General features: G+C 52.6%; 6 protein-coding genes across 29 annotated transcripts; 4 read left to right on the top strand and 2 right to left on the bottom strand.

The window, feature by feature from the left end:
* The first annotated feature begins 29877 nt into the window (after nucleotides 1-29877).
* GNA12 (G protein subunit alpha 12) lies at nucleotides 29878-112201 on the top strand. Its single transcript, XM_037813758.1, is given in 5 exon segments — nucleotides 29878-29970; nucleotides 29972-30271; nucleotides 68197-68412; nucleotides 107177-107227; nucleotides 109038-112201. Coding segments are annotated over 5 exon segments (1230 nt in total). The 3' UTR covers nucleotides 109608-112201.
* Nucleotides 112202-120565: 8364 nt separating this feature from the next.
* Nucleotides 120566-141391, bottom strand: AMZ1 (archaelysin family metallopeptidase 1). Of its 9 annotated transcripts, none has more exons than XM_037813713.1 (7): nucleotides 141333-141391; nucleotides 130898-131499; nucleotides 130590-130757; nucleotides 129039-129167; nucleotides 128689-128858; nucleotides 128220-128396; nucleotides 120566-123134 (listed from the first exon to the last, which is right to left on the bottom strand). In XM_037813713.1, exons 2-7 carry the CDS (start codon nucleotides 131199-131201, stop codon nucleotides 122619-122621), a joined length of 1464 nt encoding a protein of 487 aa, XP_037669641.1. In that variant the 5' UTR covers nucleotides 131202-131499; nucleotides 141333-141391; the 3' UTR covers nucleotides 120566-122618. The 9 variants fall into 9 exon arrangements, with proteins under 9 accessions (XP_037669641.1, XP_037669640.1, XP_037669638.1 ...); XM_037813712.1 differs by lacking the exon at nucleotides 141333-141391 and adding an exon at nucleotides 141033-141195 and having other exon boundaries at nucleotides 130898-131495; XM_037813710.1 differs by lacking the exon at nucleotides 141333-141391 and adding an exon at nucleotides 141033-141195.
* LOC119517191 lies at nucleotides 136073-140246 on the top strand. The gene is made up of 3 exons (XM_037813759.1): nucleotides 136073-136309; nucleotides 138667-138802; nucleotides 139814-140246. The coding sequence occupies exons 1-3, from the start codon at nucleotides 136276-136278 to the stop codon at nucleotides 140244-140246; spliced, it is 603 nt and encodes a 200-aa protein (XP_037669687.1). The 5' UTR covers nucleotides 136073-136275.
* A 5153-nt stretch (nucleotides 141392-146544) lies between the features above and the next one.
* BRAT1 (BRCA1 associated ATM activator 1) lies at nucleotides 146545-164912 on the bottom strand. Of its 11 annotated transcripts, XM_037813697.1 has the most exons (14): nucleotides 164761-164911; nucleotides 161732-162428; nucleotides 161486-161629; nucleotides 158454-158608; nucleotides 156900-157047; nucleotides 156163-156523; nucleotides 155907-156017; nucleotides 155139-155230; nucleotides 148937-149299; nucleotides 148685-148758; nucleotides 148354-148456; nucleotides 148135-148233; nucleotides 147831-147997; nucleotides 146545-147491 (listed from the first exon to the last, which is right to left on the bottom strand). In XM_037813697.1, exons 3-14 carry the CDS (start codon nucleotides 161610-161612, stop codon nucleotides 146796-146798), a joined length of 2496 nt encoding a protein of 831 aa, XP_037669625.1. In that variant the 5' UTR covers nucleotides 161613-161629; nucleotides 161732-162428; nucleotides 164761-164911; the 3' UTR covers nucleotides 146545-146795. The 11 variants fall into 11 exon arrangements, with proteins under 11 accessions (XP_037669625.1, XP_037669627.1, XP_037669621.1 ...); XM_037813699.1 differs by lacking the exon at nucleotides 158454-158608 and having other exon boundaries at nucleotides 164761-164912; XM_037813693.1 differs by having other exon boundaries at nucleotides 156900-157044; nucleotides 161486-162428.
* An 80-nt stretch (nucleotides 164913-164992) lies between these two features.
* On the top strand, nucleotides 164993-240922 carry IQCE (IQ motif containing E). Of its 5 annotated transcripts, none has more exons than XM_037813702.1 (23): nucleotides 165034-165226; nucleotides 185726-185773; nucleotides 187089-187134; nucleotides 189823-189951; nucleotides 190519-190653; nucleotides 191525-191595; nucleotides 197947-198060; nucleotides 198190-198240; nucleotides 201006-201076; nucleotides 202207-202279; nucleotides 202535-202584; nucleotides 203604-203767; nucleotides 205349-205404; nucleotides 206500-206696; nucleotides 208180-208284; nucleotides 209679-209769; nucleotides 216408-216590; nucleotides 220374-220397; nucleotides 225977-226087; nucleotides 226587-226702; nucleotides 228486-228586; nucleotides 239120-239233; nucleotides 240645-240922. In XM_037813702.1, exons 1-23 carry the CDS (start codon nucleotides 165191-165193, stop codon nucleotides 240764-240766), a joined length of 2208 nt encoding a protein of 735 aa, XP_037669630.1. In that variant the 5' UTR covers nucleotides 165034-165190; the 3' UTR covers nucleotides 240767-240922. The 5 variants fall into 5 exon arrangements, with proteins under 5 accessions (XP_037669631.1, XP_037669630.1, XP_037669635.1 ...); XM_037813704.1 differs by lacking the exon at nucleotides 165034-165226 and adding an exon at nucleotides 186335-186452 and having other exon boundaries at nucleotides 203565-203767; XM_037813703.1 differs by lacking the exon at nucleotides 190519-190653 and having other exon boundaries at nucleotides 164993-165226.
* A 20161-nt stretch (nucleotides 240923-261083) lies between these two features.
* TTYH3 (tweety family member 3) lies at nucleotides 261084-280339 on the top strand. Of its 2 annotated transcripts, XM_037814592.1 has the most exons (15): nucleotides 261084-261414; nucleotides 270083-270249; nucleotides 270321-270432; nucleotides 270531-270751; nucleotides 271012-271107; nucleotides 271800-271872; nucleotides 272060-272135; nucleotides 273750-273805; nucleotides 274399-274491; nucleotides 275529-275621; nucleotides 275712-275848; nucleotides 277775-277948; nucleotides 278474-278549; nucleotides 279291-279389; nucleotides 280202-280335. In XM_037814592.1, the coding sequence occupies exons 1-15, from the start codon at nucleotides 261292-261294 to the stop codon at nucleotides 280274-280276; spliced, it is 1671 nt and encodes a 556-aa protein (XP_037670520.1). In that variant the 5' UTR covers nucleotides 261084-261291; the 3' UTR covers nucleotides 280277-280335. The 2 variants fall into 2 exon arrangements, with proteins under 2 accessions (XP_037670520.1, XP_037670521.1); XM_037814593.1 differs by lacking the exon at nucleotides 279291-279389 and having other exon boundaries at nucleotides 280202-280339.
* The last annotated feature ends 401 nt before the right edge of the window (nucleotides 280340-280740 follow it).

Here is a 280740-nt window from a genome sequence, read left to right on the forward strand (position 1 = left end):
GTAAATCTCCCTGGTAACGCAGGATATGACTCCCAGGGATGAATCTGGACCCAGCATCGTGGGATTGAGAATATCTTCTTGACCAAAAGGGGGATGCAAAATGAGACGAAATACTTTCAGTGGCTGAGAGATTTCAAATGGAGTCGAGAGGTCACTGGTGGACATTCTTACGCACTATATAGAGAAGACTTTTTAGGTTTTAATGCATTGGAATAGTTAGAAGTAAATACCTGAAACTACCAAACTGCAACCCAGTATCCTTGAATCTTGAAGACGATTGTGTAACAATATAGCTTACAAGGGGTGACTGTGTGATTGTGAGAACCCTATGGCTTGCACTCCCTTTAATCCAGTGTATGGATGATGAGTAGAAAAATGGGGACAAAAACTAAATAAAAAATGGAGTGGGATGGGAGGTGGGGATGGAAAGTTTTGGGTGTTCTTTTTTTCTTTTATTTTTACTTATTTTTATTTTTTTTGGAGTAATGAAAATATTCAAAAATCGATCCTGGTGATTAATGCACAACTATATGAAGATACTGTGAACAATTGATTGTACACTGTGGATGATTGTATGGTTTGTGACTATATCTCATTAAACTGTATTTAAAAAAAAAAATCATGCGAAGTAAAATAAGCCAGACAGAAAAGGATAAATATTGTATGATTCCACTTACGTGAAGTACCTAGAGCAAGCAAATTCATACGGACAGAAAGTCGGTTAGCGGCTGCTAGGGGCTGGCGAGGGGAGGTGGGGAGTGATTGTTTGGAGGTTGCGGAGTTTCTGTTTGGGGGGATGAAAGGTTTTGGTAGCGGATGGTGTTGATGGCAGCACAACACGGTGAATGAAATTAATGCTGCTGAATCATACACATGAAAGTGGTTAAGATGGAAAATTTTGCGTTGCATTTATCTTGCCACAATAAAAATTTAAATAAATATAAAGAGAGAGCGTCCGGACCACATTTGCGCTTAGCCGTGGGTGACTGTGAGCAGCGGGTCCTCGGGTGTCGGGAGCCCGGGGACAGGAGGAGACGCCTGGATCCCAGACGACTTCCCGCAGCCCCCAGCCTGGGTGGAGGCCCAGGGTGACCACGCGGCCGGCGAGCTCGCGCTTCTGCAGCCCAGTGGGTCCCCGGCCAGTGATGCTGCTGGTGACGCCGGGGCCCCCGGGGCTCGTGGCCGCTCACATCTCCACTTGGATTTCCCCCTTCCGTGTTCAAACCCACAGACTCCCCAGTCTCCCCCGGAACCTCCACTTTCCCCCGCTCCGCCCTGTACGTGGCCCCACCGCCCGCCAGTCACTCCAGCCAGGAGGCCAAGACGCATCCTCCCACCCCAGCTACCCCCCCAACGCGCTTCCAACCCCGATGTCTCCCAGTAGCCGCCACCTGCCCCGGGGTCCGGCTGAGGCACTTCTCCCCGCCCGAGCCCCACTCAGCAGCCTTTCTGACCCTTTTTTGTGCCTTGACCTCCCCTTCGGCCACTGACAGCTCAGGGACCCCGTGTCAGAACAGCGTTTTTAAATGCATAAAGTAACACACTAGGAGGGCGAAGAAAACAGATTCAGTTGAAATACAGTTATCAAAATATTTCAAAAGCAAATTTGTAATTTAGTAATTTATGTGCTTTGGTTAGCACATTAAATAACAAGATGAAATAACAAAATCCAGGGATAGGTTTAGCAACTGTCATCGTTTCAGAGCCGTGCTGAACGCAGTCTCCTGAGTTCCCTGCCACCACTGCGGCCAGAAATGGAAACGCCGCATCTCTGCTGGCAGGTCCCGGGGCCTGCAGATCCCGCTGCGGTTTGTTGTCTCCACTCGTGAGGGAAAGAGACGCTGACTTACGAGGAGGGCGTCGGGAAAATAAAGATACGACGTCTTCTGATCAGGGTGCACGGACCCCTGGCGTCTATGCACAGATGCAAGGTGAGGACCCCGATGAGCCATCCTCTGGGAACACTAATAGGGTGGCAGGGCCGCCCCAGAAGCTGCTGGGGTGAAGCCCGAGTGTCTTCTCCTGGCCTCATGGCCCACCCACGGCACCCACTCCCCAGCCTCCTTCCCCCGGCTGGCCACCTCCTGCCACACTGTGGCTCCCCGTCTCAGGTTCCTGCCTAAGATCTTGCACCTGCTCTCCGTTCTGCCAGGAAGGCTCTTCCTCTCCTCTCAGGTCCCCTCAGACCCTTCCCCAGCCCCCGCCCCATTCCCCAGCCCAGCCCCTACCTCTCTTCACATTTTCTTTCTTATTTGCTGCATTGCTTTCGTGGTTGTCCTGTAGTGGGGTGAACCGTGCCCCCCCAAAAGACCTGCAGCAGCTTAACCCAGGACCTGTGGGGGTGACCTTATGTGGAAATAGGGTCTTTGCAGATGGAATCAAGTCAAGACCTGGTTGTGCTGAGGCTCCAGTGCAGAGGCCTGAGGGGGTCCGATGGCAGAGGCCCGAGGGGGTCCAATGGTGGAGGCCTGAGGGGGTCTGATGGCAGAGGCCTGAGTGGGGATCCGATGGCGGAGGCCTGAGGGGGTCCGATGGCAGAGGCCTCTCCGGCCTTCTCACAAGCGACCTTGAGGACACATGTCTGATTTTAAGCACGGCTGGAGCGGGGCTCTCGGGCACCCTAAGCCGTAAGGAATTCAGACCCTCAAACAAAACTCAGCGTGACAGGCCTGACCCAGAGCTCGCCTCCAAAACGTCCTTATTTCCCCGTCCGTGGAGACCTTGAGAGCTTAAAATAAACTCGGCTGGCGCACCCGGGAGGACGGAGAGGACGTTTCGGCGCAGAAGCGAGTCAACTCGCCAGCGCGGCCCTGCTCCTCCAAGAGCGAGGTGGGGTGGGGGGGCCTTCGCTGGGGCCGCCCTCCTTGGACGGGGTGGGACCCCCCGGTGGGACTCCTGGGGCGAGGCCCCCCCCCCGCCATCGGGAGGAATCCCATCCAGCAGGCTGCAGGCCCTGCAGGGGTGAGCGAGTGGGTCCCCCACCGGCGGGGGGTCCCCGAGAACCAGGACCACTGCAGGACCCATTTCCTGCGGCATCTCTGTTCACGTCCGGCGAGCAGCACGGCCAGCAGAGACCCGAGGACACTGCCGAGGGGCCTGCAACTTCTTTCCCTTCATGGTGCAGAGAAGGTGGAGGGGGAGAGCGTGGGTGTGCGGCCCCCTGAAAAGGGGTAAAAGTCGGGGAGACCTGGGTGCAGCCTCTCCATCAGGGAGGGGCCGTGCCACTCACCATGTCACCCGTCTGCCCGTCCGTGCCCATCTCCTTTGTACTTGATTATTGTTATCAGTCTCTATGGTTTATCGCAGTCGATGGCTTAAAGGACCACCAACCACTATATTTTCTTAGGGATGTTGTTTTATTTATTTTTTCTTTCTTTTGGGCTCTGTGTGTGTGTGCATCAGTTCCAACAAATAAAGCCTCTTGGCTGGGAAGACTTCTGGTACCCTCTAGTGGTCACGGGCATTCCATGAGCCGTGTGTGTGAGCTGTGCGTGTGTGCACATGTGTGTCTGTGCACACAAGTGTGGGCCCTCAGGTCCGTGGGGGCACACACACCCCTGGAGACCCCACCCCCGGCCTCGTTCCTCCCGGGCTGTGGTGTCCGCCTGAGCCCACTGCACCCGGCCCCATGCATCACCCCAAACAGGCCGACGCCCCGTGGCCACTGGGCCACCAGCAGGCAGAGTGACCGGAGGGGGGACGGGCACCCCACTCCCCCAACCCAGAGCCCCGCGTCCTCGGGGACGTAACTCCCCCAGGTTTGACTTTCCCCACTTTGGGGGTTCATCACCCACCCACCCCCACCCGCGCATCACAGGCTGCAGATTCACGCGCCGGCATCGGGGCACAGGGCACCGCCTTCCCTTCTGCACAGCGACGCGGAGTCAGGGCGGCCGGCTGTCCTCGGCCTCTTCCATCCCCGCCACCCGGGAGCCCCACGTCCTAAATGTCACCCCAGTACGTCCAGCCGTCCATCATCCCAGCACCCCTTCCCCCCGTGAGCCCAGGATGCTCTCGCGGCCAGCACCCTGCCGTCACCTCCCAGCGGGCGAGCTCGGTGCTCATCGCCGTGGGAACTTGAGCAAGCGTCTCTGTCCCTCCGGGCCTCGGGGTTTCCAGCTGTAAAATGGGCATGGCTCTACATAAAGGCAGAAGACAAATGTACGTGTGTTGTTTAATGCTCACATACACACACAAAAACAGTATAAATCCATGCACCAGGGCAACATGTCATCGGATTCTGAATGTGGCTCCTTCTCAGGAGGGAGAGAAGGGCAAGGGATTGGGGAGGGGGCGTGGGGAGGGGGCTGCAGCTGCAAGGCTGTGTTTCTCCCTCAAATCTGAAGACTGAGCTTGCCTAAGAAATACTAGAATTCATAGAGCTGGAAGGGCAGGTACACGGCAGGATGCCAGTCTCTCGAGTTTTCCACAGGTTTGGTTTACCCCATAAGAAGCTGGGAATGTAATGTGGGGACATCAAAACCTCCTCAAGGGCTACAGCGTGGACTGACCAGAAGCTCCTTCTGCCTCATCCCTCCCCACTGCCGCCTGATGCCCCACCCCATGGCACCCCATGTCCAGAACCCCTCACCCCACCCCATCAAAACTCAGCTGTCCTCTGTCCCCCCAAAGCCCCATGTATTAGTTAGGGTTCTCTAGGGAAACAGAACCAACAGGAGATATCTGTAAGTACGAGATTTTATAAAAGTGTCTCATGCACCTGTGGGGGTACACAAGTCCAAATTCTGTCGGGCAGGATGCATGAGTCCAGATTTTGTAGGGAAGACAGCGAGCTGGCAACTCAGATGCAGGTCTTAGATGAGCTCCCCGGAAGAGACAGGCTAAAGTAGAGATAAAAGTTCTCTCTTCTCCCTTAAAAGTCCTCAACTGATTGGATTAAATCCTGCTGATTGAATTCTCTCATTGTGGAAGGTGAGCCCTTCATTGATGTCATCAGCCACAGATGCAGCCGATTGACTGATGATTTAACTAACCAGCCTTCTGGTTTATTAACCAGCCACAAACATCCTTGCAGTAACAGTTAGGCCAGTGCTTGCTTGACCAGACACCTGGGCACCGTCACCTGGCCGAGTTGACACTTGAACCTGCCATCACACCCCAGGAGGTGATTGACAAGGAATCCTCTGGACAGGTCTGTGCTCTCCTGAGGCATGCACGGTGCAGCTCCAGGACCTCACCCTGAAAGAACCCAGTCCCAGGCCCCAACTCAGGGAGGGCACACCAGGAGACACACATGGTGATGTTAGGGGACGTGCAAACTTCTAAAATGAGAATAATACCAAATTCAGTGGAAATAATATCAACATCATGGAGATGTATCTACTTGTTGTTGACAGTTTGGGTTTCCCATAAATCATGACGAAACCAAGTTTCTGTTTATAATCAGTGAGTTTAGCAATGTGGGGCCGGCCCGACTCTCCCACACACTGGCTGTGTGGCCTCAGGTGAGCCCATGTCCCTCTCTGGGCCTGAGATTCTTCCTCTGTAAGATCAAAAGGTGGGAGGGAGCTGATTTCTAATGGTTTGTAAAGGCCCCTCCGGCTCAGACAGTCTGAGGCTCTCTCTCCCCCACGTACCCCATGTCTAAACCCACACCTTCTCTTGATGGATGCGGCCAGCAGAAAACAGTTTCCATCCAGAGCCGATGGATTTCCATCTCGCTCGTCAGCCTGGCCTCACTCCCCGCTGAGGCGATGCCTGCCTGCCCGTCCACCGGCCCAGCTCGTGCCAAAGTCCAGCATCCGGTGGCGGCCGGGCTGCCCTTCCCCAGCGTCCGTGCATCCCGGACGCCCCTGTCACAGGCCACTCACTCTCGGGCGGCTCCTCTGGCCTCCCTTGCTGTGAGGCCCCCGGGCACATGACCACGGCCCACCCGAACCAACAGCGTCTTCAGTCCCCATTTAAAACCAGGTTCACGCCCGCAGGACCAGGGTCAGGACCTGTCCGAGTCCTCGCGAGGGGCGTGACTCTGTCCCTGACGCGTGGCCTCTGCGAGGGCTGGGAGCTTATAAACCTGGCTGTGTGTAACCCCTCAAATGCCATCATCATCTCCACCGTCCAGGAGGGGAAACTGAGGCTCAGGAGGGGCAGCGGCTGGACCCTGTGACCCTCTGTGACCCCCTGTGACCCAGCCGCCCAGAACACACCTGTACGTGCCTACCTGCCACCGAAGGTAGAGACCCTCCAAAAGTGCTATTTGAATATAGCAACCAGCAGTAGGCTCAGCATGTCATTTTGGACACCTTGGTGAGGTGAGGGAGGGGGGAATCCAATGCACCCCAAAAATCACAAAACTTCACCTTCCCCCATCCCTCCCCACCCACAGGACCCAGCACCGGGTGGAGCGTCCACTTCTGGGAAGGGGGGGATGGGCCTCCTGGAGCTTCTCACCTGAGCAAGGTAGGAGTGGCCGGTGGGGGGCGAGGGCCCGAAAGGTGAGGCGCCTCGGCTGTGGCCCCTCGGCTGGCAGGAGCCTGAGGCCCGGGGGTGCAGGCCCCACCCTGGGCTGCCCGCTGAGCTCCCTGCAGAAGTTGCATCCGGGGCCGAGCCCACCTGTGCCCGGGCACGCCCTGGCCCCCCAGCACGGCTGGGATATAAATTAAAATTCAATTTCATTAGAGCCAGTGAGCAATCAATCCCCGGCGCGGGCCAACAACGCGGGCAGGGGGCCTCTGCCTCCTCCCGCGGCTGTAGCTCACCCGGCTCCCCCGCTCGGCTTCGCAAACTGCTAGAGCTGCACTTTCCACCCAAATTTATGGCGCTGGCAGCGCCTGGGGCCTGAGTTACAGCTGCAGGTTTGATCAGGACTGCATTATTCTGCATCTCAGCCTCACGCTCTGACAGCCAGGGGTGGAGCACGTTGTTCTCCGGCTCGGGGCATTGTTCTCGGGTTGCCAGGCCCAGGAGGAGGCTTCAGGCCCCCACGCCCAGGCAGGGGTCCAGGGCCAGAGAGCACAGGCCCACACTGGCCTGGGCCTCCTGCTGTCGGGAGGTGCAGCCCTGGGCGAGACTGGCCCCACTTGCCCTGTGCCAGGCCCCCTGCCCTTTGACCCTGGAAGACAGGGAAACCGAGGCACAGATGGGCTGTATGGCCTGCCCAGGAGCCGTCAGCCTCCACCCCAGGCAGGCCAACCCCAACTTGACACTATGCCCACAGCCCGCTTGGCCTCCGAGCTGTGGAAATCTGCACCCGCTGCCGACTCCGCCGTGACCACGGGCCCCCACCGAGCTCTGCTCATAGGAGCCCAGACTCAGGAGGGAAAAAGTTCACAAACAGGGCAGAGGGCAAAGAACCACCGGGACCCACGGAATTCGGGGCTCATGCAAAACCGAGGCAGCCGTGTGCTGACATGCGAAGATGTCCGAGAGATACTGGTCAGTGGATGGAGCCGGCCGGGAGACGGTGCCTGTGAGCCTGGCGTGAAACACGCACGTAGAAATAGGTGGGGTGGCCTGGCTGCGGGAACCTGGAAGGGGGCACTCCACCTGCTGGTCCCTGGGCTGGGGAGTGTCACCGCATACCCCATCCACGTCTGAGTGTTGCAATGAGCATGTCTTCTGCAGCGACGAAACATAAAATTATCCCCCTGCTGAGCACCCAGCTGCACCTGGAAGTTTCCGTCCCCCCATCTGGTCCTTGGCTGCTCGCAGCTGGTCAAGTAGGAGGAGGGCTCGGCCGTCCAGGGCCCCCATCCAGACCCTGGGTGGCTCTCACGAGGACGGGGGCAGCCAGCCCAGGGTCCCTGACCTCCAACCTCCTCGGCCAGCCCTGGGGAGGATGCTGGGATGAGGTGAGAGAGTAAGGCAAGGGCGGGAGAAGCTTTTCCTGTGGGCAGCCCACAGGCCGCGATCCCCGACTCTCTCAGAGACACCGCGGCCCTCTGGGGGTGCAGGCATGTGACCCAAGGTTCATACGACACTGAGGGTGTCAGGAGGACGCACACGGGCTGCGGGGGGCAGAGGAAGCCTATCCGACTTGGCTTTGTGGGAGGTGGGAAGGGATGGTAGAGCAGGAAACAATGCTCGGATCGATGTATGCAATGGTCAGTTTATGCTAAAGTTATGCCGCTGCAACAAATATCACCAATCTCAGCGGCTTAAAATGACAAAACTGTATCTCGGTTGCACAGAGTTGGCTGTGAGCCATGCAATTGTCCAGGGCAGTTGTCCTCCAGGTGGTGACTTGGTGGTCCCGGCGGCTTTGCTCTTTGGCGTATGCTGAGCTGTGGAGGGGAAGGGTACCGAGGGGTCTCCCACGGCCAGGTAGCTGCTCAGTCCTGGGAGCCGCAGGCCATTGGCCACAGCTGGCCACACGGTGCCATCCAGCTGCGCAGGGCTGGGAAGTGAGACCACCGGGCACCTGGAAGGGATGGAGAAGCTGGTGGAGGTGTGGGTGGGCAGCCCCTATCACAGCCGGGTGTGAAGGACACGGGCAGGCCACACAGACCAGACAGGGAAGAGGGGACTAGCGAATTGTTCAACATGGCTAGAGCATGCGTGTGCACACATGTGTGTGTTTGTGCATGTGTGCATGTGTGCGTGTGCATGTGTCTGTGTGTGTGGGGCCAGTGAGATAATGTTGGAGCAGGAAGCTGAGGCTCGACTATGCAGGGCCTTGGCGATTAGGCCAAAGAGGGTGGATTTTATTCCGAGGGAAGTAGGGAGCTCTGGAGGGTTTTAGGCAGGGAGAGTGACCAGGTGGCTTTTGCATATAGAAAGATCGCCATGGCGGGGAGGAGAGTGGGCTGCAGGGAGCCAGTGTGGAAGGGAGGGGATCAGTGGGGAGAACTTTGCTGTTCCAGTGGGGGCTGGTGATGGAGGGAAGGGGACTGCAAGAGGCGTCCAGGCCAGAGGGTGTGCAGGACCTCACGGCACCCCTGCCTCCAGGGCCCTGAGCTGGCTCCCACGGCTGGACGGCTGCTCCAGGCTGTCCCAGGGTGGCCTCAGTCTGCCCAGGCTGCCCCACGCTGGCCCCGGCTTCATGGCTGACTCGCCCGTGCGCCTTGGTTCTGCTTCTCTCCTGAGGCCAAGTGCCCTGGAAGGCAGGGATCGTGTCTACAAATTACCTGTGGCCTCAGGGATACAAAATAGGTTTTAATAAACACTTGTACTCATAAAAAAGAAAAACGCTAAACGGATTCCTACGGTGGGGCAAGTGCTTGCTCGATCCCGGAAGCTCCGGGGCGGTGGGAATTCTCCCAGTTTCAGAGTCTCTGGAAGTGGACGGAGGCACCTGTGCAGCCAGCGGAGCAGGGGACGCAGGGCCCACCCGGCTGCACGCAGCTGTCCACGGCCCTGCTGGGTTTTGCCCAGACTCCGTGACTGTTGAATGACTGAAGGGCTGGAGCCATGGTCAGGCGTGAGAGAGGGGAGGGGACGGTGCTCCAGCAAACGCCTGGAGGCGGAAACAAGCTCAAGGACAGGGAGAGGGCAGTGGGGGGTGGGGGTAAGCCGGGGCGATGCCTGGGCCCACGCCCCTCCCCCACGGGCATGACCCAGCTCTAGCTGAGTGTGACCCCCTGTGCCTGCGGCCCCCACAAACTGGCCAGGCTCACCCTCTCCCAGCCAGGGCCTGGCACTTCCTGGGTGACCCCAGTGGGAGGGGAGGGATGGCAGCTCCCCACCCATCCTCGCACCCCGATGCCCACTGGGGCAGAGCTGGTCTCTTCTCACCCGCTACGCTCCTTGGTGAGTTGAACGTGGGTTTTTTGGCCTTTCCTAATTAACTCCCGGCCACCCTGCTTGCTGTAAAGCCTGACTCATTTCCGTATTTCTGCATTGAGGGGACGGGCTATTTAACCTCGTTCGCGTGGACCCCACCCACTGCTCCCATGAACTGAGTGTCCCTCCTGACGGGCGGCCCTGCCAGTGCGTCCCTCTTCCTGCGGCTGCCAGCTCAGGCCACCCTGCGCAGTGCACGGTCCCCACGGCCCTGCTCTTACAATAACCCTCTGCCCTCCACCAGCCCTGCCCACAGCCGGCCGCCCTCGTCCGGGGGCAAACCGGACCCCAGGCAGGACTGGGCAGGACTGGGAAGCCAGAGGCCGACCCCGCGGGCACCGACTCGCAGCTCCCAGGCACAGCTTTCTGGGCATTTTCACTTCCCCGGCTGCTCGGGGACATTCCCTGCAATGGGTTGGGTTCAAAAATGGGAATTTTAATGGCTTGCAGTTTTGAGGCCAGGAAAATGCCCATATCAGGGTGTCATCAAGGCGATGCTTTCTCCTCAAATACGGTGGCGTCCGGGGCCGGCTGCCGGCGACCCTTGGCCCCAGGCTCCTCTGCCGCGTGGCCGTGCAGGTGGTGTCCTCTCCCGGCCTCGCCCGTCCCTTCCGGGCTCTGTTGACCTTCCGCCCTCGCTTCCTGTGGCGCTCTCTCTCTCTCTCTCTCTCGCTCTCTCTCTCTCTCGCTCTCTCTCGCTCTCTCGCTCTCTCGCTCTCTCTCTCACTCTGAGTTTCATTCCACTTATAAAGGCGTCCAGTAGCAGGACTAAGCCCCATCCTGACTGGGCCACACCTTGGCTGAAGGAGCCACATCAAAACGTCCCACTTACCAGGGTCCACACCGCAGGAATGGATTAGGTCTAAGAACATGTTTACTGGGGCACATACGGCTCCAAACCACCCCCCCAGGGCACCTCCCGGCATGGAGCACCCTCAGCCCCTCACTCAGAGGGGCCCCGCACCCAGGAGCAGCCCTCGACCGAGGGGGATGGAGGCTCTGGGTTGTGGGGGCAGGTGAAACAAATGAGCAAACACAGAAAGCCCTGGTTTGTAACCTCACCAATTCCCGTGGTGTGAACACTCCCGCCACGGGCGTTTTGAGCTACAAATGTGTCACCTCCAGATCCTGCTCACCACGGTGGACACACGTCCCAGCGCCCTCAGTCCTAGGGGACAATTCTGAGGTGTATTTCCACGCAGTCTCCCCAAGGGCCCTGGCAAGATCAAGCCCCAACCGCTCACAGCCGGAGCCCCTCAATAACACACCACTTTCGGGGTTTCCTCCTCCCTGTCTGGTTCCCATGGCTTCATGATGCTTCCAGGGGCCACTTCCCAAGGGAACGGCCAGTTTGCAAACCCTTGGCTGGAGTCAGTGTTTGGGTACAAACAAAGAGCCAAACAAAGCAACTCCCTCCCAATCTGAAAACCCTGGGCTGATTCCCTGCCTACCACAGCTCGGGGTCCCCCGGGCAAATCACCCACCTCGCCCAGCCTCAGTGTCTTCGTCCAGCTGGAGAAGGTCACCGTGAAGGGGAACGTGCCGGGCCAGCTCGTGTGTGTGGCCTCAGCGGAGATGGGGGGTGGTAGCCTGTCCCCAAGACCTCAGCATCACGAGATCCTGCCACCAAATGGGAAGACCTCACCCGTCCCCTCCGCTGTGACTCTCGGGGTCCCTGGGTGGGAGGGGCAGCAGGGGGTGCAGGACAGCCTTCCCCCAGGGTGGCACTGCCCTCTGCTGTCCCTGGGCTGGGCTCGTCCTTGCAAATGCCATCTGCTCTGTCCTGCTGCATCACCATGTGCCACCCGGGCCCCCGCCCCCCAGAGGCCATTGACCTGCCCTTGACCACTTGGGGTTCCTTTTCTCGCTGCCATTGCAGCGGAAAGCTGCTCCCACCTGCTCAGCCCCCAACCCCTAGCCCTCTCCTCTCCCACATGCCCAGAGGGAAACGTCCCCTTTCTGACGGCCCTTTCTAACGGAGCTCCTGCGTGAGTGCCGCTCCAGACTGGGCCTCTTGCAAGGAGAGAGCAAGACATCGGATGTAACCCAGTCAGCATCTCTCGGCATCAGCCTCTCGTTGACCTTCCTCTCTGGTCCTGTGACGTTCCCCGAGAATCTTGCCGAGCCAGGCGTCACGGGGGCAATGAGAAATCAGACCCCCAGGGAGCCCCAGCCTGATGGAGGAGGCCATTCACTGAGGAACACAGAGGCACATGCCACGTGTCCGGGACACTGGAGGAGAGGGTGAGGAAGTCAAGGGGTACAAGTGGAAAGGAGGGGTCATCTGGGCGAGGTTTTGAAGGGTGAATAGGAGCCTGACAGAGGGGAAGAGGAGCAGTAGGTTACACTCTGGGGAGAGAAGAAAAAACCCTGAAGCTTGGACCTCTTATACAACTATTTACTGTTTCAGAAGTAGTGTGCAGGGAAAAACAGTCCTGACCCAAGCTGGCCATTACCGCGGCACTCAGAGCGGCATCTACCATCACGTGGACCGTGGGTTTCTTTCCTTGGAGAAGGAGAGCATGAGCTCTAGTTCACAATGACAATCGCCCAGGTGTTTTGTGACAAGTCCCAGGTAGGTGCCCCTGGGTGCCTCTTTTACCAAAGGCTTTTGGCCACCTTCTTTGCAACCTAAAGGCCCAACATGTTTCTGCCCCCATTCAGCCGCTCTCTAGGTGCCCCGAGCAAGCCCCCGGGTCTGGGTTTCCACTCTGTAAGACGAGGAGACTGCACCCGCACGGTGGTGTTTCCCCAGTGAGCAGGCCTGAGCATTACTGGGGGAGCTTTCAAAATGCAGGTGCCTGGGCCCCACCTCGGGATCCCGTGACCCCCACGGCCTGATGTGGGGCCTGAGACTCTGCATTTCCAATAAGCTCCAGGCACCACCAGGGCCGCCGGTCCCTGGGTCACATTTTGGATGGCTCTGGACTCCATCCCTCGACCCCTTCCCCCTTGATGTTCTTCAAACTCTGCACCCATGGAAGGTTCTTAAACCTGGTCCTGGGTGGCCAGTGGAAAGCCAGAGCGAGCTGTGCAGAATCCCCACGGCTGGCGGGTGGGCCTGGGCCCGGGGCCGGGTTAAGCCTCAGGGGGAGCTCGGCGTGAGCCTTACCCATTGGGTGGATGGGACCAAAATCCTAAACATGGCCCTCGGCCCTGCGAGACCAGCCCTTGGTGCCCTCTATCCGGTTCCTGAGAGACGCTGGGCTTCCTTCCCATCTGCCATTCAGCTCCTACACCTTCTCCAGCTGTCACCTCCTCCAGGAAGCCCTCCTGACCCCAGGCCCTTGCCAGAGCCACATCAGCAGCACTGCCCCTCATGGCAGGCTCTCTGGGGCATGGGGACGGCCCAGGGGGTGCTCCATTTGGCTCTCCTCTTGAGGAGCCACTGCTCCGTGCGGGCTCCCACACAGCACCGTGTTCTCCCAGGCTGCTGCTGGCGACAGCTGGGCATGTCCATCTCTGCCTGACCAGACATCTCCACAGACAGTCTCAGCCCGAGACCTCTCCGAGCTGCACCGCAGCCTGAGGCTCCTCCTACCTGTCTAGTCAGGATGATTCCCTGAGAAACTGAGCCTGCAGGTTACGCACATGCCGTCGGTCCTCGTTACCTGCAGATCCCGTATTCATGAGTCACCCATTACTAAAAGTGTTTCCGTCATTTGCAGACATACACGTGCCCAGAGTGGAGGAAAATTCCCAGCTGAGGTTGAACATGGCTGGTTTGTTATTGCTAATCTGATGTTCTCTGGGAGTTTCTAGAACACAACTACGACGAATAACAATGATCAGCTTCTGTGTGTGTGTGTGTGTGTGTGTGTGTGTGTGTGTGTGTGTGTGTATTAAGAGATTTATTTCACGTCACGTGTCATGTGGCTGTGGGGCTGGCAAGTCTGAGATCCGTGGGACAGGCTGGAAATCCAGGCAGGAGCTCTCGCTGCCGTCTTCAGGCAGAACTTCTTCCTCCAGGAAATCTCTGTTCTTTGCTTCCAAGGCCTTTTGGCCAATTGGATGAGGCCCGGCCACACTGGTAACCACCTTCTTTACCTGAAGTGAGCTGCTGGCAGCTGTGACCAGTGTCCCACTGTACCTGCCCAGCCACACCTTGTCCAGCACCTGGATTCCATGTGGTGGGTTAGCAGGTTGTCCGGCCCGGCCAGGCCGACACGAGACTCTGACCCACACACCCCCTCATCCCCCCCCTGCCCTGTCCCCACACAGGTGTCCACCTGCCGCAGTTGCTGCCGACCTGCCCGTGCTCTCCTCTGTGTCTTGCACAGGTGTTGCCCCGAATAAAACTCTCTCACGTCTACCTCCGTCTTGGTGTCTGCTTCCCAGACAACCCAAACCGACCAGTGAACCCTGTAATAAGTTGCCTGAAGTCTGCTCCCTTCCAGAGCCTAGTAGCTCCCTGGGGGCTGCGGCCGTGTCTTCTTCGTCGCTGCGTCCCCAGCATCTAATGCAGAGCTTAACAGTTTATTTAACTGGCATATAAATAAACAAATCAACGAAGACACCTGTCGGGGGACCACAGCCCGCAAAGGCTTTGCAGACCTGGGTTCCAAGCCCATCTCCTCCACTAACCAGGGGGATGACGTTGGGCAAGCGATTTACACTCTGAACCTCGATCTCTTCATCTTTATAAGGAGGATGAAAATAATAAGTTAATACCAGCCTTGCCAAGTTGCTTCAGAAATTAAATATATGCATACAAAGTACCAAACACGGTGAATGTTCGCGACTGGTTAGATATTGTAAATGCTAACCTGCACGGGCACACAGCTTCATTTTTTGTGTTATGTGTGTGTGTGTTGGTTTAGGACTTCATTCCTTTAGCCTCATTTTTTTTTTATTTTTCAGATAATTTTTAACTTTATTTTTAATTGTGATAAAATATACACAACATAAAAATCATTGCAACCATTTTAAGCAGATGATTCTTTGACATTAAGTACATTGACAAGACTGTGTAACTTTCACCACTGTTATTTCCAGACTAATTTCATCGTCCTAAACCGAAATTCATACTCATGTAGCAGTAACCCCCCTGGCCCCCTCCCCTGGTAAGCACCATCGTGCTTTCTCTCTATGAATTTGCTTATTCTGAGTATTTCATATAAGAGAAATCATACAGTATCTGTCCTTTTGTGTCTGGCTTATTTCAGTCAATATGATGTGTTGTTTTTAATTTTTAATTGCAGTGGAATTTATAGAGCATAAAACACTCCTCTGGGTGTACAGTTTTATGCGCAAACAGGTACAGTCCTGTAACCACACCACAACCAGGATGCAGAAGTTCCGTCACCCCCAAAAAGTTTCTCCATGCTGCTCCTTTGTGGTCACACCTGCCCCACCCCCAGCCCTGTTTTCCAGCCCTGTGGTTTTGCCTCTTCCAGATGCCACATAAATGGGCTCACAGCGTCCAGCTGTCATAGTGGGACTCGAGACATGTGGCTGCACATTCTCAGCTGTCGGTTCCTTTTTATTGCTGAGCAGTGTTCCCTTGTGTGAGCATCATCCATCCAACTGGTAAGTGACCTTTGGGGTCTCCACTGTTTGGCTGTTAGGAATTGAGCCGCCATACACAGTCCCATACAGGTTCCTGTGTGAACGCGAGTCTGCGTTTCTCTCGGGTAAACATCCGGGGATGGAATTGCTGGATCGTAAGGTAGGTCTATGTTTAACTTCACAAGAAACTGCCAGACTGTTTTTCAGCGTAGCTGTGCCATCTTGAATTCCCGCCAGGAACGCCTGAGGGTCGCAGGCCCTGCACCCTTCCCAGAGCTTGCTATTACCTGTGCCTTCTTCAAATGTATCTAACCGTTCTAATAGGCGTGCTTCTCATTGTGGTTTTAATTTGCCCCTCACGAACAGCTAATGATGTTGAATGTTTCTTCATGGGTTTGTTTGCCACCCAAATATCTTTTTGGGTGAAGCATCTAGTCAAAGTTTTGGCACGTTTTGCCAATTTTTCACAAGGTTGGTTTTTTTTTCCTTATTATTGAGTTTTGAGAGCTCTTTACATATTCTGGACATAAGTCCTTTGTCAGATATGTGATTTGCTGTGGCATTATTTTAAGACAGAGGCTCCATCCCCAGGGGTGAATGTCCACTCACTTCATGGGGCTGGGGGCCAGGGGGAGCCAGGCTGGGGGGCGTCCTGCCGCCTCCTGGGAGGTGTTAGCCAGGTGAGGAAGGAGCAGGAAGGGGGGCTGCTCTGCACCTGCCCCGTCCAAACCATGGCCTCTAGCTACAAGAGGCCACTGAGCACCTGAAACGTGGCCAGTTGACGCCAAGGAAACAAATCTCCAATTTTATGCCATTTTAATTCATCTTAACACGTAAAAACTGATTCTCCATCCAATCATTGGGAAACTTCTAAGTATGTTTGGAACAACTTGGAAGTGCTGTCCACTTCTTCAATGCAAAATTTTGTGAAATCCAAATTCCGATCAAGTCTTCCTCATACAAATTTAGCATCAGAGTTGAGATGTGTTATCAGCAGAAAGACACACCAGATTGCAGAGACTTAGGTCAAAAAAGAAAAGGACTCAAAATATCTCATGAATAACTTTTATCACATGTCTAAATGACAATCATTTGGGTATATTGGTGTTAAATAAAATAAATTATTATCATTCATCCCACCTGTTTCTTTTTTTTTTTTCTTTATGCAGCTACCAGAAAATTTTAAATTCTAGATGTAGCCTGCATTTGAGGGTTGCATTCGCTTTCTAACAGTCAGTTCTGCCCTCACCGAGGGGCACCCCTGCCAGCCAGCCGGGCCCACCCCTGCCCAGCCCCCGGCGGGCAGCCCTCTGCTAGGCTGGGGTGGGGTCTCAGCTTTCAGCCTTTAGGTGCCCCCCATAGGTGGGGCCTGGGGCTGAGAGCACAGCCTGGAGTCCCAATCCGCCCAGTTAGGGGACTGAGGCAGACATCTGGGGTCCACAGCCGCAAAGGCCTTCTCCAGCTGGTGAGGTGGGGTCCGAGGCTTCCGCCAGGGGCTGGGTCCCAGACGGGGGGCCACAGGGCTTGGCTGCCACCAGCTGGGAGGAGGTGATGCTCAGGGGCCCGAGGTCAGCGGCAGGCCAGGGGGAGCCGAACCCCAGAATCTCGGTCCTGGCTCTGGGGCCAGGAGGGGGAACCCCAAAGCCTCGACGTCATCCTCCAGGGCCCAGGCTCGTCTCCCCACCTGTCGACTCATGGGCAGCAGTGGAGTGGGCCCCCACAAGATGGGCAGCCACACATTAGGGTGTTATCAGCCAGATCCAGGCCACCACCCAGGAGGGGCTGCGTTCGTTAGGCTAAGCCACAGGCTCTGTCATTCCACTCACAGGAAATGCCAGGAACAGGCCAATTCATGGAGACAGAAAGTGGGCTAGAGGTGACCAGGGGCCGGAGAGGGGGCCTGAGGGGTCACAGCCTAACAGAGGCAGATTTTGTGTCGGGAACGAGGAAAACTTTTGGAAAAAGTGGTGATGGCAGCACAGCATTGTGAACATACTGAATGCCCCTGAATTGTGCACTTTTAATGGTTAAAATGGCAAACTTTAACTGATATATATTTTTTAACCTGGATTTTTAAAATCAGAATTAGAAAAACCAAAAAGACACGGATGCTTGAGCAATGGGTCCAGCGTCCTGCTAACCTCCCATAGAATTCATACTCAATGCTAAGCCTGGCCCCCCCAGGCCCCAAGCGAGACCCCCCAGAGCCTGCCATCCCACAGGGACATTTGCTTGGCCAAGGTAGAGGGGCCGGGGAACATGCCGGGCAGTGGCAGAGCAGGGATGGAACCCAGGAGGTCTGTCTGCAAACCCCTGTGGGCTGGGAACCCGCAGGCTGAGCGGAATCCAGGGGCTTCTGCTGCTAGCCGGGGCAAGAGGGCAGCAGGCCAGGAGGTCAGCTGTGGCCGAGTGTTGAGCTGGCACGTCCCTGGGGAACGGGTGGGGGACATGAGCAGCACCAGAGCCCAGCAGAGCCCTCCCAGGCCCCCAGGATAAGGACAAAGGCAGGTGGGGGCTCAAGGATCCCGCCACAGATGGCTCACGAGCCAGAAGGGGCCCTCTCGACCCACCCTGCCCTGCTGGCCCCCTCCTCAGACACCGCAGCCCCAGCCCCCTCCTCCCAGGATGCACCCCTTGGGGATGTGCCTCCCCGCGGGGTCCCCATTGCCAGAGCTGCATGTGGGTGTGACGTGCGGTGCATGGGCAGGCGTGGGGGGGTGTGGGATGCACGTGCATGTGTGCATGCCCCCCCAGAACTGGAATGGGGAGTTCCCCAAAGGAAATGGGGTGCCACTATGTGAATAGGAAAGAAAAGATACCGGGTTGATAAAAACAGCTGCCTGCTGCATGTCGCCATTTCTTTTTTCTGAGCCTCAGTTTTCCTCATCCATAAAATGGGAGTGAGAATGCCGTGGGCCTTCCTTTTAGCAAGTTGTTCAAGGAATCAGTACAGCTGATAGCAACACGCAAGCGCTGTCTTCTGCTACTCGAAACAACCCTGGGCCCCAGGACAGCTCTGGACACTGAGCCCGAGGGGGATGTCATGGAGACCGGAGGGGGCTGCCCTGTCACGGGCCTTGGCACCTGCCCGGCGGGAAGACAGGTTCTCTTCACAAGTTGCTTCTGTCTGGGATCAAGATGTCCGAGAAAGTAGAGTTGCCGTCACCTGCAGGCCACAGGACCCAGAGGGCATCTGTCAATGTCCAGAGGGAAAACTGAGGCTCAGAAAGGGGAAGGGGCCTGCTTGGCGTTGTCCAGCATGCAGTGAGCTCCTGCAGCCCCCAGGCCCACAGTTTAGGATTGAGGCCAGCACCCCTCACCCCGAATGGCAGAGAATACAGAATGCAAAATCTTGACCATGAAGTTTAAAATAAAATGTGGTTCCAGAAAGATCTGGAAAGAAAACCCAAATCTCCCCCATCCCAAACTAGATGAGGCTCCTTCCACCTGGGGGAGCTAGGAGGAGAGGATGAGGGACACTTAGTGGAGTCATAGAAAAACAGCGTTATGGTTTGGTTTCCTCTGAATATGTGGAGTGAGACCTCTGCCCGAGTCAGGTGACCCCTTCCTTCCCACGGCGGGTGGCCCGGAAGTTTCTAGAACTCGGTTTAGTAGGCTAAAGGCAGAAACGGATTTCCAAGACCCACAGCTGACTCAGCGATCAGAGGGGAGCCCTGGGCCCTGGAGCACCCAGCGAACTAAGACCCCTGCCAGGAAAGCCGGGCTCCGGGCCCACCGAGCCGTCCTGCCATGTGGGCAGCGCGGAAGGGGGCATCTGGGCAGTCGGCTCAGGTGAGCGGCCGGGCCAAGGTGGCCTCCACTGACATCCAAGGCCGACGCTGTGGGCAGGAGTGGGGGGCAGCTCGGGGCTCAGGGGCCGGGTGGAAGCCGGGGTCCCAGGCCTGTCCCCCACAACCTCATCCCTCCATCCGGCCAACCTTCTCCTCGCATGCAGCTGCTGTACCTGGGGAGGGGGCACCAGCCCCTGGCCCACGAGGCTGGTCACACTTGACCCTCATTTCTGGAGGAGGAAGTCCAGGTGTAAGGAGAAGAACCCGCCCACAGGTGAGAGCCCGCCTCCCCTCCACCTGAGCGCCACCCTGCGCCCGCTCCGTTTCCCTGTGTGGCGTGAGCGACATCTAGTGGCCGCAGGTGGGAACTGCAGGGCATGGTCCTCGGAGCCCGGGGCACCCCCTCCCCACTTTCCACCCCTCGGGGCAGGACCACCCCCAAAGGAGCTCCGCCATGGCTCTGTGTGGGTCTGCAGCCTTGGTGGCAGCAGCGGCGAGGTTTAGCTACGGGACCCACACCTCCCAGTCAGGTGGCATTGCGTTCATTCATTCATTCATTCACTCCCCACACATGTACTGAATGCCCACCACTGCATTCGGAATAGAGATGTGAGCAAAACGGTCCTGTCCCTGGCTCCCCGGGGGCGGGGGGTGTTCATACCAATAGAAATAATAAGACCACCGCCCACCATGCTTAGGTGCTGTGAGAATTCACAGAAGTCGAGGGTGAGAGTCCGAAATCTTCACCTGGCCTCGTCCCCCAGCACCACAGGCTCCAGCCAGGGGCTCCTGGTGAGTCCTCAACTGCATGTGCCGTCCAGGCCTCTGGGCCTCCGCACGGGCTGTTCCCTCCAGCCAGCATGCCCTTCCTACCTCTCCCAGGGAAAGCCCACATGCCCCTCACAGCTACGCTCCAGGGTCGCCTCCTCCAGGGAGCCCTCCCTGATGTTCCCAGGGTGGAGTCACTGCCCCCTCCCGCTGTAATTCACGAGCCCTCTAGGAACTCCCTCATGGAGAGCTGTGACTGTGAGCACAGGATTTAAAGTCCAAAAGGCCCTGGGTTCCAACCCCAACTCTGCTGCTTCCTAATTTTGTGGCCTTAGCACCTCTCTCTCCACCTTCTCGGCCTCGGTTTCCTCACCACAGAAAAATGGGGCTAGGGATGGCACCAGCCTCCCGGTCGAGAAACTTCAAAGCTATGGGGTTGGTAAAGCTGTCGGTACATCAGTAGAAAACACGCCGAGTAAATAATAGCTGTTATTCTAATTTATGTTGTGATTACTGTCAGGCACATCACCAGGCCACACACTGTCTGCCGGCTGCTGTGGGCGTCTCACTGCACCTCATCCCATCCGGGGGCCTTTTCCTGCCACCCCGGATCTGGCGTCGAGGACTCGAGCCTGGGTGCAGAGGGGCAGCCGGTGTCGCAGCCGGCAGAAAAGGGGCCCTGAGGGTGGCCGAGGTGCTCGCCCCGCCTGCCCACCCCCAGCCCTGCAAGCAGGAGACGGTGCAGCGGGGCGAGGAGAAGGCAGAGTTATCCGCCAGGGGCTCCCAGGGGGCCGCAGTGGTCCCTGGAGACTCCCCCACACCCCCCCTTGGATGACCCCCTAAGGGACAGCCTTCGATGAGCCTGGGGGCACAGGTGGCTTCTCCCCTCACCCCTCCTCTGGCCAAAAGGGGGGCGGAAGTGGAGGGAAAGGCCGGTGTCACCCCCACCCTCTCCAGGGCGCGCAGGGCAGGGCAGGGCAGGAGGGCTGGGGGTGGGCGTGACATTGGACTTGAGGCTGGGGTTCTCTACGCACCCAAACTGGGCTTTTCAATGCCTGAAAGGGCCTAGGAAATTATGGGATGTGCCCCGGGGGTTGCTAAGGGACGGGCAATGGGGACTGGGATGAGCACGTTGGAAGGGCGAGGGTCAGAGGTGGGGAAAGCAGGGGGCGGTTTCCTGGGTGCTCCCCACTGGGGCCAGCCCCGGGGTGAACAGCCGCGGCCTGTACCCCAACCTAGTGGACGGCGGGTGGATCCATCGCCCCGAGGGGTTCAGGAGCTCCCGGGCAGGGGTCTGGCTCCAGGCTGCCTCGGCCCCCCTCCCCAGACCCGCCCCAGCCCCGCTCTCGGGAGACCCCGGGCGACTTCACAGGCCCCACACTCAATGTCGGCTGCTGCATCTGGACATTCCTAATGATTTTTGAGCAGGGGTCCCCACAGTTTCAGTTTCCACCGGCCCCCACAAATCCTGTAGCCTTGTTTTCCAAGTTCACAGCCAGCAAACGGCCCCCATGCTTGAGGCTCCAGGGCTCCCCTGCACAGCCCACCCGCCTCCTTCCCCAGGCGTGGGCTCGGGGACCCTGCCCATGACGCCCCCACACTGTGGGATCCTCGGCCTGTGCAGACCACCAGAACGAGGCTCACGCGAGCCAGGGTTGGGGAGATGAGGGGGGAGCGGCTGCAGGTCCTTCAGGGCAGGGGCACCCACAGGAAGTGAGGTGAGACTTCCAGACAGCCAGAACAGAGGCGAAGGCCAAGGGCAAGGCGAGAGGCCCATGGTATTAACAGCAAATAATTATAATAATTAATAATTAGCAATTCATTACAATTTTAATAGACAGAATTAATTACTATTATTAATAAATGATAATTCATCAACTGCATGGTAATGATAAATGAAAACATTTACACAGAGCCTCCCGCATGCTAGATTCTGTTCTAAGTTCCTCACGTATGGGAACCCATTTAACCTTCACAAGGTTCTCTGAGGTAGGCTGGATTATTGATCTCCACATTACAGAAAAGGAAACTGAGGCACAGAGAGGGCTAGTAATTTGTTCAAGAGTCAGCATAGCTGGCAAGGGGCAGCGCCAGGGTGTACCCAGGGCATGCTCTGCACCGTGGTGTTTTCTGTGCATCCTCTCCAATCTTGCCATGATTCCCTAGCAGTTAGTGATATCATGCACCAACCATTTTAGCTCTCTGTGTTCAGGGCATGTGGTGGGATTTGGACTTCCTGGCCCCCTTCTGAGCAGGTGGGACCCCAATTAGTTCAGACCAATAAGTTGAGTGTAGAACCAACGTGTCACTTCCCAGCCGTACATGTAATTGTCATTGCAAGACCCTCCTGAGCTCTCTCTTGCCAGTGACTAGCAACGTTCGAGGTGGTAGCTGCTCGGGCAACCTGGATCCCAGACGACGTGACGTGAGAGACAGCCCCAGTGGACTTGAGGTGGGAGCCAGGAAAACTGTGTTGTTCTAGGCCACAGACTCTGGGGTTGTTTGTTACTGCGTCATAACCAGTCTGCCCGGATGTGAGTCCCGGCTCTACCTCCCACTGGTCATGTGACCCTGAGCAAACCACCTGACCCCCCTGCCTCACGTTTCCTCATCTGGAAAGTGGGGACAATAATGGTGCAGACAATAGCAGAATAGGGTGGAAATCAAGACTCGGTGAGATAAGACACCTAAAGCCCTAAGAAGTCCTCGATAAATGTTAACTAGTATTACTACACTTGTCTTCATAGCACACATGACAAGTCTGACACTCAGCAAATGTAAAGGCTCTCACCCAAAATCATACACCGAGGAAGAGACAAAACCGCAATCGGAATCCGGCTCTCTCACCAGCACCCGGGCGTCTCGCTTGGCATCGCATGTCTCCCGCCCACCTTCGCCATGTGGCTAAGAGCAGGGTCACCCTCCCTCTCTCCTCCCTGCCAGCCCGGCCGCTCCGAGGGGTCTGCCGACCCCGGCCCTGGGCAAACATTGGTCCCTCCCGGCTGTGGCTCCCGCGGGCCGTCCCCTCAGCCCAGAGAGTGGCCCCTCCCCCGTTTCCCTCCCACCATCACCCTTTAGATTTGAAGACTTTCCTGATCCCAAGCTCCACCCCACTCCAGCAAACCAGACCCAGTTCCCATCATTGTCTCTCATGGTGCCCAAACTTTTCTTTCCTAGCATTTATCACACTTGAAATTATTTGAGTAATTAAATATTTAATTCTGTCTTCTCAGCTAAGTCCACATGGGCTGGGTCCATGTCTAGCTTATGTATGACTGGAGCCCCTCTGCCTGCACATAGCAGGAGCTCAATTACTGTTGGATGGATGGATGGATAGATGGAAGGAAGGAAGGAAGGAAGGAAGGGAAGGTGGATGGAAGGAAAGAAGGATGGATGGATGGATTCATGGATAGATGGAAAGCTGATGGAAGGGAGGAAGGAAGGATGGATGGATGGATGGATGGATGAAGGGAGGGAGGGAGGATAGATGGGTGGATTAGTGAAGGAGTAGATGTGTGGATGGGTGGGTGGGTGGATGGATGGAAAGCAGGAAGACAGGCAGGCATAGTTCCCAGGGTCTTCAAGAGCACTGACAGAGGACCCTCTCTTCATGCTAGTTTTTTGTCCCTTGTGTTGGAAGTAGACAAGGGAACTCTCTAGCAGCCACAGTTCAAGTTGTCTTGCTGGCTGGTTATCTCACACAAAATCAGCATGTTTTTAGGGAAGAGTCAGTCATGGGACCCAGGCCTCACGCTCTGAGGCCCTTCTGTATTTGGACTCACTTGCCTCTCAACCCCCAGAAGGAGAACATCCTTCAGCAACTTTGAGAGCCTGAGTCGGCAGGGCAGGGCAGCTGGGTGACTTTCCAGCTCAGACGCTGACCAAGGCCCAAGCACCACAGGTTGGTGTGTGTTACTTCATCCTCAGATGTGCTACCTGGAGCCTCCCATTGCCTGCCAGGAGCAGGCTGGGCAGCGGCCAGTTCACAAGGGCCACATAGACGCAAGGTCAAGGCGAGGAATGCAATTTCTTCGGACTTCACGTAGCTTTGCAAAATTCTCCCTAAACCCAGTCCCCTGTCTCAACCCCAGGTGGCCTAGAATCTAAGGCACCTTTCTCAGATGTTTTCAGGCAAGTAGCCCTAACAATGAGGGGGAGGGAATGCGTGCCTGGAAGGCAGGGGTGTGTAGCCAAAGCTGTTCTCATGTAGAAAATACCTTGACTATCTTAAAAACACTTGTGACTATCTCATGGCATCAGTTAAGGGACACTTTCATTTATTAAGCAACAGAAAAAGAATCTGCCCCAAGTTGAAAAAAAAAAAGGTGGCCCCTGAACCCCACCTCCTGGTGTTCTCGCCCTTGTGTGAACCCCTCCCCTTCCAACCAAGAGAACATGGCAAAGGTGACGGGATGGACGTGACTACAGCTGCATGATCACCTTACAGAAGAGCGTCATGTCTGCGCTGCAGAGAGAGTCTCCCCTGATGGCTTTGAGGACACAAGTGGCCATGTCCCGAGATGCCACATGGCAAGAAACTGACAGCAGCCTCCAGCCTACAAATGAACGGAGGCCCTCGGTCCAGCAGCCCACAAGGAACGAGATGCTGCCAACAACCAAGTGAACTTGGAAGTGGATCTCTCCCCAGGCCTCACATACAACCCAGGCCTGACCCCTCGCTTTGGTTGCAACCTTGCAGAAAACCCAGCCAAGCTGGGCCCAGACCCCTGGCTCACAGAAACTGTGAGATCATCAATGTGTATTGTTTCAAGTTGCTAAAATTGTGGTAATATTGTTACACAACAATAGATAACCAATACGAGTGGATGGCTGCAGGCATGGCTGGATCCAGGAGCTTAGCTAATGTTCCCAAGTCCCAGTCTAGCTTCCTCTCTCTGCTACCTGTTGGTTTCATGCTCATTCTCCATGTGTAGCAGGAGGGCTGCCACATGCTTCCCGCATCCTTCCAAGTTGAAGTTGAGCCCTGGTGCTCTAGGACAAGCTTACATTCCCCAGTGAGATGGTTGGAAGGTTTTATGGGCTCTGGCAAAGATCGTGTTCTTAAAGCTAATCCATTCTTGCGGTTGTAAACCTATTGTGGATGGGAACTTCTGATTACGTTATTTCAGTTGAGGCATGTCCAGGTGGGTCTTAAGATTTTACTAGAGCCCTTTATAAGAGCACGACATGGAAAGGAGACAGAGAAGCTAAGAGAGAAACACTCAGAAGCTCAGAAAGAAATCCACAAGCTGAAAGCAATGAAACCTAGGAGAAAAACACCAGCAGACGCCACCACGTGCCTTGCCATGTGACAGAGGAGTCCCAGATCATCATCAGCCTTTCTTCAGGAAGAAGATGTCACCCTACTGATGCCTTAATGTGGACATTTTCACGGCCTCAGAACTGTAAACTTGTAGGCTAATAAATCCCCTTTGTTAAAATCCAGTCCATTTCTGGTATATTGCATTTCAGCAACTTCAGCAAATGAAAACACCTGGGATTGACTCTCATTCATTCATTTATTCATTCAAAATCTCTACCCTCATGGAGCTTACATTCTAGTTGCTGAGCCCAACAAGAAACAGAGTTCTGATTGCACCCACCTGCCTCCTGTGCGTGCCCCTGAACCAATCACCGTGCCAAGGGCCACTCAAAGATCTGATTCACTGGCTCTGCGTCCCTTGGTCTCCTCTTGGTGTTAGGCTGGAGCCCTGATCCTTCCATCACTGACTGAGAGTGGAGGAGGGGGTTCTCCAAGGGAAATGTGGGATCCTGTCATAGGGGAAGGTGGTAAGGACACCAGACGGGCAAAACCAACAGCTGTCCGCCACCCCCTGATGTTTTCATCATTTCCATGGCTTTCTATTGAGAGAATATCACATCGAAGAAGAGACACTGGGCTGGTGGGTGGGTCACAGTGATGCAGGCCAGGCTGGGAGGCCGAGAATTAGGGAGTTCTCTGGACTGAGTCCAAGCCTCAGCGGGGCCACAGATTTGCTGTGTGACTTTGGTTCTAGCTTCAGTCTCCTCAGCTGTAGAATGAAGGGCTGCTCCAGCCACTGGGCAAGACAGTTTGGCGATTCCTCGGAAAGTTAAACAGAATTACCGCATGACCTGGAAATTCTGCTCCTGGTTATAGACCAAAAAGAATTGAAAGCAGGGGCTCGAACAGATACTTGTGCCCCAGTGTTCATCGCAGCCTGATTCACAAAAGGTGGAAGCCACGCAGGTGTCCATCAACAGATGATGGATCAACAGAATGTCGTCCAGCGATGCGATGGAATATCATTCAGCCATAAAGAGTGAAGCGCTGGTCCACGCAACAACACGGATGAACCTTGAAAGCATCACGTTGAGTGACATAAGCCAGACACAGAAGGACAAATATGAAATGATTTCTCTAAATCTTCCATCCTTCCTCATACAATTTCCATCTCTTGACACTTTTCCTTTGTGTTTTGATGTTTTTCTTTCACTTTACTTTCCAGGCCTCTCATTTTGTTTTCAGCTCTTCTCAATGGTGGCCATCCTCTCTTTGAGTTCGTCCGTTGAATCTCAAAAATTAAAATCACGATTTGCCATAGAGGTACAATGTTTCTGTCGGCTGTCAACAGTTCTCCCAAGGTGGTGTTATTATTCCTGTTATTATTAAGTGAAGTTTTCGCCGATTCACCGCCGTTTGAGGGTGCTGCTCTGTTCTCGTCCCTCTGGCTCCCGGATCCCTTAGGTGCATCTGCATTTTCCTGTGCCCACTCGTAGCTCTTTGGCAGGCAGGGAAAGCCGAGAGGGTCTCTATGGCGGGGTGAAAGATGGGGTAACAGGCAGGACGCTGGCCCTTCGGAGGACCAGGAGGAAGCTCCCAGGTCTCATGAGCCACCGGGGTTGGCCAGCTCCCATCCCCAGGGGTGGGGGGATCTCCCCAAAGCCCTCCCCATGCAGCTCTCCCACATTCCCTCCAGGCAGAGACGCCCCCCTAGGTCCTCACACAGAGATGACACACGTGGGACCCATACATGAGCCAAACCCTATTATTTCAGGAGCCCCAGCATCCTGGGCCTCTGTGTTGCTGATCCCTTCACCCACCTTGCGAGCGAAGAAGCCCCCCGCCTGCCCCCTTTGCCGGGGACTCGGGCAGAGCTCACTGATTCTCCACGGTCAGGCCCTGCCGTCCAGACCCGCCCTCCCAGCTCTCTTAGCTCAGGAGGGAGACGTGGATGCGAGCTGGGAGGGGGCTTGGGAGCATCAGGGAGGAGCCTCCAGGCCACCCTGCCACCCTTCCACCAATTTTTAAGACACACAGGCCCGAGAGAGCCTGTTCCTGGGCCATGTTGGGCCCCTGAGCCCCCTGCTTTCAAATTCCCCTCTCACTCTGCTCAGGGACTGCTCTGATGCGTGTGCCTTCACACGTTTAACCGGACTGTTCTCCAGTGGCTTTTTGTTAACATCATACACTGTGCTGTCACTGTAGATTCTTCACCATCACGCTTTTGCTATTATTCTAAATCTGCATTCCAACCCCCAAAGTGCCTCCACGATGTGATGTGTCCACTGCGTAGAGGGCCCCTAAGCATTCACTTATCTCATACTCACCACAGCCCTGCTTCTTCCTGCTTTTACAGATAAGGGAACCCCATCTCAGAGAGGTCAAGTGACTTGCTCAAGGCCACACAGCTTCTAGGTGGTGGAGCTCGCACCCTTTCTCCCATCCCGCACCAGGTATGGAGAAGACATGGGTCAGGCCCACCCGGTTCCCCGTCCAGTTTCCACAATTTATTCACCGGGCTTCCCCTGACAGGTGACTTTAGCTTCCTGAGACTCCGAGTCTCCAACTGTAATCATGTCTGCTTGCCTCCCCGCCAGCAGTGTTGAGAAGACAAATGAGATAACATATGTGGATATACTCTGAAAATTATACCATGCAATACAAATGTAAGGGATAATTAAGAGATTAATTAGATGCAGTTGTTTATTTCAAGGACCTTAGCTCCTCAACAAACGTAAAGGATATGTCCAGAGACCTTGTCAAATCCCCACACTGACTACTACTAAGAGTACATAATTTCCCCCATCAAATGCAGTAACGTGTCAGTAAAACTTGTCATCTTTAATGATTGTATAAATCTTTAATGATTATATAAACATAGGCATTGAGCTATTTGCTAAAGATATAAAGTTATTTGTAAATGGTGTCAGGAGCTGTTGGTGAAACTGTTTTGTGAATCGCCTTTCTTGGTTTCTTTTAACTGAGTGTGGCACTAACTCTGGTCCACCGCTGATTGCCACATCCCCCCTTTTAATTTGTTCAAGATTCTTATTTTGTATCTCAGAAACATTGCTTTCTTGGGCCTCTCCACTGTCTCTCTGCTGCTGTCACAATACATGCCTTTGGCTTTCTCTTGGAGGCCATTTTCACAAAGAAACAAGACTTTTTTTCATAATATGTTGCCTCACGAGTGATACAAAGCCATGTCTCAGCAAATGGTGGGCATTCAAGTTCCTTGGGAAGTTTCGATCTCTGGGTTAAATCCTCAAATGCCAGGGTTCAGCGGCAGAAAGGAGGGATCCCTTCAGGCTCCACTTTGCCACGTGACTTGATCAGTCTGGCTCGTTAGTGTGTAAGCTTCTTGGTGCAAACGCTGCGTTTTCCCCTCCTCTCCAGAAGTCCCTTCCAGCCCCCAGTCCCTGGCATTTCTATTATTATGCAAAAATCACGTGTAGAACTGAATGGAATCACACATCCCTCTAGAAGCTAGTGATACAGTGAAAGAGAGCAGGGTTCTGGTCGACCCTTGTATGACTTTTGCTTCTGGGTCTCATTTTATCTTCCTGAACGTGGTGGGGAGGAGGGATTGGTGGCGATGGTCTCTAAGACCCTGGCTCCTAAATCTGGCGAAGCCCTGGAGAGCCCCTTCCTCCTAGGCCCTCCTGATTCAGTAGATTTGGGGCAGTCGAGAACACCGAACAGCACGAGCTAACAAGTATTGGTGAGCGAGGCCCTGTGCTAAGGGCCTTCCAAGTTCCTGTTCTCAGTTGACATCTCCACAACCGCGTGAAATGCTGGCAGTTACTACTTCCGTTTCTCAGACGAGGGATTGAAGCTGGGAGCAGCAAACAAGCTGCTTGAGGTCGTGCAACTCGGAGGTGGTTGAGGGGAGATGAGAAACGGGCACAGCAACTCCAGACCCCACTCTCTGGATCACTCGGCCGTGTAGGACGTCTGCGGGGAGCGTCTGGTGGTTGTGGCCCCCAGGCAGCTTATAGAAAAACCGCCTAAGACCCCCGCAGCCCTCAGAGTGTGCATTTGCCTGAGATGTATGCCCCACCCCCCTCCACAGTTTCCAGAAGGAAAATGGCTTCGGAACAGCTTTCTCGCTGAACCTCAGATGAGCAGCTGGAGCTCTTGGCGGCATTTCCCGACTTCGGGGCAATGCCCGAGTCCACTCCGCGAGCCTCCCGGGCTCCCCGGCCGCCCGGACCTGGGAACCGAGGGGGAAGCGTTCTGTACACCTGGCACTTGTAGTCACGCCCCCTTCGCCGAGCTCCCCAATCCCAAGTCCGTTCGCCATGATCGACGCGGGCCCCGCGCAATCACCGTTGGACGCGGTGGACGTCCGCTCCGCCTCCCCGACGACCCCGCCTCCCTTTCATTCTGAAAGAAAGAGCCTCGGCCGCGCTGTCCAATGAGAGGCGCCGGCCAGGGCCCGAGGCCGGGCCGCCCGCCCCCGCCCCCACACCGAGGGGACCGCCCCCTCGGCTCCGGCCCCGCCCCGGGGGCGGGAGAGATGCCGCCGGGGGTGAGATGGGCCAATCGGCGAGCTCAGCCGGCCGGATTGACGGCCGCCGGCCCAATCCTCGGGGCCGGGGCGCGGGCCCGCCCCGCCCCCGCCGCGCCTCGCGCGCCTCCGCTTGGGGGCCGGGCTGCGGCCCGTGGCGATAGCTGGACGCGGAGCGGGCGGCCGGCGCGGACTGGTGGCGCGGGCCTGGGACGCCGCGCGGGCTGGGGGGCGGCTGGCCGCGGGCCGCGCGCTGTCGGGGTGCGTGGCCGCCGGGGCCCGCGGCGCGGGCTCCCATGGCCGCGGGTGCCTGGGCGGGGGCGCGGCGGCGGCCTGAGGGCGCGGCGGCGCGGGGCCCATGTTCCGGGGTGGTGCGGACGCTCAGCCGCTTGCCTGCTGCCGGCCGAGGCGAGCGGGGCCCGCGAGCGCCGGGCCGGGGCCGGGGCCGGGGCGGGGGCGGCGGCGGCCCGGGACGCGGAGCGCGAGGCGCGGCGGCGCAGCCGGGACATCGACGCGCTGCTGGCCCGGGAGCGGCGCGCCGTGCGGCGCCTCGTCAAGATCCTGCTGCTGGGCGCGGGCGAGAGCGGCAAGTCCACCTTCCTGAAGCAGATGCGCATCATCCACGGCCGCGAGTTCGACCAGAAGGCGCTGCTCGAGTTCCGGGACACCATCTTCGACAACATCCTCAAGGTGACGGCCCCCACACCTGCCGCGCGCGGTTCGGGGCGGCCGGGGAGGGCAGGGACCCCGCTTCGGCCTGCGCCCCGGCCACCCCGGCTGCCCGGCGCCTTCCTCTGGCCCCGGGCCTGGGGGCGAGGGGATGTAGGGGGTCCCGGAGATGGGCCCAGGGCGCGCCGGGGCCCCCGCTGCCGGCCCTGCGGGGAGGGGGAGCTGGTACGTGGCCCGCTCGTCGGGTACGTTGAGAAAAGCGTGTCGGCCCGAGCGGAGGCCGTCCACGAGCGTGTCGGTGCAAACTGACGATACTCCAAAGTCGGGCGAACGGAGCCTTGAACGCCGAGCCGGCAGCCGTCGGTGCCCCCACCCCTGCTCTTTTTTTTTTTTTTTAATCATATCTTTCGTTGTGGAATACAACATGTTTACACAGACGTGACAACTTTCCAAGTGCAATTTAACAAGTAGTTGGAGAGCAAATGTCAAAGAATGGTATGGGTCACAGTTCCACAGTTTCAGTTATTTCCTTATTGTGAAATGTAAGGTAAGCAAAAAGGTGATAACTTTCAAAGTACTATGTAACAATTAGTTATATAGGAAAATTTCCAAAAACGTATGAGTTACAGCACCATAGTTTCAGTTATGTCCTTATTTTGAGGTATGACATATATACAAAAGTGATAACTTTCAAATTACAATTTAGCAAGCAGCTGTAGAGCAAATTTCAAAGGATACTAGGGGTTAGAGTTCCACCATTTCAGTTCTTTCCTTCTAGCTATTCTAATACCCTAGCAACTAAGGAAAAGAAAATTATATAGAGATTCAGTATTCATAATCCTTTGTAAAATTCCATTATGAAACATAGGACACACTCGTTGATGTTCTTGAAGAGGCCATTGCCTCTGGGTTTTGGGATGTAGCTGGCATGGGAGCTCTCTGGAAGAATTAAGTTTCTGAGGAACAAACTTAGTGAGTGAAACTTTTATAGTCTCAGATATGGATGCAGATATTCTTTAGGGTTTTCAGAACTCCTGTTGACTTAGACTTATCGTACTGTGGTTATTTGGCTTATCTAGCTGAAGCTTGCATAGGAGTAACCTCCAGGACAGCCTCTTGGCTCTATTTGAAATCAGGCACAAAAGTGGGGTGAACAGAACCGTGAACTCAACAGAGTCAGAAGCAACTGATGCTCCTACCCACCCCCATTCTTTCTTTTTTTTTTGTGGGGGGGGTGCTTTTAACCAGGGGAATTTATCAGCTTACAAGTTTACAATTCTAAGGCCATGAAAATGTGCAAATTTAGGTATCAACAGGATGATACCTTCTTTGAAGAAAGGCTGCTGACTTCCAGGACATCTCTGTCATATGGGAAGGCACATTGTGACAACTGCTGATCGTTCTCTCCTGAGTTTGTTTGCTTCCGGCTTCTGGTTTCTGTGGCTTCCTCCCTAAACTTCTCTGGGGCTTTTTCCATGAGCTTCTCTTAGTTTCATCTCTTAGTTTCCGTATGTGTTTTATCCTCTTGTAAAGGACTCCAGTAAAAGGATAGGATCCACCTTGAATGAGGTGGGTCACATCTCAAGTGAAATAACCGAGCCAAAAGCCCCCACTTACGATAAGGTCTGCACCCACAGGAATGGTTAAAAGAATATGGTCTTTTCTGCGGGTACATACAGCTTCAAAGCAGCACACTCCACCCTCTGGAGCGCCAAAAAATATGTTCTTTCCATATGCAAAATGCATTCATTCCATCACAGTATCACAAAAGCCTAAGTCATTTTAGTAACAATATTAAGTACAAAGTCTTATCAAAATCAGTTACAGGTGTGGTCTGTCCCAGGGAAAATTTTCTGTCTGGCTGTGGACCTGTGAAACTTAGAACAAGTTATTTGCTTCCAGTAAACAAAGGAGGGACAGTCATAGAGTGAACATTCCCATTGCCATAGGGAGAAGCTGGAAGGGAGGGGGTCTCGGGTCCCAAATAGTTCCTGAAACCGTGCAGGGCATAGTCCATTAGATTTCCAAGTCTGAGAGTCATCTGTAGAATGACGTTTTGTCCTTTGGGCTTGATAGAGCGGCAGACCCACCCTTTCCAGGGCTCAGGCAGCAGCCCTGCTCTCTGCAAACACTGAGGTGAGGGCTCCAACATCTCCAAGCACTGGGGGGCCAGCCATGCTCTCAGCTCCACTCCTCAAGCTTCGGGGTGGCATTCGGACCCCACCCCTGTTCTTTTGAAGCAAATCCCAGGCATCCTGTAATTTCATTAGAATGCATTTTGGCATGTATCTCTAAAAAAATAAGGACTCATTTTAAAAACATCACCAGTATACAGATATTGGACCCCAAAATATGTAGTAACTCCTTAATAGCATCAAATCCATCCCTCATTGTTCAGATCCCCTTGATGGTGGCATAATTGTTTTAAATTGTTGGACTCAGGAGACCAATAAAGTCCTTATATTGCAAGTTTTAATATACCTCTGAAGTGTTTAAGCTCCTGGTTCTCCTATCTCTTACTACCTTTTTTATTTTTTCCAATTTGTTTGTGGAAGGAACTTCTCCACTAGTCCTGTAGAGTTCACAGATTTTGGATTCTGAACCCTGTCTGCCATGAGCTTGTGCAATGGCCCCAGAGAAAGGAAATCTGGAGAGAAATGATGATGCTGGGGAGTACAGTCAAACACGTATCTAGACAGGGCCAGTGCCTTTTTAATTTTTATTTATTTATTTATTTGAGTTCCCCATCTTTGCCCTTTTCCTCACTCCCTCACCACTTTTTCCCAAGTCCGTTTTAGGAAAACCACATTTCGTGTTGTCTCAAAGCAGAGCTGAAGAGGAAGTCGTCATTTGATTTTACAGGGCCCGAGGGATTTCCAGTCGGGCACAGGGCTGTGGACACCCAGCAGGGACAGCTCTTTCACATCCCTGAGGAAGCTCTGTGCCTTGGGGGTGTAGGACCCCAGACTTCCAGGCCCGCCTGCATCCACGATTGCATCAAGAATCTTGCAGCAGGAGTCCCACTTTACATGCTTTTTATTAAAATATTCCATTTTAATAGAAGTAGCTCTTTTCAGATCATGAGTGAAAGAAAAGAATTTGAATGACAAAACACCCCTTTTGGAAAGGCTCTGTGTGAGGGGGGGCCCTGGCCCGATTCTTAATAAACTTAATAAATTTCCAAGGCTGGGGACTGACGGTGTGTTGAGAAATTCCCTTGTCTGCTGGGGTAGTGTGCACCTGGGTGACTTGCAGGCCTGTTCTGTAACTTCTCTGCCGAAGAGCGTGATTCGATTTTTGCCACTTTCCTAAGTCTCAGAACCAGACAGATACAAAAGTTGAGAGATTTAGCTGACTGTCTCAGTTTCTTTCAACTCAGGAGGCAGAGGAAATATTTAGAAACAGAATCGTAAATCTAAATCTGTGTATTAAGTGAGTTTTAGAAGACCCAGTCTGATGCACATAAACATTGACTTTTACTGACTTCCTTGTCAACAGAAACAGGATTTGTTAGCCACAACTCTGTTCCTTCCCAACTTTTTTTACCAGTTGTAGTGCTGTGTTAAACTCACTTTATCTGTTGTAACCATTTCAATGACTACTTAGAAATTCATCTCGCAACTGAAACCCCAAAGTCCTTCCCCCGTTTTCCCTTGGGAAGAGACTTTTTGGAATAAACTGCTTTGTAGCACAGCAGCTTTAGTCGCGAACATTTGGTGACAGGAGGCAGTGAGGGCAGCTGGGCAGGCAGCCTGCTCTCTGTCACTCTGGAGAGACCCCAGGGCTTGTGTAAGCTGAGAGCCTTTTCTCGTTGCAGCAGGTAAGGTCTGGGAGGACTGGAGCTGCTCGATTTGGGCGGAACGGGCGCTCCCTGAAGCTTTTGCTTCCAGGTCCAGGGCGCCTCCTTTGTGATCGCGGTGGGCTGCATTTGAACAAACAGTTTCTTTGAACTGCATTGCCTCACACCACCCTCTGCCATCGATTACCCGAAGCTACTTGTTGCTTTGACTTCCTGCTAATATTCTCAGGAAGACTTCCTACTTAGGTCTTTTTATTTTGATGATCTTTACATGATACTCTCTCACTTCCTAAACAGGCTGTCATTAAAATTTGGTATTTTAGAAATTGTGCAATGCTTCCGGTAAGAGTGTTTCTTGGTCTTTGTGTGGGAAGGCTTAATGCCAGCTCGGATTTATCTCCTGGTGGTTCTGCTCCCAGATCTGGGTGTGATGTGTTAAATTTCCAGAGCCATTTCTGATTATTAAATTTCACATCCAGTTAGCAGTGAATAAAACATTAGCTGTGTGAAGGTTCTTGGTTACATGGACTGGAAATTGTAATACTGTATGCATAACGGTGTTGGTATATCGCTTAACAGCACAAAACAATTCAACAAACATTTTTGACCATATACCCAAGGCATGGTGCTGTGTGCTGGGGGGCAGGGGGAGGGATATTTAAAGGTGAATGAACCCCGCACACCCTTCCTTTGGGGCACTCGGTCTTGGGGGGAGACGGCTGCACAGGGAACTGTGGTGCTGAGTGTGCACACGTGGCGTGTTAAACGCCATTGTAGAGGTAGGCTGTCCCGTGGGAGAACAGGGAAGCCAATTCTGGCTGTGGTGGCTGCACTTGTGATCTGAGTCGGCCTTTGGAAGCGCAGTAGGATTTCAGCAGGTGAAGATGAAGACACAAGTGAAACCATCTCAGTGCTGTACATTGTCTATCGGTTGTAGGAAATTCGCATGGGTGTTAAAGAAGAATCAGGGTCGTAGCTAGTCCAGAGGAGTGGTCAGAACCCAGTGGCCTGCTGGAGACCCAAGGTCATGTTCCCTCTAGAAAGCTCCGGGCGTTCTCCCTAGAGAACTCACATGTATGCTTGCCATTGCACAGGGGTCCCTGGACATCCTAAACCCCAAGAGTAGACCCACGAGTGGTCCATGGTCTGCAGATTAAGAAAGTTTGTTGTCGACTATCTGAGATTGTGTTGTTTTCAGAAACTTGAGTTTTCTAGACTGGTTAGCTGTGTCGTGTATTTTTTGCCAAGGTGAGTAGGACTTTGAAGAAGAGCCTCCCGCTGCCCAGCCTTCCTGAGCAGTTCCAGAGTCCCGCCTGCAGGAGCCTTTGTTTCTTGAGCTCGGAAGTGCTGCTTTGTGCTCTGTGCCGTGGTGGGTTGGCGTGAGAGCAGAAGCACAGATCTGCTTGGTCCCGGGCCCCAGCTTTCGAGTTTAGGTGCGCATCCTTTTCAGCACATGTCTTTCAGGTGAGCAAGATTTGCCCCTCCGTCCTCTTTCATGTGAGATCTGGAATCCAGCTGTGCTTGATGCTAGCGAGTGTTCTATTGACAGCTCATAGTTATTTTCTGTTATTATGTGGTTGAGAGTGAGGCCGTGGATAATATCTGTTTTAAATGGAACTGAGCATTTAAACGTAAGTCTTAGCTAGAGATGTAATTATAGGGTGAGCTTTGAACCAAGGAAGCCAGTGTTGGGTAATAGGCCTGGGCTCAACTCGTAATACCTGAAAGTCTGTGTTACCTTAAAGACAGGCTGGTTGATTTCATGTTGTAACTGTTAGAGTTTGTTTGTGTTTGAACGAAGGAAATGGAGTACTCTTTGCATCTCACCAAGGTGGGCCAAGACGCTGCTTGGTCTCCCTTGACTGCCATTTTAGAGTGAGCCGAGTCTGGATAGTGGTTGTTTCCAGGTGACAGGTGAGTCTTTCTGATGTGACTTGTGTGGGTTAAGGTCTGTCTCTCTCCCTCAGGATAAATCAGGTATAGCCGGATGCGTTTGGTTTTGCTGACTAGAAAGCGAAGTGTGCTTTCTGCGTCAGGATAGCTGTCAGAGAAGCTGAGCCTCCTGCCTTGGTTCAAGAGACTGAATCACTTTGGAACTTGGTGCTCTGGGAAAAGCACAGCATCCAGAGGAAGGGAAGGGGCAGGTTTTAATCTCGGGAGTGCTTCAGAGTAGAAAGAGCAGCACATGCCATTGTCCAGGATGCGGAGGTGAGGAAACGGCCCTGACCCCTGCGTCCTGAGAAGGCAGAGGCCAAGCAGGTAGTGGACATCTCTGAGCCGAGTCAGACCCCGGAGTGGTGGCCCCGACTCCGTCCAGGGGCCCTGCTGTGTCAGGCTGCGGCGGCAGTGACCAAGCTTGGTGAGTGTCCCATGGGGTCAGCCAGGGCCCCCAGCCTCAGTGCTGGCAGAGCCTGGCCAGCCCGGGTGATACTGCGACCCAAGAACCTGGGTCCTGGAAGGTGGTAATACCATGGGGTCCACCAGCAATCGTGCCTGGTGTGGGTGCCACTCAGCCCTTGGGTGCCAGGTTGGGACAGAAACCTGGAGGCTCCCTCCTCATCGTGGGAAATGCCGAGCTGGACAGTCCCCCGGGGGGCAGGGAAGCCATCAGGACCCTCCCGATTCGGGCTGAGATTCATCCAGCCAGCGTAGCAGCATCCTGGGGCCAACACCAGCACATCACACTGCTGGGGGGCTGGAGCAGGGTGGGAGATGCTCGGGGCGGTGGAGGGGAGCCCCGTGCGGTGCAGACTGCATGACTTTTCAAGATAAAATTTGGTTCATCTTTGTGCAGAAAACAGTGTCCCAAGCCAAAGACTTGACGTTTACTGAAGAAAAGAAAGGGAGTAATTATTTAAAGTCTCATCCTACTTCTGGCTTCCATTACAGGTAAAAGGGAAGTTTGTTTTTAGAATTTTTATACTACCTACTAGCAGACTGTAAATTGAGGGTATGCTCTCTGAGGATTGTTAGTCTGTATTTACTCTGATACTCAGCTCTGTGACTGCAGTTTTTTGCACACGCATGAAGATGACCAATAAATGTTTATATTTTCACGGGCACTAAAGTGTTTTCTCAAGAAAACAGAGTTCCATAATTTTAGTTTTAGAATGGAGACAGGAAAGGTTTTTCCCTTGGGCTATGATGACTTGATTAAGCAGATAAGGACTGAGAACTGTTTACAGTGTGGAGTGGGTGTGGAGAAGGTTAGCTGGTCAGAAAACTGGTCATCCGCCTTCTCATCACAACCTGCTTGATCAGCTGTAAAGTAATGAGAACGTGTTTTGTTTTTTTTGTTTTTTTTTAATTCAGTTTTATTGAAATATATTCACATACCATACAATCATCCATGGTGTACAATCAACTGTTCACAGTATGATCATATAGTTATGCATTCATCACCACAATCTATTTCTGAACATTTTCCTTACATCAGAAAGAATCAGAATAAGAATAAAAAATAAAAGTGAAAAAAGAACACGCAGACCATCCCCCCATCCCACCCTATTTGTCATTTAGTTTTTATCCCCATTTTTCTACTCATCCATCCATACACTAGATAAAGGGAGTGTGATCCACAAGATTTTCACAATCACACTACTCCTTTTAACCTACATATTATATAATTGTCTTCAGGAGTCCAGACTGCTGGGTTGGAGTTTGGTAGTTTCAGGTATTTATTTCCAGCTATTCCAATACATTAAAACCTAAGAGGTGTTATCTATATAGTGCATAAGAATGTCCACCAGAGTGACCTCTCGACTCCATTTGAAATCTCTCAGCCACTGAAACTATTTCGATTGAGACCATGTTTTAAAACAAATGTCCTAGGTCTACGAGAACTTGCTAGATAGAGCAGGTGTTCCATTAAAAGTAATCATCTTGGGAAGCCAAGGCAACAAATAGTTTGTGTTTGTTTATGCACTGGGCATTGCAAAGGCTGCAGAGATGGAGGCGTCTCTGCCCAGAAGGAAGAAGGCCTCGTCCTTGTGTCGGGCGCTCCTGTTTTTGGTTTTAAAGCACCTTATCTGTTACATCCCAGCAGCCCTGTGAGGTTAGGTTGGGGGGTTTACTCTTAAGGGAGGGACTTTTATTTCTTGAGCCTCCCGTTTCCGGAGGATGTCAGCTGTGATAATCCTTTTGTCCTCCTTGTACCACCACCCCCTTCCTCAGTCGCCGGCGCGTGTCCCCCGGTTCTGTCCTGGAGCCGCCCTGCACACGGGGAGCAGGACTTCTGTGTCTTCCTGCCGCAGGCTGTGGGGGCAGAGCTGCCTGCATTTGTTCGCTGCACCAGTGAGCAAACCTAATTGGCTGCAAATCTAAAACCTTACTTTCTCATCTGGCTTTTATTATAAGAAAGCTAGTATTTTGATCCCCCATCACTCTGACTCCTGCTTTGATTTCCAAATTGATTCTTGACTTGAGAGGGGAAAACGAAAAATGGAGACTGGCCTAGTATGAGTTCGCCTTGGGTCACCGGATGGGCTAGAACTCCTTGTTGGCATCCAAAATCCATGTTGGTCTTTTTCTGTAATGAGTGGAAATAGCAAACTCATCAAGATTTTAGGAATAAAGGTAGTTGTCCCTCAAGGAAGCCATTGCTTTCTGGTTTCTGATGCAAAGCGGAACTGACCAAGAATGCTAACGGTGCCTACATGTTCACATGAACTATTAGAGTTTGACGGAACCTCGAAGTTGCTGGGTTTCTAGCTTCCCACAGAGGCTCTTGCGGGTGGCCTTTTGGCTTTGCTGGAGCAGCAGTTTTGCTGGGACCTCGCTGTGACTGCCCCTCACTTTGCTGCAAATGCTTCCTTGGCATTGAGTTGTTAGAGGCTCCTCTGAAACCGTCTGGCCCATTGGACTGTGTGTTCTCCTGTGAGGAACACAATGTTTGAACTCCTGCATGAGAGCTGTCGACCTTGGGACTGCAGACACACAGTGACGTGACAGAAGCATTCCTCATCCCATGGTAGGCCTGCCGCCAGCCCCATGCAGTGCCTCTGGGCAGGTAGGACAGGCCCCGTGGGAGCAGGTGCGCCCTGCGGACACCTGGTGTGGCAAGTGGCCCTTCCTCGGAGCCCCTGCTGGTCTTGGTGGTGGCCTGAGCCTTGCAGCCAAGTGGACGAGAAGGTCCCGGCGCTGTGGGGAGCTGCAGAAGAGAGTCCCAGCAGGGAACACCGGAGCAGCTGGAGCAGAGGGCCGGGGCTGGGAAGGCAGGAGGGGATCCGGCTCTTAAGGAAAGAGTGGACGCCCTGTACTGGAGGGCACAGGTGAGTGGAAATGGTGGAGAGGGGGAAGGGACAGCCGGCTCAGGCCTGGCAGGGCCTTCCGGGCCACGGTGATTCTGGCGGCAGTGGGAAGTGATTAAAGAGTTGCCAGCAAGGCAGGGCCCTGATTTACTTTCTAAAAAGATCAATCTGGGGCAATATGTTTGAATGAAGCAGGATCATAGACTCTTCTCCCATTACCTAATGGAATATTTTATTTCTATGAAATACAAATAAAAATTCACCAGAAGTAAACATTCAAGGAAAGGGAACGTTATTACACGTGGTGGTTGAATTGTATGAAATTCTGATATCTGACTGTTTTTGACCAACAAAAGCAGCAGTTTCACATTTTCCACCTTGGTTGTTCGGAAACAGTGTGGCCAAGGACAGAAGGAGACAATTCTGGACAGCTAGTGCCTCTGCTGACCTCAGCCCCACACGGGGAAGTGGTGGGGAAGAGAGAAGGTAAGCCACGGCCTTCTGGAGCTTTCCACCAGGACCCTCTAAAGTGGAGAGAAACAGACCAAGGGGTCCAGAATGTGGCCTGGGGAAGAGTCAGGGCGCAAGCACTCCAAAACAGACAGCCTCTGCACGGGCAGGGCATTTGCCAGCTCCCAGAGCCCTGTGCTGAACCAGACCACAGGAGATTGGGGTGTGGGCTTGAGGATAGGGTGTTCATTGGGTCTTCAGAAGAAAACTCACTCAGCCCCGGCCACATTTTCAGCTTTCTTCGCCTCCGTTGCCTCTGACAGGCTGAAAGCAGCATCCGTCTGTCAGACTCGAGCTGTGCGAGATGGACTGGTTCAAAATAAGGTGGAAACAGTATCCAGGAAAACTGGCTTCAGGTACTTCTGAGAAAGATAGGTTGGTAGAGAGCAAAGCATGAGAACGCTGAAAAGAAATGGTGTGGCAACTTAAGTACTGTATCAGGAAGGAAGATAAATAAATAAAAAATAGCCTGCAAGAGAGATGAAAAACCCAATCTGGGGAGAGGAGAAACTATGAAATACAAGCCTCAGAGTACTTTATATTATATAGGAATAATAAGCAGAGATGGTGTATAAAACAAGATTATATAAACAAGGGAAATTGCTGAGTTAATGGAATAAATCTAAAACCCAGACAACACCAGTGTGGATCTGAATGAGTCAGAAACAAGAAGGAACTGAGCAGAATCCACTCAATAGTCAACGAGTAATAACGTGGAGGGAAAGTGTCTAAATCAGAGTCACCTTTGATTCCCCTGTAGTTACAGAGTTGGGAACTCAGGGGAGAACTGGTGCTTTAGGCGTTTGCATATAAAACACATACCTAACATTCAGGACTCCCAAGGAGTCCTGTTTTCTTCTCTCTCCCTGCAGAAGGCTGTGCAGGTGACTTGCAGCGCTGAGGCCACTCTGTTCCCTCGTCTCTCTGCTGTAAACTCTGTGAGGGCCCGGGGCTGCAAACGGGCTGGTGTTTTTAGCCATCTTTGCTCATCTCTTAGCTGCCCACTGTACTTCATTGTGACGAAAGGGCCATTTGGATGTGGGTGTGTGTGCAGGTGTGGTGGCTTGGAGCTCTGTACCCCAGAAAAACATGTTCTGAATCTTACTCCGTCCCTGTGGTGTGGGTGTGAACCCTTGTAAGTGGGACCTTCTGGTGGAGTGACTTCCTGAGCTGTGGCCCAGTGGACTGGGGACGGATGTGACTCCTGTTACAGGAGGCCTCACAGGGAGGGCCGTGGAGAGAGAAGCCACGGAGCAGCCAGAAGGAGGAAGTCGGCAGAACCTGGAGGAGAAAGGAGAAGACGCCGCCGTGTGCATCGCTGTGTGACGGAGAAGCCCGGGACCGGGGCCGGCCGGCTGCCGGCCCAGAGTGCCAGTCTCAGGAAGAAGGCAAGCCTTGCTGATGCCACATGTTGGACTTTCCCCAGCCTCAAAACCATGAGCCAGCAGACCCCGTTGTTCAAGCCAGCCCATTGCATGGTATTTGTTTTAGCAGCCGGGAAATTAAACAAGAGGGAAATTTGTCGCCATATTTCCTTCCCTGGTGTTTAGCAGGGCCCCCTGCCCCAAGGGGAGAAGGTACCCACAGTTTGGTCAGCAGCTCTTTGGACTTTCACCCAGTTGCTCCTTGGTTCCACGTGACAATATCTGCTTCTGCCACGTGCACCCCCCCACCCACCCAGAATTGTCTTGTTCTGTTGTGGCTTCTCAGTAACTGTGTGGAGAGGCAGGGCAGGGGTTCTTTCTCAGATGGGCGACCGAAGGGGTCGATACTGCTCTGCCCGTTGAAAAAAATTGGTGCTGGGGCACCTGGTGAGAGTGGACTAGGCTCACCTTTTTACAGAGGTAGGGGATTTGCTGAAGTGGGGTAACATTTCCAGCTGCAGTTTATAGTGTCTTGTTCCATGAGGGCAGTAGCAGATCTGCAGGCTCTAGCACAGGGTAAAATTGTTACCAGTGAGCATGACCACAACTGGATCTCGTGTGGAAACAGTGCAAAACTTGGTGAAAAAACACACACATTCCGGAATAGTTCACGGACTGTAATCCCAATTTTTGGTAAAAACATATGCAACTATACCTAGAAAAATATTGGAAGAGCAATAAAATATTAGCGGGATTTGTTTCTTTGGGCTTGTTATTTTTTAAAATACATTTTCTACAGTAAACATTATTTTAGAGACTGCCTTGGTAATAGTGATTTTATAGTATGCATCTTTAGGAATATAAGTTAACTATTCAGTAGTGATTATTTGAAGCATTTTTTTCTGCGTTAATTCCTCCGCAGATACAGAGAGGTTTTTATTTTGAATTGTAGGTGTTTTAATTTGTGGCTTGAATCTTGCTTTAGAATTTTTGTGATCTTGAATATTTCCAGAATGCACAAATATTTGGCAAGGAGACCACAGCTTTTATTATGATTATTATGATTATGATTATGATTATTATTATTGGAAACATCTTATTTCTTAGTTCCTGGTCGCTTTATGGAAAGGACCCAGTTGCTCTCTTTCCTATTACGTGGTACAAATTAAAACTCTCAGACAAAGCACGATAACCTTTTCTAGTCTATCATAAATTTAAAAAAAAATTCTTAAAAATAATGTCTTGGGGGTAGGAAGAATGTTTTAAATGTGGGTGTTTCTGAGGTAGACTAAATCTTGACTTAAACCTCCTAAAAATCTTTTAGCAATATTTAGTTAATTAACTGTATATTATAATATATGTGTATTCCCCTTTGCCATGGTTTTATAATTAATACTTTTATATAAACGAAGTGATCCAAGAGAAAATCGATACCTGATAATAGAGATCGTAATAGCTACACATTAGGCTGTTGATAGGTATGTTGGGAACCAAGAAAAAGTTATTCCCTGCACAGATTTTCTTGCTTCAGTCTAGAGCAAATCTGGAGATACTAATCACTTGAAAGAAAAAAGAAGTAAGGTGTACCTACTGGAAAGGACAAAATTAACATTATGAATAGAAAATCTATCAGCCAAAAAGTTGTTGGAATTAAAAAGAGTTCTAGGAGGTGGCTGGGTACAAAATAAAAGTGTATTGGGCCTGTGTGTGTGCATGCACATGCGTGTGTGTTTTCCCGTAATAAAAAAAAAAATATCCCATTCACGACAGCAATGAAAAGGATAATATACCTAGGAATAAGCCAGAAGTCATGAGACCTAGCTGATGAAAGCCATAAAACTTTACTGAAGGACATTAAAAGACTAGGAAAAATGGGCTGTGTGTGTATGGGTGGGTGGGATTTCTTGATATTGTAGAGATGCCAGTCTTCCACAAAATAGTTTGAGTTGAACACGATGCCAGTCAAATCCCAATTACTTTTTTTTCTTTTTGAGCCTGACATGATTCTAAGGTTCATGTGAAGAATAAATGTGTGATAATAGTTAATAAAATTCTGAAAAAGAGCAGTGTTTGGAGCCCTTACCATGAGAAACAGGGACGTGCAATAAAGCTTCGGTCATCAACGCGGGGTGGACCACTCAGGGCTGGAGGGTGGGTCAGTGAGCCGGGACGGGGGCCGGGCAGCCCAGGCACATCTGCACGGTCGAATATCGTCGGGCCCTTCCCTAAGAGGGGGGAGGGACTGGTGACTGAGTGCGGAGCTGCAACAGTGGCTGTTGGTTTGGGAAAAAATAGACCCTTTCTAATGCAATAATAAATTCCGTGTGGATTTAAAGATAAAAAATACTAAAGCATGGATCATAAAAATAATAGAAGAGAGTGTAGACGAGTAGCCTTCCCCAGCTCAATGTGAGGAAGGCCTTTTAAAGTATGACACGAAAGATGAAAGTGATAAAGGGGAGGCGGGGGCTGGATCTTTTTGACTCCGTAACAATTTTGGAAATTCTGCTTGGCAGGAGAGCATGAAGTTGAACTGTTAAGAGGCAACCGAGAGATAGAATTTAGTGCCACAAGGTTGCTGTCCTTGATCTCCTCCCCTTCATCTGTCTCCTACTGACGTCTCAGCTGACAGACGCAGCCACCTCCGTGTCGCCACTGCCCTTCTGTCCCACTGGCATCCCAAACTTGACTCTCAGAACCGCACTCTCAAGTCCTGCTCCGCCGTTCCCGTGCGTGGCACCACCGGCACTGGGTGTTCCATCTGAACACTCGGCCTTCTTTGGTTGCTCTCTCACTGCCCCGTCTGACCCACTGAGTAAGTCTCTACGAGCCCGAGTCCTCCTCTTGCCTCTGGCTCTAGCCGTGATGTCCTCTGCCTGCGTGTGCGTGGCTCCGGAGGGGGCCCCAAAATCGTGACAGCAGGGTTTGCATTTCTGTGGAACAGCAAAAACTCTACATACCCCCGTAAAGTTGTTTTGATACCTTTTTATCTGCACTCTGCTTTTTTTTTTATTGAGGTAAAATTCACATAGCACGCGATCCACCCTTTCAAAGCGCACAGTTTAGTGGCATTTAGTGCGTTCACGATGTTGGACGACCACCGGAAAGAAAGCCTTGTTCCTCCCAGCCCCTGGAAGCCCTAATCTGCTTTCTGTCTCCACAAACTTGCCTACTTGGAAATTTCATGTATGTGGAATCCCAATATTTGTCCTTTTGTGCCTAGCTGCTTCATTTAGCACAGTATTTTTAAGGTTCATCCACATAGCATGTGTCAGAACTTCATTCCTTTTTATGGCTCAATAATATTCCATTATGTCTCGCTATACCTGTTTTGTTTATTCATCAGTGATGGACACTGCTTTTTTAAACAGCTTTGTTGAGATATAATTTACATAACAAAGTTTACTGCTTAAAGTGTATAAATCAGTGGTTTTTAATATATTTAAAGAATTGTGCAGTTACTGTCATAATCCAGTTTTAAAACTTTCATCATCCCCAAGGAAACCTTGTGCCCACCAAGCAGTCACTACGTGCCCCCAGGCCCCAGCGCTCTGTCGTGGTAGGTGTGCTTGTCCTGAGACACTGGGTGTGAATGGGGTCGTGTGATGTGTGGTCTTCCGTGCCTGGCTTCTTCCACTTAGCATGTTTTCAAGGGTCAGCCGTGTTGTAGCGTGTATTGGTTCTCCATTTCTTTATTGCCAAATAATATTCCACTGTATGGACGCACCACATTTTGTTTATCCATTTATCTGTTGATGGACATTTGGGTTGTTTCCCCTCCGTGGCTGTCACGAACAGGCTGCCGTGAGCACTCATGTGTGGACTCGTTTTGTGTGCACTTGTATTTTCCTTTTTCCTGAGTAGATACCTAGGAGTGGAATTGCTGAGCTGTGTGGTAACTCTGTTTAACCTTCTGAGGAACCACCAAACTCTTCCAAGATGGCTGCCCCATTTTCCCTTCCCCTCGGCAGTGCGTGAGGCCCCAGTTTCTCCACGCCTCATCAGCATTTGTTATCGTCTTTTTCATTACAGCATATTCCTGAAGACTACAGATACTAAGCATCTTTTCATGGGCTTGCTTTGCTCTGCTTTTGATCAAAGCTCTTTTTTGATTTCTTGACTTTTACTACTTATGTAATCACACCTACATGAGGATTCATCATATTTTTATAAGGATCATATATATATATATGCGCTAACGATGATTTTTGGCATCCAGATACCAAAGAATTGGAACTATCCAGTGACATTGAAGAGTTTTTTTTTTTCTTAAGAGAATGTTGGAAATGTAAACTTGGAGTGAACATACTTCGAAGATTTGTTCTTTACAGCTGTCTTAATTGCTTTGGCGTGCATTTTCACACTAGCCGTTTTCTGGTTTCTCCGCTTCCAAACTCTTCAGCCCGCCCATGTATACACACCTAAGTGCCAGCACAATCTTTTGCAGACATTTTTCCTAGGACTGTCTTCCTGCCCTTCCTCTCCCAGCAGGTCAAATCGTTTCTCAGCCGGAGAAGCCACAGTTGCCGCGTGGCCTCCCTGAAATCAGGCGCTTCTCTCGGAGCCTTATGTCCTGCTTTACACTTGCTTCAGGGCTTGGCTTCTTGACGTAACTAAGAAATGGAAACCCCCATTTTGAGGAAAGGAAAGGTCCCCTCGTCCGCTGCTGGCGAGGGTTCACGCCTGATACCTTCTGTTTGCCCCTCTAGCCTCTCCCACCATCCTTTCTCCTCTGCCCTGGGAGGCTGCCCCGATGCAGGGTCCGTGCCTTCTGGCAGGAGTCCTGGCAGGAGATCACAGGGAGGGAGGAGAGTGAGGTGAGGGTGCTGGTTCCCCCAGGTTTCCTCCCTGCACTACTGGTGCTTCCCCCTCATCTTTGTAATTAACCTTCATTTGATTGTGCAACGCGTTTCCTGTTGGGAGGCTCAGGGTGTGAACTGGTTGCCCCTTTGATGATTGAAGAGGGTCACCGAGACCTGTGTCCTACCCAGGGCTAGGGGCAACCTCTGAAAAGGTGTTCGTGCTCAGGTGCAGGCCTCGTGGCCCCCGTGGGCCCGAGAGGGAGGGCCTGCCTGCCTGCCCTGGCCTGTGCCTGGCCAGTTCCTTTAGCACATCAGCCCCTGGGAGCCTCGTTACAGTGCAGGCCTGGGCCAGGGCCTGAGACTCTGCATTTCCAACAGCTCTCAGGTGAGGTCAGGGCCCGAGACTGCGTTTCCAGCAGCTCTCAGGGGAGGCCAGGGCCGAAGACTCTGTGGTCCTTCATAGAGCTTACCTTCTAGCCTGGGAAACAGACCATAAATGTAACGAAGAGGTAAGTTACATAGAATGTTAGAAGGCCGGCAGTGTGGAACACACAGAGCAGGGTGAGGGGTGGGCCATTTGAGCAGACCTGAATGGGGAGGAGCAGAGGCCCCCGGGGCTGCGGCTCGGCTCGGAGCTGGGCCTGAGGGGCCCCAGGAGCCCACTGTGGCTGGCGGGGAAGTCGGAGGAGACCTCCAGGACAAGGTCAGGGGCGGGAGTGTGGCCGTTACAAGGCCCTGGGCTTTGTGAGTGACCTGGGGCTCCGTCTCAGGGCTCTCCACGCAGGGGTGACGTGATTTGACTTGGCTGCTCAAAGGGTTCAGGGGAGCCCCTGGCCACGGGCACCCCAGGAAGGCAGGGTGGAAGCAGGGCGACCAGTTAGAGGCTGTGGAGTAGAGACGGTGAGAAGTGGTCAGATTCTGAGAGGTTTTGAAGGAAGCGATGTTGAAAATAATGTTTTTTTGAGATATGGAAAGACGGTTGTGATATATTTAACTGAAAAGGGAGTGGACTATTTTTTAAGGGGCAGATTTTGAGTGTCAAAAAATGAATTGGAGGAGGGGGTACAGATGACAATGACATTCACTAAAATGTAATGACTATTTACTTCTAAATAGTTATATTCAAGGAGATTTAATTTTATTTTTGCTTATCTTTATTTTTTAGGATGTACATATATTACTTTTGTAGAAAGTAAAAACTTAAACTCAACTTGCTTCTTTCTTTCTCTAGTTTTACTGCACATTCCTTACTCCCTCATAATTCCCTTCACTTGCGTTGCAATTTATAAGTATTAACCTACAGCTTGAGTTTATTATGTCTACAACGTGCTTTTTAATTTTTTTTAGTTACTTCTGTTTTTCTAGCCAACTAGAACGCAAGATCCTTTGAAGCTCAGGATTGTTTTTTCATTTTCTCCCTACTCCAGTTTGTAACAGATTCTTCCCAAGTGTTTCTTGAATGAATTGTTCTAATTATTTTGAGTAATGACTGTCCTCTTCCAGAACAGTTCTGTTTCTCTGAATCCGCAGCAGTTTATGATTAGCATGATTGTCTAGTTCCTTTAGTTTCTCATTTCTTCTCTGTCCTAGTTCCTTCTCCAAGTACCCTTCCTTCTCGTCCCATCGGAAGGTTCTTCGTTTGAGTTAGTAGTCAGTTTGGAACAAGCATTTGCCTCACTGCTGTCAGTCTTCACTTAGGTGAGTAGCACGTCTACGTGAGCAGAGCCCTCCTCCGTGGTTACAAAAAACAGGCTCGTGCGGGGCTGCCAGTGTCCGTCCGAGGAAGGGAGGAGGCCCCCGGCGCGGGTCAGCGCTGGGCTCCATGGCCTGCTTTGCCCACCAGCAAGTGTAGGAAAGCCCCCGTGCAGAGCCTGCTGGATGCAAATAGCTACTAAGAATTCAACTTCCTTTTTCCAAGGCCATAGTAGTAGTTGGTAACTGGTGCTCCCGGAAGACTTACTGTCATCTCTGAAACTAGAATGAATTCCAGGAAATGGGGGTCCAAGAACGGGCCTGAGGAACTCTGCCGGGCTGTTCCAGGAGCAGGAGCGGCTCTTAACAGAGGGGGTCTTAGCAGCCCAGCTTGGGGGCTGGAGGGTTGAGAACGTTAATGTTGTGTGACTACTTTGTAAGTCACTGTCTGATCTTTACTAGGGTTTGAGCCAGGGGCCCTCTTAGGACACATCTTAGATTTGAGAGGTCAGAGTGCGCCAGTCTCAGGCCCACAGAACTCAAGAGTTACCACTGTTGGTGACTGGGCAGTGTATGGGCACCAGTTCAGACAGGCGGGTTGTCCGAGGTCCTTTACAGTCCCAGATGTCTTGGGAAGTGAAACAAACCAAAACACCTACGAAGGAAAGACTGGCTTGCAGTAGGAGCTTCAGAATTTGCAGATATAGGTAAAAAGTTATAAAAGCAGAGACTGGGAAAGCTGAGTAAATTACTCCAGTGCTTTACAGTTAGATTTGCCAGGAGATTTCAGCGTGACCGTGAACCCTGGGTTTGTGTGAGCTGCATTTTCACAGAGCTGGGGCAGTGGGCCCTGGGCTCTCCCGGCTTCTCGGGGCCCATCGCAGGAGACCCTCACATGTTTGCCGGGTACAAGAACTCTTCTGCAAGAGGAACAACGTCCGAAGGAGCTCCAACCGGAGTTCAGTGTTGATGATCTTGTAAACAAAAGACTTTTCTTGCGTTGGTGACAGGAAGGCCAGGGTTCTACTGAGCCAAGAATACAGCCTGACCTTAGGTCCCCTGGCAGCCAGCGCCTTGCTGATAAATGTTGCTGCCATGGGAAGAAAAATAGCTGACCTGGCATTGTGTATAGCGCTGTCGTTAAGGTAGAAGGGAAGGGGGGCAGAGGACCCAGAAAACAGAATAAGGGGAGGGATTTCCATTGTCCGTTGGGAAAAATGTTTTGCTTGGGGCCACCCAGTGAGTTGGTGGGGAGTGGTGAGCCTTGTTTCCTTATATAGAGTCATTCATATAATTTGGGGTTTCCTGAGAAGGCGACAAAAGCAATTCCCTGTTCATTATTCTACGTAACTGAAAACACTTGGGCATAATTCCTTTCTTCCGTCTGCTGGAGTGAACAGCCATTTTCCCACGCGGCCTCTGTCCTTCGGGAAGGACTGCTAGTTGGCCAGTCAGTTCACGTGATCTTCCTGGGGGGGTCGGCGCCAAGTCTGGGGCTCCAGGCCTGGCCACGCGGAGCAAGTGGCTCCCACTGTTCAGAGGAGACGGAGGCGCCTCTGAAGGGGGGCTGGAGCTGTTAGCCGTGGCATTTCTCGGCCCGTCTTTGTAGAGCATCTGTGATCTAAGAATCGTCACAAAAATTCTTAAGCCTTAAATAAGCAGGACATTAATCAGAAGATAACTGGTGGAGTTAACATCTTTCCCTCTGCTAAAACGTTGGTAGACCACGAGTGGTCCCATGGGTTTCATCTGTGTCGACTGACTTGTGCCTACAGTCTCTTCTTTACAAGGCCATAAGGAGGGCCGCAGGGGTCGGTTAGCCAGGGGGTCGAAACTGATCCGCGGGAGCAGGTCTGGGAGACAAGCCGCCAGCAGGTTTCGTTTCATTTTCATACTTGGCTTCACATCACTGGGGAACTTTTTTCCAACTTAAAAAACAAAAAGCAAAAAACCAGCTTTACTGAGATTCTCACACTGTATAATTTGCTTATTTAAAGTCCATAATTCATTGGTTTTTAATGTTCCCAGAGTTATACAACCACCACCACCACAATCAGTTTTTGAACACTTTCATCAGTTTCGTCACCCCCAAAAGGAACCCTGCACTCGTTGGCAGCCACCCCCATCAGCCGGTCCCTTGCTCGTGATCTCTTCTGGAGGATCTGGGCAAGAATTTGCGTCCACACTCATGCAGGTGGTTGGCAGCGTCCAGTCCCTTGGGGGCATAGGAGTGAGGTCCCCATTTCCTGCTGGGTGTCAGTCAGAGGCCACCCTTGGCCCCTCAAGGCCTCTTGGGTTATGCACGTGACCCCTTCTCAGAACCAGCATCGGCGCCTGGAACCTTCTCACCCGTGGACCCTGACACACACATGCGCACACACACACCGCCTGACTCTCCACCTTCCTCGTCTGCTTTCAGGGGCTTGTGAGATTACACCAGGCCCACCCGACAGCCCTGAATAGACCCCTGCTTTAAGGTCAGCTGATTAGTGACCATATTTACAGCCACAAAATCCCTTCACAGCATTACCTAGGTGAGAGTTTGACTGAGTTGGCGGGGACAGCTTTAGAACTCAGCCAACAGCAACAGCTAATGGCCCACCCGACAGCATTTATTGGTGAGGGGGCCAAAAAGGGTCAGGAGGCTGGTCGGAGAGAACAAGCAGAAACTGAGAAAATGAAGCCTGCTGGGAAGGCAAGTTGGAGCCCCCTTCCCTTATTTTCTCGTTTTATCATAAATGAGTGTCTGTCTTGCTATGCGCTCTGGTTAGTTCGTCTAGCCTCTGGGTGAGTGGTTCTCAGCTGAGAGTGCTTCCACGCCCCAGGAAGTATTTGGCCATGTCTGGAGACGTTTGGTTGTCACAGCTGGGGTGGTGGGGGGCCAGTGGTGTCCATCCAGTGGGGAGAGGCCAGGGCTGCTGCTCACCTGCCCCCCAGGCACGGGACGTGGGACACGGGACACTCCCCACCTCAAGGATCACCTGGCCAGGGCAGGAGGCCGAGGTCAAGAAGCCCTGCGTCATGTCAGACCACCGGGCTCTCGTGGCTGCATCGCAGTGTGTGTGAACAATTGATGTGCATGGTGATCCTTCTCTCCAGGGCCTACAGAATCCCCATGGCACCTTCGAGTCGTTGTGTTGGTGGTCACTGTGTGTTCACTGACTTAATTTTAAAATGTTTCATTGAAGTGCAGTGCCATTTGAAATGTTAATGTTATGGTATTCTAGTGTACTATAATCTAATAATTTGGGTGGAGTGTATTTATGGAGACTTCAAAATTTAAAAAACGAGAGAGAGAGAGAAATACAAAAGAGACTTGAACAAACACCCAAGGATTCGTTATCCACAATCTGTGGATGCTAACAGTTGTCATAGTCTAGCTATTTCGTCCCCTGTGTTTGCTTCTGATACTCCTGTGTTCCTTTCTCCTCCCTGCCCTAGTCCTGGGTTGGGATCTGGCCTTCACCACTCTCCAGCTCTGAGACCTTGGACAAGTTGCTTTCATTCACTCGACAAACTGGTGCCTGGTGCTGTTTTCAGAGCTGGGAATAAAGCAGAGGCCGAAGAAGGCCGAGTCCTTACTGTCAAGGCGTTGACATTCTGGGAGGTGGGGAGGTTGAGGACAGTGACTAAGCAAAGAAATATCTGCTGGCAGGTGATGAGTGATCTGAAGAGAAATAAAGCTGGGTACGAGCAAACTGCTTGGCGTGGGAGGGCTGGGTGCTGTTTCAAAGGCATGGCCTTTTTGGGCAGGCCAGGCCACCGTCTGGGGTGTGTTGAGAGGCAGAGTCAGCGCACCCCTGGGGTACAGCTGAAAGGCAGGGGTGGGGGGGTGGGCAGGAGACGGGAGTGGGGCTGGGAGACCACTGAGGCTTCTGGAACATGGTAGGGATTTTGCATTTAAACCACTGGGCATTTGTAAATAGAGAGGTGAAATGACCTGACGTGCTTTGTAAGGGCCACTCTGTGTACCAACCGAGTGGGGAGTGTAGACCAGGGTGGGAGAGCTGGAAGCGTGGGCAAGAGGGAAAGCAAGGAAGTCACTTGGGAGGTTCTCGCAGCGGTTCAGACCAGTGTCCTTGGGGCTGTGATTAGGGGTGGTGGCAGCAGAAGTGGCGGGTTGTTGGGTTCTGGATGTACTTCCAGGTTTCCGTCACCTCGTTAGCCTCAGTTTTCTCACCTGTAAAGTGGGGGTGATAACTGTCGCTAACTTATAGTTGCTCCAAGAACTGAACGAGTTAATGCCTGCCAGCCCCAGGCCCAGCACGCAGCCAGGGTCCAGCCGATGTAAGTTTTGTTGTTGTCATCCTGCTGCTGCTGCCACCCTTTCCCCTGCAGCAGCCACAGTCACAGAGTCGGTATGTGGTCAGCCCCTGTGTTCCTACATTTACCATGTACGTGCGTTCTGTAGCGTGTGTGTAGCTTTAAGGCTTTACATCCATGGTATCGTTTTGAATGTATCATTGTATAAATTCGTTTGCTCAGCAATGTGGTGTTCCGTGTTAGCACACGTAGATGTAGTTTATTCATTTTAACCGTCACGTTAATTACCATAATTTGTAACCCATTCCCCTGCTAATGAGCATGTAGGTTGTTTTCCTTTTTCTCTGTGACGAACAGTGCTGTGTGTCTGTCCGTGGCCCCCGGTGTACCTGGGCCAGAGTCTGGGCTCTGTGCTTAGGAGGGCTGGGGTCAGCCGCCCTCCGGTGCCTGCTGCTTTCTGACTAGGCCCCCCAGGAAGAAACTGAGGCTGTGTTCTCTGGTGGCGTGGTCCTGTAACTTGGGCCCACTCACAGTGCTTGGAGGGTCCGACTCGGACCAAGTCACGGGCTTAGCAGAGCTCGGCCTGAAGGATGTAGAGCCTCAGACGACCTCGGGATGCAGGTGAATGCCAGGGCTTGGAATTTGCTGGTAAATATCAAAAACAACTTCAAGAAGTCTCTGCTCTGCCCTGACTCTGGTGCTGTGGGGTGAAGGCCGTGGGAGTTGAACCCTCGGTTATGATGGCTTGTGGGCCAGGTGTGGGGGGCCCTGAGGACATCTTCTGCTTCCATTAAAAAGAATTAAGCAGGCAAAGGAAGTAGTGTTGTGGGGGGTTGTGGTCGTGAGGCCTCCCTGGCGGGGTGACCTCTGAACAAACACCTTGTGTTCGTGACTTTCATGTTATCCAGAGCTTGGACAGAGTGGAGGAGGGTCTTTCCGTCGGTGTCTTTGATGGTCTCTAGGTCATTTACTGGAATTCTCAGGGTCAGTGCTGACTTGCCTACTTCGGGGCCGCTTGAGCACGCGCTCATGGAAACCGTGGGCCCAGCGGTGGCGCCGTTCCCTCCAGCCCTGCCACCCCCACGTTACCTGGAGCAGGCAGAGGGTCCTTCTGCCCCAGCCCCTTCTTGTAGGCAGGAGTCTGCAGATGAGCAGCTACGGCCTCGGATTCCGAAACCTCGGAACTGGTCCCGTTGCCCCCTACTTCCCCTGGTCTAGTCTCCGCTTCACTACGCACAGTGGCCGCAGCTTCCATCTTTCGTTTTCTTCACGGCTGGTCTCCCTGCCTTTCGGGCTTGCCTGGTTGTCTCATCTTGGCGCTCTCTGCGAAAGCCCCCCATTTCTTCTCTTGAGGCGCAATAGACAGAGTGAGTCTCCCGTCGCTGCAGCGCAGGTGCCGCCGAACCACGGAGTGGGGGCTCCTCGGTGCCCACCCCCGGCCTGGGGACTCACGTTCCGTCTGGGGAGGGGAAAGTGGGAATCTGTTTTTTAAATTATTAAGAAAAACTAAAAACAGTATCTTACAGAGAATTCTTAAGAATTCTTTTTCATCAAAACTTATAAATATTTATAATTCTGAAACTTCATTTCATCTGAGGGCTAGAAAACCAACTAACCTCCTAAGTATCGGGGTTGAAGCAATTACATTTTAAAGGTAACTGAGCTCTTTTGATTTTGTATATATATTAACCTTTAAAACCTTCTAAAACTGTTGAATAACTGCACTTTTTTTACCAAATTTGTCATCAGTGATAGAGTTTTTGTTTGGTTTTTCGTATCCCCTGCTGCACCCCGCCCCGTCCGTCCCATTCTTCAGGGAGACTTGAAGTTGTGACAAGTGTGTGTGCGTTCCAGAGGCTCCGTGGGGCACGCGGGGAGAGGGGGCGTCGGGACGGGGCGTGGCATTGCCCCTTTTCATAGGGGGCCAAGGGTACAGTCAGTCTCCAGAGCAGCTGTAGGAGAAAAGGAAAGTGAGCCAGGAGCAGCACCGTCCGGACGGTTTAGCATAATCTTGAGGAAAAGCAAATTTGGGTCCTACAGGAGGTGTTCTTACTTGAAAACTGCAGACAGCTTTTTCATAGTTTATTAACAAAGGATTGACTTAGTTTTCAGGTTTTTAATGAAGAATCGTCTGGGGTGCTGAACTGTTGAGAACTCAGAAGGCTTTTCAGACCACCCCTCTAATGTCAACATGTCCCTACAGAAGTGATTGTACTTCTGCTATCTCTCGATTGGGAGAAGGCTCCAGATTCAGTAATGCTTTCTTTAAAAGCATTTAGATTTAAAAATGCTTTCTTTAAATTATCTGTATTTTATTAATCATAAAAGAACCTGTACACCTTGAAAAGTAATACATACGTTTGTCAAAATCACTTATTCTAGATAAAGTGGCACTTTGCATTTTTAATTGACTTGCTACAGTCAATTAAGCTGTCTTTTTGGTTGAACATGGTTGTACTTTTCCTGTCAATAGACCTTTATTTTATTTTTAGAATATGAAAAGGAAATAGTTTTAAAAGGAATTTCCAGACGCATTGTACAACTTAAATTGCTTTCAAATAAAGTAGGAGCTAATATTAATTTATTAATTTCAATAATTATTCCTCAGATGGTGAGATTTCCAATGAAAAATAAGTTGAAATGACTAATGATGCTTGCCTTTGTATGCTGTTTTGTCAGTTTTGGTGCAAAGCAAATGGAATCCTCTGTATAGTGTCCCCACTGCAGCCCAGGGGGCAGAAAGGACTGGTGCACTGTCAGCCAGGCAGGAAGCAGGGCCTCCATGTGCCGGGACAGAGACAGGGTGGGAGACTAAGCGGACAGAGGGTCGGCCACAGGGGCTTCCATTGCACTGGGGAAAGAGACAATAGACAAGATAAATAAGTCAAGTATAAAGCATGTTAGCTGGCAGTGAGCACTAAAGAGAAAAATAAAATGGGGAAGCAATGAGTCAAAAATGCAAGTCACATGTGGACTTTAAATTCTCTAGGATCCACATTAAGAAAAATAAAAAGCAGATGAAATTAAATTTAATAATATCTTATTTAACTCGATATATCCAAAATATTTTAATTTCAACATGTAATCAATATCACGGAATTTAAAAATATTTTGTGTTTGCTTTATGTACTAAGTCTTTAAAATCCAGTGTATATTACAGCACATCTCAATTCAAGGCTAGCTGCATTTCTGCTGCTCGCTGGCCACCTGTGGTTAGGAGCCACTGGGCTGGGCAGAGCCGCCACAGAAGGCTTTAATTCTCCGCTGCAAAGAGCGTGCATTTGAGTAAAGGTTTTCACTGTTTGGAGATTAGACTCAAGCAGGATCTGAATCCACTGAATTTCTTCTAATATAGTCAGGTTTAAAGCATATCCCATATTTCTATATTTTAATTTCTTTTTTTTTAAATATATCCTAGACAATATACCGGAAGTGTTGGGTCCTCCACGGTCGACTGAGAAAGCGGCTCTGCTCTCTGCCTGCTGTCAGCTCCGTGAGGGCTGCTTTCCCCTCTCCCACGAGGAGCTGGGTGACCTGGGGAGAGTCGCTCAGCCTCTCTTGGCTGTGGACGGCTGGGGTTGGACTAGGCACCTGTACGTGGTGATGGTAAACTGATGGCACTTGGGCTTCGGATTTGAAGTTCCCAAAGTTAAACATTCTTATTGTCAAGTAACGCTCACAGTTTCTGCCCTGTTCTGTTTTCATGTTTTTAGGAGATCTTCTATGTGGAAGGCAGAGGCCCCTGTGGGAAAGGTTGCCGAGGCACAGGTGTGGAGAGTACCTCGAGAGTTTACTGGGTCACAGACAGTGATTTGGTCTTTTCTGTCACTTTACTGACTGGAAAATTGTAGAAACTCTTTGTAAAAACTGGTATTCCCTAATGCTAATCTTTAATCTGGAAATGAGAGGATACTCTTGAAATAGCAAGGTAGTGTTAGCTTTGGGAAAAAGGCTTTACAAATTATCTAGTTCACTATGTCTTTCTTTTAGCTAGGCAGAAAACTTAAAGGGAAACATGAAATGTCTCCGTTTTTTCACTCCGAGAAATAGTATACAGTTTCAGAAGACTGTGAGAAATCACAGAAATTTTCAGAAGCAAATTTAAAAGTAGAAATCATTGAGAGACCAAGGAAGTATTTACCAGAAGTCACAGCCTTCCCGAGCCCTTTCCCCATCACCCACACCTCCCTCGGCCATCTTCCTTAGGCCCCCTGAAATTGTACCACTCAGTCCCTTGCACTCACAGGTGGAGTTTTATTGGGTAATATGACTCTTGCTTGATTAAAAAACTGGCTTGGATAGAATTGGTCCAAGCATGGCTAGTCCTGTAAAGAGGCAAGGAGATGAGCTCTCAAACTTCAGCAGTGTTACCTTTGGAAAGAATTAAATTACGATTATGTGTGTGTGTTTATGTACTTCTTCTTATTGAGTTAGTATGGATTAAGTGCATATTGAGGGCATTTTGTCTAATTTCTAGTCAAGGTTAAGGTCCAGTAAAAATCCCCAATTTCCAAAGCCTGTTTGTTCCCTAGTTCTTTGGCTTGTGTAGCCAGAGACGACACCACAGCAACTTTGGGGGATGCCAGCTTAGGGGCGGTCGTTGTTAAGGCCAATGCTTTAGTTTCCTTGGCTGTTCAAGCAAATACCATGCAATAGATCGGCTTAAACAGTGGGAATTTGTTAGCTCACAGTTTTGAGGCTGGAAAAAGTCCAAAGCAAGGCGTCACAAGGCGATGCTTTCTTCCTGAGGATTGGCCTTCTGGGGCTGGCTGCTGGTGATCCTTGGTGCAGGCTCCTCTGTCACATGGCAGTGCACATGGCGGCCTCTCTTGGTCTGTCCCTTCTCTTCCAGGCTCTGTTGACCTTCAGCCCTTGCTTCCTGTGGCTTTCTCTCTGTCGGAATTTCATTCTTATAAGGGACTCCAATATAGAATTAAGACCCGTGCTGATTGAGTTGGGCCACACCTTAACAGAAGTCACCTCATCAAAAGGTCCTACTTAGAATGGGTTCACACCCATAGGAATGGGGTAAGTTTAGGAACATGTTTTTCTGGGGTACATATAGCTTCAAACCATCTCACTCCACCCTCTGGACCCCAAAAAGACGTGTTCTTTCCATATGCAAAATACATTCCTTCAGTCACAACATCCAAGAGCCTTAAGTCATTTCATAAACAATGCTAAGTACAGGGTCTCATCAAAATCACTTACAGGTGTGTTCTGTCCTGAGGCCCAGTGCGCCTCTGTCTGAGGACCTGTGAAACCTGGAGAACAAGTTCCCTGCTTCCAGTACACGGTGGTGGAACAGGCATAGGACAGACGTCACATTCCAGAAGGGAGAAATTGGAAGGAAAAGGGGTCACAGGTCCCAAACAGTTCCTAAACCCAGCATGGCCAGCCCCATTAGATTTCAAGGTCTGAGGGTCATCTCTGGATCCGGGTTTTGTCCTCTGGGCCTGATGGAGCGGCACCCACACCCCTTCCAAGTGCTGCGCAGTGGCCGTGTCTCCCCCAACGCTGGGGTGAAGACTCCACTCCCTCCAAGCATCAAGATGGCGGCCAGGCCCTCCTCACACCCCGGGACACAGGCCGCCCCGCTTTGGAGCATTGGGGTGGCAGCACTTGACTGAACGACAAGGCGCAAGGCCCACCCCTCCAAGCGCAGGGCAGACCCTCTCTCTCCTCACACATGGGGGGCCCACTCTCCTGGCCCGAGGAGATACCGTCCAGACCTCACTTCCGAGGTGCTGCCCTGGAAGTCATTCTTCTTTCAGTTGTCCTCTCTCTGTACCTTTCTGTCCAGGCTGGCAGGTTTCACAAAAAACTCGTCAGCTTCGTCTGTAGTTCACAGGGGCCAAACCATCAGAAGGTAGAGCTTTCCACAGAGCCTCCTGGCATCAACTGCATTTCCAGTCCTGACTTCCCCCGAGATGGTGCCTGATTCCATGCTCAGTTAGACCCTCACGTGGAGCCCTGTTCTCCGGGACTGTCTGTCCAGAAGCTCAGGAGGTCCCTGATAGAGCTGCTTCTGGCCCTAGTCTCAGAGAACACTGTCTGGATAAGCTCAGAAGTTTCCAAACTGTCAGTTTCTGGTTTCTTTCTGCTTAAGAGTTCATCTGTCAACTTATCCCTTTCCTCTAGCATTTCTCTATAAGCTGCAAGGAGATATCAGGCTGTACATTCCACACTTAGCTTGGAAATCTCCTCAGCTGAACAGCCAAGTCCAGCGCTCTCAAGTTTTGCCCTCCGTGCGACATCAGAACACCATTTCGCCAAGTTCTCTGCCACTTTGAAGCAAGGGGTCGCCCTCCCTCCAGTTTCCAACAACACAGCCGTCATTTCTGTCTGAGGTCATTTCTGTCTGAAGCAAGTCCCTTCAGCATCCGTATTCCTACCAAGAATCTCTTCAGAGCATTCTGGGCCTTTTTATCAAACACCTCACAGTTCTACCCGTGACTCAACTCCAGAGGTGTTTCCACGTTCCTGGTGTTTGTGGTAGCAGCACCCTGCTCTCCCAGTACCACAATTGTCCTTGGCAAATGTTTCCTCAGACCGATGGTACCTGATGATCACAGTTACCTTTTGGAAGCACTGGAGTTAGGTGTAGGGGCAGAAAGAAAGAAAGAAAAAGAAAACAGTGGCAAGAAGCCGTACCTTGAAATATTCTGGAACTTTGAGTGCCTTAATTTTTTGACCTTGGATATCCTTGGATTGGTATACAATTTTGGCCCACGTGAGTCCATTCCTATATATTAAGCGAGTAAATGCCCCACTACCTGGATCCCAGGCCCAGCGGCCAGAGCACTTGGGTTCCTCTTCTGCCTCTGCCCCTTATAGGCTGGACCGCGATCTTGGACGTGACTCCTTGAACTCTGGTTTCCTCATAGGGTTACTATGAGTAATTCAAAGGGTTAGAATTTGTGACGCACCTAGAACAGTGACCAGCTCATGGTGAGAGCATGTACGTGTTGAGTAAGCACCTCAGTCATCCCGCGCCTGAGGCTCCGTGAGCGTTCAGGGAGTGCTGGCCATGGTGGCGCGTGTAGGGGCGCCAAGCCCACTAGGGCTCACAATGCTGCCTGCCCCTGCCCTTGCCCAGCCTCACTCAGGTCTTGTTCAGTTGTCACAGCCTGAACATCTCACTGGTCGCTCCTTCATGGAGTCACTGTTTTATTTATTCTCTTAGCAGAAACCAGACTTTGTTGCCATGTCTGTTGCCTAGCAGGTTGCAATGCCCCTTGCCTTTGGATGGACAGGTCTCCGATAGTCTGGAGGACCTGCCCCCAGGCACAGAGAAGAGCCAGTGCCAGCGGGCGGCTCCCACCAAGCACGCACGGAGGATGGACACCCTCCGCAGCCCGGGAGGCAGCAGGCTCACCTGTGCGAAGGCTGGCCTCAGACCCCCCTCGGCCCCCGGCTCACCCGCAACAGATATCCAAGTTGTGTCACTCTCGGCTGCCGTTGCCATTGACCCCTGCCCTCTGGATTTGGTGTTGATCCTTCGTGCTCCAGGATGAGAGTCTCTCATGCCATCTTGGCCATTTCTTTCCTCCTTCACCCTCTCACGGCCTCTCCCTTCTGGCCCTTCAGTGAGCCGTTGGCCCACCCTTCCTTCATCGATGCTGTGGCCTGGGTGCCTGGCTTCATCTCCCTGGGGAGATCCCTGCTACGCTGAAAGGTCCTTGAGGACACTCACTCCTTGTCACACCCCCAGTGTGCTGCACAGCACCCAGCATACAGGAGGCTCTCAGTTCAGGGGCTGGGAGTGGAAGGACAGATGGGGAAAAAAGGAAAGCAGGCAGGCAGACGGGAGACCGTCCATCTCCTGCCTCCACCTCCCAGACAGACCCACGGCGGTTTAGAAGATGGTTTAAAGCACTGGCTCTCGAGTTACTGAGTCGCACTTGAGAGCTGTGACTTTGCGCTTCAGTGTTTGCATGTGTAAAGTTGGCATAACAGTGTTCACCACACGGAGTTGTAAAGATTGAGCGAGCTAATCAGTGTTAAGCATTTTGCCTAGTTGTGCTGACATGGTGAGTTCTCAAATGATAAGTGATTCATGTTGTTATAGCATCTCTGAAACAGCCTCTTGCTTGTTAGGATAGCGTGAATTTTATACGTCTGCATCTGCTCATTCATTTGACACCTTGATCAGAATGTAAAGGCTTTGCGGGAAAATAGTATTTTTGTGAGCTCTCTGAACCTTTATTTCTGCGAGATGCCACAGCCCCCGATTGGAAGCAATGACAGTTATGCAGAAATAAGTTTCTAATGAACACTTCATGAGCATAAAACCACCACCACAAACCACACATTTGATCTTTGGTTAAGTCAAAAGGCAGACTTTTATTAAGTGAACGTGAATGCTTTTCCTCATAGATGTCTTTAGTAGTTGAAAACATCGTGTGATGGCTCTGTGGTTTCCAGACCTCACCCCCAGCCTAAGAGGACCTTGACGAATTGGGAGTCAGCAATTTTGTTCCGTCTAACCCAGTCCCGTGACGCTACCCCCAAAGCAGAGATGTCACCATTTTCTCACACCCCCTCACATGGCTTCATTCCCCTCTGTCAGTTCTTCACAAAACCCAGCTCCTTTGCTCTTCTGACACGCAACCTATTCTGTTAATTTGAAGTGATGGGAGCAGAAGGGCCATTCTTTAGCAGGCTCTTGAAAAGGGTCTGGCCCAGTGGCTTGCAGACTGTTTTTTGTTGTTGCTTTTTTTTTTTTTTTAACTACAGCCCGTAGTAAAAGATACATTTACCATTGGGACCGTTGTGTTTAGATGCACATACACATACATGTGTGTTTGTATATATACATGTATTTCCGTATATAGAGATACAGATTTTAACCACACAAAAATTCTTTGAAATACTACTTGTCTTTACTGTTTACTGTGTACTCAGATGTTTGCCATCATATTCTGTTTCATTAAAAAAAGAAAAATCTCACTAAACTAATTTCACCACATGGTTCCTGACGGCTATGTAGAGGCACAACCGAGGACGGTGAAACTTGTTACTTGTTTGTAGTATGTGCAGACTCTTCCCCCTTGGAACACTGCTTAGTGTCCGTTTTCAGACTTCTTTAATGTTCTCTGTACTTAACAGGAAAGCTTCATTTTCCCTAGTACCAGTGTTTTTCTTTATACTATTTAGTTAAATATTTAGTCAAAGACGTTTCCAAGGCTCATAGGCTAACACTTGGAAGAACAGAAGAGAAAAAAGTTGGCCTGTTTATGGCTTCTGGAGGTGGTTTCAGAGTCTCCATCCAGGCCTCGAGTTCTGAAATGTAGCTTGAGTTTTCACGTTCCAGTTTAGGAGATCTGAGGAAATCTGAACTGATGCTGAATTCCTTTTATATTTAGTTACATAGGTAGGTAGTTTCAGGAATACCTTTTCTAGGCAGCTGAGGAAAGCTAATGAGGATACTTTGTGCTTTTTTCCATGTACTTCCTAAATCTAGAGTTCTTACAATTCCATCCATTTCCTGAAAATTTGACCTTGGCTTTCCCATTTCCCATTAAGTTGTATTTGTTGAAAACGTGCCCAGCTGCCACGCCCTTGAAGCCGCCCCTGGCCCAGCTGAGACTGGGCAGGCTGGTACCCACCGGCACCCCCTGCCCACATGTGGCACTTCTGTGGACTCAGCTCAGCCTCCTCTCCCGTCGTCTCCCCGCCTCCGGAGGAGTCCCCTGACTGCTCTTCAGACTTGAGTCGCTCAGCCCCTGCCGGCCATCTCACCCACACTGCATCTAGACGTAGAGCGCGGACCTTGTCATGCTTCCTTCCCAAACCTCTGATGGGTGCCTCTTCTCACGTAGCTTCTCAGGGACGTCCTCCGCCTGTGACCAGAGCAGGGGCTTTGCCAACCACTCGCTGGGGTTCTGCCCGTTGCCTGGTGGTGGTCTCTGCGTGAGGCGAGCGTTCAGGGTAGTTGCTGGTTGCCCCGTGCAGGTGGCTTCCCAGAGAAAGGCAGGGTGTGGACTAGCCTGTCCGCTGGGTGTGGACTAGCCAGCCGGGCCTCTGTCCACCAGCCCCACGCGACAAGCTACAGGAGGGCAGGGCGGCCACGCTCGGAGGCCATCCAGTTTTAGAGGATGGAGGTAGTGGGGGCTTTGACTGTTGGGCTTGTCTGTTTGCTGCTTCCCTCTTCCACTTTTTCTCTGACCTTTAAATTAGGAGCTGTCCTGTACTTCAGTTTTAGAAACTAAGAGGAGCTGTTTGTCTTTGCTCACTGGATTCATTAATTTACAGAAATGTATCCTGTTTACATTGCCGGCTCCCTTTCTTTTACTTGGATGTTGGCCAGAGGGAACGGCTCAGCCTGGTGGGTTTACAAAAACAGCTTTCTGAGTACGCAGGCTCTGCATGCTTGGGCACAACTTTCAAGAACCTTACCATTTTTTAAAACGTAGCTTTTCATTCTATAGGAAAAGCTAATTTTATCTACTAGAATTTTATGTCTTTCTTAGCTTTAGTATTTATTGCAGGAAGATTTTAGCAAGGAATGACTAATCCAGAAAGATTTGGTTTGATTACGGGCTCAACTAACAACATATATTTTGAAATGAGATAAAAAGATTTGCATTTCTTGGCCTTTGTCCAGTAAAATTGGGGAGGAAAAAAAAAAAACAACCAAATCTACAGCCCCAGCAGACCGGGAATATATTCTTTGATGAGAAGTTTAAATTGCTGGATTTATAAATTGTCATAAAAATGTGCTCTTTAAACAGTTTGAAGTGTTACATTGTTTTGAGATGAAGTAATCAAACTCCTTGAGACATTAACTGTTTATGTTTGGGTGATTGAGTGAAATCTATGATTATTGAAAAAAAGTTAACATTTCAGTTACACTGTTGCTAAAGGAACTTTCATTACAGTCATTAAAGAGACTTATGTAAATTGTCTTCTGCTGCAATTTTTTTTCTTTCTCTTTTGAGTGTATTTGGGTTTTAGGATTTTCTTGTGTTGTTAGGAAATTAGCTTTTTTTGGAAAAGGATAGGGGTGCTACTGTTGTACTCTGCCCACTGTATCAATACAGGTATTTTGCTATTAAGACATTAGGTCTGTGTGGTGATGGTGAAATGTGTAGCTCGCAGTTCTGCACAGACAACAGTAAACACAATATTGCCGAAGATCTTGAGCTCCCCAGAGTTTACAGCTCTTAAAAAAAAAAAGGCCGACTCAGATTTTAAGCAGATGTCCCAAAGTAGAACATTTTCTAGGACTCAGTTTTGGATAGTTGGCAGAGAGGAGTTTTGGAATAGGATAATTTAAAGGGAGAAAGGGAGCCTTTTTTTCCTTATACCTTGTTCACTCTAAATGAAATGAAGAAGAAATAGAAACAATTATAATTCAGGGTTCATCAGTGGTCATGCCAGCTTCCTTGAATTGAAAAAGAGAAATAAGAAGTCTGTTCTTCGTGTTTGGGTGAAGTTAATTTGGACCAGTTCCAGCTTGCGTGGGGGCAGCATGCAGTGGGGACGCTGCTCGGGAAGGCCAGCTTTTCCTTTTTAAAGCCAAACCTGTGGTCACCCCCGTGGAAGGGGAAGCTCTGGTTTGCTGCGTCGAGGACGAGTCTTGGTTAATGATCATTCAGGCCTCTTAAGTCCACGTGGTCCCCGGCCTTGTCTCTGATGGGTGACGGTGAAACTCCCGAGGGATTGCAGCTCGGTTTAACATGTGGTTGAGGCCTGCTCCCCGTGAAGCTCAGCTGCTCCAGGTGTGACAGTCTCACCTGCAAGCTCTCCTGTGGGTGAGATCAGGTCTGTTGGGTTTGATTGTACAAGCAGGGCCATCCCAGATGATGCGAGGGCAGCTGGGAGCCGAGGCCCTGCCGGGCACCATCCCCGGGCTCGGGCCACGTCCGCCTGGCCAAAAGGGAGTCTTTCCTCACTCGCTCTGGTGCCACGGCCTTTGCCAGAAAAGCGGCGTCCGGGAATCTCACCGTAGAAATCCTCCTGTGAGTGCAGACTGTTCTGATGTACATAATTGGAGGATATGGCACCTGTTCATTTCCTTGCGTTCTTGGACTCTAGATTTTTATCCTTTGGGGAAGGTTGGAGTCTGGCCTGGTGCCGTCAGAGAAAGTGGGATGGGGACACTGAGGCAGGGACGTGGGGATGGAGAATAGGGGAAAACGGGGTTGAGGGTTTATTCAGAGAATATTTTCCCTCTGAATAGGTTCTAATCCATTGTCGCCTCTTGTTTAAATTAACCCGTACTTCAAAAATCTCAGCTCGAGACCCATCTCCTGTTAAGAGACCCTACCAAGGCTTGCCCTATCACGTCCTTTTCCTTTGGTAACCTTCCATTTGCATGCCACCGAGTCAGCACACATATTGCCATGATGGTTCACTATTTTTTTTAATTCAGTTTTATTGAGATATATTCACATACCATACAGTCACCCACTGTGCACAATCAGCTGTTCACAGTACCATCGTATAGTTGTGCATTCGTCACTCCAATCAATTTGATGGTTAACGTTTTAATTTTTTATTTTGAAATTATTATAGAGTCATAGAAAGTGACAAAGCTATTACAGAGAGATTATCAGCCAGTTATTCCTGATGGTTACATTTTACATAACTTTAGTACAATATAAAAACCAGGAAACAGACATTGCTACGATGCACGTGTGGAGTTCACCTGTGTGGACTCGGGCAGCCCCCCCTGCCATCCAGACGCAGCGCTGTCGGCCCCCACAGAGCTCTGCCTGTGCTTCCCTTGACTCATCACACTATCCCCTTCTTCCAGCTCCTAACCCCTGGCAGCCACTCATTTGTTTCCCATCTCTGTGATTTTACCATTTCCAGAATGTTATACACAGTACGGGACCCTTTGAGACTGGCTCTTTTCACCTGGTGCCATGTTCCTGGGATCCACTCCACTTGTGGCATGCACCCCCAGTTCATTCCCTTTTTCATGGTGTGGCTCTAGCAGTCCTTTTAACCACCACCCCCCACCCCCCTCAGTGAAGGCATCTGGTATGTTTCCAGATTCTGGCTATTACAAATAAAGCTGCTGTGAACAGTTGTGTACAAGTTTCTGTGTGAACGTAAGTTTTCATTTCTCTGAAATAAATGCCTAAGAGAATTACAAGTAAGTATATGTTTAGTTTTTTTTGTGTGTGTTTTTTTTTAAAGAAACTGTCAAACTACTTTCAGAGTGGCTGTATCATTTTTACATTCCTGCCAGCAGTGTATGAGAGATGGAGTTTCTCTACATCCTTGCTAGTGTTGTTTTTGTCACTATTTTTTTTTTTTTTTTTTTTTTTTTTTTTTAATTTTAGCTGTTCTACTAGGAGTTTCGTGATTTTTCATTGGGGTCTCAGTGGCTAGTGATGTCCAGCATCTTTCTATGTGCTCATCCACCGTCTCTCTGGCCTCTTTGGTGAAATATTGTACGTCATTTGTCCATTTTCTACTTGGCTCATTTTTTACTTTGAGTTCTTAATTTTTCTAGGTATGAGCCCTTTGTCAGATTCATGGCTTGGCTTGCAGATATTTTCTATCAGTCTGTAACTTGTCTTTTCATCCTCTTAAGAGGGTCTTCTGCAGAGCAAAAGTTTTGAATTTTGATAAAGTCCAGTGTATTGATATTTTTCTTTTAGGAATTTGGTTTCATGTCTAAGAATTCTTCACCAAGCCCTAGATCTCAAAGATTTTCTCCTATGTTACAGTTTTACATTTTGGGGTTAGTTTTTATATAAAGTTTAGGGCAAGGTTCCTTTTTTTTTATTTAATCTATGGCTGTCCATTTGTTGAAGAGATGTCCTTCTTCCATTTAATTGCTTTTGCATCTTTAAAAGAGCAGTTGGCAGTACTTGGTTTTAGAGGTGTAGGGCTATCTGGGTTCTCTGTGGTATTCCACTGGCCTGTGTGTCTGTCACTTTGTCAGTACCACGCAGTCTCAATTACTGCACTATCTAAGTATTAAAATTGGGTAGAGTGATTCCTCTCACTTAATTCTTTTTTATTTCAAACTGTTTTAGCTATTTTGGTGTCTTTCCATATAAGTTTTAGAATAATCATATCTATATCTACAAAAGATCTTGCTGGGATTTTGATAGGACTTGTGTTAAAAGATATATCAATTTGGGGAGAATTGTGTTGACATTTCCAATACATGAACACAGTAGTCTCTCCATTTGTTTAGATTTTCTTTTATTTCTTTCATCAGCATTTTGTAGTTTTCAGGATACAAGTCCTATACTGTTTTGTTAATTTTACATCTAAGAGTCTCTTTTGTTTTTTGTTTGTTTGTTTGTTTTTTAGTGATTGTTAATGGTATTGTAATTCATTGTTAGTGTATAGAAATACATTGATTTTTGCATATTGATTTTATATCCTGCAACCTTGCTGAATTCACTCATTTGTTCTAGGAGTTTGGGGAGTAGATTCCTAAAGACTTCTATGTAGATTATCATGTCCTCTGCAAGTAGGTTTTTTCTGTCTCTCTTTCCTATCTGTTTGCCCTTTATTTCTTTTTCTTGCCTTATCACATGAGCTAGAACTTCCAGTGCTATGTTGAATAGCAGTGGTAAGAGCAAACATCCTTGCCTCGTTCCTGATCTTAGAGAGAAAACATTGAGTCTTTCGCCATTAATTATGATGCTAGCTGTAGGGTTTTTGTAGGTATCCTTTATCCAGTTGAGGAAGTTCTCTTTTTCTTATTTTCTTAGAGTTTTTATCATGGATGGCTATTAATTTTTAATGCAAATGTCTGTCTCCATAGCCAGATTTTAAGTTTCCAGACATCAGATGCTGCTGCATCCTGGACATTTTGTTTTCCCCACAGTGCCTGGCTCCCTGCTTTGAGCAGAATAAGTGTTGAACACTTTTTTGTGGGTTGATAGAACCAGAGCTTGGTCACTAAGGGCAGGTGAGGGCAGCCCTTAGGAGAGAACCCATGATCTCTGCCCAGACATTCCTGCTCAGACGCGTCTGGGGGAGAGATCACAGCTGCCCTTTGTGGCCACCGTCACCCTGCAGCTCAGAGGTCCCAGGCGGAAACTGAGGCCATGGCAGAGACCGGAAGCAGGCAGCACTGACTCACCTACTTGCCCGATGTTGGAAATGAAACTTCTTATGATAAGTGCCACTGATCTGTATATTTTCAAATGGGTGGGTTGTGTGGCATGTGAGTTAAATTGCAGGAAAGCTGTTACTCTTTTGGAGACGTTAAGTGCCAGGTGGGCAGGGCTGGTCCCGGTCGTCTCTGTGATGGTGGGCAGGGGCTCGGTCTCCTGCGGACCCCAGCAGGCGGCTCTGAGGCAGGGGAGGCTTTTCCAGATGGAGCACTGCGTGCACCCAGCTGCCTCCAGGAGGCCTTCTGCTCTCCCTCACCCCCGTCTTGATGGTGGCAGGAGCGTGTTCAGGGTATCCTCCAAGCCCAGAAGCTTTTAGACTCCATATAGCAGGTTTTGAAGCACCTGAGAGTGAGCAGACAGACCTCCTTATGCCCGGCAAGGCAGTTATCACGGAGATAGAGGATTTCCCGTAGTCTGGAGTGTTTTTTCCACTGCCTGGATGCTTTCCCTGATGCTATTTTAGCTTAGGCCCTTTCTCCTTCCCCTTGACCCTGACTGTGAGGTAAAAGAGAGAGAGAGAGCAAAAAATACTAACTTTATTTTTAACAGCGAGGAAAAGAGCAAAAGAATGAAAACTAGTTTCCCACCATCACAAATGACTGTGGCATAAATCTGGAACATGATCCCCTGGCTCCTGTTTCAGTGGGCAGGCCACTCGACTTGGATCCTGTTTGAGTCCCTTCTTGTCTCACAGGCTGCTGCTTTTGTGTGTTTGCCTGTTCTCCCATCCATTTTAGATTGGAACATGCCGTTGGATCCTTCTGGTAGTTACCCTCCCAGATGTCCTTGTTAATGACAGGCAGAACACTTCAAGCAGAGGTTGCTGTTCAGACGTTGTCTGTCTCGCAGACATGGGGTTCGTGTCCAGTGTTTGCACGGCTTCCTCCCATCCACTTGTTTCCCTGCAGTGTCTTTTCGAATTAGTGAGAGCAAAAGGCGAAACTGTTTTTGTGCTGTGTATATACACACATACATATCAGTATGTACATTTATATTGATAAGGTTGTGTTCCCAGGGGCTAAGACATTCGTGCTACTGACAAAACAAACCAACAGACAGATAACTGGTTGATAGCCTGAGTTTTATGCTTTTTGACAGTCGGTTCGCTATTGAGATTCTCTAGTGTTTGGAGCACAATTAAATGGTTTTGTATTTCTTTTATTTCCTAGGGCTCCAGAGTTCTTGTCGATGCACGAGACAAGCTTGGTATTCCTTGGCAGTATTCTGAAAATGAAAAGCACGGGATGTTCTTAATGGCCTTTGAGAACAAAGCGGGGCTGCCCGTGGAGCCGGCCACCTTCCAGCTGTATGTCCCTGCACTCAGTGCTCTCTGGCGGGATTCTGGCATCAGGGAGGCCTTCAGCCGGAGGAGTGAGTTCCAGCTGGTGAGTGAGCCCTCTTTCTGGCCTACCTGCTTACGTGACTCGTTTGGCCTCTAGTAAAATTTCCTTTAAAACTATGCAAATTTACAAGCAAGCTGTAAGTTGCTGTAAACCCTGATGATCGACAACAAAAACACGTGATGGAGGCAAATTAAACTGTCTAAACAGTTCAAGAGGGAGCAAAATTAATTCACTCCAGCTAGATAAATGTATTTGTTCAAGAAATAAAATGGATTCTTAAAATATTGAAGATTGGTGCAACTCAAGGAAATTAAATTCTTTAGAAGATCTTTTTCATGGTAGGAAATTAATTACTGTCCCTTAAAACAGCTTTCCAGCTTGTGATGTATGGATGCTAAGAACTCATTAACGTTTTCGGATCAATGCCTTGATCATCAGTTTACCTGAACCATTCCAAGTTATTCCCTTTAGCTTTTTTCCTTTTATTTTAAGGTCTGAAAGTTTCAAAAAGGCTATCATCATAGGATGTAAGTTTAAAAGCAGAAAATTTGGAGTGTTCTGCCTCTTTGCTTTTTTTGTTTTTAATTATCTTCAATATTAACTAAATACAATGAAAAGTGTCAGATTCCTCCTGTTGCTAGAATAGACATGCAGAACTTGTGTTAAAGCCCACCCAGGTGTGTGGAGATGCCACAGACTCGCATGTGTTTGCCCCCGAGTAACCAGGAACCCCAGCCTTCTTTTGACTTTTGCTGTAATATGGATTTATTTTTAAACAATGCAGTCTTGAGTTTGCCTTTTTAAATTTCATATTAATGGTATCATACTCTGTGTGTGTTTCTGTGACTTGCTTTTCCAGTCACATTGTGAGATTTATTCAAGCACTGTTTGTGGCAGTGGTTCTTTCGTTTTCACTGATGCACAGTATTCCACTGTGTGGATGTTCTCTGACTCATCTCTTCCCTCGCTGGTGTGCCTTTGAATGGTCGCCCATATTTTGCTATTACAAACAGAACTGCTTGGTCTTTCCTGTGTGTCTCCAGATGCACTTGGTCAGTAGCTTCTCTTGGAGTAGGATTGTGGGGCGTGGGGGTGTAAACATCTCCAGATGTACAGGATTTTGCCCGATTGTTTCCAAAGTGGCTCTGCCAATTATGCATCTGCTGGTAGAACGGAGCTCCTGTTGCCTCCCCATCCTTGCTGATATTTAATATTCTCAGGCTTGAGAGGTGTGTCATGGTATCTCATTAGGTCTTAACTGCAGTTTCCCTGGTGATGTTAGCCGTGTGTGTTTCCTCTTCTGGGAGGTGCCCATCTCGCCTTTGCCCATTGCTTTCTGCTGAGTTATGGGTGGCTTCTCGTTCATTAGAGGAGCTGTATGTGCAGTTTGCCCAGTAACCCTTCAGTCGGTTCCCGATGCCCTTCCCTCAGTTTCCCCTGTTAGCCTCGTGTGCCAGCACAATGCAGGCCTCAAAGCCAGGAGGTTAACGTTGGTGCCATGCCAGTAATTAAGGTCCAGCTCTCCTTTCCATTCCAGGAGCCAGTCCGGGTTCCACGCTGCCTGGAGTTGTCCATCTGTGATGACAGGTTCTCTGTCCCTCGTTGGCTTTGTGACTTCCACACTTGTAAAGGGTACTGGTCTGTTATTTTGTAGGATGCCCCTGAGTTTGGGTTTATCTGATGCTTTCTTATGATTAGGTTGAGGTGATGCATTTTGGCAAGAAAACCACAAAAGTGGCATTGTTCCCTGCTCAGAGTGTTTTCTCAGAGGGCACGTGGTATTATGTCTGATCTCCGAGAATGCTAACCTTTATCGCTTGGTGAACGTGGTGTTTTTGAGGTTTCTCCACTGCAAAGTTACTGTTTTTCTCTATGTTATGAATAAATATCTTGGGGGAGATACTTTGAAACTATGCAAATATCCTGTTTCTCCTCAAGCTTTCACCCGCTGTATTTAATATGCATTGGTGGGACTTGGGATGACATTTTTATTAACCATTTTTCATTTTCACATTCTTTCTCAAGTTTACTTTAAAAAATTAAGGTAAAAGAGTTAAAAGAAGTAGAAGATGTGAGAGTTATAAAAAGAAATTTTCATCTCCTAAAGGGCAGGGATATAAGAAACAGTCAGGGAAAACTAATACCCAGGTATAGAATTGGGGTTGAGCCCCGTCCCCCCAAAAACTCACATGGTCTGGTAATGAAGGTTTTAGTCCATTCCAAGCTTGAATGGAAATTGCTATTGTCAGTTGAGAATTAACCAAAGAAGGAAATAAGAACATCCAGAGCCAGTTTTTTACAACTGATGTGTGCTGAGTATTCTGCCCAGGATATGGCATGGATGGTTTTGTCAGACTTTTGTCATGTGCCTTACTCCATCAGAATCCGTGTTCTGGGGTTTGGTCGGGCACTCTTATTTTTACAGATATGGAAATAAGCCCAGAGAGGTTATGTGGCCTGCCCAAGGCCGCATCTTCCTGTTAATCGCTTGGGAAGCGGGCCCGAAAGGCTAGTGTGCCTTTTCCTCCCTGGATTCCTTGTCCGTTCATTGGTGAAGCTCCTACGGAGCACCTGCTGTGTGCGGACACTGTGCCTGCTGCTGGGGGTGCAGGGGTGAGACCGGAAACGGATCCTGTCCCCAGAGAGCTGCTCATCAGGGTGCAAATGTGGCGTTTGATCAGGGCAGGGACGCCCCTAGGTGGGTCAGCAGACGGCCCTTAGACCGCGGGGCCTCTCTTGCCTCTTGGGAGGTGATCGGGCAAGTCAGTTCCTAGCTGTTGACGCCAAGCCAGGGAGGGCAAAGTTGAAAGGGTTTTGTTAAGTTAGTCTGAGCTCCCCCCAGCTGAATGAGGGGAAAGGTAATAGCGAATAATACAACATTCTGTGAAATACTCTGTGGGTTAATGGAGACAGATCCCAGCTGGGTGTTCAGTCTTGTGCATCTGTTTCGTTTATGGAGTTCGTTCGTTCATTCAGCAGACATTGGGCATCTCCACCATGTGCCAAGCACTATTCTCAGTGCTGGGGAAATAGCAGTGAGAGGAACTGACACAAGGCCTTGCCCTCTGATAAGAGGAGCTGGGCAGTAAATCAGTGCTGTGTGTGTTACGTGGAGTAGAGGAAAATAAGACGGGGAACTGGGAGGGAGAACGTGGGGAGAGGGGGCCTGGGGTTGAATGAGGCAGTCAGGGAAGGTCCCCTCAGCAGACTGGGTCGCCCCGCATGTGTTGTCCCTTCTTTCCTGTCATGGTGTTTTCTCTGTGAACATGGCCACGGAGCCAAAGACTGCGTTTGTGCTCTCGCTTGTGGCTGGGTGCAGTGTGGGCTGAGCTCTGGCCTTGCTCTTAAGGTGCCCCCCCTCCACTGGGTGAAACCACAAGCCAGAGCGACAGGCCGAGTCGGGGGGGGGGGGCACCAGCCAGCCCGTATTGATTAGGCTGGTGTATCGAAGCGGGGTGCCAGGCAGGAGGCAAGAGTGTTCCAGCCAGAGAGGGGAGGGGCACAAACTCCAGGATCCCGGGGTGGGAGTGTGCTTCGGTGCTGCAGAGCACACGCAGAGGCAGGGAAGAGACTGTGACGTGGGCGGTAGCAGAGGACGTTGGGGGCTAAGGCCCAGGGTGGGCCACGTGGTGCCAAGGCCTGTGGTGGGCCACGGTGAGGACTTGACTTGGACAGTCGTCTCTGAGCTGATTCACGTTCCAACAGCTCCCCAAGGCTATTGTGGTGACGATCCAGGTGACAGGCGCCGGGGCTCAGATCAGGGCAGAGTCAGGGTGATGAGAGGTGGTCAGATTCTGGGTTGTGTTGGAGCTGGAAAGGAATTCCAAGGGCCTTTTGTCCAACTTCCCGTCCAGTATAAGGATCCCTCTGCCTCGGCCCCGATAGCTGATATTTAGCCCCAACCCTGGTGTTTTCTTTCTTTCTTTCTTTCTTTTTAAATCTAGAACCCTTGATGGGGATCCCTCTGTTTTTCCCTGTGAGCACCTTCCAGGCTGCCCCTGTGTGCCCGGAAGCTGCCCTGGAGCATAGGGTATGTGCTCCCGGTATCATCGCATCAGGGTTGACTTCCCTGGGTCCTTGTTTTCTGCCAGGAGCAGAGACCAAGGCCCCCCGTCTCCTGTGAGGACTGGTTACTTTTCATTTCCTTCAAGTCTTAAGATTCGTGTGTTGGATTAGGAATCCTGAGGGAAAAGGGCTTGAGCAGGGGAGGGGAAGGCTACGTAGCAGCCTGGAGATTCCCCCAGCTGAGCAGCAGCCCCGATCTGCACCGCCTGGGGACTGGTCGAGGTCTCAAGTGTTTGATTTGTATTTCATGTTTAATAGTTAGTAAAAGTTGAAGTCAGCCAGTAGGAGCAATCTATACCCCTCCCAGGTGCATTCTCTCATACAGAGTTTCCCTGTACCTTCAGCCATACTAGTTTTATAATCGTCTTTAGTTTTTGCTAGTGTAAGTGAAAATTCCCATGATTATTAGTGAGGTAGAGTTCTTTTCACATGTTTGTTGGTCATTTATGTTTATTCTTTTGTGACTTGGATGTTGACATCCTTTGCTTGTTTCTTTCTGTTGGACCAGGTTTCTCTTTTGTTGCTTTGGACCAGTGTCTCATCAGCTGCCTGTTAGGTTTTTTTATTTTGCAATGATTATAGATTCACAGGAAGTTGCAGAGACAGCACAGAGAGGTCCCTTATACCCTTCCCCAGTTTCCCCCAGTGGCTGCGTAATGTGACAGCCAGGAAATCGCTGGGGTGTAGCTGTCTGCTACCCCTTCATTCACACCCACCCTCTCCCTGCAACACCCCCAGGCCCTGGCAACCGCTGATCTGCTCTCCATCTCTACAGTGTTGTCATTACAGAATTTTATATTAATGGAACCATACAGTATATGACATTTAGAGATTGACTTTTGTGCACTCATTACAATGCCGTTGAGAGCCATCCAGGTTGTTTTGAGGATCAGTCGCCTTTTTAATGCTGAATATCGAGTGTCATCCATGGTTCAGATGGGCCACAGTGTGTGTTTATAACCCCCCCCATATATGTGTGTATATATATGTGTGTGTGTGTGTGTGTGTAAAAGAAGAATACATGATTTTTTATCTTGTAGAATAGGTTAGAAATGTCCAAAATTAGTGAATCATATAGAGAAAATAGAGTTATATTTAGGCACTACAAGAGTCTAAATACTTTTCTTAGTCTTAGTTTTGTATTTTGTGTGTATGTGTTTGACCTTTCAAACACTATTAAACCATGATGTGATTCATGGTGGAAAATCTCAGCCTTCTTAAAACTTACGTTAGTCAGACAAACTTGAGAAATCCTCTAATTAAATCTTCCTGTTGATATTGAGAGAGTTTGAAGCCTGGAAGTTCAAGAAACTTGCCATGGTGAGAAGGCTAATGAATGGCCTCGCCAAGGTTAGAATGCAAAGGGCTCCCCCGGTGGAGGCTGGTATGGGCCCTGATCCCAGCTCTGGAGGGGAGGGGGACCCCTAGTTTTTCCACCAGAGTGGCTCTTGCTTGAAGCCCCAGAAGCAGGGGGTTGCATTTGCTGTTCTTGGATTGTGCGTGGGTGGGAAACTTCTGTGGCCTGGCCTTTCCCCCCCATTTCTTTAATCCTGAGGAGTATTATATACATACAACCTCTGAAAAGCTACCTCTTACGAAAAAGGCAGTGACGTGTTCTACATTTTAACATAGATCCTCCTGGAAAATGTTCCTATGAAGCTGTCCCTCAGGGTGATTTGTAAGCTGGTGGTCTGATGACTCAGGTAGAAATGTGGTGTCGGATATAGTAGAATTAATAATGAAATATTTAGCATGATAACAAGGCCAGAAACCCTCAAAGAAAAAGAATAATAGATCTAACTACTTAAACATTTTAAACTTTTGTGTGGCAGAAGACAGCATAAAGAAAGTTAAAAGGCAAATGATAAATTAGGAAAAAATTGCATCAGCTTTTGAAAAGATGCTTCTGTGAGTGTGTAAAACAGCTGCAGCCTGCACGAGAGTACTCTTGTGAGTCCATAAATGAGGAAACTACTACCCCAGTAGGCAACTGAGTAAAGGAGAAATGAGACCCCCGACTTCACGCGTAATTATGGAAAACTAGTCAAAGCATTAAGGAGACAACTTTTTGCCACTTGGATGGTGGCTATGAAGAAGGGAGCCCACGGCTCTCAGGGCCTGGGGACTCGGTCCTGTCGGAGACAAGTGGGAGCAGGGAGGGAAGCGGTTCCTTGGTTTGTGCCCAAACGTGGGGTTTTATCCTCTGGCAGTAATTGATCTTCCATGGAATTTATCCTAAAGTAATAATTGTACGATTCTGGAGCCTAGCTGTAGTGGACTGGTTATTCAGGCAATGACTGTTGCTGAAGATAATTTAAAATGCTAGATAAAATGTTAAAAACAACTTGACAAAAGCATTTGAGAGCTGACGAAGTTACATAGAATCACCAGGCCAACCCCAAAGAGAGAGAGAAGCCTGAGAGGGAGCCGGCCCTCGCAGCTGCCTGTTCCTAAGACGTTTGGTGACTGAACTGTGAAGCCGAGCTGTGGTTTTTGGCAGACTTTCCGGGGCTTTGGCAGAAAGACGGAAATTTAAGATCTCCAAAGCCGGAGATGCGGAGGGTCAGTCAACTTCAGTGGGCATCGTGTGCACCCCAGCGAGCGGGAGGACCCTGGGCTCGCCTGGCCACTCTCGCTACATGTTACTGGCGCTTGGGCTGTGAAAGAAAACAGCAGTGCCTCCTTTTAGGTGGAATAATGAGAGGTGTGAAATATCTAGCGCCATGCTTGGCAAGTAGCATTAGCTTAAGAAACCAGTTTCCGAGTTTAGAGTGTCTTTTGTGCTCAGCACTTGGCTATGAGCTTTAGAAGGAGTCACCCTCTTCCTGTCGTCTCACTCACAGCCAGCCTTTTAATGCCTGACGTGGATTAGGGATTACACCGCCTGTGGCTAAGGGATCAGCAGGCAGCTCGAACCCTGCCTAAGTGGGGAGCTGTTGGTCAGACTGTCAGGGAAGAATTTGGGTTTCTCACTTAGGTGGGTTTCTGGTGAAAGAAGAAATGCTCAAAGGAAATGGGGAGGGAGGAGGGCCTTGATGGGTTGATAAAATCCATAAGAGAAAATCTGATTCTGAAAAATTGAGTTGAAGCTAATGAAAGAGGCATCTAGAAAAAACAAGGACTTCCCTGTTCTGGCTGCTCTTAGGAAAGCTTTTCTTAGGTTTATTTATTAACTTTTTCTGACCTTTTTTCTTTTTTTCTTTCTTTCTTTTTTTTTAAAAAAAAATAACCCCTTATCATTGAACTTTCTAACAGACCAGTGCTAACAGTTGAGTGAGTGTATCCCGGTGAATCTTTGTCACAGTTCAGGCCCAGGTGATGCGGCTTGGCTGGGGTGTGGCATTCCTTTTCCGACTGGCTCTTCGTGAGTGTGAATGAAGGTGTAGTTTACCATTTAATAAATCAGGAGATTTATTTTCTGAAGTTGGAGAACATCTTTGCTGGGATTACCAGGAATGCCTCTAAAGTTTTTATCAGCATTTTCTCTTTCCTTGCTTGAAAAATTCCAGGTATAGAAATAAATCCTCATTGTTACTGATAAGCCTTTATGAGCCACGTGGTCAGCTTCCACAGCAGTGGTGTTTTCCTCCGTGTCCTTCCCTGGCTCCCACCACCTTTCCCAGAGGTGATTAGCCAGCCTCTTTTTCCCTGCAGCTCACTCCAGTCCTTTGTGTTTCTTTATTTCTACAAGGAGAGGACAGAAGTTTCATTATATTTTTGGCTACATTGCCAGATCTGTGTCATTATTTTCAGATATTAGAATAAGAGTTTCTTTACACTTAAAATAGGAGTTCTCTCCTCCCATCCTATCCCCAAAGAGTCTTGAATTCAGAATATTAGATTGCACTAAAATGCTTTGTTTTAAAAGAAACCGCATAGGATTGCGGGAAGATGGCAGATAAGGTAGCTCCTGGAATCAGCCCCTGTCCCGAAACAGCTGTGGAACTGTCAGGGACTGTCTGATTCAACTATTTTGGAACACTGTGCAGCATCCAGAGAAGAGCTGGAGGAAGAGATTGGTAAATTGCAGTAAATGCTGGTGAATTTCACCCTCTGCGGCAGCTGCCACCCCCCATCCCCTGGCTGCATGGCAGGTGGCCGTGGGTTCTGCAGCCAGCCCCTGGTGCAGCTTGCCAGTGCCAAGGTGGGCTAGAAGGACCTCATCCTCCGAAATCCGGGGGGGCGTGGTCTGACTGCTCCTCACTGCCCTGGATCGGCTCCGTCACATCTTTGGTGGGCCAACCCTAAAGGTGGCCATTATTCCAGCCCCACTCCAGGAGGAGTGGCAGAGGAGTCTTAAAGAGGCCATCCTTCCTTCCCCTCTCCTCTGGGCACTTTCCATTTCCCATTTGGAGCAAAAATAATTTGGAGGAGTCACAAATTGATGGCTCCAGCCCTCAATATCACCAACAAAAACACCCCTGCAGTCCCAGAGAAGTGGAAGAACTAGATTTCTAGAGTTTCAACAATATAATAACTCAGAATGTCCAGTTGCCAACAAAAAAATTTACAAAAGCCCATTCACAGGAAAAAAAGAATTTTCCAGAAGCCACCCCTGAGGAAGCTTATGCATTGGGAATATTAGACAAAGACTTTAAATCAACCATTTTAAATATGTTCAGTGAACTAAAGAAATCCACATGTAAAGAACTAAAGAAAACTAGGAAAACGAACAAAATAAAGAGATGGAAATTGTAAAAGGGAACCAAACATTTTGCAGCTGCAAAGTACAGTAATTGAAATGAAACACTCATTAGACAGATTCAATAGCAGATTTGAACAAGGCAGAAGAAAGGATCAACAAACTTGAAGATAAGACCATAGAAATTATCCAGTGTGAGGAGAAGAAAGAAAAATTAGTGAAAAAAAAGTAACAGAGCCTGAAGGACCTGTGGGACACCATCAAATGTACCAACATACACATCACTGGAGTTCCAAAAGGGCAAAAGATAGAAAAAGGGGCAGAGAAAGTGTTTGACAAAGTAATGGCTGAAAACTTCCCAAATCTTATGAAAGACATGAATGTACACAACAGGAGGCTCAGCAAGCCCCAAGTAGGATAGGCTCTGCAAGATTTAGACCAAGACACACTATAGCAAAATTGACAGCATCCAAAAACAAAGAGAGGATTTTGAAAACAGCAGGAGAGAAGCAATTTGTCACATACACAGGATCGCCAAGAATATTAACAGTGATTTTCTAATCAGAAACCATGGAGGATAGGAGACAGTGAGAGGTATATTTGTGTAAGTCCTTAGAGAGGGAAAAAAAACTGTCAACCAGAAATTCTATGTCCAGCCCAATTATCTTTCAAAAATGAAGGAGAAATTAAGACATTTACAGATAAAAGCTAAGAGAGTTTATTACCAGAAGATCTGCCCTACAAGAAATACTAAAGGGAGTCCTTCAAGCTGAAATAAAAGAAAAATAGACAATCACTCAAAGCCATAAGAAGAAATAAAGAACACTGGTAAAGGTGACTACGTAGGTAAATAGAAAATTCTGTGTTGTCCTGCTTCTGGTTTGTAACTGCTTTTTCCCTCAGGCAAATGTGTAAAATAATATTGTAAATTTATGTTAAATGACAGACAGGGTATAAAGATTTAATCTAAGACAATAACAATATAATGGGGGGGATGAAGATGTGCAGGAGTAAAGAATTTGTATACCGCTGAAGTTAAGGCTGGTAGTAGTTGAACTAGGTTATTATTAGTTTACGATGTTTGTTGTATTTACAAAGGTAACCACTAAGACAATAACTAAAAAATATAGAGAAAAGAAAAGAAAGGAATCAAAAGGATACACTACAAAATGGCAACTAAATACAAATAAAGAGTAAGAGAGTAATTGAGGAAGAAAAAACATACAAGACATACAGAAAACAAACAGCTAAATGGCAGTGGTCGATCCTTCTGAGTTATTACCTTAAATGTCAGTGGATTAAACTCCCCTGTTCAAAGGCAGAGATTGGCAGATTGGATGAAAAAGCATGATCTGTCCATATGCTGTCTACAAGACACTCACTTTAGGTACAGAGACACATAGGGGTTGAAAATAAAAGGGTGGAAAAAAGATATTCCATACAAACAGTATCAAAAGGGAGCCAGAGTCACTATATTATTATCAGACAAAATAGACTTTAAGTCAAAAAAGATAATGAGACACAGAAGGATATTATATATTGATAAAAGGTTCAAACCAGCAAGAAGATATAACAATTATAAAAATATATGCACCTCATAACAGAGCCCCAAAATATATGGAGCAAAGATCAACAGAATTGAAGGGAGAAATACATAGTTCTACAATAATAGTTGGAGACGTCAATGCACCACTTTCAATGGAACATCTAAGCAGAAGGTCAATAAGGAAATAGAGGGCTTGAACATCACCATTAACCAACTAGACCTAATAGACATGTGTAGAACACTACCCAACTACAGTAGAATAGTCATTCTTCTCAAGTGCACTTTGAACATTTTCCAGGACAGACCATATGTTAGACCACAAATCAAATCTTAATAAATTTTAAAATATTGAAATTGTACATAGTATCCTCTTTGACCACAATGGAATAAAACTAGAAATCAATAGAAGGAGAACCGGAAACTTTGCAAACATGTGAAAATTAAAGAATGCACTATTAAATGACCACTGGGTCAAAGAAGAAATCACAAGGGAAATTGGGTATTATTTTGAGATGAATGAAAATTTATGGGATGCAGTGAAAGCAGTGCTCAGAGGGAAATTTATGGCTCTAACTGCCTATGCTAAAAAAGAAGAAAAATCACAAATCAGTAACCTAACTTCACTGCTAAAGAAACTGGAAAAAGAAGTGCATCCTAAACCCAAAGTTATAAGAAGGAAGAAAACAGTAAAGATTAGAGTGGAGATAAATGAAATACAGAATAATAAAACAATAGAGAAAATCCACGAAACCAAATTTGGTTTTTTGAAAAGATCAATAAAGCAAACTTTTAGCCAGATTGACAAAGAAAAAAAGAGAAAGGACTCAGATAACTAAAATCAGGAATAAAAGTGGGGACATTACTACTGATCTCATAGAAATAAAAGGGATTAAAATTAATAATAATAAGAGGGTACTGTGAGCAATTGTATGCCAACAAATTAGAAAACCTAGATGAAATGGACACATTCCTAGAAGCATACAAATTATCTAATCTGAGACACAAGAAGAAATAGAAAATTTCAGCAGCACAATGAAAAGTAAAGATATTGAATCAGTAATCAAAAGTCTCCCAACAAAAAAAGTCCAGAATGACTCCACTGTGAATTCTGCCAAACATGTGAAGAAAAACTAAAACTAATCCTTCTCAAACTCTTCCAAAAAATAGAAGAGGGACTACTTCGTAACTCAAGTCTATGAGGCCCTCATTACCCTGATACCAAAGCCAGATAAAGGCAACACAAGAAAAGAAAATTACAGACCAATAACCTTTATAAATGTAGATGCAAAAATCCTCAAAAAAAAAAAAAAAAAAATCCTGGCAAACCAAACAAGTGGGATTTATTCCAGGAATGCAAAGATGTTTAATGTACGAAAACCAGTCACTGTAATACACCACATTAATAAAATGAAGGAAGAAAATCATGATTATCTCGATATAGAAAAGTCCTTTGACAAAATCCAACATCCTTTCGTGATTTAAAAAAAAAAAAAAAACACTCAGAAAACCAAGAGTAGAAGGTAACTTTCTCAACATGATAAAGGGCATTTATGAAAATCCCACAGAAAATATCATACTCAGTGGTGAAGAACTGAAACTTTCCTCTCAGTTCAGGAACAAGACAAGGATGCCCGTTGTCACCACCGTCATACAACACTGTACTGAAAGTTCTACCTGGGGCAGTCAGGCAAGAAAAAGACATAAAAGACATCCAAATTCAAAAGGAAATCAAATTATCCTTATTTGTGGATTACATGATCCTATATGTAGAATATCCCAAAGAATTCACAAGAAATCTGCTAGAACTAATAAACAAATTCAGCAAAGTTGCAGGATACAAGATAAACAAGCAGAAGTCAGTTGAGTTCCTATACACCAGTAATGAACAATCTGAAAAGCAAATCAAGAAAACAATTCCATTTACAATAACATCTAAAAGAATAAACTATCTAGGAATAAATTTAACTAAGAAGGTGAAAGACTTGTAGGCCTAGGAACATTGCGTGAGAAATTAAAGAAGTCCTAGATAAATAGAGAGGCCTCCCATGTTCATGGATTGAAAGACTTAATATTGTAAAGATGTCAGTTCTGCCTAATGTGATCTACAAATTCAATGCAATCCCTATCAAAATTCCAACAACCTTTTTTGCAGAAATGGAAAAGCTGATCCTCGAATTCATATGGAATTGCAAGGGACCCCGAATAGCCAAAACAATCTTGAAAAATCAGAACAAAGTTGGAGGACTCACACTTCCTGATTTCAGAACATACTACAAAGCTACAGTAATTAAAATGGTGTGGTACTAACAAAAGAATAGATATATAGACCAGTGGAATAGAATTGAGAGTCTAGCGTTAAATCCACACGTCTATGGCCAGTTGATTTTCAGCAAGGGTGCCAAGTCCACTCAATGGGGGAAAGAATTGTTTTTTCAACAATTTGCGCTGGAACAACTGGAAATCCACATGCAGAAGAATGAATGTAAACCCTTTCGTCTCACCATATGCAAAAATTTAAATTAATTCTACAAAATTAATTAAAATGAATCAAGTAGGAACACTCATTCACTGCTGGTGGGGATGTAAAATGGTAGCGCTGCTGTGGAAGACAGTTTGGAGGTTCCTCGGGAAGCTAAGTGTAGAATTACCATATGACCCAGCAATCCTGCTATGAGGTATATACCCAGAAGAACTGAAATCAGGGACATGAACAGACATCTGCACACCGATGTTCATAGTGGCATTATTCCTAGTTGCCAAAAGATGGAGGCAACCCAACTATCCATCAACCGATGAATGCATAAACCAAATGTGATACATATATATATATATGTTTATGATGGAATATTATTCAGCTGTAAGAAGAACTGAAGTCCTGATGCATGTGACCACATAGAAGAATCTTGAGAACATTATGTTCAGTGAAGTAAGACACAAAAGGACAAATATTGTATGATCTCACTGATATGAACTAATTATAAGCAAACATATAGAGTCAGAATCTAGAATATAGGTTACAGGGTGTACAGTGGGGGTACAGAATGGGGAGCTGATGCTTAATTTGTACAGAATTTCTGTTTAGGTTGATTGTAAATGTTGAGAAATGGATAGTGGTGATAGTAGATCATTATCGTGAGTAATTAACAGCTTTGAATTATGTTTGTGAATGTGGTTGAAAGGGGAAGTTGGGGTCACATGTGTTACTAAAAAGAAAGTTAGAAGATAAAACATGGGGCTGTACAACACAGTGAACTGTTTGTGGGTGATGGACTGTGATTAATAGTACAAACATAAGAATGTTGTTTCATGAATTATAACAAATGTATGACACTATTACAATGTGTTAATAATAGGGTGGTATATGGGGAAAATATTCGTAATGTAAACTATGGACTGTAGTTAGCAGTAATATTTTAATATTCTTTCATCAATTGTAACAAAGTTACCACACTAATGCAAAGTGTCATCAATAGGGAGGTATATGAGGACATTGTATTTTTTACATTTCTTTTCTGTAGACCCACAACTTTTCTAATTAAAAAAATAATAATTAAAAAAAAACCATTATGCTGTGAAAGAAATCAGACACAAAATGCTACATATTGTATGATTCCATGTATAGTAAATGTAAATAAACCTATAGAGATAGAACTAGATTAGTGGTTATGTCGGCCTAGGAAAGAATAGAAGGATTGAGAAGTAACTGCTAATGGGTATGGGGGTTTTTCTTTCTGGAGTAATGAAAATGTTCTAAAATTGATTGTGAATGCACAATTCTGTAATAATCCTAAAAGCTATTGATTGTATACTTTGGATGGATTGTATGGTATATGAATATATCTCAGTAAAACTGATTTTTTAAAAAATGGATCAAAGACTTGTAAGAGCTAACACTATTAAACATTTATGAGAAAACATAGGGACCTTGTAGTGGGCAATGGAATTTTAGATTTTATACCAAAAGCACAAGCAGTGAAAAAGAAAATAGAAAAATAGGACTTCATCAAAATTTAAAACTTTGTGTATCAAAGAACATTAGCAAGAAAGTGAAAAGACAACTTACAGAATGGGGGAAAATATTTGGAAACATGTATCTGATGAAGGTTTAATATTCAGGAATATATATAAGAACTACAGCTCAACAAAACAAAGACAAACAACTCAATTTTAAAAATAGACAAAGGGCTTGAATAGACATTTCTCCAAAGATGATATTCAAATGGCCAATAAGTGTATGAAAAGGTGCTCAATATCACTAGCCATTAGAGAAATGCAGGTTAAAACTGCAGTGAGATACCACTTCACCCCCACTAGGATGGATATTTAAGAAACTGAAAATAGCAAGTGTTGGCAAGGATGTGGAGAAATAGGAACACTCACACATTGTTGGTGGGAATGTACAATGGGGCGGCCACTGTGAAAAACAGTTTGGGGAATCCTCAGAAAGTTAAGCACAGAATTACCATATGACCTGGCAGTTCCACTCCTGAAAGCAAGAACTCAGACAAATGCTTGTATATATTATTCACAATTCCCAAAAGGTGGAAGCCACCCAAGTGTCCATCAACAGATGAATCGATAAAGAAAATGTGGTCCATCCATACAATGGAATGTTATTTGTCCATAAAAAGAGGTGATTTGCTGATATATGCGACAACATGGCTGACCCTTGAAGACATCTTGTTGAGTGAAAGAAGCCAGCTATAAAAGGACAAATATTGTAGAATTTCTCTTACCTGAAATACGTAGAATAAGAACATTCAGAGGGACAGAAAGCAGAATAGTGGTTAGCAGGGGTGGCGGGAAGGGGCAGTGCTGAATTAGTGTGCTTTGGTTTAGGGTGATGGAAATTGCCTGGAAATAGTGTAAACGTTGCACAGTTTTGTCAGTGTACTTAATGTCAAATAATTGTCCACTTAAAATGGTTAAAATGATTTTCATGTTATGTATATTTTATCTTAATTAAATAAATTAAAAAAAAATAAAAGGCCACCCCATAAGTTTTGAGAAAAGCAGAGTTCAGCAAGAGAAAGGTAGGGACCAAACTGGGTCTGCCCAACGAATTGAACCCAGGAAGGTGAGACGCTGAGGGAGAAGGAGCGAGGCAGTGCTCCGGTGTAGTCGTGACGAGCCAAGGATGGTCACTCGCTTTGCTTTTTGGCTTCCTCCTCTGCATTCCAACTCTGCTGTAAGGTTAGCAGGATTTGTTATGGAAGACACTAGTTAGTAAATGCACTTTATTCTTTGGAACGTACGTTAATTTTTAAACATAATTTTACGTACACTCTTTCCACGACCCGGTTGAGTTGTAAAATTCTTGACAACCACAGTATGGTGGGAATGAAAGGCTTTGGTGTCGTGGGCGTGTTACGCTTGAATAGGCACTCAGGTCTGGTCACAACTTGTTTTCAGAAGGTTTTGATCTCATCCCTTAAGCTATGTTCGATATCAAAGGAACTCGATTTGGCTGTGGTCCATTGGCAGTGGGAGTTTTGCCTCATTCGGGGGGCATTTTAGCAAATTCTGCCGAGCCTGCTTCTTAGTTTGACTTTCTCAAGCAGCATAATGGAACAGGGCTGGATATGTCATAGACAAGAGTTTTTAAGGCAAATGTGACTGTCCTCAGAATTCTGGCTTCACTCCTCTTTTGCTTGCCAGTACAAGTATTGAGTATTGATGTTTTATCAAGCTCTCTTGTCAGAACTTGCTGATCATTGGCCTTCTTTCCTTTCATCTGTCTCCTTTTCATAATTCTCATATGCAGAATAGTTTACCCTTTAGCTTCTCTTATAGGAGACCCTTCTCTACCCACTCTAAGTCCGTGGATATGCATTCCTTCCTTTTTCCGGTGCCATGGCAAATACGGAATGGTAGAAGGACACTCTGGCCAGAGAAAGGGGAGGCTGGTGGCCTCGCCCAGGTGTGGAGTGGGGCTGGGGGGGACAGGGGGAGGTGGGGGGAGGGGGCCCCAACTTGTTTATCCTTCTCCATCCCTGCGCTACCTGGGAGTGTCTCGGGTGGAATTGCTGGGACACAGGCCGTGCGTACCTGAAGTTTCAGTCAACTTTTCAAGTTGTATTGGTGTACACTCCACCAGCAGTGTGCAGTGTCCCAGCTCCTCCATCTCCTCAGCCCGAGTGTGACAGTCTCTCTTTTTCACGTAGCCACTCTGATGAGTGTCTGGAGGATCTCATTTTGGGTTTTGTATATTGAAGTATAATTTATAAAAGATAAGATGCAAACTCTTAAGTGTATACAGGTTGATGAATTGTTTCCTGTGTGTGCACTCACACGGCCCCGTACAAGGACATCTACCTCAGAACGTCCCTCTTGCTTCTTCCAACCACGTGATGTCGCTCCGCCCAGAGGTCCCCGCTGCTCTGGCTATCACCATAAATTAGTGGTTTTCCTGCTTCTGAAGTCCATTTAAGTGAACTAATTTAGTATGTACTCTTACATCTGGCTTCTTTGCTCACAATGACTCTAATATTCGTCTGTGTTGTTACATGTGTAGTTCATTCTTTTTTATTTCTGTATAGTATTCCATTAAATAACTAGAACACAATTTCTTTATTTGTGCTCCTGTGTATTTTTGTTGTTTCTAGCTTTGGACATTTCTTATACTTGTCTCTTAATGGACATATACTCTCATTTCTCTTGGGGGTATACCTAGGAATGGACGTGCTTGATTGTAGGGAGGTGCTGCCAAATATTACTCCAGAGTAGCTGTACCAGTCTGTACTCTCTGCAGCGTTGTGTGAGAGTTGTTCCGTGTTCTCACCAGTATTAGGCATTGCCAATTGTTAGTCTTTTTAACTCTTAAGTATTCTGAAGTGCATCACACTGGTGTTTTACTTTGCATTTCTAAATAAGTGCTTTGTTGACTAAATAAGTTCAGCACCTTTTTATACATTTATTGGACAATGGAATATCCTCTTTGGTAACATGTTTGAGTCTTTTGCCCTTTTTCTATTAGGTTGTCTTTTTCTTATTGACTTGTTGGTATTCTTGGTATGAGTCTTTCATCAGATTGTGAATATCTTCTCCTACTCTAGATTGCCTTTTTAATTTTAACAGCACTATCGAGGTGTCATGCACATACCATGAAATTCCCTTTTTTAAAGTGTACAGTTCAATGGTTTATAGTAACATTACAAAGCTGTATAACCATCACTATTGCAGAATCGTTCAGTCATCACCTTAGATATTGCCAACTGATGAGAAGTGAAGTTAGAGATAGAGCTAGCCAACGGCATTTTTCTACCTTTGCCTGTACTCAAAAGATGAAGTAACAGGGAGTAGTTTTCCCTCTCCTGCATAAAGCAACCAAAAAACTGAGCAAACAATATGAAACAATGGCTTTTAACACATCAAACCTCGGGCAGTAAAGGACAGTGATTCCTGAGAGAGAGGGAACAAACGAAGTAACCCCTGTGATTGCCCCAGCTTACTCTGACACGGATGGGGGAGCCCACGTGGAGCCCAGCAGACTCCCTAAGCCGAGGAGATGGAGCGCAGAGCCCATGGAGACCAAGGCCGCTAGAATTTGTGGGACGGAGTATTAGAGGAGAGATTGCTGCACATAGAGAACTCCAGAGATCTGCAGACACCCTCTGCAGTTGCTCAGTGGAATACCGATCGTCGTTTTCATGTGAGACACGACCTCTAGCCAACCTGAAGGGATTAGCGGGAAGAGTGCCCAGGGCACACGGGGCTGGGAGTAATGCCTAAAATGCATATACGTGGAGTCCCCGGAGGGAGCAGGGGGCAGGCAGGAGAAGTAGGTGACCAGTTAGGGCCAACATTGGTCCACATGCCATGTCAACTATCAACCCCAGATCCAAGAAGCTCAGCAATCCCCAAGCACAAGAAACATGAAGCAAACCACACAAAGGCACATAAGAATCAAATTGATTGGGGGTCTAATCGTGGCCCCTCAAAAGGCAGGGTCAGGTCCCAACCCTTGATCCTGTGGATGTGAACCCATTTGTAAATGGGACCTTTGAAGATGTTATTAGCTAAGATTGCCCAAACCAAACGAGGGTGGTCCTAATCCAACACGACTGAAGGCCTCATAAGCAAAGGAAATGGGACACAGAAAGAGAAGTCACCGGGAGCAGCCAGCAGCCGGAAGCGAACAGAAGCTAGAAGAGAAAGGAGAAGAGGCCACCGCTTGCATCGCCAAGTGACAGAAAAGCCAAGGAACCCCATAGATTGCCAGCCAGCCGGAAGATACCGATCCTTATCATTTAAATATCTTGAAAGATAACTGACTATTAAAACAAAAATAATAATATAGTATGGGGCTTATATCATATGTGTAAGTAAAATGTATGACAGCAGTACTGGGAGGGGAAAAATAGAAATATACTATTGTAAAGGTCTTAAACTATTCATGAAGTAGTATAATGTCATTCAAAGATGTACTGTGATAAGTTAAAGAGGTATAATATAAACCCTAAAGCAACTTTTAAAATAAGAAAGCAAAGAAGTATAGCTAATCTGCTAACAGAGGAGATAAAATGGAATCATAAAGAAATACCCAGTTCATTTAGAACAAGGCAGAAAAAGAGGAAAGGGGCCACAAAGAACAGATGGGACAAATTTTTTAAAAAAGCAAATCACAAGAGGATAGGCTTAAAACACACATCATATCAGAACAGTTTTGATGTGTGTAGTGTTAATACCCCAATTAAAAAGCAAAGATTCTCATTCTGAATACATAAGCCAGAACCAACTGTGTGCTGCCCGTGAGAAATGCACTTTAAGTATAAAGACAGATAGGTTAAAAGTAAAAGGATAGAAAAAGATTTACCATGTTGTGATGGTTTGAAGCTGCATGCACCCCAGAAAAACATGTTCTTAAATTTAATCCATTCCTGTGGGTGTGAGCTCTGTCAGTGGGACCTTTTGATGAGGCTACTTCAGTTAAGATGTGGCCCGCTCAGTCAGGACGGGGCTTAATCCTGCACTGGAGTCCTGTGTAAGCAGAATGAAATTCAGACACAGAGAGCCACCGTAAGCAAGAATCTTGCAGGCCCGGAAGAGAAGGGAGAGACCAGGAGACGTCACCATGTGCCGGGCCACACAACAGAGGAAACACACATCACGGACAGCCAGCCCCGGGGAGAGAGCATCACCTTGATTTGGACAGTTTCCCGGACTCAACCATGGGCAAATAAATTCCCAAAGTTTAAGCCAAACCGTTTGATGCTATGCTCTTGAGCAGCCTAGGAATCTAAAACACATGCCAACGCTACTCAAAAGAAAGCTGAAATGACTATCAAACAAAGTAAATTTCAGAGCAAAGAATATTTACAGTGATAAAAAGAATTATTTCATAATGAAAAATGGGTCGATAAATCAAGAAGCATAACAATTCTAAACATTTATGCCCCTAATAACAGAGCTTCAAAATACATGGAGCAAAAACTGATGGAACTGGAACGGGGAAAATACAAGAACCTGGGTCATCTTAAAGTGCCAGGAAGTTCAGAAGTACTGAAAAAATAAAAGGATGGGCAAGTCAGAGGGGCAGAGGAGAGGCAACTTGAAAATATTTAAGCGACAAAATAAATTAATGTGGTATTGGATTATAACGAAACATATGAAATAAGTATGCATGAGTCCATAGTGATATAAACAAATGAGTGAATAAATAAGTTGAATTGATGGTGGGGAGGACACATCTTCCTTAAAAAAGAATTCCAAATAATATATTTTAATGTACTTAATATATTAAATTAAATGTTTTAAATGTACATAACTGCATTATAACAGTTTTGGAAGAGAAAAGAAATAATCACTATTAGCATTTTGGTTTATTCTGATCTTTTTTCCCTCTGTATCTTATAGCTGTGCTTTTTAAGGGCAGATCTCAGATACTATAGGATATTATTTTATCTGAATTCCCTGCAGCCAAGAAATATTGGGAAAACCCTAGCCTGCAAAGGCAGTGCTTAAAAAGGAAGTTTACTCTCCTTTGCTGAATTAAATGAAATTACTTTAAAGCTGAAAGATATGTTTGAATTAGCAGTTCCTTAGCTATTAAATTTAGTAAATGTATACTTTGAAAACTGAAACATTTTTGATAACATATTTGGCAGCAAAACCTGATCTGACCTGACCTGAACTTTTGGTTTGGTGGCAAAACCTGGCCTTTGGGTAGTTACAGTGTCCCCCGCACCGTTACTTCAAATAGTCGTATATGTCATTGCAGAAATATTAGTATACTTGATTATAAGGTGCTACCCCAAACCCCACTGATGATATTTTGTAATGTATAGTATAGGTATGGCAGTACCGTTCCAAAATCTGAAAATGTCTGATTTCCAAAGTACACTTAGTTCCCAGGGTAAGAGATTGCAATACAAATGAAGAAGTAAAAACTTTTAAAATTTGAAACAAACCAAGCAAGAGTTGATTTTAACCCCTAAACAGACCGGAGGTATGTGCTGTCAGGTCTGTGAGCGGCTTCTGTGACAGGTACTCATGTCGTCATCACTCAGAACAGCAGAGCACACTCCGTGGCTGCAGCCAGGTGAGTGTCGCCACGTCCACTCAGTGGAGGGCTGGGCTCAGCGGAGGGACCCAGAACACACAGGCTGGACTGTGATAAGAACAGGGCACAGAACTCCCCATTTATCACTGCTGGCTTTCTTCACCTTTAATTGAATACTTGGAGTTCTCAATTTAAAGAGCATCCATTATTTCCTGCCCATTCATTTGCTTGGCAAAATCTTTTCACTGTATTGTCCTTTGCCATCAGCCTGGCAGAACTGATCAGTTATGTTTCCCTTAAATTGTAATGCAAGTGATTATAAATTTCAGGGTTTACAATTCTGAAAAAGGAATTAGGTTCCTGAGATCCAGGAGTCTCTTGTAAAGGAAAGGTTCTCCTCATCTTCTTGATACTGGGAACAAGAAAAGCTCGTTTTTTTACCCTACAAAACACAGTGGACTGCTCTCAGCTTTAGCAGAAGCATTTTAAACAGTCACTGCTCCCAGGTCTCCAAGGATTTCATTCGCTAAGAGGATTTGGCCAGAGCAAGTCCAGCTGCAATTAATCTTGGCATTCCCTTCAGGACTCGTTGGCACACGCCGCAAGAAACGTGGGGGGCTTCAGAGTCTCAACCAGTGCCCCCTGAGGCCAGTCTAGGGGTGCCACCCGCAGCTCCCTCCTGTTTCAGAGGAACAGAACTCACATCAGCTCAGAGGGTGGACCTCGGTTTTTATTAAACTAGCTGATGGGCACTGGATTAGAAATGGTTTTGTTTTGTTTTTTTCCTCAAATAAGAATATTAGAATTGAAGTCTTAAAAATTTTTACAAATTTATACAATTTTAGCAGCATATATTTGAGTGAGAGGAAATGCTTAGCACTAAGTCAAATAAAAAAAGAAAAAAGGATGACTTTGGCTTCCTAAACTGGGTAGAGAAAACACTTCATTTATGTGTTAGCAACAAGGCGAGGCCTGCTGTCCAGTGCCAACAGCGACAAGTCTGCATTATGAAGTAGAAGCTGAGCTCCAGGATGGTGTTTGTGAAAACTGTAAGTGGAATGGTTTGGAGGGTTCAAGCGATTTAACAAATAAACTTCAAATGGAATCTCAAGTATATCATGGTCATGAAAATCCTGGAAACGTAAGATTCACTTCTCAGGAAAATGAACCAGACAGAGACACCCCAAGGTGTGGCACCCTTGGAAGGCTTCTAGAAAACGCTTGCCAGGATCCCTTCCAGGGGAGGCTCTGTGCTCCTCTCCTAGAATGCCTTTATATGGGAGCTCAGCTCCCGGCCCGCAGGCCAAGTCTTCGAGTCCGAGGGGCAGCCGAGCCGGCCAGGGGCTTCATGTCCTCCGAGGGGACAGTCCGAGACGGAGAGAAAGACTTGTAGGAAAATCACTTTTAGGAGAAACTTTGGTTTCCTTGGATATTCATGATCATTCAGAAATTCCTGGCATTATCATTGTTTATCTAGCAAAGGATAATTTTTTGAAAACAGACTCTCACTAAGCATTTAATTGGCTGACTTTTTAAAATATTGTTACTTACCTTCCGCGGATGGCATTAATGCTCATTTTCACAAGCACAAAATGTCTGAGATTATAATTTAAAATTTTTTTTTTGCTTTTTTTTTTTTTAGGTCATTTCAAACTTGTAGAAAAGTTTCAAGAATAGTTCTAGGGCTCCAGGGATGCCTCTTACCCTGCCCCGCCCCCCGTCCTTTTCTCCCTCCCTCCCTCCCTCCCTCTCTCTCTCTCTCCCCTCCTCTTTCTCTCTCCCTCCTCTCTCTCTCTTTTCCCCTCACTTCTCTCTCTCTCTCTCAATCTCAATCTCTCTCTCTCTCTCTCTCTCTCTCTCTCTCTCTCTCGCAAGCCTTAATTTTTTTTTTGTGAATGATGTTTTCTGTTAATCTTTGCCTTCCCTACACCTCTAAGTTGTAAGACCTGGACATCCTGATTCACATCCAATCAGGCGCCAAAATGTTTTAATAAATTAAAAAGACAGTGGTCCTCCCCTCCCCCCTTTTAAGGGCACCTTGAAAAGAGGGTTTTTCCTAATTTTTAAGAAAGAATTGAGCAATTTTAGTATTTTGTGAAGAAGGATTTTGATGGTGAATAAATTTGAGAAAAATGGGTAAAGCAAAACTGAGCAGGCTTCTGCAGGCAGCATTTCTCCATGCTTGCAGCATGGCATTGCCTCTGCGAGAAAGTGGTGCCACCTGCTCCCCACCCAGACCCTTCTCTCAAGGCCGCGTCACCGGAGGACAACTCCCTGGGGATCCCCGGCCCGGAAGGCACGCCAAGTCGCCAGTTCGCTTCTGCCCCTTCTCCTGGGGGTTCTAGGAGGCTGGAACTGTCAGCACAGGAAGAAGGTCAGCCCTGGCCTCAGTGCCCCAGGGCTCTTTTAACAGATGCTGTTCCAGCTTTGCGTTTATTGTGGAAGCAGAGTCATGGGCCTTTGAGAACCTGCGGAAGCACGCAGTTCCATTGATGGATGGTAACTCGGTCTCCTTGTTGTCGACAGCCGGGATGCTGTTCTGTTAAATAACTGTGGCTTGATAAAAATGATAACAGCCCGGTAACAGACTTCTTAAGTGGCGCTTTGCCTGCCCTGAAAATTTTCAACCTCTGAAATAATGTTGAGCTACCAGAGATGATGATTAATTTTCAGTGTGAGCAAAACAGGAGCATTCTTGAGCAAATAATTTTATTCTATGGAAGCTTTTTTCTTTTGATGCAACTGTTTAGAAGTGTACAGTTCAGTAATTTTAGTGAATTCACCGTGGGGCACCATCACCGTAAACCAGTTTCAGACACGTCCAGCCCTGCTGCGGGCCGCTCAGGCCCGCTTACCCGGTTCCTTCAGTTCAGCCCCCAGAGCAGGCGGCCCTGCTCCCCCAAACCTGCTGCTACTCCATCGGGTTGTCTCTTAGAAATGGAATCACACCGTAGGTAATGTTTGGTGTCTGGCTTCTTTCACTTGGCATAAGTTTTTTAAGTTCATCCATATTGTAGCATGCATGTATTCATATTTCTTTAATTTTATTGTTGAATAGTATTTCATTGTGTTGGTAAGCCACATTTTGTTTTATCCATACACCAGTTGATGAGCATTTGGGTGGTTCCCACTTTTTGGCTGTTAAGAATAATGCTGCTGTAAAAATTCTTACGTGACTTTTAAGGGAATGATAAATATATTGATAGTGCTTATGACAGAGCTAAAGTTGCTCTTTTTTGGGTGATTTTTATTTTCTTCGTCTTCTTATCCAACATTAGATAAGAATCAGAATCTTGTGACAATGGTGAGTTTAATAATGTTTTAATAAAAATAAATTTCCTGAGAGGAATGAGTCTGTCTCTCCCTGCGAAGTCGGTGCCGTCTCCCAGGTGGCCTGGCTGACCTGCTCTCTCAGTGCTGCCCGCTTCCCTCGGCCGGGGCTCAGCACCCGGAACTGCTTTTCGGGTTTGGACTTGTTTTGTTTTCATCTCGACTTTGGCTTCTCACTGAATATTCTCTTTTAAAAAGCAACTTCATCTACTAGTTTGGTGTTGATTGTGATTTTATATATATATATATCTTCCCTGACCAGCTAATAACTGAGCTTTAAGGAGCAAAATTTTGTGAAACAACCCTACAGTTCACTCTTTTATCTATTTAGCATAAAAAAAATCAGAAATATCCAGCAAAATTCTCTGTTTGAGAGGGTGGAAACATGCTGCTTTGAAAAACATTAATTGACACCTGCCAGATGTCTCCTTTGTTGGCGCTTTGCAGCCGCTCGCTCTGGAGGTGGCAGGTGTCTCGCTCGCCCCTGCTGCTGAGCAGAGCCCACGTGCCATCCTGAGCAGGTGCCCTCAAAGCGGCCTGAACCAGGGGCTCTGCTCCGTGAGGATCGAGGTTCCCCTGCAGTTGGCACATGTTCTTGAAGGAAGAAAGCTGATGGGACCTTTCCGTCACTTCCCATTGTCTAATTCAGAGAAAAAAGAAAGGAAATCTGATTAGGACGCTTAGTTGCTGGTGGAGTTTGGTCTATATATTGCTAGACTTCCGTTTTCTGCCTCGAACTACACATTGCTTTTGTAGATTATTTTGAGACACTGTTCTCTCTCTTTTTTTTAAAACACTTTTTGTTGTGAAATGTAACATATATACAGAAAAGTGATGAATTTCAAAATACAGTTTAACCGGTAGTTATAAAGCAATTTCAGAGTTTAGTGTGGGTCACTGTTCCACAGTTTCAGGTATTCCCTGCTGGCTGTTAAAATACGCTAGAAGCTAAAAGGAAATATCTATATAATGATTCCGTAGTCATAATTATTTGTTACTCTGTTACTGCCCCTTCCTCTCGTTGACCATTTCTCAGTCTGTGTCTTCATCCTGAATAGTGGTGTCAGTTTCATGGGGAAGGGGATGCAGCTGGTTGATGTGCTGGAGAGATGGGTGCCTCTGGGTTTCAGGGCTTATCTGACATGGGAACGACCTGGAGGCTTTAAGATTCTGGCAAATAAACTTAATAAGTAGAACTTTTATAGAGTCTTGGATAGAGCCCTGGGTTTTCTTTAGGGTTTCAGGAATCCTGTTGGTTGGGGCTTGGCATACCGTGGCAATTTGTAATATCGGGCTGAAGCTTGCATAAGAGTAACCTCCAGAATGACCTCTCAACTCTATTTGAAATCTCTTAGCCACTGAAACCTTATTTTGTTACATTTCCTTTCCCCCTTTTGGTCAAAACATTGACTTTTGACGGACTATTCTTGTAGTGAAGTTGTTTCCTGTGGTAGCAAGCCGGGAGTTTTAGCCTTGAAATACCTCCTTTCTGTTTTGAGCTAGCTTTGAGCAGAGGACCGTTCAGAGCTGAAACACTAGTTAACGCACACGTGCCAGGGTTTTGTTCCCACCGGACAGAACAGCCCTGGAGCTGGGTTGAGGGAGCCCTGGCAGCTTTTTCAAGCAAGAGATCGACTCAGACCCTTGGCAAGGCCGGAGGAAGGTGTCCTTCGCGGGCTGCCGGTGTGGAACTGTGCTTCCTCCGCCAGACGAAGCAGACGCTGTGCGGGGAGCGCCCTGGCCCGTGCGTGGTGACCGTCGGTCTCTGTCTGAATCTCAGCTCTTCTCCGGAGTCGTGGGGACGTGTCTGTACCCCCCTCCGTGTGCTGGGAGCGGTCACCGCTTGTCAGCAGGAAGTCAGAGAAGTGACTGTGGGAGGAGAGGGGAGGATTGGAGGCTGCCTGGCGGGCTCTCCCAGCACAAGTTCAGAGAGTGTGTGTGTGTGTGTGTGTGTGTGTGTGCGCGTGCTGGGGGAGTCTCACGGCACGGAAACACTGGTTGCTTCTCCTGGAGGACAACACAGGCCTTCATGCGGAGCCCTGGGCCTCCTGGGGGCCGGGCTTCCCCTTCTCCGGCGGGCCACGAGCACGGGGCGGCTCCGGAGCGGCGCTTGCCTGCCTTGCTGCTGAGGGCCGAGCCGCGCAGCCCGGCCGATGGCCCCGGTTAGGCCGACGGAAAGCTGCTTTGAGCACTGTTCTTCCCCTTTGTTCAGCCGGGGGGAGGGTCCGGCCTGGTCAGCGGCCAGCTGGCGACACCGTGAGCCGTCCTTGGCCGCCTAGCCGCCGAAGGCGGGGGCTTTCTTTCAGACTCTGCCCGGTCCGCGGGATTTGTTTTCTCATTGTCTTACAACTGGGCTCCGTTTCCTTGTCATTTAGGTCATATCTGGAAAGAGATCACCGTCTTGCTCAGATTTTTTAACTGAACTTTTAGGAAGTGCGTTTGGCCTTGCCTCCTGACTAAAGCTCTACGCGGTCTCGGGTCGTCAGCAGATGGGCTGCCCTTCCGCCCCTGCACGGCAGTCGTAGGGGAGAGGTTGGACCTTGCAATAAGCCAGCTGTTTTGACCTTCAGCAGTAACGTGATTTCTAAACTTTGGTTTCTTCAGCGAGGAAAACAGGGATAGTTTCAGCCGTGTCTGGACTAACTGAGATAATGGTTGTCAAGAGGCTCACCCGGTGCCCGGCCGCGTAGCTGGGGTTGCCCGGCTGTGGAGCGGCGGGGCCGGGGTGCTGCTCCAGCCTCGGGCCCCCCTTGTGGTCTTCCATGAGTGAGCTCATCGTCGGGCGCTGATCGGTGGGGAATTCTGCCGGAACCTTCGGGAGTCCCCAGGCCTGGAGCTCGTGTTCACCCTCTCAGTCTGGGAGTCAGAGCTTTTTGATGTTTTGAGTCAATAATTTTTGATGTGTTTGAGTTCATAGGTTTCTTCTGCGTTTTGGATTTCTTACTAGGGACCCGGAGGTAGTGATGGTAACTGTGAAGAGTGAGGCTGCACCCGCAGCAGCAGTGAGGACGTGTGCCTGCTCACAAGGACAGCACGTGACGTTCGGGCCCTGTGCTGGCCAGGCTGGCGGGCAGCTCGGGCAGCTGGACGGCTCCCCTGCTCTCTTCAGTCCTGGCTTTTTGTTAATGTGACAGGTAGAAAAACACGGACTGGTTGGGAATTGAATTTTAAGTATTGATTTAAAGAGATGATTGGCATAAACTACCACCAGAAGTGTTGATGCGGTATTTTTAGTTGCTACCTGTTGGCTTATTTATTACAAAGCTCTGATGGTCTTTTGTTTTCCAGTAGCCCCCATTTGGCAACTATTTGTGTGTTGTTGTTTTTCTTTTTTAAGCAAATCCAAGTGTACTCAAAGGGAAAACTAATAGATTCCAAACCGTAAAGCAAATAAACTTCTGTTTGAATTGTTGATTGAGAGACTGGTTTTAGAGGCATGTTAAGTGGGAATTATTCCTATTCTTAGAAATTAAATATATGGGAGAGTAATCATCCTGGAGGCTACAGTAAGTTAGCTATGGAGAAGGACAAGTTTCTTTAAATTTACTCTTTCCATCTGACCTGAATGCCATCAGGTGGGAAAAAAAACTTCACTGGGTTTTCTTCTTCACTTTGCTTTTCTTCCTTAATTTCACTAGTCAGCGGTTCTTACAATCCTGAGTGCTCCAGGCCGCCCACCTGGAACCACCTCTCCCGACCCGAGGGCAACGGTGTGGGTGAGGGGCCTTGTTCTGATTTGGGACACGGGGATTGCCATCCCCAGCGGGCAGGTGTCTCCCTGGGATTTGAACTTGCTGCGAACCTGCGTGCTGATCGCGGCTCGTGCTGACTTCAGTGAGGTGATAATTTCCTTCAGTAAGCATGACTTTGAAACGATTCCCACAGTTGAGAGCTTGGTGATGCAGGCGGCAGCTTGGCTTTGTGAGGTAAGTGCTGCATTTGTGACTCAGTTGTAGCTTTGGGTCTAAAACATCCATGAACTGTGAAGCCTGGTACCAGACCATACAGGAATACAGAGAGAAGAAGGTTCGGTCAGCAGAGTGCTCCCCGCTTAAAATAACAGCTGCTGTGAAGCAGTGAACTGACTGCCAGGGCTGCGCGCCTGTGCTTCGTCGTGGTGCGTGGCTCCCCCAGGGACACCAGTGCACGGTGACTTGTGTGTGCCAGGCTGAGCCGGCCCCGGGGCGGAGAGCTCGCCCATGCCCCTGGAGGGAAGGTTTGAAATGGCCGGAGCTACCTTAGCTCCCTGGATGGCTGCCTGCAGAAGGAAGTGAAGATGGGTGTGGGGGCAGGGGGCTTAGACTTGAAGGGACAGTGGCAGATCCTAAAGGTTTTGTTCTCATAACCAGCGAGGAACGCTTGTTTATGTGTTTGGGTGTGTCCGCCGCAGGCTCTGGCGTGTCAGTGCTGGACTTGACAGATCTGACATCACGTCATGGACACGTCTGTGGGGGGGGGGGATCAGCTGTGCCCAGGAGTGAATAAAAAACCATGGCGTCGGTGTCAGCTTGATGGTGGAAAGCGCCTTCTCTACTCCCATGTGCTTCACATCGAGTCATGGAAAGAACCAAGAGCATCGCTCTGCTCTACCTGGTAATTAGTGATAAGCTTGCTCAGACGCCTGGCTTCGTGTTCCACTGCGGTGCTGAGAAAATGCTTGGATTGGAATAGGTAGGAAACAGGACGGTCTGTGGACTTGCAAAAGGCAGCCCCACCCACAGGTGAGCCAGAATCATTGGTTCCGGTAGAAGTGTTCTTTGTCCTACTCCGAAATCCTGCACCTTCATCATCTACTTTTCGTCATCTCTCAACATTTCCTGTTTCTTTCCCAAAGCAAGGACATAGGTAACGGGAGGGAACAGAGCAGCCCAACTGTCAGACAGCACGTGCCGGATCACGGAGGACCCTCATCTGCCTCGTCCTTCACTTCTGTATTGCTAACAGAGCTCTTCGATCCTTTGGACTCTAGGGTCCGCTGCCTTGCTGTACCAGGTGTTATTTCTGTTCATGTCAAGTACCTCAAAATTTTAGTGCCCGTGTCATTTTTATGCGTCGGTAGCCACATGATGAAGCCACTGATGGCTTTTAGCCCAGGCAGCCCTGTTTTCAGGAGACTGCGTGGCAGCAGGCAGGGAGCAGCTCCCTTTTTAAACGCTCAGCGGCCGATCGCAGGACTCTGGGAAAGAGGCGGACTATCCTCTTGAGCAAGGGCTGCCCACATTCTGAAACACTGCTTTGGGGAGCTGCCTGCCCACAGGGGTTGTTTGTTTGTTCACGCCCTCAAAGCTTTGTTTGCTGTGTGTTTTTTTCTCTCTCCTGCTCTTTTTAAATTGTGAAATACATGACTATTTCCCATTTCCTGTGTGAATACAGAGGAGAGTATAAAAACATGTGCACAGTTCAAAAAAGTAATAACCCAAACACCTCGGCACCCACACAAGGGCTTCGGCGGGGTCCTCTCCCCACCCACCCTACCCCTTGGCTGCCCTGCTCACCTCCCATCCCAGACTCCCCCTGTTCTGATCTTTGGTAATCATTCCTTTCCTTTGATTTGGATTTTTACCACTGGTGCGTCCCTAAACAACAGTCCGAGAAACCATGCAACTTGCCACTTGGGTGAGCTGCTTACACGCTGTGTCTCAGTCTTGTCTGCCAGATGGAGGGACGGTGACCCTGGCCTCCCCGATCATGGCGAGGCCACACCGAGTTGACGTGGGTGCAGCGCCGGGGAAGTGCGTCTGCTCCTAGCTGCCGTCGCCATCGTTCCTCCCTCCTCCTGGTCACGAGCTTCGTGTCCATACAGGGCCGGGGCTTGTTTCTCTGACTCAGTGTTGTATTTAGGGATCATCAGGTGGACGCACGTGGATCTCCTCTGCGCGTGTTCATTGCCATATGGTCTCCTAGTGGGCAGGTCGCAGACTGTGACGTATTGATCTGTGGCACCGAAGCACACGTGTGGGTCGTGTCTGGTTCCAGCCTGGCCTGGTCACTCTGCTGGGCCATCCTGGCTCACACATGCCAGCCCCCCTCCAGGACAGTGGCTCACGGTGGGGTCCGGGCCCTTCCAAGGGCTCTGCATGGTCACGCCTGTTTCCATCATAACACCGAAACACTACTTGCCGTTTTTACTCTCTAACGGGTGTGGGGTAGAGTTTTCCAGAGGCCTCAGTGGTGGCTGTTCCTCAGTTCTCAGTTTGGTTCCATTGTCTCTTTGCCTCAAATACACTACGTATTTGATAATCCTTTCAATAGCTCGTAATAAACATGATAAATATTTACATTTGTGAAGTTTTAATTTTTTTGTGTTGTTGGTATATGGAAATGTTCCTCTTCAGAAAGCCCTTCCCAGACCACCCCTGTCTAAAACACACACCCAGTAGGTGCCCAGAAAATTGTTTGTTGAGTGAATGAGTGACAGAGTGAATGAGGTGGTTGTGCCATTAAGGCTCAGCCCCCGGAACGATCTGGAAGGCCTTCTGCCCTGGAGTAGCAGACAGCTTCTCTCGGCCGTGCGTGTGTGCTTGTCTCTTGGTTGTCCTCCATGCTGGACGCCACCAGCACTGAAATCTAGAGCATTAGTGGGCGTGAGCTTTGATTTCATTTCAACAAAAAGCCATTTGGGAGGTTGCAGGAAACTTCTGCAGTGCTAAGTGCGTGTTTTGAAGCCTCCTGACCCTCTCTGTCCTGCAGGGGAAGTTCAGCTCCGTCTGGGTGGATGAGGGCGGGTCAGTTCCTGCCGGTTACAGCCCAGGCCACTTGTTTTCTCTCCTCTTTTTAGAGAGAAGTTTACTCTTCCCCCATGTTCCCCAAATACATTTAAACAAAATCTCATCCTGGTGATAGTGGTGGTCCAGAACGCCACGCCTGCGCGCCAGGCTGCTTCCTCTCGGCCTTTGGGGGTGCTGCTGGCGGGAAGGCGGCTTTCTTCCGAGGTGACGCAGGGCGCGTCATCCCCCGGGGCCTGGGGCCCTCTGCCTCCGGCCAGGAAATGGGAGAGAGCAGAGTCCCGCAGTGGGGCACCCACGGGAGGCGGGCAGATGGCCGTCAGTGCCACGCAGTCCTCTGGACCGAGTCCTTCGAGAGGCCCGGCACGTCTTCCCTGCTCCCGGGCCTGCGGGATTTCTCCGCACCTAGCCGGGTGGCCTCGTCAGAGAGCAGCCCTGACCCCCGGTCCCAGCGCGCCCTGGCACTCGTCTGCAGGCTGGTCAGCCCTGTCGTGCCAGCCGTGAATGCCATTCTGGCAGGGACGCGCTCCCTCGTCACCACTGTGTCCTCAGCACCCGGGAGGACTGAATCAGACGCGGCTGGGGCTGTCCTGGCCAGTGCAGGGAGAAGCCCCTGAACCAGTCTCCCAGGGCTGCCCGTGCTCCCCGGGATTGGAACGGAATGCTCCCCTAAAACGCTGAGGAGCCTTTCTGACAAGGGTCTGCCCCCCACCCCCTGCCTCTGTGAGCCCCCCGCATCCTCTCACTGCCGCTCTCCACAGGTGGCCCATCATCACAGAGGTGACCGCTCGGCAGTGTGTGTCCCCCGTCCCCACTGCTCTCCTGCTCTCCAGGTGCTTCCTGGCCTCACGGCACCTGGTGATTCACTGCAGCACAGCTCACCTCCTCCCCCACGGTCTCCTGGGCCTCGTCCAGCCCCGGCCCACCTTTCCCTCGCTGTCCCTTTGGCTTAATTTTATGACACTCATCAGCCATCTAAGAGGAGTCATCTGCTTCTAGACTGCATTATCTTTTATGGACGTCTTTTCCTCATCACAGTACATTCGTTCCATCGTAGAATAATGCTTTTCGGTTACCACTTTTATTCTTCACAGAAAGTACAGGAATAAAAACTTTCCTAACTTTCTCTTGATGCACACGTTTCTGCTGAGAATACCTGAATAGCCCGTTCCATGGGGGTCACTCAGAATATTAGTAATTAAAAGTTCACACACTTGCTTTCTCAGGGGACCCAGGTCCAATATTTTATTTCCTTATTTCATTAAAACTATCCACTGTCTTTCATTGACTGGCAAAATACTTTTATGAATTTGGCCGCTATATAATGCTGAATTAGAATTTGGACCAGTTTTTGCTGTTCATTACATTTTGAAAGAGAGGACAGGCTAAGATTATATAAACGATAGTGGTTATGTCTGGTTGTGGGATATGGAAGAGGTTTGTTCTGTTTTATATGTTTCTGCATTTTCAAATTTTTTTTTTAACAGATTGTTACTGTAACAATTGGAATAAAAATCAGATCCATTGTTCAACAGATGACACCAAAAACTAAACAATCGTGGGTGTGGAAACCATGTTGAAAATGGAAGATCTCAGTAAAGCTATCAGGCAGTGAATGAAGGCGAGAATTTAAAAGCATCAGGAGAGTGCTGTGTTATGTTAGTGTTTGGGGTGGGGGTTGCGATTTGAGATTTTTCCTTTCTTTTGTTTTATTTGAGAACAGGGTAGTAAACACAGAGGGGCTTTCCATGAAGAGCCTGACTCAGCCCGTTTGTTTTGAGTTACTAATGTCCGATGCCTCAGTAAGAGATTTTCCAGACATTTACTAGTTTTTACTGCTTGTATCCTGTGTTTTTCAGGCAATTTCATTTGTTTTCTGAGGGGACAGGTTGAGTAATTCCTTATCATTGGTATTCTGATGTTAGGACAAGCTGTTTTAGATAGGTCCTAGACAGCAAACTGGAGTCAGGAGTTCAGTAAGTTATTAAAGGGAAAAAATGTTGAAGCTAGCATTGAAGAGTCAGCTTTGAAAAAATATATATATCTTCATTTCCTCAACAAGCATTCATACCTCCTAAGTGCTGAACCCTGCTGGGGCCAACAAAGGCCCAGTGAGGATGGAAGGGTTTCTTTTATGGTCCGTGTTTTTATGTCCTAAGAAATCGTATCGGTTTTCCATTGTTGGGTAACAAACGACCACAACCTAGTAACTTGAGACAACACAGCTTTACTCTTACCCTGCCTGAGTCAGGAGTCTGGGTACAAGTCTGCTGGGTCTTCTGCTCGGGGTCTCACCAGGCTGAAATCCAGGTGTTACCTGGGTCTGCAAGCTCCGCTAGGCTCGGAGTCTTCTCCCAAGCCCACCAGGTCTGGGCCCGACCAAAGGTTAATTTCCTTGCAGGTGTCCAACTGAACTCTGCCCATTTTTTTGCTGACTGGCAGCCCAAGACCACTCTCGGCTCTTAGCGGCTGTCCTCTGCCCTTGTCCAGCAGTCTCACCCCCCACCCCCCACCCCCACCCCCACCCCACACACACACACACACACACAGCATGGCTGTTGGCTTTCTTCCAGGCCAGCAGGAGAGCACCACTTCTTTTAAAGGGCTCACCTGATTAGACCAGGCCCACCCAGGAGCGGGTATCCCTTTTTGATTGGCTGAAAGTGACCCAATTACAAGAGTGAGGTCCCATTTCAGTCACGGCTCATCTCACATTCGCGGGCAGGAGAGTATACAGGGACTCAGCTGAGCATTCTGCCTGCCACAGAAATCTTTGCCTAACCCAAGGCCACAAAGAGTTCCTCCTCTTTCTTTTCTTTGTGTATGATGGGGATAGGGTCAACCTTCCTTTTCCCCGCAACACGGATCACCAATACAGATCCATCGTCATCTGTTCAGAAGGCTTCCCCTCACCCCTTGTGTTTCTGGACTCTCTGTTATGTCTTTTTTGCAACAAATACTAAACTGTCTTGATTATATCACTTTACAGTAAGTCTTGAAATCTGGTATTGTAAAAACTTTGATCTTATTTTATAAAATTGTGTAAGTTCTATGTCATTTGCATATATTTTTAAGGGAGCTTGTCAATTTCTTTTTTAAAGTGCTTGCTGAGATTTTGATTGGGATTGTATCAAATCTACAGATCACTTTAGGGAGAATTGACATTTAAAAATATTGACTCTTTAGATTCATACATGTGGTTCTATCCCTCAAATACTTAGGTCTTGAATTTTTCTTGCCAATGTCGTACAGTTTTCAGTGAAGAGATTTTTCATGTTTTAGAAAAATTGCATTCCTTTTTCAGCCAGTGCAATAAGGTAAGAAAAGAAAATGTAAGGTATACAGATCAGAAGAAATGAAACTCTCCCAATTGGCAGCTGACATAGAAAATCCCAAAGAATCTACCAAAAACCTCCTAGAACTACTAGGTCAGTTCAGGAGGTCATGGGATACAAGATGAACATACAAAAATTAATTTTATTCTCTATACTAGCAAAGAATACATGGAAAGAAATTTAAAATGCAGTACCATTAACAGTCACTCAAAAATGGAATTTTTAGGCATAAATTTAATAAAACATATACAGCTTCTGTATGATGTGAACTATTAAATGCTGATTAAAGAAATCAGAGAAGTTATAAACAGGTGGAGAGAACATGTTATGATTGGAAGACTCATGACAGTAGAGATGTCAGTTCTCCCCAACATTATAGACAGGTTTAACACAATTCTTACAAGATCCCAGCAAGACTTTTTGTAGCTATAGACAAGAGTATTCTAAATTTATATGGAAAAGCCTAGAATAGCCGAAACAATTTTAAAAAGAAGAATAAAATGAAAACAATCCCTCAACCTGACTTCAAGACTTACTAGAGCACTGCAGTAATAAGGTTGTGGGGTATTCGGGAAGGGATAGATGCACAGGTCAGCAGAACCAAGTAGGGAACCCAGAGATTATCCCCCAACCCCCAAGTACAGCCAGCCAATTTTGGACAAAGGTGCAAAAGCTGTGCATAGAGGGTTTCCTTATGGGGTAATGACAATGTTCTGGATTCTAGAGCTAGAGAAAAGTGGTGGTTGTGCAACCTTATGAATGTACTAAATGCCACTGAAAGTGTACATTCAAAATAGTTAATTTTATGTTGTGTAAATTTTACTCACTAGGAAGAAAAGAAACAGACAAGAGGGGCCTGGTACTGAAGGCCCCACTGCGGCCCTGGAGAGGCTGCACCCCACTGCTCAGGCCAAGCAGACACCCTCGCAGAGCTTGCACCTCCACGGTCAGCTCTTGCTCCAGGTGTGTGGGCCCCTGGAAGGTCCTGCTCCAGCAGCCCCGAGCCTGCTTCCAGGGCCTGTGAGGGCTTTTTCCTGGGGTCTCACCCCAGCTGCCCAGGGGCAGCTCTTTGCAGGAACTAGAGCAGAGGACTTGGAGCTTGGATGTGGGGTGTTCCCAAGCCTGGTGCAGGGCCTCTCACAGGCAAGGGGGCCGGGGTTGGCACAAGCCTCGGGGCCGCTCTGTGGCACACTTCCAGAGGCTGGCACGGCACTGGGGGAGAGGAGGCCCGTGGCTGTGCTCCCACTGTGGCCTGCTGTTAGGTACACCCACTCATTTGTTCTGAATCAGGTGAGACGTCTGCCCGGTTCCCAAGTCAGCACATTCACCCTCCTCCTCTCTCCCTGTGAGTCCTCACTTTTATATGTTGCTGATTTATCCTTCCATGTTGCCTTTTTAAAACATAAGCAATGGTATGTTTTCATTTCCCCGCCGTTTCTTACGCAGCAGGAGGCACACTCTACATTTTGGCTTCACCTTGCTTCTTTCACCACTAGCACATACTGGAAGTCACCTTGCACGCTCCGTGAGGGCACTGCCTCGTTCCTTTGTTCTGTGCACCGTGCTCCCTCTCATAGCCATAGACGGTTCGTCTCCCTTCTTCCGTGGGTGGCCCTGTGGGTTGTTCCCAGTCTTCATATCACAGAAGTGCTGCAGGAGGTAACCTGGGCCCAAGTCTGTGGTTTCTGCCAAGGAGTCTGTCACCTACTGTTTCAGGATTTTAAATAAGCAACAGGCAGTTTATACTTAACCAGATTAAAATTTAAGTCTCTTTATTTTTATAAAGTATATTTATATAGTGCTTTGTCTTTTTTCCAGAATCCTTTCACAGCTATGGTATCATTTCATCTCACAACACCCCAGTGGGTTGTGGTCGGTACTAATTTAGCCAAGTATGAGTTCACAAAGAGGGTTTCTTTGAAGGAACTGCACACACAGATCCATCCATGCGTACATACCTACCTACATACATAAATGCATATATGTGTGTATAATTTTTTATCTTTTTTAAAGTTCACCTTTCAGACATATTTGGTTAACATCTCTATTAAATGGTATTTAAATCTCAGATCTGATAGTTATTAAGTAATAGAAATGAAAACCTGACCTTTGGAATCGTTTATTGTCATTTTTAATAGACGGCCATTTTTAAATTTGCCTGTAATTTGTTCAGTTTAAGCCAACGAATTAAATTTTAGAATCCTCTAGCACAAGCCATGTTTTCTGTCACAGTGTGTTTGACTTCATTTTAGAATTTCAGAAGCCCCGAAATAAACCTGGTTCCTCTTCGCACAGCTGACCCCCCTCCTTCTACCCCCAGCACCCCCACTCCGAGGTGGGGTGCAGGCTCCTCCCAGCTGGGCTCGGGGCCTCCGGCCTCCTGAGCTCACTTTGTCTCATTTACTCCACACATCCATGTTATTATTAATCTTGAGTGATTTAGATTCTCAAACCAAGGAGGGCCGTCAAGAGCCCGTTTTTAATTTGCACTTCTGCGAGGCCGTGTTACCTCAGTAGCTGTCCGGCAGGGCTCTGGGGCAGGTTTGGCACGTGCAGTTGCCCTTTTTATAAAGGTGCTGAGGCATAAAGGTCAGTGGGGCCTGCCGCACGCTGGAGCTCCCGTGGAGCCTGAAGTGCATCAGAATTTTAAACCTGGTGCTTTCAACGCACTGAGGCTGTGGGAATCGTGCAGAGTGTGCAGACGGTTCTCCTGGGGGCTGCAGCTGAGCCAAGTGCTGCATGGTTCAGCGTCCCATGATCAGCCAAGTGCCGACCTCAGGTGGCCAGGCTGGGAGGGTGGCCGAGTGCGGGCTTCTGTCCCGGGAGGCGGCCCTGCGGCCTCCCTGTTAGAGGCTGTGGGGGGAGCAGAGGGGCCTTCCCTTGCGCAGCAGTGACCCTGCTTCCAAGCTGAGAACCCCCTTGATTTTAGGTGCTTCCTGTTAGCCTGTTCCTCGTCATTTTTGTCGTGCTCGGGTGAAACACACCCATGTCCGGGGCCTCCCAGGAGAAGAGGTGCCCGTGGCCACGCAGACTTGGGCCAGGGCCCTAGAACCCTTCACAGCCTGCCCCACCAAGCAGAGCCCCTGGGCAGGATGCTCCTCTTTTCCTGCCGGGCGGCACCACCGCAGACAGATGTCGGAGGGGCACAGGCCGCCAGCCGCTTCCTGGGAAGAGCGAGGCCAGTGCTGAGCGGGAGGTGGGCGTCAGCAGGCCCTGGAAGGGACGGTGGCCTGGCCACACTGAGGGCCGTGGAGTGGGGCCAGGGGCGGGCAGGGGCCCTGGGTGGCCACGGGGAGGTTTCCCGTGCCAGGGAGTGGTGGTCTATCCTGGAGCCCCTGGGAGAGGTTTTCCACTCCGAGCCGGGCCTCTGACCGCCTCGAGCCTCCCTGAAGCAGACTCGGAGGTGCTGGCCGTGCCCAGCAGGCCACCCTTCAGGGAACAGGGCTCCTGCTGAGCCCAAGCTGAGCTGGGGTGGGGAGAGAAGAAAGTTTTCCTGTTTCCTTAAGCAGATGCTTTTTGAATCATCCAAAAGGCCTTTATTTTTAAACGGGAAGTTGATTCTTCACTAAAGGAAATGTATCCTGTGTTTCTTCCTCTGGGCCTGTTAGGGACAGAGTGGAAAGATAATTTGGGAGCTGGTTGCAAAGTCCTGCTCTCTAGCTCGAGTCCAGAGAGGCAGCTTGCTATGCGGGGGGACCTTGACACATTTTATATTTTGCTGAGACTGTCAGGCTGACGGGACCTTTCTCTGTCACCCTTCCCAGGGGGAGCCCGAGACCCTTGCTCTTGTGTCTCTTACAGTAATGCTCGACGTGACAGGGTCCACGAGGCCGTCTCTGTGTGCGTGTTCTCGTAAATTCTCAGCCCCCTACCACTAAAGGGAGGCGTCTGCAGGCCCATGCTCTTGCCCCTTCCTCTGCTTGGTCCCGACGTCGGCCTGGGGGCGTCCTCTCACCTCCTGGGCCCCGAGGCCGTTGCCCTGCTGACCCAGTGCGCCCCCAAACCGGGCTCATGGACGACTTCAGAGGGACACTCGAGCCTAGACAGGCCCCAGTTCATGGTGACACGGAGTGATGAGGAAGGGCCTGTCATTCACCACAAACCCAAATTAACGATTCCCTTCTGTCCTGTTCTGTAAATCAGATAACAACAGCTTGAGGAGTGACAATGGAATATTGGGACTGTGGGGGGACTGGAAAGTGTCTGTCATGTGTGTGCCTCTGTTCTCAAAGATCGCCTGTAGTGCCACCTCCAGGGCTCACTGGGCTGCCTTTTCCAGAAGCAAACTCAGATGTGAACTCCCCTTCCCGTCCCGTCCCTCCCGGCTGGCGGGGCCCGGAGCCGGCCAGTCCCCACGGAGAGGGATCTGGGTCAGAGGTCAGAAGTGCCAGCACCTGCTGGTCACCTGGGGCCGCTCTCAAAAGTACAGTCTGAGTGTGTGCCTTGGGGTTGGAGCTAGGAAAACTGCATTTTTTAATTTAAAAAAAAAAAGTATGTTTCTAATTTTTTTTCTAAAATGCATGTTCACATTTAGTCTTTTTACTTTGCTTTCCTATTTACGTAGAGGCAAATAATTCTAAAAATACCCTGTTAGGTTATTCTGTTTGCCAAATCAAGTTTCATCGATCGAGACTGAGTCGTGAATATTTTCCTTCCTGACAGGGTGAATCCGTGAAGTACTTCCTGGATAACCTGGACCGCATCGGCCAGCTGGTGAGTGGAGGCCCCACCACGGGATTCTGTGACCCAGAGCCTGAAGCAGCACAGGCAGTCAGGGCTTCGGCTCTGCTTGGGGCCGTGTTGTCACCTCGGACCGTGGCACACAGGCCTCGTCCGCAGGTCCCGTGTGTACTCAGACCCGCGATTTGTTTTGGGTGGGTGGGGGGTGCTCAGCAGTGAGGCTGTCCTCGCTCCTCATTCCCCAGCACGGCTGTAGTCACTGCCAAGGAAGACGTGAAGTCTGGTTTCTGTGAGAATTCCTTCACCCACATCACCGTGAGGCATCAGAGGAGTTCTTTAGTCAGGGGAGGATTCCTTCAACTTCTTTTTCTAATACAATTTTTTTTTTATTAGGGAAGATGTAGGTTTACAGGAAAATCCTGCAGAAAGTACAATTTTCCCATATACCCCACCCCCATCTGTAAACCTTGCATTACTGGGGTACATTTGTTACAGTTGATGAAAGAACATTATTGTAATTGTGCTATTAACTATATTCCATGGCTTACGTTAGGGTTTATTGTTTGTGTTATATGGTCCTATGGAGTTTTTTTTAATTTTTATTCTAGTAACATGTATACAACCTAAAGTTTCCCCTTTTAACCACATTATAGCACATATAATTCAGTGCTATTACATTCACACTGTTATGCAGCCATCACCAGCATTTATTACCAAAACTTTTCCATCACCCCAAATAGAAGTTCTGTACAGTTTAATCCTTTAACTTTTTATTATGGAACATTCAAACACATGCAAAAATGAAGAAAATAGTGTAGTGAAACCACAGGTTCATCTGTATCCTCCCCCAGCCCTGCTAGGAACAAATCCACACCAAATCATTTCATCAATAATATTTTAGAATGTTTCTCTAAAAGATAAGACTCTTTAAAATCATAGCCACAATACCATTATCACTTGTAAAAGATTAGTAATTCCTTAGGATCAGCCAACAGCCAGGCAGCTTTCAGATTTCCCCACTTGTCTCATAAAGGGTTTTGGTTGATGTTTTTTCCAGCAGTTGGAGTCACAACCCTAATCAGGTCCATGCGTTGTAATTGGTCGGTGTCTCTTCGGTCTCAGTCCGCACGTTCCTCCCTCCATCTCTTTTGCTTTTTAATTTACTTGTTAAAATAACGGGATTACTTACCCTGTCAGGTGTCTCGTGGTCTGGACTTTGCTCTTACATCCCTGCAGTGTCGCGTAACATGTTTTCCCGTCCCCTGTGTATCGTGGGAATCGGTAGTTAGATCTAGAGGCTTGGTCAGATTCACGTGGGTTTGTGCACCACTCCCTGGAGGATTTGCAGCCGTCCAAAATCACAGTGGTTTGAGAGTTACTACACTTACGTATGGGTGTTGCTAAAGACTTTAACAGTTTTCCAAGAATAACATATTAAATGTATTGCAAACTTTAAATAACACTGCAAAACCTAATGTAAATTAGTTCATAGTGAGGTTTTGGAATATACGTGCTCTGGAAGGTAGAAAATTTAAAGCTATCCATGGTACAGAAACAAAAAAGATGGTAACTTTCCTCTCAAGAAGGGAATTGATGAGATTTCAGTTGGGACCTGACAGTGAATATTCTGATCTTTCTTCCTGTGTTTGCTTTGAAATGAGCTGTTTAATCCCTTTGCTTTCTGTTTCATGGCTAATTTAGAATTCTATACATGAAATTTGCTTTTGGTATAGTGTTCAATTTCAAAGCTAGCCTGGTTCTGTTTTCCTCTACCCTATCTTCTTATTCTTTTCTCACATTCTTTCTTCCTTTCCAAATTCCTCCCTTCTGCCATATTTTACAGAATTACTTTCCTAGTAAGCAAGACATCCTGCTGGCGAGGAAAGCCACCAAGGGAATTGTGGAACATGACTTCGTGATCAAAAAGATCCCTTTCAAGATGGTGGATGTGGGTGGCCAGCGGTCTCAGCGCCAGAAGTGGTTCCAGTGCTTTGACGGGATCACGTCCATCCTGTTCATGGTGTCGTCCAGCGAGTACGACCAGGTGCTCATGGAGGACAGGCGCACCAACCGGCTGGTGGAGTCCATGAACATCTTCGAGACCATCGTCAACAACAAGCTCTTCTTCAACGTCTCCATCATTCTGTTCCTCAACAAGATGGACCTCCTGGTAGAGAAGGTGAAGACGGTCAGCATCAAGAAGCACTTCCCGGATTTCAGGGGCGACCCCCACAGGCTGGAGGACGTGCAGCGCTACCTAGTCCAGTGTTTTGACAGAAAAAGAAGGAACCGCAGCAAGCCACTCTTCCACCACTTCACCACCGCCATCGACACGGAGAACATCCGCTTTGTGTTTCACGCTGTGAAGGACACGATCCTGCAAGAAAATCTGAAAGATATTATGTTGCAGTGAGAGAGAAAGCCTCCTTACCTTTGTCATCCCTGACAGCCTCCGTGGGTGCAGATGATCCATGTGGTCCTTGATTTGGGTTCCTAGGATCCACGCCAGGGACCGCCTGGCTTACTGGAAAGCCAGGCAGACAGATGAGCTCTAGGCAGAAGGACGGAGAAACCGATGTGAGCTACTGAATCCTGGGCACTAGTAAAACTACTGAAAGCCAAGGGATCACTTGGGTATTAATTTGTAACACCTAATAACACAGCTTTCCTTCTTCTTACATAACTTTATTCCTTTGCTGACACAATTTACATTGAGGCTTGTATGTGTGTTTACATGCAGGCACGCTCTCTTTAATGACGAGAGTGTAGAAACCAAGCGGCCTTGCAGATGGCTTCTCTAACTCGCAAGTCTTTGGTGAAGCAAACTAACAAAGTGTTGCCTAATGGTAGCTTGTAGAGATCAAATGCGTGCTGATGCTGCTAAACTCGGGGGGGCGCGAGCCTGGCCTCCACCCCCAGACGTAGGGTCTGAGTGCCACCTCCCAAAGCAAATGCATTGCCTTTGAAACCCGTGCCGTTTCCTGAGAGCCACGAGTCTCGGTCCATTAGATGAAGCCAAGTGGCCGTGCCCGAGGACACCCCCAGTTCTAGAGAACAGGACTGAAAGTCGTGGTGGCGTGGAGCTGCTTTAACACGGGCACCCCACGCGCAGTCTTTCTTGCCTGGTGGAGTCACCCAGAAACGCAGCGTGTACTGAAAGGGGGTGGAGGCTGCACGCTGGCCGTGAAGGCTCCTCTGAAGGCACACAGTGGTGCTTTTCACTTCTCCCGGCCCTCCCTCCCTGCCCCCCTCCCATGGCAAAGACACCGAAGCCAGGTAGCCTTGCACAACTTTGTCTTAATTGCCAGCCATCTTTTGGCACCTACAGTTGGCACATTTGGAGTGTCCTTCTTTTGGAAATCGTATGGTGCTTCATATTCCTCTTCTGGAGCACCCAAACGCCCGCAGGATTACAACAAAGTGCCTGCTGATGCCACAGCTGCTTGGTGAGTGCCTCACGGCTGGCCCTTCCGGAAGTCTGCAAGCCTGGGAGGAACCGGAGCCTCTCCAGGTGGCAGCTGCCCCGTCCTGGGACAGCCGGTCCCTGCGTTCAGCCCCGTTCGGTCGGGCTCTCCCCCAGGCCTCTTGCTTCTGTTAGCGTTTCCACGCTGCAGGTAAACAGCACCGGGCAGCGCTCTCCTCTCGGGGGAAAGGCAGTGAATGTTGACGGGAACTGGTGAATCTCAAGCTCATTTAACTCCTCCGGATACCTGCCAGGTGTCTTAAACTGTGTTTAAAAATATATTGCATTCCCAACTGGTCCCCTCTGTGTATTACACTACTAAATAGTCTGTCTGGTTTGGGACTTTTCCTAGCATTAAAAAGAAGCTCCCCCTGTAACTGGCACCAGAAAGTCACTGCAGCTTACTCACAGGCCCTGGGCCCTGCCACTGCGTCCCTCCGTGTCTCACCTGGGCGCGCTTTCAGCCGCCGCGTGGCAGGCGCTGACCCAGAAGAGGAAGGAAAAGTCTGCTTCCGAGTCATCCGTGTCATCCCGGTGTTTTTAATTAGGAGACAACAGGGAATTCTCTTCCTCTTTGGTGCTCAGGGGTTTGTGCCATTGCTTGCTAGGGTTTGGGCGGTTTTTATTTTGGCTGGAAAAAAAAGTTGTTTTTGTTCTGCTTGCTGTGGCTGCTCCTAAGCTGAAAGGACGTGACCCGGGATTAGTGCCCACGGCGGAGTGTGGAAGGAGGAAGACGCCCTCGCCGGGGCCCGGCCGGCACGCTCCCTCTGCGGCAGCGCGGGGTGGCCCACATCCGCTCCCGCGCCGTCCCGGTGTGCCAGGGATCCCGCGGGGGAAGCGGGCCGGCGTGGGGGTGGAAGGCCGCGCTCGCGGTGCTGTAACCGCTGGGCCCGTGTGCTCCCTTCCTCGCGGGTGTTAGCGTGGCCGTGTCACTGCGTGTTTCCCTTCCGACGGTCGGGCACATTCACTGGTTCCCTTTCAGAACCAGAGCCTGGGAGGAGTGGAACCCAGATCGAGGCTGGAAGCCGGGGCAGGCAGCCAGAGGTCCTGGGTGGTCCAGCCAGCGCGGTGGCCCGTCCGGGGGCCTCACAGCCACTTGGCTTTGCCGAGCTCGAGCTCCCTCTTTTGTGTAATGACCGAGGTGAATGGAGGCTCCTTAAAGAACCCTCCAGCTCTAAATTCTGTGATTTATTGTTATTGGTGAAGAAGATAACTATTTGCAAGGCGAAACTAAAATCATGTGCAACTTTTCTATTCCTAGATTGTAACCATTTTGTCTCAGAAGCCTTAGGCTTTGGGTTTTTTAGTGTTTTATTTTTGGGTTTTTTTTTGTTTTTTTTTTTAATTTCACTGTTATCTGTGAATACTGTCTTTTTTCCTTGAGATGTTAGAGAACCAGGAGGTAGTTGTGCCTCGTCTATTACTGCAAAGATGTAACAATAAACTCCCTCAAAATAAGATATTTCCTCATAGTTATACTGTTTACACATTAAAAACACACGTAGGTTTTTTACTGAAATACATTTTTAACTCTTCTGTTTGTAGAGAAATGGTTTTTTCAAAGATCTTGTGTAATACCTTTGTAATTTATAGAGATCTATAGAATTATTCTTGTAATTTTTTAACTTCTTTGATAAAAGAAAAATGAGTCAGGTTATTTTAACTCCAAGTTCAAAAACTAATCCAGAAGTGAGCTATTTCGTCATGACTGCCTGGCAGGCTCAGGGACCTGGCGGTGTGCACGCGTGAAGGGGCTGCCCCAGGACTGCGCATCCTTCACGTCGCCCGCGGCGTCCACAGTCTCAGGAGGTTTGTGGATGTGACCACCTGAGTCCAAGGATGTTTGTTGAGAGGATCCCTAGTTTTTCTTTGCTTAATATGAAAGTACACTCAGCACTCAAAACCAACCCCAAATTAATTTTCAGTAACTCTCATCCTAATTTTACTTGAGGGCTCCTTACTCATGAATGACAGCTTTTGTTTCCAAGCACCAAGCGTTGCCTGGCACGTGGGAGACGCACCGTAAGTGTTCTTGTTTTGCCTGGAAGCCGCCGGAACGCACCTCAGAAGCCGCAGCAGCACACACACCCAGCCGGGGGAACCTGCTGTTCCAGGGCCCAGAGAGCCCCCCGGCGACGTGCCTGGTGGGATTGGCACCCAGTGTCCCGAGAGCCCGAGGCCTGCAGGAAGCCCGGGAGGGGCAGGCGGGGTCCTGAGTGCTGTGCTTACCCGGGTGCCAGGTGAAGGAGCCCCTCCCTCCCAGGACCCTGCAGGGCTAACCCCACAGGGTTGCACCCCGCTCCCCTTTCCCGCGTGGCGTTTGCTGGCCCTTGACCACACGTAGGGCTTGAGCTGTCCACCGATGGGCAAGGCAGAAAACATTCCAGAAGAGTACCGCGTGGTCCCACCATGCTCTCAGTTACCCGTGTGGCTGTGAGCGACGCTCTTGGAGTCTCAGTTTCTTCATCTGTAGAAGTTGCCGAGATGGGGGTTCTCGGCTCAGGCCACCTGGTGGGGCCACCTGAGGAGCTCTTAGAAGGGGCCGTGCCTGAGCCAGTGTGGACCCATCAGATACCAACACCATTTACACAGACACCCACACGTGCAGAATTTTATTGTAATCCCAAGTGATTTTAATGTCCAGCCAGGGTTGAGAGCCACTGCAGTAGAGACCTTCACAGTCCTTTGGGTGGGGGGCTGTGGAGTCTGCCCGCTGTGACCCGAGCCAGCCCTGAGATCCGGTGGTCCCGGGCTTTCCTGATTGAAGCATGTGAAGAAGGGAAGTTCTGCTAAGCCTTTCGCCATGTCAGGAGTCCTTTCAGTCCTTTGGTGCCCTCTTCTTGCTCACATACACCAGGTGTGCTTAGCAGCCTCATTCTTAAATGATTCCTTGGAATTTAGGTGGCTTTGCTTCGAAGAAAAAGACAAACCATTTTGGCAAAGTGCCTCCTTCACTCCTGCCCCGCTGCCCCCGGGGGTGAGCTGAGGGGAGCAGCGAGCGCACCTGCTCTCCCTGTGGGTGGGTGTGTGTCCTCAGCCCTGGCATCGAGGGGCGCTGGCCCCAGGCTGGAAGCTGGTGCCAGGTCTGTGCTTGGAGGACAGGGGCCTGGGGTAAGAGCGTCTGCACAGCACCTCCTGCAAGGGGATGTTTCCCTGACTTTGCTTTTCCATCACAAGCTCCTTTTGTGAGGCGGTGCTGGACCTCAAGGGACAGGTTCCCTGTTCACATGGGAAAGGAGCCCGTTAGGTTCTGTTAAGGTGGTTCAGAAGCGAACCCCGCTCTCTTAGCAGGACTTTACAGGCAGATGGCAGGCCAGCTTGAGTTCAGAGAAGAGGTTAAGGCCGGACCCTTGGACGGAGCCCACCTGTGGCTCCCTGTCTCAGCGGCCCCCGCACAGCAGCCTCTTCGGCGCTCTGTGAGAAGACTCCGGGTCACCAGGGACCTGCTCCCCTGAGTCTTCGTTGTTTCACTGCTGGGGCTCTCCCTTCGGAATCCTCTAGAACTCGGCTGGTTTTTGATGTTCGGGTTAGCATATTAAAATAGGTGGATTTCATCTCCAGGCTGCAGTGTCAGGCCGTTCTCCAGCCGCACACCTTCAGTGTGGGCCTCCTGGCTGCCCGAGGCACCCCGGGGCCTCTCCCGCACCCAGGGCCCCTGCGCTGGCTCTGAAGATGGCCCAGGCACCCAGGACTGCGCTGACCAGGCGTCTAGCCCGGCCCCAGCTGCACCAGGCCCGGGAGGACGGAGGGAGCCATTCCTTTCAACATTCGATTTCCCAGCTCACGGCAGGGGAAGCAGGATGTTACCAGAAACGAGTGAGTTCTCAAGCACCCAGGCAGGGTGGGTACTCCTAGGAAGGAACGTCCGTGTGCAGTGGGGGGCCCAAAGCTGATCCAGCTGTGGACAGGCCGAGAACTGCTCTGAGAGTTAATCCTGACCTTTGGAAACATTCCTTCTTAATAAAAATTATTCTCATCAGTGTTCAGCAAAAAAAGTCTTAGCCTGTCATGGTGACATTCCTACCTTCGAGACCCCGACACCTCTGCATCTCGTTCCTGGTGGGTTTTCTGGGGGTCGTAAGGGAAAGGTGACCTTGTCGCTCTCTTCACAGCAGAGTTGGGAAACCAGCTTAACCTGAAAATTGGGTTCTCGATCTTTGAGCTGATTATAGAAGGCAGTTTTTTCCTTCGGATGGTTTCCTCTTTCCGTGTCTGTGACATGAACCAAAGGGAAACATTTTGGGGCCCTCATGCCAGCCCGAATCTCCAGCTGGGGCCACAGGCTCCCGGCCCTGATTGGCGTAGCCGGCGCTGCCATTGGGCGGCACCGAGTCCTGGTGCCCACTGAGGGCCACTCCTGGCTGGCCAGTCCTGTTCTGTGGAAATCACTATTGTTCCAGGCCCAGCGCTGGCGCCTTTGTTAACACTGAATCCACTTTGTTTAGCCTTTTTAAAAAGCTGACGTTTCACCCCAGCGAGCCTATTCCCCACCGTGCACAGCCCGGGTGGCGCTTTCCCGTGGACCAGCCCAGCCACCTGCCCTGCTCAGCATGGACCATGCGGTCCTGGGAAGGCTGTCCAGTGGCCTCCGCAGAGGTGGGGTGGTGTAGAGCGTGGACCCCCGAGCAGGATTGGTGCCGTTTCTCCTCTCCCGATTCTGGTGCGGTTCAAGGGCGGCAAAGCCTGAGTGTGCACAAGGGAAGCCCACCTGCTGACCTGCGTCCCTGTCACCGCCAGGCCGTGGGAGCCTCAGGGCTGGGGACGGGGCTGCGAGCTGAGGCTCCCCGGAGGTGCAGCCCCCGCCCCCTCCCTCACAGCCCTGGGTGATGCAGAGGCTGGCACTGAGGGCCCTCCACGTTTGCCCCCCTCAGAGAGCCTGAGTGGGGGCTGTGGGACCACCCAGGAGGCCCTGAAACTCGATTGCAGAAGTCAAAGCCGACTTGCATCTGCAAACCACACTCCCCGGTCAGTTCTCTGTAGCTCTCCCTGCCCACCCCTGTGCCCAGGGCCACCTGGCAGCGATGGGCAAACCCTTCACTCTTGGAGGTTGAGGAGGGGTTCTGCTCTTCGCCTGGAGGGTCACGGTGGTGGGGTGTCCCACGCAACCGGCGGAGACTGGACCGTTGCTCTGTCATGCTGTTTCAACAAGCCTGTGGATGGAGAAATTTAAAATCCATCTACATTGAGTCTGTTGATTTCTAGAACCTTGAATAATTACCTTTTGACCTTTTATGTAAATTGATGTAAAACATTCAAAATGTTTTCCTTAACTCGACTGCCACGTTCTCCGTTGACACGCGTGTGGCCGGGAAGTTCCATGTTGACACGCTCACCACCCATGCGTCACCCTCGGCCCCTAGCTCGGCACAGCAGGGCCCCCACGAAGGCACCAGGTCCGCGCCAAGCATTCACTGCAGAATCAGTTCCAATCCCCTCGGGGGTCCTAACCCCCTGGAGGAGCTGCCAGGAAGGAACCGCGGGCACCACTGTGAGCATCTCCCCCAAAGCGTCGCCGTGGCGCCAGGCCCTGGCGGTGCCGCCTGCTGGGAGGAGGGCTCAGCTCGGGAGAACCGGGTACCCGCGTAAAGCAGACACCACAGCGTGTAAAAAGTGTGTTTCATAGCAATGGTGGCTCATTTAACATGTCTCATATATATAATTTTTATAAATCTATTAAAATCTGCCTTAAATTACATTTGTTTCCTTGGTGCGTTGTATCCTTTTCAAACACCAGCCGCTGCTTGTGTGGGGCTCCCGCCCCGCTGAGTGGAAGGACGTCTGCCGGGATCCTGGAGTTCCTTGTTGGCGTTGCACCCACGCTCTGCGCCGTGAAACTCGGCCTTTGGGCAGGTGCCGCCCTGCAGCGGGAGCCGCCTGCGGTCTCGTCGGGACCGGGTGTGCGGGGGCCGGGGAGGAGGTGGGGTCCCTGCCGGCCGTGGCCCGAGCCCTGGGCGCCCGTCCCCTCCCGCCTTCCTCCTTTGGGTGCCGGCACCCGCTGCTGCTCTGCCCCACCCCGGACAGGACTCACGCACCATCCCGTGTTTACTCAACGACAGAGTCAGCCTTTCTTCAAACCAATACCTGTTCCAGGTACAGACCTGCAGGTCTGAATCAAATCTCAGAAAGCAGCCGGGGAGCGGTGCTAGGCCTGTGGAATCAAGGCAGGAAAAATGCTCCGGGGAACATCAATGGAAGGAGAATAATGACCACCACCCCAAGCCCCCCAAAAAACACAGTCCCTGGCTTTTCTTTATGTGAAAGCATCAACCCTGACCCAGGAAGTACAGAGATGGAGTAAGAAGTGACCTTTGGGCCAGGTGAGTTTTGAACGTCTTGGTGCCTCGAGCGACGAACGGTGTGCACGGGGGCGAGTGGCGGGAGGCCCCTCCTGGAGAGCAGCGCCGCGTCCGGAGAGCGCCGTGCGGCTGCCCCGTCAGGATCCCCTGGGCCGCCTCGCGGGGGAGAGCACCTCGTCACGGTCTGGTTTTTACTTAGACTTACAGAATTTCATCGTCTTCCCCCAAGGGTTTTTTCTTAGTCAGTTTTGGCACTTAGTAATTTAGAGAATGAAAATGCGCTCTGTAAGCATTAGAGAAAATGGGGCTCCTTGGGGTTTACCCTGCCCGTCAGAGGCGTCCACAGTCCCACGGCCAGGCTGCCACGCCGCTTGGCGTCTGGACGTTTTTAGAAAGAGGAGCCATGGCCGTGCGGGCAGGTCGCAGTTAGAGCTCTCAGAGTCTGGGCCGTCTCTAGAGGTGGGCTGTGAGGCAGGAGGCTTCTCCCGGTGGGCCCCCCTCTCCCAGTTTTGGGGATCACTTCTCCTTGGAGGCCACGACACGCTTTTACACTGTGCTCACAACAGCACCCGGCACGATGGCTGGTTCAGGGCAGAGACCGGCCAGGGAACAGCAGAACGGAGAAGACACGCCTCGACTTGGAGGTCTGCCTCTGCGCTGCCCGGGGGCCCTCGCTCCAGCCCGACAGGTGCTGTGTGGCAGCCGCGGCACTGCGGGCACAGGTGCCAGAGGGGCCGTGGATGGAAAACTGCTGAGTCCTGATCTCATTTCGGATTTTAGAAGAAAAACTTTTCCTTCTCCCTTCCCTTCATTTCTGTTCCTACTTGCCTGTTTAGAGCAGAGGAAGGGAGTCCTGTGTGTTCCAGCCTGTGCACTGAGGGACAACCCTTAGACACGTTTCCTGCACACCAGCCCCTCTCGGTCAGCTCGCCTCTCCTGCCTGGGGCCCCTCTGACCGGCCAGCACCAGCTCCACCTCCCGTGGTTCTAAGGAAACAGGAGAGACCTGTCACGTGGGACCACGTGTCTTCCAGGGGTGCTGCCACCGACAGGCTGAGCACCGGAAGAAGAGCCGGCCACTGAGGGGGGACACAGCTCCAAAGGTCCGCAGCCCCCGCCCGGCTGTGCCGTTACCCTGATGAAAAGGCCCATCCAGTTTAGAGCTGTCAGCAGCACCACAGTTGGAATCCAACTCTTACTTTAGCCCGGTGTGGGAAGAAACCGTAGAAAATGAAGTGCCCCTCAGCTGCCAAAAGGCTGGATTGGGGAGCAAGAGGAGGTGCCAGTCAGCATCGGGCTGGCCCAGTGCCACCCTGCAGAGCTGGGTCCCTGCAGCCTCCTGGCCCGCCCGAGGAGCGGTCCTCACTCGGCAGGGCAGCCTGTCCCCACGCCAGGCCCTAACGTGTCCATGGGAACAAAGCGCGGCCTCCATGAGCTCCCCCGGGGGCCAGGAGACAGCCCTGCAGAGCTGGCAGTGCCGTGAAGAAGAGACTGGAGCTGAGGGTGTCAGTGGGGCCACAGCGAAGCCACCTCGGCCTCTGCCAGGAGGGGACCGTGACGCTGGGGCCTGTCCAGAGAGCCAGGTGCAGAGCGGCGGGGACGTGCAAGGACTGAAGCGCCTGTGGGGCTGGGGCAGGGGAGGTGGCGGCCCGGGGAGGCCAGGGACGGCGGCCTGGCCGTGTCAGCACCTCAGGTGCCGGGGTGGTGGGGGACCCGGCCGAGTTTGCTCTCTGGTTTGCTCGTCGAGACGTAGAGTCGCTGGAGCACGGGCCGGCGGGCAGAGCAGGCACGTTGGGTAGTGACTCCAGGTGGCGTCCCTGACAGCCACCAGCCCCTTCTGGGAAGATAGAGGGAGCAGCTTGGGCTGAACACGCAGTGAACCTAGGACACTTCTTGGAAGTTGCTTTTTTTTAAATAAACCCCTGACATAAGCTTGTTTTCATTTGCCTCTTTACCATAGAAGCAGAGCCCAAAAATAAATCTCAGTTATTCTGGGCTCCCATTAATCAAGTTATGCTGTATAATGTTGGAAAAAGAAAGACTTTGTTAGCTATTTCTGCCGGTTATTTGCATGTATTTTAGTGGCTCTCGGAAGCTATGGTTCTGTGTGGTATAGGAGCGGGCAGCGCCTAGATTACTGTGCAGCGGTTATGTTTGACAGCCTGTTTTTCTAAGAGCCGTGAACCTGCTGTTTCTTGGTTTTCCTTGAAATGGGGTTCCTCAGCGCAGCGTCCGCACCCGCCACCCCTGGGTTCTGAGAGGGGTCTGGGGGCGAGGGCTGCTCCTGGCGGCTCGCTCCAGGACAGGGGCCGGGCAGCGAGGCCGGCTGGGACCCCCTCACCAGCGGTGATTGAGGGGCCTCGCTGCTCCCAGCCGCCCCCCCTGCAGGCTGCAGTCAGTCTGTGGGCCTCAGGCCGATGTTCCCATCTTCCCCGGGATATAAATATTCCCGTTGGGGACGTGCCCTCTTTAAACAAACAGTCAACAGAACCCTAGCAGCTCCGGGTTTGTTTTAGTTGGCATCTACACCCAAGGGTGCAAGCCACCCATCGGGCTGCCCCCGGACTCGCATGGGGCCTCGATTCTAAAATTGCCACAGCTTGCCAGAAGGCACCCCTGTGACCGCAACGGCCAAGCGTGCCTGGGAGGGGCTGGTTCCCGGACCCCTGGACCCCCTCCCTGACCCCCACGCCTCCCCAGGCCCCCGCACCACCTGCCCTGCTTGTGTCCCAGGGCCGCCAAGTGCAGGCCATGGCTCCAGCTCCACCGCAGCTAAGCCCCGGGCGCCCGGCAGCATGGCTCAGGGCCTCAGCTCCACAGCCCTGAAGTGGAGACGACACCCCTACTCCGGGCTCATTAAGAGAACGGGGGTGATGGAGGTGAGAGACCCCCTCGTCCTCAGAAGGGACGCACTGAAAGGAGGCGTCCACTTGGCAGCCTCTCCTGCCTTCCGGCCTACAGGCCCGGAGTGGGGTTACCCCGTGGCACACAGAGCCCTGCTGAGTGCTGAGCATCTGCGAGGCCGCAGCACCCCCTCACCCTGCTGGGCTCTGACTTTGGACTTCAGCTCTAACAGTAACACACATTTATTTTCTTAAGCCGTTCGGGGCACGTGCTCCTTCCTGACCCGGGCCCTGGAAACGTGGGGCAAGTGGGGGCTTGTGGGCCAGTCTCCCTGCCCTGTCCTCTCCGGGCTGGGGGTGGACGTGGGGAGGGTTTGGCGTGTGCCCCCCCCCCCACTCACCTGAGTCAGCCTTTGGGGAGGAAAAAGAAAGAGAGGGGCCAGGGAGAGGAAAATTCTGAGAGCTGCCCAAGAGGGCCGGGCCCCTCCTTTGATGGGGTGTAGCGTCACAACCCCCTTCCTCACCACGTGGCTGGGCCTCCGGCTCCACCACACACTACAGGGACCCCAAAGAATTGCTGGCTCCATTTGAGCCCCTCCAATTGGAACCGCTTAAATGGGGGAGGGTCCCGGGAGGCCATGGCACTAGAAGAGCTGCTCTAGGGGCGCTCGGGGACTTCCGACGGACGAGGTGAGAATGAATGAAGCAGACTTTGTGTGTTAAAAAAAAAAAAACCATGGCCCCCGTTTCTGGGATACCCCAGGTCCACTCTGGGTTGTGCTGTTCGGCTGTGGCAGGTCTCGGGCTGGAAGAGTTTAGGAAGCTCTGGGAGTGTTGCTGCCTGGAGGAGCTGGCGCTCATCACCTCCTCGGCCTCAGTTCCAAACTGCCGCTCTCGTCACGGGCAGAACCCGAGCTGACACTGAGCAGAGGGACGCCGTCTTCTCGGTTCCCAGAAGTTTTTATTTCCAAAACGCTCCTCCCACCAGTGATCTTAAAAAACTGCTCCATCTGCACCCGGTAAAGACTGAGGATGAATTTTGTTAGTGGTTTGCTCCCTTCCCAGCCTGGGGCTTTCGGGGGACACGGGGACGTGCTGAGAGTGTGGTGACGATCACCCAGCAGGTACCTGCCCCCTGGAGCCCCCACCGCAGTCCAAGGCGGGCTGCTCTGTTTAATCGTAAATTATTCCAATGATGGCCCTTCTGCAGAAGACAGGAAAAGAAAATTGGAGATAAGTTCAAATCCCATAGCCAGGGAGACAGCCGAACCCAGCCGCCGGCACCTGTTATTCTCTGTAAGTGGCCACAGCCCCGTCCCTCACGGGCCCTGCCAGGACCCTGGCACTGCCTCACAGAGGGGTGCAATCCCTGCCCCTTGGCCCTGGGTGGGCAGTAAAGTACCAGGAAGGGACGCTGTCGGCCTCAAGGCTGTCATAAAAGGTAATCCGGCTTCAGCCTGGCGGGCTCTTGGAACACCCAGCCACCCTTGGGAACCACAGGGCAGCCCTCCCGCGGCCAGCTCTGCCCGTTACAGGCTTGGGCTGGATAAAGGGCCGAGGCTTTACGCCATCAAGTCTGGGGTGGTCCATTCACAGCAATCGAGAGCCACGACCCTGGCTTCTGGCTCCCCTGTGGCTGTGGGGCCTCGGCCCAGCTCCCCTCGACTCGCTTTGCGAAAGCCTCGCCCTCCATCCTCCCTCCTGATTCCATCACCGTGCCCTCCTGGGCGGTTTTGATGCCACCTCAACTCTGGTTTTGAGCTGCATCTCGTGTCCCCAAGATGCAGCCCTTGGCGTTTTCCTGGGATGGGGGCCCCTCCATCTCGCCCAGAGTCAGATTTATGAGGAAGTGCCGGCCCGCCCCGCTTGCATAGCCCTTTCTCATGTTATATTTGTATTCTGTGTTGTTTTCTTAAAAGAGGGCCCCCAAATTGCAGACACTACCCACAAAGCGCACACACTGCCCCAGGGCTTGCCTCTCCCTGGGTGACGACAAAGCTGCGCCCATCGCCCTGCGGGATGGACGTGGTGGGCGGACCACGGCATCTGGCGATAAAAGGGTCAGTTCATCCGGAAAGCAATAAAATGTGTGTACACCCCAAGGCGTCAAGATCCTTGAAGCCAAACTGGACAGAAATAAATGAACATGGACAATTCCCCATTTACAGGTGGAGATTTCAACACCTGTCTCAGCAACCGACAGAATTAGGCAAAAGATCAGCAGAGAGGAGCACTGCCCACCACCTCGATGGAGTCGTGCCGTCGCAGGGGCCCGGGCAGAAGACCCCCGAGAACCGGGCTGCAGTTTGCTCCAGCAGGCATGGGCCTGAGGGGAATGGAGAGGGGCCCTCACACCGTAAACGAGGCGCCTCCTTCCTGCCACGCTGGTCGACAGAAACCGGCCTCGAGGTGCCAGGCGCCCAGCCCCAGGGAGAAGGCTTTTGGTGCTGCAGAGAGCGGCACCTCCCTTTCGGCATTTTTTTTTAAGGGTAGACATTTTAGGTTAGGAGCAAAACCCCAACGTTTCCCCTTTGAGCAGAGGCCTGGCTCTCGGCCTGGGAAGCTGAGCCCAAGTGTTCCCAGGGTCACTCGTGTCCACGGCGCCCTCCTCTTGAGCTCCCGGCTATAAATAACCCAACGCCCCAACCTGGACAGGGCAAGCACGTGCTTGCAGGCAGCGAGGGGCTCTGAGGCTGGGGTCCAGGGCCTGGAGGCGGGGGCAGCGAGAGGCCGCCTGCGTCCGCTTCTCTAGAAGGCTGGTGGGGCCACAGTGCCCTTGGCCAGGAGGGCAGGTGGCGGAATCTCTTTCTTTTCCTGGCCCTGCTAGTTCTCCTCCGGCTCCCAGCGGCAGGTGGGGGGCTCCGCCTTGGGTGGCTTCCGTGTGCTGAACTTCTTCTTCCAGGAGGAGAACTTGTCCCCTAGCACCTTGCGCAGCCCCGCACTGTCCCTGCTGCAGGGGACATCCTGCCTGGCGGCCGGGAGCCGCCCCGTGAACATGTCCCAGCGGGCAAGGGCGTCCACGGCCCGGTCCACCTGCGCCAGCTCCTCCTCGGACACCTGCCTCTCCAGGGCCCGGATGCAGGCCGCCAGCCACAGCCCGTGCTCCCGGACAGCCTCCGTGGGCGCCACGTCCACCAGGGAGCTCAGCCCCTCCTCGGGCTCCAGCTCAGGACTCCCCGCGTCGGGGCTGAGGGGCTCCGACAGGCTGCTGGTGGCCTCCGAGTCGTTCTCGCAGCCCGAGTCGCAGCTGCAGGGCAGGGTGTCCTCCGACGCGGACAGCGCGCCTGCCTCCCGGCTCGGCCACGTCCCCGCCACGGCCTCGGTCCAGGCCTGGAGTTTCTGGAAGGGAGAGAAACGGGCTGAGCTTTCTCGTGGCCACGGAGCGGCCGGAGCCCCAGCCCCGAGCACAAGGACCCGCTGGCCTCGGCTTCCAGAAGCTTGGCCGAGCCGTGTGTGACCAGAAGGTAAATTACAGGAGGCAGCAGCAGCCCCAGGGTCTGTGCGGACGGGGGGAGTCACACGCGTGGCCTCTCGCACAGGGAGCACCACTCGGCCACAAGGAGGAATGAGGTTCTGCTGGCCACGAAACACAGTGAACCCCGACAACGCACTGTGCGGGAAAGTCCACTTCTAGGAAATATCTGGAACATCCAGGGCCTCGAGACAGAGCAGACGGGGGTCACGGGGGCCGGGGGAGGGCGGGTGCTGGTGGGTGGGTTTCCTGGGGGCTGGAACCAGATAGGGGGGTCACGGCACTGTGACGGTGCCAAATGCCACCAAAGTGTCCCTGTGAAACAGTTAATTTTATCGTATGTGAATCTCACCTCAGTTGAAAAACAATAAAATAATTAAATTACATAAACTTAGTTAAATTAAAAATCATATCAAAAACAAAGGTAACGAATATGCAGAATTCACTTCCTGATGCTTTTTACGCCGCTCTCGAGGCTTTTTCAGCCACCGAGTCTGGCCGGTGGAAACACCACACGACGGCGGCTGCTTCCCAGCTCAGCTTCTCGGCGGCTTGCAGTGGGCCGTGGGGGTGTCTGCACCCCACAAACAAAGCAGGGCTTCCTCCCAGCGGGCGCCGACAGCCGGGGAGGCGATGGCGGGGGCTGCCCGGCACACACCCCACTCGCCTCCTGCAGCCGCCAGGAACACCGGGCCCCCCGGGCTTCCCAGAGCCATGCCGTCCGCTCCCTAGGCAGAGGGTCACCGTGCTCGTCCTCGGCCCCGGGAGCCCCTCCGCGCTCACCGGGGGATGCACCGTGTCCTTCCACCTCTGACCCAGAGCCGGAGTCAGGACTGTCTGCCAGTCAGGGTGGAGGCAGGTGTGGAAGAGGGGGCACGACAGTGACAGGATGGGTGAGCGAGACCCAGGCGGAGACACCCGTCCCTGATGCCAACCGGAGCTGGCCCTTGCGCCACGGCCCACGGCGTCCCGGGGATGATGGCAGCTGCTGCCCACCGCCGACTCCCTCCCGTGTGCCAGGGCCCGCCCCGGGGACCCCACCCTGCTGATGGAATGGCAGCCAAGGTGGGGGACACCTGGTGTGTCGGGGTGCACACTGATCCCACCTCGTGGGAGAGGCCCCTGGCACCCCTCCCTCCAGGTGACCTCCCACGGGCTGGCGGTGGTCTCCACACTCTCTGCGGGAAAGGGCACCGTGAGCTGTTGGCTCCCGGGCCCCTTTCTGGGGCAAGAAGTGCCCCTCCAGTTCAGTGGCTCTCAAAACAGGGTCCCTGGAAGCAGCACCCGGGAGCCCGAGAGAGGCACAAATTCTCAGGATTCCCAGATGGGGGGGCTCAGGGGCTCCCCCAACAAGGCCTCAGGTGCTCGAGAGAGGAGGGGACCCTGGCCGCCCGCCTGGAAGAGCACGACGAAGGGAACAGACAACTCGCAGCTGGAAAACTGAACCAAAGCAGCTTGGGCGCTAGAATGAAAACTCGCCAACCCGCCTCTTTCACTTCAGGAAACAGCCCCGCTTGCCCCTGAGCTCTGAGTCACCCAGCACCCGGCACCCAGGTTCTGGGGCCGGCAGAGGGCAGCACCTTCCCATCGGCGGCAAGAAAGCAGCACCCAGCAGAGCAAGCCAAGTCCCGAGGCTGGTGTCCGGCAGGGGATGCCAAAACACAGCTGGCGTCACCGTCGATGCCCCTCTGTCCATCCACCCCAGCGGCCCTAACAGAGCTGCCGCGGCTGCAGCCGCCCAGGGAGACACAGGACCCCCGAGTCACCCGGGTGCACGGGCCGGGGACGTGGAGATGTGACCCGCCCACTCCAGGGGGTCAGTCTTTCTGGCGTCCTCTGTGAGAGGGTAAACGGCAGAGACATTTTGAAGAGAGCTCAGAGGTGCTTAGACAGAAACACCCCGGGAGAAACAAGGAGGACCCGCAGGAGCCGGGAGAGAGACACTTGGGAGAGAAGCTGAGACAGAAGCCGGGGGACATTTGGAGAAAGCCACGGAAACCAGAAGCTAACCCCGGGAGAGGCCCAGCAGACTCCGGCCCTGCACCTTCCCATGAGACAGAGGAACCCCAGGTGCCATTGGCCTTTCTTCAGGGAAGGTTATCGTCCTATTCGTGCCTTAATTGGGACATTTTCACGGCCTTAGAACTGTACATTTGTGAACCAATGGACCCCCCCCATTGTAAAAGCCAATCCATTTCTGGTGTTTTGCATTCCGGCAGCTTTAGCAAACTGGAACACACCCACAGGCCAGATCAGAGTCCAATTTTTGTAGAATTTATTTTGTTATTTGTTATTTACTTTGTTGCATTTAAAACCAGAGAGATCTCAAATAAAATTCCAATTTCCACTTGGGCTTGAGAAATCAGAAATCTTGGAAGGCAGGACCCGGGTCCACACAGCGGCAGAGCTGCCCCGGCCGGTTGACCCCAGACAGACGGGAGCCGCTGAGCCCCCTCCCGCTCCCCGCTTGCCTCGCAGGTGTTTGCGCGCATTGCCCACCCGGCTGCAGACCCCTGGCTTCCTCAGAAGGCGGGAGCAACGTGGCACCCGCGTGGGGCTGTGTGGGTGGGGGCCCCTTTCGTGCACCCCTCCCGGGGACACTGCTCAGATGGCACCGTCCCTCCCCACACCCTGGACGCGGTGCCTTCCCGGCACACACAGCGCACTCAGAGGACAGGAGTGTGACCCGGGGTGCACTTCACATCCGAGATCCCATTTTGAACCCTCTGTCTCCCCAAGAAACGCTTGGCGGGGGCCCTGGGACAGGTTCCCAGCTCTCCCAGCCCCCACAAACCAGTCCCCCTGCCCCTCTCCTGGGCTCACAAACACAGGGGTCCCCCAGGCAGGTAAACCGAGAGCCACCCCACTTCTGCATCCTCCCAAGGTGCGTCCACACGGACGCCTGAGCGGAACCTCACCGCAGCAGAAGGGGGACCCCCCAAGCGGCCGTCAGCGGAAGAGTGGACGCACGGAATGCAGTCACCCCCACAATGGAGTATCACGCCGCCTGGAAAGGGGGTGAGGTTCTGAGGCTACGACGGGGGACGCTCGAGGAAAGCCGCCGGTGACGGCAGCCGACACGCTCACGATTCCACTCAAATCCCAGCCCAGAGGGGGAAACCCACGGAGCCGGGAGGCGGGTTCCTGGCTGCCTGGGGCTGGGGTGAGAGCGAAGGTGCAGGTTTCTTCTGGGGGTGATGGAATGTTCCAGAATTGACTGGTGGCAGCTGCACCACCCTGTGGATGTACTAAAAGCCCTTTTAACTGGGTGACGTGTCCGGTGCGTGGATTCTCTCTCCACGAAGCTGCCACACGCGCCTGTGCTCGGCCCTAGGGACACACGAGGCCCCTGCGCAGGACGCTGAGTGCACCTCACGTGGCTCCGCTGGGCGCCCCAAAGGCAGAGCACAGCCCCTCCCTCTGCCCACCCCCACTCCCACCCTCCCTCCAAAAAGCAGGCTTCTCGCGTCCTCCTTCCTCTTCATCACCTGTTACCTGCCACCTGCCCCTTCCTGCTCCTGGAGCTGCCCCCTCGAGGGTCTCCTGCCCCCTCGGGGGACGTTCTCCAGGCCCCGGCGCCCTGTCCCCTCCCCGGGGCCCCTGGCCAGCCCTTCTCTCCCCGGCCCACTCAGCCCTGCTCGGCCCCCGGGTCTGGCTGCCCTGTCACCCTGTCCTCCCGCCCCACCCAGGTCACGCTCAGCTCGCCTGACTTTCCCACCAGCTCCGGGAGCCCCTCACGAGCCTCCTGAACCCCATCCCTCCGCCGGGTCCACCTCACCTGCTTCAACAAGGCCTGAACCATCGCCAGAGCTTTCTGGGTGCCTTTCCTGCCTCCAGGAACTTTGCTGGATGCAATTTATGCCTCAAGAAACCTGATTTTAGAAACAGTCCCAGGAGGCCCTTTGGGGGGCAGGAGGCAGGCAGGATCGGGGCCCAGACAGCGCGTCCCAGCCCTGGAACCTCAGGCACAAGGCCCCTCACATGGCCGGGGCTGGGGGTCACAGGCACAAAACGGGCGCTCTGCCCCCCACCCTTCAGGGCATGAGCTTTGCGGCTTTTTTTTCCATTTGATTTTTTCAACGATGGTTATAGACACAATTTGCTGTTGTGACCATTTTTAACCGTGCGATTCTCTGGCACTGATTATTTTTACAAGATCGCACTCCCTCCTTCAGTTACTGGCACTGTGTCATCTCCCAGAACAGAATCCCTCGGAGGGCTTGGCTTGTGGGGGCCACGTGGACGGCACAGGACCCCCATTCTCGGGGCCCCCCGTTCTCACTGGGGCCTGGCAGGGGTGGAGCAGCCCCCGCCCGGGGGAGATGGGACCAGCATCGCCCACTCCAGCTGCAGCCACAGAGGGGCCCTGAGTCTCACCAGCTCCAAGGCGGTCATGCAAAGCCACCGTGACGTGCTCCCCAGACTCCTGAAGCTGGGGCGCCCCCACCCCTGAAAGGCCCCAGACTGGGGCAGAGCCGAGGCGCCCGGGGTCCTTCCAGCTGCCTCAGCACCTATGGAAGTTCTGAACATGTCATCAGTGTGGCAGCCAAGGGGTCCTCATTCTCTATTGTGGGGGCTTCTCCCCCAGACCACGGCACCAGGGACACTACCTGACGTGTCGCCAGTGCATGCAAAGTGGCCAGGGACACTCACATCAGAAACGGATTCGTGGCCGGGTCTCCCCTCCTCCCTCCAGCACTGGTCTCGGGTCCCCAGGGACCTTCCCACAGCCAAGGCCAGCCTGCCCGGGGTGCAGAGTGTGGCCCCGACGCCATCCTTCAGCTCCCCTGGGGCCTCATCGGGCATCCATGCCCTCGGCCTCCGCATGTCGGGTTGCGCGGCGTCCCCTCGGTGCCCAGAGGAGCCGGCTCACCCTGCCGAGCGCACAGCCCTCTCCTGGCCTGGGGGCCGGCCGACTCAGGAGCCCCCACAGCCGGAGCAACACAACTCACCTTGTACCTGTCGACGAGCCTGAAGCCCAGGACGTGCTGCAGCTTCCGCAGGCAGATGGGGCAGAGGTCGGGCGGCCGCCGCAGGGTCTCGTCCAGGCTGAGGGCCTCCTGCATGAGGCAGCGCAGCCAGCGGCAGTGCCCCAGGCCCAGGAGGCGGCAGAGCTCGTGGCAGGTGGCCTGCGGGAGGCACGGTTCCCTGGGAGGGGCCCTGGCCCGGGCCCACGCACCCCAGCCCACCCTGGAGACCCCTGGGTGGTCCCCCAGGACCGAGATGCCGCCTGGTAGCAGCGGAACCCCACCAGGAGCCAGGCACCCTGGGCACGGGAGGGGCTCAGCCAGTGTGGCCCTGTCCTTAGCAGCACCCCCGAGCTGGCCAGAGACCCCCGCTCCTCCCGGCCCCCAACTCCCCACCAGTCCCCCGGCTCCTCCCAACCCCTGGTTCTCCCCGGCCCCCCGGCTGCCTGCTCACCTGGCAGCACTGCACCAGGCCCAGGGCACTGTAACTTGGGCTCCGGCCTCCGCCCTGCACGGGGCTCTTGGGGCTGTCAGTGGCCGCCTTGGCCGGGCTGGAGTCACAGGTGCTGCACCCCGATTGTGGGAACTCCCCCGAGAACCGGGCAAAGCTGCAGACGCCCACTTCTGGGGAGAGGCAGAGAGAAGGGCACTAGGGGCAGCCCCTCCTCCCTGCGACCCGGCCACGGCCCAGCGCCCTCGGGACGCTCAACCGTCACGCCCTCCCTGGGCACAGCCGCTGGGCGCGTCCACACGTGTGTCTGTCCCCACCGGAGGGCAGGAGGGTCCCGCCTGGGTGGTGCTCACCATGCCCCGGCAGGGACTTGCCGAAGGTGAAGCCCCAGGCCTCGCAGGGGTACAGGTCGGACAGCGTGAGGCCCAGCACGCACAGCGCGTCCCCCGGCTTGTGGCTCTCCAGGAAGGACAGGATCCCATCTGAGGGGGACACGGGTGGGAGGAGCCTGGGGTCCCGCCTCCCCCGTGCACCAGCCCCGAGGTGGGCACTGGCCACCCCGCACTCTCCAACCCTGCCCCCTGCCCCCTGCCCGGGACCTGCCCTTTCCCAGGGTCAGGCGCAAGCGAGGGGCACTCTTCAAGGGACGGAGAAGCTGGAGAAGCCGAGGGCACCATGAGGGCAGCGGGGGGCACCGCATGACTTCCCAGGGGCAGCGGAGGCCAACGACCCCACGCGGCGAATGCGGGGAGAGCCGTGGCCGTGCCAGGCACACAGAAGTGCTGGGTCCGGGTGAGCATGACGGACAGACCCCAGCCCCAGACACTTGCACTCGGGGTGGGAGAACATCAGACGTGACGGAGAAGCGCGAGCAGGGAGACGGAGTGGGCCGCGGAGGGGCTGGGGTCCCAAGCGAGGGGGTTGGACGCCGTCCTGTTTCCTCAGCACAGACAGGAAGCCGGGCCCCGTCCGGGAAGAAGAGGGAGGAGGTGGGGGGGGAGAAGACGGCGTGAGGGTCTCGCGTTTAGGACACCACGCGGGGTTTGCTCTTTCCTCCGGCTGCGGGGAGCCGCGTGGACAGACGGGGGCATCTGGCCATGGGGCACCGTGAAGGGTGGGCAGTGCCGAGAACCGTGGGGTACGGTGAGGCCGCAGCAGGGGACGGAGCCCGGCAGGGTGGGAGGGGGCGAGGGCCGGACGTGGTGGGCTCGGAGGCTCACACAGCCGGGGTCCCGCAGGCGGCTCCAGAGCGGGGTCGGGGCAGCTGCTGACCACACCAAGGTCCAGCGCGGTGGTGCCCGGGACAGACGCCCCACGGGCCACAAATGCAATTGTAAACTTTCTCATAGCCACATTCACAAAAGTAAAAAGCAACAGGAGGACTGAATTTTAATAGTATGTTATTCCTCCAATATATTACCGATATACGATCATTTGAGCACATAATCAACACTAAAACTCATGAAGGAGACGTCTCACATTGTTTTTCACCCCGAGTCTCTGAAACCCGGGTGCTTTTCCGCTCAGGTCAGGCCAGCACACTCCAGCCGCTTGGCAGCCGCAGGGGACCAGGGGCAACCGTGTAGACATGGCCAGGGTGACCGCCATGGGCTGTGAGCTTCAGGTGTGATCCCAAGTCAGGGTCTCCCGTGTGTCCGAGACCCCCCAGCTCACCTGAGCCTCATCGGTGACCCCAGGGCCATCGGGATGCGGATACAGGGCTTTGCAGGGACACAGGCCCGGGGGAGGCTGCGCGGCCTCGAGAGGCTCCCGTCACCTGTGTGCTCACCCGGGTTCCCCAGGGGACTCCCCGTTCCTCCTCCAAGGCTGGGAGGCGTCGCCCCCGCCCCGCAGAGCCCCCTCCTGGGCTTCTCCCACCCCCGTGGCCCCGGCCCTGCACTCACCCGTGTGCAGCTGCAGGTGCTCAGGGTCCCGGCTGGGGCGCGAGCGGCAGCCGATGGCGGTGGCGGCCACCGAGGGCAGGCACTTGACTCGCAGGCCCAGGAAGAAGGCCTCGGCGCAGCCCCGCAGACCGTCCAGCAGGGAGCCCCCCACCGGCCCCTCGCGCGCATCTGGGGGCAGAGCAGGGCTGTCAGCAGCTGTACCCCAGCCCAGGTCCCCCCGGGCGTTTCAAGACCCCCCCAGGGGAATCCACTGGCCCCAGGACACCCGTCCCCCGCGCTGCCCCGGCTGCCCCAGCTGCCCCTCCTACCTATGGGCTGCAGGTAGATGTGCCGGGGGCCCTGGCCCTGCTTCCTGGGCACGAGGGCATCGTGGAACGTCTGGAAGTCCTCGGGGGGCTCGGGGCGGCTCAGGAGCCAGTCAAAGGCCGAGCAGATCTGTGGGGTGCCGAACAGCGTCCTCTGGGGGTTGTAAGCCTCGGCGAGGAAGAGCCTCTCGGCGGGCGAGAAGGCCGAGGCGTAGAGCCGCTGCAGGGCCGCGTCGCCGGACACGAGGGCGTCCTTCAGGGCGCGGGGCCCAAAGCTGAGCTCCTCGGCGTGGCGGCACTGCAGCATGGCGGGGCCTCGGGGGGTGCCTTCTGCCACTCATGAACCCCCCGGGGATGGCCAGGACCTCTTCCGGAACCTTCTCTCAGGCTGTCAGGCTGGTGGCAGTGGATGCTCGTGTTGTCCGGCACTTATCCGCTCAATGCGCAGCTCGCAAGCAGCCTCCAGATGCCGGACGCTGGGCCCGGGCTGGGCAAACATCACAGATGAACCAGACAGCGGGGCCTGGCCTCGCGGAGCTTCAATTCTCGAAGGGACGGGGGTGCTGGGCTTCTCTGTTCGGGGTTTGCATTATTTTTGCAGCTGTCTTGTAAGTTTGAAATTATTTCAAAATTAAAAGTTAAAAAAAAAATTCCAGAGATCTGAGGCAGCCAGGGAGAGAGAGAAGAGGCGGAGTGGGGCCTGGGGCAGAGCGGGCCTCCTGCAGAAGGAGGGGTCCCACCCAGCAAAGACCCAGCCAAGGAGGTGAGGGGTGGCTGGCAGAGACCCAGGGCAAGAGGAGAACAGGCGCACGGAGGCCGGGCTGCGGTGGGACAGCTGGGGAGGCGGGAGGGGGCAGGGGTGGGGGGAGGGGTGGGGAGGGGGAGGGGGCAGAGGGGCGGGGCCTCGGCCTCAGCACCTGGAGCCGCCCTGAAGAGCTGCGGCCTCTAGTCTGAGCAAACTGGAGGACCACAGCCCGGCTTTGAGCAGAGGTGGCATGAGCTGCGTGTGTGAGCATGTTTGTGCATGTGTTGGTGTGTTTTGTACATGTGCGTGTGAAGCTATTGTGTGCATGTGTGCTCATACGTGTCTGGTGTGTGGGCACATGCATGTTTGGGTTGCTGTGCATGTGTGCACGTTTGTTCATCACGTGTAGTGTGTGCTGGGCGTGCGTTTTGTGTGTGAACATGTGCGTGTGTATATGCGTGAACATGTGTGCTGTATACATGTGTGCATATTTGTGCATGTGCATTTGCACGCACACGTGCTGCAAGCAGGCCTTCAGGAAGCTCAAGCCCAGGAGTGGTCGGTGGGCTGTGAGCTCCCAGCAGTCAGCCCCATCCCGGGGCCGGGCACGGGAGAAGCACACGAGGAACCCGGAGGCGTGGACCCCTGAACGCCAGCCTCGGCTGTGGCATAAACGTGGCCCTCTGACCTCTAACCCCTCTGTGCCTCGGTTTCCTCCCAGGTAAAATGTGCACGGCACTCGGGCCCGGTGGGGCATGCAGAAGGGGGTGGTGCCCGCTTCCCGGCGGCTCTCTGGAGCTGCTGAGCCCTCGTGCCTCCCGCCAGCCTGTTTTTGTTTCTGGATGCGGGTCACACGGCCCTGCCGAGGCGCTCTCTGCTCTCCCCAACCCTCCCCTCACACTCGCGGCCACCGCACAGAGCTAGAAAGATTTTACCACTGAAATGTGCCGAGTGTTGCCACCGGCTCTGGATTCTTTCTGTAATTGGGCGTAGCCTATGAATTATTTCCCTGAGGCAGCCTGAGGGCCTCCCAGATGCCCAGGAGGGACCGTGTCACAGGTTTCCAAAGGAAGCAGGAACGGGACAGGCCCCGACATCCGCAGACGGCCTGAGCCAGCCCCCGGTGACAGCCTTCCTCGCGGCCTGCCATCCTATGAAGCCACCGAGCCCACTTTTGGATCCAGCAGCTCTTCTGAACCCCACGACCATCCTGAGATGTAGTCCCAGTGTTCACCCATCTCATCACTGGGGAAACTGGGCTCAGAGTGGGCAGCAACCAGCCCAGGGCTGCACAGCTCGTCAGGAGTCAGACCCAGGCCCCACTGCAGGGCTTTCCTGCCTGCACCCAGCCCAGTGAGCACCCCAGAGGCCCTAGCCAGGGGCTTCGCTGCCAGCAAGCACCCCGACCCCAGGATGATGATGTCATCACAGGTCAGGTGAAAACGCCACTATCCTCTCAGGGGATGAGAGCATGGGGGCAAGCAGCATTTGCAGGCTCCTCACAACGTTAAATATGAAATTCCCGAGCAACCCAGCAGTCCCAACCCTATGTCTGCACCCAACAGAACGGACAGCAGGGACTCGGGCACCTGAAACCCAGCGTTCATTCAGCCTTATTCACGAGAGCAAGAGGTGGGGACAGCCCAGGAGTCCATCGACAGGTGAATGGATCAACCAAATGTGGTCTATGCACACAATGGAATAGTATCAGCCACGAAAAAGAATAAATAAATTGGAAAAAAAAAGAATGAAGTTCTGATGCATCCGACAACATGGATGATCCTTGAAGATATTATACTAACTGAAGTAAGTCAGACACTAAAGGATGAATATTACATGATTCCACTTGCATAGAAATATATAGAATATACAAGTCCATAGAGACAGGAAGTAGACTAGAAGTTACCAGGGGCTGGGCGTGTGTGGGATGGGGGGGAAGCTGGTGCTTAATGGGACAGAGTTTCTGTTTAGGGGATGAAAAGTTTTGGCCATGGATGGTGGTGATGGCTGCACAACATTGTGAATGTGATTAATTGCCGCTGAAATGTGCACTTAAAAATGGTTAAAATGGCCAATTTTATGTTATATATGTTACCACAATAAAATTTTTTGGGGGGGGTGGGGGTGGGACGGCAAGTAGCATCTTAGAATGATTGTGAAAACAGTTCGACCTCATGGGTCCGCTGCAAGATTCTCAGGGTGCCCCTCCAGGGGTCCCTGGACCACACTTTGAGAACCACTATTTCCTCCAAAGCCTCACCCCCTGTGACAACTGTTATCACAGCCCCAAAGCAGTGACAGGTGCCCCTGTGCTCAGAGCCCGCACGTATGAAACATCTCGGCCTGCCCGATGCCCAGAGAGCTTGGAAGGCGCCGCCACCTTGGTGGAGAACGGGCACGGGAGCTGGCAGGCGGCCAGGGACATGCGAGGCCAGGTCTGGAAGCAGCCGTTCTTGGCGTGTCACCTGGCTCCGCTCTGCTCCCGGCCGTCTGATCCAACACCCCCCAGGTGCTGCCGGGAAGGTGTCAGCCTCTACCTCCAGCTGACGTGAAGTGACAGATGCCCTCCAGCACGAGGGGGCCTCATCCCAGCAGCCGGAGGCTTCAGAGCAAAAAACCTGAATTCTGGGGATGAACACATCCTGCCCCAAGACGGCCACGGCCAGCCCTGTCTGAGTTTGCAGCCCGCGGCCTCCCCTGTGCATTTTGGACTCAAGACTGTAGTGTTAACACTGGACCTTCCAGCCTGCCCTGTGGATTTTGGACTCACCAGCCCCCACGATTGCCTGAGCTAATTCATCAAAACAAAATAAATCTCTTTACACACAGCCACACACACAGTACCTGCTCTCTCCCTGGAGAACACTGACTGGTGCACCGTGTGTCAGAGGGGAAACAGAGGCCCAGAGATGTTGAATTCTCACAGCTAGGAAGGAGCGGGTTGGGTGTCAAAGCCGTGCCTCGCTCGCCCCGGAACCGAACTCCTACCAGGCCAGCGGGCCTCCGGGCCAAGGACGTCTCCCTGGAACCCGCGGCGGAGGCCCCTCCGGAAGCAGCGATGCTTCTGCCCCAGTGTCAGTGCTCGGGGTTCGCCCAAACTTCCGAGCCAGCTTCTGCTTTCTCGGGGCGCTCGCCTCTCTTGGCCCACAAACTGGGGGCGGGCCGCGGGCCGGCGACACGGTGGCCTGATGGGCCCGCTGCTCCAGGCCGGGCTGCCCCAGACCCCGCCTCCCCGGGCGCTTGGCCTCCCCGCGGGCGGCTGCCCCAGGCTGCGGACCCAGGGCGAGCTCTGAAGACACCCGCAGGCGCGGCAGGCTGCTCGTGAGCGGGCGCCCGGAGCCTCCAAAGCTTCCCGGCAGCCCCGCGTGTCGTGTGCACGGTCCGGGGTCCCCACTTGTCGGGAGGTTTCCATTTGCTCGGAGGGGAAACAAGGGGTCAGGCCCCGGCTTCCTGCCCGCTCCCCGGCAGCGGAGGCCGAAAAGCCCCGCCTCTCTGTGACCCCATCCCGGCCCCTCTGAGCTTGAGCCGCTCCCCACTTCCTGGGTGTGCAGCCCCCGACCCGGCCTCCTCTCCATCCGTTACCTGGGCGCACACTGGGGACGGGCCCCCCGCGGCTCCAGAAGGTTCCCCGCGCGCCCAAAGTCCCCGAGGCGGCGAGTCCACGCCCACCCGTGGGCGCCCGTGTCAGGAAACGCGGAGACAAACCAGCGCGCACGGCGCCCTGGCGGGGTGCAGATGGCGGGTGTCCTGCCCCGGCGGCCTCCGACCCCCCGGCTTCCCGGACCTGTCGCCAAGCGCCCGGGTGACCGCCGCCGTGCCGGGAGCACGGAGCTCGGAGCGCGGCCCTGCACCAAAGCCCCGGGCCGCGGCCCCGCGCCCCCAGCCCCGCGCCTCCCCGCGCCCCCAGCCCCGCGCCCACAGCCCCGCGCCCCGCGCCCCCAGCCCCGCGCCTCCGCGGTCCCCGCCCGGGCGTCCCCGTGACTCGCTCGGCCGCGGGTTTCTGCGCAACCGACTCGCGGGCGTCCGGCGCCGGGTCCCCACTCCGGGCGCGGTGGTCACGCGGCCCCGGCCCCGGCGCCCCCCGCCCCCGCGAGTGCCAAACTTCGGCCGGGCCTGCGCCCCCCACCCCCGGGTGCCCCGCTCGCCCTCCCCGCCCCGGGACCCCGCTGGGTCCTACCTGGCCGCCCCGCGTCCTCGGCGCGCAGGGGCGCAGCGGGGGGACCCGGAGAGCCGCGCGCCGGGGGAGGGCTCGATGTGACGTCACCCCGCGGGGCGCTGCGGGCGGGGCCGTGGGGAGTGGGGGGCCCCGGGGGCCCCAGTGTCGCCCGCGGACGCCAGTGGACAGGGGGACGCGGGACCCCCTTGTCCCCCGACATGGTTTCTTCCTGAGCACCCCCCAGACTCCCAGAAATACCTGGGGGCGAGCAGGGAGGGGCGGGGCCGTCCAGGTGAGGCGCGCATGGGGGGCTCGGACAGGTGAGGCGCGGCGGCCCCCGTCACCCGAGAAACGCCCCCTCGGCTGCTGTCGGCCGCTCTTTCAGCACTTCCTCCCGCGCCACGGGCTACTGGGTGCTTGGGGTGACCCTCACGCGGCCGCCTGCGGGCCCTGGAGAGCTGCTGGGTTTGTCCCCATTTTATGGATGAAAACCCGAGGCCTTCTCCAGCCTTGTGTGAGCAGCCGGATGCGGAAGGGCTCGGGGCCGCGGAGACAGAGCCGCCTCCCCCGGGCTGCCTCCCGCTGGCACCGGGGGAACCAAAGTGAGGGGTCTCAGCACCCCACCGCCCGGGGGGCCTGGGGTGAAGGTGAGGGGGCAAGCGGCCTTGGGACCAGGCACTGAGGAGGTTTCCGGGGTCTCCCTTTTAGCAAAGCTCTCCTGGTTGGCTAGTGGGGGCAGGGGTGAGGGGTGATGTGTGTGGGAAAACCAGGGGCCCCCCATCCTTTCGGGGTGTGTGGAGTGAGAGGGAGGAAAGCGAGGGAGTCGCTCAGGACAGCAGGCAGGGAGAGGGTTCCAGGGGGGTGGGCACCTGCGGGGGAGGGGAGGAGGGGGGTGCAGGGGGCGAGGGGCTGGGCTGGGCAGAGACAGGGGTCCTCAAACCCAGGCAGTGCCCCCTTTACCCCTCACTGCTCCCCGCACTACCTGCCCTGCCCCCCCGGCGCTGGAGAAATGCCCCCACGCGCTTAGCAGTGCCCCCACAGGTGGCTACAGGATTTGTCACCATCTTCCCCTTCCTAGCAAAGGATTTTTTTTTTTTTTTTTTTTGCAAAGCCTTAAAAAATGATTCCCCACTTGGTGGTTTGAAGCTCTTACGTGCCCCAGTAAAGACCACGTTCTTTTAACCCCTCCCTGTGGGTGCAGACCTACTGTGGGTGGGACCTTCTGATTAGGTTGTTTCTATTGAGAGGTGACCCACCCCGTTCCAGATGGGTCTTGGTCCCCTCACTGGAGTCCTTTATGAGAGGGTAAAAGACACTCAGAAAAAGCCCGAGAGCTCCTAGAGGCCCCAGAGAAGCTAAGAGATGAAATGAAGAGAAGCTCAAAGAAAAAGGTCCCAGAGAAACTGAGAGAGGAGCCCCTGAAGCCAGAAGCTGGAAGCAACGAAACCCGGGAGCGAAGGCCCAGCAGACGCGGCCAGGTGCCCTCCCGTGTGAGAGGAGCCCCGGGCGGCCTGTCTTCAGAGAAGGTGTCGTCCTGTTGATGCCTTAACTGGGACGTTTTCACCGTCTTAGAACTGTAAATTTGTGAACTGATAAATCCCCTTTGTTAAAAGCCAGTCCATTTCTGGTATAGTACATTCTGGCAGCTTTAGCGAACCAGAACACGTGGTAATCTATGTCCCTTGTAGAAAACTGGGAAAATTATGAAATGTAAAGGAGAAAAAGGAAGACACAATAATCCAACCACGAAGAGGTGATATATGGGTTGAATCGTGTCCCCCCAAAAAGATCTAAGTCCTGACCCCCAGTCTTGGGGCTGTGAATTTATTTGGAAAGAGGGTCTTGACGATGTGGTTTAGTGAAGATGAGGCCAAACCGGTGTCCTGATAAGAGGAGATCGACATGTGACAACCGAGGTGGAGACAGACGCTCACGGACAGACGGGGCCCAGCAGGAGCCGGAAGGGGGCAGGAACATTCTCCCGTAAGATTTCTGGCCCCAAGAAACACGAGGAAATAAATTTCTGTTGTTTAAGCCACATGGCTTGTGGCACAGCAGCCCTAGGAAACTAAGTTGAACTCGTTTAACTTTTTGTTTGCCAAACACCCTCCCTGATATTTTTCTCCACGTTTAACCCTTTCTTTGTAGGGATTCGCACCACATGGTCCGTTCTGCTAGCCACTTCGCCAGGAGCCACTCTTCCCTGACAGTAGCCGGACAACAGCGTCCCCACCTGAACACCTGCACTGCATTTTGTCTCACGAATGGATCACCTGAATGGTGGAGACACAGTGGTGTTAGGACAAATATATCCTGGGGGCAGGAGGTGGGTGGGCAGGGGCCGAGTGGTCGTTATATGTCCCCATTTCGGCTGCCCATTTGGCACATAAAACTGGAAATCCAGGTGCTACAGTCCTGGGCCCTCCTGGGCATTCCCAGCTTGTCAGGAACGTTCCTCACCCCTGATGGGTGGTGCCGAGTGCCAGGGGCCCCCTGAATACAGAGGCAAGACTGCTGACAACTCGGCACAGAGCAGCTGGGGCTTCAGGCAGCCAACAGCCATCAAATCATACCCCGCCTCGGCCTCTGCCCACCAACCCCCTGCCCATAGGATATATTTTTCCTAACACCACCATGTCTCCAGAACTCTCTGTTAAAGCCACCTTATCATAGCCAGTTCTAGCAATGGACCATGATATGGGGCACCCATCCTTTCAGCCAGCTGGACAAAAAGGCTGCCACCTCACCTTCATTCTCATCACCATCCTCCAACCAGAAAGAACCCTGGCTTGGGCAGACTTGGGTTTGGAAGACAGCTAGCTGTGCGACCTTGAGAAATTGTCTCACCTCACTGTGCCTTGGTTTCTTCAGGTTGGAAAGGAGGAGAATACTTCCTCGGATTGTCAAAAGGATTAGAAAAACATGGAACCTACTTGGCAGGCCTCAGAACATGGCTGCCGTTCCCTGGAGGAGCCTTTCGGAGCCCCTGCTGTGAGCCAGGTGCCAGGTGAGGGCAGTGGCTCAGCCTCCCTGTTCACACGGCCCAGCTCCACTGCCAGGCAGACGGGGTGAGGGGCCAGAAGAGAGCAGGGGTGGAGAAGAAGGGGGCCCACAGCACAGTGGGGTGCGGAGAGCAGGGTGGGTGTCAGAGGCCTTGGAGCAGAGCCGGGGGGCTGCGGCGAGCCGAGCAGGGACTCCCACGGTCTCTCAGTGAGGGCGCTGGGGGGCAGCTGGAGGGGGCAATGAGGGCAGGGGTGCAGGTGGGAAGGACCCGGCGCTGCCCTGGGACTCGGGACCTGCTCGGCTAGGGCAGGGGTGCAGGGTCCAACCCCCTGCTGGCCAGTGGCCCCTCGCCCGTGCCTCAGTGTCCCCAGGCCTCCCTGTGCTTACCGGTGGAGCAGCTGGCCTCGTGCCGCTGTGGGGCTGTGGGAAGGCGGAATGAAGCGGTGCCCTCGGCGGCCACTCGGAAAAACTACCGTTTCCTGAGAGCCCCCCTGTGCCAGCCCGGGAGGGGTGCCAGGAACCCCGGACCTCTGGGGCCACCCTCCCATGGTCCCACCAGGGGTGGGGGCCTGGCTCGGGCCCGGCCTGTGAGCTGGCGGATTGGGAGTCACTCGGGGTCCCCGGGCGCCGAGAGCCCGTGTTCCCTCCAGAGAGCAGCCGGGGCGGCTCGGCACAGCCCCCCAAAAGATGCGCACTGGGGGCCCTTGATCCCGGGGCTGAGACCTTCCCGTGTCTGCCTGTCTGTCTGTCTGTCTCTCCCTCCCTCCTTTTGCTCTCGGCCTCTACTGGGTTTGCCCTCGGGGAAGCAGGGGGAACCCACCTGCCACTTCTCAAGCAGGAAGAGAAGGCCGGGGTGGGGCACAGGGGAGAGTTTGTTACAACCAGCCCGGCCCCCCGGCCCCCCACCCTGTGACATCGTCCAGTCGGGGTCTGTCCTGCCCCTGGGCTGCCGCGACATTCGGTGCTTGTCCAGCCCTGCCTCTGGCCCCACCCATACACCCCACACCCCTGCTAGGTCAGAAACAACAGCGATGGCAACAAATGATAATAGCTTCGCGGCATTGGAATTGACCAGGCTGCGTCCCGCTGGGCACCACCCGGTGACCCCCGACGACCGCACACCCTCCCGGACCTCGGCCCCCGCAGAGACAGCAGCCCCCAGCTCTTGGGGGTCCAGCAGGTGGGGGGCACTGGCAGCCCTTGCTCGGAGCTCGTGGGAGCCCCAGACACACCGCAGCCCCCCTGGCCCCTTCAGACCCGGGTGGGTGGGCCAACCCACAGGGAGGACCCACCAGCCTCTCCTCCATCGGGGGGCCCAGGCTCCTCAGGCCAGCAGGGAAGTAGAGTGGGGAGCCCGGGAGCAGACCCCTGGCGGCACCAGGCCTGCCTGGGGGGTCCCCGGCTCAAGGCAACCACGAGCCCCCAACCCCCAGGGTCCCAGAGCTTGATCAAGTGGGAGCCGCACAGGCCAGTGGCTGGGGGGCCCGGGAGGACACAGGGGCCAGCGTGAGGGGCCCTTCCTGAGCATCCTCTGTGGGTGCCAGAGCTGGGGTCAGGGGCCAAGTGGGGGATGGGCAGAGGCCTCTCCTCACAGGCCCCCAGCTACGGGAGCTCCGGAACCTTCTGCGGGGCGAGGCAGCCCTTGGGGTGCCCCCTCCTCCTGGCCCTCCCACCCACTCCCTCCAAGCATCATCCACCCACCTCCGAAATCTCTGGAGCCCCCAGGCTACCCCGTCTCACTGGCCCCTTCCAGTCCACACCCCAGCAGAAGGGGGGACACCCCGGATGTGGATCAGACCCCATGCCCCCAAACCGAAACCTCCCAAAGGCTCCCCTTGCCCTGGGGACACAGCTCAAATCCTCACTGGAGCCCCCAGCCCGGCCCCCTGCCCCACACTCCTCACCCTGGCCAGCTGTCAGCTGCAGCCTCCCGGCTCTGTCTGTCCATCCACATTCCCTCCCTCCCCCTATCTGGGGTGCCCCGACCCCCACACTCTGCACGCCCCAGCTGTGTTCCCTAAATCAGGGTGAAGCCGGGCCAAGCGAGCTCTGGCTGCCAGCCCCCCACTGCACCCCCTCTCCTTCCATCTCCTGCCTCTGGGCCTTTGCACGGCTGTGCCCCCGCCTGGCTCTCCCCTGGGTCTGCACATCTCCCACCCACTTCGGGGTTCCGGCCTCCAGCCTTCCTCGCAGGCCTCCTTCACACACTTCCGTCAACACGTATTGTCAGTTACCTGCTCAGGGTTTGTCCTCAGCCCCGGACTGCACATTGCGGGGGGCAGGGGGCAGGGACCCCATCTTGTTGCCTTTGGCTCCTGGTGCAGAGCCCAGTCCCCCGTAAGTGCTCCACACACATCACAAGCCACCTCCTCTCTGCACACACCCCCTCACATGCTGCACTCACATGCATGCAAACATGCTCACACATGCACGTGCACTCTCACACACACTCAGACTCATTCCACGTTACCACCACACTCCAGGCCCCACGTGCCCACCTGCACACCCGCCCCGAGCTCCCATGCCCCCCACACCTGTCACTCCACATGGCCAGGCGTGCCCGCTCACGCCGTCCCCACACCAGCACAGCAGGCACCCGGAGCTGGCGGATGGAGCTGCTGTTTGCGCCTCTGCCTGCCAGGGTGTTTGCCAAGCCGTTGCCATGGAGACACATCTTTGATCCAACAGGAACAAATGAGCGTGGGGAAGACAGGCTCCACCAAGGAAGCCAGACACACAGGACTGGGGGCTCCTGGAAGTCAGAGATGCCCTCCCACTGTGAACAAGGTATGCACAAGGCGGCGGCTCTGGGACCGTTCCTCCGAGCTCCCCAGTACAGGAGCTGATTCAGGTCACTCAGTCACTCAACAAACCCCTGGGAGAGCCACGCTGTGCTGGCAGCTATGGCTGCAAAGCTGCCCAAGACATGGGCCTAGTTCACAAAAGGCTCATGGGCAGGTCCTAAAGCTGGGCTGTTGTCCCCACCACCCTCCGAGTGGCCTCCCCCAGGCAGGCGAGTATCCCCGGGCACCATCTCATATTCAGGCCACTGGGCGAGGATGGTGGGCTCCCCCCCTGGGGAAAATCAGTGCATAGATGACCCAGTTCTCCACCCCATGCTCTTGCTGAGTGGTGGAGTCTGTCTCCCCACCGTTGAATCTGAGCTGGTCTCGCAACCTGCTTCGGCCAGTAAAGGGGGACAGAAGTGCCACTGTGCCAACTCAGCCTCGGCCTCAAGGGACACCCATGCTCTGCCTTCTGCCCCCTGGACTCCTCCTGCAGCCATGAGAACAGGTGTAGGGTGGGCTGCTAGAAGCCGAGAGAACACGTGGAGCCTGTGTCGGCCCAGCTGTGGCCGCCCTAGAACAGCGAGCCCCCGGCCAACCCACCCGCTGACCACAGATGCACGGCCGAGCTGGGCTAAGTCCATCCCAGAGCAGCTGTGCTCTTTAGGAATAATACAGTGTTTTATTGTTTGGGGTCACTTGTTACACAGCAATAGCTAACTGATACATCCTCTTTCATGCAGTCGGCTCCTGCTGAAGGCCCCAAAGCGCCCCAGGGCTGCTAACAGGTCAGAGGGAGGGTGCTGTTTTCCTGGGTTCCACAGGCCGCCAGTGCCATGGCCCCAACCAGAAGGAGCTTGGACGTTACTGTGTGTCAGCTGCCCACAGAGCCTCCACGTGCCCGCCCCGCGCCAGAGCCCGGCACAGAGGGGTGGGTCTCAGGCCCACCTCGGCATCCTCGGAGCCTCACACCAGCGAGAGAGCAGCCTTCTCGCCCCAGCTCACAGGTGGGAAACCTGGGGGGGAGGGGAACATGGCCCCCAATAACTGGCTGGCCTGGGGCTGTTCATTCTTTTAAGGCCTCCCCCCACCCCGTGCACCCGTTTGGAAATATGTTACTTCCTGAGCTAACGGCACAGGAAGTAAGGAATGTGACTTTTCAGTCTTGATCCCCATCACTTTGCATCTGAGCAGCCACCTAGCGCTGAGGGCCAGGGCTTGAGTGGCCCTTCTGGGAGGTTCCCTAGGGGAGCCCCCCAGTGTCTAAGCCTGAGGACCCTGTGCCTGCAGTGCCTGTTAGGAGACTGAGTGTCGTGAACTGTGCACCCCAAGGCCATGGTGGCCAGGTGGGGATGCAGGAGGAGCCCAGGGTGGCTGCCAGTGAGGGTGCCCGGCCTCTGACACCACAATTTCAGACATCCGGCTCCTAGCACTGGGCCGGAATGAACCCGTGTCTGTGGTCCTCTGTCACCGCGGCCTGGGGAGCCCAGGCGTGGCCTGAGCCGCCCTCTCTCTGTAATGACGGCTTATTTCTCAAGGTCTGTCCCGTGTCAGCATGGCTGTCCCAGCCCTCTTTAGCTGCCATTTGCTGTCTGTCTGTCTCTGTCCTTTTACCTTTGACCTTCCCCCCTGCGGGAGGCTCCCCCTAAGCTGGAGCTTTAAGAACCCGCAGCACTGACCTGTGTCTCCAAACCCTGAGCCTAGGCCGCTCACGGTTCCTGTAATAATTGATACGCAACCAAAGGTTTGTGACATTTCACTTCAGTACATCATCTTGGCTCCTTTTTGATGCTTTCTGAACCTTTTTTTTAATTGCTCTCTCTTCCTTCCTCTAACAAGAAACGGCCTGTCGTACCCACATCCTTTACTATCGCCGGCCGTGGAGGGTTGAACCCTGCACCCGACAAAACATGTTCTTAATCGGCGCCCCTGTGGGTGTGAGCCCACCGCAAGCAGGAGCTTCGGAGACGTTATTTTTAGGCAAGGTGTGGCTCACCTGAACCAGGTGGGCCTAATCCCATTGCTGGGGCCTTATAAAGAGGAGCCGGAGCGAGCCCTGAGGAGTCCGTGGAAGTGGGGAGAGCAGGCCCGAGGGGCGAGAGTCACCAGGGGCCGGGGTGGGGGGGCAGAGGGACAGGCCGGGCCACAGAGCCACGGCTCCAGGGAGAGGGCAGGGCCTCGCCGACGCCTGATTTCAGCTTCCGGCCTCTGAAACCATGAGGCCACGTATTCCTGTGGTTGAGACACGGATGTTGAGACATTTGTCACGGCAGCCGGCAAACCAAGACACCTGTCTTCTTCCCCCAAATGGGGATCTACCTAGAATGCTGATTCTGAGCTATGAGAGCTGTATTTTCTCTTTTCCTCTCTTTTTTCATCTCAATTCTTTTTCTTCAAGACAAGAAATGTTGCCACGATTTTCCACCACCTCTCTCTCCTCTTCCGTGCAGCATCTCCTCGATTTGCTTCTTTTCGCGTAGCACTTCCCCCACAGGTGTTTTTGATAGAGAACTTTGTGTTGCAAACCACCTAAGGTCCTGTTTCCCTGTAATTATTTTTTGAAGGCTGTTTGGCTGGATGTGAAGTTCTAGGTTCGAGGATTCTCTCCTTTGGGGACTCCTGTGGACGCGTGGGGACAGCTGTTGTTGCCTTGTGCTGCTGCTTCTCCATTGGTTTATCTTCTCTTTGCATTTTCTTTCTTTTTTCCTTCGTGTTCTCTTCTGGGGAAGTTCTGCAATATAACAAGATTTCACTAATCTGTGCCTTAGCTATTCCATCTCTTATGTCCTTTATTTCAAATGACGTTGTTTATACTCTGGTTTCCTTACTCATTTTACCGCTTGTTCTGCTGTGGCTGGTAGAGGGGCTTATAGTCTCTTGCCACTAATAGAAGTTTTCTTCTTCTCCTTGGAGTTCCCGTGGCGTTTGCTTTATGAACTTTGATCCCGTGTCAGGTACTCACTGATAACGATGCACATTCAGGTCTAGCAGATCTTCATTATGGTTATACCCTTCTTATAACTCCCCGCCGACTGCTGTCAGTTAGCATTTGACTGATAAACCTGGGCTCATCTTTGTATTTCAAGTCTTTCTGAGTTGTTTTGATTTTGATGTGCTTTTATTTGCCACATAAAACATGGTTTTGCCTCAGGAGTTATGTCCTGTCCCCTTCCACTGTCCCACCACATCCCTGTCCCCCCGGGAAGTGTCCTGACGGAGGGAAAGGGCACTGGCTTTACGGACGCTGCGGCCTCGGCTCTCGTGGCCTCACCTGCGCGGGAGAAGCCGATGGGTCTGGGAACGGCCTCCCTCGTCCGTCCCGCACCTGCCACCTGAGCAGCCTCAGCGTGGCCCCTGGTAGCACCTCCTTCGTGTCTCACGCAGGAATGTCTTCTCCGCACGCTGAGAATCCAAGTTCGCTGAGGGTAGAGGCCCCACCGCCGGCTTCTTGGGTGTCCTCCACGTCTCTTTGAACCCGGCAGGTGGAGGGGATGGGCCGGGCCGTGTCTCCCTCCCGGGGCAGAGCAGTGTCAAGACCTTACAGCACCTGCCCCGCAAGCACCACCTCACCTGGGCCTCCCCCTCGCCCGCCACACGCACCTTTCAGCATTTGCCACACCTGGCCCGCTTCACCTGGAAGGTTCCTCTCGTGGTCAGTGGCATCTCGTCCTTCCGGCTGCAGGTGAAAAGGCCCCCGGCCTCCCGGGACCACTGTCCCCTCCCGCCAAGGGGCGTCTCTCCCTGCGATGCCCGCTCTCAGGCTCTCGGTCTCGTGGACCTTCTCATGTGTAACGGCGTGCGGTGGCGTGTGTGTTCCCTGCCTCCCCTCCATCTCCCACCCACCCTGAGCCCCAGGGGGACAAGTGCTGGCCACGGGCTCAGTCATCACCCGAGAAACCAGCCCGGGCCCTTGGGGCCTCTCGGCAGTGTTTGCTGACTGACTGAGGGGTGCACCGGTCGGGGCGGCAGCTCCTGAGGAAGGGGTGCTGCCCACACGCACCCGCACTGGAGCCCTCCCTCCCACGGGGGCCCCGCCCTGCCAGGCTCTGCCCCAGGCGGCCTCTGAACCTGCACATCTCCCGGGGCTCCCGGGTGCAGGTGTTCCTACCTGTGGGCTCAGCCCCTCCGCCCAGGACGAGGTCTGCGCCGGGGATGGGTGGATGGGTGGATGGGTGGGTGGGGACACCCTCCCCATGCTGGCTGCTCCTCCCCCACAGGCCCGGGGTCAGCTGCTCCTGACAAGGCCTCGCTTCTGCCAGCTGGGGCTGCGCTCGTCTCGGAGGGCACTGGGCTCCTCGTAGGTCCGGCTCAGTCGCCCGCAGTTTTCCCCTCAGCAGCCTGAGTGGGGCCCGGGCGCCCACGCGGTCCCTCAGCAGACCCGAGGGGCAGGTGTGATGCTGCCAAGCACCGGGCCAGTGCTTTGGAGGAGACGGACGCCTGCTTCTGGAGGCGAAGGGCGTCCCCCACTTCACAGGTGAGGAAACAGTTCCCCGAGGAATCACTTGCAGGCTCAGTCATCACCCTGGAAACCAGCAAGGGCCACTCAGGGGCTCCCAACAGTGTTTGTTGAATGACTGACTGTGAGGAGTGCACTGGTGAGGGGAATCCCCCAGAGTTCCCAAGCCCTCCCGCCATCCCGCCATCCAGGTCCCCTGGCCCAGCCCCTTGACGGGGGCTCGGAACTGCGGGGAGCCAGGCCCACCCAAGAGCCCACAGCAGAACTCGGGTCAGAGCTCGTGACGGGTGAGTCATCACCGAGCGAGGGCAGGAGTGCGGCCAGGCTGCCCCACAGAGGCAGGAGAGGGCATGGGGGGGGGGGGGTCCCTTGGGCGGTGAGGTAGTGAGGTGTTCTCAGAACTTCTCTAAACCAACAGCATCGCGGGGGGCACCGCAGAGGGGGTCCCCTGGGCCCTGTGCTGGCCAAGCCTGCCGGCTTTGGAACCGAGTGCTGACATGGGGACTCTGTCGGAAGCCATTTATTCTGTATAGAAAATAAGCCACTTCTTTAATAATAAATTACAATGTGGGTGCCCTCTTGTTGCTCTCCCCGGTCCCAGCTGCCCAGAGGCCCCTGTGGAGCTGGGCTGGGATGGAGGCGCCTCGCAGCCCTGGGACGGCAGGAGCCAAGAGGGGCCCCAGGGCAGCCCCGTGGGCCCCTGCTGTCCTGGTGGGAGGTCCGTCCCCTGCTGTCCCGGTGGGGGCCGGGGCCCCTCAGTAGCAGTCAGCCTGGTCCTCCAGGACGCCCCCGGTGGCCAGCATGTCCTGCAGGAGGGACTGGGGGCGTCTCTCCACGTGGTCGCTGCTCTCGGCCAGCGTGGCCCGGAGGCCCTCCAGGTCGAGGGCCCGCAGCACGGCCACCACGGCCTCGGGCTCCAGCTGCCCCAGGGGCTGGCCCTGCCCGCCTGCCTGCCAGCTCCGCAGGGCCGCCTCCACGCTGGCAGAGCTGGGGCCGCCCCCCACCTCCGTGCTGGCACCGCAGGGGTCCACCGCGGCCCCCAGCAGGAGGAGGAGGTTGCAGGACTTCCGGGCCACAGCCCGGTCGCAGTCAAACAAGGCACGAAAGGCGAACTCGAAGAGCTGGGCCCGGCACAGCGTCGGCAGCACCACGGGGGCCGGGGGGCCGGGCGGGGCCGCCCCGGGCAGGGCGACGGCGTAGGGGCAGCTGGCACCAGGAGGCCCCAGCGTCTGGGCCAGGAACACCAGGGCCAGCTCCACGCCCTGCACCCTGACCTCCCAGTCCAGGTCGCGGCCCGCCGCCCGGAGGACGCTGGCCACGAACTGCTCCCTGTCCTTGGCCACGTCGGCGTGGCCGTCCCGCAGCCACTCCGTGAAGACGTGCATCACGGCCCTGCGGGGGAAACCCTCTGAGTCCGTGGAGAGAATGTGCAGGAGCTCGAGGAACAGCTTCTGGGGACAGAGAGTGGGGAAAGTGGTCAGCAGCTGGGCCGGGTGGGCTCAAGGACGCTAGTGGGGGACAGAGCGGGGAGAGCTAGGCCCAGCGACGTGATTTTGGGTCTGGGGATTGGCCCTGGCACGTGAACCAACCCCCCCACCCTCGATTTTCCCTCTGCTTGTTTGCCAGACGGGCCAGTGGAGAGAGCATGTGGGATGCCCACCGGGTCCCTGGCTCACTGAGTGGCCGCCCCTGTGGCAGCAGCCAGGCACCCGCCCACCCACGGGGCAGCAGGCAGATCAGGTACCCGAACACCCATAAGCCCGTGGCCCCGAAGCCCCCTGCGCTCCCACCCGCTGGGCCTCCGGGACCTCGGGGATGGCGTGCAGCCCCCGCATGGACAGCTGCCCCATGGCGGCCACCGCGCTGGCTCGGACGTAGCTCTCGGGGTCGTGGAGCAGCTGCTCGGCAAGTTCAGGCACCTCTGAGGCCAGGAGGGCCTGTCGGAAGCCGGCCTGCCCTGCAGACCCAAGCGGCATGAGGTGGCGTGAGGAGGGGCTGGGCCTGGCTGCCCCCCCCCCCCCGCCCTCACAGCCCCTCACCCCCACAGCCTCGCTCAACCCCCAGGTGCCCCCCAGACCCCCGCCCGGCACGCACCTCCCCAGTGCCTGGTGAGCTGGGCCAGGAACTCCAGGGCCGAGTCGCGCACCTCCCAGCAGGGGCTGCACAGACGCTTCTGCAGCACGGGCAGCAGCTCTGCGGGGCCGAGGGGCGGCTCAGGTCACACGTCCCCAACAGCCCAGGAGGACAGGCCTCGGCCCGAGCTGCCCCCGCCAGCCATGTGCCCAGTTCACCCCCGGGAGGGGCTGGGCTTACCTGTGAGGAAGAGCTGGATCTGGGGGCCCAGGTCACAGGGGCTGGGGGGGCCCAGTGAGTGCAGCAGCCACTGGAGCGAGGCCTGGAAGGCCTTCTTCAGGACCTGGGCGGTGGGCAGGGCTGTGGGTCCGGGGCCGGGCCTCTGCCTCCCCCCACCCCGCCTTGGCCCTGGGGACCCCTGACTTCACCTTGGAAGGCAGGACCAGCACCCAGAGGTGAGCTGGGGGCCCCTGCTGGAAAGGCCCCGTCCCCTCCAACCACAGGAGGCTGCCCCTGTCCCTCCTCCTCCCTCCTGACACGTCGTCCCCACCTCTTGCCGCCGTCCCCCTACCGTAGGGCTGGAGTCAGGGCTCTCGAGGTACTCAAGGAGGAGGGCAAACACCCGAGTCACCAGCTCTTGGGGGCCTGGAGCAGAGGTTCGTGATGGGACACCCCAACCCCCAAGGCCCCGGGTACCGCGTCAGGGACCCCACCTCAGAGCAGAGGCTCAAGGACGTCATCGTCCACTAAATGCTCCTTGGTCAGCTGACCCCTGCCTGCCCCCTGAAGTTCCAGAACCACGAAGGAAAATGTCCTCACTCACCCATCCCCCGCGAGAGTGCGCCCAGGAAATCGAGGGCCGCTCGCTGCACCCGGACGCAGCCCGCCAGGGTCCCGCAGAGGCGGCCCCCCACGCTGGAGGCAGGGGCCGCGGAGCCATTGCAGAACCGCAGCGTCATCGTCACAGCCCCCAGCAGGGGTGCCTGGGGCCAGGGCAGGGGCTCGGCGGGGGCTGCAGGACTGGTGGTCTCTGCGCCGGGGAGGCCTGTCCCCATCCGGGCCCCACCCACGGGGGGCTGCAGCTCCTCCAGCTGGGCTAGGGTCTGGCACAGGAGGCCCACGCAGGACGACTTGGAGAGGAGGGTGGCGACCATCGCAGAGCTGTCACCTGCTGTGTCCAGCAGGCCTTGGAGAGACCAGAGACGGCGCCCTTGAGCACGCAGCGCGTGGGGGAGCAGCTCCAGGTGTCCCCCGGGGCCCTGACCCCATCCCTGCCATGTGGCAGGACTGAGGCTCAGAGGGGGACACGCCAGGACTGCCAAGGCTGGCCCTGCTCCTGTCAGGGACGGGGGCTCGGAGGGTACACCAGGGCACCTCCTCTACGTTCTAGAAGATCTCCGGGACGGGGGCTCAGAGGGTACGCCAGGGCACCTCTATGTTCTAGAAGATCTCCGGGACGGGGGCTCGGAGGGTACACCAGGGCACCTCCTCTACATTCTAGAAGATCTCCGGGACGGGGGCTCGGCGGGTACGCCAGGGCACCACCTCTACGTTCTAGAAGATCTCCGGGACGGGGGCTCAGAGGGTACGCCAGGGCACCTCCTCTACGTTCTACGAGATCTCCGGGATGGGGGCTCGGAGGGTACGCCAGGGCACCACCTCTACGTTCTAGGAGATCTCCGGGACAGGGACTCGGAGGGTACGCCAGGGCACCACCTCTACGTTCTAGGAGATCTCCGGACGGGGGCTCGGAGGGTACGCCAGGGCACCTCCTCTACGTTCCAGAAGATCTCCGGGACGGGGGCCTGGAGGGTACGCCAGGGCACCTCCTCTACGTTCCAGAAGATCTCCGAGACGGGGGCTTGGAGGGTACGCCAGGGCACCTCCTCTACGTTCTACAAGATCTCTGGGACGGGGGCTCGGAGGGTACGCCAGGGCACCTCCTCTACGTTCTACAAGATCTCCGGGATGGGGGCTTGGAGGGTACGCCAGGGCACCACCTCGACGTTCTAGAAGATCTCCAGGACGGGGGCTCGGAGGGTACGCCAGGGCACCTCCTCTACATTCTAGAAGATCTCTGGGACGGGGGCTCGGAGGGTACGCCAGGGCACCTCTATGTTCTAGATCTCCAGGACGAGGGCTCGGAGGGTACGCCAGGGCACCTCCTCTACGTTCTACAAGATCTCCGGGACGGGGGCTCGGAGGGTACGCCAGGGCACCTCCTCTACGTTCTAGAAGATCTCCGGGACGGGGGCTCGGAGGATACACCAAGGCACCTCTATGTTCTAGAAGATCTCCAGGACGGGGGCTCGGAGGGTACACCAGAGCACCTCTATGTTCTAGAAGATCTCTGGGATGGGGCTTCGAAGGGTACACCAGGGCACCTCCTCTACGTTCTAGAAGATCTCCGGGACGGGGGCTCAGAGGGTACACCAGGGCACCTCCTCTACGTTCTAGAAGATCTCCGGGACAGGGGCTCGGAGGGTACACCAGGGCACCTCCTCTACGTTCTAGAAGATCTCCGGGACGGGGGCTCGGAGGGTACGCCAGGGCACCTCCTCTACGTTCTAGAAGATCTCCGGGACGGGGGCTCGGAGGGTACACCAGGGCACCACCTCTACATTCTAGAAGATCTCCGGGACGGGGGTTCGGAGGGTATACCAGGGCACCTCTATGTTCTAGAAGATCTCCAGGATGGGGGCTCGGAGGGTACACCAGGACACCTCTACGTTCTAGAAGATCTCCAGGACAGGGGCTCGGAGGGTACACCAGGGCACCTCCTCTACGTTCTAGAAGATCTCCGGGACGGGGGCTCAGAGGGTACGCCAGGGCACCTCTATGTTCTAGAAGATCTCCGGGACGGGGGCTCGGAGGGTACACCAGGGCACCTCCTCTACGTTCTAGAAGATCTCCGGGACGGGGGCTCGGCGGGTACGCCAGGGCACCACCTCTACGTTCTAGAAGATCTCCGGGACGGGGGCTCAGAGGGTACGCCAGGGCACCTCCTCTACGTTCTACGAGATCTCCGGGATGGGGGCTCGGAGGGTACGCCAGGGCACCACCTCTACGTTCTAGGAGATCTCCGGGACAGGGACTCGGAGGGTACGCCAGGGCACCACCTCTACGTTCTAGGAGATCTCCGGACGGGGGCTCGGAGGGTACGCCAGGGCACCTCCTCTACGTTCCAGAAGATCTCCGGGACGGGGGCCTGGAGGGTACGCCAGGGCACCTCCTCTACGTTCCAGAAGATCTCCGAGACGGGGGCTTGGAGGGTACGCCAGGGCACCTCCTCTACGTTCTACAAGATCTCTGGGACGGGGGCTCGGAGGGTACGCCAGGGCACCTCCTCTACGTTCTAGAAGATCTCCGGGACAGGGGCTCGGAGGGTACACCAGGGCACCTCCTCTACGTTCTACAAGATCTCCGGGACGGGGGCTCGGAGGGTACGCCAGGGCACCTCCTCTACGTTCTAGAAGACCTCCGGGACGGGGGCTCGGAGGGTACACCAGGGCACCACCTCTACCTTCTAGAAGATCTCCGGGACGGGGGTTCGGAGGGTATACCAGGGCACCTCTATGTTCTAGAAGATCTCCAGGATGGGGGCTCGGAGGGTACACCAGGACACCTCTACGTTCTAGAAGATCTCCAGGACAGGGGCTCGGAGGGTACACCAGGGCACCTCCTCTACGTTCTAGAAGATCTCCGGGACGGGGGCTCAGAGGGTACGCCAGGGCACCTCTATGTTCTAGAAGATCTCCGGGACGGGGGCTCGGAGGGTACACCAGGGCACCTCCTCTACGTTCTAGAAGATCTCCGGGACGGGGGCTCGGAGGGTACGCCAGGGCACCACCTCTACGTTCTAGAAGATCTCCGGGACGGGGGCTCGGAGGGTACGCCAGGGCACCTCCTCTACGTTCTACGAGATCTCCGGGATGGGGGCTCGGAGGGTACGCCAGGGCACCACCTCTACGTTCTAGGAGATCTCCGGGACAGGGACTCGGAGGGTACGCCAGGGCACCACCTCTACGTTCTAGGAGATCTCCGGACGGGGGGCTCGGAGGGTACGCCAGGGCACCTCCTCTACGTTCCAGAAGATCTCCGGGACGGGGGCCTGGAGGGTACGCCAGGGCACCTCCTCTACGTTCCAGAAGATCTCCGGGACGGGGGCTAGGAGGGTACGCCAGGGCACCTCCTCTACGTTCTACAAGATCTCTGGGACGGGGGCTCGGAGGGTACGCCAGGGCACCTCCTCTACGTTCTACAAGATCTCCGGGATGGGGGCTTGGAGGGTACGCCAGGGCACCACCTCGACGTTCTAGAAGATCTCCAGGACGGGGGCTCGGAGGGTACGCCAGGGCACCTCCTCTACATTCTAGAAGATCTCTGGGACGGGGGCTCGGAGGGTACGCCAGGGCACCTCTATGTTCTAGATCTCCAGGACGAGGGCTCGGAGGGTACGCCAGGGCACCTCCTCTACGTTCTACAAGATCTCCGGGACGGGGGCTCGGAGGGTACGCCAGGGCACCTCCTCTACGTTCTAGAAGATCTCCGGGACGGGGGCTCGGAGGATACACCAAGGCACCTCTATGTTCTAGAAGATCTCCAGGACGGGGGCTCGGAGGGTACACCAGAGCACCTCTATGTTCTAGAAGATCTCTGGGATGGGGCTTCGAAGGGTACACCAGGGCACCTCCTCTACGTTCTAGAAGATCTCCGGGACGGGGGCTCAGAGGGTACACCAGGGCACCTCCTCTACGTTCTAGAAGATCTCCGGGACAGGGGCTCGGAGGGTACACCAGGGCACCTCCTCTACGTTCTACAAGATCTCCGGGACGGGGGCTCGGAGGGTACGCCAGGGCACCTCCTCTACGTTCTAGAAGACCTCCGGGACGGGGGCTCGGAGGGTACACCAGGGCACCACCTCTACATTCTAGAAGATCTCCGGGACGGGGGTTCGGAGGGTATACCAGGGCACCTCTATGTTCTAGAAGATCTCCAGGATGGGGGCTCGGAGGGTACACCAGGACACCTCTACGTTCTAGAAGATCTCCAGGACAGGGGCTCGGAGGGTACACCAGGGCACCTCCTCTACGTTCTAGAAGATCTCCGGGACGGGGGCCTGGAGGGTACACCAGGGCACCACCTCTACGTTCTAGAAGATCTCCGGGACGGGGGCTCAGAGGGTACACCAGGGCACCACCTCTACGTTCTAGAAGATCTCCGGGACGGGGGCTCGGAGGGTACACCAGGGCACCACCTCTACGTTCTAGAAGATCTCCGGGACGAGGGCTCGGAGGGTACACCAGGACACCTCCTCTACGTTCTAGAAGATCTCCGGGACGGGGGCTCGGAGGGTACACCAGGGCACCACCTCTAAGTTCTAGAAGATCTCCAGGACAGGGGCTCGGAGGGTACACCAGGGCACCACCTCTAAGTTCCAGAAGATCTCCAGGACGGGGGCTCGGAGGGTACACCAGGGCACCTCCTCTACGTTCTAGAAGATCTCCGGGACGGGGGCTCGGAGGGTACACCAGGGCACCTCCTCTACGTTCTAGAAGATCTCCGGGACGGGGGCTCGGAGGGTACACCAGGGCACCTCCTCTACGTTCTAGAAGATCTCCGGGACGGGGGCTCGGAGGGTACACCAGGGCACCACCTCTAAGTTCTAGAAGATCTCCAGGACAGGGGCTCGGAGGGTACACCAGGGCACCACCTCTAAGTTCCAGAAGATCTCCGGGACGGGGGCTCGGAGGGTACACCAGGGCACCTCCTCTACGTTCTAGAAGATCTCCGGGACGGGGGCTCGGAGGGTACACCAGGGCACCTCCTCTACGTTCTAGGAGATCTCCGGGACGGGGGCTCGGAGGGTACACCAGGGCACCACCTCTAAGTTCTAGAAGATCTCCAGGACAGGGGCTCGGAGGGTACACCAGGGCACCACCTCTAAGTTCCAGAAGATCTCCGGGACGGGGGCTCGGAGGGTACACCAGGGCACCTCCTCTACGTTCTAGAAGATCTCCGGGACGGGGGCTCGGAGGGTACACCAGGGCACCACCTCTAAGTTCTAGAAGATCTCCGGGACGGGGGCTCAGAGGGTACACCAGGGCACCTCCTCTACGTTCTAGAAGATCTCCGGGACGGGGGCTCGGAGGGTACACCAGGGCACCTCCTCTACGTTCCAGAAGATCTCCGGGACGGGGGCTCAGAGGGTACACCAGGGCACCTCCTCTACGTTCTAGAAGATCTCCGGGATGGGGGCTCGGAGGGTACGCCAGGGCACCTCCTCTACGTTCTACGAGATCTCCGGGACGGGGGCTCGGAGGGTACACCAGGGCACCACCTCTACTTTCTACAAGATCTCCGGGACGGGGGCTCGGAGGGTACACCAGGGCACCACCTCTAAGTTCTAGAAGATCTCCAGGACAGGGGCTCGAAGGGTACACCTGTGCACCACCTCTACGTTCCAGAAGATCTCCGGGACGGGGGCTCGGAGGGTACACCTGTGCACCACCTCTGTGTTCTGCAAGGTCTCTAGTAATCACGAGTCCACTGTCCCCCCGACAGCCTATTCCTGCGCCAAGTTCCCAAGGGATCAAGACGCTCATGAAACATCCAACCTGACACTCCCATGACCAGGAGAACCCACGTCCTTCTCTTCAGTCCACAAAGTAAAGAACAGACCCAGGGCAGCTCCAAGCAGGAGGGCCAGGTCCGAGGCTTCCGGCCTGGGAACCGCTGGCTGCCTGGGCCCAAGCAGGGGGACGAGAGCCAGCTCCAAGTGGGGGAGGGGGCCTGAGACCCTGCTGGGGGTGACGCAGTCCCACAGCCCACAGCGGGGCCACGAGGATGTGACGCACGGAGTCTCCTGCTGACGCCCCCACCCTCTTTACTTAGCCGAGGCCGGACCGTCCTCAGAGCGGGTGGCAGCAAGGCCAGGCAGGCTACCGCCCCGTCCCCCGCAGACGCACGCGCAGGAGCCCCAGCTCCTTCCCCCCGCAGGGTCACCCCCCCGCCCGGCCTCCTACCTGGGGCTCCGGGGGGCTGAACAGCAGCTTTCTGGACGCAGGCCAGGGGCTGGAGCAGCACACGGAGAGCCTGGGTCCTCAAGGCCTGTGGACTGGGGGCAGCCGGTGCGGGGTGAGCAGCCGTGCCCCCCGCCGCCTGCCCCCCGCAGTTGTCTGCACACCCAGTGGTCTCAGCAAGGCCGGGGGTCTGGACACCCTGTGGGCCCAGGAACCGCAGCACCTCATCCAGAGGGCAGGCCCCGCACAGCCGGACACGGACACCCCAGGAATGGCTGCATGCACCCCGGGTCTGCTCCCAGGTTTCGTCTCCCGTCGGGTGAGAGTTCTTCCCCATGCCCTGTAAACGTCTCGCTCTTTCACCGGCTCGCTGGGTGGGGGAGGCCGGGTGGCCCAGCAGCTCCCCTCTGAGGGCCAGCCGCCCACCCTCCGTTCCCTCCTCCCTCCCGAACGCTGGGGACCCCAGACCCCGAAGCCTGAAGCCAGCTGGTGCTGTGCTCCCACCTGATCCAGGGAGGCCGTGCTTCCCATCCTCCCACCTCTGCACCCCCGTCCCCTGCCCTACCAGGGGCGTCCTCTGCCCTTGTGGGCACCCGGCGGAGGCTGGGATCCACCAGCTCAGGGCCACAGGGGAGCGGGCGGGAGGGGAGCTGCGGGGCCGGGTCCTGCCCCCGACTGCTGTCTCATTTCAGGGGCGCTGCGCCTGGGAGCCTGCTGCCTGCCCCGCCCACCTGGGGGGCCCCGTCAACGTCTGACTGACCAGGGCCGTACCAGCAGTGGAGTTTCAGGACCCCCAAAGCCAGGGGCCCCGCGTGGATGGGTCCCAGCCGGTTCAGGGCTTGCGCCAGGAGGTCACAGTCAGAGGAGCGAAAGGCAGGGGAGCTGCAGGGAGGGACCTGGAGCAGTCACCCCCCCGTCCCCCACCCCCACCGCCCACCCCACCCCACCCCGGCTTCCCCCGACCCACGCCCAGGTGCCCCTGCTCTGAGGCGACTTGGCACCTCCCACGGCATCGCGGGGACCTCACCGTGCCACGCTGAGCAGGAGGCCCACGAGCACGGGCGCAGCCGGGACGGGGTCTTCCTCCAGGAGGTGGGCCACAGCGGGGCTCAGCCGCGCCCACAGGACCTGGGTCCAGGGGCCCTGGCAGCACCCGAACACGGAGCTCAGCACGTCCAGCGCTCGCGTGACCTGGGGGGTGGCTGGGGAGCGCAGGCACTCCTCGAGGTGGCCCACGACCCTCTGGGCACAGGGGGGCCCGTCGAGGGGCTGCTCCCCGGTGCCACCGTGCAGGGCCAAGGCCAGGACGCGCACCAGGAGCTGGCTGGCGGCCGAGGCGACAAACAGGCTGGGGTCTCCCTGCAGGGAGAGGACGGTGTCAACAGCACCTGGGGGCCGAGCGGGCGAAAGAAAAGAGAAGAGAGTTCGGCCAGAACGGGGCCGCGCTGCCACCATGGTTCCCCGGGAAGCCACAGGGCCTCCCTCCACCCAAGCGCAGGGGACCGGCTGGCACAGGGGTTTCCCGGGGACCCCACCACTTCCCGCCTGGACTTCCTCTCGATTCCGACCAGCCTTGCTGGCCGACGTCTGACCACTGGCCTGCAAAGGAGCCGGAAGCAACCCCAGCTCCGAGTTGGGGCTACAGGCCCAAGAGCATTGGACACCACGCCTGGGCAGCCACGGCCCCTCACGTGTCCACCCCAGCGACCCCGACCCCGGGGTGCCCGGATGAGAAGCAAGTGCTCGATGGCGACTGGGACTCACCGCAGTCGGTCAGGAACTGCAGGGCGCTGGGGTGCTGCGCCAGGGAGCACAGGCCCTGGGCCCAGCCGCTGCGCACGCCGGGGACGCCCCAGGCCGCTCTGCCCAGGGGCCCGGCCTCCCCAAAGAGCCCGAGCAGCAGCTGCCCCTGCTGGGAGCAAAGGGAGAGCAGTGGCGTGTGCAGCCCGTCACAGGGAATTCTTCAGGAGAGGCTGGCAGTGCCAGTGGGACCCGTTTGCATGGCTGCCCGCACAGAGAAGCCAGCCCCGGGCACCTGCGAGGAGGGTGGCCATCCCCGAGTGCTGGCGTGGGGCGGCCACGGCACAGCGGACCCGCCTTCCGGAGCAGAGAGCTTCAGGAGGAGGAGCGCTGGATGTTAAAGGTCTGGAGACCCCATCACTACTCAGTTCACAAACCCTCCCCCAGAGGCTCCATCGCCAGGCTCGTCATCAGAGGCACAACTGTCCGCAGCGACCGCCAACACATCCCCATTGCCGGCTGCCTTCAGGGTCCTCCAGGGCACCGTCCCTCCCCTCCCAGGTGCCCTCCCTGCCCCCACCTCGATTTATATCCCCGAGGCCCCAGTTACCCGGCATCTGGCTACTGCCTGCCAGGCCCTGCTCCCCCACCAGGTGTGCAGCCACACCCTCCCCCACCCCTTCCCATCTGTCACGAAGCTGACTCCTCCAAGGGGGCCATGACGATGCCCTGTTGTGCCATCCACCCTGTCCTACATTTTCTGCCCAAACACCGAAGATTCACTTTTACCACGAGATCTCAGCACGGCGCACAGGGTGGCCTGGGTTTCTCATTAGCTGGAGATCTCACTGGCGAGTTGCCCTCTCGGATCCTTGCTCGTCTCCACTATGAACCCAGCCCAGGCCAGGCCAGGCCAGGCCATGAGGGCCCCCACTACCCTCGTGGGACAGGAAACCATTCCATCATCGTATGCTCCAGATAAGGGACCACTTGGGGCTTGGAGACTCTGCTTCTGATCACCCAACGATGCAATTCTAATTCTGGGCAGTGGCCCATAAGGCTCACCTGACTTTCCCTCTTGGTTCCTTTCTCTAAACTCAACTCGTGTCCCATCTGGGGTGCTTGAAGCTGTACGACACACAGCCCCGAGCTCAGATCCTGCTGCTGTGTAGAAATCCTCGTTCATCTTCATTCATCAGCAGGACTGAGCTGATGTGGGCTCTCATCTAACACTCACAACCAACCAAGGGTGCAACTCTTATCTCTTTCCCAGGAAGAAGCTGAGGCTCAGAGGGGTCATGAACTTGAACAAGATCACATGGCTGGTAAGTGTCAGCTGAGTCAATTCTGGTTCTTTCTTACTCCAAGAAAATTCACTCCTTAGCCCCAGCATCATTTCTGGTGTGTTTTCAAAGTGGGGTTACTCAGGAACAAGAAACTTGCAGGACTTGTCAAGATACCAGGGCAAGCCAGGAATCTAAGACCTGGGGACGGTGAGACCTGAAGATGCCCTATGTCTCGGCAGGAGAGGGGCTCTGCCCACCTCTCGGGTCACCCGGGTGGGAGGCTAAGGCTCACCTGGAGATACTGGAAGCAGTCCTCCTGGGCTGCAAAGATCCCTGCAAGGCGGAGCGAGAAGGACAGGACTCGGGGACTCGTGTCCTGGAGCTTCAGCGTGTGGAGCAGCAGCTCCATCAGGCAGGGGTTCTCCTGCAGCACCAGGAGACTGGATTCTGGGGACGACACGCCCGGCGGCGGAGAGAGGTCACCAAAGACACAGGCCTGCCTGCCCCCACCAGCTCCCAGCCCCCTTCACTCAAGGTGTCAGCTTTAGTGGGTCAACTGGGAGAAAATATTTGCAGCAAACACAACAGGAGAAGGATTCATAACTTTAATTCAGCAAGGGGGAAAACCAGAAAATCAACACCTCAACAACAGGTAAAGTACGTGGGTGAGAAATACAAGCGGCCAACAAGTCTGAACAAAACAGCTGTCTTGCCAATTATGAGCAAGAAACGTGAGCGAAAACCAAAGGCCTATCACACGATATCACACTGAGACTCTTTCCTTAAGCTGACAGCACGTAACACAAGGGGGTGCAATGGACTAGGCACTCTATCCCAGACCCCGCACCCCAAATTTCTGTAATCAACAGCGCTGTTGTTCACAAGCACTGATAAGGAGAAGACGGTCTGAGGTGAGAGTGGACGAGCTGACCACTGAGAGACCCTCGAGGCGGGAACGACTCAAGCCTGAACCTGGTTCAGGAGGAAGGAAAGTGAACAGGGGGAGAAGAGGGAGGCAGGGCAAGGAAAGGCACACACGGGAGAAAATCCAAAAACGGCATTTCTGAGGGCTTTTAAGACAAGACAGAATTAAAATACTAGACAGTAATAAATGGAAGATCGCTGTGGACTGAAGGGAAAGTGCTCTAAGAACCTTACGTTGTCTGGGCAGAGGATAGAGATTTAATTAATACAAACTTTTTTTATCCAAAATTTTTTATCCAAAAATCTAAGGATAATCATAGTGATTATCTTTAAAGAACATTAAGTGGAATGTATAACTTTGAAACCAGAGGTGGAAAGATTAAAAACAATCACAACAAAGCTTTATCAACCCAGTGGAGAGCAGAAAAAGAGGGGAAGGGAACAAAGATAAGGCAGAGGGATTAAAAAAAAAAAAAAAAAGATAAAAAAGTTCAAATAGAAACAGTAATTGTAAATGAAACTTTAAATTTATCTGTTAAAAGAGCTACTCAGATTATATTAGAAAACAAAATCTGGCAAGATACTGTTTATAAGTAAAAAAAAAAAACCCAGGAGAACACAGAAAGGTTGAAAGTAAAGGGATGTGAAAGATACAGTAGGCAAATTCTAACTTTAAAAAAGCTGATGTGGCAACAGTATCAGTTAAAATCAACCCTAAGGCAAAAAGCATGATTAGTGCAAAAGAAAGCCATTGTTCACTGAAAAAAGAAACAAATCACCAGGAAGATGTACAGTCCTAAATCCGTGAGTATCTAACCTAACTTCAAAAATATATAAAGCAAAAAAAAAAAAAAAAGAATTTCAAAGAAAAATTGTTGAATCCCCAGTCTTAGTTTAAGATTCTTACACCTTTCAGAAACAATCCATTAAGCAGATATATTAGCAAGAATATAGGGGTCTGAGCAATATAAGCTTGAACTAACAAAAAAGTATGAAAACTATGTTCTGGTCATTACATAAAATGCTTACAAAAATCAAGTGTGTGTGGTGGGGGTGGGGGGGGCCACGAAGGGACCCACGGCTAACTTGCACAAGGTTTTTTTAGGAGAAAGGAAAACTTTCTAAAAGTAGATTGTAGTAGAGACTGTGAGACCCTGTGAATAAACTAAAATCCATTCACTTGTATACTTTAAATAGGTGAATTGCCTGGTATATAAAATTTATCTCAATAAAGCTAATGATTTTTTTTTTTTACTACAAAATAAAACACAATTGATACTACAAATACCAAAAAATCAATACCATATAGCTACAACTAAATCTATAGAACCCTTGCAGAAATTGCCTGTATACTCTGCCTCAATAAATTAGTCTCAGCAGATATAAAAGAATCAGTACCATACTGATTATATGTCCTAACCCTAATGCAATAAATTAGAACTCTAAAATAAAAAACATCAGGAAAAAAAACATTGTGAAACTAAAATATACCTTTTAAATAATTTGTGAGTGAAGAAAAAAGTATACTGAAAAGCATGGAACAAAATCACTGTAGAGAAAAACTTGCAGAATGCAGATAAGGTGACACTTTCAGAGAAATGCAACAGCTTTAAATGCATCTATCAGAAAACAAGAAAGACCGAAAAATGAATTACCTGGACATTCAACTCAAAAGAAAATAAAAGAAAGGGGTAAACCAAAGGAAGAAGGAAGTGAAAAATGAAAGCAGAAATTAATGACATGGACTCAATCCTAAGGCAATTGTCAAACATCTACATGCAAGCATATTTACAGTCATGAAAACATTACTTATAATGATGAAAATGAAAAACAAAAATATCCAACAATGGTGCCATGATAAATAAATAATGGTCCATTCCTAGAGTAAATAACATGCAGTCAATAAAATTAACATGTTCCAGGGGGAAAATGTTCAGTATAATGGTAAGAGAAAAAAAGGGAGACACCAGATTGTACATGTACAGAATGAATGACCCATTTTTAGAAAAAAAGTAATACTTTAAAAAGGCTGGAAGAAAATTAAAAATGTTGATGGCAGCTCAATTTTTCTCTTCACTCCTAGGTACTGTTAAGTTTTATTTAAAGAATACGTGTTACTTTTGTAACCAGAAAGAAAACAGACCTTATTTCTTAAGCAAAAACAACAAAAAAAGTAACAGGAGAAACAAAAAGTTTGTGGTGCCTTTTGCAGCCACCTGGCATAAACTGAGTATAACAGGACGCTGATGGCTGCGGAAACAGTAAGATCTGCAAGCTTGAGCTTTCCTAATCACCCAGCCCTGCCTCAGTGGAGTGAAGGACTGACTGAGGATGGGGTCCCTGCGCGCCCCGTCCCACCCACTCCTCTGCACACACCCCGTGTGGCACCCACATCCTTACCTGCTTCCGTGACCGTTTTAAGCCAGTCCAGCAGTTTCTCCAGACAGGTGTCATCCGCCACCGGCTGCCTGGGGTCCGCCAGGAGGGCGCAGAGAGCCGGGAGGAGCCGGGAGCACTCGGGGTCCATGGCCAGGCCGGGGGTTCCTGCGAAGGACATGTGAGGGCAGACCCCAACGGCAGGCTCAGGACCAAGACCCCACCTGCCCCCGCCCCAGGCCGGGACACCTGCGCAGGCCCGGGACAGACCCCAGAGCAGCGGGCGGACCAGGCTCTCAGACCAGGCGAGGCCTCAGCTTGGGTCGGGTCGGGGAGGAGGCGGCGGGGGTCGGCCACCCCCACCAGGGCCCTTGGGATCAGGACGGGGGGCCGCGTTCCCGGCAATGCGCCCCGACCCCTGCAGCGTGCGGGCCAGTGCCGCCGGGCTCGGGAGGCCGCCCCGCTGCGCACGCGCCTCACACACCCGAGAGCTTCCGCCGCGCAGGCCCCACCCCCGCCTCAGGCCCCGCCCCTTCCGGGCTGCTCGGGGCTGGAGGAGCGCACTCGAGGGGCCCCGGGGGTACTGAGGGCTGCAGGCAGGAGACGGCGAGCGTGAGGGGCAGGCGCGACCCTCCGGGCCGACCCACGGCGACCCTAGAAGGTCCTGCTTTTGGGATAACAAGCCCAGGCTGAGACGGGGGTGCGGCAGGCTGGCGCCGACTGGGCCGCCCCGACCCTCACCCAGCCCCAGGCGCCCGGTGGTACGTGCCGGGGGCGGGGCTACCAGGAAGGGGCGGGGCTTCGCTGTCCGGGCCCGGAAGCACGTGCCGGGAGCCGCTGTCCCCTTGCCCGGCGCCGGGCGGCAGCTGCGACCCTGGGCGTTGGGCTGCAGAGTCTCCAAACGGGGGCGTCAGGGACCGTCGGCTGTGCGGTTCTCAAAGCCAGTGGGTAAACGAGGCGCATCTCCCTAGAGCATCAGTTTTACAGCAAGATTTTCGGGGAAACACCAGACATGCATTATGAAATAGCAGACTTCCCATGGAGAGTAAAGTAAAAACGAGACTTCAAAAGCATTGACTCCGGCGGGAAGAACCGCCGTGGACGCTCCCTTCCCTGACCCTCCCCACTTCGGCCCACGCTTACAACCACTTGGGTGAAAAGGGCTGAGACGCAGCTGCCCTCCCTGAACCTGGGCTCCTCACTGTGAAATGCCCAGCTGACTGGGTGGTTGTGGGTGCCAAGAGCTTCACTTCACATAAGCTCCTGTGATTCTCCCAGAAACTCCAGAAGGGTGGGTACCATTACCATCCTCTCAGGTGAGGAAACGGAGGCACAGAGAGGGTAAGGAACTTGCCTGAGGTCCCCAGAGCTACTAGGTTGGCGGATCCGGGATTCCAAGCCAGGCAGCCTGGTGCCAGAGTTGAATAGTATAGTTTACAGTATATTGTTACACAGTATAAGTATGCTGTATACTATACTACATTATATATATACTGTATACTATATATATTGTAGACATTACATTATGTTATATATAAACTGCAATTTCGTATCTGAATCTTGTGGGGCCAGGTGGGTTTCAGAATCCAGATTTTCAGATTTTAGAAAAGTTACAGGGTACATACCCACTGTATGTCAGGTGACAATCCCAGCAGGGTCTGCGGCAGCACCCCATAATCAAATGCATTAGTAGTCCCGTGTTGAAACCCATCACTACACACTCCAAGTGGAATGAACACCATAAATAGCCTCAGGTCAGATTTTTGCCTCTAAATGAGTTCAGGTCACAACAAGTTTTGCCAAGAAATGAATTGTGTAAGGTTTTCAGAAGTTTTTGGAATTCCAAATCACACATAAAAGGTCATGGGCATGCCCTGGTTGTACAATTAAATAAGAGAAAGTGAATAAAACAACAGAAGCTGGAAGGGCACAGAGCCCAGAGGCTCAGGGGAGGGTGGGGACGGGAGGTTGGTAGAAAGCCCTTCCAGACCAAGTGAGCGATACTCTGAGGAAAAAATTGGGGGGCTTTAAGCAGGTGAGCAGTGCTTGAGGATGGTGAGAGGGGCAGGGGGTGGAGCTGCTGTCCTCTTGGGGTGCACCAGAGAAGGTGGAGATAAGGAACCAGGGCCCGGGGTGCAGGCTGTACCAGGTACCTCTCAGAAAACAGGGTTAACAGCAGAGGAGCATCAAGGAGTGACATTGACCATCTCCAAACAAATACAATTCTGTTATTTCAAAAAAGCATCCAGTTAATCAAACTAACTACAAAGGGTTGCCTTGTAGCTGCTATTTTTTTGAGGTGCTTTTTATGTGCCAGACACTGCTGAATTTTGGTTCTGTTATCTCATTCGCTCCCCAAAAGCTCAGAAACATCTCCACTGGGCACTGGAGACTGCTATTCCTGTGGTTCTTAATCTCTACCCGCTCGGTCTTCTGGCTCATGGAGACACAGCCTTGAAATCACTGTCTAGCTCACCTCCTTTCTTGTACATACTAGAAAACTGAGGAAAAGAGGGCCATGGCCTCGTGTTAAGTGGTTGTACCAGAACTAGAACATTCTTTCAGCTACACTGCACCACCCCTTCTGTGAGGCCCATCCATTCATCACATAATACCTTCACATCACGTTTACTCAGGGCAGGCACCTGTGCATGTACATGTACACTTTGCAGGTACCAGCTGATTTCATCCTCACAACAGCCCTCTGAGGTGGGTATCATTATTTTCTCCATTTTACATTCGAGTAAACTGAGGCACAGAGAAATTAAGTGCTTGCTAGACATCAGGTATTTATTAAGCACTTGCTATGTGCCAGACCCTGTTTTAGACAATGGGGATATAGCAGTGAACAGAAGGCTTCTGCTGTAGACATATAATGTTCTGATAGCTAATAAATGTCAGGTAGCTAGCAAAACGAAGCAGGGTGAAGGTGTAGAGGTGATGCACCAGCCTCTTTAGGCAGAGTAAGTGGCCTAGAGACCTGCAAACCATACCTGCTAATAATAATTGAGTAAATGAACAGAAGCACTTGTTTATTTTATCTTGGAGCCAAATGCCCCTAAATATCTTCATCCTATATATTGAGAGCCGTACAAACTCTTAAATGACTATTTTTTCATGTTCTGTGGCTAGATCCGAGCCTTGGAGTCTAACATCTGGGATTAAGGAAAGCAATTTTCTACACGTCAGGTATTCAAAAACACTAGCCTGTTTGGTTGTACAAGCCACTTCTCTCTTTCAAAATTAACAATAAATATTTCATAATTGCCTCCTGTTTTATTATTGCGCCTCCTACTAACCTCATCCTACGCGGCGACTAGCTCCCAGGCTTGTGCAGTTTTTCTAAGATAACGGCGGCGGAAGCCCCTTGCCAACTGTCACGCGCGGTCCACTGCATCGCTTCGGCCCTTTTTCCGACTCAGCCCGGCTCCCCCGCCAGGTCACTCCGGGAGCGCAGCCGGTCGGCCCGCGGGCGCCCGCAAACTCAGCGCATGCGCATGGCCGTCCCCGCCCCGCAAACTCAGCGCGCGCGCACGGCCGTCCCCGGCCCGCCTGGCGCAGGCCACATCCGGGACTCGGGGGCCGGCGGCGTGGTTGCTATGGCAGCGGGCTGGCGGCGCGGCGCGCGGGCTGGCCAGGAGGCTGCGGGCGGCCTCGGCGGCCGGCGGAGCCCGGGACCTGGACGGCCGTGCCCGCCGCGCTGAGGGGCCGCGGGGCAGCGCCGCCGCCATGTCCCTGGGCCCCGGGGAGCCGGCCTCGGAGACGGTAAGGGCGGGCGGGCCTCCCTTCTCCCTCCGTCTCTCGCGCCCGCGCTGGCGGGCGGCGGGCCCGGGGCGGGCGGCCGAGGGGGCGGCGCCGGGGTCGGAGGCGCCGGGCGGCCGCGCGGCCTCGGCACGACCCCGCCGCGCTCGGAGCCCCGGGGCCCGGGCCGTGGGGAAGGCAGGCCTCGCGCAGGCGCCCGCTCAGCGACCGCGGCCCAGTATTGTTACCGCGTAGAGCCGGTTTCGGGGCCCCCGCCCCGCGGCCAGCCCGGCCCGTCGGCCGCCGCCTCCGGGTCCCGCCCGCCCTTGCAGAGCCCGCCGCTTCCAGGAAGCCCTCCCGGACGCCGCGCCCTCGCCGCTGGGCGCCTGTGAGGACGGGCCTCCGTGTCCCCCCGAGTACGTGCTCGCCCACCCCGCCGCCTCCAGGACGGCCCGCCCGAGGCCTTCCCCGACTCAAGGCCGGGCAGGGAAAGGGGAAGCCCCAGGCCCTGGGACCACAGAGGGTCAGAGAAGCCTTCCTGGAGGAGGTGACGCCCAAGTTTAGTCTCCAGGGGAAAGCGGAGCGGGGCCTCGGTGCACTCCTTTACCAAGTATTTTTGGTACATTTGATACATTTGAATAAGCTGCATTCCAGTGGGGCGGGGGTAAGGCAGACGGTACACAGGTAATTAAGATAATTTCTGAAAGTGGGAAACAAAACGGGGCGTGTGATGGAGGTGGGAGTGGGGGAGGGCCGCTTAGACTGCGTCCCGGGGTTCGTCTCTTTACACCCCAGCCCTGTGATCTCGGCTAGCACAGGCCTGAGCTAATCAGGTCGTGATTCAATGGGTTTGGGCTTCCTCAAGTAACTTCCCACTCAATTAAAAGTATAGGGACTGAAGAGTTTAAAGTAAAGAGCACTGAGGACAAGAATTTGCCTTTAGCACACTTTTGCTAAAGAAGTACTTAAGGTGAAAAGAAAAGGTTTACAATGTAAAAATTAGGTGATACATTACCAAGCCTGGGAGCCCCCGCTCCTCCAGACGCAGCTGACATGAGATCAGAGGGCTCCCTCTTGTCTGAGTTACAGAAAATTTATAGCATCTTGATTTAGAGTGACTTTAGTTAAGTCATATTCTATTTTTATATTAAATGATGCTTCATGAGCACAAATGTCTCACGAAGCAAAGCATCTCAATCCATGAGTGGTTCAAGATAAAGGAGGGTATCCATGTTATCAGAGACTTAGCCTCGAATGCCTGTAAAACTCTACTGATAATATTTTTACTAGTTAAGCTATGATTTCTGTAAGAGCAATATAACAGACTTTTACTTGTATGAAGACTGAAAATTAAAAAAGAGATTACTGTTCCTTGTCTCTAACTTGTTCGTATAATTTTTTCATTTTATTCTGTGATTAGTTTAGCCATTACATCATATTGATAAACATACATTTGGTTAGGAGTGTATTCAACATTGCTACATTATTTATGACTTCTCTATGGTTAAAATAACAGCTGCAGCGCATCCTGTTTTCATAGAGGACTAGGAGATTGCATGTTATCTATGTCTAAGAAGGTTGAGAGGGCCTTTCTGCTTTCTTGAAAATATTCACTTTTTTTTTTAACCACCTAGCTTCTCCTTTAGTATAATCTTCTGATATAGGACTTGAAGGATGTGAATCACGTGTCGCAGTTATAATAAGGCCTTTCCACTTTTTATCTTTTGGAAATGGTACTTGAGTGTTTTTAGCTACAAGTTCTGTTAAATATGCTTCTATATCAGAAGGAATAACTGGTTCTTCACTATCAGAGCAGAAAACATCAGGTGGTCTATGGGAGCAGCATGGAGAGAAGGAATCAGCTTTCTCATTATCAGATTCCTCCACAGAGATACTATCCTGTGCGAACTGGGTGTCAGGAACAGCCCCCTTCTAAGGACTGGAGCTTACCTGGGTCTGGAGGGCGAGAAGGAGCCAGTCTGATAAAGGTCTGGGTCCTGAGGTGGGAAGGTGTGGGGTGTTGCAGGCTGGGCCAGTTGGGGGAGAGGAGTGGGTGGAAGATGGGCGCAGGCCTGACAGTGGCGAGCCTCTCAGGCAGTGGTGAGGGGTTTGGGTTTCATTGAGGGTGCAGTTCGAAGCCATCGTGGCGTTCCAGGCAGAGGGAACTTGGCTTGCTTGGCTTCCCTCTCACCAAGACCCCAGCCAGCATGGGGGCACAGCTCAGGTTTCCTGCTTCTCCCTTGAGGAACCACGTCTACCTTATCCAGAAGGCCTGTCTCTCTACACTGGCCCCACTTATTGCTCTTTCATCTCGTAAAAACTAGCTTTTTTTTTAAATCCAATTTTATTGAGATATATTTACATACCATGCAATCATCCACAGTGTACAATCAGTTGTTCACAGTACCGTTATATAGTTGTGCATTTATCACCACAATCAATTTTTGAACATTTTCATTTCCACACACAAAAAAGAAGAATCAAAGTTAAAGTAAAAAAGAACACCCAAAGCATCCCATCCCCCCATCCCATTACTCTGGGATGTATTGGAGCTTCACACTAACCTGTACAAACCAACCAGATTTCACTCCCTAGTCAACGTTCCATGTAATTATGGTGTTTGAATAAAACTGACCATACAAGTTGAATTATGTAGTCTGTTACAAAAAATATAGATTTTGCACCTAATAAACATCTCTTCCTTGGTCTCACAGAAGTTGAGGTTTTAGATCACAGTCAATGTCAGCCTTTTCCCTTTAGTCTGGTTTACCTTTGTCCTAACCAAGTCTGTTTTGTTTATATCTCTAATTAAAGTCCGATCCCTTTTTCAGACTCTATAACAGTTGCTCTATGGGGTCACGCCGACATTCACAGCTGCCAGACTCTGGCTCTGAGTCTCAGGTGTCACACAGATACCCAAAGTTCCAGGGACTGACCAGATTATACACAAAGAGCTCAGCATCTCAGAATTTAGAAATAGCCATTACAAATCATGAATAGATGTGACTGCTGTAAGAGCTCACAGTCTAAGCACCTTTACAGTAACCCTTTCCCTGATAACCCATGCTCTCAGACTCAGTTCTCAGAGTGTGCACATTATGGTTAGTCCATATTAGTGAGGCGTTATAATGTTTTGACTTTTCATTTCTGATTTATTTCACTCAACATACTGTCCTCAATGTCCATTCACCTCATAGCTTCACTTCTTCTTGTAGCAGCTCCGTATTCCATTGTATATCTACACCACAGTTCACCATTCCATTTATCAGTCAGTGTACCCTTAGACCACCTCCATCCACTGCAAATCGTGAATACTGCCACCATAAACCCCACTGTGCAAGTGTCCATTTGAAGTCCCTCTTTTCGGTTTTTCAGTTCTTCCAAGTGTATACCCAGGAACCGAGTTGCAGGACCATATGGCGATCCCATGTTTAGCTTCCTGTGGAACCATAGCTTCCTTTTTTATTATAAATAACTCATACTCATGATGGAAAATTTGGAAAATTATATGACCATAATTTGACCACTGTGCCGGTTTGAATGTATTATGTCCCCCAGAAAAAGCCATATTCTTTGATGCAATCTTGTGGGGCAGACATATTAGTGGGGATTGAGTTGGAATGTTTGGATTAGGTTGTTTGCATGGAGATGCTCCCCAACCAACTGTGGGTGATGACTCTAATTGGATAATTTCCATGGACGTGTTATCCCCCCCCCATTCAGGGTGGGTCTAAATTAAATCACTGGAGCCATATAAATGAGCTGACAAACAGAAGGAACTCATTGCTGCTGAGAGTGACATTTTGAAGAGGAGCTACAGCCAAGAGGGTCACTTTGAAGAATGCACAGGAACTGAGAGAGAAGCTGCAGAAGAGAAACAGTTGGAAGGAGCTGAAGCCTAGAGAGGAATGTCCTGGGAGAAGACCATTTTGAAACCAGAACTCTGGAGCAGAAGCCAGCCACGTGCCTTCCCAGCTAACAGAGGTTTTCTGGATGACATTGGCCATCCTCCAGTGAAGATTGTTGATACCACACCTTGGATACTTTGTGGCCTTAAGACTGTAACTTTGTAAACAAATACACCCCCTTTATAAAAGCCCATACATTTCTGGTGTTTTGCATTTCGGCAGCATTAGCAAACCAGAACCACCACCAACAGACAAACTATAGTTAACTTCTTGATGTATTTCCTTACGATCTTTTTTCAGTGTATCTTTTTTGCATTTAAAAAATTGAGATCATGTTTAAATTGTTTTGTAACCTTTGCCACTTGATTTGTTGTTAGCATTTTTGCACATCCACACATTTTCAAGAACATATTTAAATTCCAACCGGTGACTATTCCTATTTTATTTAGCCATTTCCCTGCTTTTACACTTTTAGGTTTTCACTTTTTGCTGTTGGAAACAATGCTACCATGTAGAATTCATTGTGCACTTATTAAACACCTTGTACAGGTCAAGCCCAGCGCTGGGCTCTGGGGAGATGAAAACAAGGCCTGGTGCCCAAGTCTGAAGGAATGCATTCTCCTGGACGAGACTTTTCGTCCTTAACCCAGGCGGCCTCCCTGTGGCCTCCTGCTGGAGCCTGGCTCTGTCCTCAACCAGATGAGAACTTCTTGAGGGTGGGGACCTGCACAGTCCACCCACTTTTCCTGGTCCCTGGCAGTTGAGCTACCCTGGGCTTGCTCATGAGCCTTCACAGGGTGGTGCCAACTGTGCCCGGATGCCAGTTTGCTGTGCCGTGCACTTGAACAGACCGAAATGACCACAACCCAGGGCCCCGGGAGGCAAGTGGAGCCGGACTTAAGTCACCGGTCATCTCTGCTAGCATCTGTAAAATGTCCGCAGTATGTAGAATGAAATCCTGGGATAGTGTTCCTTGCGCACTTTCTCCTCATACAGTCCTGCATCGAGTGCTCTGTGGCCCAGGTCTGCCCCTCTAGGCCTGCTGCTGACTGCTCACCTGTCTCATCATGCACCAGCACTGCGAGGGAGTCTGTCCCTAAATGCGCCAAGGCTCGGACACAGGTGACTAGGCCAAGGTCAGATCTTCAGATTCCAAATTCCATGCCTGCCTGCCCCCACCCCACTTCTTTTTTTGCTTTTTAAAAAATATCATCAAATGTCCATATTGAAAGTCCAGCAGATGGACTGAGGGAGAACACGCAGGGCCCTGACCTCCAGGGAGAATGTACCATTCCCCCACTCATGGTCCCCTGTACCCAGGGCCTCTGTGGGTGCAGAGAGTAGTTAGCCAAGAGGCTGGGCCGGGGCTTAGAAAGGGGGTGAGCAGTAACATGACAGCTGCCGAGGGGGGGGCATGTGAGGCAGTTTCCCCTCTTCCCTCTCAACCAGGCCATGCCAGTTTGAGACCATTGTGTACCCCAGGAAAGACTGTTCTTTTGATCCACTCTGGTGGGTATAGACTTACTGTGGGTGGGATCTTTTGATTGAGTTGTTTCCATGGAGATTTGACCCACCCAATTGTCAGTGGAACTTTTGGATTAGATTATTTCCATGGAGGTGTGACCCCACCCATTGGAGGTGGGTCTTGATTCATTTACTGGAGTCCTTAAGAGAGCTCACAGAGACTCTTAGAGAGAAACACTCAGAGGCATTTTGGAGATAGCCATTGAATTCAGTCAGGAGAGAAGCTTAAGAAATGTATGCAATCACCAGTTTGCCCTGGAGAAGGAGCTGAGAGAGGACCCCCAGACACTTAGAGAGAAACCACTGGGAGAAACAAGCAAGAATGCACAGGAGCTGAGAGAGAGAAGCTAAAACAAGCCCAGGGACATTTTGGAGAAAGCCACGGAAACCAGAAGCTAACCCCGGGAGAGGCCCAGCAGACTCCGGCCCTGCGCCTTCCCAGGTGACAGAGGAACGGTAGCGTCCTGTTGATGCCTTAACTGGAACATTTTCATGGCCTTAGAACTGTGAATTTGTGAACTAATAAAACCCCATTCCAATCCATTTCTGGTATTTTGCATTCCTGTAGCTGAGCAAACTACAACGTAAGCCAAGATTTTCAGCTTCACCCACATTTTTGTCAGTCTTCTGATTTCTTTCATGTATTTGCCTGATTAGAACAGGCTCCTAGGAATGTTTAAGCAGTCAGCAGAAGAAAATGAACAGGATACGCCAATATTTGGCACGTTGTATATAACTGGACCCATCATTTAACTTCTCAGATTTTTCTTTCTTTCTTTCTTTTTTTTTTTTCCTTTTTACATACAAACCTTAAATCTATTTGGAATTATACTTGTATAAGGTGAAGGGTAATCTTCCAACTTTTTTTCCCCAAATGACCAGTTGTTTGTTCCAATTCCAATTATGAAGTAATTCACTCTTAAAAAAAAAAAAACCCATCATAAAATCCATCCATTTAGAGTATAAGTTCCATAGGTTTAGTATATGCACATTGTGCGGCCATAAGTTTATAACATTTTTATCAACCTAAAAAGAAACCCCATACCCCATAGCAGTCACCCCCCCACCCAGCTCCTCACCTCCCCGTCTGCCCACCCTGTTGCCCCAGGCGACTACCAAGCTACTTTCTCTATGGATTTGTCTATTCTGGATATTTCCTATAAATAGAACCATACAATATATGGTCTTTTGTGACTTTTCTTTCACTCAGTATCATGTTTTCAAGACTCATCCATGTTGTGGTGTATATCAGTACTTCATTCCTTTTCATGGCTAAATAGTGCATCACAGAGCTATACCATATTTTGTTATCCATTCATCAGTTGATGAGCATTTGGTTTGTTTCCATCAACAACCTTTTTTTGCTATTAAATACTATGAATAATGCCATTGTCAACATTCACGTACAAGCTTTTGTATGGACATTTTCATTCTTTTGGAGTGGAATTCCCGGTTCAAATGGTGACTGTGTTTAACCTTTTGATGAAAGCCATTCTGTTCTCCAAAGCAGTTGCACTATTTCACATTCCTCCCCTCAGTGTATTGGTCATTTGTATATCTTTGGAGAAGTGTCTATTCAAATCTTTTGTCCATTTTAAAAAATTGGATTGTTTTATTATTATTGAGTAGTAAGAGTTCTTTATATATTTTGGATACCAGTCTCTTACCAGATGTATGATTTGTAGTTTTTTTCCCCTACATTATGGATTGATTTTCACTTTCTTGATGAACTTACTTATTAGTTCTTTTTAAAATTTTATGTTTTTAGTGAGTTGGTATCATATGCAGGACAAATGTTTTTAATTGTGATGCAGTGCAGTTTATTTACTTTTTTTCTTTTGTTGCATATGCTTTTGGTGTCATATCTAAGACACCATTGCCTAATCAAGGTCACAGAAATTTTTTCTGGTTTTCTTCAAGAGTTTTGTAGTTTTAGCTCTTAAATTCAGGTCTGTGATTCACTTTGAAATAATTTTATTATGATGTAAGGAAGGGCCCAACTTCATTTGCATTCCTTTCTTCATTCTTTTGCACACAGTGGGTTGGTTTAACAACAGGAATTCACTGGCTCACAGCTTCAGGGGCTGGAAGGCTGGCTGCTTCCCACGGTTGGTCTCTGCTCGCTGGCTGGCAATCTTGGGGCTTCCTTGGCTTTTTTGTCACATGGCGATGCACATGGCGGCATCTTCTCCTTTTTCTTCCAGGTTCCCTCGACTTCCAGCTCCTGGCTGCTGCCTGTGGCTTCTCTTCCTGTGTCTGGTTCCTTTTGCTTCTGAGGACTTCAGCCATGTGGGATGAAGGCCCCTCTTTCACTCTGGGCACACCTTACCTGAAAACATCTTCAAAGATCCTGTTTACAAATGGGTTCACACCACAGAACCTGCCTTCTGTGGAGGACATGATTCAATCCCCAGTAACATCCTTGTCAAAAATGAATTGGCCATAAATGGTTAGGGTTTCAGTTCTGGACTCCTAATTTTATTCCACTGATTTTTATCCATGTTTGTGCCAGTAGCAACCTGTCTTGATTACAACAACATTGGTAAATTTTGAAATTGGAAAGGTGGGTCTTCCAACACTGTTCTTTTCCAAAATTCTTGTGGCTACTTTGGGCGCTTTACATTTCCATATGAATTTTAGAATTAACTTACCAATTTCTGGGAGGAAAAAAAGACAACTGGGATTTGATAGGCATTGTGTTGAATTTAGACCATTTTGGGGAGTGGTGCTCTCTTAACAGGATTGTCTTCCAGTCCTTGAACATGAGGTGTCTTCCCATTCATTTACATCTTCAATTTCCTTCAGCAATGTTTTGTAATATTCAGCATACAGAACTTGCACTTATTTTGTTAATTTTATTCTTAAGTAGTTAACTCTTTTTGATGCTATTGTAAGTGGAGTTGTTTTCTTAATTTCATTTCAGAATGTTCATTGCTGGTGTATAGAAATACTGGTGGTTTTTGTATATGGATCTTGTTTCCTGAAACTTTGTTGAACTCATTTATTAGTTTTTGTTTGTTTGTTTTTAGTGGATTCCTTAGGGTTTTCTATATAGAAGATCGTGTCATCTGAGAATAGAGACAGTTTGACTTCATCCTTTCAAATCTTGAAGACTTTTATCTTTTTTCTTGTCTAATGGTCCTGGCTGGAAACCCCAGTACATCTCCAATAGAAGTGACAAGAGAGGACATCCTTGTCTCGTTCCTGATCTTAGGGGGAAACGTTCAGGCTTTCACTGTTAGGTATAAATAATGCTCTGGGTTTTTCCTAAATACCACTTAGAAGGCTGAGGAAATGTTCTTCTATTCCTAGTTTGTTCGGTATTTTCATCATAAAGGTGTGTTGGATTTTGTCAAATACGTTTTCTGTGTCTATTAAGATATCCATGTGATTTTGTCCTTTATTCTATTAGTATGGTATGGTACATTGATTGATTTCTGTATGTTAAACCAACCTTGCATTCTTGGGATAAGTCCCACTTGATTACGGTGCATATTTGTTTTCCTATGTTGCTGATTTAGCTTGGTATTATTTTGTTGAGGATATTTGCATCTGTATTCATAAGGAATTTTGGTCTATAGATTTCTTGTGATGTCTTTGCCTGGTTTTGATACCAGGATAACACTGGCTTCATAGAATGTTGTAAAGTACCCCCGTCTATTTTTGTCAGAGTTTTTGAAGTATTGGTATGAATTCTTCTTTAAATGTTTGGGAGAATTTACAGTGAAGCCATTTAGTCCTGGGCTTTTTTTCTTGGTGGAAAATTCTTAAATTATTAATTCAATCTCTTAATAGGTGTCTCTTCAGTTTTTTTAATTTTTTCTGAATCAGTATTGTTAGTTTGTGTCTTTCTAGGAGTTTGTCCATTTATTCTAAGTTTGGCATATTGTTGTCCCTAGTACTCTCTTAAATCATTTTTATTTCTATATGGTCAGTGGTGATGTTCCCATTTTTCCTGATTTTGGTAATCTGATTTTTTTTTTCTTAGTTTAGGTAAAGGTTTGTATTTTCTCTTAGTCTGGCTACAGGTTTGTCAATTTTGTTGATCTCTCCAAAGAACAAACTTTTTGTTTCATTGACTTTTCATTGTTTTTCTTTCCTTTATTTTCCTTATTTTTGCTTTAGTCTTTATTATTTCCTTCCTTGTGCTTGCTTTGGGTTTAGTTTATTCTTTTTCTGGTTTCTTATGGTGTAAGATTATGGGATTGATTTGAGATCTTCTTTTGTAATATAAGCACTTATAGCTATAAATTTCCCCTGAGAATTGCTCATCTGCATGCCATAAGTTTTAGTATGCTTTGTTCTCGTTTTCATTAATCTCAGAGGATTTTCTAATTCCCCTTGTGAGTTCTTTGACCAATAGGTTATTTAGGAGTGTGTTGTTTAATTTCCACACATTTGTAAATTTCTAATTTTTCAGTCTGTTGTTGATTTCTAATTGCATTCCACTGTGGTTATAGAACATACTTGTGTGATTTCAATCCCTTTTAATTTATTGAGGCTTGTTTCATGATCTAGCATATGGTCTATCCTGAAGAATGTTCCATGTACATCTGAGAAGAATGTGTATTTTACTGTTTGGTGAAGTTTTCTATAAATGTCTGCTGGCTTATAGGATTGCTCAAGTCTTCTGGCTGGATGTTCTATGCATGATTGAAAGTTGAGCATTGAAGTCTCCAACATTTATTGATGAATTGTCTAGTTGTTTGTTTTGTTTTGTTTTGTTTTCCTGTTTCAGAGATTGCTGCTTGTGTTACGGGGTTCTGTTGTTAAGTGCAATTTATAATTGTTATATCTTCCTGATGGATTTACCTTTCTATCGCCAGGCAATGTCCCTCATTATCTCTGGGAATAATTCTGTCTTAAAGTCTGTTTCGTCAGATATGAGTGTAGATACACAAGCTTTCTCATACTTGCTGTGTGCATCGTGTATCCTTTTCCATCCCTTTACTTTCAACCTGTGTGTCCTTGGATCTAAAGTGTGTCTTCTGTCAATACCATGAGGTTGGATCTTATTTTGTTTTGTTATCTAATCTGTTAATCTCTGCCATTGGATTGTTTAATCCATTCACATTTGATGTTAGTATTGATATGGTTGGATTTGCATTTGCCATTTTGCTATTTGTTTTCTGTATGTCTCATGAATTGTTCATTTCTCCATTCCTCCTTTATTGTCTTCTTGCGCATTAACTGGAGATTTTCTGGTGTAATATTATAATTCCTGTAATAATTTTGTAATTATATTTTAGGGCTTATAGGATACATTTTGACTCATCTCTGCCTCATATTTATACTAACTGAATTCCAGTGAAATAAGCTGTACACTCCCACATAGCGCCATCCTTTCCCCTCCTTTTTTTTTGTGCTGTTATTGTTATACATATTATCTCTATGCTGTAAACCCAACAATTCAGTGTCATAATCGTTACCTTATATAATAACATGCTTTTAAAGAAGCTGGGAGAATAAAGGAGAGCAAGTATATATTACTAGAGCTTGTTATATTAACTTGCTTATTTTCCATTTCTGATTCTCCTTGTTTCTTCCTCAGGGTTCAGTTTACCCTCTGGCGTCACGTCCTTACTCCAGTAGAGCTTTGCTCCCACCTGCTCCTTTGTGGTCGTATTGCCAAATATACTACATTTCTGTATGCTATTAACCCAGCAGTGCAATTATATACGTAATATTTTATGCAGTAACTTTAATCGACTAAGTAAAGAAGGGAAGAAATATGCAATGATATTGTCTTCGATAATTATGTACACAATTACCTTTAAGGTATGTGTGGATTGAATTATTCTCTGATACCATTTGTTTTTAGCCTGATGAACCACCTTTTCTAGTTCTTGTAAAATAGGTCTGCTAGCAACAAATTCGCTCAGCTTTTGTTTATCTAGTAATGTTTGTATTTCATTGTTATTTTACTTTTACTTTCAGCACTTCAAATATGTCATTTCGTTGTCTTCTGACCTCCATTGTTTCTGATGAGATGTTAACTATTAGTCTTAGCGGGGCTGTCTTTCTCTTGAGTCATTTTCTACTGTTTAAGATTTTTTTCTTTATTTTTGGCTTTTAACAATTTGATTATTATGTGTCCTACTTGACAGGTTCTGGCCATTATTCAGATATGTTTTCTGCCCCTTTCTCTCTCTCTCCTTTCCTTCTGGTGTACCCATTGAGTGTATGTTTGTGTGCTTAATGGCTTTGCTTATTTTTCTTCATTCTTTTTTCCTGTCTGTATTTCAGATTATATAATCGTTATTGATTGATCTTCACGATCACTGTTTTCTTTCTTCTGCCAACTCAAATCTGCTGTTAAGACCCTCTAGTGAAAGGAAACAAAATTAAGTTTCAGTGGTTGAGAGATTTCACACGGAGTTGAGAGGTCACTCTGGAGGGTATTCTTATATGTTATATTGATATCCCTTTTTAGTTTTTAGTGTATTGGAATAGCTAGAAGGAAATACCTAAAACTGTCAAACTACAACCCAGTAGCCTTGATTCTTGAAGATGATTGTAAAACTGTGTAGCTTACATGGTGTGACTGTGTGATTGCGAAAAACTCATAGCTCACACTCCCTTTTTCCAGTGTATGGACAGATGAGTAGAAAAATGGGGATAAAAATTAAATGAAAAATAGGGCAGTGAGGATGGTGAAATGTTTTAGGTGTTCTTTTTTACTTTTATTTCTATTCTTTTTCTTTTTTTTTGGAGTAAGGAAAATGTCCATAAATTGATTGTGGTGATGAATACACATCTATATGATGAACTGTGAAAAATTGATTGTACATTGTGGATGATTGTAGGGTATGTGAATATATCTCAATAAAACTGAATTTAAAAAAAAAGAAATGTAGAGGGATTTAATTTTAAAAAGACCCTCTAGTGAATTTTTCCTATTGTTTATTGTACTTGTGAATTCCAAGATTTCCATTTGGTTCTTTTTTTTCATATCTATATAATTTCTATCTCTTTATTGATATTCTCTATTTGAAGAGATATTGTCATCATACCTTTTAAAAAATTCTTTGTACATGATGTCCTTTAGTTCTTTAAACATACGTATATAATTGCTGCTTTGAAGTCTTTGCTAAGTCCAATATCTGGGACTGGGACTCCTTCAAAACCAGTTTTTGTTAAGCAGTGTTATTACTAGTTTTTACCATTTCTTTTAAACTTTGATTACAGAAATAATTGTTTTCACAAGCTTTTTACAGCTTTTTGTACCTATCTTTCAACCTTGACTACAGAAATAAATTTTCCACTCTCAAAACCAGTTTTTATTGCCTGTTGTTTGTTTTTCCCTGTTTATGGATCACACTTTCCTGGGTCTTCGCATGTCTCAATTTTTTGTTGAGGACCGGATATTTAGATAATATATTGTAGCAACTCTGGATATTGAACCCATGTCCCCAGGGGGTTGATGTTGTTGTTTACTTGGTTGTTCATTTTTTTTATCAGGGACTTGGCTGATTAACTCTGTAAAGTCTGTTTTCCCCACAATGTGCAGCCTCTGATTCTCTGCTCAGATTTTTTCTTCTTTTATCTTTTAGCCTTGCTTCTTAGGGGTCTCCGTTGGGTCAGCAAAAGCCACTTATTGCTCAGATGTTGTGCTTAAGCTTTGGCCAGTTAGCTTTGTGCTCTTTCCCATTGCACACGTGTGCTTGGAGGCTGTCACCACCGTCCAGGGAGTCTCCGTTTTGCCCACTGTTCAGCCGTGGGCTAGGAGTCTGGAGCTTCCCTCTGTGATCGCTCCTGAGAGGGCACATCCTTGGCGTGGACACAGCCTTCCAGATTTCCAGGGGTGTGTAGCATTTTATTTTTTAGCCTGGCTTTCTAGGAGTCGCACTTGAGCCATAGCGGCTTAATGTTCAGCCATTGTTTGGTGAGAGGTTGTGCTTAAAACATCAGTGCCAATGACGTCTTCAAGATGGTGGCATAAGACACCCCGCAAATGTTTCCCCTTAGAGATGGTAAATAAAAGGGCAGATTCAACCTGCTTGGAACTCTGGAGGATGCTAGAGCCTGGGGAAAGACTCTACAAGCACTGAATTGATGGGGAAAAAAAACACCAAAAAATGAAAGGTAGAAGAACGATGTGGACCTGCTAGTCTGGACCCCTCCCTCACCTCAGTCCCATGCGGCTTAAGTCACACAGTGGCTGCATTCCAGCTCGGGCACCCCTGCCATGGTTGCTGACCACAGAACCACCCACGCAGCGATATAGGGTCTCACACACACTCAGGCACAGTGACCCAAGGCCACATAGTCCCAAGGTAGGGTCCTAGCAGTTGGCGTTCGCACATGGCAGAGCGGTTCCCCGGAAGCCAGAGCGACTCACAGTGGAAGTGTTGGCGAGCTCTTCACACTCCCAGCCTGGTCCTAACTGCTGTTACTCCTACATGAAAACACCAGGCGCTTCTGAACTCTGACCCCATCTGGCTCCGTGGGTCAGGATCCTCTAACACAGGAGTTATGGAGGCAGAGAAGCTGCATGAAGAAGGGGATCTGAAGCACTCCAAGGCAGGGCGACCCAGGGCTGAAAGCTGTAGTGCAAAGGGGGCCCAGGGCATGGGGAAGGGGTGAGCACATCATAGCCATTGGAGAGGAAAACTTGTCTAAAAATAGAGGCCAACCCAGGACTCCCGTAGGAGGGAGACAGGAGAGGGAACCCTCTCCTGGAGGGGAAGCAGTTGTGCATGGAAGAGTCATGGTAAGTTACTGTGCGTGCTTGGGCCAAGAAGCAGGTGCAGAAAGACCTGAGAAAATCCAAACCGTTACACAGGCTGCTCTACAGTTCAGTATAAACACACAGCCAATCTGCACTAAAACCCTAGGCCGAAGGGAGAAACTGACTTCCAGAGTTAGCACATCAGAAACCTCAAATGCCCAGTGCACAACAAAAGATCATAGCTGTACAAAGACGCAGGAAGAGACAGCTCAGTCAGGGGAATAAATTAAAACTTCAGAGGAAACACAGACTGTAGAACAATCAGTCAAAGATGTTCAGTTAAATCTCCTAAATCAATTCAAGGAGCTAAAGGAAAATATGGAAAGAAATAAGCTAAATAAGGATATAAAACTAAAGGATATAAAGAAGACGACACATGGACACAAAGAATTAAAAGTTGAAAAAGGAACATAGCAGAACTTATGGGGATAAAAAATACACTAGAAGCATTCAACAGCAGATTTGAACAAACAAACAGCAGAAGAAAGAATCCGCGAACTAGAAGACCAGACAATCAAAATCATACGGTTGCAAGAGCAAATAGAAACGAATGAAAAAAAGCAAGCAGAGCCTAAGGGACGTGTGGGGCAGCATGAAGCTCGCCAGCATACGCATCGTGGGAGTCCTAGCAGAGAGGAGAAGGAAAAGGGGGCAGAAAGAGTATTTAAGGAAATAATGGCCAAAATTTTCCCAAATCTTACGAAAGACAGTGTCTACGAAGTGCAACGAACTCCAAACGGGAGTTCCCTTGTAGACCTTCTCTAAGACACATACTAATCAAGATGTTGACTACAAGATAAAGAGAATTCGGAAAGCAGCAAGAGAAAAGCGATTCATCACAAACAAGGGATCCTCAGTAAGACCAATGCCGACTTCTGATCAGAAACCATTGGAGGCGAGAATGCAGTGGTATGACGTATTGAACGTATTGAAAGAGAAAAGCTACCAACCCCAAATTCTTTATCCAGCAGAACTGTCCTTCAAAAATGAGAGTTTAAGATGTTCACAGGTAAAGAAAGACCAAGAGTTTGACACCAAGACACCTGCCCTACATGAAATGCTGAAGAGAGTAGCTTGGAGCAGTGTGAAGAAATGAAGTCTCCTATGGTATCCTCAGTATGGAACCCTACTCTTTATTCCCTGTAAGATCTAGAATACACTTGGATAAGAAATAATCCTATTTCCATGTTGTGGACATGGAAAATATAAGGATTTAATGTGTGACAACCACATAAAGGGGAAACAGGGATATGGGAAAAGAGACTGTGCTATTGGATTGAAGTTGTTATCTTTTCAAACTAGAAGGTTATAGACTTAGGTTGTTTAATTCAAACCCCAGGGTAAATGTATACAGAAGTGGAAATGAAGAAGGGATCAATCAGTTACATCACAAAAGATCTACTATACACAAAAGCAGGCTGCAATAAAGGGAAAGAAGGACAAAAGAGATAGAAGACACAGAAGAAACAAGGGACAAAATGGCTCAAGTCAATCCTGCCTTATCAGAAATGACACTGAAAGTAAATGGCTTAAACTCCCCAATTGAAAGGCACGGATTGGCAGGATGATTAAAAAAAACAAGCCCTTCGTGCCAGCGAGGCTGGTGCCCTTTATTGAGGGTGGGTGTGCAGAACGGGGAAGGTTCTCCATCTGCCCCACTTCCTTTTCCGATAGCTCCTTCCTGACCCTCGGGACTGACTGTGGTCCCGGGAGGACAATCCCTGGTTCTCTGTTAAACTCCTGGCGGCTCTGCCACTTTTTGTCACTGGTGTTGCGGAGCTGCAGGCCCTCTTGATTGCTCTCCGTTGAAGTCACCATTGTTCGTTCCCCGGTGTGGAATTCTCCACGCTCTGCACAGCCTCGTGGCCTCCCTCTCCCTGCGCTACAGCTGGCAGCAGGGGAGGCCACCTCCTCCTGGAGCAACACCCCTGCTCGTGGGGGAAGGGGCAGCCCTGGTCTCCTTTGCTTGCCCTTCCCCACATGGAACCCCTGTCCTGGAAGCGAGCTAGGGTGGAGATGGTGGGGACCCCGAATTCTTGGCCCGCCACATCTGGGGTAGAGCTTCCACTCCATAGCGGGGGCTGGGGGAGAGAGGTGCCTGGGACCCCAGGTCCCTGCCGCCCCTGCCCTGGCTAGAGCTCGTGCAGCCTGAGGCTGTGCCAGGTGGCAGCCCGCCCTTCTTGGTGAAGCTGTGGCGCTGGGTGGGGAGCTGGGGAGAGGGGGCCCCCATCCTCTTGACTGCATCCCCTGGAGTAGAGCTCCCCGGGGCAGTTCCCGCGACACAGAGCTGGGGTAGGGAGGGGCGTGAGCTCAGATGCCACAGACTCGCTGCTGTCTCCCAGACCAAGTAGGTTTTCTTGGGTGAGTGTTTTCCGGTTTGCTGTGTGCCCTTAGGACAATTTCTAGAGACCTCAGATGGCTGTTTTTAAAATAATTTTCTCTAGTCCAGTGGTTGCCTGTTTTGGAGAGAGTTGGCACACTCTACGTTCCACCATTCCAGAAGATGGCTCCTAGATTAATTCATTCTTTCCCACTTTCATTGTACACTAAATTCCCATACCTTCCTGCGTCCTCTTTCTGGGCATTCTACTCATGTCTATTTTTAATTGTGTTTAGTTTTTAATTGTGTTAAAATTGTTTTCTATTGTGGTTTAATTTGTTTAGTTTTTTTTTATGCTTAAAAAAATCTGTTGGGAGACTATGCCCTCCTGTTTTTTTTCCCTTGCAATTTTATTGAGATATAGTCACATACCATACAATCATCCAAAGTGTACAATCCATTGTTCACAGGATCATCGTATAGTTTTTTTTTTTTCAATTACAACTCATATTTATTTTGTTTATATATCTTTGGGAATCTTTTTTTTTTTTTTAATTCAGTTTTATTGAAATACATTCACATACCATACAATCATCCATGGTATACAATCAGCTGTTCACAGTACGATCATATGGTTATGCATTCGTCACCACAGTCTATTTCTGAACACTTTCCTTACATCAGAAAGAATCAGAATGAGAATAAAAATAAAAGTAAAAAAAGAACACCCAAACCATCCCCCCCATCCCACCCTATTTGTCATTTAGTTTTTGTCCCCACTTTTCTACCCATCCATCCACACACTAGACAAAGGGGGTGTGATCCACAAGGCCTTCACAATCACACTGTGTCACCCCTTGTAATCTACATTATTATACAATTGTCTTCAGGAGTCCGGACTACTGGGTTGGAGTTTGGTAGTTTCAGGTATTTACTTCTAGCTATTCCAATACATTAAAACCTAAGAGGTGTTATCTATATAGTGCATAAGAATGTCCTCCAGAGTGACCGCTCAGCTCCATTTGAAATCTCTCAGCCACTGAAAGTATTTTGTTTCATTTTGCATCCCCCTTTTGGTCCACAAGATAGTCTCAATCCCACGATGCCGGGTCCAGATTCATCCTTGGGAGTCATATCCTGGATTGCCAGGGAGATTTACACCCCTGGGAGTCGGGTCCCATGTAGGGGGGAGGGCAGTGAGTTCACCTGCCGAGATGGCTCAGTTAGAGACAGAGAGAGAGGGCCACAACTGAGCAACAAAGAGGTACTCAGGGGGAGACTCTTAGGCACAATTATATGCAAGTTTAGCCTCTCCTTTGCAGTAAAGAGCCCCACAAGGGCAAGTCCCATGATAGAGGGCGCAGCACATGAAACTGCCTGTCCCAATGTTTGTGACAACATCAACACAGTCCCAGTGAGGAAGTCCAACACTTCTGCACCTTCCCCCAGCTCCTGGGGTGGGGGGGGAAGCTGTAAATATATTTTTTATTCTCTGCCCAAATTACTTTGGGATATGTCACTATTTCACTCTAACCTATACCAACCCACCATATCTTACTTCCTATTCAAAGTTCCATACAATCATGGTGTTTGAACAAACTGTAGAGTTATACTGTTTAGAAAATATAGATCCTGCACCAAATAGACATCTCTTCCCTTCATCGTATAGTTTTGCATTCATCACCACAATTTTTGAACATTTTCATTACTCCCCCAAAATAATAAAAATAACAATAAAAATAAAAGTAAAAAAGAACACCCAAAAAAGCCCACCCCCCCCATGTTCCCCCTATTATTCCTTTACTTTTTTGTCCCCAGTTTTCTACTCATCTATCCATACACTGGAAAAAGGGAGTGTGAGCCACAAGGTTCTCTGCAATCACAAGGTCACACCATATGAGCTATACAGTTATTCAATCATCTTCAAGAGTCACGGCTACCGGGTTGCAGTTCAACAGTTTTGAGTACTACGTTCTAGCCATTCCAACACACCAAAAACTAAAAAAGGATATCTATATAATGATAACCACCAGAATGACCTCCTGACTCTATTTGAAATCTCTCAGCCCCTGAAACTTTACTTTATTTCATTTTTCTTCCCCCTTTTTGGTCCAGAAGGCATTTTCAGTCCCACGATGCAGAGTCCAGACTCATCCCCTGAATCATGTTCCAAGTTGCCAGGGAGATTTACACCCTGGGAGTCAGGTCCCACATAGCGGGGAGGGCAGCGAGTCCACCTGCCACATGGGCTTAGGGAGACAGGCTCTGCCCTCACTTGACTCATCAGGAAGTGGAGACCCCGAGGGACAGGGACGTGACCAGCATGGCACAGCTGGTGCGGAGCCGAGTGCTAATCCAGTCTTCCACGACCTGCAGAGCTGCCTGCAGCCAGTCCCCTTGGGGCCCCAACACCGAAAACTGTCTTAATCCCGGGTAGAATCAGGTGGCAGCCTCCTAGGGCACGAAGAAGGTAAATGGTGGACTTAGCCATTAGTGTGGGTTTCTTCTCTTTGAATGCTGTATGTGTTCTGTTTCATGCGCTGACTAAAGGAGCAGTTGTTGGGCTATTCTGTGGTTTCAGATGTTTACTGTATTTTACTTCTTCAGTTTCTCATGACTGGCAGGGCGGAGGCCGGCAGGGTCTGCAGGAGGGCAGATGGGGGTGGGAGTGGGCAGGCCTGTGAAGATGGAGGCCGCTTCGTTCATTCACTACCCTCGTAATCTCCCTCTTGAAATTCCAGGTCACTCAGAAAGTTTGCAGGATTTTACTCAGAGCAAGTTATAATTACAAGTATTTGTAAAGGAAATTGTTTCTACTTCTCTCTGTATTTTTCAGTAGATTTGTGTTTGTCGTTGGCAGGTGATGCCATTGGAATGAAGTACAGGTTACTTACTTGGCTTTTCTGCTCTTACACTCAATATGTATATCTAATTCACTGCTTTCTCATCTTCCATTTTCCACATCACTTTAATATATGTGGTCAAATGAAAACTTCTCTCTATAATTGCCATGCTATTTATACTTTTTGATGTCATCATATGAATGACATCAAAAATCTAAGTCAGCGGGTGGTGGTTTTGAAGATTCTGTTTACTTGCAGCACTTCCTCTCCCTTGGCCCCCAAGTCAAGTCATGCACTTGTAATCTGGCTCTTTGTCTTTAAGAGGAATGCAATTAAAGGGTACACTAAACCCTTACGTTTGCATCGTCTCTGGTTTTTAGTGCTGCCATGTATTTCCAGTGAACTTTTGAACTGCTAGCAGACTTGTGCGTGCTGTTGGAATGCACCAGCCCCCGACGCTGCTCCGTGAAGCCAGCTGGGCCTGAAGCAGAGTGACCTCCACCACCACCCGGATGCAACCCTGTTGGTTCATAATGGGGGTGTTCAGTACTACCCCCACCGTCAGCTCTACGTATCAACAATAGAGTGCTCCAAAGGGATTTGCAGTTATTTTCTGCTCTCTCTTTTTTAGAATTTAAACTTGAGTGAGTTAACACAGAGCATTCTTCCCTTAGGAGAGTTCCCTTTGCTCCTTGGCATCCTGGTACTGACACTGGACAGGCCAGGGCAAGGTCCTGGAGTGAGAAGGCAGGAACTTTATAAACCCACGTGTCTGGCTCACGAATTACTCGTGTAAAAAATGACCTGCTCTTGCTCTGATCAGGAGGTGGTCCCAGATTCACTGGGCTTTGATGTGAAGATGACAAAGGCTTTGAAGGTTTAAACAATGTAAAAATGAAATACTTTTATCAAATTGTTGATGGTATACGGCATTTCCATGGAGCACGATGCTTCTAGATTTATAGGCGTGATGCAGCCCTGCAGGCCGAGTTGTTTTGTCCCTCTCCCCACCCCCCATTCCTTCCATAAGACTGGACAGACTGGCTGCTGCCCAGTTTGAAAAGGTCCTGGGTTGACTCGGAGTCGGGTTTGTGGGGTTCTCCCTCCGCAGCTTGGCGGATATTCTCCCTTGGTGGTTCTGACTGTTGGGAACCCAGCCAGTGCCTGTGAGTGATGGTGTTGCATCTCTTCTTGCAGGGAGATGACAGCCTTTCTGCAATTACCTTTGACTCTGACTTTGAGACGGTGAGTGTCACTGTTTAGCAGTCCGTTCAGGGCTGCTGATTTTGACCTTGCAGATGTTCCCAAGGCAGGTGAATTGGTCACCAGATGATTCTCCCCAAATGTGTTTAGAGCTGAAGTACGAATTCAGAATGTGGCTTGGTGTTTGAAAAGTTCCAAGCCCCTGGTTGGATCTAAATAGCTGTGGTTATAAGTTAAAAACTTGTATCCAGAAATCGGCCTGGAGTACATTTGAAGCAGATTCCGAGTTCCCGTGGTGCATCTGTTTGTGGCTGTATGCCCCGCCCCCTCCTGACACGTGAGGGGAGGGAGAAGAGCAAGGGTGACAGGTCGAGGACGGCTCCTGGTGGCGGAAGAAGAGCCCCTGGCCGCCGCGGCTCTGCAGATGGGCACTGGGCTGCCCGGAGTGCTGGAATGGGGGGTGGAAGTGGTCAGGCCCAATGGCCGGGATGTCACCCCCAACCTGGCCTCCCTGGGTGTATCTGGAGAGCTGGGGTGGGTGGAAAATGAGGCCTGCTCCCTGTGCTTGAGTGAAAGAAGAGCAAAAAGGAGCATGTCTTACAGCAGATGCGATCCTGGCACAAACACTGCAGGTCAACTCTGAGTGCATCTGGCACCAGCAAATCTGGATTCCACTGTGGCTGTGTGGACTAAAGGGGAGGTGTCCCAGGCATTGCCTTAGGTGAGGGGCCCCCGCCATGTTGAGAATTTTCGCTCAACACCACTTAAGACATACCCCACTTCAGCACCACCATGCTGTTCCAGGGAGGGCACAGTTCATTGTTCCACTGGCAGGGATGGGGGAGCAGCTGACTGTCCTCCCCAAACCGTCTCTGTCTGGTGTGAGGAGACGCAGACAGTCAGGCTTGGGAAGCTGAGGTTGCTTTCTCCAGGCCACACAGCTGCTGAGTAATGGAGCCGATTTGTGGCCAGTTCCGCATTTGGCATTGTGGTTGGGATGGAAGAGAGAATTCCAGTGGGTAGTTCCTCTGTGGGGCTTTTCTTCCTGGATGGAGCTTGCACGTGGCTTTTATTTGAGGGCTTTGTCTTGCCACACCTGTGCTCGTGGCAAAGGCTCACAGCAGTGCTCCAGGACTGCCGCTGGTGGCTGGAGACCGCGGGCACTCTCTGGTCCCGGGCCTGCCTCACGGTGCCCTGGGCCTCTCCTTCGCTCAGACTCTGCTTGTCGCAGAGGAGGTGATGGCGCTCTTGTTGCCCTCCACTCCGTGGGCCCATTCTGCACACTTTCCCTGTGCACACTCAGGACCATGCTGGTGGCTCGTTCTGCAGCTTGCTTCATGTGTCTTCTTTCTTGCAGAAAGCCAAAAGGAAAGGTCACCACAAACCTCCCCCTGCATCACCAAGTAAGTATGGCCCAGGCCTCCTTCTCCTCACACATCGACATTTTAACTCCAGAAATGTCTTCTAAGTGCTGTCCTCCCCTAGTGTCCAGGAGAAAGGTCAAAAATCCATCCTTCTTTGTGCAATTGGGACAATGGAGATAAGACACTCCAACCACTTGGCTTGGTTTTTCCTTACCGTCTTAGGCGAGTGTGTGCCCTTGTGGAGTCACTGCGTTTTCCGTCATGTGAAATCCAACACGTGGCCCCACCCGTCACCCCAACAGAGCACCTTGCTTCTTAACCTTCTGTTTTCTCTCTTTGGCCTCCCCACCTTGCACCACTCTTGAGAACGCTGTCAAAGTCAGAGGGATGTCTGCTCTAAGGAGCTGCTCTCGAGAGTGGGGCTCTTCCCCCAGGGACTGCGCTGAGACAGGCGCATCCTCCAGACCAGATGGGAACTTAGCCTGGTCCCTTGTGTGGCACCAGCAGTAGGCTCCGCTCCTCAGCCTCCCCGGGAGGACTGCTGCTCGGTCCTCGGAAAGGCCTTCCTGGGTAGGATTCGGGGGCTCGGCTGCCTGGCAGGGAGGTCACTGCTGAGATGGGCCCGTCCTGCCCCCAAAGGCTGCCTGACGCACTGTGAGCCATGTGGGAACCTTATGCCTTCGAGTTTTTGATGGCAAACTTCAGATCCTAGCCTGGCTTCCCTTTGCAGCCCCAGGCCTGGGGCCTTCTCTGCCTTTATCACCAGGACTTGTCTATATGCTTTATATACAGATATATTTCAAAGGTACTGTGTGACATATATCATCAATATATGTCTATACGTACTCAAGGAATACAAATTAATTTTCATATTAACCCGAGGAAAACACAATTAGAAAGGAAAATGCCTGCAAAGAAAAGAGCTTGTCATATATTCCAAAAAACATGAACATTAGGAAAAAATCATCTTGCAGTTTGGATTTTTTATGTCCTTTCTCCTTTTCATGAGAAAGTTGAAAATTGAAATTATGAAGTAAAAAGAACACGTGAAAGTCTGGAGTTTGGTATTTGGCCCTTCTCGTTTTGGAGTCATTTCGTTTGAATGCCCTTTCCCTACGGTGTAACTTGGGTAAACATTAGGTCCTCTCTCATTATCTCACCGAAAGCCAAGCTTTTCAAGTGTTGAAAATATTAATAACCAGATTACTTTTATCCCGGTAAATGTCAGAATTGTTTGTTCACCTAATTTAGAAAGGGCAGAACCCAAAAAGCATTGCAGGTTTAAAGGGGAAGTGCTTTCCCTCTGTAACTTTATTTCCCGCCTTCCTCTCCCCCCAGCCTGTGGCCACCCCCGGCTCCCCCCATCCCCGGCTCCCCCCATCCCCGGGCCGCTTCGCAGTGCCGTGCCCTCCACATGCTTGTCCACTCCCAGAACGCTCTGGAACACTCCAGAATGTTCTGGAATACTCTGGGATCCTTCACTGAGGGCTCAGCTCAGGCATTCCTTTCCTGGGACGTCCCCGGTACCCTCGACCAGCCAGGCTCCTGCGCTGCCCTCAGAGCACTTGTTCTGGGCGTTTCTCTGGGGTCTTAAGTGCCACGAGAGTGGGGGCCCTGTCCACCCTGTTCACCTCGTACGTGTTGGTCGTTGACGCCTGTGGCCTCCATGTGGGTCTGCAGTTTCCAGAGTGTTCTGTGGCAAGGACGGTCGGGCGCGGCACCGTGTCCGCTCCTCCAGGATCTGCCGTCCTTAAGGCAGCGTCAGGCGCCAGCGTGTTTCCACCTGCTTGCATTTTACTTCCCCCTCCCAGCTTTTAACACATGTGTTCTCCCAAGAAATTCTCACTCTTCATTGATAAACGTACACCCCTGTGGGAGCAAATGTAATTTGTGGGCTCTTACGCTGGCTAATTTACTCTTGTAAACAACAACTAAATTTGGAAGGCCTTCAGGATGCCTTGGAGGGGAGGGGGGGTCCCGTGGTCCTGCGGTGAGGAAAAGCATCAGGATCTAGACGTGGGTCTTGACTCCCTCTTTCCAAATTGTAGTGGGAGATTTCCCACAAATTGTGAAGCCGAGGGAAAAACTTAGAATTTAAAAAAACTTTCAGGACCTTCTATGGATAGAAATGTCTTAGCTACTTAAAACTGTAACTGTTTTATGACTACTTTAGCTTTTGCATAAATTTGTCTTATTTTACATAATTGAAGATGAAATCCCACATAAAAATTTTTTTTAAACTTTTCCCTCATTTTGATGACAATATCAAATGCCCTGGAAAATTATAATTTTTCTGATTTCTTCTGGCTATTTTACATTTTAGATTTTAAGTGTTATTACGTCCTTACGTAGCAAAATGAAAAAATTATGCAGTATTAAGCATAAAGGATATAATATTGTATGTTCACTTTGACTGCGATTGTGTAAACATATATGTATCTGAAAAAAATTGGGTGGGATATTGTAGCATTGGTAGAATTATGTACTCATATTTTTATTTTAAATTTCCTATTATTTCTTTACAATAAAAATTAAAAGAAGTGTAAGCATACGTATATGCATGCACGTAGGTATATATCATAAGTGTATTTTTAATTCTTGTCAGAATGTTTTTTTCTGGAGTGGTTATACCCGTGAGTTTTATTTGACAGTGCTTGTCTTTCTAAAGCACATGTGTTGGAGGGGAAAAGTCATTCTGTGGCCCTAACAGCATGTGTTGCTTTTTAGAGTCACCATATTACTCTAAACCTAAGAAAGTGGCGTCCTGGAGGCCTCCAAGGACAGCAGGGAGCATGCCTCTTGGTGGCAGGATGTCCCTGACCCCACAGAAGCTGTGGCTTGGAACTTCGAAACAAGGTGTGTGCTTGCGGTTGTGACCATCTAGACCTTCCTCCTTGATGGAAGAGATTTAGAAAGGGTGAGGGGTGGTTTAGGAGAGAGATTTTAATGTAACTGTGTAAATAACGTTGCTTTTAATCTCCTCAAAGACTATAGTACTGGCGTCATTGTTTTTACATAACATGTAAATATGGTTTCTGACGGGTTCCATGTGTGTGACGCCTCAGCCTCTTTGGGTCTTAGGTGGTTTGAGCGCTGCTGGCAGTGGGCTCTTGGGGCCAGTTGCTACTGGCTTGCAAGAGCCAATTGTTAAGCTTTTGGGAATTTTGTGAACTGGTTGATGTCACACTGGCAGCTTGAAATTGGTCTTGGTGGGAATATTTAATCCCTGGAAATCAGCAAATGCTACAAATCAGCTTGTTGCATTTTGTTTTCTGAGAGCCAGTTGTTAAAACATTTATCAGGCCACCCTGACCACTGGTATCTACTGGTTGACTTAAGCTTTCTGGTTGGTTATTAGAGGTGAAGCCTTCCAAGCATATTTGCTTGTACCTGTCATATTAAATCCATGCACATTCCAACCAGGAAGTTTGACCCAGCCCCTGAAATCAGACCTCGCCTTGGAGCATACGTGGAGCAACCCCCCCAGCAGCACGCCCGACTATCTGTCAGAAGCTTTAAGAATGAAGAGGTCAAATCTCAGGCGTTCTGCCAGCAATGGTGAGCATGTTGGTGGTGACAAGGTCACGGCCAAGGAAAAACAGTGAGGAAGTCTTTTGGATTTGAGGGTGTCCTTTGACAAAGTGAGCTGGCCCTGTCCATAGGCCGTCATGAGATGTCCTGAGGACAGTGGCTCCTGGAAATCCTCTCTGCTCCCTGAGAGAGTGGGTTTTGTCCTGTGGATAGCAGCATCCTCCCAGGCTCCAACCTGCCTCCCTAACCTGAAAGGCTAATTTAAACTTAGTGTACAAACAGTGGCAGAGAGAGAAATTAAAATTGAAAGTATTGATCAAAAACCTTAATCTCACCCCGAAGTCTCAGTTTGTTTTCATGTTTTTGTATTCCTTTCTGCTTTTCTTGGAAACCTTCCAGGAAGATGGGCTCAGCTTACAGATCATATTGAGTTGGTCATCTTACTGCTTTTAGTGCTTAGTAGTTGTATTTTAGGCGTAAAGATTTTAGAGTCCTATATTTTAGGTGTCGTATTGAACCTAAGTGAAAACGTGCTGTTCTTACAACGGTATGGGTGTTGTGCTGCTGCATGCCTTTCAGGCTTCGTTTTGTTTTGTTTGCTACTTAAAATCTAATTAAAAATTTACATCGTCACCTATCCTTTTGCGACTCCCTTCTTTAATCCTTTTACTATAATTAAACTCTGTATTTATCCTTGCTTCATCTTTCTCTGTCACTTCCATTTTGGTTTCCTTGCTTCTTGGGAAAGTGTCTTGATCAGGCTAAAAGCATTGAATTATTTTTGCTCTTCTTTTTTCTTTTCTTTTTTAATAATATAGTTTTATTTCCTTAAGGTAAAGCCAAGAATTATTTCTCCTTTTCAGATGATCTTTTAAGAGTTTTGTGTATCTTCCTCTAGGTCATGTCCTTGGGACCCCTGTCTACAGAGAGAAAGAAGATATGTATGATGAGATTATTGAGTTGAAGAAGGTAGTGTTTCTGTATGTTCTTTTCTGTTTTTAAACAGTGAGAGCCTGTTAAAATATGGGAATAAAGTATCTGTCTGTGCTGAGAAAGAACATGAGCTTCAGAATCTTGCCTGAGTGACTACTTGCCAGGGGTATTGTAGGAGGAATTCTTATTTTGGTTGGGAGATGGTAGAAAATGAACTTTGAGAGTCCTGAAACTCTGAATAATCACCGTTGTAGCACTCTTGAAAGGAATCTTATTGGAGCTAGAAGTGGGTGTCTGGATAAAATTATGCTGACTCTGTTCAAACTTACCATCAGAGATCTCTAGATAAAATCAGCCTCAACTTCTGAATTCTGAGAGAAGGGTTTTACTTCCGGTGCTCTGTTGCTCTGGGACCTCAAGCTTCAGAATAGTTTTCCTCTGCCAAGTGAAGCTTCGGTTTCTAATTAAAAAATTGGGGCTAATAATAGTTCCTATTTCATTGAGTTGCTGTGAAGATTAAATTACATAAAATAATCCATGAACAGTGCTTTAGTACATGGCTTGACGTGTAGTAAGAGGTTAATAAGTGTTGATAATTTTTTTTAACTCATTTTGAAATCGGCATAGATTCCTAGGAAGTTGCAAAGATAGTAGAGAGGTCCAGTGTACCCTTCACCCACTTTCCCACAGCGATTACATCTTCCATAATTATAGTACAATATCAAAACCAAGAAAATGACATTAGAACAATCTGTGTATAGCGCTGTCATTTTATTACAAGTCGATTCACATAACCCTCACTGCTCTCAATATTCAGAATGCTTCCCTCACCACTAAGATCGCCTCTGTTATACCTTTATATTCACACGCACCCACCCCCCTTTCCCTGGCAACCACTAATCTGTTCTCTAGCTCTATAAACTTGTCATTTTGATGTTCTCTAAATGAAAGCATACTGTATGTGACCTTTTGACATAATGCCCTTGAAATCCACCCAAGTTGTTGCACCTATCAGTAATTCTTTTGATATTTTTATTTGTTGCATTTGCATTTTGCTTCAGTTCAATGTTTGTTTTTTAATTTCCCTTGAGACTTCCTCTTTGACCAGTGGATTATTTGGAAGTATTATGTTTAGTTTTGGTGTTTGGAGATGTTCCTGTTATTTTTCTGTCATTGACTTCTAGTTGATCTCCATTGTGGTCACAGAACACACTCTGTATGACTTTAATTCTTTTACATTTATTGAGGTTTGCTTTCTGGCCCAGGACATGGTCCAACTTGGCATCTCTTCTGTGGGCACTTGAAAAGAATGTGTATCCTGTTGTCGGGTGGCGTGTTCTGTGTCAGTTAGATACTGTTGGTGAGGGTGGTGCCGATTTCTTATCCTTGCTGATTTCTGTCTTGTTGTTTGATCGGTTATTGAGAGAGGGGTGTTGATGTCTACAGCTGTAATTGTGGATTTGACTATTTCTCTTTTCAGTTCCATCAGTTTGTAGCTCTGTTGTTCGGTGCATACACATTTAGGATTGTTATGTCTTCTTGGTGGATTGACCCTTTTATCATTATGTAATATCCCCCTCTGTTCTAGTCTATTTCTATGCTCTGAAATCTACTTTATCTGTTACTAATATAGCCACTTCTGCTTGCTTTTGATTAATGTTTGCCTGGTATATCTTTTTCCATCCTTTTTCTTTCAGCCTACACATATCATTTTATTTGAAATGAGTTTCTTATAGGTAGCATATGCTTGGGCCATTTTTTTTTTAATCCAGTTTGGCAATCTTGGTCTTTTAGTAGGTTTATTAGACCATCTGCATTGAATTTAATTATTCATATGTTAAGGTTTACTTCTCTGTTTTTGTTTGTTCTCTCTTTCATTTCTCTGTTTTCTTTTTCCTGACCTCATGCGGCTTACTTGAACATTTTTTTAGAATTGCCTTTTGATTTTTTTGTAGTGCTTTCGAGCGTTTCTCTTTGTACAGCATATTTAGTGGTTATTCTTTTTTTCTATTCACTTTTATTGAGATGTATTCACATAGCATACAATCATCCAAAGTATACAGTCAGTTCACAGTACCATCATATAGTTGTGCCTTTATCACCACAATCAATTAATGAACATTTTCATTACTCCAAAAATAAAAAATAAAAATAAGAATAAAAGTAAAAAAGAACACCCAAAACATCCCATTCCCCCTATCCCCCCCCATTACTCATTTAATTTTTTGTCCCCATTTTTCTACTCATCTGTCCATCGACTGGATAAAGGGAGTGTGAGCCACAGAGTTTTCACAATCTAACAGTCACACCATGTAAGCTATACAGTTATACAATCATCTTCAAGAATCAAGGCTACTTGGGTTGCAGTTCAACAGTTTCAGGTATTTCCTTCTAGCTATTCCAATACACTAAAAACTAAAAAGGGATTATCTGTATAGCGTATAAGGATAACCTCCAGAATGACCTCTCACTCCATTTGAAATTGCTAAGCCACTGAAACGCTTTTGTTTCATTTCTCTTCCCCTTTTTGGTCCAAGAGGGATTTCTCAATCCCATGATGCCAGGACTATGCTCATCCTCAGGAATCAGGTCCCACATTGCCAGGGAGATTTATACCCCTAGGAGTCATGTCCCATGTAGGAGGGAAGGTACGTGAGTTTACGTGCATAGTTGGCTTAGAGAGAGAGGCCACATCTGAGCAACAAGAGGTTCTCTGGGGGTGACTCTTATACACAATTGTAAGTAGGCTTAGCCTATCCTTTGCAGTAACAAGCTTCATATGGGAAGCCCCAAGATCGAGGGCTCGGCCTTCTAAATTGGTAGTCTCTGGGGTTTGTGATAATATCAGAAATTCTGCAGGTCGGGAAGTTTAATATTTCTTAGTGGTTATTCTTGGTATTATATTATATATATATAACTTATCATAGTGTACTAACATTGTTACTTCACCAGTTTGAGGGAAGTGTAGAAGCCTTACCTCCCTTTATATCCTTTTACCCTCCTCCATTTATAAGGCAATTGTCTTAAATATTTCCTCTGTGTACATTGAGAACCACATCAGACAATTTTATAATTTTTTCTTCTTTCAAAAGTAAATTAGAAAACTCATGAGAAGGAAAGTCTGTTGTAAATACCCATATTTTTACTTTTCCCAATTCTTTCCTCCTTTCTCATATTTCAAGTTTCCTTATTTATTGTTTCCTTTCTGTTTAGAAAACTTCCGTTTGCCATTGTTTTAGAGTGGGTCTACTGGTAACACGTTCTCTTGGTTCTTCTTCATCTGAGAGTATCTTGATTTCCCTTTCTTTTCTGAAGGATATGTTTGTTGGACATAGAATTCTGATAGTTCTTTTCTTTCAGCACTTGCAAAATGTGCTACTTCCTTCTGGCCTCCGTGGTTTGTGATGAGAAATTCACTGTCATTCGAGTTGTTTTCCCCTGTAGGTGTTGTTTCTTTCTTGCTGCTTTCAAAATTTTTTCTTTAGATACAGAAGTTGGCTTGGATTTCTCAGGGTTTATCCTGTTTGGGGTTTGCTTAGCTTCTTGAATCTGTAGGTTTATGTCTCTTGCCAAATTTGGGAAAATTTCAGCCATTAGTTCTTCAAATACTTTTTCAGCCCCATCCTCTTTTGTTATAGTCCCCCAGATCCCTGAAGCTCCGTTCACTTTTTTTTCTGTCTATTCTTGTTGTTCAGATGGGTAACTTGGTTTATTTTCAAGTTCACTGATTCTTTCCTCTGTTCTCTCCATTCTGCTGTTGAGCTCTTCATTGACTTTTTAATTTCAATTATTGTATTTTTTCAATTCTAAAATTTCCATTTCGTTCTTGTTTTTTTAGAGTACTCAGGAAGAAAATTTATTAGGTATGCATATGAAGGGGAACACGTGGGCACTCTTAGAAAGAAAAGAAAGGTCGAATGGGGGAGGCCCTGGCAATGCGGGGCCATGTGCTTTTATAGGTGAGCTTTCCTTACTCCCTCTCTCCCTTCCTTGTTCGAGGCTCTTCCTCCCTCCCTCCCTTCTCTCCCTGGCAGTGCCTGGCGGTAGATAGTGCATTTGGTGGGCCGGATGGCGCTGAGTGTTTTCCGTAAGTGGGTGGGCCCTGGGCAGGGGTCTGTGCCATCCTAACCTTTATCACCCCTCCGTGCTCAAGGGCTTCTGCGCAGTCTCCTCTCTCTCCTCTCCCTGCTCTAGCCTGCCTCAACTTCCCCTCAGAGTTCTCACCCCTTAATCTTAAGGGTTGCTGAGGAACAGGGGTCTGTCTTCTGTGGCTCCTTCCTGCTTGTCAGGGTGTACATTTGGTCCTTCTTCACATCTGTTTTTTTGCTGAGATTTGTGTGTCCATAATTGTCATTGAAGCATTTTTATGACAGCCACTTCTAATCTTTGTCAGATTATTTTAACATCTGTGTCATCTTGATTTGGGCATCTGTTAATTGTCTTTTCTAAATCAAGTTGAGATTTTTCTGGTTCTTGGCATGACAAGTGACTTCAATTGAAACCTGGACATGTTGGGTGGTTTGTTGTGAGGCTCTGCATCTTAGTTAAACCTGTTTGAGCAGGCCTCCTGTAACACTGCTCTGCTGGGAAGAGAGGGCACCCCTCATACTGCCAGCTGGGGGGGAAGTCCAGGCCCCCCACTCAGCCTGCGTTGGCACCCACGTGGGAGGGGCTCCTCGTTGCCACTGGGGGTGGGAGTCCAGGCTTCTCTTTAGGCCATCACTGATGGACCTCAGGGGCGGTGAGAGGCCTGGCTCCCCACCAGGCCCACGGCACTGCCTCGGTGAGCTGGTAGCTGGGCTCCCACTCTGCCTTCTGTTGGGGGTCAGGGAGAGCAGTGATCGTCCAAAAGTTTTCTGCTTTGCCAGGCTGCTCCTGCCCTGCTCCTTTGACGAGAAAGAAGAGACCTCTTGGGGCTTTTGTTATCTGTGCCTGCTGGCATTTCCGGGCTGTTGACTTCTCCTGCACCCAGTCCAGGGTCTGTGAGACAAGGGAGAGAACGAGGGAACTCACTGCCCTGGTGCCCCGCAAGTCCCGAGGTCCCAGCAGGTGCCTCTCCTCTCCTCAGAGTCTTCTTACGTTTGTTTTATAGTCAGTGTTTATAGTTTTCAGCTGTTTTAAGCAAGAGGCCTAGGGAAAAGTAATTCTCCAACTTTCTGGAAGCAGGAATCCTCCTCCTATTTGTTAGATTTCTTATCTTTCTCATGGCTACTCATTAATGAATTTTCTCACCAAACACATACCGAGTGCCGACTGTGTCACGCCCTCCATTGGTGCCAGCCGTCTTGCCAGCCCTGGGGCATGTGGCTGGTGCTCCAGCCCTGCCCTTGGTGGAACGTGTGCTTGGAATTGTCTTTGCAGGGTGGTGGCTGGTTTTGCTCAGATGATCAGTCTCTTGCAGTTTGCAAGCTAGCCGGCTTTACTTTACTTGCCCACCCCATGCAAGGTGGCGCTGGAGCCGGCCCTGACTGGCGTCCGCTGCCTCTGTGGACTTTGACCCAGACCAGGCTTTGGGAGCCCTGCCTTGACCACAAGCCTCCCAAGATTTTGGATTTCAGAAACCAGTCAGAAGATTTTCCAAGTGAGGGCATTAAAAACAAAAATTGAAAATAGCCTGCATCACCATTTCAAAAAAGTCCAAAATAATAGGAAGGATATAATTTCAAGGTACAGGGTATTGTTTAAATTAAATAAACTTAGTGTTGTGAAAAAATTGATGACAGTCTTTCTCAATACACACAGATTGGTGAAAAATTCATCCATGGATAAGCATTTGGGAGCCGCTCTTCCTACAACTGAGCCTTAGTTGAGGAATAAGGATTTAAAACAGGTGTTAGCCATTGCTGAGTTGTAATGCTAGGTGGTGACAAAACTAGGCCTCCTCACGGGGACAGTAGAAGAGAGTATTTGACACTGGCGCCCTCCAGCACTGATGGCTACAGTGTGAGTCTGTTGGTTTCTCCAGGGCAATGCCACTGGCATCTTGGGCAGTAGCTTGCTTAGTTGTAGGGGATTGCCTGGTGTATCCTGGGGCTTTTTTGTGTCCCTGGCTCCTACCCACAAAATGCCAATCATGCCCTTCATACCTTGTGACCGCTACACCCCTCCTCCACACGCCTGATTTAAGAATTGCTTCCCAACACAGCATTTCACCTGGCTGTTTTTGTTTATGTTGTGTGTGTGTGCACTGCTGTGTGTGTGCATGACTGTGTGCATGGCTGTGCGTGTGCATGTGTGCATGGTCGTATGTATGTGTGTGCATGGCTGTGTGTGCACATGCATGACTGTGTGTGCACAGTAGTGTGCATGGTCATGTGTGTGTGTGCATGTGTTCACTGCGGTGTGTGTGTGCACCGCTGTGTGCATGTCCTTTCTTTCTTTCTTCAGTCATTACACATGCAGAAAGGCGACGTGGATCTGATGAGAACAAAGCTTCGACGCCTAGAAGAAGAAAATAGCAGGAAGGATCGGCAGATAGAACAGCTTTTGGATCCCAGCCGAGTAAGTTCCTAGTCCTTGGGTGGTGGTGCCCCCGACCATGGGTGTGGGCAGCCAGGGGCTTCTACCCCTCAGACTAACCAGGAGAGACTGAGCCACTGTTGTCTTTGTTTCTCAATCTACTTATCACAGGGCCCGGATTTTGTTCGGACTCTGGCAGAGAAAAGGCCTGATACTGGCTGGGTGAGTACCATCTCCACGGCAAGACAGATAACCTGTCCACGGAAGTCTTGGTTTTAAAGCAGCCTCTGGATGAGAGCTGGCTTTCCCTCAAGCACGCCTGCAGGGAGCGGCAGCCGCTTGGAGGTGCTCAGAGCTCTGTGACCGCCCTCCCCGGAGCTGCAGGGGTATGGGAAGATGCCTCGGGAGTGTCTGGGGAGTGATGGGGCTGAGCAGGCTGGCCACCAAGGCCAAAAGCAGATGCCATGGGAAAAAAATAGTTGCAATGGGGGCTTCCCCTTTATATTTTAAAAATGCATTATATGCAGCAGTTGATACCATCGCAAAACCAGGAAGCAAACTGACAGATTAAAAACTTTAAGATAGGTCTCATATATTATATAGTAATGGCAATCAGTAACAGATTGAGTGAAACAAAACGGAAAAAGGAATCATTATATAAAAGTAGTAATAAACTATAGCATTTGGAGAAAAAGCAATATAATAAACTTAATGTGAGTCAAAGAGGTACATTAAAAAAAAGCCTAAAATACTAAAAAAATACAGAAAACTGGAAGGAATACAGTCTTGAGATTATTGGAGGCAAAAAGTAATATTAAAGGTGTGTTTAATGGGTTTGATAACATAAAATTAAAATTTATATAGTAAAATCCCATGAAGCGAGGATGAAAACTAAACCAGTGCACTGGGATGGGTGTGTTGTTGATAAATACAGCAGAGTTTTGCATACAGAATATACGAGTCTACACCAACCTTTAAAGAAAAGAGCAGTCTGCACTGAATAAGTGAGTAGGGCCTCGTTCTGTGCCCAGAGCAGCACGTAGTAGATACTTAATAAATGCTTGTGAATGAATCAATGTGTTTCCTCAAAGTATTTTTCGGGTAACAGCCAGTCCTAACAGTGGTGTATTATGCAGTTTGAGTATGTGCCGTCTCATTAGGTTGTTTTGATCGGACTTCCATCCCCATGTTTAAAATCAGGGAACTGCGGTTCAGAGGCTTGTCCGCGTTGGGTCCATGGTGACGACTCCACGGTCTCGGGAGGCAGGGGCGGTGTCTGTGTCGGTCCCAACATTTAAATGACCGCGAAGGCCACCTCACGACGTCAGTAGCCAAATTGCTGGCTCAGAGCCCCTCCCGGCAGGGCTGTGAGAAGGCAGTCACATGTGGGACCGTGTGTCACCTTGGTGTCACCATGCAAAAGCAGTGATCTGTGAGATCAAGCCCCCCGTTTGGCTAATTCTGCTCTTCTTAGGACTATGCCTCAAGAAAATAAGCCCGTGCAAAAAAAGCCACCTGCACAAGGATGGTTATAGCTGCCCAGTGTTGGGGAAAAGTGGAGAAGCCATTCAGAGTGCAATTCAGCAATATCAAGACATGTATAGGAAAAAAATTAAATAAAATGGATATACAGCAGTGCAGCTGTGCAGATATATCTGCGTGATTAATTTGCATGAAGACATAGAATTCTGTAAATAACGGATACTTTTACAGAAAAAGGGCTGCTTATATTTTTCTCATTCCGGTGCTGTTTTTAATTAAAGTTGACTGAAAGTAGAAATTCTAGATATTAGGGTATGTGCAGGTTTTATTTTAGTTCCCTCTGCCAAGTTGCCCTTCAAAGTAGTGAACCTTCCCACTTCCCATTGTCTGTCCTCAAGAACCACTGGCACACGTGTGCGAGGAGGCCCAGCGCAGGGTCTCTGTGAGGATTGTATAAGTCGCAGGAACCGGCCCCGGCCGCTGTCTTACCCGTGGGAGAGTGGCTGGCTGCACGGGGCGCGGCTGCTGCGGGGGAGGCCGCGGGTGCTTGGGAGCCAGTGGCAGAGCACACGGGGGTGGCCGGGTGACCCTGCAGGCCGCAGGGGGGCGCGTGGGGGACGCCGTCTGTGTGAGCAGCCACGACACACCATCATTTCAGTGGCCACACAGACCTGTGCGTGCCCGTGAGAAGGGCAGGGCAGGCCGCACTGGGTGGAGGGCGGCGTTTGCCCAGGCTCGGTGAGGGTGGCAAGGTCAGATGGGTGTTTTGGCTGCATATGTAATTTTTTAATTTTTAGGCAAGAATATGTGTTCATGTATTACTAATATATTTTTAAATTACTTTAAAATTCAATTCAAATTGTATTGTTGGCTATTCAAAGAGGAAGAAAACGATGTTCTTTAAGGAATGAGTATAAGGTGGTTATTTCCCAAATCAATATATTAACGGCGAGAAAGAAGTAATGAGACAAATGGAGCTTGCATTTGCCCCCAGATGAGGTACAGGGCTGTGCTCCACATTTCCCCAGGGGCCTCTGGGGGGCTGCTCACCCCCAGACGAGCCCTAGGAGCAGATTGCCCCGGGGTGGGCCGGGGTCATGGTCCGTGCCTTGCCTGGTGATTGTGGCAGCACCTTCAGAGGAACTGGCGAGGCGTCCCGCGCCTCCTCCCAGGTGGGCAGTGCGTTGAAGGAGGAGATCCTGCCCCTTTCCGGGGCGCCGGTCACCGTGTCCAGGGACCAGGGAGCACCCTCCCTCCCTTGTCCGTCCCCCAGCACCACGCACCGAGTGCTTCTGCCACGTCGGCACTGGGCAGGGCACTTGGGGTGCCTCTGCTGTCTAGTGGAGAAGACAAGCCGCTGAATGGGGAGGGACGGCCGTGCGTGGGGGTGCTCCTGTGGGGGCCACGCAGAGGGGCCCCTCACCTCGCTAGCTCCCCAGGCGGAGGGGTGGGGGCTGTGGCGTGTGGACCCTGTCCAACCCGAGCTGCTGGGGTTCTGTCGGCAGGTGGTTAACGGGCTGAAACAGAGGATTCTCAAGTTGGAGCAGCAGTGCAAGGAGAAGGACAGCACCATCAAGTACGGAGCCGGACGGGCGGGCGGGTTCTGGGCTAGACTCTGCCCCCTCGGGCCCACTGGGCTGGGGCTCACCTCTGTTCGCTCGCTCTCGCTCCTCTCGCTCTTGCTCACTCTGGCTCTTGCTCCTCTCGCTCACTGTCACGTCTCTGATTTCCGTTTCTCAGACCGCAGCGTTAGGCCCCCTCCGGCCTCTCGTCCGTCCCTGGTGCCAGCCTTGTCTTCACGCTGGTGGAATGAAGTTAGATGTTAGCTGCCACTTTTAATGGTTTCTCTGCCTTCCCTTCAGATTTCACTAAGGAACAGTGTTTTCCTTTAACCCTTTCTGCTTCTTCTAATATTTAAGAAATTCTTCCTCCCTTTAGCCTTCCGCAGATCACTTCTTGTTTGCAGTCTTAGTTTTTTAGGTCTTGGTGTGAATGAGCCCTTAGCTTAGACTCTCTCCATGGTGTACTTGCTTTGTGCTGTTTTTGGTGCAGCCGCACGTATTTCTCCTTTACCTGTCTTGTGCAAAGGGGTGGTCTCTCCTGGCTATATTTAAGTTCTTTAAAGAAAATTGAGGTTCTTTTTGTTGCCTCATGTCTCCTCTTTACACAACAGCTTCCTCCCTTTTATTTGTTTCTTGCTAAAATTTGTCAACATAAATTCTATTTATTGGCTGATTTCTTCTGTTTCAGAATCCTGAACTCTGTTAAGTGTTGAGAACGAGGTGAATTATACTGTGGTACTTAGAGAAAAATAGGTTTTCTTTCCTTTATAAAACTTTATAAAACTAGTCCTTTGTTCCCACCTGTCCCCACAGTCGGTCTGTCTTCTCTAAACCTTGAGGACTCTTTTTAAAGATGGTGCCTTATTCAGATCCACGTATTTTCAGTCTGTCCACCCCAGCTTACGGAGTGGCCCGTCCAGTCCAGAAGGAGCACTCTTGGGAGTGATGAGCTCTCCTCTCAGTCTGGAAATGAGTCTTTTGTTCAAGGTCACAAGGCCATTTCATGGCAGACTCGGGTTCTTTCTTGCCCAAGCCAGTTCTCCTGCGAAGCCATTGCTTCTCTGCGTGTTTGGGGAAACACTGCCTCAGGCTCTGCCCTCCGGGAATCCGGCATTGCCAGCTAACTTTGAACTTGGGGTTTTAGCAAACTGCAGACTGACATGAAGACCACTAACCTGGAGGAGATGCGGGTTGCCATGGAGACCTACTACGAGGAGGTACGCGCTCCTCCCGGGTGGGAGCGGGCGACGGGGCATGCATGTGTGGAGCGGGGACGCTGGTTGCCGGGTGGGTCCCCCGGGCCGCACTGCTGGGACCCCGCGCTCCGGCTCCACCCCGCTCGAGAGGGCGCAGCAGCAGCTCGGCTCTGGCTTCCCGAGACAGGGCCCAGCAGGAACCAGGACGGGTTTTCAGGGGAGAGTCTTCTTCATGCCCATATGTATTTTTAACGCCTGTTAATTTGATATTTACAGATTCATCGCCTCCAGACCCTCTTGGCAAGTTCTGACCCAACAGGAAAGAAGTACGCCCGCCTCTGTGGGCACCACATCCCCCTGTTGTCTCCGGGTCACTTAACGCCTCTTAAAGTGGCCCAGTCGCCACACGGAACCACACCAGCTGCCCCTGGCTGACCCCGATGGGTCGCGGGGACGTGTTTCCGCCCCAGGTGCCCCCTGAGGTGCCCTCATGGTCACTGCTGTTGACAGCTGACACGGGCTCAGTGCCGCAGGCATCAGTCCCAGAGCAGCGTCCAGCTTAGAGTTAGAAGCTGCTTGCCAAGGCAGTCTTCCTTAGGACAGAGGCATCCCATGACAAGCACAAGTTTGTTTTGCCACTTGCAATTCCCAAACAAAGTCTCTCAGGAGAGACCCAAGGGTTTGCCCATAGATCCCCTCCTGCCTGCTGAGGCGATGCGGTTTCCTGCTTTCAGCACGTTGTGGGACGGGTGAGCCCTCCTCCCAGCTCTGGTCATGCCACTGGCCTGTGAGGCAAACCCTGCCATTGTGCAGCCAGCGTGGCTTCACCTTTTTTCCTCTTTCTCTGGTGGTTTAAAAATGGGAATTGGCAAGATTTTTCCATAAAGGGCCAGGTGGTTAATCCTTCAGACTTGGTGAGATAGAGACAAAATCAAAGAGATTATAGAGAATAACAAGGGAGAAAACAAATTTCCACAAATTTGGTAGTGCTTAAGGTTAAAACATAATAGCACGAATTGAGGGTAATATCCTGTTCTATGGGTCTTTTCCTAAGAAGAATGGAACTCTGTCAGGGGGGATCATATTTTGCTTATTTGGGATTCAAAGGTAGAGTCACCATCATAAAGTTGGCAGATTTTCATCTGTAAAAGCCACGCTGAGCCTGTGGCCTGGACAGAAACAGGCGCCGGGCCGCACAGGGCTGCACTGGGCCTCACTGGGCCTAATTGGGCTGCACTGGGCCACCTTGTGCCGTGGACTATAACTTGCCCACGCCTCATGTGGCGCATCTGTTACACCAATTTAGCAACAGCAGCCTGAAGCTCCTTGGCGTTGTTGCCCCCAGGCCTCCGGTGGAGAGGAAGATGGGCCTGAAGAGGCAGAAGAAAATGAGCAGCGCCCTCCTGACCCTGTCCAGGAGTGTCCAGGAGCTGACTGAGGAGAACCAGAGCCTGAAGGAGGACCTGGACCGGGTGCTCAGCAACTCACCCACCGTCTCCAGGATAAAAGGTGTGCCCTGCAGCCGCCTGGGGAGGTGGGTGTGGAGGGGGCCACAGCCCTCGTTCTGCCAGGAGAGACATGGTGGCTGCTGCGGGAAAGCCATGGCCCGGGCAGGGCCCTTTCCCCCTTCAGTCCATTAGGACCCTGCCTCAGCATCCCCAGATGCAGACATATGCCACTAGGTGAGGCCACCGCAGGGTGCCGGCTCCTGTGGCGGTTGCTGCAGGAGAGTGTGCAGACATCCCTCGTGGGGTCATGGTGTGGGGGAGGGAGGGCAGTCAACAAATTCAACACCCAGCAGGTCGGCAGGAGCAAGTACTATGTGGCAAATGGATCAGGGAAGGAAGGTAGCGGGCCATTCCTGGGGGTGGGAACAGGGAAGGGTGTGCAACATCAAATAGGCTGGTAACTGAAGGCTTCATCGCCACAGTGACCCCAGAGCAGAGACCAAAAGGGTGGGAATGAGCATGAGGGTAGCTGGGGTGGCCTCCCAGGCAGGAAACAGCGAGTGCAAAGGCCCTGGGTGCTCCTGAGAAGGAAGCAGGCTGGTGGGCCTGAAACGGGGGAGAGGGGAAGTAAGCGGGGCCCAGGCGTAGGGCCTGCAGTGCCCTTAGCAGGGGTGAGGTGGGCATCTGCTGGGGGCTGGAACGGAGGAGTGAAGCATCTATTTCAAGAGGAGTGCCCTGGGTTCTGGGTTGAAAATGCACTCTATCTAGAAAAGGGGGAGCATCAGAGGCAGAAACCTCTTGAGGGTCCTAGTGAGATGTAGGAGCAGTGGCCATGGTGAGGCCTGGTCAGGGTCCAGGTGTATTTGGAAGGTGAAGCTTACAGAAAATACAGAGGTTGGATGTGGGCAAAGAGAGAAGGAGAGAAGCCCTAGTGACTCCCAAGGTTTTTATCTGAGCAACCAAAGGACAGAGTTGCCGTTTGAGGTGGGGAGGACCGGGCAGCTGGGTCTGTCAGTGGAGCCAGGAGAGGTCAGCTGGAGAAGCAAACTTGGTAGCCCCCAGCGGGCAGATGCAACAGAGCCAGAAGCAGGACGAGATTGCCAGGGAGGGGTGAACAGAGAATAGGGCAGGCGAGGGTGCCCTGAACTCCCTGATATTTAGCGGAGAGGCCGGCAGTGGGCTGAGAAAGAGTGGCTGGCGAGGTAGCCAGAGCTGTCAAGCCAGGAGAGCAGTACCTGAAAGCCATGTGGTGGGGAGTGTTGGGAGGAAGGAGGGGTGGAGAGATGACACTGACAGGTCCGGTAAGATGAGGACTGAGAGCTAAGCCATACTTTGGTAAAAGTGAAGACCCCTGGTGGCTTTGACCAGAACTATCTCAGTGGGCTAGTGGGTCCAAAACCCTGATGGAGTGGAATCTGGAAAGAATGTCAGGCTCAGACTCTTGAAGCCATTAGTGTCATAATTCCTGACAGTGAAAGGGGACAGAGAAGTCACTTGCTGATTGGAAAACACCTTGGATCTTAAGAATCTGCATGTGGGGTCTCTCAGCTTTCGTGGGGTGGTTGTCACCACTGTACCAGAAGTGGGTGGCCTGGTCTGGGGGCACCCACCGGAGGGTTTTAAAGCCTGTTGCTTCCATTAGGTTACATGGAGTGGAGTAAGCCCAGGCTGCTGAGGCGGATTGCAGAGCTGGAAAAAGTGAGTGTTTCCTCTCTGTGTCACTGCGATTAAGCACCTGTCCGAGCTGCAGACGCAGCTGGGGACACAGATAACTCACCGTGCCGGAGCACGTGGGAGCGGTTGCTGGGTAATGGCTGTGTCCCAGGCAGCCCAGGGTGCAGACTTGAGGGTCTGGAGGGGACCGGCGGCTGCCTGACCCACGCCCCTACAGGGCAGCAGCAGCACACTTTGTGGGCCTGGCATGGGTGGGTGCACGTGCCCAGGCTGGAGCCGTCCAGGGGGCCAGCTGGGCACACGCCCCCCGGGCTTCTCTGGGTCTGAAGTCCACCCACCCATCTCTCCTCTGGTGTCATATTTGAACTTGCGGACAGCCGTGTTCACACTTGGCCGGCCAAAGCATTTGAGAAACTAGCATTTCCTTACACCCCCATGTGGATTTTCAAACAAGTCATCAATTCTGGGAGTGTTGGAATTGATGAGAAGTGTCAGTACCCTTTGCTTAGCCTGGTAAGATGTTAGGTTCGAGTTGTCTCGTTTGACCAAGCAGAGTAAACCTAGAGGGGAAAGTGTTTTCTTAAGTAACTTCCTGTTAGAAAGCAGAGACCTTAAGGAGCTTTTATGAGTCATGGGTGTTGGAGAAAGGAAGCCCGTGAGCCCAGAGGGCTTTGGCAGGACGGGGGGGAAGCGCTCCCGTGTGCGAGCATCACTCGGCTGGCAACCTGAAGATCGTTAAAGAGTGAAAGCACATAGCTTGCAAATTTCAGAAAGTCTAGGGAAATAATCAGGTAAAGGAGCAAAAAGAGAAAGTCTATGGCCTCCCTGCTCCTTGTGCCCTGTTGCCTTGTTTCATCGCTGACTATTCACCCCTGGCCCTGCCCGCCTCAGCCGGGTCTACGCTCTCCCCCTCTGATCCAGAGAACTGCTGAGGAGCAGGGGCCTGCCCCAGGCCAGCAGGGGCCACACATGGTGGAACGCTTCCCGTGGGCATCTTCCAGACGGAGTCTCCCAGCAGGGCTTTCCCGCTGCCCTCTGCTTCGTGGTTGCTGTCTGGGTTTTATATGTGGCCAGTGAAAATAAGAAATGATGTCTAACAAATGCCTCTGTTGCCCCCAGAAAATAAATTCTCTGGAAAGCTCCAAGCCGCACGCTTCGGAACTGGCCAAGTCAAGCCCCCTGGCTCAGCCTGCATCCAGCCCCTCGGGGCCGCTACCGCACCCGGAGCCCTCCAAGGAGACCGAGCAGCTGCGCGGGGCACTGAGGAGCCTGAAGGGCGAGCAGGCTGCACTGCACACCCGGCTGCTGGACAGGGAGTACGTGGGTCCTGGCTGAGGACGGGGACTCCAGGGTTGAGCTGTTTCTGGGAATTTGGAGGAAATGCTCAGCTCCTAGCGGTTATTGCATGTTTTTATGTGATTCTCAAACTCTTCCGTCTTGGTTGTGGAATAAAGGCAGCTTTAGTGTTACAAAGACACTACCTGTCTGAAGAGTGTGTGAGGGGAGATTCCCACTGAGAACTCGTCACGCTGAATTCCAGAGGGATTCCCAAGTCCTGTTTTAGAGAGGAATTTACTTTCATTGATTTGTGTCAAATAAATAAGCCACCAGCTAGATCTTATGCAAAGTTATTGCTTTAAAAATTCGATGATATGTCTGTGCCATTGGATCTTTATAGCAAGTAAGGTATGCATGCTGTAAAATAGCAGTCTGGAAGGTTTCCAAAGGCCAAGCCTCCAGATGTCGCATCCTCACTGCTCCTTCTGTCCTTTGGCGAGCAGCGGCCACTTATCCGTCCCCTTCCAGCTCCCTCCTGGCTGCGTGGAGTGGGCTGGCCCAGGTCCTCCCCCAGGACGGCACTACCTCTGTGCTTTGGGGTGCTGCCCAGCACGGGTCTGCTAGCGTGATCTGCCCCGGAGCTGTTGGCAGCTCATTGAGGTTCAAGAAGCACTGTCTGGGTAGACTCCTGGTCCACCAAGCTCTCTGCCACCTTCTGGTTAGAGCAGAAAGCAAATCCTTTCACACTCCACCTATTGAAGTGCAGGAGTGAGTGTATCAGTGTTCGTTGATAGGTTCTTGGCAACGTTTTTCAAATTAAGCTAGTCATTTCAAAAGGTACAGAGCTCCCATGATGACTTCTTAGCTGCCGGGTGACATGATGATCGCTGCTAAACTCCAGGGCTTGGTCCTGTGTAATGGCGGGGGGTGGGGGGTGGCGATCCCCTGAGACCCTGCAAGGTGAAGTCAGCAGGAGAACTGAGATCCAGGCATGGGTCTGATTCCACAGCTAAGTTCCTAACCCTGGGCTGTCCATATATGTGGCAGGAAACCCATCTGTTTTCCTGTCACGTACTATCCTCGGGGGTCTCAGCTCAAGGGACCCTGCCCCTTGGCCCAATTCTTGGACCTGCATCCCCCCTTCAGTACTCCATCTCAGATGGCAAGTGGTGTTGATTGTGGGGCTGTTGGATGGAACCCTCTTCGGCCATTAGATTGTGAGGCCATGAGATCAGGGAGCGCATCCAGCTGCTCACCATCGCCTCCCCAGCCTCCGACCTTCCCCAGCACATAGTAGGTGCTCAGTAAAGGTCTGAATGGATGAGAGGCTGGCAGACCAAGTCTGTTCTGGGTTCTGGGTCGTCATCAGTACCTGCTGTGTTTGTCCTGCCCATTGCTAGGAAGTCAGGAGGTTGCACTGATTTCTTTTCCCTGAAATACCCTCCTACTCTGTGGTTGTCAGTCTAAGTGTGACCCTTTGTTTTAATGAACACTGAAATGTCTTTGGTTCTGTGTTTTCAGCTTGGAAGTGAAGCAGCTACTGCAGACAAAGGCTAACTTGGAGAAGGAGCTACAAAATGTAAAGGAGAGTGAGAAGGAGAGAAGAGAAAGAGAAGAGGCTTTGAGGTAAATGAACTGAAAGGTTAGAGTTTTTCAGAAGAATACACAAAATTCTAAAGTCTTCCTGCTTCCAGATGCTACCCCTTTTCCCCTCTGTTCTCTGCATAGCTTCAAAAGGGATTTTTTTGAAACTCCAGCCTGATTAGGTCACTCCTCTTCCTAAAAGCTTTTAGTGGCTTTCTGTTTCCTTTGGAATAAAAATTCACTCTGGGGCAAGCCATGATTAGGCTGGTGTTTCCCTCTTTGCCACTGTGGGGGGTTCTTCTGTGTGCATAACTGGGGTGAACCCAGTTATGTCCACCATTTGCAATTTTTGAATGCACCTGATTCAATACCTTGGTGCTTTATCGGTCACAACTCAGTTCAGGGATCATTACCTCCTCGGGAAGGATGCATCCCACCAGCCTCCAGGATACCATTATTCGCAATAGCCCCAAAGTGGAAACAACCCAAACGTCCATCGTGGGTAGGACAGTACTCAGCCATAAACAGAGCTAAAGTGCTGGTCCGTACTGCAACATGGATGAACTTTGGAAATATTATGGTCAGTGAAAGAAGCCAGACACACCAGCTCACATACTGTCTATTCCATTTATATGAAATGTTGAGAACAGGCGGATTGTTAGGGATGGAATGCACATTAGTGGTTGCCAAGGGGCTGGGTGAGGGGACACTGGGGTGTGACTGCTTGATGGGCGCAGGGATTCCTTTTGGAGTGGCAAAAATATTTTGGAACCAGATAGTGGTGATGGTTGCAAAACACTGAACATACTAAAAAGCACTGAGTTGTATATTTCTAAATGATGAATTTTGTTACGTGAATTTTATCTCAAAATTTTTGCAAAAAAGGTGGTGTAGAAATCTGAACAGAAATAGTGAGTACTGCTTAAAATTTGCAAGATGCATACTACTGGAAGGAAGAACAAATATTTCAGGGGAAATGTGATGAATTTTGTCTGAAGGCTGGAAGTAAAGTAAATCAGAAAGGGCAGGTATATGGAGAGGAGCCATTCCTGCTTTCCTTTAGCGTCTGTAGTAAGGACATAAGTAGTTTTTCCTTATGTGCACAGTGCCTGCTAAAGAACCCAAGGTCCCTATTGGTTACCCCACCATGTTTTCTTGAGTTCTTATCCGTGCCGGGAAAGGGGCCGGGCCTTGGGTTCCTCAGACCTGCCCTTTCGGAGCTCCTAGTCCTGCGGGGCGGACAGTGGAAAGCAGCTTTCTGCTCCCCAGAAGCGCCCCGGGCTGCAGCCAGGGTCCTGGCCAGCTTGCTCGGGTTGAGGCGGCTTCCTGCCAGCTTAGACAAGCACCACCTCGCCCCTCATGCAGAGGTCAGCCAGCAGGTGCTGATGTTTCCAGCCTGGTGAGTAAGGGATTTGTCTTCCTCCTTCCCACTCTAGAGAGGAAATTCAGGCGCTTACCAGGAAGTTTCAAGAACTGAAAGAAATGAAGAAAGAAGAGAACGATGGTCCCATGGAAATAAGTCATGAGGTATTTGTGTAGCTTATTTTTTCCAGTCTCCTGTTTAAGCCCGCTGTGACTTTGAGCTGATGATTCTAATTGTTTTCATACCCCAAGTTTTTCCCAGTCACGATGTTAATATCCAACTTCCTTTTTTTTTAAATCATATTTTTTATTTTGCATATAACATATATACATAGAAGTGATAACAATTTAATAAGTAGAGAGCAAATTTCAAAGAATGTTATGGGTTACAGTTCCAAGTCTCATTTATTTCCTTATTGTGAAATATAACATATATGCAAAAAGGTGGTAACTTTCAAAGTATGAATTAACAAGTACTTGTATAAGAAATTTCCAAAACTGTTATGGGTTACAGTGCCATAGTTTCAGTTATTTCCTTACTGTGAAATATAACATACATACAAAAATGTGATAACTTTCAAATTACAATTTAACAAGCAGCTATAGAGCAAATTTCAAAGAATGCTATAGGTTACAGTTCCATCATTTCAGTTTTCTCCTTCTAGCTATTCTAGTACCCAAGTAACTAAGAAAAAGAAAACTGTATAGAGATTCAGTATTCATAATCCTTTGTTAAATTCCATCTTGTCTTTTCTACCCCTTCCTCCAGTTTAATCACTTTACTGATCTTCAGGGATGTCTAGGCAGTGTCCACCCTAACTTGTTCATGTTGAAAACAGGTGTCGACGTTATGGGAAAAGGGGACGCATCTGGTTGATGTTCTTGAAGAGGCTATTGCCTCTGGGTTTTGGGACTTAACTGGCATAGGAGTTCTCTGGAGGATTTAAATTTCTGAAGAATAAGCTTAGTGAATGAAACTTTTATAGTGTCTCAGATAGGGATGTGGATATTCTTTAGCGTTTTGGGGACTACTGTTGACTTGGGCATATCATACTGTGGCCATTTGGCATATCTAGCTGGAGCTTCTATAGGAGTAACCTCCAGGACAGCCTCTCAACTCTATTTGAATTCTCTTAGCCACTGAAACCTTATTTTGTTGCCTTTCTTTTCCCCCTTTTGGTGAAAAAGACATTTTCAACCCTTCAATGCCAGGGTCAGACTCATTCCCTGAATCCGTGTCCCAGGTTGGGCGGAGGGTGATAGATTTATTTGCAGAGTTGGGCTTAGAGAGAGGAAGTCCACATTTGAACAACAAAAGAGGTTTTCTGGAGGTGACTCCTAGGTGTAATTATAGGTGGGCTTAGCCTCCGCTTTACAACCATAAGTTTCACCAGAGCAAGCTTCAATATCGAGGACTTGACTTATATAGTAGGGGGTTCCTAAGTTCACATAGCATACGTTATGTTCACAATAATCCATCCATTATCTCACATTATCATCACTTAGTTGTACAATCCTCATCACTTTCCATTTTAAACAATTCTCATGACCCAAAACACCCCATAACTCTTTTCAGCTCTTAATTATTTGTCCCTAGTGTTTGTGTAGTACTAGTATGGTATTCCTATTAATTTTAGTCCATGGTATGCTATAGGTAGATTTTTCCCATATACTGTTCTGTTGTCAACTCTTTGTACTAGTGTCATGCCTTAGAAGTATATCATGCAAGCCCATATCTTTATTTGTAGTGCTGATCTGTGGGAAACATGCCTTTAAACAACCCCTTTCAATCCTATTCACCTTCAGTACAGCTCTGATACTTATAATCCCATTAACAAACAACCGTCACCCTTATCAATTCCCATACCTTTAAATTCACCATCATTAATATCTGAACATATTAGATTATCATTCCCCGTCACTAGGTTCTGTCTATCACTAGGTCCCAAATATTCTACATTATAAGACATTGATTTTACATTCTTCAGGGAGTTCATAGTGGTGGTAACATACAGGATCTCTCCTTTTGTGTCTGGCTTATTTCACTCAGCAGTATATCTTCAAGGTTCATCCATGTTGCCATATGTTTCATGACCTCGTTCCTTCTTACTGCTGTATAGTATTCCATCGTATGTACATACCACATTTTGTTTATCATCTCATCTGTTGAAGGACATTTGGACTGACCCAATTTTCTTTAAAAAATTATACATGGGAAAAATGTCTAGAAGGACTGCCAAAATATGGCTGTTTCTTGATGGAGGCTGTGCCGGTTTGAATGTATTATGTCCCCCAGAAAAAGCCATATTCTTTGATGCAGTCTTGTGGGGCAGACATGTTAGTGAGGATTAAGTTGGAATGTTTGGATTAGGTTGTTTGCAGGGAAATGTGCCCCACCCAACTGTGGGTGATGACTCTAATTGGATAATTTCCATGAAGGTATTACCCCACCCATTCAGAGTGGGTCTAAATTAAATCACTGGAGCCTTATAAATAAGCTGACAGACAGAAGGAACTCAGTGCAGCTGAGAGTAACATTTTGAAGAGGAGCTACAGCCAAGAGGGACACATTGAAAAATGCACAGAAGCTGAGAGAGTAGCTGCAGATGAGAGACAGTTTGAAGATGGCTGTTGAAAGCAGACTCTTGCTCCAGAGAAGCTAAGAGAGGACAAACACCCCAAGAGCAACTAAGAGTGACATTTTTGAGGAACTGCAGCCTAGCAAGGAACATCCTGGGAGAAAGCTGTTTTGAAACCAGAACTTTGGAGTAGATGCCAGCCATGTGCCTTCCCAGCTAACAGAGGTTTTCTGGACACCACTGCCCATCCTCCAGTGAAGGTACCCAATTGCTGATGTGTTTACCTTGGACATTTTATGGCCTTTTTATGGTAACTTTGTAACCAAATAAACCCCCTTTATAAAAGCCAATCCATTTCTGGTGTTTTGCATTCTGGCAGCATTAGCAAACTAGAATAGAGGGATTAGTGCTTTTTAACTTTGTTTTACATATCTTTTAATATTGTCAGCATTTTTTATAAGTGTAAGCTTTGGTCTTTATCCTGCTTAAAATATTTGCATTTTAAAGAAAAGGAAGACTAGTACTGCTTGGGAGCACTTGGTGTTCTTCTAAATAGAGGAAATGGCTCTCTGTATTTGTCATTGTGAATAATCAATTGTAGGTTCAAACGGAGCAGTGCCTGAGTCCATTTTTCAACAGTTGCCTCAAAGAATTTATGTACATATGTCAAAATTCAAAATGTTCCAGCTGTCCGTCAAGAGTTGTTTGAGTGACTATTCCTTTTTCTACTGGGTAACTGATTTTACCTTTTGGATCATATTGCCACTGGCCAGGCACTGACCGATTCTCACCTCACTTCAGTGGAGCAAAAGTCTGAAAGTTTCAAACTTGGATTGGCGGATGGAGACAAGTACCTTCCTCAAGTGGGAGATGGGATTGTCAAGGCTCCGTGCAGGAGTCTCAGCGAGGAGCAGCCAGGGGCGCTGCCCAGAGAGGCCTGCACACGCCAGCTGCGCCACTCTGGTGCATTCTGTGCCCGCTGGGTCCCGGGCCGCCCAGCCAGGCACCCGCCCCTGGTGCGGGTGTCTAACGGTTTCTCAGATCTCCTCCTTGAGGGTGTTCCCGACAGCCTGCGTCTCCAAAATTTGCATTTTTTGATGTGAGAAAAATCATCCAATTTTCTATGTGTTTTGGGGGCAAGAGGGGGGGTTGTATTTTTTTTATTTAATTAAGAGCTGTCCTTATAGACAATAAATTTGGACCCATAAGGGTAGAAATTGATGTCATTTTGATGGTCACAAGAGCAATTCTTGCTTCTTTCCACCTGAAAAACCAAGCGAGAAATATAGTGTGCTTAATTCCAGGATTTCCATTTTTGTAATACAGTATTGTCTTAGTTTGCTAATGCTGCAGAATGCAAAACACCAGAGATGGATTGGCTTTTATAAAACGGGGATTTATTTCGCTACACAGTTACAGTCTTAAGGCCACAAAGCGTCCAAGGCAACACATCAGCAATCGGGTACCCTCACCGGAGGATGGCCAATGGCCTCCGGAAAACCTCTGTTAGCTAGGAAGGCAGCTGGCATCTGCTCCAAAGCTCCGGCCTCAAAACGGCTTTCTCCCAGGATGTTCCTTTCTAGCAAGCTTGCTTCTCTTCAAAACATCACTCCCAGCTGCACTCTCTTTCCTCTTTGAGTCAGCTCATTTATATAGCTCCACCGATCAAGGCCCACCCCGAATGGGTGGGGCCACGCCTCCATGGGAACATCTCATCAAAATTATCTCCCACAGCTGGGTGGGGCACACTCCAAGCAAATCTAACCAACACCAAAACTTCTGCCCCACACAAGACTATAAAGATAATGGCATTTGGGGGACACAATACACTCAAACTGGCACATTCCACCCCCTGGAACCCAAAATGGCATTATCTTTCCAAATACAAAATACATTCATTTCACAAAAACTTAAATCATTTCAGTAACAAAAGTTAAGTACAAAATCCCATCAAAATCAGTTTAGGCTTGGTCAGTTCTAAGGCATAATTCCCCTCTAGCTGTGGATCTGTGAACCTAGAACAAGTTATGTGTTTCCAATATATAAAGGAGAGACATTCATAGGATAAACATTTCCATTGCCATAAGGAGAAACAGTAAGGAAAACAGGGTTAACAGGAGCAAAACAGTTCCTAAAACCCACAGGACAAAGTCCATTAGATTTCAAAGTCCGAGAGTCATTTACAGAACAATGTTGCATCCTTGGGGCTTGAGAGAGTGGGAGCCTAACCCTTCCCAAGGGCCTTTTCTGCAGCCCGTTCCTCTCCAAACACTTAGGTGAGTGCTCCAACATTTCCACACATTGGGGAGACCACCTTCTCGGCTCCACCCTCCTCAAACCTCGGGGCAGCTCCCGGATTCCCTTCCATCTCCGGGGCACATGCTCAACCCCTTCAGAACAGTGTGGTGGCAGCCAGGCTCTCCCCAATTCCCTGGAAATGTGCTCCAACCTCTTTGGGACCTGAGGTGGCAAAACTCTTCCAGAGCATCGAGGCGGAAAGCCCGCCCTCGACCTCCAGGGCAAACTCACCCTTTCCATGCATGTGGGCTGCTCCAGTCTACCAGCCCGAGACCTCCTGACTCCAGACCTCAACCTCCATGGCTCTGTCTTTGAAGAGATTTTTCCTTTAATTTTTTCCTTGTCTGTCTCCTCCAGTCCAGACCGGCAATGGCTCCGTCTATAAAGATCTCGCAAAAATTCTGTTGGCTTTGCATAAAGCATGCAGGGGTCAAAGCCATCAGACAATAGGAGTTTCCACAAATCCTTTCTGCTTAACTCCTTATCCAATCTTGGCTTGTCCTCAGGTTGGGCTGTAGCTTCTGGGATTCTACCCACTGGAAGCCCGTAATTTTCCAAGCCATCAACTTCTGGTTTCTTTGAACCCAAGAGTTCAGTTCTAAGTTTATCTCTCTCTGCTCGCATTTTACTATAAGCTGCAAGGAGAAGCCAGGATACGTCCTCCACACGTAGTCTGGAGATCTCTTCAGCTAAGTATTCCAAGTTGTTGCTTCCAGATTCGTCCTTCCATCTGACACCAGGACTCAATTTTGCCAAATTCTCTGCCACTTTAAAACAAGGATCGCCTTTCTTCCAGTTTACAACACATTCATCATTTCTGTTCAAGTCCTCATCAGAAGTATCTTTAGAGTCCATATTTCCACAAACAGTCTCTTTAAAGCAGTTTTGGCCTTTTCTATCAAGCTCCTCACAACTCTTCCAGAAATTCCCCCTTATCCATTTAAAAAGCCGTTCCAACATGTTTGGTATCTGCAAACTCAGCAGCAAAAGCACCCCACTTCTCTGGTACCAAAATCTGTCTTAGTTTGCTAATGCTGCAGAATGCAAAACACCAGAGATGGATTGGCTTTTATAAAACGGGGATTTATTTCGCTACACAGTTACAGTCTTAAGGCCACAAAGCGTCCAAGGCAACACATCAGCAATCGGGTACCCTCACCGGAGGATGGCCAATGGCCTCCGGAAAACCTCTGTTAGCTAGGAAGGCAGCTGGCATCTGCTCCAAAGCTCTGGCCTCAAAACGGCTTTCTCCCAGGACGTTCCTTTCTAGCAAGCTTGCTTCTCTTCAAAACATCACTCCCAGCTGCACTCTCTTTCCTCTTTGAGTCAGCTCATTTATATAGCTCCACCGATCAAGGCCCACCCCGAATGGGTGGGGCCACGCCTCCATGGGAACATCTCATCAAAATTATCTCCCACAGCTGGGTGGGGCACACTCCAAGCAAATCTAACCAACACCAAAACTTCTGCCCCACACAAGACTATAAAGATAATGGCATTTGGGGGACACAGTACACTCAAACTGGCACAAGTATTAAACCAAAAGATTAAATAATCGGATCCAAAAAATGAGATGATTACCTTTGCAAAAATAAACATTTTACTGATTTTGGAAAGCACATTAGAAGCACGTGAAAAGCTCCTTTCCAGACATCCCAGGTGCTCTCATCTCTCTTCCTCCTGGGAGATTCTACCAGAGAGTTTAGAGAGTAGGATGAAAACCTAGTTTAAGTCTAATTAAGCTCAGTTTCTCCAGGGAGTTTTGTCATACGGCCCACTGAGCAGCACTGCTGCAGGTTTTTCCTCTAAATTGGAAAGTCTGACAAGCAGAGGCTGCTGCCCTGCCAGGTCATATCCTGCCTGCGGGCTGGACGGGCACCTCCCTTCAGTCTATAATCGTCTCTCTCCGCCTTGAATTTCCCGCAGACCCCAGAAGAACCCCCAACGTCCCGTCCCTCCAGCAGCCACGCTCAGCAAGATGCCGAGCCGGGTTCAGGAGAGCTGCCCCGCTGGCTTCCCTCCCCCTGCACCGGCAGGCAAGCAGAAGATCGGAGAAGGGAGGAGGCTGCGAGGACCCTGCAGGCCCGGTGGAAGGCATACAGACACAAGGTGAGCAATCCCGAGGAGACTCTGGAGCACCCGAGGGTGGACCCCTCCTCCTGGTGACACCAGCGATGGGTCACACGCCAGGAATCACTTTCCCAGCAGCAGAAAGCATTCTGTTGTCGATTAGTTCATTCACCCGGCGTTTATTGAGGGCCTTTGATGTGCCCAGCTGCATGTTAGGGGCTGCTGGCCCGCAGGAACATGGCACAGCGTGATGGATGCTGGGAGAGGGGAGGGGGCAGAGAGAGGGGCCCCCGGTGCCGCGGTGGAGGGAGCGACTAGCCCTGCCGTGAAGGAGAAGGGGAGGTGCCCGGGAAGGCCCACCTTGCAGCCGGGCCTCGATGGGCAGGGTGCCATCAGCCCGCTGGAGAAAAGGCAACGGCTTGTTTCCCACAAACCGTCTGCTGACTCTCCTGGATCCTGCAGCGCACAGTGGTGGGAGGGCCAGCAGGTCTCGGGGGCCAACTCCCCGTGCAGACGGTGCCTGGTGGCCCTGGCTCACCCTCTGACCCACCCATGTGACGCGCACGCAGCTTAGGAATAGGTTACCGTCCATTTGCTTGATGCTGAAGACAGCTGAGGGGTGTTTTAAGCCACGCCGGGGGCCTCTTTCCTGGGGCTCCCTGGAGGAAGCAGCTCAGGGACGTGTTCTGTCTTATGAAGCCTGTGAAAACCCTGCCCTGTTAGGCAGCTCCTTCAGTAGTGGGACAGGAGGGCGCCCGGCGGAGCAAAGCGTATGCGCCGTGGAGCTCCAGGGGTGTGCGATTGGGACCACGGAGGGGCCGCCGGGGAGCTTCCCGCTGTTCGCTCTCGGAGGAAGGGAATTTCTCTCTAGGCTCCTGAGGTGGCTCTGCAGGCATACGTGCCACTGAGGTCTTAGTCCTTAAGGACAGTGCTTTCCTTAGATGAGCCAAATGCTCGAAAAGATCCATTCAGGATTCTAAACACTTCACTGACTTTTTTCCCCTAGTTAAAAATCAAAACAAAACAACCAGGGCAGTTCCTTGCTTGCCTGCCCTGCTTCTGAACTTGCTAAAATCTTAGCTCCCGCCGGTTGCCTTTGGGATTTTCTAAATTGTTTCGCTCCAACCTTTGTTATTTTCAGAATACACGGAATAGGTGGAAGAGCAGCTATATCACCAACACGCTCCCCTGCTTCTTGTTCTCCACCTGAGCCAACAGCAGTGACCACTGAGCCGTGTTTGTTTAGATAAACAGGCTTTTCCCCCAGAACCATTTGAAAGTAAGTTTTAAACGTTATGAAACTCCAGCATGTCTTCTAAGAATAAAGACATTCTTCTGCTTAACCACAACACGGTATCTCACCTAAGAAAATTGGCAGTAATGTCACCGATTGTCTCATACCCTATTACAGTCAGACTTCCCCAAACATGCCAGCAGTGCCATGGAGCAGGCCCAGGAGGGCCTGGGTCAGCTCGGGTCCACTCAGGGCATTACATCTGGCTGCCTCCTTGGTCCAGTTTACAGCTGCAGCAAGCAGGCCAGCGTCTTCCAGAAGGTGTCGTTCAACTCGTTCTATTCTCTTTCTTTCCTTTAGATTATCAGTTAGGTCCATAGGCTTGATTAGAGTCAGGTTATCACAGGGGATGGCATGATGCCACATCACCTCCAGATGCCAGTCTCTAGCTGTCCCCCATTGCTATTTCTGGCTTCATTCCCTCGGTGAGGGCAGTGACTGCGAGGTTTTACCTGGTAAAGAACCGTCTGCCTTTATGGTTAGCACGTAACCTGTAGAGTGACTTTCTGTCCTCTGTGAATGGCCTCTCCCCACAGCCTTCCACCCACTGGCTTTAGCAGCCTTCATGGATCCCGATGTGAATCCTTTATTTCAGATGCTTGCTAGATGGTGATTTTTTCCCAAGATCCATCATTCCTTCCACTTAATAGCTGGTGTTCTTCTATAGAGAGTTTTTCCTTATCAGCAGAGATACAGTTACTCCTAGAAAGGTGGGGTAAATCTTGATTCCAGAGGAAGGCACTGCTCTGGTAGTCACTCCATGGAGGCCGGCGAGCTGCTCTCTCCCCCTTCAGGTGGGGGAGTATTACTATGAACTCAACTCATTGTATTTATTCAGTCTTTTAAAATCAATTACAGTCATTTTGCTCTTTAACATTCAGTTGTCCCAAACTGGGGGAGCTGGGAGCTTTGCTCTGGTTCCTGTGGCTTTGCTTGGCCACGGGCGTCCTCCTTTTCTGGCACAAGATGCCCCCAGCTCCCCTTGCTTTCCCCGCCCTGACCCTGAATGAGCTACGTCTGAACCGTTGGCTTTGGAGAAGGAACGTCTCTATCTGCACACTTCTTTTCCCTCTCGCTTTCTTCTGATCTGTCCCTTGCTTAATTAAAAAGATAAAATACAAACTTGGCGCTATCAGAGCCGTGGCTCTGTCAGATCTTCACAACCCTTTGCTCTTCACCTCTCCCGGCTTCCACTTCTCTTTTCCCCAACAGGAGCTAAAACCTGGTGACTGCTTGAATAATGAGTTGAACCTTTGCATTTCAGGGTTCTGCTTTAAAAGAACCCTGAATTCCAAACTGCTCCTGCTAGGATCTCTGGGAAGGTGCCTTGGACGGGCCCTGGGGTGAGAAGGCAGGTGCCCGGGCTCAGGTCTGGGGTCTTGGTGGTCCCAGCGTCCCTTCTGCTCTCTGCCTCGCAGACTCACAGCAGGTGGGAGGGAAGGAGGCTGCCACCTCCCCCGGGCTGGGAGTCGAGAGCGACTGTAGGCCACCTCAGCCTCCGTCACCTTGGGGAGCCAGGGTCCCACCTTGACTCAGAAAGTCAAATTCTCTAAGTGACAAATTGCATCTTCTCCATCTTTCTCAAGTCCCGGCTCGTTTCCAGTCTTCACCTTTCCAGCTTCACGCTTAATCGATTTTTTTTTTCTTTCCCCAGCCCATGCCAAATCCGTACCTACGTCTGTCCTCATCTGCCCTCTGATGCTATCTTTACCATAGTTTTTGATATTAATATTGTTAAATGTACATTTATTTTGCTGCTTTTTACACCCTGCCAGTCCTTGTACTCAGTTTTTCCTTTCTCTGTCAAGGGACACATCCTTCTCCTGTAGCAGCTTTGGGCCATCCCCTCCGACTGGCACTGAGAATCGGCTGGCTGACCAGCGTGTCGCCAAGCTGTGCTCAGCAGGGACACACTTCCCGTCATAGCGTCCCTAACGCATAGCGTCCCATTTTCACGCCGTCGAGGACTCCGGCCATCGTTCACATCCATAAGAACATGCCTTCTGCTGCTTCTGAGTCAGGGTATTTCAGGTGTAGCCTGCGAAGCCCTTTTTAAAGCCTGGGTGATTGCGCTGCTGGGTCAGCTTTGGGAGCCAGAGGTCCCGACTCCTGCAGGGGTGTCCCTCTGCAGTGGCACAGGCAGGACGTGTCCCTGCCAGGGTAGCTCTGCTTGTCCCACCTGCATCCCCAGAGCGGGGAGCTGTGCACGACTAGCGGGGCAGCCGGCACGCCCCGGTGCCTTTAGCTCAGGGTGCCTAGTGACGTCCCCAAGGGCTGTCTTCATTGTGATTTGCTTGGGCGAGTCTCTCTTGCCAGCGAGTTGGGTCTCAGAGCGTCATCAGGGGATGGCGGGTGTCCTGGGGATGTGGGGTGCGGAGAGGGACCTGGCAGCCGTCTGGTGCTTTTCGTCCTGGCTCTGTTTTTCCATTCCTTGCTGACGCGGAGCAGCCGAAGATCAAGAGATGAAAACCGTATGGTGAAAAATTCTTCCTTCTCACGTTAATTCATACTTTATTTCTTTATTTCAGAAAAAAGAAGCTGTTCTGGATGAGGTAAGCAAGGGTTGTTTTTCCAATTTGAAAAATCTAAGAGTATTTTTTTTACAGTGGAGCAAGGTAACTGGGGGGATATTTAAAGAAGTGTCATTAGCTCCCTATTTTCATGAAATCAGGCTAGACTCCACATTGAGTTTAAAATACAGAAGTAATATAAACATCAAATAAATATTTGGATCATTGCACACTTTGAAAAGCCATTTACTCATTCATTCCCTGAACATGCTTACTGATCTGGGAGCTCTGTCAAGCCACCTGATAGGCCCTGGGGACACAGCCATGTGAGGACATGCGGGTGCACAAGTCTCCTAGGTCGGGACAGTGGGGCTGCTGGTCCCCGTGCGCCCTGAGGGGACGTGTGCGAAGGAGCCGGCGTGAGCTGGGCCCGCGGGGTGAGGGCAAGTGCCCCCACCGGCAGGAGACGGCACAGAGAGAGGCTGGGCGGGTGGGAGGTCTGCTTTGTTCCAGGGAAAGCGAGCAGTGGGTCTGTTTGACGGGAGCAGGCTGGGGAGTGGGTATTCTGTGGAGTCGTGGCAGCCTCTCAGCCATCCCCCCTCTTCTCTTGGGGTTCCTCCTGGGGCTGCAGGTCTGTTTGCAGGGAGTGCCCCCTTCTCCCCTGGGACTAGCCTCTAAGAGTGTGGGCATGGATGGCAGCCCCTCCCCCCCTCACTGACGCCCAACCCATGTGCTCCAGAGAGCAGCCAGGGTGAGGACAGGGCCTAACGGCAGCCCGTGGGTTCCCACTGCACTGTTACTGTCCCTTTAACCTTGGGCAAGCTGCTCGTTCATTCATCTCTCACACTTTCCCTGGATTCCTGCTATGTGCCAGATACTGCTAGGCACCCAAGCTGGTGATAAGGTAGGCATGGGGCTCACAATGGACAGAGAAGCCGGGCGTGCACAGGAGGGGCCAGCACACGGCAGCCCAGCAGCTGTGGCACCTGTGAGAGTGTTGATGCTAACGTCTGACACCTGATGGTCAGATGGCTCGAGCCTCCCCCATCAGTAGCTGTCGGACTGCAAACACCCCCACCCCCCACCCCAACCTCAAATGTGCCCCCTATAGACCTACTCTCATCCTCCGTCTGGCTCTTTTGGGAGCCACTTCAGTAACCATGCCCCCCCCCGGCCCTGGCTTCTCTGCTCCTTGGCCTGCTCCCCTTGAGTGGCCTGGCCCACGCCCCACCTCAGTTGCCACTCCTTGGGCCATGCCCCTGTCTTCACCAATCTAGAGCTGCAATTTCAAATGTCCGGCTGACCTTCACCTCCCCTCTTCCGGTGACCTCCAAGGTGCACCCACCCAACCATCCCCAGACCCCTCCCCCACACCGAGGCCCTCCTGCCTCAGACCCAGCATCAACCCCACCCTCACCCCCACGCCCACCATACCCGCCTGGCAGGCCCCACCCCTGATGAAATGCCCTCTGTGTCTGCCCGGCTGCGTGTGCCTGGGGAAGAGCCCCTGGCCAGCAGGTCACCCGGAGCCCAGGTGGGCCTCAGCACTGCCCAGGGGTCTCCAGAGACCCCACTGCCTGAAACTGCCACTTTACACTGGACCTCTCCTCGGATCTCCAACCCCACCACCTCCACTCTCAACCGAGAACCCGCTGCTTATTTCCTGAGCAACAGAAGCTGCCAAAGAGACCTGCCAGCCACAGTCGGTCATGACCAAAAGAGCTGGAAAGAATAAGGATGTGGAGCAGTTGGCCCCTCATACCTTCCTGGTGGGAGCGTAAAATGGTGCAGCCTCTGTGGAAAGCGGTTTGGCAGTTCCTCACAGTGTTAAACGTAGAATTGCCATGTGACCCGGTAATTCTACTTGGGTATCTACCCAAGAGAATTGAAAGCAGGACTCAGACGTACCATGTAGCAATGTCCACAGGGGCATTATCCACGAAGCCGAAAGGAGGATGGCTCCCAGGTGTCCATCCACAGATGAGGGACCAATGAAACGGGGTCTCCCCACACAGTGCGGTGACACTACTGTGTGGTACCATTTGGACGTGTGGCTGCCAGGGGCTGGAGGGAGGGCTAGCGGTGAGTGGCCGCTGACAGGGACGGAGTTTCCTTCTGGGCAGTGATGGGAAAATTCTGGAACCCAACAGTGGTGATGGTTGCACAACATTGTGAATGTACTTACTGCCACTGAATTGGACACTTCGTGGTGGTTAAGATGGCGAATTTTATGTTCTGTGTCTTTTACCACAACAAGAGTGAGCCCTTCCTTGTTCTCCCACTATCCAGTCTGCCGGTCCCCTCCTGTTGAACCACACGGTCCTCCGTGCTCACCGCTGTGCCGACACCCCCACTGCCTCGCCCTGGCTCTGTCCCTACCGTTACCCCCTTCCTCCTGCTTTGTGGAAGTTGCGTTTTCTGCCAGGTCGTTCCCATCACCACACAGAAGTGTTGTTGTAGCTCCCATGTTAAGGAAACCCCCTCGGCCCCACACCCCCTGCCGCTGTTGCCCCCACCGGCTTCCTGCAGCGCCTCACCTCCTGCCCCCTGGACCCCCACCCCGGGCGTCCTGCACCTGCCCTGAGCCCGGCTGACCTCCTGGCCACCCCCGAGCTCAGTGTAGTCCTCCAGCTGGACCTCAGGGCAGCCGAGACAACCCACCGCTCCCATCCACCCAGAAACTCGCATCACTTGGGTTTCTTCTTTTTTTTTAACTTCTTATTTTGAAGTAATTTCAAACTTACAGGACAGTTGCAGAAATAAGGCAAACTCCATACAGAGAACTCCAGCGTACCCCTTGCCCAATACCCGGATCCACCAGCTTTACCACGTTGCCCCATTTGCCTCATCATTCTATCCAGCCAGCCAGCCATCAGTCCATCTGCCTGTTTCCTGAACATTTGTGAGTAGGTTGCACGGATCATACTCCTTTACCACTTAGTACTTCCCTGTGCATTTCCCGAGAGCAAGGAGATTCAAGTACATATCCACCTTAGGTGCAGTGCTCAAGTTCCATCCAGAACGATAGCGCTGATGTAAAGCTGACAGTTACGCGGGTTTCTTCTTGGTTCGCTTCTTGTCTCCAGCTTGCTGCTTCTCTGTGGTCTCTGTAACAGCGGAGAGCACAGCAATTGGGTCTGGGACCCCCTTTCCAGTGTCACCCCTAGGGCAGTGGTGGGGTGGCCCGTGGTGCGGGCAACGGTCTGCAGAGCTTGAAGGCAGCCGGAAAGCCCAGCTGGCGTTCCTCATCACGGGCCAGCAGCTCTGCAACGTGGCTGTGGTGCTCCTTGCTTGCGCTTGGCACATCCCGGATGCCCTCCTGGGCCTGGCTCCCGACAGCCCCCGGCCCCACCCCACGGCTTGCCAGACACAGGTACCCAAGTGCCCGAGCACAGGATACCTGGCTGTGTGACGTCCTCCCTCACCTAGTACATGCAGCGTGGGAATCTGTTTTCACCCCCTACCATGTTTCCTCTGGTGCCTGGTGCCCCTGTCTTGGGGAGTGACGCCCCCAGTGGCCCTTCCAACCCTCTTGCCCAGGCCAGAACAGAGGCCTTGAGACCCCCGCCGTCTCCTGTCCACTGGCACCCACCCCAGTGCACCGACAGCACCGGCCAGCTCTGCCTGCAGCACCTGGAATCCAGCCTCGCCTCTCCCCGTCCCGTGCGCCTCCCCCAGCCTGGGTGTTGTCACCTCTTGCCAAGTCGGCGGCAGTCACCTTCCCACTTGGTCCCCTTGCTCCACCTCTGCCCCTCCAGCCCACTTCCCATACGGCACTGGAGCGACATCTCTCAAACGTTAGCCAAGGAATACTACTCCACGTGTAATGACGCCCGGTCACACTGGAACAAAGTCCAAACGTCTTCCCTGCCAACCCCTCCCCGCCGTGTTCCCTGGCGGCCCGGGGCCCTGCTCCTGCTCCAGCCAGTCTGGCTTCCTGGCCTTCCTCGAACACGTCAGGCATGTCCCTGCCACAGGGCCTTTGCACCTGCTGCCCGCTCTGCCGAGAAGGCACATTCTCTTAGCACGTAAGATGTGTGCTTGGCTTTCTCCCACTCTGTCCGGTCTCCACCAAAATTCTGCCTCAGTTAGTCCTGTCTGAACACCCCAGACCCCCATCACTCCAGCCCACACCCCGCTTTACTTTTCCTCAGAGCGTCTATCTCTACCTGACATTTGACTTTTATTTTCATCTCTCCTGTTAGAATGTAAGTTCCGTGGAGGAGGGACCACCTCTCTCTGATTTGTCACTCTCCCCAGTTTCTAGAATATTACTTGACATGTGGTATGTGTTCAGTAATTATTCTTCAGATGAATGAGTGAATGAATTTGGGACTCCCAAGGAACTGTATGAAATGTGTGCCTTCTCGCTTCCAATATACCCTCCCGAAGCCTGAGTTTCCTCATCTCCAAAGCCAAAGTGAGGGGAAGTGGCCAGCATGCCTGGCAGGTGGCACCCAGAGGTACCCTCTAGAAGTGGCGGAGCCCGGTGGGCAGGGAAGGTGAGGTCAGCTCGCCTGGGCTCACACCCCGTGCTCCTCTGCTTCCCCACACGACCCCCACACAGGGCCATGTTGCACTGCGCCCCGTTTCCTTTATCTATAAGATGGAACTGCTGGCTGTGCCCACCTCCTAGGGCCATTGAGTTTAGGGAAAGAAAGCCCTTTGCGCGCTGGCCACGGCATCTGGCCTCAGTTCAGCACTGAAGGACCCGGCTCCCCTCTCCGAGGTGCTCTGGTTGGCACACTCCCTGCGGCTGTCACCCCGGCAGCTGGGGTGAAAGGCCTCTAGCCAGCAGTGACTCTGCCGCCATCTGCTGAAACTGGCTCACGCTCATTGTGCCCTTAGTGGGTGACTGTCCTTACTAACAGATGTTCTCTCCTCCCTTTGTGGTACTTGCTTCTTCACCCTATGTTTATAACGTGTCCTTCACCTTGCATTCTAAAAATGATGTTTTCCTCTTGCGATGGTTGTTACCGAAGCTTCTGGACCATTGAGCATGTGTTGCAATAAGGCTCAGCGTGCTTGTCTGTTGTTCTTTTAGAATGTGAAGAGCTGCAAGACCTCTGTCTAGCTGTGATATTTTAAATCAAGGCTAGAGGCAGGGTCATGCAAAATTGCATTCTGTAGGGGAAAGAAAGTTCTGTCCCGAAACTACAGAACCTTGATTGCATAACATATAGAGCATCCATGCATATTTCTGAAGAAAATCACTTAAAGATTAAGGTCAAAGGGTAAATAATCTAGGTTTTAGATGATGTTTATGGAAAATTTATGATCCCAATATAGAGTGAACTATTTCAACGTGAAAATATCACTGTTGTAAACTGTGAACTAATACCAGCAGCTAAATTTAGTTTCATTTATCAAGATAAGTAATTTATATTCTAAGGTTCTGTTTCCTAAGGGATCAGATCTCTGGGAGTTTTTCTTCCGGGGGGATCGAGGCATTTCTTACTGCAGGGGACTTTGGGTGGGTGAGAGGGAAGGCTTTGTGGTTCACCATCGTGAGGGAAGTGAGTTTCTCTGCCCTTAAAGCCTTTCCCTCTGAATATCCTTTAATCTGCACCTGAAACTACCAGGGAAATTATCCATTTTTCTCTCCCTCCTCTCCCTTCCAGGCGGCCGTCGTGCTTCAGGCGGCTTTCAGGGGCCATCTCGCTCGGGCGAAGCTGTTATCAGGCAAAGTGTGTGGCTCAGAATCCCCCAGCACGCCACACTTTCCAAATAAGGTAACCGTAGGTGGCCAGACACAGACCCCCTGTCTCCCCCTCCGTTTCTTCTTTTCATCTGCTTCAACAAAGAACAAGCACAGGGCAGTTTCCACTCTCCGTGTCCTGTCTTGCCCAGTGGGTGTGGCTCACCCTCCATCCCACAGCTGTGAAAGTGGCTTTGCCTCTAGGCCAGGCCCTCGATGGATTGGACTTCTGAGGCTAAAGTGCTTGGAGGTGTTGGAGAACAAAGTGGCGTGGTGCCCCAGTGTGGCACTGAGCACCCTCTCCCCAGCCAGCCGCTACCTGGGTGCGGGCACTGAGCACCCTCCCGCTGGCCGGCCGATACCTGGGTGCAGACACTGAGCACCCTCCTCCCGGCCGGACCATACCCAGGGGTGCAAGCACTTGGCACCCTCCCCTGGGCCGGTCGAAACCTGGTGCTGGCACTGAGCACCCCTCTGGAAGGTGGGCAGAGCATCGTGAGCAAGCTCCCCTCCCTGTTGTCATTGCGTTGCAGGGCTCCCCCGCACCCCGTGCTCAGAGCCCCGTCCCCCAGAGTGACACCGAGTGGGAGGAGGCCATCACCATCATCCAGTCTGTGTTCCGGGCCCACCTGGCTCGGACCCGGCAAAGGTGAGTTGGGGCAGCTGGTTCCTGAGGCAGCCCCATCTTCTGTAGAAGGGGATGCTGTTCCGGAGGCACTAAGCAGGAGCTGTCCTTGCCAGGAAGGGCCCTCGTGTCCCCAGGTGGGGCCCTGCCAGCAGGGAACAGGCCTGCTCTCTGCCAGCTAGCACCCGGGCTTTCGCCGTCGTCCGCAGGACAGCTTCCCACCACACTGTGGACATGGAGCAGGCCACACATTCTGACTCAGGAACGGACTCAGATAGGTTTGTTTCTTCATCCAGGTAGAAAACAAATAGGAGTTTCGGCACCATGGAATTCTGGCGACTGTCAGTCTGTAGGTTGTCTGGCTGCTTGTGCTAATACATTGTCCATTTTTCCAGAAAAATGTGATATGATCCCAGTGTTCAGCAAAATATCAGAGCTGTCAGAAGTCTTCCTACAGCAACACACACGAGTTCTCCTGGTGTATCAGGGAGGGCTCTCATGGTTGCAAAAAATCAGTAACCCATGGAAGCCAGCTGGGTAGAGTGGAATTATTCCAAGGTGAAGAGAGGATCTTGCAGCATGCCAGAATGGGGGTGCTGCCAGCCAGGGTGGGGCGGGGTGGGCCAGAACCAGGACGGGCACTTTGGAAACGCGGGCTTCCCCACCTCCCCGCCCAGCTTCACTCCATGTCAGGGTTCTTCTCTTGCCCCACACTGCTCTGTTTCTCAGGCTGCAGGGCAGAAGATGACAGCATCCGATAGCCTTTAAGTCTACAATTTCTCTCTGCGTAAGGAAAGCCAGACCAAGCTAGGATCTCAGCTTACCTGGGACAGCCCCTTGGCTCAGGTATCCCTCCCTGGTGCCATCAGCTGTGGCCAGGAGGGTGGAGACGGTGGTTGTAACTAGACCCTGTCTGGAGACCCGGCTGAGAGACAAGACGAGGGAAGGACCCCTGTGGGCGTGGGCCACAGGACTCCTGGGCTTGGAGGAGGACAGCAGAGGTGACTGGTGCTCCCCAGAGCTCCAGGCTATCTGGTGTGGGCCCAGCTCAGTGTTTGCTGCTGGGCAGCTCCCTCCAAGCTCATCTGTAAACCAGAGTTGGTGTTCTGGTTTGCTAATGCTGCCGTTATACAAAATACCAGAAATGGAATGGCTTTTATAAAGGGGATTTATTAAGTTACAAATTTGAAGTTCTGAGGCCATAAAAGTGTCCAAACTAAGGCATCAACAGGAGGACACCTTCACTGAAGAAAGGCCAATGGTGCCTGGAACACCTGTCAGCTGGGAAGGCGTGTGGCTGGCATCTGCTCTTCCTTTGCCCCCAGGTTGCGTTTCAGAATGGCTTTCTCCAAATGTCTCTGGGTCTCTCTCAGCTTCTTCAGCTCCTGTGCATCTAAACATCAGGGTCCTCTCTTACCTTCTCTGGAGCAAACTGTGGGCTAGCATCTCCAAACATCTCCAAGCATCTCCAAGTGTCAGTGTCAGTTCTCAGCTTCTCTCCAAAATGTCCTCTCAGCTGCTCTAAGGTCCCTCTATTTGTGAGCTCTTTTATAGGACTCCAGTGATTAAATCAAGACCCACCCAGAATGGGCAGGGCCCATATCTCCATGGAAATGATTTAATCATAAGTTTTGCCCACAGTTGATTGAATCACATCTCCATGGAAGCAATCAAAAGATTGCAACCTAAACAACACTAATATGTCTGCCCCCACAAGATTGCATTGAAGAATATGGCTTTTGGGGGGACGTAATCTATCCAAACTGGCACAGTCGGGATCAGCTTGAGCTTTTTCTCTTTCTTCCAGTGCTACCAGTGAAAGAACCACTGCTGCTTCTACCAAGAGGAAATCTGTTTCAGCAGCATCCAGAGGCTCCTCCTCTTCACCCCTCCTTGCAGCTTCTCCTGGTAATAATTTCACTTCATTTTCCATGGAGATGCAGGGGGCAGTAGTTTTAAGCCAAAACAGCTGCCACCTTCAGGGAAGCTCGGGAGTGTGTGAGGGGCAGGAAAACCTGGCTTTTCCCATCTTAACTACTTGCAAACTCAGTAGTGCCATGAGCCAAAAAGGCCCCTTGGCCGGGGCACCCGTCCTGGCCTCAGACCAGCACTTCTCACCCTGGTGCCTTGGAACGTGGAGGGAGAAGATTGCAGCTGCGGTCCCCATGCTCCACAGGCAGGAGGCATTCTCACTGTCGGTGATGGGGACCTCATTCCCAGCCACATGCACCACACTCTGGGCACATCCCATATATCACCCCATAATTTACACCTTGCCTTAGTGTGGTACGTTTGCTAAAATTGGTAACAGAACATTTTTATAATTGTGTTGCCTGTAGTCCTTGGTTTATTCTAGGGTTCACTGTGTCGTACAGTTCTATGGATATATATGTTTTATTTTTTATTCTAGTAACATATGTACGACCTAAAACTTCCCCTTCTAGCCACATTCAAATATATATTTCAGTGCTGTTAATTTCATTCACAAGGTTGTGCTACCAATACCACCATCCGTTACCAAAACTTTTCCTTCACCCCAAGAGAAAGTCATCATTAATCAAGCTTTAACTCCCCATTCCCTACCCCCATCCTGGCCCCTGGTAACCTATATTCTAGTTTCTACCTCTATCAATTTGCTTATTCTAATTATTTCCTGTCAGTGAGATCATACAATATCTGTCCTTTTGTGTCAGGTGTATTTCACTCTACATGATATCTTCAAGGTTCATCCGTGTTGTTGCATGGATCGGAGCTTCATACCCTTTTATACTCCATTGTGTATATGGGCAACATTTTCTTTATCCAGTCATCAGTTGAAGGACACTGGCTTGCCTCCATCTTTTGGGAATTGTGAATAAGGCCACTGTGAACATCAGTGTGCAAATATCTGTCTGAGTCCTGTTCTCAGTTCTTTGGGATATGTACCTAGAGTGGGATTGCCAAGCCATATGGTAATTCTATACTTAGCTTTCTGAGGAACAGCGAAATTGTCTTCCATAATGGCTATACCATTTGACACTCCCACCAACAATAAATGAGTGGTCTTGTTTCTCCACATCCTCTCCAACACTTGTAATTATCTGTTTTTTCAATAGTAGACATTCTAGTGGGTGTGAAATGGTATCACATTGTGGTTTGAAGTTGCATTTCCCTAATGGCTAATGATATTGAGCACCTTTTCATGTGCTTTTTTGGCCATTTGTATATTTTCTTTGGAGAAATGACTATTCAAGTCTTTTGCCCATTTTGTAATTGAGTTGTTTGTCTTTTTGTTGTTGAGTTCTGGGACTTCTTCTAATATTCTGGATATTAAATCCTTATCAGATATTTTGTTCCCAAATATTTTCTCCCATTATATATGTTGTGATTTTTCTTTCATCATAAAGTCCTTTGCACAGAAGTTTTAAATTTTGATGTAGTCCCATTTATCTATTTTTTCCTTTGTTCCTTGTGCTTTGGGTGTCAAGTCTGAAAAACCATTGCCTACCACAAGGTCCTGAAGATGCTGCCCTATGTTTTCTTCTAGGCGTTTGATAGTTCTGGTTCTTATATTTATGTCTTTGATCCATTTTGAATTGGCTTTTGTATAGGGTGTTAGGCATTCTTTTGCATATGGACATCCAGTTTTCCCAGCACCATTTGTTGAAGAAACCATTCTTTCTCAATTGAGTGGTCTTTGCCACTTTGTCAAAAATCAGTTGGCCATAAATGTGAGGGTTGATTTCTGAACTCTCACTTCAATTCCATTGGTCTTTGTGTCTGTCCGTGTGTCAGTCCCATGCTGTTTTGATTATTGGAGCTTAGTAATAAGTTTTAAGTTCAGGAAATGTGAGTCCTCCAACTTCAGGATTCATTTTCAAGATGGCTTTAGCTATTTGGGGACCTTTACCTTTCCAGATGAATTAGATGATTGGCTTTTCCATTTCTGCAGAGAAGGCTGTTAGAATTTTGATTGGGATTGTATTGGATCTATAAATCGCTTTGGGTAGAATTGCCATCTTAACAATATTTAGTCTTCCAGTCCACGAACAGAGAATATCCTTTCATTTATTTAGATCTTCTTTAATTTTTTTTAGCAATGTTTTCTAATTTTATGTGTTCAAGTCTTTTACATCCTTGGTGAGACTTATTCCTAGGTGTTTGATTCTTTTAGTTGCTTTTGTAAATGGAATTTTTTGTCTTGATTTCTTCCTCAGATTGTTCATTACTATATATACAAACTGCTGATTTTGGGGTGTTGATCTTGTACCCTGCCACTCTGCAGGATTCACTTATTAGCTCTAGGGGCTTTGTTGTGGATTTTCCAGGGTTTTCTGTATATAGAATCATGTCATTTCTTCCTTTCCATTCTGGATACCTTTTTTTTTTTTTTTTTTTAATTCAGTTTTATTGAAATACATTCACACACCATACAATCATCCATGGTATACAATCCACTGTGCATAGTATGATCACATAGTTATGCGTTCATCACCACAATCTATCTCTGAAAATTTTCCTTACATCAGAAAGAACTAGAACAAGAATAAAAAATAAAAGTGAAGAAAGAACACCCAAATCATCCCCCATCCCACCCCATTTGTCCTTTAGTTGGTTTTTTTTTTTTTTAATTATTCATTTTATTGAGATATATTCACATGCCATGCAGTCATACAAAACAAATTGTACATTTGATTGTTCACAGTACCATTACGTAGTTGTACATTCATTACCAAAATCAATCCCGGACACCCTCATTACCACACACACAAAAATAACCAGAATAATAATTAAAGTGAAAAGGAGCAACTAAAGTAAAAAAGAACACTGGGCGCCCTTGTCTGCTTGTTTGTTTGTTTCCTTCCCCCACCTTTCCACTCATCCATCCACAAACTAGACAAATGGGAGTGTGATCCCTATGGCCCCCCCAATCCCACTGTCCCCCCTCATAAGCCACATTTTTATGCAACTGTCTTCAAGATTCATGGGTTCTGGGTTGTAGTTTGATAGTTTCAGGTATCCACTACCCATTCTGGATGCCTTTTATTTATTTTTCTTGCCTAATTGCTTGGGCTAGGGTTTCCAGAACAATGTTGAGTAACAGTGGTGACAGTGGGCATCCTTGTCTTGTCCTGATTCTTAGAGGGAAAGCATTCAGTCTTTCACCATTGAGTATGAAGTTAGCAGTAGGTTTTTCATAGATGCCATTTCTTTTTACTAAAGCTGCCAGAATGCAATATACCGGAAATGGGTTGGCTTTTACAATGGGGATTTATTAGCTTAAAATGTGCAGTTCCCAGGCTGTGAAAATGACCCAATAAAGGCATTGACGGGACGATAGCTGGACTCTGAAGAGAGGCCGCTGGCATCTGGGACCCCTCTGTCACATGGGAAGGCACATGGCCGGCACTGCTGGTCCTTCACTCCCAGTTTCATTGCGTCCAGCTTCTGGTTCTAGTGGCTTCCTCTCTGAGCTTCTGTGTGTCCTCTCTTAGCTTCTCCAGGGCTTTTTCTCTCTAAGCTCTCTCAGCTTTTTCTGTCCTTTATCCTCTCTAAAAGGACTCCAGTAAGGAGGGGATTAAGACCCCCCTTGAATGGCCTGGGTCATATCTCAATTGAAATAACCTAACCAAAAGGTCCTACCCATAATACGTCTGTACCACAGGACGATGAAAAGAACATGGCCTTTTCTGGGGTACCTAACAGCTTAAGACTACCACCTTCTGCTTCTAGTAGTTTCTTTCTACTTCTAGTTTTTTAAGTTTTTATCGGGAAGGGGTGCTGGATTTTGTCAAATGCCTTTTCTTTGTCAACTGAGATGGTCATGTGTTTTTTTTCCTTTCTCCTGTTAATGTGGTATATTGTGTTGATTGATTTTTTTTATGTTGAACCACCCTTGCATACTTGATATAAAACCCACTTGCTCATGGTGTATAATTCTTTTAATGTGCCATTAGATTGGATTGGCTAATATTTTGTTGAGAATTTTTGCATCTATGTTCATAAGAGATATTGGTCTCTAATTTTCTTTTCTTGTGGTCTTTATCTGGTTTTAGTATGAGGGTGATATTGTCCTCATAGAATTAGTTAGGGAATGTTTCCTCCTCTACAGTTTTTTAGAAGAGTTTGAGCAAGATATGTGTTAATTCTTCTTGGAATGTTTGGTAAAATTCATCAGTGAAGACATTTGGTCCCTGGGCTTTTCTTTGTTGGGAGGTTTTCAATTACTGATTCAATATTTTTAGCAGTTATTGGTTTGTTGAGATCTTCAGTTTCTTCTTAAGTCAGTATAGGTAGTTTGTGTGTTTCTAGGAATTTGTCCATTTCATCTAGGTTATCTAACTTGGCTTGGCTTACATTTGTTCATAGTATTCTCTTACAGTCCTTTATGTTTCTGCAGAGTCAGGAGTAGTGTTCCCTTTTCATTTCTGGTGTTAGTAATTTGTGTCCTCTCTCTTCTTTTTCTTTGTTAGTTTAGCTAAAGGTTTATCAATTTTATTGATCTTTTCAGAAAACCAACTTTTCGTTTTGTTGATTCTATTTTTTTAATTCCTATTTCATTTATCTCTTCTCTAATCTTTATTTCTTTTCTTTTCCTTACTTTGCTTTTAGTTTGTTCTTCTTTTTCTAGATCCTCCAGTTGTGAGGTTAGGTCTCTGATTTGAGATCTTTCTTTTGAATGTAAGCACTTAGAGCTATAAGTTTCCCTCTCAGTACTGCCTTTGCTTCATCTCAAAAGTTTTGGTATGGGAGAACCTAAGATGGCGGCTAGGTGCGACAGGGCTAAAAAAACACCTCCGTAAAAAATACTAGATAAAAGCCAGAAAGTGACCCAGAACACCAGTTCCAGCGATGCACCAGCTGGACAAGGTCTGCTAAATCCACAGGGGCCATGCACTTGGTGAAACCGGAAGTCTGCATTCGGAAACAAGTGAGCCGGCTGAATGTCCAGCGGCCACGGTGCAGTGTGGGGAAACCGTGGGTTGGCGTTTGGAGGTGGACTGGTTCTTTTTTAAAAAAACCCAAAAGCAGCTGCAGATATGGCAGCAAGAACCACACAGTGACGCTTGGCAGGAATGGGCTGTGCAAACGCCTCAATATCTGGCATGGAAGATAGCCTTTTGTACACCCGCTGCTAATTGTCTTTGAGCAAAGAAGATAGAGGTTAGCCAAAAGGGGAAAAAAACCACACCCCTTGCAGCCATCTTCACAGCGGGCTGGGAACGCTCCTGCCACAGCCCAGAGATGCGCCAAGGTACCCAGTGTGACAGAAAGTGTTTCCAGCAACACAAACACACGCCGCAATATCAGGCTTGGACAGTAGCCTTTAGTGAACTCACAGCTAATTGTCCTGGAGCTGGGAAGGCGGAGCTGTGCAAAAAGGGGGAAATTAACACGCCCCATTCAGCCATCCTTACAGCAGGCTGGGAACGCCCCTGCATGGCCTGGCGTCCCAGAACTTCCCTTGAGGGACGGTGCGCACTTGTGATGTAGCACAGCTGTCCCTCAGCAGAGGCCCTAAGATGGGCATGGCTAGGAAGAGGGACCCACTCGGAAATCCCAGGGACCGTACGCCAATAACAAGGACTTGTGGGTCAGCGACAGAGACAATCTGGTGAGACTGAAATGAAGGTTTAGACTCTTGGAACAGCCTTAAATCTCCAGGAACACCTGGGAGGTTTGATTATTAAAGCTGCCCTGCCTGCCTAACCACTCAGACACATGCCCCACATTCAGGGCGGACAGCACCAACAACACACCCAAACTTGGTGCCCCAATTGGACCCCACAAGAATCAGACCCCCACACACCACAAAGACAAAGTTGGGGAGAACTGACTTGAGGGGAATAGGTGACTCGCGGATGCTAGCTGCTGGTTAGTTAGAGAAAGTGTACGCCACCAAGCTGTAGATCTGACAAATTAGAGATCGGTGTTTCAATAATCCTTCATATCCTAAAAGAACCCTATCAAGTAAAGCAAATGCCAAGAGGCCAAAAACAACAGAAAATTTTAAAGCCTATGATAAAACCAGACGATATGGATAACCCAAACCCAAAAACTCAAATCAGAAGATCAGAGGAGAAACAGTACTTGGAGCAATTAATCAAAGAACTAAAGACAAACAACGAGACCATGGCACAGGATATAAAGGACATGAAGAAGACCTTAGAAGAGCATAAAGAAGAAATTTCAAGAGTAAATTAAAAAATAGGTGATCTTATGGAAATAAAAGAAACTGTTGGCCAAATTAAAAAGAGTCTGGACTCCTAAAGACAATTATATAATAATGTAGATTACAAGGGTAGACAGTGTGATTGTGAAGACCTTGTGGATCACACCCCCTTTATCTAGTGTATGGATGAGTAGAAAAATCGGGATAAAAATTAAAGGACAAATGGGGTGGGATGGGGGATGATTTGGGTGTTCTTTTTTCACTTTTATTTTTTATTCTTGTTCTGGGTCTTTCTGATGTAAGGAAAATGTTCAGAGATAGATTGTGGTGATGAACGCATAACTATGTTATCGTACTGTGGACAGTGGATTGTATACCATGGATGATTGGTGTGCGAATGTATTTCAATAAAACTGAATTTAATAAAAACAAACAAACAAACAAAAAAGAGTCTGGATACTCATAGTACAAGACTAGAGGAAACTGAACAACAACTCAGCGTCCTCGAGGACCGCAGAACGAAAAATGAAAGAACAAAAGAAAGAATGGAGAAAAAAATTGAAAAAATCGAAATGGACCTCAGGATATGATAGATAAAATGTCCAAATTTAAGACTCATTTGTGTCCCAGAAGGGGAAGAGAAGGGTAAAGGTCTAGAAAGAGTATTCAAAGAAATTGTTGGGGAAAACTCCCCAAACCTTCTACACAATATAAATACACAAAGCATAAATGCCCAGCAAACTCCAAATAGAATAAATCCAAATAAACCCACTCCAAGACATATTCTGATCAGACTGTCAAATACTGAAAAGAAGGAGCAAGTTCTGAAAGCAGGAAGAGAAAAGCAATTCACCACATACAAAGGAAACAACGTAAGACTAAGTAGTGACTACTCAGCAGCCACCATGGAGACGAGAAGGCAGTGGCATGACTTATTTAAAATTCTGAGAGAGAAAAATTTCCAACCAAGAAAACTTTATCCAGCAAAACTCTCCTTCAAATTTGAGGGAGAGCTTAAATTTTTCACAAACAAATGCTCTGAGAGATTTTGCTAATAAAAGACCTTCCCTACTTCAGATACTAAGGGGAGCCCTACCGACAGAGAAACAAAGAAAGGAGAGAGAGAGAGATAGAGAAATTTAACAGACATATATAGAACATTACATCCCAAATCACCAGGACACACATTCTTCTCTAGTGATCACGGATCTTTCTCCAGAATAGACCATATGCTGGGACATAAAACAAGCCTCAATAAATTAAAAAAAAAAAAAATTGAAAATATTCAAAGCACATTCTCTGACCATAATGGAATACAAATAGAAGTAAATAACCATCAGAGACTTAGAAAATTCACGAACAACTGGATGGTAAAAGTGAAGGGGAGATGAAAACATTCCCAGATAATCAAAAGCTGAGGGACTTCATCACCAGTAGATCAGTCCTATAAGAAATGCTAAAGGGAATTGAGCAGGCTGAAAGGAAGGGACACTAAACAATTGACTGAAACCATATGAAGAAATAAAGATTTCCAGTAAAGATCACATGGTAAATATAAATACCAATACTACTGTATTTTTGATTTGTAACTCCACTGTTTACTTCCTACAGGATATAAAATACAGAAACTGTAATGATAAATCAGTGGTTTTGGACTCAATGTAAAATATGTAATTTTTGACAAGAGCTACATAAAGGTGGGGGAATGGAGGAGTATAGGAACATAGTTTACATGTCCTATTGAAGTTAAGTTGGTATCAAAGAAAAACAAGATTGTTATAGGTTTAAGAGGTTAAATTTAAGCCCATGGTAAACACAAAGAAAGTATCAGAGAATATGACCATAGAGATGAAAAGTAGAGTATGGGTTACGAGAAGAGGGGGAAGGGGCAATGGGGAGTTAAGAAATGAGTGTAGGGTTTCTGTTTGGGATGAAGGGAAATTTCTAGTAATGGATGGTGGGAAAGAACATTACAACATTCTAAATGTGATTAATCCCACTAATGGAAGGCTAGGGAGGGGTTAGAATGGGAAGATTTAGGCTGTATACATGTTTCCACAATTGGAAAAAAAAAAAGACAGTCTAAATAGATAATAACAATGAAATGCCAAGGATGATCCTGGATGGGATCTGAGGATGGAGGACAGGAGGCTCAAAGGGACACAGTTGGGACATAAGAAAAAAATGAAATATAGAATGTAAGCTTTGTATCAATGTTGAATTTCTTGAACTTCTTAGCTGCACTTAACGTGATTGCAAAAATGAACGTTCTTGTTCATGGGAAATGTATATGTGAATTATAGTGCATGTTCAAGGACGTTTGCAGCTGGCTCTCATACATTCAGAAGACAGAGCAATAGACGATGGATGATAGACGGAGGGAGGGAGGGAAAGAAAGAAATGGTAGAGTGACAGGATGTTAAAGTTGGTGGATCTGGGGTATCGGTTGGAGGGGGGTTGGGGTATGCTGGAGTTCTGTATGTGGGTTTTGTATTGTTTTTGCAACTTCCTGTAAGTTTGAATTTATTTCAAAATGAAATTCAACAACAACAACAAAAAAGTTTTGGTATGTTATGTTTTCATTTTCAGTAGCCTAAGAATATTTCTTAATTTTCCTTGTGATCTCTTCTTTGACCCACTGTTTGTTTAAGAGTATACTATTTAATTTCCATGCATTTTGAAGTTTCCATTTCTCCCTATGTTATTGATTTCTAATTTTATTCTTTTTGTGGTTGAAGAAGATACATTGTATGACTTCCATATTTTTTAATTTATTGAGACTTGTTTTGCGACCTACCGTATCTATCCAGGTCTATCCTGGAGAGTGATCCATGTTTCCCGGAGAAGAATCTGTGTGTTCTGCTGTAGGCTGAGGCACTCCATGTCTGTCTGTCAGGTCTAATTGCTTTCAAGTATCGTTCAAGTCTTCTTACTTTCATATTGATCTGTGTAGATGTTCTAGCCATTATTGGAAGTGGTGTATTGAAGTCTCCTGCTATTAATGTAGAACTGTCTATTTCTCCTTTCCAATCTGTTAAGTTTTGCTTCCTATATTTTGGGGCTCTGCTGTTAGGTGCATATGTATTTATAATCATTTCATCTTCTTATTGAGTTGACCCCTTTATCAGTATATAATGACCATCTGTGTCCCCTGTAACAGTCTTTTCTTAGAATTTTATGTGATATTAGTATAGCTAGCCCAGCTCTTTACTACTAGCCTGGTATGTATTTTTTTCCATCTTTCACTTTCAGCCTGCTTATATCTTTGAATTTAAAGTAAGTCTCTTGCAAACAGCATATAGTTGGGTCATAAGCACTTATTTATCCATTCTGCCAATTTCTGCTTTTGACTGGAGAGTCTAATCCATTTACATTTAAAGTAATGACTGAAAATGCAGGACGACTTCCATTTTGCAACTTAGTTTATGCAAATCTTATACCTTTTTTGACCCTCAACTCTTCCATTAATGTCCACTTTCATATATATGTGATTTTCTTTTTATTGTACCATATTGAGCCCTTCTCATTTCTTTCTGGATATATTTTTCATATGTTTTCTTTGCAGTTGCCATGGGAGGGTCTTTATTTTTGTTGTCAGCTCCAGATGGGGTGAGGTGGCTCCTCCTTAAACCAATGGTTTCCCTGTTTTAAGTAAAACCTGGCTCCTGTTTCCTTTTCTGCTTCATTTAGGTCCCCAAACAAACAGTCAAAGAAGACACACTTGGCTCTGGCAGGAATGGCCCTCCTGCCCTCCCGGCTGTGAGGTTGCAGCCTTGCCTGTGACCCCTCACGTGTTAGCCTGGGCAGGGCCTTCCTCCATGGCCTGTTTCCTCATGTGCAAGATGAGAACTGGGCTAGATGACCTGAGGGTAGCTCCCAGCTCCAAAAATCTGGTTCTATAAATGCACTTCAGACTCTGCCTTACACCGTGGTTCAGAAACATTCATCTGCTTTGCTCATTTGGCTGGTACTGTAATGCTAAATGAGCACAAAGTACTATTTTCACATTTCGGACTGTCAGACTAAGATGTAGTCTTGAGGTTTTTCTTTATGTCTCTAGTTTGCTGGGTGCTGGTTTAGCCCGGTCTCAAGTGGGATGTTTCAGTACTCAGCCCTCGGGTCTCAAGGACGGCCCCCACGAAGCACGGGTAAGGGTGTGGGCAGTGCTTACTATCCAGGAGGAACCATAAGAGGAACCAGTTTTTCTGAACCAAGAAAATTCCAGGGTGAGCCAGAGGGACACAGTCACTGCTGTGGGCCTGGCTTCTCTGACTCGCTTGTTGCTTCAGTTCAGGAGGACCGTGAAGGGAGCAGCCGAGAGGCCATGGGGGGGCTGGCCCCCGAGAAGGAGCCCCTGGGGCCGCCGGAGCTGCCCGCGCCGCCAGCCCCGCAGCCCTGCTCGGGTAAGTGGGCCGGGAGGTCAGGCCTGCCAGGGACGAAGCAGATGCCCGCGCCCTCGCTCCTGGGGCCTGGCCTGCCGGCAGCTGCAGCAGGGAGAGTAGCCCACGTGAGCTGACCTGGAGATCTCCATGTCTGAAATCGCATTTCATCCGTTGCAGTCATTTTTCATAGCTTTGTCAGAGCCAGTTTGCTATTCTCCCCAGATCTCCCCTCACAAAGCTCGGCTGACAGCCGGGCAGTGCCGGGACTTCGGCAAGATGGGCCACCCAAGGGCCGTGCTGCAGCTTTTGAGTTTCCCACATACCAGCTTCCTGCTGATGGGCGGGTTGGAAGTGCCCGGCTCTGCTGCCCGCTTCTCCTCTTGTGGAGTGTCAGCCTCCTTAGGGTGGCAGGCGCACCCGTCTAACGTGGCGTCACCCAGGGGGCCACTTCTGTTGCCCCTTCTCCACCTGTGGGAAGCGGGAATGCGTCTGTACAGAAAGCATAAGCCAGACGGCAGAGAGTGTTTTTAAAAGAGAAAAAAAAGGAACATGACCGTGAAAACTGATGACCTTGAAATTAACTATTCATTAATTTCATAAGGTTTCAATTTAATATTAATTTCCTTGAAAGTTACAGGGAAAAAACCTGATGCAGTCACAGTATCTGAAGCATGGCTGAATTGTCTTCCTTCCCTTTTTCATGTCATACTTTGATGGGCGACTTTTCACTCTAATCTTTAAGACGCCCTTGGAGCAAGTCCCTTTCTCCGTCTGAGATAGGGGAGCCCCCAGCCCCAAGCCCCAAGCCCCTAATGCGGCTGTTGTGTGGGAGTCTGGCCCTTCCTTCAGCTCCATCGTCCCCCAGGCCCAGAAGGCTGGTGTGAGCCCACCCACTGCGAGGTCTGTCACGGGCCTCTCGTTCCAGGGGCAGCTGAAGGATTTGAGACGTGTAGATGTAGACGAAAGCAAAAGGCGAAAGCAGTTTAAATGGGGGAGACGGCAGAGCGTTTTGAAAGCTCACGGTGATGGTGGTGTCAGCCTGTTAGACCCCGTCTCCACCCGAGGGGGGTGTGGTCAGGTGGCAGGAGCTTTCCAGCCAGGAGTTGGCCACTGCGTCGTCGGGTCAGAGCTGCCTGGCCCAGACTCCCAGGTCTGCTGGGAGAATTGCTTTTCGCGCTCCCTCGGTGTAGCCAGTCTTCAGCTTTTCCAGGTGTTTTAATGTTTGGAAATGGCCAAAATACTTGGAGCTGAGCGTGGAGACCGAGGTGGGCAGCCACATGGTGTGGTGGAAGTGGGCTCTGAGGGTCTCGGCCCTCTGCTACCACTGCCGTGTGCCCTCAGCTTGCTGCCCCGCGAGGGCTGCTGTGTGAGTGTCTGCCACGGGGGCTGCCCCGGGCCTTCCCTGCTGCTGACCCCCTCTGGTTGATTTCAGAGTCCTCCCTCTCGGGGCCACCGCACGCTGCCCCCCGACCCACGGATGAAGTCAGCTCCGGTGACTCGGATGACATCGTCATCTCTCCATCTCTGCCCGGGAAGAAAAACTCTCCCTTCTAGGCCCCCAGTGGGCGTCCCTCACACGGTGACAGCTCGTTCAGGACAAGGTTAGGGCTCAAAGGCAAAAGAAGCCATTCCAGAGGACATAACTAAAATTGGAAAAATAATTTATCTTGTCACGAAGAGAACAGTACCTCCTTAACACCTCAACATCATGTTGCTTTTTCTCTCCCGTCTGCTCTTTGTTCATTTGCAATGTGAGGAACCCGAAGGCCTTTGTTTTATTTGGGGAGACCAAGAGGTCGCGTCAGTCCCTCACCTTCGGCTGCAGTTTAGAATTACGGATTCTCCAGTGCCGGGCAGGCATGCGTGCCCTGCGTCGGGCAGTCTCCTAGGGGTCCCCCAAAGACACACCCTCTCCCAGCAAGTGGCCGGGCTGCCTCAGGAGCGGGAGTACCCTCGGCAGCTCTCTCCCTTCCCCTCCTCCTCCTCCCCCCCTCCTCCTCCCCCCCTCCTCCTCCTCCCCCTCCTCCCCCTCTTCCTCTTCCCCCACCTCCTCCTCCCCCTCCTCCTTCTCCTCCCCCACCTCCTCCTCCCCCTCTCCCCTCCCCCTCCTCCTCCGCCCCCACCTCCTCCTCCCCCCGCTCCTCCTCCCCCTCCTCCTCCACACCATCCTCACCCAGGGTTTGTTGGGCCGAGTGCTGTGGGCTGACCTCACTGTGCCTTGGGAGGAGGAGGAGGTAGAGCGGGGCAGGGCAGAGAGGATCAGCTTCTCCCTCATCCCACAGCAGGACGTGTCCACAGCAGGGTGTCAGGGTCCCCAATGGGTTCTCACCCCCAGGCTCCCCTCCTCCTCCCCATCCCTCAGAGCTACCTTCTTTTATCCTCTGATATCCGAAGATTCACCGTTCCCGAGGGCGGATTTGGGTAGAATTTCATCACCCGGTAGAACTAAGACTTAAAAAAATACCAAATTGCAATCACAGAGGCAGCATTAAAATGCAGCAGGGAAAAGCTGCTCCTCAAGCGCACTTACAGGTGCTTTTGCTTTAGGGAGGTCTCCCCACGGACGAGAGGAGGAGGGCAAGGGACATCCCAGTCGTCCGCAGCAGACACGGTTCTCTCAGTCCCAGTAACACATCCCCTCAGACCTCAGTGTCCAGAAGCTTCTATGGGGTGTGAGCTGCCACAGCTGGGGCATGTGGAATCCTCCAGGAGGCTGATGGTGGGGTTGAGTGGGCCGAGTCCCCTCTAGGACCCCCATCTTTAGTCCCTTAGCCCTTGGCTGCTTGGCAGGCTCACTGGTTGACGCGTTTGTGTTGGACATTAGCCCTTACGGAGAGTGAGCGTGGGGGCCTCAGGCCTGGGTAGGGTTTCGAGGGGATTGAGATCCCAACTCCCAGAGCTGGCACTGGGCTCCTCTACAGAACCCCCATGGGGGGTCAACCAGCCTTGGCTGGAACCCCTCAGGGCTGGAGAACCCTCTCCTCCCAGGGCAGGCAGTCCAGTCTCAGGAGAGGGCAGTGCCGGAAGGTTCTTTGAGACTGAGCTGATGGGTCCTCCCAAGTGTATTGCCCATGAGTGGGAGTTTAGTCCTTGGCCCCCACACCCCAGCAGAACGCTGACCCAGCTCAACATCGTTGCTGCCTGGTGGCGCCTCCAGGGAGCTTGGGCCTTGACTGGTCCTTTCTTCAGGAAACTCCGGCAGAAAGTTTCCCTGCCCAGCAGCTGCCTCGCCAGGGAGGGGCTAGATGCTGCACCTCACATTTGCCCCCTGTCCAGTGGGCGGGTGAGGGGTCGCCGAGCCCCAGCCTGTCCACCCAGTCGATGCCGGGACAGGTCTGGGGCAGCTGGATGCCCCCCTGCCCTTGCTGCCCCCTCTTCGGCCACTGCCCCTTTGCTCACTCTGGCTCTGGTTATACAACTGGTCAAAAAATGTCAGCTGGGGCCTCGCTTGTTTGTGGGCTGCCAAATCAATTTCCTCTTTTCTTTTTCTTTTCCCACCAAGCTGATTGGTCACTGGGTGGAATCACTGGCCTACACGGGTGCCAGGGAGACTCTTGCTTACATTTCTTGCACTTGGGTCTGTCCCCTGGTGACATGTCCCTGCTCCAGGTCAGAGCCGACTGTCCAGAGGGGCCTAGGTGTCGATGAAGCCCTGCGAGGACAGGCCAGGCTGCCGCTGCCCAGAGCTGCACGTTCACTGCGCCTGGGGCCTCGCTTCTGTCTTGCGGCTGCTCCCCCTGCACTTAGAAAATGCATTTCTGCATCTGCCTTTCACGCTGGAGACCTGTGGCCGAAAGAGACGTGGGTCATGAGTCTGGAGGGAGGGTCACTTGCCGCCAGGGGCCCCTTGCTCAGGTTTGGTGAGCACGGTGTGTGCCTGGGGAGAGACTGCCTTGGGTGGTGGGGACGATTCAGGGGTGTCTGGTTGGAGGGCTGGGCCATTCCCGAGGGGCCGGTGCGGCGTGGCTCCTCGGTGCCCGGCGGTGCCTGGTCGCCAGGCAGATGTGACGAGAAGCTGACAGAGCTGCCAGGAACGAGCCTCTGTGGATTGTAAAAGGCACCTTTACCCATCTGTCCTCCTTGGGCAGAGCGCTGCTGACCTGTAGATGCAAATACTCGTCCTGCAGCTGCCTCAGGGAGTGAGAGTGCCCCAGGTCTGGTCCAAGGGGCCACCCGCAGAGCCCCTCGGGGGGCCAGTCTGCCTGCTCCTCTGTGACTACCTCAAATGGCCGCATCTGTGGTTTTGTCTCGGGGGAGGCGCAGCTGCAGGGTGGCCCAGTGCCGGAACCAGGCCCCCAGGCTGTGAGGGTGCCCTGCACGGCCACCACTCCAGGTGCAGCGCACGGGCAGGAGGGAAGGGGAGCTGGGGCCTGGGCCCAGAGAGCAGGGCAGCCTTGAACTTGCCTCTCCTGGCTTCTCGGTTCCATTGACTTCCAGCTGCCAGCTGCTCCCCGTGGCTTTCTCCCTTTCTGTCTGCCTTTTCCATTTATAAAGGACTCCTTAACCTGGATTAAAGCCCGTCCTGATTCAGTAGGCCACACCCTGACTAAAAATATCTTCAGGAGATGCTGTGTACAGCAGGTCCACACCCACAGGAGCGGACTAAGAACATGTTGATTTTTTTCCCCTGCGCTACTCAGTTCAGTCAGCCACAGACAGTAAGAAAAGAGCTGAAAATCTCTAGGATCTGGCTCGTGCAGTCCCAAAGTCGGCCTCTGTTTGTTGGAGAGCTTGTCCCACCTTCTGCCCGAGCCCCTGACCACGGGATCTGTGTCCCGTGTCTCCTGCATGCTGCTGCTCGGTCCTCTGACGCCGACCCAGCAGTCCCTGAAGGTGCTCCCGGGATACGTGGGGAAGCCGGCCCGGCCTCCGGGGCCCAGTTCCTGTCACCAGCGCGGGCGAGAGGAAAACCCAGGCCCGGAAGCCGGAGTGACTCTGCCGTCACTTCTGCAGGTGCCAGATGATTGCAGCCGGCCCTGGAGAGCGCCCGCACACTCTGGGCACGCGGTTCCCGTTCACCCGCCAGGCAAGGGCACTGAGGAGGGGCAGAGACGAAGGGAGGCAGGTGCTGGCAGACCAGGCCTTGGGACCCGGCCCAGAAAGTGTGTGCATGAGATGGGCTGATGGTGCTGAAGCGCCTTCAGCGGTGCTGCCCGGGAAGTTTCCGTGTGGAGTGTGAGCCCAGAGAAGGGCGCGTCGGGAGAGGGCTTGCCTGGCTCCCCTGTGGTGAGGGGCCTAGGGGCTCCGAGGAGACCGTAGAGCCTGGATGCCACCTCCCGGGGCCAGCGTGGCTGATCAGAGTGAGACCCGGCCCTGGGCTCACGTTTGAGCAAGGAGCCTGTTTATCTGTTTATTGAAGGAGGAACTCTGTGAAATGGGTGGATGCCCCTGCTCGCAGGCATTGACTGTCTTCTCCGGTGGCTGTCCATTTTTAATTTTGACACGGGAAGGGAGGCCCATGCTCTTGGCTCCTCATCGGATCAGAAACCACCTGCTGGCACAATGACTAGCTGCATTTTAGGATAAAGGAGCACAGCACACATCTCCCAAGAGAAGCACCGTGGAGCTTTGCTCAGTGCTAAGATGTTAAAGGGCCCTGCAAGAAGCCCATAACCACCAAGATCTGGGCACACTTTAAGCTCCTCACCACCCATCTACACCCATTACCAAACCCCTCCTTCGGTTTACAGAAGCGCCGTTTGCTCTCATGGAGCCTGGGCCTCCACTGGCCACAAGCTTCTTGGAAGCCAGGCCCATGGAACACGCAGATCCTGACGTGGGTCGTGGCCAGCTCACCTCCAGGCCCCATGGCCGGGCAGCCAATGCCATCCTCAGAAGCGAGAGAAGGCAGGTCTGCGCATTGATACGTCACCTGCCAAGGTGGCCCGGAATTAGTCTAATCACGTACCTGCCATCTGCACGCATCTTCCAGAAGGACTGAGGTTTCCCTTCTGCTGCGGGGCTGTGCCTCCCGTGGCCTCCGCCCTTTGGCTTCAGATGCGGCGCGGGTGGGGGTTCTGAGCCAGCTGGCGAGGGGGGGCCCCTGCCACGCACAGATGCCGAGGTCTCTGTCGGCTCCTTGTGCCTCTGAATGCCCATCCCTTGGACGTGAGGGAGGATGGAGCCTCGAGGAAGCCACATATGAGTGTGGGAGGCAGTGTTTCTCCGAAGTCTATTTTTAATTTTGGAGCAGGGAAGGCATCATTAGGAATCAAGCAACACAGGCAGCCCTAGCCAAAAACAAGGAGTTGACTTTGGGGTTTGTTTTCCAATATCTTGTTACAAAGTACAGGGGCACCTGTGGCCGCAAAACCCTGGGGCCAGCCCTTGTGCTCCCACACCCCGTGGGTCCTGCTGGCTGAGGGTTCATCTGGACAGCTCCGTGCTCTTCTGTCTAACGCTGTCCTGTGCCCCCGTCCCAGAGAACCTCGGCACAAGCCAGGCAGGGGGACTGTCCGACACAGGCGGGGTCCGCAGGAGCCCCCAACTGTGCCGCCCCAGGGGGACTCCCGGCCTCTGGTCATGCCACGGCCCCCATACACACACACGCAGACACACTCGGGTGCACACACACTCACAGGCCCACATGTTCACATACCACACACACACACCCTCACACTCGCACACACACACTCTCGCTCATCTAAACTCTGCCACCTTGAGTTCTAAGAGGCTCCTCCATTTTTCCAAAGTGAAGGCAGCAATAAAAATGGCTGGCCAAGTTGAAAATACGAGCTTTTTATAGGTGTGGATGAAAGAGTCTAGTGCCGACCTGTTAATAGCTATTGATGTGGTTACACACACATTTAAACTCACCTGTAAAATAAGATATTAATTTAGAAACTGCTTTATTCCATGCTTGGGTCTCAGGAAGCCACACATATCTGCTACCTCGTGTCTTTACGGCCACGTTTCAAATCATCGGACGCGGCTTTCCAGTCCCCCGCAGCTCCCATCTGGGTTGTCTGAGACTCACACGGCGGCCGTTGGAAGGGCCTCTTCCCAAGCCGCAGGTGCCAATTTGCATCGTGTCGGGTGGCCTGTGGCAGCGGTTCCTGCCCTGTAGTGGGTGTTCACGGCCCCACGGGGCAGCCACCAACCGTGTGTTAGGTGGTTTTTTAAAGACAGGTTCTCAGCGACACCCAACACTTGCAAGTCACCGCTGGAGTAATCACTAAGTGAGTTCCATTTCCTTCTTACTTTTTTTGGCTGCTTCTGTCCGCGTTGCTCTGGCTTTCGGACTCCTCTGTCTTTGCCCACACAGCCCTTAGCCTCTGAATGAATTGAGAGGGCTGCTCTGCAGGGACTTGAGGGGAAGCAGCTTCCTCTGCTCCAGGGACCCTCCCCTTGTGTCTGAGCTGTCTGCAGGTGGAGCAAGGGCTCCCCCCCGCCGCCTGCTGCACGTGCCCCGGAACACCCCCAGCCTCACGAGGAAGGAGAAGCCAAGGGCCAACCTCTCCCCATCTCCCCGATTCCCAACCTGCCCCCCGCCCCAGGCCTGCCCAGTCCTCCCCCCACGGCCAGTCACTCTGCTCACCCTCAGACGGCTCCTTCCCGGGGGCCCTTTCTTCTCTAGAAAGACACTATTAAAGAAAGATACCTAACACATCATGAAAAAAATAATGGAAAAGCATCGAGTAGCCACACATCACCCACAATCCCTCCACCTAGAAACAACCACTGTCGATTTTTGGTAAATGTCACTGCAGTCCCCTCTCTGCCTTTGTAAGTGGGTGCGTGGCTGGTCAGGCGACAGACGGACAGGCAGATACACAAGTGACTTTGTGGTAGTATGATGGGATGTATACATGCTATTTTGATTTTTTAATATCACATCTAAGGTGACGTGATTTGAGCAGAAGGAAGGAAGCCAGGGAGCCTGAAGCGGTGGCTGGCGTCTGAGCGCACGCTCCTTTTCCGTCCGAGCCCTGCGTGTGGTGTTCACCTTCTCGCCAAGTCCTGCCGCACGGAGCTCTGGAGCGGGTGTCTCTTCTGTGCTTTAGAGGACGACGCTGGCAACTCGGGTTGTTTGTCTCTTGTGGGCTGCGTGTCAGGTCATCGCTCTCATTTACTGGGTTTCCGTGTCACTCGTGCTGCGTTTGCTCGTTCTCGTATCTGCGCTGGTGGAGGTGAGCGCTGCGCCGCTCCTTACCTGGCCCTCTTGGGCTTCCTGCAGCTGCGTTTGAGGGCAGCGGCTCCTCTGGGGGCTTTTGTGGCCTGGCGTTGGCATGGGAGCAGGCCCTGCTTAGCAGGGGGAGGACTGGGGGCTGCTGCGCGCCCCCGAGCTGTGCCCCCCCCAAGGGCCACTCCCCAAGGTGCTCCGTACAACTTCAAGCCTGGGGGTGCATCCTCAGCTGCGGGGTCCCCAGGGGCTCTACCCCCTGAGGGCATTCTGGAACGTTCCTCCAGACGGCCTTTCACCCCTGCTGTGAGCTCTTTGGAAATCAGGGGGTCCTGTCAAACACTCAGACCCTTGTGGACTTGGTGTCTTTCCTCACTGTTGCTTCTGGAGGTCGGGGTAGTGTTGAGGTACACACTGTGCCTCTTGGAAGCTTCCGGTTGGTTTTCTTGTTCTTAACCTGAGATTGTACCCCTTTCCTTTTTTGGGTACTGCTGGTGGACATTTTTACTTTGTTTTCTTGAACCTAATTTTTGCTTCTTCTATTGGGTACTGAGCAAAGGAGGGTCTCTGCTCTACCTCACTCCGCCATCTTTACCCAGAACCCCACTGGGTTTTAAACATGCTCAGGTCTCTCGCATTAAAAACCAACACATTAAAGACCAGAACAAATGGCAGAGCATCCCATGTGCATGGGTTGGGAGAGTTGATATTGTTAATATGTCAATATTACCCAAAGCATTATACAAATTCAGTGCAATCTCTATCCAAATTCCAATGACCTTTTATGCAGACATGGAAAAGCCAGTCCCAAGTTCATAAGGAATTGCAAGGGGCCTCAGATCCAAAGGGGCCAAGACAATCTTGAAAAGGAAGAACAGGGTTGGAGGACTCACACGTCCCGATACCAGATTGTACTACAAAGCTACAGTAATCAAAACAGTGTGGTACTGGCACAAGGATAGAAAAATAGGCCAATGGAACAGAATGGAAAGTCCAGAAATAGACCCACACCTCCGTGGCCAATTGATTTTCCACAGGGTGTTGTGTACATGCAATGGAGAAAAATTAAATGGTGCTGGGAAAACTGGGTGTCCAATGCAGAAGAGTGAAGTTAGACCCCTACCTCACACCATATAAAAAATCAACTCAGAATGCATCAAGGACCTAAATACAAGCACTAAAACTATAAAACTCTTAGAAGATAATCGGGCAAATCTTCATGACCTGGAATTTAGCAATGGATTCTTATATTTGACACCCCAAGCACAAGCAGCAAAAGAAAAAATAGCTAAATTTGATTTCATCAAAATTAAAGATTTTGTGCATCAAAGGAAAATATCAAGAAAGTAGAGAGACAATTTACAGAATGGAAGAAAATAGTTTTAAAACATAGGTCAGATAAAAACTTAATATCCATAAGGAAAATGTTCAAAAATAGATTGGGGTGATGAATGCACAACTATAAGATGGTACTGTGAATAGCTGATTGTACACTGTGCCGGTTTGAATGTTTTATGTCCCCCAGAAAAAGCCATATTCTTTGATGCAATCTTGTGGGGCAGACATATTAGTGGGGATTAAGTTGGAACATTTGGAGTAGGTTGTTTGCATGGAAATGTGCCCCACCCAACTGTAGGTGATAACTGATGAGATATTTCCATGGAGGCATGGCCACACCCATTCAGGGTGGGCCTTGATCAGTGGAGCCATATAAATGGGCTGACAAACAGAAGGAACTCAGTGCAGTGCAGCTGTGAGTGACGTTCTGAAGAGGAGGTACAGTCAAGAGGGACACTTTGAAGAAAGCACAGGAGCCACAGATGAGAGAGAGTTTGAAGAAGGCCGCTGAAAGCAGACTTTTGCTCTGGAGAAGCTGAGAGAGGACAAATACCCCAAATGCAACTAAGAGTGACATTTTTGAGGAACTGCAGCCTAGAGAGGAATGTCCTGGGAGAAAGCCATTTTGAAACCAGAAGTTTGGAGCAGACGCCAGCCACGTGCCTTCCCAGCCAACAGAGGTTTTCCAGACACCATTGGCCATCCTCCGGTGAAGGTACCCAATTGCTGATGTGTTACCTTGGACGCTTTACGGCCTTAAGACTGTAACTGTGTAACCAAATAAACCCTTTTTATAAAAGCCAATCCATCTCTGGTGTTTTGCATTCCGGCAGCATTAGCAAACTAGAACATACACCATGGATGATTGTATGGTATATGAATATATCTCAATAAAACTGTATTTAAAAAAAATGTATCCAGAATATTTGAAGAACTTTTACAATGCAACAACAAAAAGTCAGCTCATTTTTAAAATGGGCAAAGGCCTGAACAGACATTTCTCCAAAGAAGTTATACTAATGACCAATAAACATGAAAAGGTGCCCAACATCATTAGCCATTACGGAAATGCAAATCAAAACCCCAATGAGATACCACTTCATACCCCTGAGGATGGCTGTTATTTACAAATGTAAAGTAAGTATTGGAAACGATGCAGGGAAATTGGCACTCGAGTGCTTTGTGGTAGGAATGTAAAATGGTGTAGCCACTGTCGAAAGCCATATATATGGTAGTTCCTCATAAAGTTAAATACAGAATTTCCATTTGACCTGGCTATCCCACTTCTATATGTTTACCCAGAGAGTGAAAACAGTCACAGATACTTGCACACCAGTGTTCACAGCAGCCACAAGGTGAAAACAACCGAAGTGTCCATTGACGAATGGATAAACAAATGAGGGGTATAACAATGGAATATTATTTGGCCATAAGAAAAAGAAGGAAGTTCTGAAGCATGATGCAACATGGATGAACTTTGAAAACATTATGCTCAGTGAAACAAGCAAGACACAAAGGGACAAGAACCATGTGCTACCACTTATAAGAGATGACTAGAAATAGCAAGTTTGCGGATAGAAAACAGATTAAAGGTTACAGGACAGGCTGAAGGGAGTGGGTAGGAGGTATAAAAATAAAATTAAGTAATTTAAAGGAACAACAAAAACCTCATGCTGCCCTCAACCCCTTACCTCTCTCCCGTGTGCCCTCTCTCCTGCCCTTGGCTTTCTGCCGTCTCGTGGCTCTCCTCCGAGACACCATCTTCTCACTTCCCACCCGCTCTTGTCTGGCTTCTGGCTGAGGGCACCGGTGACCCCTTCTCCCCTGACCTCTTAGCCATGTGAGACCGCTCTCCACTTCCCCTTCCCACAGCTGCTGTGAAGCCCCTCTCTGCCATTGTCCTCCCAAGTTGTGGACTGTAGGCCCCAGGCCCTCGAGGTTGGCCGTTTCCTGAAGCTGGCTCTCGGAGCCTTCCCTTCTGCCCAGACAAGCTCACGCCCGCTGTGGCTTCAGCTGGTTGCAAAATGCGGATAGTTGACAGATGCATCTCCCAAGCCCGGTCTGTCTGCAGGACCCCAGGCCCGGATGCCCACTTACTACTCATCTCCATGGGCCTGTGTCCAGACAGCTCAACCTCCACTCAGCCCAAACCCACACACCTTTCCTCCCCACCCAGACGCCCTCTCCCTCCACCGCTCCAGTTCTCCGGCACATCCCATTGCTCTCACCTCCCCAGCCACCATCTCCCCTGGTCCGAGTGGCCGCAGTTGCGCCCCACTGGGCTGCCCAGACTTGCCGTTCCTGAGCCCATGCCCATGGTCAAGGGCGGCCGATGACGGGCGGGGGGAGGTGTGCCGGGAGGCCCCCTTGCTCCCGAGAGATGGGGCGAGCAGAAGGCTGTCCCCTGCCCCAGCGCACCTCGGGGCTGTGCCCTGGGGACACCCACCGTGGGCTGGCTGGAGGGTCCAGGGCCCCTATCAATCTCTGGAACCTGAAGCCGAAGGTCCCTGCAGACCCCCAGCCTCGGCTCCCAAAGCCCCGATCCTGCCTTTGTGGCACTTGGTGACATTATTCGATCACCACCTGACCCCACACAGTGGCCTCAGCGCGGGTTTGTTTCTGCTCATCGCGGTGCCCCTAGGCCTCACACACAGGAGGCGCTCCGTAACTGTTGGGGTTTGCTGAAGCTACCGAAACGCAATATGCCAGAAGTGGTCTGGCTTTTACGATGGGGGTTTATTAACTTGCAACTTACAGTTATAAGGCCTTGAAAATGTCCCAATTAAGGCATCAGCAGGATGATACCTTCTCTGAAGACAGGCTACCGGCACCCAGGGTTCCTCTGGGAAGGCACATGGTGACATTTGCTGGGACATCTCTCCCGGCTTTCGTTGCTTCCAGCTTCTGGCCTCGCTACTTATCTCCACAGCCTCCTCCCTGCATCCGTGCCAGATCGCCCCTTCTCACCAGGACCTCGGGCACTCTGGGTCCGGCCACCCCACTGCAGCATGGCCTCGTTGTAATTCATTGCGTCTTCCAAATAGGGTCGCGCTCACAGGCCTGGGCCGTTAGGATGCGAACATGCCTTTTTGGGGGACAACTCAACCCCCGGCACCATCCTGGCATTAGTTAGGGTTGTGTTTGGCTGGAGCATCATAAACTCCAAAATAACAGTGACCCAAACAAGACAGAAGTTCACAGCGCCCTGAGGTAAGCAGTTGAGATGTGGTATGGTGGCTCCATGGCCTAGAGATCTACACTATTCTGTTCCTTCCTTCTCCCTAGCACAAGGCTTCGTGGCCCGTGGTGGCTGCTTGAATTCCAGCCGTAAACACACATTCCCTCAGCAGGAAGGAAGAAGGGATGTCCCCTCCCCTTGGGGACACTCCCACTTATACTCTGTTGGTCACAACTTAGGGTGGCTGGAAAATGTTGTCTTTATTTTAGGTGGCCAAAGACTCAATTAAATTCAGGGGTTCTATGAGGAAGAAATGGATAATAGGACGGCCATAGCCTCTGCCATGCTCCCTGTGCGCCCGTTCACCAGGGCCACGCCCGCTTGTCCGTTCGTCTGCTCCCCCTTGCTCGGCACACTGGAGCCCACCCAGCCCTGGCCTGGCATGCGGCCATTCCGCCCTGGCTCCCTTCTTCCCAGCCACACCCAGCCCTTCCCACCCGCAGGGAGCCCCTCGACACGGGCTATTTCCACTGCCGGGAATGTCCCCCCTCGAGCCAACCTGGGTGACCCTGTGCCGTGAGGCTGGTCATATGCAGCCCCTCTGTGTCCTCATGGAACGCGCTCTCGGTCTGTGCTCGCTCTCGGGCCCGGGGTCCGGGCGAGGGGCTCTGCGCATGTCACCAGGGCTCGCTGACCCCCTCGCCCCCCGCCCCTCCCACCAGACGAGCTCCCCGAGGCCGGGATCTTTGGGTCCAGGGGACAATCCATTTACTGGGGCCGGGGTGGGGGGATCTTCCAGGCGGAGGGGACGGAGGAGCCAAGGTCTCGACGGGGAGGGACCGCGGGGGGTGGGGGCAGGGGCCCCAGGGGCTCCCCCCGCTCTGTTTGGACTTTCTCAGGAGGCCGTGGGAACGGGCCAGGGCTTTGGGGAGAACAGGCCGGATTTGCATTTAGAAAGTGGAAGGATCGGCTGCCAGCGGGGCTGCCGGGAGGCTGAACAAAGGATCCCGGCCCCTCCGAGGCCCGGCGGAGCCCGCCGCTCCCAGCTGCCCCGGCACAGAGCCCAGGGCTCAGGGCCCCCCGGGCCTCCAGAGAGTGGGGGGCCTGGCTGCCTGCCGGCCAAGGGAGGTGAGCGGGGGCAGCCGAGGGCCAGAAGCAGCCTGGTGGGGATCGTGTCTCCCACTCTCCCTGACCCTGCGGGGGCCCCTCGGCCACCTCTCTCCAACGACAGGGGCCCCCGGAGCGGAGAGACGGGGGCTCGGCCTGCAGAAGCTTGGCAGCACCCGCAGGTCTGGGGCTCTGCTGCTGCCCCACGTCCCCCCAAGGGGTAGGGCAGCCGGGATGTATGTCTGGGGAAGCAGAAGAAGCTGGGTGGGGACCCAGTCACCCGTCCTGGCTGCAGCGTGGGGAGAGGCTCCGCTCCCTCCTCTGCGAGTGAGGCGGCCGGGAGCTGGGGGCCGGGCAGGCCTGGGGCCTCCGGAGGGTGAGGAGGTGACTCCTGTCCTGGAAACGGGCACTGGGCCCTTCACGGCCGGCCTCGCTTCCGGAAGCCTCCGCCCGGCCCCTCTCTTGGCCTCCGCCCACCGACGTGGAGGGTTCGCTGTTCTGCTGGAGACGGTGGACTTGATCCCGAGGCCCTGGGAGCCACGGAACAGCCCGGCCAGGTCCGGGCAAAGGTCTGGCTCGGGGTGCACAGTCAGCGCCGCTGCCCGCACCCCACGTGACCTGAGAGGCACTTCCTTTTCTGAGCCCAGGGTTGGAACAAGGGCTGAGGTCAGGAGGAATGAGGAGAGCAGACGCCGGGCGGGGGGTGGCGCGGGGAGAGCGGGGTTCTCCCTGGGGGTGGGGTGCAGCACCTCCAGGGGATTCCCTGCTGCCCCGCCGCCTCCTCCTCAGCCTTTTCCATGCTGAGATGAGCCCCCACCAAGCAAGAGCACCCACCCTGGAGCAGTTCCAGAAGCTTCCCTCGTGTTCTCAGGAGGTGGCTAGGTGGGCGGAGGCTCAGCGCAGGGCGGGCAGCTGTGGAGGATGCAGCTCCTCCCAAGCTCGGCCGGGATCTCCGGGGTGGCCGGGCTTCCTGGGGTGCTGGGGGCCTGCTCCCCTCCGTGGCACCCGGCCCAGGAAACTCGGAGCTGGCAGCCGGGCCTCCCAGGAGAGGCAGCCCAGCCGGGGTCACCTGGGGTCACCCAGGCTCCCTGGACCCCACCCTGACCAGGAAACCACCGGAGGCCCCCGAGTCAGGCCCCCCCGCATGTGTGAGGGAAAGTATCCCCTACGTGGACAAGGGAAGGGACATGTCCCCCGGGTTCTGGGGGCCGATCGGGGGCACGGCTGCAGTGGGGCGAGGAGACTGGGTCAGGGCCGTGGACACCCCCTTTCCAGCGCCATCGGGCAGTGGCCGGGGAGGGAAGCATGAGTGTCTGTTCTGCAGCTGGGGGGCGGCCTGGGCAGCCACCTGGCCCGAGGGTCTCGGCTCCCAGAGGGCCACCCGGTCTGAGTGGCGTCCCCCGAGGTCCACGTCCACCCAGAACCTGATTTGGAAGTAGGGTCTTGGCAGATGGATTTAGGATAGATGAGGTCCTCCTGGAGTGGGGGGCCCTAAGTCCAGTAGGGCTGGGGTCCATCAAAGAGACAGACCCACAGAAGGACAGGGCTACACGACAGCTCAGGAGGCAGGGCCCACAAGCCGGGGGATGCCTGGGATGGCCGGGAGCACTGGGAGCTGGAAGAGGCGGGAGGAGCCTCCCGGGAACCTTCCGAGGGGCCCGTCCCCCCCACTCTGAGTTGGGGCTCCTGGCCACCAAGTTTACAGCGGCCCCAAGACACTGAGCAGAGGTGACAGCATCACAAGGCAGCCCGAGCCTGAGGTGGGCTCTGACGAGGGGTACAGGACATGGCAGCGAGAGTCTGTCCCACCCAGGCCCTCCTCCTCTTAGTGCTGGGTGGGGGGTGCTGCACCCCCCTCCCCCTCCCCTCCCTCTCCCTGGGGTACCTGCCTGCGTCTCGAGGCCCTCGCCAGGCCCAGGGAATGTGGGACTGGCCATACAGCCTTCCAGCAGCTTCTCGGCCCCCAGACTCTGGGGCGGCGGGGTGACTCTCCTCCTCTGCTCCCCAGGCCCAGGGCTGATGCCCCCATCCTTGGCCCAGATCAGCCCACTCCCCTCCAGCCGCCAGCGAGGAGGGAATTCGCTGGCTGAGCACTCCGTGAAGCACTGGGGCCTTGGGAGACCTTGAGCCATCCTGGATGTCACCAAATCGGGAGGTTGTACCCGTGCTGCACACCCTCTGAAGCCCCTCCCACAACTTCTCCAGTGTCAGCAACCGTGACACAAGCCGAGGCTTAAATAGTGCTTGCATGTCACACGCTCTCCTGCTACCCCGAGACGCCGAGGAAGAAGCCCGAGCTGGCCTGCGGGGGCCAGGTGTGAACCAGGCCGCCTTGGACCACCCAGCCCCCCCAAGCTGCCAGCTGTGCAGGTGCAGCGGGCACTGGAGACCACCCGGCTGAGCCCAAATGGCTGACCTCCAGATTGTGAGCAATTAAGACTGGTGTTTAAAGCCATGGCGTCTTGGGGCAGTTTGTCACACAGCAATAGCTAACCACTACATCAACCTTACAAAGATACATCACTCTCTGGGGTGATGAAAGTGCCCTAGAAGTGACTGTGGCGATGGTTGCACAACTGTGAATACACTGAAAGCCATGGGATTACATACTTTAAATGGGCAAATTGTAGGGCATGTGGATTTTATCTCAATAAAGCTGTCACCAAAAAAAAAGGACATCACTCAATGGGGCCAATGGGAGAGAGACTTGGACCAGAAATTTTAAAAAGAGGGGCTTCAATCTTGTCGCCAAGGCTTTGTTTCCTCCTCCATAAAATGGGGTTGGGGGCTCTGTCCGGCTCAAGGGCCCGGCGCAAGCCCTCGGCTCAGTGTCCTCGCCTGTAAAACGGGCAGCGAAGCCTCTCGTGGGGCCAAGGGCCTTCAGTCTGCCTGAGTCTGGCGGGTGGAAGCGGACGTCATGCTCACACACGTTCTCTCTTCCTCAGTTAGAGGCTGCTGGGTGTATTTTCCTGATATACAGGAAAATGGCTTAGGGGGGCCCCCAGCCCTCTCAGGGGAAGCTGGCCTCTGTGCACTAAGATTCCAAAGGGGTTACAATGGGTGGAAAACACCTGGAGAAGACCCAGGTCTCCTGACTCCCAGTACGGTGCCCCCCATCACACCGGGGCGAGGGTGCGTCCGGGGTCCCTTCCACCCGGTGCCAGTCTCCTCTCTGCCTTTGGGCTCGGGACCCAGCACCGCAGCCGTGTTTGTGCCGTGTCTCTGCAGCTCGGGACCATCCCCGCTCATGGCAGGTTGAGTTGTGACCCCAACAAGACAGGTTCTTGGTTCTTAATCCGTGTCCCTGTGGGTGTGAAGCCCCTTAAATAGGGCCTTTGAAAGGTGTCATTTCAGTTAAGGTTAAGGTGTGGCACCTGAGCCAGGTGGGCCTTAACCCTGGTTACAGGAGGCCTTAAAAGAGAATGTGGATATGGGTGCTGTGAATAATTGACTGTACACCGTGGATGATTGTAGGGTGTGTGAATATATCCCAATAAAACTGTATTTTAAAAAAAGAGAGATAATGTGGAAGTCACAGAAGCCAGAAACCAGAGGTTGTCACCATGCACCACGAGGCAGGGATAGAATCCAAGGAACCCCAGGACAGCCGGTGCCAGCACCAGGACACTCCAGACCTGGGGAAAAGCAAGTCCTGCTGACATCTCAGTTTTGGTCTCCTTGAGCCGATAAACTCCCATTTTTTAAGCCAACCCGTTGCGTTGCATTTCTTCCAGTGGCTTTCTGGATAGATGGGGCTGTGCGTTCAATGGTGACTCCAGAACCATACGTGGAAGCCCTGTATTCCGGTGCCAGTGAATGTGACATTCCTTGGAAACAGGGTCTCTGCAGATGTCATCAGCAAGGCGGGCCCTGAGCCTGGGGTCCTTGTAGGAGAGCGAGACAGGCCTTGGAGGGCCAGAGCCCCCCGAAGCTGGAGGAGACAAGGAAGTTACCTCCCTGGAGCCTTCTGAGGGAGCACGGCCTCGAAGTCACACTGTAGCCTCCAGAGCCGGGGAACGATAAACCTCTGCTGCTCTGAGCCCCCCCTGGGTTTGTGGGGGGCCCTAATGCCTTAGGAGCTCCTTAGTGGAGATCGTGACATCTGCCCGGCGTCCCTCCCAGCCCCAGCGCATGGAGCCAGTTCTGTGTGTCCGGACTGAAAGCAGCTCCTGCGTGGCCTCCGGGTGGCCGCCGTCCAGCAGCCAGGTGTCTGCGTGCGGGGCCGGAGCCTTGCCCGGCCACCTCTCAGCCAGCACCAGTGAAACCCAGGCTGCAAGCTTCTCATGGCCAGCTCTCCGGAGAATCATCTCATGGAAACCGTGAGCCAAACCCGAGGATGCCACTGTCCCGGCTCGCACCCCAGCAGCTGGAGGCGCCACCCCGGCCATGCTCGCTGGGGCCCGGCCTCCCTCCCGGGTGTGGGGCAGCCCTCCGGGGCCACCACACAGCCACCCTCCTGGCACCAGGGGCTCCCGGCCTGGCCTGCCCCCACTCCTGTCCCCACTCCAGAGGCGTCTGCCAGAGGCTTCCAGACAGCTCAGCCTCCAGCTCTCCCTCCGTGGGGACCTTCTCATCCCTGTCTTCACTCACAAACCTGACTCAGAGGAGGAAAGGAGGGGGGGAGAGGGGTAGCGAAGCCCTTTCACGTGTGACATGTTTGTTTTATATACCTCCCACATCCCCATGGGCTTGGTCTGACTGTACCCATTTTAGCAAAGGGAAAAAGAGTTTCGGATCATTATTTTATGTTGACATAAAGAGAACTGGTGGGTTGTGGGTTGGCCTGTGTCCCCCAAGAAGACGTCGTAGTCCTAGCCCTGGTCCCTGTGGCTGTGACCTCATCTGGAAGGGGGGCCCTGGCCGATGGAATTAGGACGAGGCCCTGTGGGAGTGGGTGGCCCCACAGCCCTTGACGGTCCGTCGAAGAGAAGGGGCCCAGGGAGAGGCAGCGAGATGGTGGAGGCTGATGCAGGGGTGCAGCCCCAAGCCTGGAGACGCTGAGCCCGGAGCTACCCCCAGGAGCCAGCAGAGGCAGGGGGTCCTCCCAGAGCCTCCGGAGGGAGTGTGGCACAGCTCACACCAGGATTTGGGAAATGGGAGGGGAGCTTCTCCCTGGTTTTAAGCCCCCTGGGCTGTGGCGCTTTGTTTCTGGGCTACAGTACATTAGACGTGGCCCCTTGGGGTGGCAGTGCCCAGCCGAGAACTCCGGGAGGGGCTGGACCTCGGCCAAGCACCCTCCAGGCACCATCTCAGTGGCCGGCCACCCGGGGGTCCCGGAAACCGAGGCCTGTCCCTGTGCCACTTGTAGTATGGATGTGCGGTGAGTTCTAATTGTTGGGCAGCCAGGGAGCCCCCCCACCTTCCTCCTGAGACACGAGGAGCTTGCTGGGGGGCGGGGACAAGGGGGGCCTGCTTGGGATGCGTGTGACAGCCGAGTGGTGGTGGCCCTGCCCTGTCTGGGGCCTCCCCAGGGACTGGCCCCCTGGTCCCCCCGGTGGAGGGGCTGGCACTGGCGGTTCCCTATGGCCGCTGGGGTGCTCTCACCCACCACAGCCCCTGCAGACACCAAGGCATTTCCCTCGGAGCTGCACAGGGGCCAGTGCTGCGGCCGGGGTCCTCACTGAGGCTGGGGTGGGGGCTGGCCCTGCCACCTCCGGCCGCTGGTGCTGTGTTTCAGGCCACGCAGCCCGCGGCCGGTGCAGCTCAGGTGTGACCTGGTGGTTCTCGCCACCCCGCCAGGAACAGTGGGCTCCAGGCCTCAGTCGCTTCACCTGTGGAGTGGGGTTGTCCGTGCGGTGGGCAGGAAGGACACGCAGGGACCCGCCTGGACGGTGCCAGCCCAAGGCAGCTGGGTCCCTGGGGAGGCGGTGGGCTGGGGCGGCCTCCCTGCACCTGCCCGCGAGGGGCCTCGGCCGGCAGCCCTCACCCTCCTGGTCGGGGCCTCATTAGCCCCGTGTTGGGGGTCAGGGGCCTGGGGGGAGGATGTCGCCGGGGTCACCCCACTGGCACAGTCAGGCTCCAGCGCCCCTGGGACCCCACTTCCTTGCCAGAAAAGCCTGGCTTCCCGGTCATCTTCCCCCCGACACCCAGACCCCAAGCAGCTTGACACTCGAGGGGCTCGGCCTCCACCCCGTCGTGGCTCTGGCAGTTGTGGGCCCCCTTCTTCTCCAGCCCGGACCCCCGAGGAAGAGTTCACCTACCAGTGCTCTGCCAGCATCAAGCAGTAATTAGCTCCTTTTCCATTTCTTCCCACCAGCGACGGAACAGCTGCCGTTCGGAAGCTCCGGGTGGCCCCCAGTGGGTCACCTCCCAGCCGTCTGGGCCCGGCTCTCTGGCCTGGACTGGGCTGAATAGCAAACCCCCACCCACCCACCCACCTTTATGTCCCCCTGGACCCTGGGGACAGTTTGGAAAGAGAGTGTCTGCGGATGGAATCAGTTAGGATGAGCTCGTGCTGGATGCGGACGCCCCGGAGAGGAAGATTCCGACAGACCAACACGGAGGGAAGACGGGCGGGGAAGGTGGAGGCAGACTGGGGGACGCAGCCACCGGCCAAGGGACACCTGAAGGGGCAGGAAGGCACCTCCGAGAGCCTTCCGAGGGAGCGGCCCTGCCCAGCCTGGGTTTGGGAGAGAATGAATGTCGGTTGCTTGAGTCCACCCAGCCTGTGGACCTCATCAGGGCAGTCCCGGGAAAGTAACAGTCCTGACGAGCGGAAAAGCAGCACCCTGAGACGCCTCTAGAAACACCGAAGGGAGCTCAAGGGTTTCATCTCGGGCTCCCGGTGGGACTGTCAGGTGGGCGCTGGGGACACAGAGGTCGCGGCAGAGCAGGGGTCTGTCCGTGGTCATCTGACCTGGTCCCTGCGGCCAACAAGGCACCGTCCTAGTCGTCATCGGAGTTAGGTCACCGCACGGACACGGTCAGCCAGGGAGGGGTGGGGGAGAGGGCCAGTGCCGAGCTGACTCGATGCGGGGACTGCGCCGGCTGCTGACACAGCGTCAGGCGGGGAGTGGGCGTCCCAGAGACACCACCTTTCACCATCACCTCGTACCAGGGAAGAGGGTCCACGGGCCGGATCCCAAGCCAGCCCTGGGGGCAGATTTTGTCTCGGTGGGGAGAGGGGGTGGCCTGACTTTGCCTGAGCTCCCAGCAGCCCGGGCTCAGCACAGAGAGCACCTGAGCCCCCGTCTCCCCAGAGTTCCCGGCTCTGTGGCCACCGAGGACGAGGACGGCATCTGTGACTTCCCTCCTGGCCCCGGGCTGTTGTTTCCCAGCTGCGTGGTGCCGCCCAGTTATCCGTTATCCGGAGGGTGGAAGCCGAGGCTTTGCAGGGGCCTCTGGGTTGCAGGCGGCTGGGCGAGGCCCCCAGGACAGTCAGACCTCCTGGGAAGCCACTGCCCAGGGCTGCCCCGGCCAGGGGGGCCTGTCTCAGGAGAGCCCCAGGGGTGCGAGCCTCTTTCTCAGAAGGCAGGAGGTCCACACGAGGACGCCCGCTAGCAAGTGGGGCTGGGTGGCCCCCACCACAGAGGCCCGAATCTCCAGGCGCACGGGGAGCAGAGGAGGGGTCGGCAGCAGGGCCGAGGGCAGGGCCCCGGCTTTCCCCCAGGACAGCAGATGCAGCCTCCCCAGGGCGGCCCACGTGGGCCCCGCAGGACAGACTGGCTAGCGCAGGGGCCCGTTCTGAGAGCCTCGCACCCACTTGACCCCGGTTACCCCTTCACAGATGAGGGGATCCCCGTGCACAGGGCAGGCGGCAGCCCTGGGCCGTGGCCGGGGAGGGTCGCCCGGGGAGAGGGGGCGCGCGGGACCCGGCACCAACCCGAGCCAGCCCGGCGGGGCGGGGCCTGGCGGCGCAGAGGCGGGGCCGGGGCGGCGGACCAATGGGGCGTGGGGGCGGGGAATGTGGGCGGGGCCGGCAGGCGGGCCAATGGGGTGTGGGGCGGGGCCTGGCCGGCGGGCCAATGGGGCGTGGGGGCGGGGAATGTGGGGCGGGGTCGGCAGGCGGGCCAATGGGGGCGTGGGGCGGGGCCTGGCCGGCGGGCCAATGGGGCGTGGGGGGCGGGGCCTGCGGGGCGGGAGGGCCCGCGCGCGGGGAGGTGGCGGCGGCGGCGAACAAAGAGGCGGCGGGCGCGGGCGGCCGAGCGGGGCCGAGCGGGGCCGAGCGGAGCCGAGCCGGGCCGAGCCGGGCCGAGCCGGGCCGGGCCGGGCCCAGGAGCGCGCGGGCGATGCGGGCGGCCAGGCCGGGGTCCGCGGGCCCCTGATCCCCGCGCGCCCCGGGCCCAGCCGAGGCAGCCCCGCCGCGCCGCGCACCGCCCGGGCGCCGGGCCCGCCATGGCCGGGGTGAGCTACGCGGCGCCCTGGTGGGTGAGCCTCCTGCACCGGCTGCCCCACCTGGACCTGCACTGGGAGCCCACCAGCAGCCGGTTCCGGCCCCAGGACCGCGACTACCAGCAGGTGAGGGGGCGCCGCGCCGCCGCTCCCCCGCCCGGGGTCCGCGGCACCCCCTCCTCCCCCTCCCTGTGGTCACGACGCCCCCTCCTTGAAGATCATGTCCCCACTCCCCAAGGGTCTCGACACCCCCTGAGGACCACGGCACCCTCTCCCCTCCCCGAGGGCCAAGGCACCCCTTCCCGTGGGTCCTGGCCCCCCTTCTCGAGGATCATGTCCCCCCTCCCCAAGGGTCTCGGCAGCCTGCCCTGTGCTCCCTGAGGCCCCCCTCGAGGGTCTCGGTACCCCATCCTCATGGGTCATGGACTCCTCCCCGGGGGTCTAAAGACGCTCCCTTCTAGGGGCCACAGCCCCCCCCAGATTGCAGCCTCTCCCCTGCAGCCCCCAAGTCCCCCCTCTTCGGGCTCATGTGGATCCCCCCACAGGCCCCTCAGCCAGCGGGCAGCTCCCACCCCGGCCCCTCCCGCCCGGCAGAGCCCAGACTCCAGAGTCTCCAGGACTCTAGACCAGAGCAGAGGGTGCGGCCAGGAGGGGGTTCCCCATCCCCCAGGCCCTGCCAGGGGCATCCCAGGGGCGTTGGGAGGGTGGGTGGCCAGAGTCCACGCCCGTCTGCCCGCCGGTGACCCCTGGGCTGTGCCGGGGGCCCCGGGACAGGGAGGCAGGGAGGCTGGCCAGGGGCCTCTGCAGCCCTTCCAGGGACCAGGCACTCCCGGGGGGTCCCTGGGCCTGGCTCCAGCCTCGAGCATCCGGGCCAGGCCGGGGGCAGGCGGTGGGGTTTCCCTTCCTCCTGGGGTGTGGGTCCTGGGCGCCCGAACCCCTCACTGGGAGCCCACGATGCCCCGCGTCCCACCATGCTCGCCTGGAGCTCTGCTCTCTGTGGCCTCGGGGGGCTCCAGCCCCGGCCCCCCTGATTTCTAGGCAGGCCAGCGCAGGGGCAAGGGGTCTGGCCCTGGCCTGCCCGAGGCAGCAGGAGAAGGCAGGTGAACTATAAAAAATCCAGCCTACGCTCTGTGGGCACAGCCTCGGGGGCTGTGCAGCGCGGCGGTGCCCCGAGAGCTGTGATGTGGGCGCCGGGAGGGTGGGATGGACGTGAGAAAGTTCCCTGGAGCTCGGGGTGGCCCCCTGCCTGCTGCCGGTCGGGCTCGGGCTGCCAACCTCCCTGCTCGGACCCCCGTTGCCCGCAGGCCTGCCAGCCGGGGTTCCGGACCCGTGGTGGGAGTGGGGGGCTGCTCGCAGGACTGTCTGGGCCTTGCTGGGCCTGGCCGCCTGGCAGGAGCCCCGGTCCTCGCCCGCCCCCCATGCTGCCGTGGGGGCTCTGACTCACTCCCTCGGCCGCCCCCGACACCCGAGCCAAATCAGCCCCTGAATAATTCACGGCGGCAAGCAGCCTGTCCCCACCCGCTGCCTCCACGAGTGCGTGGGGTGCTGGAGAGCAGGGGCCCGGGCTTGCACCCCAGCTCAGCCGCCCCCTTTGCTGGGTGGGTGCCAGCCCCCGGCCCTCCTCACCTCATCCTGGAATCCGGGGCTGGTGATGCCTTCCTGCAGGGTTGTAAGATGGCCAGCAGGCCCGGGGTCTCTCCCTGAGCAGGTAGGGGGCAGTTGGCAGGGGCCGAGACAGGGGTGCTCTCCTGGGGTGTCGGGAAGCCTGCTGCCCGCGTGGGGCCTTCCTGGCTGCTGAGGGGCGGCTGGCCCTGCCCCCTCCTCCCCACCTGTCCCCACTGGCCCCTCACTCACCCTGACTTGGGGTCCCCCTCTGTGCCCCGTCCCCGCCTGGCTGCCCCCCGATGTGGGCTGGGAGGAGAGCTCCTGCCTCCGGAGCCTGTCAGGGGCCCTTCAGGGGCCCGGGGAGACAGGCCTCTGTCCTTCGCTGTTTCCTGACCCACCGTCGCTCTCGGGAACCCCAGCAGAGCCCTCCAGAAGACCCTGGGGTACAGTCCCCTTTGCACAGCCTGGAGTTGGGGGCCGCGGTTCTCTTGCGCCGACCAAGGCTGTGGGGGAAGGGCCCGGAATCCCAGTGCATCCTCGGCACAGCCGGATCCGCCTTGGGCCCCCGACCCCCGCCCCACTAGCAGCCGGCCTCAGCCCTGGGGTGGGGGCTTCCTGGGCCCGTGGGGACCGGGGGCCTGCAGACGGGGGTGGGGTGGGGACGTGTCCCTGGGCTCAGCCTCTGCGTGGGCCACTGTGTGGAGTCAGCGGCATGGACTGGGCTGGGGGTATGGTGGCAGCCTGGCCTGGGAGGCCCCTTGCCCCACTAAATCCCCAGCTGCCCTGGCCCCGTGCCCCTTCCCCTGTGGCCACCTTTGCCAGAGTGAGGCTGGGGTTGGCATCGTTCAGGTTTGAGGTTTCTGTTGGGCAGAGGCCCTCCGGCTCCCCACTTCCCAGGTGAAAAGGGGCCCCAGCCGTGGCACTGCCTCTTGGGAACCCCGTGAGAGCTGTTGGACAGACCACATGAGGCTGGGGGCTGAGGGTGTCTGGGTGGGGTGGGAGCGGGAAGGAGGAGGAGGCCTTAGGGTCCTGCTGGGTGCTGCCCCACCCCAGCGTGCTTGTCTGCCAGGGGCCCCCTCCTCCCAGACCCTCAGTAGCTTGACCTGGGCGGGGGCCCGCAGGCCGGAGGCCAGACCACCCCAGATGCCCTGAGTGCCCCTCACGGCACCTGCGTGGGTGGGGGTCTCACTCCTCAGTGGAGGGCTGGCAACCCACAGGGACAGGAGGCCTCCGGGGGGTCACTCAGCCTGGGGTGGAGGCTGGATGCCCGGGGCTGACGTGGCCTGGGGCCAAGCCGTCCTGCTGCTCAGTCTCGATTTTCCGGCCAGGCCAGGATGCTGGTGCCTGCGGTGGGGGGGCCGGGCCTGGGTCCCAGCTCCGTCACTTCCAACCGGTATGATCTTGGGCGAGTCCCTCCCTGTGCCCCCAGCGTCTTGAGGCTGAGATCAGAGGCGCCCCCCACCCCACTCTCAGACCCCTCACACTCGCCCACCAGCTCCACCAGCTCAGCGGTGGCTGGAAGCTACCAGCTGACAGAGGAGAGAGGCTGGAGGGCAGACAGTTCTGGCCTGGTGTGGTCATGGTGCCAAAACAGCGGCCGCAGGGGCTGCGCTGAAGAGGCCGGAGAGGCTTCCTGGAGGAGGTGTCACCAGGCCTGCTGGGGCCAGGGCCCTGCCAGCTTCCGTCCTGACCCTGCCATGAGCCAGCCTGCACCACACGGTGCCCCCCGGGTCGGGTCACAGCACATGCCCCTGCTCTGCTGAGCAGCATGCTCTGCGCGGGGGTCCCCTTCCCATTAGAGCCCTCAGCATGGAGATGTCCTGGTTGAGACCCTCACAATCGAGCAGGGTGGCCGTGCCGAAACCTTGGGGAGGAGCTCCCAGGCCTCGGGGAGGCAGCCTCAGTCTAAAATGGGGGGAGTTGTCTGGTCTAAATATGCTGCCTCAGGAGGTGGTGAGCTCCCTGTGCCTGGAGGTGTGCAAACCAAGACTGGATGGCTACTTAGGAGGGGTTTGAACTCGGGCCAGCGGTCTCCTCGCAGGGCTGGGGCCTGGCTTGTGAGCCCACCGCACCTTGGTGTGAGGCTGTGCCCGCATGCTGGTGGACACAGAGGCTGCCCCTCCTGGGAGCCGCCCTTCTTGCTCAGACAGGAATGAGCGCCGGCGAGAGGCAGCCCTCAGCACCTGTCCTCCAGCTTGCGAAGTCACACACACACGCTGCATTCGGAAACAGTGAAGAGTGTGAAGACAGAAACACAAACCTTCATGTGGACTTTGTCCGTGCACATACGCTGTGGGTGGGTGCCGTCCCACTGCTGCCCCCCTTTTGTCACCTGCTTTTTAAACTGCCGCACGGCCCGTGGTTCTCGATGCTCACCCAGGATCCCACGGCACCAGTCAGGGTTCAGAGGCTGCAAGTTCCCGAGACGTACCAAACAGGACAGCGTGTGTCAGGAAGTGGGTGGAAGCTTCTGGAGCCCCCCCTGGTGCACAGGAGCTGACGCTCTGGACTCTGGGGTGCAGGGAGCTGGGGCGTGCCTGGGGGTGGGCAGGCTGGCAGAAGCCCCCGCCGGGCTGTCAGCTCCGGCCGTCCTTTATCCTGTTTCATGAGTCACCATCCCAGGGAAGAATCCGATTGGCTGAGCCCGAGCCACGTGCCTGCCTCGGGGCCGGGGACCACCAAGACCACGCCCAGGGGGTGGGTGTTGGGGCCAAAGCCCACCTGCCCTCCATGCGGCACCCGCTGCGGCCTTTCGGTGGCTCCTGGGCCCCGGCCTGCGTGTGTGTGGGGTGCTCTGCCTGCAGACATCTCTGCAGGTCTAGGTTGCTTTCTTAGGGTGCAGTCCGAGGTAGGCGTGGAGGTGTGAGGGGGGTTTTCACGGCCTCTGCCGCGCGTGGGGTGGGGGGTCTTCCTCGTGTCACCGGCCCCTGCACTCCCCATTGCTGTGGCACTGCCACCCCCGTGCTGCTGCGGTCTGTCTGCAGCCCCCTGCCGGCCCCCAGCTCACCTGGAGCTCCAGGGGCCGCTCGGCGGGAACCCCCATGGCGTCTTCTCCCTCCCCTGGGTGCCGGCGGGCCCCGGTGTGGCACTGCCTGGTGTTGTTTGGGGAGGGGCTCCGGGGTTGGGGGCCGGGGGGTCACAGGCATCTGCTGGAGACGCGCGTGCTCCTAGCTTTGAAGCGCTTTTCTGGGGGAGGCCTCTCGGTGCCCCCATGTTACGGAAGCAGAAGCCGAGGTCCTGGATCCCCAGCCCAGGTTCACAGCCCCTTGCTCCACCCCAGAGGCTCGGGAATGTGGGGCTGCCCCAAGAAACAAGGGGTCCCGCCCTCCTGTGGGTCAGCCCATGTACCCAGGTGCTGGCGCCCTGCCATGTGCAGGGCTGGGGGTTCGCACCCCCCGGGGCAGCCCACTGGGGCAAGGGCTCCCGCCGCACAGCAGGGGCTGGGTGGACGGGCCACCCTTGGTCCGTTGCTGAGGGTTCAGGAGGCCTTCCTGGGGGGCACGGGCACCGGGCCTCGGTGGGTGCTTGGCAGGCCCTGCGGCTCGGCTGCAGGTGTGTGTACCACGTGTGCTGGCTCCTGCAGCCGCCGTCCCGGGGCTGCCCTTGAGGACCTGTGGCCCCCAGCCCTGGCAGCCCTGGGGCATGTGCGGGGGTGCGGGGGTGTGTGTGGAGGGCTGTGTCTGGCCCAGGAGAAGGAGCAGGCGCGAGCAGGCTGGGGCTGGGGCCTGGAAGGCCCGGGCTCTCCTCGGCCAAGCCTGGCTCTGGCCCGGCCAGCTCACTCAGGCCGCCGCTCCCCCCACCATCCTGCCATCGTGGGGCGTCCCCTCCTTGCTGAGGGGCTCTTCCTCAGGATTCACTGGCACCGTGGGGCCCTTCCCTCACAGCAGGACGGGCTCAGGGCCCACCTTGTTGCCAGACCCAAGCACGGGACCACCCCCCACCTTAGAGGAGCCTGGCACACCTGCCTGGGGCCTGGGACACCTGCGCATGGGGCCTGCACACCTGTGTGGGGTCTTGCACACCTATGTGGGGTTTCGCACACCTGTCTGGGGCCTTGCACACCTGTGTGGGTCCTTGCATAGCCACATGGGACCAGGGCAGGGGTAGGTGGGCCTCTCTCTCCGAAAGGAAAACATCCTGGAAGATGTTGGGGGACAGTGGGGCATCCTTGATGGGGAGAGGACATGCACACCCCGGCAGCTCCACCCAGGCACAGAGCAGAGAGCCCTGTGGCCCACCCCCAGTGCCTGCTGCCCCGAGCTCGCGAGACCCTCAGTGGGGCTGGGTGTGGGAGGCTCAGCCGCTGGGTTCCCCAAGCTGGCTTGGGGTGGGGAGTGAGCTGCAGAGCCCTCTGGCTGCTCAGGTGTTTCCAGAGTTGGGGGTGGGTTCCAGGGGCCGCAGGGCACTGGGGGGAGGCTGTGGGCACGGGCCGCAGGCACTGGGGTGAGGCTGTGGGCACGGCAGGGACCCCCTCAGGGCACCCGTGGTGGCTGCAGGACCCTCGGGAAGCAGCAGGCTGGGCCAGGGCTCAGAGATGGCGGCCGGTGGTCTGGGAAGCAGGCTGGGGCCATGGGGGGTGCACAGCCCACGGCCCCTCGCTCCAGCCTCCACGGGGCCCGTGCGAGGTTCCTGCCTGGCTGGCGGCCAGCGGCTCCGGATGCGGCCGAGCATCTCGCCTCGCCTGACCAAGTGCTGACAGATGGAAAGTTCCACTTGGTCAGGACCCAGCTGCTGATCAAACACTCCCCATTCTCTTTCTGAATGGGCCCGGGAGAAGCAAAGGGGACGCCAGCCCCGGGACGGGGGGTGCCCCGGGAGGAGTCCTCTGGGGACAGCCTCGGGGGTCAGCTGGCCGTGACAAGCTCTCCCCAGACAGCCGAGCTGGGGGCCGGGACCACCCCGGGACGCGAGGGAGCAGCATCTGCCGACAGCCCAAGTGCCTGGATGTGGCACTCGGACGAAGACGGGTCCCGCCTGTTCATCGTGGGCTGGGGGACCATGGCTGTGTGACCCCTAAGCTGGGGGCCATGCTTCCCAGTGCTGATCTCCCCTTGCTGAGCTTGGGGTCCCCGTCTTTGAGGTGGGGGCTTGCTGTCCCCCCTGCTTGTGGGAGCTGCGTGGGCTGTGCCGGCCGTGGACCCTGCAGCTGCCCCTGGGGCTGCCCATCCTGCCGAGTGGACACGGGCCAGGCCCCGGCTCTGCCACCCAAGAGCTGGCTCCACCCAGGGAGAGAGCTGTTCTGTTGGAGAGAGAGCCCCCCCACCTCTTGGAGTTTGGGGTCAGGGACAGGGGGCCTCGTGTCTCCTGGGCCCCACCGCACACCCCGGCTCTTTGCAGCCATCTGGGAGAGGTGTCGGGCCCATGCTGGGAACTTGAAGATGGAGTTGGGGCAGTGGGGGGCCATCTCCCTCGGTCCCACAGCCTGACGCGGCCACCGTCTGGCCACCTCCTGGGGAAGGTGCAGGAAGCCCAGCCCTGGGCACTCAGGTGGTGGGGGCAGCTCTGTCCTCCCAGCCAGTGAGGGGTCGGGAGCCTCCCATCCTGTCCCCGCCCGGCTCGGCTCCAGGGGGGCAGTGGCCGGCGGACATGCTGCTCTGCCCCAGGCCCAGCGTGGCCTCAGGGCCCATGCACCCCTCAGCCCAGCCCGGCCGAGCCCCCAGCCGCCGTCCCCTGGCACCCCAGATCCGGGCTGGCCGGTGGTGCTTGTCTACTCGCCTTGCACGGCCTTGGCTTTCTCGCCTGGCAAAGGGGCGTGGGCGGCCCTGGCGCCACCAAGGAGCCTCAGTGCCCTCTGATGCCCCTGCCAGGCCGGGCGCGGCTGGGGGCGGGCGCCTCTGTGTCCCTGCTCTCGTTTCCACAGCCCCGGAAGTTCCCCCGAGAGGCCCCTTGAGCCCACTCATTCATTCGGGCACCGCCTCTGAGCCAGTGCCTTTCTAGGTACGGGCTGGAGACCCCCCGGGGCTCATGTTGGAAAACGGGGTGGGGGCAACAGGCCGAGGCATTGGGGGCCTCCAGTCAGGGCGACCCGGAGGACTGAGCATGGCAGGGGCTTCGGGGGGCTGGGAGCACAGAAGCCCGTGCCGGACCGACCCAGGCTGGGGGTGGGGGGAGCGTGGGCCGACAGAGGCTTTTAAAAGGCGCCCCAGGCTGCTGGGCAGGTCAGACGGGGAGGGGGCGGCTGTGCAGGGAGGCAGGGAGTGGGGCAGCACGTGGAGGGACCGTTGGGGTTCCTGGTCTCCGTCTGGAGCCCCCCAGCCTGTGTGCACTCCCTGACAACAGCTGGCCAGCGGGGGTGTTTGGGGCCATCGGCCTCCGCTGCTAGGGGCAGTGCCTGGCTGAGGGGCGAGGGAATGCGGCCTCCCAGACCCCCCCCCCCCAGCTGCATGGGGAAGGGCTTCCCACCAGGGGCTCAGGCCGCCTCGAAGAGGGATCCAGCTGCATCTTTGGACCTTGGTGGTGGGGTCCCTGCCATCTGCCCGGGGGTGTGCGTCCAGGCCTGAGTGGAAGTGGGAGAGACCCTGGCTGTGGGAACCCCCACAGGGAGCCCCAACCTCCGCTGCCCGGCAACCGTCTCCCAGGAGATGCCTGCGGGCGCCGGGCTGCAGGTGTCGGTTCCCAGGCCCCGCTTGGCCCCTCATCCGCGGGCCCCGGCGCTCGCAGCTCCCCAGGCCTGGCGGCCCCCACAGTGGTTCCCCAGCAACCCACTGGCCACTGCGGTGGACGTGCCCCTGCGCTGGGCGGCTGCCTCTGCGCATGCTGACCCCACAGGGGCCCCGGATGTTGCTCGGACCCGCAGCTCCCTCGGGGTCGGCTGCCCCCACCCAGACCACGGGGGGGGGCCCTCTGAACCCGGGGTGCCTGCCTGCGGGTGGGTTCTTCCCAGCGACCCCCTTCTCTAGAATTAGGCTCTTTTCCTGTGACAAGGGTAGGGGAGCACGTGGAGGTAAACTGAGGCACTGTGCATGCAGGGGCGGGGTGGCACAGTTCCCTCAGGTTGTGGGCTGCTGGGGCTGCCCCGTCCCCACGAGAGGAGGCCCTGGGGGTCCTTCCTGCGTGGTCTCCGGGTCCCTGGAGGGGTGGGGGCGAGGGGGCGCAGCCAGTGTGGGCTCGGGGAGGGCCGAGTGGGGACCCCGGGGGTTCTGGGCCGGGGGGCAGCGACCCTCAGCCCCACCCCCCGACCCACCCACAGGCACTGCTCCTGCTGGGCGCCGCCGCGCTGGCCTGCCTGGCGCTGGACCTCCTCGTGCTGCTCGTCTACTCCTTCTGGCTGTGCTGCCGCCGCCCGGCCCGCGAGCCCCCTGACTCCGACTGCTGCGGCACGGCCTGGTGCGTCGTCGTCGCCACGCTCGTCTGCAGGTGCGCGGGCCCGGCGGGGGGCGGGGGGCAGGGGGCCCGGGCGGTGCCCTCACGCGGCCCTGCCTCCCCAGCGCCGGCATCGCCGTGGGTTTCTACGGCAACGGGGAGACCAGCGACGGCATCCACCGGGCCACCTACTCGCTGCGCCACGCCAACCGCACGGTGGCCGGCGCCCAGGACCGTGTGAGTGCGCGCGTGTGCATGTGTGCGCCGAGCATGCCCGGGCAGGGGCGGGGGCCCGGGGACCCTGAGTGCGGGCCTCACGGTGGCCCTGGCGGCAGGTGTGGGACACGGCGGTGGCCCTGAACCGCACGGCGGAGCCGAGCCTGCAGAGCCTGGAGCGGCAGTGGGCCGGGCGGCCAGAGCCCCTGCGGGCCGTGCAGCGGCTCCGGGGCCTGCTGGGGACGCTGCTGAGCTGCACGGCCACCATCCCCTTCTGGAGGAACCCGGCCGTGTCGCTGGACGGGCTGGCCGAGCACGTGGATCTCTACGACTGGTACAGGTGCGGGGGGCCCTGCCCGCCCAGGTCAGTGCCCCGCTCCCCTCCACCTGCCCCTCCTGCACCCCGGCTGCGGCATCACCAGGACACGAGCCAGGCCCTCCGGGGACTCCTGTGGCAGGGCCTTCTACCACCACACAGACGTCCTTTTCCGGAGCTGCCATGTGTCTGCATATCCCACAACTGCTTCTGGGGGTTGTTCCTGGGAGCCCAGCTCCCCCTGCTGCCCCCACCCCCACACCGCCCACCCCCTGTGCCCACAGGTGGCTGGCCTACCTGGGTGTGCTGCTGCTGGACGTCCTCATCTGCCTGCTGGTGCTGGTGGGCCTCATCCGCAGCTCCAAGGGCATCCTGGTGGGGTGAGTGGGGCGGGGGGAGCCCCCCAGCTGTTGGCACCACCTCCCCGGCCGGGCCCTGCCTTCACCCAGCCCACAGGTCCCAGGGTCTCCGGTGGCCAGGCCTCAGGCCCACAGGCCAGTGCATTCTGGGACCCCTTCTTGTACCCTCTGGCAAGGCAGCCTCAGTCCCTGAGTCCCAGAGAGAGGCTGGCACAGCGGGGAGACGGCCTCCTGCACCCCAGTCCCCGTCCTCAGCTCGGGGCCACCTGGGGTCCTTGGCTGGCAGTTGCTGTCCCGGAGCCTCGTGTCCTCCACTGAGTGGGGAGGGAGTGGCAGCTCGGCGTGGGAGGCCAGAGGTCGTCAGGGCCCTGAGGGGGGTGCGTGGGGGGCTGGAGGTTGGCAAAGGGCCTGCTGACTGAGCTGAGGCAGCCGGAGTGCAGTGGGTGGGATCAGGGAGGTGTGGGGCAGCCGGGCAGGGCCTCGGCACCCAGGGCAGGGAGCCCGCCTTGTCCTCTGTCGGGGCACGAGCCCAGCAGAGCCTGGTGCCCGGAGGCCTCTCTGGCCCCACAGTGACTGTGCTGGGCCCGAGCGAGAGCGGAAGGGCTGGGGCGGGGGCACTGGCAGCCGAGGCCCAGCCCGGGGTGGGGTGACCGGCCGTGCCCTCGGGGCGGCCCCCCTCCGGCCTGGAGGCTGACTGGCCCCTCTGCCCCCAGGGTGTGCCTGCTGGGGGTGCTGGCCCTGATCGTCAGCTGGGGTGCACTGGGCTTGGAGCTGGCCGTGTCGGTGGTGAGTGGGGAGGGGACGGCAGTCCTCGTTTCTGTTCCGGGGGGCAGGGCAGGGAAGCATATGCTGCCCCCACACTTCCCCTGGGCAGACGGCATGCCAGTGCCCCAGCTCCGCAGCCGCTCCCCGAGCCGAGGCAGAGCCGGGGTGGGGCAGCCTGGTCAGCCCCCCGTTGCCCATGCACCCCCAGGGCTCCAGCGACTTCTGCGTGGACCCTGACAGCTACGTGAGCAAGATGGTGGAGGAGTACTCGGTGCTCAGCGCGGGTGAGCGGGGCCCCGGGGCCGGCTCTGTGTCCTCAGAGCTGAGGGGCTGTGGGGGAAGTGGCCGCAGCATCCTGCCCTCAGGGTGCCCGGCTGGTTGGAAAGGGCCCCGGGTAGGAAGCTGCCAAGTGAACAGGGGCTTTCCAGGAGCCAGAGGCTCCGCACAGAAAGGTGACAGGTGCGTGCACAGTGGGTGACAGGGCAGCAGGTGATGGGCAGCAGGTTGGCTGCTTCCTGGGAGAGAAGAGGGCCGGGGGCTGGCTGGGGCTTTTGTCTTGGAGGGGAGCAGGGGGGAATGTGACCTGTGCCCCAAGTTTACTCCTGGCTGCAGAGGGGGTGGCCGGGGAGTGGGGGTGTCACCGTATGCAGGCACACAGCCGCAGGCTCAGCCGGGTCAGGGGAGCAGGGGCAGCGGGTGCTGGACGGGGCCGTGTTCTCGGGGTCAGTGCCGGGATGTCATGGCGAGTTGGGTGCTGGGACAGGGGAAGCGGCCGTGGCCCAGGGCTCTGGTCAGGCGGCTCTCTGGAAAGAAGGGGAAGCGGGCTGGGCTGGGGGGGCAGTTGCAAGGTGCACGTTGGATCGGGGAGGCAGGAAGCAGGGGATGTGGCCTTCAGGCTGCCATCAGGACTGGGGGTGCATGGCTGTCTGGGTCCCCCCAGTGTAGAAATAAACTAGTGGGGAGTATTCCTGTATTGGCAGGTGGGTGTGGGTGACAGGAGGCTCTGCAGGGGCAGCGGGATCCGGTCCCAAGTTGTTGCTGTTCCCACCGCCCTCCTGGGCTGGGTTTCCAGATCCTTGGGACTCGGGGCTCGGGGGCCCCGGCCAGCGTGGGTTGGGGGGCACCTGCCTGCCGGACCCACAGACAGCACATGGGCCGGCCCAGGCTCCCAGCTGTGCGCCAGGCTGGGCCCAAGTCCCAGGGCTGGAGTGAACCTGCTGCCTCATTATGGTTTCTAAGTCCTTTTACTAACATGTTTAACATGTTTAACCTGTAGAAAGTTCTTTTAATTCCCTAATGTACTTTTACGATAGAAAAGCTAAGCTGCTGGGGTGCCCAGAAGGTAGAGCCCAGCAAGGGACAGATGTCAGAGCGGATGGGAGCTGAGACCCAGCACTGAGCGGGGGCTGGAGGTGCTGGGCCCCTCATGCTCGGCTGGGCCCCCTCGGCTCGCGCCCACCCCCTTCTGTGCTGCTGCTGCAGGAAGGTGGACAGCAGGTGGGCACCGGGCCTCCAAAGCCAGGTGTCGAAGGGAAGGCCCCGAGCCCACCTGCCCCGGAGCAGTGCCGGGCAGCCACGGGAGCAGGGCACTCCAGGTCCGGGACCCCCTCCCTTGGCTCCCATCGGGGTCGGAGCCTCTAGCTTTTGCAAGGCAAGCTGGGAAATCAGAGTTGTAACTAAGCTCCCCGTCTTCAAATGTTGGCAACCAAGTTAAAAGCCTCTCACGCACGCGTGAGGCGGGCGGTCCGCCCGTGTGTGGGCCTCCCCCCGCGCCTGTGGGCTGCCCCCACCCCCTAGGGTCCTGTCCGAGTGACTGGTGAGCAGAGGGGCTCGGGGTCTGCAGCCCTGTCCCCCCTGGGGGTGCCCACGCTCAGGCTCACCGCCGCCTTTCTCCGCAGACGTCCTGCAGTACTATCTGGCCTGCACGCCCCACACTGCCAACCCCTTCCAGCAGGTGAGAGCTGGGGCTGCCCCCACCCCCAGAGACCCCCGAGCCCGGGAGGGCAGGGCGGGGGTGGGGGACTTGTCTCTGTGAGGGGCAGTCTGGCCGCGGGGTGCTGAGCCATCCACAGGAGCCGGGCAGGGCCTGGTGCTGCTGCTGACCACCCTTGGTCACCCCGATGCCCTGGGCCCAGGCCATGGGGGTGGCCGGCTAATGCCCCCTGGAACCCCTTTGTTCCTTGGGTTTCGCTCATCAGGGCCAAGCAAGTCTGTCCAGCAGACGGGGGTGGGGGGCTTCAGGAATGCCCCTGCTGGGGGAGGGTCCCTGGTCTGCTGTCGCGTGGGACAGGTGCTGCTTTGTCACACCATCAGCCCATGGCCAGCCTTCCGCCACCACTGCTCTATCTCTGGGGTCCTTACGACAGCCTGCCTTGGAGGTGCTGGGCCTCCGGGGAGGGTGTGATGGTACCCACCCCCTGATCCGGGTCACCTTGGGGGGCTCTGGGGGCGAGAGAGGACTCTCACCTCAGCTGGACTCCCCGGGGGCCGTGGTGAGGGGAGAGCCAGCCCCCTGCCTGCCTCAGCCGGGCTCTCTGTGCCGAGCAGAAGCTGTCGTGCAGCCACAAGGCGCTGGTGGAGGTGCAGGACGTGGTGGCCGAGCTCCTGCAGGCCGCCCCGCGCGAGTACCCTGCTGCCAAGGTGGGTGCTGGGTGGGCAGGGGGCCGCTGGGGCCGAGCCTTGGGGGGCGCTGGGGCCGGGCCTTGGGGTGTGCTCCCCTCCCGTCCCCCTGCCCTCCTCTCCCGGAGCGTGTGGGTGGCTCTTACGGTTTACCTTGTTTTCGTATTTAAAGCGACACATGCTGTTTGCTTTCAGCGGGAGCAGTGGGAACAGGAGCAAAATAAAACCCACCGCGGGCTCCAGGCTCCCCGGGGCGGGGGGCGTTTGTGGGGTTTCTGCTCCCTGGAGGTTCTGGGCCTGAGCGTGTGCATGTGGACGTCGCTGTTGCTGCTTCAGCTCGGTCGCTCCCTCTCGTTGACTCCTGTGTAGCGAGGGCAGCCTGTTCCCTTGTGACCCAAGTGGGTGGGCAGGTCGGGGGGTCCGGGGATTCCCGTGGCGAGCAGGGCCCTTAGGAGAGGCAGCCCCCCGGGCAGTGCTGCGTGCACTCTCACGTGCACACCCGCCACACAAATGCACATGCACATGCACTGTGCACACACAGATACTCACCACACACGTGGGCCCACCACGCACACGCGCACACGCACACCCACCACCTTGCACACACCGTGTGTACACACACTTCACACTTGCAGGCCTGCATTCACCACACTCGCACGTGCACACACGCCAGGATTGGGCTCACTGTGCCGTGCGGTTCATACGCTGCTTTTCGCTTGCTGTGTCCTGGGGCTTTTCCCTGCTCTTCGGCTGTTTCTAGAAAGGGGGTCTTTAAACCCAGCCCCTGCTGTCAGGCGCTTGGGCTGTCCGCCGTCCGCCCTGTTACAGGGAGGTCTGTCTGTCTCGTTTGGCTGTGGACCTGCTCCCCTGCCATCCTCGTTGCCTCAGTCCCCGGGGGCTCAGACATGGGGTTCCTGTTTTCTCAGGCCCCCCCGGGTCCCCGCAGCCTGCCCCTCTGCCCCCTGCCTGTGCCCTGTGCTGAGACCACAGGCTTGAGGTGAGAGTGTGGGGGGTCGTGGGGCCCCCACGGGTGGCGCTGACCCCGCGTGTGTCCCCAGGACCACCTGCTCCGCGTCCAGGAGGTGCTGAACGGCACGGAGGTGAACCTGCAGCAGCTCACGGCCCTGGTGGACTGCCGCAGCCTGCACCTGGTGAGGCGGGGCCGGGGGCACCGTGGGGGCGCGGGGTGGGGGGCAGCCCTCACCCCCACCTCACCGGCCGCCCCGTCCCCCCCGGCTCAGGACTATGTGCAGGCCCTGACCGGCTTCTGCTACGACGGCGTCGAGGGCCTCATCTACCTGGTTCTCTTCTCCTTCGCCACCGCGCTCATGTTCAGCTCCCTCGTCTGCAGCATCCCGCACACCTGGCAGCAGAAGAGGTGAGGCCGGCGGCCCAGGGGGGTCGTGCAGCGGGCCCCGGGTCACACAGCACACAGGACGCTCTAGGGGCGTGTCCTTGTGGACACCCCACGTCCTGGTCCCCACAGGTGAGCAGCGAATGTGTCCTCGCCTCTGAACAGGCAGGTGCGGGGGGAGCAGCCCGTCTCGCAGCCGCAGTGTCGAGCCTGCAGTTGTCCTCTGTGCCCACGCTCGGTACCTGCCGGGCCAGCAGACAGCCCCTTGCCAGGCAGGCGGCCCCTCTCTCCAGGGTGCAGGTGGGGGGAGGGCAGCTGGCCGGCTCCGGGGACTTGGAGCTTCTCCAGGGGATGATCCTGCTCAGTGACCGGATGGAGCCTTTCTCAAAGCCTCTGTGTCCTCACCTGTCAGGTGGGGATGCTGGCAGCCCCTGCCTCAGTCTCCCCGGTCAGTGCTGGATTAAGTTGGGGCCACTAGAGTTCTCCCGAGTTTGGGAGATCAGAGGTTCTAGCCAGGACCCTTCCCTTGTGTGTGCTCCCGCGGCACGTCTCAGACCCACCCGCCTCCCCAACTGTGATGGCAAGCAGCTCGGCGCAGATGTCTCCCCTTTGTCTGGATTTCTACTCTATTTTCTACTGTCATGGTGGTGGCAGTGGTGATGGAGGTGGAGGTGGTAAAATAATTGTTTGGGTGTCACTGAAACGTAGCGTGGGACCATCTCAGTAACAGTAGTCCCAACCATAACCCTAACCCTAACACCATCCTACAAAGTTGTGAATTTGTGGTGGTGATGGTGATGGTGGTGATGGTGATGGTGGAGGTTGTGGTGATAGTGATGGTCATGATGGTGGTGGTGGTGATGGTGACAGTGGTGGTAGTGACGGTGATGGTGGTTGTGATGGTGACGGTGGTGGTGGTGACGGTGGTTGTGATGGTGGTGGTGGAGATGGTGACGGTGGTGACGGTGGTGGTGGTGACAGTGGTGGTGGTGGTGATTGTGGTGGTGACGGTGGTGACAGTGGTGGTGGTGGTGATTGTGGTGATGGTGGTGACGGTGGTGGTGGTGACGGTGGTGGTGGTGACCGTGGTGATGGTGACGGTGATGGTGGTGGTGATGGTGACAGTGGTGGTGGTAACGGTGGTTGTGATGGTGATGGTGGTGGTTGTGATGGTGGTGGTGGTGGTGCTGGTGACGGTGGTGGTGGTGGTGATGGTGACAGTGGTGGTGGTAACGGTGGTTGTGATGGTGATGGTGGTGGTTGTGATGGTGACAGTGGTTGTGATGGTGGTGGTTGTGACAGTGGTGGTGGTGATAGTGACGGTGGTGGTGATGGTGGTGGTAGTTGTGACGGTGGTGGTGGTGATAGTGATGGTGGTGGTGATGGTGGTGGTGACGGTGGTGGTGATGGTGCTGTGGTAGTGGAAGTGCTGGTGGCCATGGTGATAAAGGGAGCAGCTCTAGGGTAGTTCCTCAGGGCACAGCCCTGGAACCAAGCGGCCTGGGTTTGAATCCCGGCACTGTCTCGTTACTGTGTGACTGTGGCAGTCATTTATCTGCTGTGAGTCCGTTTGCCTCCCTGTAATACGGGGGTTTCTAAGAGCAGACCCCCTTGGGGTTGGGTGAGCCTCGGACAAGACCCTCCCTGGAAGGGCCTGGAGCACATCCTGGCCTGTCGGCAGCTCAGCAATGCTGGCCCCTTCCTACGTGCTCACCGCAGGGCCAGGCGCCTCGGCCCTCCGCTGGCGGGCATGGGTGGGCACGTGGGAGGGGAGCCAGGCCAGGAGGCTGTGCCCCAGCAGGGAGGACTCTGTTCACGCTCCCAGGGCCCTCCCAGGGGCCCCGGAGCCCCCGGCCACCCACCTGGCATTTCCCCGCAGCTGTGGGGTCTGGCAGCGGCTGCCTCGGGCCCGGGCCTGCCCCGCTGAGCCCAGGCCGGTTCCCCCCGCAGAGGCGCCGATGAGGACGGCGAGGACGAGGCGGCCCCCGGGCCCCGGCAGGCCCACGACAGCCTGTACCGCGTCCACATGCCCAGCCTGTACAGCTGTGGCAGCAGCTACGGCAGCGAGACGAGCGTCCCGGCCGCAGCACACACCGTCAGCAACGCCCCGGTCACCGAGTACATGTGAGCACTGCCTGGGGCCGTGGGCAGGGGACCTGGAGGCCGGGGCAAGGCTGGCACGGGAGACGGCGGGGGCCAGCGTGGGGGTGCCGAGCAGGGCCATGCAGTGGGGAGGAGAGGGGGCTGCTCCCCCAGGATGGTCAGGAGGGGCCTGGAGGCTTCCGGGGGGCGTGGGCCTGGTGTTTAAAGCCTCCTGCTCCCGGTGACCCCCGGGTAGGGAGGCCTGCGGGGGACACGTGGTCTGATGGAGGGTCCTTGGGGGCACGAGGAAGCTGCTGGCCCAGGGCCTGGCTCGGGGCTGGGCTGGGCCGAGGCGGGTAGGGGGCTGCTCAGCCCTTCCATGGCCCCTGGAGAGCGGCAGTGAGCAAGAGGCCCGCGCTCGCCCGGTGAGAGCCATCGTGGAAGCCCACCGTGCTGAAAGCTGTGCCGGAGATGGGGTGCCAGTCACAGGGCTGGCCAGAGCCGGGGGCTCGGGGTCGGCCGGGCTCCGACTGTGGCCAGAAGCCCACAGCCGTCCTCTACCCTCAGGAGCCAGAGCGCAAATTTCCAGAACCCTCGCTGTGAGAACACCCCCCTCATCGGGCGTGAGTCCCCGCCGCCTTCAGTAAGTCTCGGGGCAGGGAGGGTGGGGTGAGGGGACCTGTGGCCTGGGAGTGGGGCTCACTCCTGCCTCCCTCAAAGTTTGGGGCGGTCTCGGGCGGCAGGGGCCCTGCGGCCAGCTGTGGGCCTCCAGCCCAGAGAGCCGGGAGGTTCTCTCCCTGGGGGCCCCTCAGGGCAGCTCCCCCCAGCTGGACAGCCACAGAGGCCAGCTGCTGGGGGTCGGCACGTGGGCTCGAGGCCCCCTGTCCTGGGGAGGGCAGGCGGGCAGGGGCGTCTCCCCAGGGCCTGCCTTCCAGCCCCCTCAGTGGTGCGGCCGGGCCAGGGCCCTGGGGCCCTGACGCATTCCCGTCCCGCTCCTTTCCCTCAGTCTCCGCCCGGTCCTGGGGTTGGGCCTGACCGGGAGCCCAGGCTCCTTTCCATTCTCTTCTCTGTCCTCGGCTCTTCTCCTCGGTTCCCATTTGGGTCTTGGCCCACCCTGTCCCTGGTGACGTGGGGCAAACACGAGGCGACAGGGTGATCTGGTGCCGAAGAGCGGAGCTTGGGGGAGAGGAGGGGCCCTGGTGGCTTCGGGGCAGGGTGGCAGCCCCCCTCGTCTGCGGCTCGGGGGCCCGGGGACTCGCCCCTCTCGCCCAGCTCCCCGTCCCACCATCTCCCAGACCCCAGGGGCCTGCCCCCCGCCCCGCCCGCCGGAGTTGAGGCCCCCTCTCTCTCTCTCTCTCCCTGTCCCCCTCCCCGGGCCCCCTAGCGCTACCTGGCGGCCCTGGACCCTGGCAGCCACATGGGCTGGCAGCTTAGGCCCCCGGACGGCGCCCGAACGCTGCGGTGGCCGTGCCCCGAGCGACAGGTACCGCCCGCCCGGCCTGCCCTGGCCCCTGCCTGCCCGCTGCGCCCCACGCCCTGCTCACTCCGCCTGGGGGGCCGGCCGGCCCCAGCTGATGCGCCAGCCCCGGCCATAGACCTCCCCCCGGGCTGGGCTCGGGCTGAGCGCAATGCGGCGGGGCCGGGGCCTGCATGTCCGCAAGGCCTGCGGCGTGTGACCACCTGCGGGCACCGGCCCCCGACCCGGGCTGCATGGCCCTGCCTGCACGCCACTGCATGGCCACCGAATGACACGGGACCGGGCACCTCTGGGGTCTGGGCCACCGCAGGGCAGGCTCCTTCTCCATCGCTGTCTCCCGGGGCGCGGTGAAGCCCCAGCACACGCCTTCTCTGCGTGGGGCACCCACGGGCACAGGTGTGCCCTCCCACGCGTGCGCAGGCCGGGCCGGGGCTGGTGCTCACGGGGTCGGAGATGCAGGCCGCGGCTCCCCACGCTCCACCCCAGCTCCTCCAGACCCAGGAGGAGCTGCCGTTTGTTCAGCACCCACGTGATGTGGGGACCCTTCTCCTCCCCGGGGATGACCCAGGGGCGCCCACAGGCCAGGCCTCCTGACCCTCGCAGGGTCAAGCCTCCGGCCAGCTGGGCCCCCACCCTGCCCCCTGGGCCCTTGGTGAGACAACCCTCCTGCTGGCCTAGGGGTGGGGGCAGGGAGGGACCCCCAGGGCCCAGGGACTCTCCGCCGTCCTCCCAGAGCTGGTATCTGCCTGCCCGCCGAGGACCCGCCGTGGTCACGCCCCTGCGCCCGCACCCTGCTGATCTCTCCCCTTCCCCTGCAGTACACCTCCAGCATGAGAGCCAAATACCTCGCCACCAGCCAGCCTCGCCCCGACTCCAGTGGCAGCGGGCACTAGATGCCATGCCATGTGCCAATCGCTCCCTCTCCCGGTGCCAACGCCGCCTGCGCCCCCACACGCCTCTCCAGGCCCGCGGCACGTCTGCAGCCGCTCGCACCCCCTTTTCCAGCAGGTGACAGCAACACACAGCTGAGCTCTGCACGCCCTCAGGGGCACCGCTGGGAGCCTGGGGTCACCCCTGCCTCTGGCCCTGGGCAGCCCATCGCCCCACATCTGCTCACGCAGAACCCTCGCCGGGCCCTTCCCCTACTTGCTCCCACAGCCTCCCGGGCACCCGCCTGTGCCCACCACGGGGTGCGCGCTCCCACCTGCTCGAGCGCCGATTTGTGCTTTCCTGGATGCTTCCGCGGGTCACTCACTGACCACAGGCGTGTCCCGAGCCTCTCTGCCGGGCATCAGCCGCCACCAGCAGGCCCGTACCTGGGGCGCTGCCCGGCCTGCCGCACGCCTGTCCCCGTCTC

This window comes from Choloepus didactylus, chromosome 21 (genome assembly GCF_015220235.1).
Source record: "Choloepus didactylus isolate mChoDid1 chromosome 21, mChoDid1.pri, whole genome shotgun sequence".
Taxonomy (NCBI): Eukaryota; Metazoa; Chordata; class Mammalia; order Pilosa; family Megalonychidae; genus Choloepus; species Choloepus didactylus.

Excerpts from the sequence above, each read along its gene's own strand:
- AMZ1 (XM_037813713.1), bottom strand. The coding sequence starts at position 131,201 with ATGCTGCAGTGCCGCCACGCCGAGGAGCTCAGCTTTGGGCCCCGCGCC. Across the intron at positions 128,859-129,038 it reads CAAGTCCCTGCCGGGGCATG|AAGTGGGCGTCTGCAGCTTT; the intron begins GTGAGCACCACC and ends GCCTCTCCCCAG. Across the intron at positions 128,397-128,688 it reads GCCTGGTGCAGTGCTGCCAG|GCCACCTGCCACGAGCTCTG; the intron begins GTGAGCAGGCAG and ends TGCCTCCCGCAG.
- LOC119517191 (XM_037813759.1), top strand. The coding sequence starts at position 136,276 with ATGGATGAAAACCCGAGGCCTTCTCCAGCCTTGT. Across the intron at positions 136,310-138,666 it reads GAGGCCTTCTCCAGCCTTGT|GTTGGAAAGGAGGAGAATAC; the intron begins GTGAGCAGCCGG and ends TGGTTTCTTCAG. Across the intron at positions 138,803-139,813 it reads TGCTGTGAGCCAGGTGCCAG|GTCAGAAACAACAGCGATGG; the intron begins GTGAGGGCAGTG and ends CACCCCTGCTAG.
- BRAT1 (XM_037813691.1), bottom strand. The coding sequence starts at position 161,642 with ATGTCCTTCGCAGGAACCCCCGGCCTGGCCATGGACCCCGAGTGCTCC. Across the intron at positions 155,231-155,906 it reads GTCCTGAAACTCCACTGCTG|TCCACAGGCCTTGAGGACCC; the intron begins GTACGGCCCTGG and ends GGCTGCCCCCAG. Across the intron at positions 147,998-148,134 it reads GCTCACCAGGCACTGGGGAG|GGCAGGCCGGCTTCCGACAG; the intron begins GTGCGTGCCGGG and ends TTGGGTCTGCAG.
- IQCE (XM_037813702.1), top strand. The coding sequence starts at position 165,191 with ATGTCCCTGGGCCCCGGGGAGCCGGCCTCGGAGACG. Across the intron at positions 198,061-198,189 it reads AGCTTTTGGATCCCAGCCGA|GGCCCGGATTTTGTTCGGAC; the intron begins GTAAGTTCCTAG and ends TACTTATCACAG. Across the intron at positions 202,280-202,534 it reads TGGAGACCTACTACGAGGAG|ATTCATCGCCTCCAGACCCT; the intron begins GTACGCGCTCCT and ends TGATATTTACAG.
- TTYH3 (XM_037814592.1), top strand. The coding sequence starts at position 261,292 with ATGGCCGGGGTGAGCTACGCGGCGCCCTGGTGGGTGAGCCTCCTGCAC. Across the intron at positions 270,433-270,530 it reads TGGCCGGCGCCCAGGACCGT|GTGTGGGACACGGCGGTGGC; the intron begins GTGAGTGCGCGC and ends CCCTGGCGGCAG. Across the intron at positions 274,492-275,528 it reads GCGAGTACCCTGCTGCCAAG|GACCACCTGCTCCGCGTCCA; the intron begins GTGGGTGCTGGG and ends GTGTGTCCCCAG.